Raw genomic sequence first — 288,358 nt, 5'->3', positions numbered from 1 at the left:
CTGCTTTGGTATACCAACCTGATAGGTCACTATGTAGGTTGCATTCCTTGCAAGCCTAGATCCTTCATTGTCACATCTGTCATTATGTTTACTGACGAGGCTCCATCAATCAATGCATTTGTAATAAAGCATCCTTCAATCCATACGCCAAGCTCTAGGGTTCCAAGATCCAGGAATGTATTAGCCATATCTACTTTCTTCACAGGTTTTGAGGCTTTGTTGAACTTGGTCAACATGGAGGGAACAATTCTCAAGCCTCTTCTTCTAGTTAGTATGCTTTCGAATTTCTTTTGATAGCTAGGAGACAACATCAACTGTTGGAATGTTAAGTTTGGTTTAAAAGTGTCTAGGTTCTTTGACCAAATCATACTCTTTAATAGGATCCACAGACTTTTCCAATCGGCTGGGGAACAGGTCCACACCCACTTTTATCTTTTCTTTTTCTTCTAGGAATGGCAACATCTGTGATTCTTCTCCATGAGGAGATACTTTGGCATCCTCTATTTCCTAGACCTCTAGTCCTACCTTTGCTACTATCTCTATGGCTCTCTATGGCTATGTAGTACTCTGTATATTATTTTGGAGTGTATTGTTCTGCTTTTCCTGAGGAAGGTTGAACTTCATAATCTTGGTAGAGGGAACGTTCTCTTTTGAAACTACATGTTCTCCTTTCTTTGTCCGCGTTATTGCGGCTACTTCCAATTCCACCAAATTGAAAGCAGATTATTGAGTCTTTTGTTGGGTATCAGAAGTAGATTTCACAAGAGGTGGACTTGGACAATCTTTTGCAGTGTGGCTTTCTTCTTTGTATCGACTGCATAAGGGCTTGTAATCCACATACCTTCTAGGGTTTGGACAGTTTGATGAGATATGACCCTTTTTTCCACATCTATAACACTCCACTTCTAATCTCTGACCACCACTAGAATGTTGTCCTTTGTAACTCTGAGAGGGAAACCTCCTTGGACAAAAATTAAGACTAAACTCCCTAGGCTTTGGTCCAATATTCTACATTGCCATTTTGGATTCCAGCAAGTTGAATCTTGCATCTTCATCTTTCTTTCTTTTTTCATGCATCTCTTTTAGAGAGTAGATATCCTCTGTATGATTCTTCCTCAAACAATATGAACAAAAGGCTCCAGGAATGGTTGATTTTTGGGTATATTTAGTGGCTAAATGTCCCACTTGATGGCACTTTTAGCACTATGTATTAGAATGTATCACATCTCTCCCACCTCTCGCACGAGTGGATATATTGGTGATATTCATCTTCAACATCTGTTAGCTATTTTGTAATCACATCCATAAGCTCTTTCTTGATACTTGCGACTGAGTTGGATAGGTAATCCTTCAAATTTTCACCTCCTGGAGTACTTGTAGTAGGGTTTTGGAAAGCTTCTATGATTGCTGCATACATTGGTTGGTTTGATCCAAAGGATCCTCTATTCTGGTTTTGATTTAGAGCTATTGTTGAAACTTGGGGTTATTGATTCTAGTGGGTAGGATTCCAATGCTGTTGAGTCGCCATTGGAGGAACTGTTTGAGACAACTGTTGTTGTGGTTGAACCATCATTTGAGGCATTGTCGTTTGTAGCCACTGTAGATTAGGTGCATTGTATTGCAGCATTGTTTGCATCTAAGGGTAGGGATAGGAAACTGTCCATGGGACTGCATTTGGTGGGTATACCATTCTTGGCATGGGAGGATGTAAGACTCCTCTTCCGGAGGTCATTGACAACCTTGATTCAACTTTGTCATACAGTCTTGCACCTTCCACTACAGCTTCTTGCAGATTAACTAGTCTTCTCAATTCTACGAACTTGTGAACTTCTGGTTATAGGCATCTAAGGAACACTCCCTTCTAGATGCCTTCATCCAAATGATGGTTGGTCCATCTCTTCAAGATGGATTCCATTTGTGAGACATAAGCATCTACTCTTTCTTAAGAGGATTGACCTAGGTTCATGAATTCCTCTCACATCCGCTCTTAATAGCCTTCACACTTGAATTTAGTAAGGAATGATAACTTCGTGTCGTCCCATGTGCCAAAAATTCATGCTGCTTGTCTCTCATACCACTAAAACGCCACGTCTTTGAAAGTGGTGGGAAATATTGCTAACCAATGCTTGGGGGTTCTGACATTGTTAGCCATGCATGCTACCATAAACTCTGCTACATGAAGATCAAGATATTTATTGTACTCTCCCTTAAAAATGGGCAATGAGACTACATTTGCTGGTCTGTCATCAATATTTCTAGGATGGATTTGACTAGGAAGGGGACCTTGAGTTGCCATGGGAACTTTTGTAAAGAGTGCTTTTAGGGCGTCAAAGGAGACTTCTGTTTGCAAGCTTGTTCTTAGCCTTGATTTTTGCTTTCTCTCTTCTCACGTACCTCTGAACGACTTGTTCTAGTGCTTGCCTCTTGATTGCGTCATTCATCAGGGGCTTGGGTCCTACCAGCTGGTTAATACTCAACAGAATAGAATCAGAGGGAGATTTAGTCTTTGTGGAACTCTCTGGCCAACATTTCTTCTACTTTCTTCTTCTCTACGTTCTCTGAATTCAGCTTTCAAACCACTATAGAGGGGGAGATAGTCCGTTCTAAAGGTATCAACACTCATTCTTCTAAGGATTGTTTTTATGCCATCATCATAGTAATGCCAGCTTCTAATGGTTTCAATAGTGTATGTTGTGAAGAACACTCTATCTACCAACTTTCGGTGGGTTGCTAATAGGACAAACAGAAGATTATTAGTACACCATGTGTCCCACGTGTCCTGTTGTTGAGCATCCATGAACAAATGCAATCTCTTTTCTTTCTTGTTTTTATAAACCTCCACTGATCATGACTTCTAAAGCTTTTTTACGATCTCCCACTTGATGATATATGAAAACTTCTCAATGAATGCATCTTCCATGGATGATCATTCTCTCTATTTCTGCATTTCAGTTGTTCCCAAAAAATTTACTGCCAAGATGTACGTCTATGTTGCTTCAATAGAAAGAGAAAATAGTCCACCACATAGAGTATGCATCATGGTGGTAATATGTTTTCGCCATTGTGGGATAAACTTCTTGTGGAAAGTGGCTTTGACAATGACAATCTCCATTTCTTCAGTGGTAAAAGAAACTTTGCAAGCATCCATTGAATTCTTCTATTCTTGGTAATATACCATTTCCTTCATTTTTAGTCTCTTTCGATACTTGTTGATTGCAGTTTTCCTTGGCTGCGCACTAAAGACATGGAGCCCCAAGAGAGACCAAGAAAAAATGGTTTCTACTGCAAGAAAATCTATCTTGTAATATCAAAAAGCTTTTGTTTCATTCTTTAAAGAACCACAACAAGGAAAAGAACACCACGAGCAAAAAATCTTCATGCAATATTATAGAAAAAATCTCCCACTGTTTCATCTTTAACAAAATTGATCATTCTCTTCATATTCTTTATAGAATTCATCAACTAACAAAGAGAACACAAATTAAATACCACTTTGAATTGAAAAATATCACATAGTATTCATATTCATTATCATGATAGTGTTCTCTCACAATCTCTCATAGAAGGATACATTGTTTTGCATAGAATTAGCTATCTTTGACTCTCTCTCTCTCAATCAATAGTACATCATCTCCTCACTACAATGCTGAATAATCACTTATCATAATTCTTCTTTGGTTATGGATGCCCCTTCCAAAAAGTGTATCTAATATGAAAGGTCACCATTGCCACTACAGTGACTTCTCACAGCTCATCAGTGTCACTTTACTCCAATATTCTCGAGTCTTCAGCATCTACTTCCGCTTTCTTGAGCTCTTTTGAACTTATATCTATCCCTTTTCAAGGCTAGAAAACTTTCCTAAAGTCACACATACATTCCACAGAACACTTACAAAAGCATACAAAACAGAATATGACAGAAACAGAGGTGTTACAGAAGCTCAATAGAGGGTTACAAAAGGTCAACAGAAAATATCAAAATCACATAACTCATACTAAAACCATTACAAACTATGAAAAATCATTCAATGAGCTTTCAAAAGACCTCAACTTCCATCAATCATTAATCTGTGCTTTATATAGAAGAAAATCAAAACAAAACAAAAGCTAAACATAAGGTATCAAAACCTCAACAGAACCTATCAAAACATCACAGAGTATCATATCTTTAGTAAAAATCATCATGAGCTTCCAAAACATAGTCAATCTCATCCAAAATATTCTCAAACACTTTTAAAATAATCAAGCATCACTCAAAATCCATAAAAAATCAACCATTCAGGCTCAAAAATAACAAAGATCAACCAAAAAACTAAGTTAATTCAGCATTCACAATACCTTACATATATTTGTGGCGTGCTTCAAAATAGCACATTTACAAAGGACAAATGTATCTTAGCTTAATAGAAATTTTACAGATGAGAAACTAGACAACATTATAGGAAGGCTTGAAAATCTAGAGAGTATGTCCATAAGGGCAATATCATGAGGTGTACTGTATGCTCCCAGTCCTTGGCTTTGTCTTGCAACATCATACGAAAAACTCTTGCTTTGGGCTTTAATTATAGGAGATACAAACTTAAACTAGGCATTTGGGTTCCCTTGGATTTTGATACAGATTGCATGCTTTTTAAACTTAAGGTGTAAGTTATAGCACATGAAGAAGAAAATGAGGTAAATGTTACTTTCAATTGAAGTCTAAAGGATGTAAGGGATACCTTGGAGCTACTAGATAATACATTCCCTTGATATAAATTCAAAGTCAATGGTAAAACAATTGGAAAAAGAGTTGAACGCTCTTTCTCTTATATGAGTTGTTTGGCTCCCACAATTGTAAGTTTTAAGCCATAAATATGAAAACTTTATAGTATCTCATCTTGTTGATTTACATGATTAAAAATACATCATTTAATACAAATATATAAGCCATTGTGAATTAAGTTGCCTTTTGAATCTAGAAAAATAAAATTATTATATTTACATATGATAAAAAGTTTTTCATTATATCATGAATTACAAAATTGAAGTGAAAATATACGAGGATGTAAAAATAATAAAGCATCCTCTAAGTTTCTGTTTGCATCTATGTTTCTTATGTCTCTTGCACCTTGTCATTCTTTGGCATTGTAACTTTTCGTCACTTTCTACAAAGGTTTGTAGTCTCCTCACATGGGCTTTTTTCTTTGGTTGTTGGAAGAATTTGACTTTGACATGTACTCTTTTCTCTTTTTAGGCTTAAGAGAAGATGGATCAAACTTCATATGAGAAAGCGCTAGCATTCATTTCTTTTAGAGTTCGCCTTACTAGCCTTTGCATATAACTTGTCATTTCAGTTGTCCTTGCCCTTACCCTTAGTTGAATATTTATGTGGAAAGGAGTCGAGAGATCGACTAGTATGATTTCCCTATCCAAAATAAACTCAATACACTGCTCCCTTATCAACCACATATATGAGTTAGGGTAATCCTGACACTATAAGAATAAATGTAATGAGTTGGTAAACTAAAAAAGGGTTCCTTAAAAAATAAAAAATATGAAAAGAGACTTACATTCAACCCATCTATCTTGAGTATCATTGAATCTATTGTCCTATAGACATTTGAAATTAGCCTCCATCCATAAGTATGTGCATCACTTTGTAATGGTACTTCTTGTTGGAGAAAGTTGTATGGTTTTCTAGAATCAACAATATCCTCATATTTGGTGTTCAAGAAGATAATCGTGAGCATGCTAGCATTGCAAATTGATACTTGTAACTGAAATAGATAATAAAATAAAATAATTAATTAACCAAAAAGTAAGCATCATTTCGTTCAACACATTTTTTGCTTGGTCGAGATAACAACATAACAAGGAAACTTGATTTTTGGCCACCGTAACCTGAAAGTGATATTGATTAACTTGATAAGTTTGCCAATTATTTTAATCTTTGCATGTAAAGTATAAATATGAACATTTCTAAGAGAATTGAAAGAATGGGAGCCCATATGTCTTCTTTGTTTTTAAATTCACTCAAATCTATAGAGTCTCTAGTTGGGACTCTTCTTGTGGGGTGCAAGCTGCTCCAATATTTAGAGCCAACACTTTGCATGCAATAAACATAATGATATTTTGCATTTATCCCATTGCATATTTCAAGCATACACTTGATACTTTCTAAGTCCACACTCATATGCCATTCTATATTAAAATAACCAACCCCATCAATCACCAAGGTTTCTTCTTTACTTTGAGACTTAATAATGTTTGGAATACATATATGAGTAAACAACCATTTCAGTGTTTGATGATTCTCAATTGGTTACCTGAGCTACACCAACCCACCAAATCTCTATCTCCCAAACTTGAACTTATGACCTAATGCTTGACCCCCACCATTGTTGTAGTCCAATACCCTGTTCATGATGCAAATACTGACTCTTTCAATTTTTTGTCCTTTTTGAACCTATGCTTCATCTAGCTTCAAGGCAAATTTCAAAACATCGTGACCTAGAGGCCTTGCTTCAAAGATCCATCAGTCCTCCAAGCCCACAAGGAGCTTTTGAACAGTTCCTACATAGAAAAGCTCTTGGAATGTAGGAAATTCTCTAAATTTTCCTAGGCATGTATATATAGTTTCCCTATGTATAACTAGGGAATTACTTACCCTACATCCCATGCTAGGGAATCCTAGGCATGTATGTATGAATTTCTTATATATAACTAGGGAATGTTATTCCTCACATCTTAAACTAGGGATTTGTAGGTTATATAGCTAGGGAATTATATTCCCCATGGCTTAAACTATGGATTTGTAGGTCATATAACTAGGGAATCATGTTTCCCATATAACATGGTAGGGAATTTTAGACCACACAACTAGGGATCTTTGTTCCTCACATTTCAAACTCAGGAATTACAAATAGATGTATCAAGAACATATACTTTATGGAAAATTCCAAAAGTTCGTGGAAAATGGTCACCAAATAAATTAGGCTTAAATTAAGTAGTCATTCAATACTACAACATTGCTTCTTATTAAATTTTACAAAATTTAACCAAATTCTTCTTCTTAATTATCTAAATATTTATTGGTGATTCACCTAGCCCTATAAAGGTGACTATATTGAACAATAATTTAATGTTGAGCACCATATGACCTAGCTCAAAACTCATGGAAATTAGGAACCGATTGTAGCATGCCATTTGTGCATATTCTTCCACACGTTTTGGCATTCCATGTTGGTAAGGCTAAGCTTTTTCATTTTTCTCACATATGTAAGCTTGCTAAAATTACTTTGATTAACCCAAATTAGGCTAGAGTTAAAAAATAGATTGTGCATGTCACCTATAATCAAGCCTAATTGAGGTTGATTTCAAGGACACATTGCCCAAGTCACCTACTATAATCAAGTCTACTTGAGGTTAAAATACTAAGGTATTGAAATAAAATATGTGTTGGAGACTAAAGCCATGAGCCAAATGGATTGGGTTCTCAAGGTATATGTGTTTTACCCCACTTTATTTGATGTCAAAGAGTACAAAAGAAAAATTAGTTACAAAGATATCTAGTTAATTTCTTACAATCCCACAAGTTTTTGAAAATTTGACTTCCTTTTAAGAAGTGATAGAACAATCTAGGGTTTTTCTTAATAACAAAAATATCCTCTTGGAAGCCCAAATAATTCAATCAAATAAACAATCCAGATGGATCAATCCTTATGAAGGCACCTAGCCAATCTCGAGTATTTCAATGTATATCTATTATTCATGGGTGCAAATATCCTCTAAGGAGAAGGTTCCGCAATGAGTCAAACACAAATTTATTGGAAATGGCTTTGATTATGCTCAATTAGGGTTTAGTGAGAATTGCTCCACTATTTTCCTTGGTTAGGAACTCATTAGCAAGCTTTTCTCTTGACAAAAGAGATTGTGGGCTTACAATATAAAACAAGATCATATACTTAGTTGGTAACAAGACAATGTAAAGCTACATAAACAATATAAATGAGGATCCTCATGAGAGAAACCACAATATACTTTATAGAGTAGCATACATATTTCTAACCATCCCTCTTGATAATCAATAAACACTATAGTAAGAAATGATTACAATGGGACAAAGAAACCAATAAGATGCTAGAACCATGAGTGCTCAATTCTAGCATATAGATGAGATGTGCCTTGAAGACAACACAAAGAAGATTTGTCAAGTATGAAGCATGGAATAAGAAAACAACTCCCTACATGCTCAAGTCTTGCATATAGATAAGACATGCCTTTAAAAAAACACAAATAAGACTCATCAAGTATGAAGCATGGGATAAGAAAACAACTCCCTACATGTGGTAGCTCCAAGAAGACCATTTAGTAGTTCTCAACTATATGACACATTTGGAAGGACATATAACGTCAAAGAAGATTCAAGCTCCAAGCTACTGATCATAGCAAGGATTAGACTCATGAATCATCCCTAAGAACATGCAACTGATTTCATGAATTTAACTGAAACAAATATGCACTTGAGAAGCACCAATTATAAAACTTTCCTCAAGGATGTTACATATTTCATGAAAATGTACTAATTTTTTGCCTCAATTATCATTTTGTTGGCTCAAATCTCACATTCTCTGTGATTGTGTAAACGTGTGTGTATGTGATGAACATCTACTTTGGTAAGTTTCTCCTTTACACATTCTTACCCCAATGGTTACAAGAGCAATATATCAAGCAAAGTCCTCATGGATTATCAAGCACATTCCCAATTTCTCAAACAAAAATGGCAGATATTTCTTGATTCATATTTGATCAATTTGTTTGACATCATTGGCATGCTCATTGTAAAGAGATATGATATGGAGTCTTTCCACAATAGTGACATGTAGGCTACACATTAAAGCAACAAATTTCTTGTCCATATTATCATATCTCCTTCTTCAAATCCTCCTCCTCAGGATGCTTCCCTCTCGAATATACAATTCCCATTTGGTTGTGGCTTGCATGCAATGATATCTTGGTATGATATAATGCAATAGCCCTTTCTTTCAACCCTTTTGCAGCTAAAGCAAGTAGCTTGCAACAACCTTCCATTGTCCTTTTAATATGTTGTCACCACATATGTTTCCTACAATGATAAAAGCTTGAGAAATCTCATGAGTATCTTCTATTTTCAGTATCACACTTGATGATAACATAGCATAATATTTCACACACACACACGCGCGCGCGCGCACGCGCGCACGTGCACACACACACACACACACACACACACACACACACACACACACACACACACACACACACACACACACACACACACACACACACACACACACACACACACACACACACACACACACACACACACACACACACACACACACACACACACACACACACACACACACACACACACACACATCATACTTTGATCTCCTTCCATGTATATACTTGCTTCATGACATAAAAGAGGGAAACTTGGAGGATGATGATGATCTAAGAGATGTAAAAAGCCCCTGATGTTGCTTTTTAAAAATCCTATATCACCTTACTTGCTTCATGGCATAGAAGAGCCAAAGTTGGAGGATGATATTGATCTATGAGATCTAGAAAGCCCCTCAAAAGCATAACATACCTTTGCAGAAAAGGCATATCTTTCTTAGCCCCTCAAAAAATAAGTGTTAAAAAGAACATTATTTCAATGGCTAGGTTTATGAACCTTCATCTTGGTGCCAAAGGGTGTTTGTCTTATAGGGCTACAAACTGTCATCGTTAGATTTGTAGGAGGAAGTACATGCTTGGATTTCATGTTATTCTTTAGTGCTATACCTCCTATTTTATAGGATATATTATATGCAATATAGGCTAATGATTCCACGATTAGATTGTCTATAAGGTATCCTTGAATATTTATGACACGAGCTTGAATAAGGTATGCTTGAATAAAACTTTTACCCTTGCAAGGCGTCTTTTATGTGCATGTAAGACTTCAATTTACCTCTCATCTCTTCTCACCTCCATAGCTAGCTACTTATCTTGCTTGCTGTGATGAGAAGCCTTGATATGGTCCCTAGCCTGGTCCCCAGCCTCATGTCTTCTCCCTTCCCTCCAAATGTCCCTCGCCACTTCCTCACCATCTTTGCCCTTGTCGTCCTTGAGCTCCTTGCCATCTTGCGCCCCCTCTCGATCCTCGCATCATGGTCATGGCATCACTTCCTTTGCCCCAGAATGAATCTCTCCCACTATGGCTCCTAGGCCATCATCATCGGCTGCTGTACCAATGGCATTGACCGTGGCTTCTACTTCTAGCTCGCCTATTGCTGCCTCAACCTTGTCCTCATCGACTGCTCGCAAGAGAAGCAGGTGCAGTTTGTGGTGTTGGATTTTCTCGATCTTGACCTCGGCACGGGGCTTTGATGGCCTTGATGTGGGGATCTTGATCAATAATGTAGGGAAATGTTATCCATACGTATGCTTCTTCCATGAGGTCGATGCAAAGCTTACTGCGGACCTCATACTACATGTGAATGTAGAAGTGATTGTAAAGATGGCATGCTCAATTGCAAGCATGGTGCCATTGTAAACATTGGGCATGGAGTTGCATCAATACTGGCGTCACATATCCCCTCTATGCACTATACACTGGCACCAAAGGGGGTAACTGGCTTCTGTCTGTGAGTGCATGAAGAGCAAGACTCCTACATATAAAATTCTTGTGCATGTGTTGGTAATGAGTAGGCAGCTATGGAAAAGGGGCTGCCCATAAGCTGCATTGTCTCTAGTTATCATCTAATGTCTGATTATGTAAGTTCATTTAGAAGTTCTCTAGAAACTTGTATGTGGAGTACAAGCACAATGGAGTTGACGTGCAGGTTTAGGTACTCTCCTCTTACTTAAACTAAAATATGGACTATATATTGTAGGGGTACCATGTATGCCACTATGAGTAGCTACTTTGTTCAGTTGTCTTTAAGATCATATTGCTTGAATTATGGGATACCCGCTAATATTTTTAACTACTCCTTGACATGGAGCGACATCATGCTTGGATTCTTCCACCACTTAACTTGGGGCAATGAAAGTTCTTTTGACGCAGTCTGTAGAAATTTTTTCTGCTCTTAAAGTACTAGTATTTAATGAAAGGTGAGAAGGATCGAAGCTTGCTTGGAAGTGAGCTATGGTGGAGAGCAAGAGCAAGAAAAGAGAGAGACACAAATGGGAACTCCAATAGTCACAATGTGTGATTGGGCCTTTCTTTATTCAAACTGTTACTAAAAGAAGAAAGAATAAAGTGACGGTGACGGGCGCCCACCACTTGCAGTGTGCAGTGGCGGGTATTATCAGTGTAGTAATACACAGGCGGCTAGGCATAGGTGCCTTTACCCCCAAAAACCTCCCACTTAAAGGTGAATCTGCCCCAACGAGGAGTGAAAAGAAAAAGAAAAGATAGTACAATGTACACATGCACAACAGGATGAGGAAAAACATCATCCCATCCAATGCCCATCAATATCTTAACGAAGGCAAATCGCTCACTAGTGAGGCTTTTCGTGAGCAGATCTGCATGATTTTTGTCAGTGGAGATCTTGACAAGGTCAACAGACTTGTCCTCCACAACCCCACGTATGAAGTGATACCTCACCTCAATGTGTTTCATCTTCATATGGAAGACCAGATTCTTGGCTAATTGAATATCACTCATAGAATCCAAATGCAGTGTAGGTATAGTATCAATCCCAAGGTCATGAACCAAACGGCCCAACCACATGTCCTCCTTACAAGCCTCAGTAGATGCAACATACTAGCCATACACTTCTAAACCCTGGACATCCAAGAAATAACACCTCCAACATCGGCAAAGAAATAGCCGAAAGTGGACTTCCTACTATTTGCATGTCTTGCATAATTGGAGTCTATGTAGCCCACAACTCTTATATCGTGGCTGCCATAGCAAATAGACATATTTGATGTGCCCTCAGGTATCTCATGATACTCTTTACGGCATTCCAATGCTTTTTTCCAGGTGTAGCCATATAGCGTACCACAACACCAAATGCAAAGGCAATATGTGGACGAGTGGCTATCATGGCATACATCAAACTGCCCACGGCTGATGCATAAGGGATCTTGACCATCTCGGCCCTCTACTCATCTGTCTGTGGATAATCGGCTTGTGAAACCTTCACATAAGAAGGTAATGGACAGCCAATAGGCTTTATATCCTGCATGCGGAAACGCTCAAGGACTTTATGAATGTACTCCCTCTGTGAGAGGTAGAGTAGTCCCTGATGTCTATCGCACTTAATGTGCATACCAAGAATGTGAGAGGCCTGTCCCAAATCCTTCATCTCAAAACTCTTCTTCAGCTGAGATTTAAGAGCATCCAGCTCATCATGAGTTTTCCCTGCTATCATCATATCATCCACATAAAGTACCAAAATAAGCAATGAGCCATCACATGCTTTCTTCGTGTAAAGACACGGATCCATAATACTTCTGATGTATCCTTGTGACTGCATAAAGGCATCGAACTTATGATACCACTCCCTAGGTGCTTGCTTCAAGCCATAAAGACTTTTCTTCAACTTGCACACTAGGTGCTCCCTACTAGGTTCTGCAAAGCCCTTAGGTTGCTCCATGTATATCTCATCATGCAAATCCCCATGCAAGAATGCAGTCTTGGCATCCATCTGGTAAAAGTCCAAGTCAAGCTACGCGACTAAGGCCGAAACCAAGCATAGGGTGGTCATCTTGACCACATGAGAAAAGACTTCATCAGAGTCAACTCCATGCTCTTGTTTAAAACCCTTAGCTACAAGTCTTGCCTTATAAGTCGACTTGGGGTTTCTAGGAGTACTTTTCAGCTTGTACACCCATTTGTATGGCAAAGCCTTCTTGCCCTAAGGCACTGCAACCAAATCCCAAGTCATATTCTTGTGCATGGAGTCTATCTCAGACTGCATAACCCTCTCCCAAGCGTGATTGTCACCCCTACGCATAGCCTCATCATAGGTGAGAGGCTCTCCTGTATTTGTAACCAAGATATAATGCATCAAGGACTCAAATCTATCAGGTGGACATCTATCTCTAGCAGACCGTCTCGCGACAGGCTCTACGACTAGTCCAATACCCTGGCCATGTGTACCAAATGCTATTGCAGACTGTCCAACTGGCTGTGCAGAAGCACATGGCTCCTCTTGGAATATAACCTTGTGTATCTCTGCTACCTTCTCACGTTGCCTATGCATCTTGTCTTCATGGAAGACTACATCATGGCTACGGATGACTTTGTGCGGTTACGAATCCTAGAGGCGATAACCCATCTCACATGCATCCCGATAGCCAAGGAAAATGCATTTGACACTCTTAAGATCCAACTTAGTATGCTTGTCTTTGGGTACGGTGCAGAATGTCTCACATCCAAAGACGTGTAGACGTGCATAAGATGGAGGTTTTCTAGTCCATATCTCCTCTGTAACCTAGAAATCCAGACCACTAGACGGTGATCTATTTATGACATGCACAGTTGTACTAACTACCTCAGCCCAAAAGCTTTGTGGTAAGCCTGCATGGCTAAGCATACTACATACATACTCTTGGATGGTTCTATTCATCTGCTTAGCCAAACCATTCTGAGGTGGGGTATAGGGGGCGGTCAATTGATGCTTAATACCCCTCTCGTCACATAGTTGCTCAAAAGCACGTGACACATATTCTTCCCCATTTTCAGTCCTAAGGCATTTCAATCTATGCCCAGTCTGGCTTTCAACAAATGGAAGCCATCTTTGAAATACAGCCAAGACATCGGACTTAAGTTTAATGGGGTAAGCCCAGACTTTACGCAAAAAATCCTCAATGACAGTCACAAAATACATTCCACCACCCATAGACTGATAGGGCATGGGCCCATAGACATCCAAATGTACCAATGCCAAGGGCTCCCTCATGTGTGTCTTATTAGACTTCTTATGTGTATTCCTAGGCTATTTGTAATAAAAACAATGCTCACATGAATCAAAACATGCATAGCCAAGGGGCGGTAAGTGCTACAAACCAGAAAGCATTTTCATTCCCTTCAAGGATATACAACCCAAACGGGCATGCCAAAGAGATACATGTGGGATGGAACCCACTGATAAAACATGGTCAACAAAGGACCCATCAACTACAAGAGGATAGAGGCTACCAGCTTTGTCATGTCTAGCAAGCAGAAGTCTGCATGGGTGATCTTCCAGGCAAAATCTCCAAATGAAACATGAAACCCAACATCATCAAGCAGCCCTGCAGACATAAGACTGTGTGTAAGCGTAGGTACATGACGTATATCCTGTAATAGAAAAGTACTGCCAGTAGAGAACTACAGTCGTACATCCCTAATGCCAACAATATCAAGTGACCTATCATTACCCAAGTGAACTGAACCATAGACAGTGCAGTAGGAGTGGAACCACTCACGGCATGTTGTAACATGAAATGAAGCACCATAATCCAAAAGCCAGCATTGCGCATACATAGAGTGAACATCGATCAATGACATAGTATCACAAGAACTAGCTACAAGTATGTACTTCTCATCGGAGTCATCAGTCTACATGACATTTATCTCTTCGATTTTTACATTGGATTTCACAAGCATAATGTTGCGATCAAATAACTTTTCTTATACTTTGTCTTTTCCCTTCTCTTTGTGCTTCTCATTGCGCAACTCATGACACTATGGGCGTATATGACCCTTTTTGCTGTAATGATGACATGTCACATTAGCATTTTCCTACGAGACTTGCTACGTGACTTACCATGTGACTTAGACCTAGACTTCTGCGAGTCTCTGCCACGACCATTCCCATAGTCATTCTTGCCATTACTATCTGTGCCTCTAACAATCAAAGCATGCGACACATGAGAGGCATCCAAGTTCTTACGGTTGATCTCTTCTTGCAGAAGAGCACTCTCTACATCAGGCAAGTTCAAAATAGTAGCAGGAGCACATAAGGCAATGTGGAATAAATCCCATGACTCACTTAGAGTCCCAAGAAAAAACAATGGAGTAACCTCATTATTAAAGGTAATACTTTGCGAAGTCAAGTTCTTGAGAATAGCATGGAACTGGCTCAAATGAGCAGACATTGCCATATTCTCCTTCATACGCAGGTCCATAAGCTGCTTCAGCCAATACATCTGACTTGCTAGACTTTTCTTGTCATAGAGGTTCTTAATTTTATCCCAAAGCTGCCAAGTACTCTACTCTTTCTCAACCACATTGTAATGCACATGTTCAGTGAGAGACAAGATGAGGGTGGACTTGCATAACTCATCAAGCTCATCCCATTCGTCATCAATCATAGTTTCAGGCTGCTCGCCATGCATCCTTAGTGGCTTTATCTGCGATTTCTGCACCAATACCTGCCAAACTTGGCTCTTCTAATAGTTTGTACCATCAAGCTTAGTGATGTTGAAGATAGCATTGTCAGTGGAAGAAGAACCTATAATGCAGTCCAAAATAGTGCAGACAGTTCAAAATTTCTTGCTATTTTCTGTTGTAAATAGCAAAAAATACCACCAAAACCAAGGCAAAATGACCACAAACTGATAGCTAATGATACTGTCCACCAAGTACCATCAAAAGTACATCAAATCAAGATGATTCAGCATGAAAATTTCACATCAGTCCATACATAGTTACTTACTGTAATAAATTACAACTAGGTACAATGAGAGCAAACTGTAGGCAAAATCAATGCACCAAGTCAACCACTGACTATCAAAGCATAACCAGCATCAAGCGGGCATAAATCAGTATATATGATAGTTATACGGACATCGAGCAAACACCCAAGCATGTCAAATGAATCTGTCAGTAAGCCGGCATATCCCCTATGTAATAGAGCAAAGTATATACAAAACTAGTAAGACTTGACACAAAGAGGTGTATGCTCAGGGAGTGTGAAGCCCAAATTAACCCAAGTACATGTATGCGGACCATGACATATCAACCATACAACATCCAAGTGAAGAAGATCCCAGTCTCAGAAGACTCAAAGCTCAATAGCATAAACCATATGCTCAATGTCTATCAAACATCCAACGATGCTCCCACTAGCACAAAAGACGTATGGGTCAAGCCAAGAAGCTCAAGAAGGGCATATGAGAGCATCAATGACGAAAGATCCAAGACCAGATATTAATAAGACATCATGAGTATATAGGCTCTGTAGCCTCCAATTAGAGTATTCATAGACATCAACTGTATCCCAAATACAACTCTGGCAAGCCAAGAAATATCCCAAGTAAGTTCCCGAAAGCCAGATGTAAGCCAAGACAGGGCACTAATAGCAATCGGCTCCAAACAATGTAAGTAGCATGTAGTAGTGGCATAGGCCAAGCATGTCAAGATTGGTCAGACATAGGTAACATACATGCCATATGTACATCCAAGACGAAGTATCAAATGCATTCCAAAGTCGAGCTCAAGCTCAAATGAAGATACAGTACCAAAGACAAGCTCGATATCATACGCCGAAGGTCAATACTTCATTGCATATCCCAAAGACAGCCCTCGAAACCAATAGGCATAACCAAACTGGAGGTAAAGTAACATGTCAACCAAGGTAGAATAAGTACCAACCAACAATGAAGTGTCCGCATCCAAATCAAGGCTCAATAGCTCTCAAATAGCATATCCGCGCATAAACCATGATGACCAAGCATCAATACATCAGTGTAGTAATACACGGGTGGCTAGGCAGAGGTGCCTTTACCCCCAACATTTGAAAGCCACATGAGAGCAATATAAGAAGCCCAAATATTTACAATTGGTTTCCTGCTTGACTAGAAATAGGCCATGGGGAAGGTAGAAATGTGTGTTTCTTAATTAGGCTAGACACAAGTGCATACAAAATTGTAAGAGCTTGTTCCAAGTTGAAATTTTAGAATTTGTGGGAAATTTAAGGGGCTTGTTCAACACACTTTTTGGTATGGAATAAGTATAGCAAGAAAGAACTCTACATCTCTTGGATAGACCCAATTGATAAAATTGAATGGAATGCTAACGTACCGGTCAAAGATAAAGCTCTCTCTCTTGGTTTTGAATGCACATGCAAGCTCTTTTGCTTTTAATTGTTCTGTTTACAATGTAAGAAAGCTTTTTTCCATGAGGGTGTGTTTCATCAATCCTTTTTGGAATAAGTGTTGAGGTGTGACAAAGACCTCATCTATCATTGACAGTTGAGGTGGTAGTGGAGCACCTGTAGGGGCAGCTTGTGTAAGCCTTGCAAGAAAAGACCTTTCAAGCAAGTATACCTAGATCATAAGAGGTCAATGATTGGGATAGAATAAGGAGTACTAGTAATAATATATGCATTTTGTACTCCCCTTGCTTATATATCATTTTATGTTGCATTTTTTGGGAATTTGTATTGTCAAGAATTTCAAGATTACACTCTGTTTTTGTTAGAAAATTGGTATGTTTACTGTCATTGAATGCTTTTGAGGCATTTTAGGCAATGAATTGATATACATTCTTGTTGTACATACTTGGGGATATTCCTAACATACTACTGAGTGGATTTTGGAGTTTTCATTGCTTGGCATTAGTTGTCATTCACTGTCATACAGTTATTTGGCTGTGAATCATGGCTAGCAGCAGTGATAATCATCTTATGCATATCAAGAAGCTAGAAGAAGCACATACCTTTGCAGTTTGGCAAAAGTAGTGCTATAATATCTTGTTGCAGAAGAAGCCAGCAAAGCCGATTAAAGTAAAGGAAACAAAACTAGTTGATGTAGAGCAGGATGACTGGGATGAGTTGAATGAGCTTGCATGCTCGACCATTGAGTTATCGATTTCTGATGCTTTTTTATGTTTAACATTGAAGGCTTGGATTCTGCTTATGACATTTGGCGGCTAGAAGAGTTGTATGCCCAGAAGAGTGTTGCAAGCAAAGTCTATTGGGTGATGAAACTCATGGATTTGCATATGAAAGAGGGTACTGCAATGTCTACTCACCTTAGTGACTCCATTTTTAGCTAGCTTGCCACTTTGAAGTTCAATATTGATGATGAGTTCAAAGCTACATTCTTGTTTTGCACTCTGCCAAAGAGCTAGGATACCTTCAGGATTGCTATGAGCAATTCTAATGCTATGCTTTTGTATGCTGATGCAGAGAGTGCTCTACTCATGGAAGAAATGAATCAATAGAACAATGCATCCAGTGAGTCTTCCAATACTTTGCATACTAGAGGCAGATCACAACAGAATGGAAAATCTGATAGCAAGGGACACAGTAAATCACATGGTAAGGATGTTGAATGCCATCACTATGGCAAGAAGGGGCACTTCAAACGTGATTGCTATAAATGAAAAAAAGAGAAAGGGAAGGGCAAGAAGACCAATGACAACAAAGAAGAGAAGAAAGAGAGTCAGCCTACTAAGAAAAGCAATGTAAAGATAGAAGAGGTGAATGTATTTAGCCATGAGAGTGACAGTGGGAATGATGTACTCTTTGTCTCTTCATATTTTAGCGCACATGCTTTGATAGTCGATACGGATGATGACATGCACACTTGGATTTTGGATTTAGGTGTCTCTTTTCATGTCACCCCTCACTGTGAGTGGTTTACAGACTATACTAGAGGTCGACATGGTGTTGTCCATCTTGGGGACAATTATGCATGTGACATTGCAGGCATTGGCAGTGCGCAACTGCAGTTTTAGCATGGATCTATCTTCACTCTTTAAAATGTAAGGAATGTACTGCAGCTCAAGAAGACCTTGATTAGTACTAGTTAGCCAGATGATGATGGCTTTGTATCCATGTCATGTATCTAGTGTGCATGACCATGTTGTTGCTGTGACAGAGTAGCCAAGTGTTTCCTTGTGGCATGGCCGGTTGGGACACATGAGTCAAATAGGAATGAAAGTACCTTCTCGTTTAGGTTACTTGCATTATCTTCTATGATCATTGTGTTTATGGTAAGCGTGCATATATATCTCATAAAAAGTCTCTCTCACTGAGATCTTTGCCTCTAGAATTAGTACATTCTGATGTATGTTAGATGCCAGGGTTATCTCTAGGAGGAAATAAATACTTTGTCACATTTGTCGATGATGATACACGAAAGGTATGGGTTTATCCTATTCGTAGAAAGGATGAAGTGTTTGACATGTTTAAAAAATTCTTGGCATTGATTGAGAACCAGACTGATAAGACACTGTGGGAGCTTTCACTCAACCCCCAAGACCCATGGACCGCTTCTTGTTTCAAGCGTTTCAAGCGAGCTCTAATGGCTATCTCTCACCTAGCCGACGCGCCGTCGATCCTACGAGTGTAGTGAGCTTACCTTGATGCTCGATCGAGTACCCTCCTCTCTCTTGCACTCTAGTAGCTCCACGATTCTTGATGCTAGCTCAAGCATCCTCAAGCCTCCTCCATCTCCAAGCTCTATCCTCCATAGCCATGAGCGCAAGGGAAGAGAAGAGAAGAGAAGAGAAGAAGAGAAGAGGAGATGGTGAAGAGCTTCACCCTCTTGATCCCTCACTCCCACACACACTCACTCCCTCACACTCTCACACTCCCTCTCTCAAGAGCACACACAAGCAAGGAGAGAAGAAGAGAGGAAGAAGAAGACTCTTTTTGCCACACACCAAAGAATGAGCTTCTCATTCACTTTTCAACTTTATATACAAAGCCCTAAATCCTTTTTGGGCGGTCATCCCCTTTTCCCTCTTTTACATGGCCGGCCGTAGCCTAGGCCCTTTTTCCCATTTTCCGGCTAGGGAGAACCCTAGGTGCGGTGACTGTGGTGCTCTTTTTTTTTTTTTTGAAATGATACATAAGCCTAATTGTCTTCATCAAAATGAGGAGGAGAAGGGGGTCGGATAGATTTGCTCAAAAACTGGCGACTTTGCATGTAATCCTTCAGATTCATGCGGACATGAAGAGAAGTGGTGGAGAGGAAGGGGTGATTGCACCTAGTGAATTGACTGTCGTTCATATCTTCTAGGAGGGCTAGGCAAAAAGAAGGAAGGAGACTAGCCCTCATCATGAGACGAGCCATGGTGCAGTTATCTATAGCGTTAGGATCAAAGAATAGGGGAGGTAGGCCGCGCTCTTATGGAGTTGGGTCCTGCTTAAGAAGTAGCCTAAGTAACCTAAGATAATTACAAGTTGTAACAAAAGCGGGGTCAGGACATGAGGAGAAATCCACAAGAAAGCGCATCATAGATACATCTAGGCTTTCGGTGGTAAAAAGAAGGGCATGCTCAAAGGATACTACAGTGGAGTTATAAATAATGGGAAAATCATACCGCCCGTGGAGGGTGGCATCAAAATCTACCCCTACTCTTCGAGGGTACGCCATGTAGATAGGGTTGTTCCGCTCGAATGGCAGGGTGTTACAAAATGCCATCCAGGCGAGCATGCTGATGTCGCATACTCGCCTCCTCCACAGGGGTTTGCTTTTGTAGTCATGTACAAAGTGTGGGACTTCAAAAACTTTATCTTGCCAGTAGTCGACCGCTTCTGTGCCCCAAGAGGTCAGGGTCTTTTCCCGCTCTTCCAGCCATTTTTTCCCCAACTGGCCACCGACCATGATTACCTCGTCCATCACCTTGAGCGGCAGGACCCTCCTCAGACTGTTGGGTAGGAGGAAACTAAAGGGGAATGGATCCTTTCCTAGTTCCTATATCTCCCACAATGCTAGTTCTGCATGGAATCCAGCGGAAAGATGATCAATGCACGGTGGGAGAGGTGCGGACAGTAGCATGGCTGGCTTGGCTCTCAGTTTTTTTCTGGCTTCCTCCACTAGCTTTTTGCGTCTTTCCCTAGAGGCGGCTTTTCTTTCCGCAGATGGGTCCTCTTGTGGTGGCGGCTCTGTCTGCGGCGAGGGGGGTTGTGGGACTACATCCTCCCTGAATCGATTCATATTAATCTCCAATTCTGCTTCTTCCCCCTACCGTTCTGCGTGCGCTGCTTCTTTCTCGAACCCGAGGGCGTCGATCTCCTGGGGGGTTAGGCCGGCCAGCATTAAGTGTTTCCGTTGCTTTTCCAAGCTCAGCCTAACCTCCGCAGGTAATGGTGGCATCTGCAATCCAGTGTGTAGGGCTCTTCGTGCCATGCCGAGCTTTCTTTGCATGACCTCCAATGGCTCTCCTTGCACTGCATGGGTGGCGTGCAAGATGGTGTCAAGGAAGGCCTTTTGTTGAGTACTAAAGGCCACTTGGGCTACCTCTGCCTTACTCTCTGCGATGATTTTCTCCTTTTCTGCTAGAGCAAGGCGTCGCGCTAGTGTCTTCACCCTCTTTTCGTTGTGCGCAGCCCACTCCTCTGCTCTTTTGTTCATCACTTCCAAGCCTTCTCCCAGTCTTAGGGTTAGCATCATAAGTTTCTGCTCATAATCTTCCAATTCCCTGACCAGCCTCTCTTGTTCTTCTCTTTCAGAGGTCAACTGGTCTGTCAGGCGCTCTAGTTCCTCCTGTTGTTCCTCCATGCCTCGTTTTCTTTCTTCGTCCCTGGCATTCAGGTCCGCCACAAGTGCATCAATCTGAGTAGATTTCGTAGCAAGCTCCTGGTATTGCACTTTTAGGAGCTTGTGTTCTGTTTGCATTTTTACTAAATCCTGTGTCTCGTTTTCGAGCAGCTGCCTCCAATGTTCCTCCCTCTCATCCCTAGCCTTCAGTTCTTGTCTGAGATCTGCAATCTCCCACTGCTGCAAGGCTATCATTCTTGTTTTATCCAGCTGGAAGGCGGCCACTGATTCCTTCTCGGCTGCCAACTCAACCACGGCTATCTTGTGTTCCTCCTTAGCTTTCTCCAATTGGGAGAGCAGCTTGGCGACGTATTCGTCGTAATTAGCCGATGGCGTCATCATTGTGTGGATGGGCGAGGTTGAGGCTTCGACTCTTTGCTTTTTGGGCTCTTACCTGGACTCCGCATCCGTGGCTGGCCTCTTCTGTCCTGTGGCCATAGTCTCTGTGCTCTGTCCCTGGCCCATCTCCTTGATGAAATATTGCATCCACGCCACGAAGTTTGACACGTCTGCACTGGTCGGGATGCTGGGGGTGAGTTCGGCGGAAGGCACCAGGAGGGTAGGGATCAGATGGAGCGGGGCCTTGCCCTTGCCCTCAGGGACTGGAGGTGGCACATACTTTGGCACCTGCGTGCTCAACCCTGGCCCCTCTTCTCTACGTGGGCTCAGGCTCCTCAGTTCATCTGCTTGGCTTTGTTGTTCGATGGACCGGTGGGTGGCTTCCGCCAGGTCCTCTTCCTCCTTTCTTCTAGCTCTTCCTCTTCCTCCTCCGCTTTTCTCTTCCTTTCCTCCTCCTCTTTTTTTTGCTCTTCCTTCTTTTTTCCTTTTTGTTCTTTTTCCCTCCTTTTCTTCTCTTCTGCTTATTGTTTCGACGCCTCCTTTGCTTTCTGTAACTCCTCCTTTTCCTTCTCCTCCTCCTGTCTCTTTGTCCTCTCTCTCTCCTTTGCTTCTTTCAGGGATTCTTTCTTCGCCCTTTCCAAGTCTTCTCTCTCCTTCCTGCCTTCGTCATCCTTCTTCTTCTGTGTCACCTTCTTCTTGGTTTTCCTGATTGTCTTTTTGCTAGTCTGTCCCTCCCCTTCTTCTGTTTCAGTTCTCTTGGTGGACCTGTCTGTGTCTTGGTGAGGAGGCGACCTCTCTGGCATTTCTCCTTCTCCCTCCTCCACCTCCTGTGCTTCCCTTACTGCCTCCTGGATGAGTGCAGTCAAGACTCCTCCATACCCAATGAAGGAGGCTTTCTTCCTTTCCGTAACTTTAGAAGCCGGAGATTCTCCTCCTATTGGTGCAGTTCCTAGGGCTAGCGCTTTGGCCGCTTGATCAATCATTTTCCGCACGTACCCATTCCAATCTACTTCGTCTAGGGTACGGGTTGCTACATTCTCCAGCACTGGCACACTAATTCGATGCATTAAGGAATTGTAACGCTGGCTGGAGAAGAGCACATGCACCAACTTGGCTTGCAACCTGGCTTCTGTGTCAGGGATGTCCTAGATGCTTATGCCGTCATTCGTGAGCACCTCTTCCTTCTTCATTTTCAGCATGGCATAAACATCCCTTTTTTGTTTCCTTTCTGTCCTTGGTACCAATCCCAAAGCCTTCTCCACCAAGGCTAGATCCAACCGGACTTGTGCCTGCTTTGCACCCTCTCATCGGCCCACTGTTACAATGCCACCTTCTCAATCTGGGTTGTATGTTCTGCTTCCTCCTTGGCCACCATGACTGCTCCCTTTCCTTGTTTGTAAACGGGAGTCGATGGGCGCGGTCTTGCTGCGATATTTTATGCTCCTGCCATAATTCGTAACTTTCGTTAGCATTTTCCACATATCACTTTGTTGGTTACGTGAGAATAAAAACTCTTGAATGAATTTCTTAGGAAGCCATTTTTTCATACTATATGCTTATGCCTTTCACTACCTTTACTTTACTGTATCCCCTTTTGATTCATTTCCCATTTGATTCCTTTCACCTTCACCACATACCCGGAAGCTATTTTTTCATACTATATTCTTATGCTTTTCACTACCTTTACTTTACTATATCCCCTTTTGATTCATTTCAAATCTGATTCCTTTCACCTTCACCACATACCCCCTCCCCTTCCGTCTTAGAAAAGAATTCTTCCTAGGATTGGGGATCAAAAGGTTAGGGGCTTTGGGCCTGTTGGGGTAGGAGTTACTTGTGAAGGAGCCAAGTGTAGAAATTTGGATTGTATTCCAGTTAAGCGGTGCGGTCCAGATCAAAGGGTCAAATTCCTATGTGTGTGACGTATGTGAGGACATCTGTGAGGAAGTCACCAGAGGCGACCCGACTTGCGATGTGGAGCTCTTCCTCTGTTAAGAGACGGTCAAGATAGGGATGCCCCTTGATATGCTTGTCCATGGGTCGGCTCCGAAGAGTGGTTAACACTCTATACGAGGTAGGCGCGACGTAGGTGGGATCATACTCTGCCGTTTTGATGGCTCGGCGTTGCTTGGCGTTAGTCATTATGCGACATCCGTCAACCTCCCATTGCAACCTAAGAGCGTACCATTGCCTCAAGAAGGGTGATCTAGTATCAACAAGGTGGGATAACCTTGCGATCTCTTAGTCAGTGATAGCAGAAGTGGTCCGTGGATCGTATGACGTGATGAGACGTTGCTTAATGGCTTGCTCTTTGGAGACCTCACTACCGAGCAACTCAGCAGCAGAGCGAGAAGCCTGTGCAAAGGCGAATTCAAAAGTCTCCCAAGAGCAAGGCATATTGCGCACTTCCGTTGCCAAGGGTTCCTCTAATAGACCCAAGTCCAAGCGGTCATAGCTAAGGGCTAGCGACACGAAGGTGGCATCGAGTCATTTAATACAGTCCACCACATCCTCTCCGGTGTCCTCTGCAAGGTCAGCGGCTAGCGCTAGAAATGACTTCTGTTCATAGGAGAACGTAAGGCCGACGGGCGGTTGAGGTTTGCTAGAACTAGCGGCTTTGACAGTACATAGTTGCGGTTGGGAGTTTCCTCGAACCTGCAACCGGGCTGTTTGAAAGATAGGCAGGTTAGGGTCAGTCACAGCAACTAGGCTGCTGCAGTCAGCTTTGCTGCGGAGAGTAGGATTGACTTGGTCGGATGATGCCACGTGTGACGGTAGCTGTTGCTTGGGCCAATAGGTTTGTGCGACTCTCTTGGGCCGAAGCGTAGATGAGTCGGATGGTTGGGGGTCTGGAGAGCACTGCAGCCTATGGTCTTGAGGTGTTGGGGGACGTGGGCTAATCAAGCTTGAGGGTGGCATAGGACTAGTGCCTTTGGCCGTAGGGGCCTTAAGGATCCATAGTGAGGCATTTTCCTCATAGTAGCCTTGCGCATGCAAGAGGGCTTTAGGGACCCATCTTTGCTTAATCACGCGGCTCTTCATGTGATTGCATCTTGGCCTCCTAGGTTTAGAGTTCTGGGTCTTATGCGGATAGGTGCGTCTAGTCCTAGGCGGTTCTCGAGGCTGTTTAGGCACCCATTGACAGCGAGGCTATTGGGCCCTTGCTTTGGTTGCTGTGGTTTGCGGTTTATGGAAGTCGGGGAGCGGCAGATGCGCCCTACCCCCTCCTTAATCTTGCCTACGGATGTTTCTATTGGTGGCCCTGCGAACGATGATGGTGTCACGCAGCCCTTGCTGAAAGCTGTGACAATGCGCACGTTGTCGATTGCTAGGTGGATGCGCTGCAACTCATAATCAACATTGCAGTGAGTTTGCTTTTTGAAGATTTGCCCGAGCAGTGACTCCATGCCTGCGTCTGTAGCATTGGGCAACACGTAAAACAGCATTGGAACAGTCTCAAACTCGATAGAAACGACGACTCTGCACTTGCCGAGAAGTGCGTAAGATTGAGCCCCATATGGGCTTAATTTAACAGTTGTGGGTTGAAGTAGTGGTTTGCCAAGTTGGATCCAATGCTTGTGCATTAAGACATTGAAGTCTGCTCCCTCATCAATCAAGGCGTTGAAAGCACATGTTTGCTTGACAGTGACCATGACACGGAGGTAAGCGGGTTCTACAGCTTCCTCATCATCATCGTTGATTTCAGTGATTGTGGCTGCTCGTATTTTGACCAGCGGTTCTAGCATTGGTGGCTCATGCAAAGGATGAGTGGGAGGGAAGTACTTCTTGACATGACTGCCATTGAAGAAGCCTATTCCTTCACCGTCTAGGGTCTCGAGCTCGACATTGCTGATTCGGCTGATTGTCCGAACCTTGAAGGGTCCGAGACCTCTGAATTTCATCTTTTGCTTATGTCCTTTAACTGAGTAGAGGAGCACTAAGTCATCCTGCTCAAACTCGTGCTGCTTGACATGCTTGTCAAACCAGCTCTTACGTCGGGCTTTCTCGCAGATAAGCGCATGGGTGGCTAGAAGACGAGTCTCTAATAGGCGTTCTAGCTCGACCACGTGTTGTGTCCATGCTTCCTTCCCTTCCCATCATTCTTGGAGTGCTATTCTCAGGCTGGGGATGAAGAATTCTAATGGTAGAATTGCTTTAGTCCCATAGGTCAGCCTAAATGGAGTTTGGCCGACAACCATTTTATAAGCTGTGCAGTAGGCCCACAAGGCTGCCATCAACTTGTTGTCCTAGTCGCTTCATGAGGCTGAGACTACTTTAGTCAGGAGGTTGATAAGAATTTTGTTAGTTGATTCTGCCTGGCCATTAGCCTGAGGGTAGTATGGTGAGGATTTGCGATGGATGATGAGAAAGGTGGATAGGAGATGTGCTATCACTTCATTGATGAAGTGTGTGCCTTGGTCGCTAACTAGTTCGATGGGGCAATCGAAGCGCGAGATCACTTGCTCCCATAAGAACTTGGCGGTCGTCCTAGCATCGTTTTTTCGTGTGGCTCTTGCCTCTGCCCATTTCGTGAGGTAATCTGTGGCCACTACGATGTACTTGGCTTGTGAGTACTGCACCACAGGACTGATGGGTCCTATGAAGTCGATTCTTCATTTTTCAAAGGGTTAGCGAGCAACGATTGGGGTCAACTCCATTTGATCTTTACAAATCGGGCCTTTTGTCCGTTGGCACTCGTCACAATGCTTGACGAATCGCGTGGCGTCACGAAAAAGAATGGGCCACCATAGTTGAGACTGCAGCACCTTCCGTGCAGTCGTGTCTCCGCTAAAGTGTCCTCTCGCGATGCCACTGTGCGCCTCCGAGAGCACATCGTGCATCTCATGCTCACACACGCACCTACGCAGCAATCCGTTTTGCCCCAGCCTATAGAGTTGGCCTGCAATCAGTTAGTAGGGCTGGATCTTCAGGATCAAGCACTTAAGTCTCGCTGGATAGGTGGAATAAGTGGGCGTCCAGTAACTCGTTAATGATGCCTTGTCCAGCGGCTTTTCTTGTGGGTATGCGAGATATGTGATCAGCCATGTAATGCTGTTTTCCCTTTCGTACCACCACGGAGAAATCGAACTCTAGGAGCAGGAGGAGCCATCGAGCTATGCGCCCTGTAGCATAAGGTTTGTTCACTAAGTAGAGCAAGGCTTGATGGTCCACAAAGAAGATGAAAGGTGTGGCCAATAGATAATACCGGAATTTCTTCACGGCGAACATCATGGCTAATCCCTCCCTTTCTGTTGTCGAATAATTCATCTCCGTCTCAGTGAGTTGTCTGCTAGCAAAGCTCAATGGGTAATCTAAGTTATGCTCACCAGGTTGGCACAACACTGCCCCCACGGCAAACTTAGAAGCATCGATGTGCACGTGGAAGGTAATGATCCAATCTGGGGCTCGTAGAATTTGTGCTGTTGTTAGAGCATTTTTCAATTCTTCGTATGCCTGTTGGCATGCCTCGGTCCACTCGAAGACAATCATCAGCTTGTACAATGGTCTGGCGATTAGCGCGTAATTCAGTACAAATCGCCGATAGTATCCTATATGGCCTAAAAAGCATTGAACTCCCTTGTAATTAATTGGGGGTGGAAGGTCAACAATAACCCTGACCTTCGAGAAGTCAGTGGGAATGTCATTCTTTGACACCACCTGTCCTAAGATGCATCCGTGCTTCACCCAAAACTGACACTTCAAGGGGTTCAAGGAGACACGATATAAGCAGCACCATTCAAAGACAGCACGAAGTTTGTCTAAGTGTTCGATCCAGGTCGAATGGACACACAGATCGTCGACAAAGACCTCTAACTTCTTACGAAGCATGTCCTTAAAGATGGTGCACATGAGACGTTGGAAGGTGGCGAGGGCATTGGTCAACCCGAAGGGCATAACTATGTATACAAAGACGCCCCACTCCGTGGCAAAGGCGGTCTTGTCTACAGGATGCACTTGCACCTGGTTGTACCCTGAGAAGCCATCCAGAAAACTATAGGTTTCCTTGCCTGCCACCCTCTCAAGCATGTGCTCGGTGTACGGCAAGGGATAGTTGTCTCTCTTCATAGCAGCGTCAACCTTCTTGTAATTGACGCACACTCAAATTTTGCCGTTCTTCTCCATCACAATGGCTATGGGTAAGACCCAGTCTGTGTGCTCAATTTCGTAAATGAATCCAGCTCTCATCAGCTTGTCAATTTCCTCTTTGACAACATGAGCATGTTTTGGATTCATAGGGTACGGTCGTTGCTTGACCGGCGTTGCGTCCGTCGTCATGGGTATGTTGTGAGTCACAACACCCGGATCTACCCCCCGTAGCTCTTCTAAGGACCAGGCAAACACGTCTATGTACTCCCGCAAGAGAGCGACAAGACTCATTTCTTCTTTACCAGTCAAGTCATCGGCAATGAACACTGGTCAGGGTGTTTCCCCTTCCTGGGCTAAGTCTACCTCATTCGATTGGTTCGCTCGCCTACCCTTGACGTTTGGCACCTAATAGAACTACTAACCTATCCCCTTTTTTGAATTTCGTGAAGCGTTTAGGGAGGTCCTGCGGCTTCCGCTGTTCTTCTGATCTTGTATCCCTGGGGTGCTTTGCCTTATCCTGCCTTAATCGTTTGCGCCTTAGGTGGATAGGTAAGTCCCCCTTGGTGCATCTGGTCATGGGCGGCCTAGGGATCTCTGGGTCACTATCTGAAGTAACCTCCGATTCAGAGTCAAACCCTCCATCTTCGCTAGAAGAGGTGGTCTCCCCTGGTGGCCACAGTTCAGATGGCAATTCGGTCCTAAGTATTGATGTTGTTCCTGGCCGGGCTAGGCCTGCTTGCTCAAGGTCTATGGCTCCTATGTATTCCAACCAAGCACTATCACATTCCATGCGCATGACTCCTCGCTCCATTCTAAGGGCCTGCCTTTTCTGCGGCTTGGCGTTTGCTCGTATTTGCTCAATTTCTCGTCCTTCAGTGTCGTATTCTATGGTATCCACTTCACCCTCGCTCTCATCACTGAAGGATTGGCAGTCTTTGTATTCATCACTGGAATCTCTGTCATTCGACTGCTCGTCGTCTCCCAGGGCTTGGTATGCCTCGTGTCATTGGTTAGGAACCAGGGCCCAGTTATACCTGAGGTTTAACTCGTGCACCCTGGTCGATTGCCACTTGGAATCCTCTAAGAGATCCTGGAGTGGTTTGAAGTTTGCAGCTGGGTTTCCATCTAGTTGGTCCGTTAGGTATTCCAGTACCCCCTGGAGTTCCCTTTTGTTGGATGGCACTTGGAAGGTGACAGTCTTAGGCTTTCCATGGAGGCTTGCTGCCATCATGCAGACTGGTGTAGAGAGTGCTTTGTTGGTCTTGCCGATCGTTTTGATGGCCTGCTCATACGTCTCATGGTCTGAGAATGGCAGGTCGATTGTAGCGAGGACGTGCATCCAATCCCGCTCATCCTCTGGGCATGGGATATACTTGGTCAAGGACCCATAGGGATTCTTGACCTGAGTGTTCCCCTTGAGCATAGCAGAGATGGCATCTAGGTCGACTGGTGAGGTCTTCCAAGTGACCATCTCTATTCTTACAGCATCCGTTCTATTGCCAAGGAAGATCAAGCCGTTACCCCAATCTTCGATGACTCTAGCATTGCCCATCCAGGGTCGGCCTAATAGGACATCGTAGTCCACTCCCTTCATGACTATAAAGTTGACAGAGAACTGGACACCTGCGATCTTTACTGGCTGATTCTTCAGTACCTCGAATGGCTTCACTCTCATACCATTTGCTAGCGTGACATTAAACCTAGCAGCTTCGACAGGCGGGTTTTCCCAAGTCTAAAGCACTGCGTGGCTAAGCACACTAACCCCAGCTCCCATGTCTACGATTCCCTTCCTTGTCGTGTCACCCAGGGCTAGGACCGGCAGGACCGCGTGCATCTCAGAGCCTTCCCAAAAGGCGTTGAAGTGCAAGGATTTAGGCATGGAGTGCAGCGTCAAACTGGGCAATTGCGTTTCTGCATCCTGATCTCGAGGGTCTGCCGCAACCTGCTCTTGTGACCCTTTGACCCATTGCTTAAGGTCTTGCCATAAGGTAGGGTGCTACTTAAGTAGATCTCCCAGGCTAAGTGTTACAGGGGTAGTCACTAGCGTGGTCAGGAGATCGTTAGATACTCGTCCTTCCCTCAGCCTAGATTGTCCGGGCCAATGGCCGCGACTGATCTGCGGCTTTGTCGCGTCTAGGCTTGGTCTTAGCGGCACTGCTTGCAGCACAGTTGCTTTTGCCGGCTTAGGTTGAGGCGGTGATATTGGCGTGCTTATGCTGGAGAGATCATTGATCTCGTCCTCTATGATGGGTTCAGCGTCTTTGAGATGCTGTTGAGCCTCCCTTACCCATTCCTTCACCTTTTCTATGGCCTCTAATTGTCGCTTTGGATGCGGGTATTCCCCTACCTTTGCGCTTCCCTTTTTCGCTATCTTAGGGGTTGAAGTCTCTGCCTCCACGTCTGAGACCTTCTTCCCCGTAGGTAGAGTCGTAGCACTCTCGGTCCTTAGTGCGACCTTAACTTCTAATCTCTTCTTTTTCCGCCTACGGCTTTTCTTTCCTATTGAGGTTGCGTCAAGATTGCTAGGTCCTGGTAGAGAGATGTTGGCCTGCTTCGTTTGGGCTCAGGTCATAACCCGTAAGGGAATAGGTGTTGCCTCCCCATCGGGGTTTTCGACACCAAACAGCCCCAATGGGACGGATGGCAAGTTGGCTGAGCTAGAGGACTACTTCCGCTTCGGGTAGTCTATGAAAAGATGGGTGATTCCGCACTCTGCGCACCTTTCGTCAGCCTTGTCCCTGTTTTGCTGCTCTCTTTCAGGGCAGCGTGATGAGACATGACCGGGGTGTCCGCAAGTCCAACAAGTGACTGGATCCTGCGGCTGCTCTCCTAGGCCTCTACCTCGTCCCTGTCCTAACGCCATCACCGGCACATGTCGATAATCCATGAGAACCGCGTTGCACTCGTCATCGTGCGAGATGTAAGGGTACATGTAGGTCTCTTCGTCATTCAGCTCCTCCATGTAGTGTACTGGAGCGTCGCTCGATGGGTGGGTCACGTAAGGACCAGGCGGTCTAGGAATGCCTGTAGGATTTATGTCCATTCTAGAGGTGGCTGGTCTCATATCATTAGGTGTGGGAAGAGCCAATAGGGCTCCCCTTCCGAAGAATGGCTACGGCCTGTTAGCTAGATAAGGTTGGCCATAAGGTTGCGAGTATGGAAGTCTTCTTAGTAATCTACAATGTGCGACATCATGGCCGAACCTACCGCAGTTAGCACAAGGTCTTGACCTAGGGTCTTGACACTCGGCCAGCAAGTGGTTTTCGCCATAGTACATGCATTGGACATGCAGGTGCGTTGGTCATCTCTGTGAGAGTGCGCTGCGGAAGAGGAAATACGAACACGGAGGGAGAGAGAGAGAGAAAGTAGAAAATAAGAAAGAGAAATCTGCACTGACTGAAATGAATGCTGAATACACTGAAATGGACTGATCAGTCCCTGCACGCAGTCCACAGTGTCAGTGAGGGCACCACATCAGGCTGACGATGATGGCAGCACCACCACGGGGGAGGAGTGTCGGAATCTGCAAGAAGACAAGTGACCAAGTGGGGAGGGGGCTGCCTATAAATAGGCAACGGACAAACCCTAACCCTAACCCTAAAATGGGCGCAAACCCTAAAATGGGCGCAAACCCTAAAAATGCCCTAAAATGGGCGCCCCACAACAGTGACCAAAAAGTGGTCGGCGGGCAGCCAGTGGCTGCCCACTAAAAGAGGCCAAAAATAAATACACAACCTAAGATAGCCAGTCGAGAGTGACTAGCCTCCCCCATCATAACACATGACAGACATGTCAGAGCTCCTAATGTCCTCGTCTGACTCAAACTGAGGCTCACAGGCAGGAGATGACAAGGCATGACAAACATGACTCCTAACACCCCCTCTCAGATCCTAGATGTGGCTGAAGGCCAAGGGAGAAACGGATCCTAGGGCGGCAAGAGGAATGCCAATGTCGATGAAGTCCGTCGATGTAGACTGCCACTGAAGGAGCTCCTCACGATCCTGGGAATCCCCCTCTAAAACACTAGGGGCCAGGGAATCCACAGCCGCATCACCGAGATCGTCCCCCTCTGAAAGGGATGGGGGGTACGAGGGAACCACCAGAGGAGAAGGTGGGGGATGGGAAGGAACCTGTGGAATAGTAGGTGCACAAGCGGGAACGGGTGTAGCAATAGACTGCCGCGGAGGACCCTGCATCAAAGAAGGGGAATGGAGCCTATAAAGCCCGCTCTCCTGCCAACCTGTAGATAAGACAGCTCCTGTAGAAGAATCCTCAATAACAACGGCATGCTCGGTGAAGATCACTCGTGTGCCAAGCCTCGTAAGGCCATAAACTGAGAGGAGGGGAAGACCCAAATCCAGAACATATAGGGCCTGTGAAAAGGAGCTCAAAGGTCGGTCGGTAAACAAAGGCAATGTGCCAACACCACTAATAGGCACCGATAAAAGGTCACCAACAGTGACTGAACCCTCTGATGGACGAAGATCCTGTAACAAATCACCTCGGGGAGTCATATGACTCGAAGCACCACTGTCCACTAACCAAGGCTGCGCAGAAGACACTGCAGCCCCACGGAAAAAGAATCCTCCTCCAAAGCATGGATATGAAGGAACACTAACTCATGGGTAACAGCTGGTGTAGAGGTAGAAGAAGGCTCCGATGTAGATCCACCCTTCGCTCCCAGACGAAGGTGAGGGTACTTCTTCCAGCATTTCTCCTCAGGGTGTGTCCCTTTTCCACAGTGTGGGCACTTTGGTCTCTCTGAATCTGAGTCAGAGCCTGAAGAACTGTCCTTCTTCATAGCCTTTAACTTCTTCTTCTTCTTCTGTCCTCTAGAACCTGCAACAAAGGCTCTAGTGGAGTCGGATCCACTAGCACTGACCTCTCTGAGTCACTCGTCATGCTCCAAGACAAGTGGGGATAGCTCCTCCCATAGAAGCTTCTCACGGGTCCTCAATGTAAGAAGGCTGGTGTAGAAGACATCAAACCGAGGCGATGGCAGCTGAGTCAAAAGAATCATAGCCATGTCTTCAGAAGATATCGTCCGACCGAGGGATGCAAGCTCATCCCTCATATCCTGTAATCTGTTGATGTGGTCCTTCATGGAAGGACTATCATCAATAGCGAGCATCCACAACTTCTTTTCGAGAGATATTCGGTGGGCAAACGTCTTCTGTTGATAGAGAGACGCGAGCTTTCTCCACATGTCCACTGCAGTCTTCAACATGTGAACATGAACAAGGACAGAATCCTGCAAACTCAGAAAGAGGAAAGATCGGGCTCTAGAATTGAGCCGATCCCATAAGGCTGCACGATCCATAGATGTCCCATCTGCGGGATCCACCTGAGGCCGGGGAATAGGAACAGAAATAAGCTCCCAAAGATCGAAGGAGTCCAAGATACACTCCACCTTGCATGACCATAGAGAAAAGTTGGAGCCATCCAACCGGTCCTCTTTGGGCAGTTGAGGAAGTATGGGTACCTGCACAGGGGGTACCAAAGGCTACATCTTCGGCCCACTAGAAGAGGCTCGTCGAGATACATGAATAGAAGGGGGACAGAAAAGAGGAATAGACTCTGGACGACGGTCCTCGTGATAGAAATCACGCCTCCATTCAGATGAGTGTCGAGACAAAAGCTCATCATCCGAGTCATCAAAGCCCGTAAACTGATGAGAAGACATCTTCGATATCTGCAAACACCAAAGCACAACAAGGGAAGGTTGCCGGTGCCGAAACACAAACACCAGAAGCTCTTGAGCTGGCCGCCTTGCACAGAACACAAGGATGATGTCAAACGCAAATGCTAACAATGCAATCACCATGGAAAAACAGCCTCCTGCCTCAAAACGCAGCCTGGGAATAGGTCGCCAGCAGGAAAAGAGCCACCTGAAGATGGAACAACAGCCAGAACAGCAAGGCGTAGGCTAGAGGAGTGTCGCCCAGTTGGAGGAGGGTCGCCCAGGCTGAAAACGCAAGCAGGAAGAGATTGGTGATGACGTGGCAGCCACTAGAGAAGGCGCCAGCAACAAACGCAAATATGTGACACCAAAACAGGCCGCCTTGATCAAGGAGATGGTGCAGAAGGTGACGCCTCAGCTGTTGGAGATGTCTTGACCAGCAAACACAAAGTTGTGGGTGTTCTCCCGCGTAAAACTCAGCTCCATATACTCTCCTTTGGCTCTGATACCATGTGAGAGTGCGCTGCGGAAGAGGAAATACGAACACTGAAAATAAGGAAGAGAAATCTGCACTGACTGAAATGAATGATGAATACACTGAAATGGATTGATCAGTCCCTGCACGCAGCCCACAGCGTCAGTGAGGGCACCAGATCAGGCTGATGATGATGGCAGCACCACCATGGGGGAGGAGTGTCGGAATCTGCAAGAGACAAGTGACCAAGTGGGGAGGGGGGCTGCCTATAAATAGGCAACAGACAAACCCTAACCCTAACCCTAAAATGGGCGCAAACCCTAAAAATGCCTTAAAATGGGCGCCCCACAACAGTGACCAAAAAGTGGCCGGGCAGCCAGTGGCTGCCCACTAAAAGAGGCTAAAAAGAAATACACAACCTAAGATAGCCAATCGAAAGTGACTAGCCTCCCCCATCATAACACATGACAGACATGTCAGAGCTCCTAATGTCCTCGTCTGACTCAGACTGAGGCTCACAGGCAGGAGATGACAAGGCATGACAAACATGACTGCTAACAGTCTCAACATGTCTTGTAGCTTGGCTAATTCTATCTTGACCTTAGCCAAGCCTTGGTCTGTCTCGGTGGCCTTCCCCTTGTCTTGGAATGATGGGATTGACCGCTTACTAGATGCTGATGTTCTTTTCGAGCTTCGCGGGTTGGTCTCTTCTAGATTTGAGCTCCTAGAGCTTCGCTCTTTTAGCTGGTCATCAACTCTGATGGCTTCCTCAAACACTCTAGCCACCACGTTCCGCTGCAAGCTTGAATTGCCTGCCAATGCCTTACATAACTCGTCTCTAATTCCGCTGATGAATACAGTCGAAACTGCTTTGTCGATCGGTTGGTCGCCTAGAGGGATTCTCTTAAAGAGACTCCTCACATGGGTCACGTAGCCGCGGATGTCCTCCTTCTCTTTCTGCTTGACGTTCATCAAGCGTACCAGCAGGTTATCGGAGTATCCGAGCTCGGCGAACCTCTTGACGAAGAGATCCTTGAGATTATCGAAGTTGGCTCGCTCTACGGCATCCAGGCTTGTGTACCACGTCCTACCCTTGTCGCCTAAGCAAAGCCCGAATGCTTGCGAATGTTGAGGCTTAAAAGATAGAAAACTCTTCCATGCAAGTGGGTTTATAAGATGGTCACTTCTGGTTCCTCACCAAAGTACAAAGCAAGATTAGTTGCAAAGGGATACAAGCAAGAACATGGAATTGACTTTGATGAGATCTTCTCTCATGTAGTCAAGATAACTACCTTGAGAACCATTTTGGGCTTTGTTGCAGCTAAGGATATGGAGCTCATACAGATGGATATAAAGACTGCATTTTTATATGTTGATTTGCATGAGGACATATATATGCAACAGCTTGAGATTTTTGTTTTGCTGAAGGCAAAGAGACGATGGTCTGTAAACTGAAACGTAGTTTGTATGGGCTGAAACAAGCACCGAGGGAATGGTATCATAAGTTTGATACTTTCATGCACTCTCAAGGCTTTCACAAAAGTCAAGTTGATCACTACTTGTACACCAAGAAGGCAGCAGGTGGCAGCTTGATAATCTTGGTTCTGTATGTTGATGGCATGTTGATTGCTGGCAGGGATACTCATGCCTTGGATTCATTGAAGCAAAGTCTTCATGGCAGCTTTGACATAAAGGATCTTGGTGATGCCAATCACATACTTGGGATGCGAATACTCAGAGATAGATCGAAGGGGTTACTCTGTCTATCTCAGCAGGAGTATGTATCTAAGATTTTGTAGTATTTCAATATGGAGGGGGGAAAGTAATCAAAGTTTCATTGTCTCTATATGTGAAACTCAGTGCAGAGGAGAGCCCTACATCTGATGATGAAAAGACTAAAATGATCAAGGTTCTGTATGCTTCAGTCTTTGGTAGTTTGATGTATGCTATGGCTGCTACATATCCAGACATTGCCTTTGTAGTAGGAGTGGTTAGCACGGACATGGCAAACCCTAGCAAGAAGCATTGGGAAGTAGTGAAAGATATTATGAGATACCTCAAGGACACAAAGGCTTTGTGCATCTACTTTGGTAAGCAAAAGACAACTGTCGTTGGCTTTACACATGCAGACTATAGTGGACATGTGGACTACAAGAAGTCCACTATAGGGTATGTGTTTTAACTTCACAGCGGGATATATCTCTTGGATATCCAAGCTACAGAAGTGTGTTGCATTGTCTACTATGGAGACAAAGTATGTGGCTGCTATTGAGGCATGCTAAGAGGCCTTATGTATGTCATGTTTGGTTGTTGAGTTTGAGATTACTGTGATTCATGTTCTCCACTGTGATGTGGTCAGAGTGCTATCATGTCAGCACGGAACCCTATATTTTATGCAAAGACAAAATACATACAGGTGAAGTATCATTTTATCAAAGAGGTACTTGATAGTAAGAGCATTGAGCTAGTCAAGGGGAACACTCATGATAACCCTGCAGACCTCCTCACGAAGGGTCTTCCAACATAGAGGTTTGCCCATTATCGGCAGATAATGGGTATTAGATAGGTATAGTCACTTCAGCTTTATACATACTTAGACTTAGCTGATTCTTTTTATCTACCTTTAGGCACATTGCCTTTAGGAGGGAGGTTGTTGGGATAAAGAGCAATGCCCGTGTCTGCTTGTAAGGGCCAGATTGTACATAGTACATATATCTATCTAAAGTCATTATTGAGGTGGTACACTCTTTAATACCACAAATTGTGTGTCTCTATCTCTTTTCTCTCTCTCAACTTGCATCTCTACACAGAAGCTCAATTGCAACTAACTCAACATCGATTGCTTGCAATTCCTCAATATTAGAGGGGTAGACATCTACAAGACAAACAAACGTTAAAATAAAAAATCTTAAACCAAGTTTAAGAAAAGAAAAACTTTAAGAATCAAATTCTTACCATTTGGTTTATGCATTGAAAGATTTAAAGTTCCACGTTCTAAATATAGCTCTCTGTGCATAAGCATATATTACACCAGTATCTTTTCTACGCTATTCTTATTTACTCCAAACTTGAAATCTCAGATTTTACCTTTTCAAGCAAATATGAACGAGCTCTCATATCCTTATCTTTTTTCATGTTTTATATATTGCATATGGTGATCCAATCGCCTTTGCTAATGATAGTAGGTATCTAGCTTCCATCTAAACTTTGATATGGATATGATTTAGGAGCTTTGACACCTTATTGAAAGTTGAATTTTTGTATCCATGGTAGAGAAGAGAGAGAGAGAGAGAGAGAGAGAGAGAGAGAGAGAGAGAGAGAGAGAGAGAACTAAGTTAAGGCAGATAGACAAAAACACGGGAGGGATATAAGAAAGGAGAGAAGAAATTGAGTGTCAAGCTTTTTACTAATTTGAATTTAGATTAAACCGATCATTATAATTAATTCAGACATATCATTAAATAAAGTGATCGAGACTGTATGTCATTAATGTAAAGAATATCATAAACACGAATATAAGAGACTAAAAATAGATATTGATAATTCAAATTCGTAATATTATTATATATGTATATTTTTATAAAATGATCTTTTACCTTTTTAAAAATAGAAATTCTGTTGCGAAGGCTTTGCTCCTATTGGTCTAGAGCACTCTCTCCCTATCTCAATGCATTTTTGATACCTCAAAACTCCCCTAATGTACTTAAACAAGATAAATGAACCTTTAAAAAAGTTAAATGATATATCATAATTTTATTCACTTTCATCTAGAAATAAAAAATAACAAGTGTAACTAGTATAGTAATAATTGATTTAACATGCAAAAATAAGTTTAACATGTAAAACATAAGCACTTTATTAATAGAAACATAAAATCTAAGTTTAATGACACATACAGGATATATGATATACAATACTTCCGCATTAACTTTAAACACTAATAAAATATATTATTGAAAATATTAACATACCAAGAGTAGTGTATTGCAAGCCTTAGCAGTGAGTCGTGGGCCGAGTGAGGGGCAGACGTTGACAGCTGGTGGCAGTAGCTAGCCACACGGCCAGGAGAGCTAGTGAGTCCATGAAGCCAGCACGGGGCTCACGTGCACGCAGCACTGTGCTAGTGGGTCAGTGACTCATAGAACGTAGCTAGCAACATGCAGAGTTTGGACTATAGAGACTTGACAAGTTGCAGACTCCTGAGGTTGTGACAGTCACGGGCCTCAGCGCAAGTGCAGGAGGGCTGGCGTTGCAGGTACACAGGGCGGGCATTGTAGGCACACAAGGTTGGCTGCCAGTCGCGGATTTTTAGGCCGGGGCAGGCAGCAGGTGAGAGACGAGCCCTTGCTGGCCGCATAGGAGGCTGGCCGATGCAGCAGTCGACGACTGTTCAGGGCTTGGGACCTTGGCGCAGGCGGCAAGTGAGAGACGATGACAATGGGACTGGTCTCATTGGCGGTTGGAGGGCGTTCATCGCCGGGGTCCGCACCTCAACTCAACGTTATAAAATAGTAAGCGCAATGATAGGTTGTAACTTGTGCTTCAACAGCATTGCAGTAGAGGCCCAGGACTCATGAGGTTCGAGAAGCCCATGATCCGCCAGGCAAGATCTTGTCTAGAGTTGTGCGCTGCCTGCATCGTACGGTGAGGATAAAGGCCATGCCATTTAGAGAGTGGTAGAACCCTAGGCTCTCGCGCAACGGCTATCTGTCTAGTGGTACAACCCAAGCTACAACTTATGGGTAACTTGGTATTATGTGAAATTGAGTGAATGTACAAAAATCCTTAGAACTGGACCAAGTCCTCATTCATAAGCTTTGAAAATAGACTTTATGAAATTGTGCTTTTGCACACATGCTCGTGTGAAATTGAGTGCATACGCGAAAACTGTCAAAATCATAGATCAAGTCCCCATTCATGAGCTTTGAAAATGGACTTTTTGAACATTGCAACCTTGTATCTTTCAACCATTGTAGCTAGTTTGTTCCTTCTCTCCTACATTCATTTAGACTCATTCTCTTCACGTTTACTTTCCCTTTCCATTCTGTTATGCACTCTCACATGGTATCAGAGCCTCAAGTGGGAGTTAGAGTCTTCGAAGAGGAGCCTTCTGCCTATCATATCAACCATTCCAACTAGTAGTCTTCAAAGAGGAGCACTCTATCTATCATTCCAACCATGGGAGTTGGAGTCTTCGATGAGGAGCATTCTGTCTACCATTTCAACCAACACGCATCAACTTTAGGCTGAGTTTTCCTACATTTACTACTCACATGAGTAAGACAACCAGATTTCTACCTTCATATGCTATGTCAAGTGCAAGACAATCACTTTATAGGGTTGCATTTTGTGCAAGCCTAACTTTAGTATGCTATATTCTACAAAGATGGATCCTTTTTAGCCTTCACTTTGTGTAGGTCATACCATCAATTGCTATATTTTCACATGGGATAGTTGTAGTAACAGCTAGGAGATGTTCTTTACTAGCTTAATGGAAATTTGCAAGTGTTGAACTCTCAATTCTACATTTCCTACATGTCTTACTCCATTATGGGCACATGTGTGATAGTTTGTAGCCTATCTCAAGATGTGTTTTTAGCCTATAGCCCTAATAGAATTTGCATTTGCAGTCCACCTAATCTTCTCAGTATCACATCACTTCTTGCACCTTAGATACTCCCTATGTACCCTACAGACATCGCCTTTTGTGTTGTATAGGAGATTGGCAACCCCTGAACCGGCATAGTATACCCAATGCAACATACATTTTGTTGATTTCTTGTAGGTATCCTTGAAGAACATTCATGGGCGTCATGTATGCTTGAGGGGTTTGTGTGGATAGGGCCCTTTTGGACCATCCACCATCATATCATTATCTCCCTTCACATTCTTCCAAGGTTGCAAGTCCCTAATTGGTAGGTTTGGCATTTCTATAGGTGATGCCTATTCTACCTTTTCTACATGTATCTAAGAAGTTGGATGGGATAAACTATCCTCTATGGCCCCTACAAAGGTGAGTGCATCCTTGATACCCATGACCTTTGGGATCTCATTGCAATCATGATACCCCAACCTACCGTGGATCTATTAGAAGTAGTCATATCATAGGTTCACAAGTGCATACAGCCTAATTTACGGCACTCTTTTTATTCTTTATTTGATAATTCACCAGCATGTTTTGTGGTAGGACAGCTCCTTTATTTTTTTTAATAAAAGGAGGGGGTGTGGCCATAGCCTATGGCCAGCCTATTGTCCATCCATTCATGTACTTGCAGGTTCTTGGTGTGGAGAGAGGGAGCCTGTGGAGTGTGTGAACTGGTGCTCAACCATTGTACTCTTGTCATAGTGGATTCCTATTCGTGGTTCAATCTTGTGCATTATCTCTTTTATCAATCTTGTGCCTTTTATTATATGGTTATGTATTTTGCTCTTTTAACAAGATTCCCATGTTGGAGTAACCTTAAACTTGGCATCTTTATGAGATTGGTTGAATGCAAAAGTCTGCTCTTGTCTTTTTGAGTTGAGTAGACTTTGTGCTCATGCATGTAAGATGTATTTGCACCATCACAAAAGGTTTGGAAGAGATTGGTGACTCTCTACTAGATCTAGGCATTTGGACATCATTTATCTCTTTAGTTGAAACTATGACAGCTCTTATGTGATCACAAATTGTTCAATGATGAGGGATTACATCAATCAGATGCAAGAGATTCAGGGTGAGTTTGCATACCTCTTGGTAAGGACAACATTTCTTCAAAGGACCTAGCTATGACCCTTCTCTCACATGTTCCATTATTAACCTATGATATTCTACACTAGTCTTCTCACCTCTTGTATATGGATGACTATCACTTGGGAGGAGATAGTCTCATTGGTGCTTGAGTACGATGTATGTCATAGGGGGATAGATTTTGATAGAGCTAGTGCACATAATCGTGCTTTTGTGTATAAGTGTCCTCATTATCGGAGAACCTCGTATCTCAAGGAGAAATGATGAAAGAAATATCCTCACCTTTATTTGGGAGTGCATGGTGGATCTAGATTGAAGGCTCTATCTACCTCTTCTTTGACACCATTTATTACCACCAACTCAATTTTTCTTCACATTCGTCAAGTGGAGAAATCTTCTTCGAGTATCACGTCTTCTAATGACCTTGGCTCATTGACAAATGGTGCATCAAGTCATATGACTCATCAAGAAGAATCTTCATTCATCACGGGATATAGTCACTATTAGTAACATTTCTTCAGTGTCTATTAGTGGTATTGGCACCTTGCCTCTATTGTATGAATGTTCATCAAGCCATTTCAAAGGCTCTACATATTCTAGACTTTAGCTTCCATCTTCTCTCATTTTATGTGTGGGAGCTTTCACTCAACCACCAAGACCCACGGACCGCTTATTGTTTCAAGCGTTCCAAGCCGAGCACTAATGGCTACCTCTCACATAACCGACACGCCATCCATATCTACGGGTGTAGTGGGCTTACCTCCGTGCCGTTCGAGTTACCTCCTCTCCCGCACACTCCGGTAGCTCCACAATCCAAGTGCAAGCTTCAAGCAAGCTCGATCCTCCTGCTCCAAGCTCCAAGCTCCATTGCCGCGAGCAAGACAAGAGAAGCGAAGAGAAGAGAAGAAGAGAGGAGAAGATGGAGAGCTTCTCCTCTTCGGTCCCTCACCCTCACACACTCACTTCCTCACACTCTCACACTCCCTCTCTCAAGCACAAGCTCAAGCAAGCAAGAAGAAGAAGAAGAAGAAGAAGAAGAAGAAGAAGAAGAAGAAGAGGAGAGCTACTTTTGGCCACACACAAGAATGAGCTTCTCATTCACTTTTCAACTTTATATACAAAACCCTAAATCCTTTTTGGGCGGTCATCCCCTTTTCCCCTTTTTTACATGGCCGGCCATAGCCTAGGCCCTTTTTCCCATTGTCCTTCTATCTTCCTAGCTTCCTTTCCACCGCCCGTCTACATTTACAAATTGCACCGGTGAGAGCCCGACGCTCCTTGAATTAAACCATGATGCGCTTGCGCTCTTTTACAAAAGTTTTGACTTGCGCTTTTCCTTGTGTGCCTTTCTCCCTTATTTAGGACTCTTCTCCTTGTGCGTCTTTGTCTTCTACTTTAGCTTTTTCGGATTTTCCACCGTTCATTTGAGAGTTAACATTACCCCCCTCCTAGACGAGTGCCAGTCCCATGGCACTCATCGTCGTAGGTAGCAGGCTATAGCATGCACCAAAGACGTGGGTGACAAGGACGCCTATGGTTTCCATGGAGGAGTGTTGGTGGTGGTGTGGAAGGAGGTCCTGGGGGCCTATTGGTGGCCAAGATGGCTGGTGGAAGGTTGTTGGAGTTGGTGGTAGGGCTATTCTGTGTGGGGATTGCATTGATGGCCAGCACAAGTGTTGGTTTGTTGGGAATTGTGCACATGACGATTCTTTGCGGGCTTGTCGGATGGTAAGGGATAAGCATTCAGAGTTGAGTGTTGATGAAGAGCAAACAACACCTTATACCTGCAATTGGAAAACCTCACATGTGGTCTCTCCTTAAGGGGTAGTGCTAGTCTTCTTATTGTGCACAAGACATATTTTGATTAGTTTGGGAGATAGGTCGAACTCTAAGCAAGCCTGGAGTATTGTCCTACACTTGAGGACCCAAACTGTGGATATACTTCGGTGCAGATATTATGTGAGTGCTCGTGCATACTTAGATATTACGTAGTTAGAAGACCGCGGGCTAGTTTCTCATAACAATGCGTGGATGAAGCAAAGTTGTCCATGTGGAGAAGAAGTACACGTGAAGGTATATGAGACATCCTTTGCATTGTGACTGCACGACGTAGCATAATTGAATACAGGGACACCGCACTTTCAGTAGCTGGAAAGTATTGGACTTGCTTGATGAGTACGGTGTACTTTTCATGGCCAATCGTGCGGTGCTTATCACCACTGATTGCAATGGTACTAAGGCACAGTGCAAGAGAGAATTGTGCAAGTGGGTCAGGGTGATAGGTCTAACCATAGGCGAGACAAGCTCCTGTCCTGCCCTTGATGTGCCCTGAACAATTGTGGGTGATGGTAAAGGGCTAGGGGACTAGGGACGGAGCCAGTTGACCAAGGTCACTGGACGTACCTAATTTGAGGACCCCTAGGTGCTGTGCTGTGATCGTGGGTGCTTCTTATCTTTTCATTCGTTTCTTTTTTTTAAAAAAAATTCTTTCTTTTTCTTGTGCTTTTTTCTTTCTTTCTTTCTTTCTCGTCTCTTTTTTTTTTCGAGACTTGCCTGAGTACAACCATTACAATATGTTGAGACTATCAACCTTTCAATGGGTTGGAAAATGTCAAGCTTCGAAGGCTCAAGAAATGGATATTACAGTGATGATTGTGCCCTAGCCTCGTTGTTAGAGAGGCAGTTGTTGAGATGGAGAGATATACTTGAGATATTGCAAACCTCCTTGCGACACACGCGATGTTGGTACAATTGAGGTAACGACTGCTGTGAGCCAACTATAGAGCTTGACCCAAAAAGAGAGCGTAACCCATGAATATGCTTTGGGCCCTGCGATGTGGGCGGTCGGCAAGGGTGATTTTTGCTTTTGGCAGCATGGCTTTGCCGCGGCTCTTTGTGGAGTCGATGGTCTTGCGGTGATCAGGGCATTGAACACTTTCGCACAAAGACCTGTATCCTCCTGCATCCACTTGTTACTTCATGAGAGTACATGCATGGTATATGCCGCAACTATAATAAACCAGTGCAACGCAAGGAGACATCACTTATCTGAATTCTATGGTGTTGACTTAGATATTTATCACCTGCGCTTGATTAGCTTTTTCTTTTGCTAAATACGTGAAATGCATTAAATGCAGATATGAAAAGTTCATACAATTGGGGAACATGTCAATACTTAACCATTTAAAGACAAAGAGTCCTGGCCAGATAGCTTTTAATAAGCCTTTATACAACATGGGGCTACTCTATTTGTATGAGGCGGGCCGAGTCTAGGTGATCGGGTGACTGGGGCTCTGCTCTGGTGCGGGGCTCCCGTGGGGTTGGGCATGGACCATGTCGACCGGGACATGAATGGTGTAGTCCCGGGCCGCCACCATTTCCAAAATTCCTTTAAATAGTTCATTGAATTCTTCCCTATCCCGAGCTGCCCTTTCTGCCCTTGAGCATCTGGTGCCCGAGCGTATGTTGGGGGTTTGTGTCGCTGGCGTTGCCACATTGTGTGCGCCTCCTTGAGCGTCCGCTCCCCTAGCCCGCGGCTTCTTCGACCTTCGTCCAGGGTGGTGTCGCTTGGGGCCACATTTCTTGGCGTACCTTTTAAGAGTGGGCACGTAGCACACTGGCGAAGAGGCGTATGCTGCATGTCCCCATCGGTTGCAAAGAGCGTCCTTGCAAGCTAGCTGCCCTTGGTTCTCCATGTTTTCCTCACGGGGGGCATGTAAGATGCGAATCAAAGATTAGGATTTGTTACATGATAAGACCATTCGTATGTAAGGGATTATAGTGCAGGTTATCAAGCGCATAGGACGAGAAGGGGAGGGGTGGGGCATGCAGTGCTTGTTGTAGAGGGATGGCCCCCGTGATGTATATTTAGCCTCCTGTCATTAGCAGATTTTGGTTCACGCCGAGTTACAACGGCTGTGGCGGTCATGGATTTAGGCAGGGCTCCTCCTCGGAAGGATAGACCAAAAAGGGAAAAAGGTGCATAGAAAGGGACGGTACCCCATCTACACCATCAGAGTCGTTGGTCAAGGCTTCCTATGGCGGTAGTGAGGGTTACATGCCCTTCACTTGGAGGTGGGAATGGTCACACGACTTTTAAAAGTGTGATGAGAGGAGGACTGAGGAGCTTAGCCTGTCAAACCCAACTCTTCTCCCTGCGCTTGACTATCATTGCTTGTGTGTGTTGATGGTATCTATACAAGGTGACACAAAAATCATTGTTTATATATACATCTATACATATACGAATCCATGTCACCTCACGAGGATAGAAACCAATTGTAGAACTCAAGATTGTACTGGAGCGTGGCACACCCATCTAGTATTCGTGGCAGCTTACTCAATACCGATAGATATTTTGCCACATCGAGTAGCATGGAACCTTGTCTGAGTCTATTGGCAATATGTAACTCCTCCTCAGTGAGAACCTTATCAAACAGAGCGTTTTCTTGGCTAGTTCCAGCTAAGTCCGTACCCTGAATGGCAATCAGCACTCGAAGGGAAGTTGGTGCCACATAGGTTGGGTCCCTTTGGGATCACCATTTGGCCAATCGCTTCTCAGAGACTATCATGATCTGAGCCCCTAGTTCGGCCATTACAACGCAACTTTCGAACCAACGCTGCTCAAATTGACTCTGGCCTACTGACAGTCGCTTTAGTTGCTCTATGTCTACAAGATTCAGTCACAGCAGAGCACTTCATTGAACGTGACGGTTAAGCACAGTTCGTCAGCCTCCTCGTCAGAGATGAGTCGCATGCGTTGATGCAGGATCCTGTCATAGTGCTTGTTAAGATGTTCTTGCTCTTCCCAGGGTAGAGGAAAGGGCAAGTAATCTCCAAGCTGCTCCTTGGGGATTGTGCCCATGTCCGCAATGACGTAGACACGTGCGACCACTTTGAGCTTAGCATCCAACTTAGTTAAGCATTCTGCGATACTTCTATGTTCAACGAGGGCTTGCTCGGTTGCTATCTCATGCAAGGTTTTAGGAGTTTCTTTAGGCTTTAGCATAGCTGGGGGCTCAGGCCTAGATGAGCAAGATTGGTCAACGCTCGGATTGCTTATGCTCTTAGGGATTGTGCGTTTTTCCTGAGGTTTTGCTGCTATTTTGTCATGGTTCTTCTCGGATGTGACTGGTATAGATTTGTCACCTTGTTGTGACAAGGTTGTATCCACTCTTGATTGGTCGATGTGAGTTCTATTGTCAGTGGATTGAGTGTTGAAAGCAACTGTTGATGGCAACGGCTGCTTTGATTTTTCAGAGCACACGAATGTGTCTGAGGTTTCACCGCTATTAGGAGAGGCATCAGTGGGCTCATTGGTGGATGGACTCGATGCTTTATTCATCAGCTCTCCAGTGCCCTTCGTCTCAATGTTCTTGGGGTCCACAACCACCTGTAACCGCTGTTGCTTTCGTTGTTTTCTCCTCTTTTTCTTGGTCAGCGCAGGTGCATCTAACGTCTCTGGACCCTGGGCTATATTGGCCGTTGATATGCTTGGTCGGGCCTCAGTATTTCCCTTCTCTAGTGTGTCCTCATGGGACCCAGTCGTGGCCTGTTGAATAGCCTTACCAAGTTGTGAGAGCACAACTGCCTCCCTTTTCAGAGGGTCTAGCTCTTCAGCCAACTCCCTTGTGTTTAACTCCTCCAGCCTAGGCTTTAGGCACTTTGAAAGTGCTGGAGTTATTGAGAAAGTTGGTTGTGACACCTCCTCCACAGGTAAACTTCTAAGGACATGTTCCACAAGGGGCATTGTCACGACCAAGGGCTGTGACTGCTGTGATCCCTGATTGGAAGTAGTAGCAGCTAGTTTAGTGGGCTGGCTACCCTTGGTGGATTGCGGTGTGAAGTCCCTAGGGTGGTCGGAAGTGGCCGTGTCTTTTGTTGCCCTTTGAGCACTCATCTGTGTAGATCGTGAGTTGATCTAGTCACATTAGGTTGCTCATGCATATCCTTGGTTCGAGAGCTACACCTCTTGGACATCTGGAAGCTTAGACGGAGATAGAGATTGGAATTGGGCAGTTTCCCTTGACAACCGCTGTTGTGCTTCCTGCGTCCGTTTGGAAAAAGAGGATGTATGAGATCTAGGACTCTTAGGTGGACTTGGCACTGGCGGAATGATTTGCTCGAGGCTATTAGATGATTGTGCCATTTGCTTTGTTGAGCGATCAGCCTTGCCTTGAGCAATGTTGTGCCTATGATGCTTGTTCTCCCCTTGGGAAATCAAAGGCTCTTTGGGCACTAATGATTTTTGTGCGTGCTCAATGGCTACATATGACATCTGTCTACTTAGCATGCTAGGCTGAGGCTCTTTCTTTCGAACAATCATGTTTGGTTTGTTGCCTCGAGACCTAGAGTTTCTCTTAGATTTCCTCATGTGCTTCATTGCTTTTGATGCGATCTGGCCTTCAGTCAACCAGGGAGGTTTAGCAAGGGGTTTTGGCACCCAAATCCATGGGTTACCTATGTAATATCCTTGAGCAAATAGCAATGCTTTGGACACCCATCGTGGCATTGTGCTGACCTTCCATCGATGCCTTCGTCTATAAGGCTTGGGCTTCTTTTGGGGTCTTCTACGATATTTGTAAGTCCAAGGCCCATCCTTGGCATTGTCACTTGACCTTCTTGTTTCAGGCATGGCCTCACTCACTGGTTCTCGTTGTTCGACCTGTGCTTGTATCAACTCTTCCAACAAGTCCTTGCCCTCGTTTGTAGGCTTAAACTATTATGTCATCACCTTTCTTACCTTTCCCTCGAGGTTTGATGAGGTCACCCTTGCTTAAGGTGGTGACTATCCTCACACCCGGTAGTGTCAGGTGTATCCTTTGTGCTACATAGTCAGCCTCACACTTGGTCGCCCTTTTGAAGGGTCTTCCTAGGAGGGTTTCTTTCCTGCAGCTTGCACTATTTGGAGGAACATGAAATAGGATAGGCAAGCTTTCTGTTTCAATTGTCGCAAGGATTTTGCACTTCCCTATGAGTGCTTGTGTGTATCCCCCATAAGGGCTAAGCGTTGCACTAGTCGGTGTGAGCTCTGGTTGGCCTAGTAGGGTCCATGATTCATAGGTCAAGATGTTAAAATCTGCTTCTTCATCAATCAAAGCATCAATAGTATGCTCTCTTTTCGAGGTGAGTTTGACCCTAAGATAAGCAGGTGGTACTATGTCTTCATCTTTCAAATCCTAGCTTGTAAATTTAAGCCTTTTGACAGATGCCCTTGAGTCCCCACTTGCATGACTAGACGTGGATTCTCCACCAATGTCTTGGGTTGTCTGTGCAGTGTTGCTCAAGGTACATCTCTCGTCAAGAGTGTCATGTCTAATCATCTTGGCATTTGTAGCTTACTGATATTGCATTTCGCTTTGACTAGGCATGGTCTGAACACAATGTCTTTGTGTTCTCGTGGTGTGGCCTTTTTGCCCTTGATGGCTAGATTGGCCCATTGATATTCTAGGGTCTCTGTTTCTCTCTGTTCGGGCATAGGCTTTTGGTTGCTCTTTTGCAAGTGAGAATCCATGCTCGTGTAGAGCCATTACTACACTAGGGTCCAATTTGAAGGACCTGTCACGGTGCGTGTTTTCTCTCTGACCTACTTGGGGGAGGTGCGGAGGGGGCAGAGCCGTTACGGTAAAATCCATGCATAATTTGGAGGACCGTTTATAGCCAAATTTTGAACTATGTGCTCTAAATTTTAGCCCAGTGATGGATCTATGATGTGCCTTTAGCTCTACGTAGCCTTTGGGGTCAATCTCGGGGTTTAGCTGTGTCAAAATTTGTGTTCTAGGTACCTGTCCGATTTTAACAGTTTTCTGTCCGATTCTCAGATATCCGATTTTCAAGAGTCCGATTATCAGAATCGGACATTAGATTTTGGGTTGGTTCGATTGGCCCAGTGGTCCAATTTTGGTCACGTTCGATTCTGAGAATCGGATCGGATAGGGTGGTCCGATTCTAAACTGGTCTGATTCTGGACTGGTCCGAGGTCCGATTCTGACTGGTTCGATTCTGGAACTCGGACAGCCTGGTCCGATTTTGGGTGGTCCGAGTGGTTCGATTCTCAAAATTGGATGGGTTGGTCCGATTAGACGAATTGTCCGAGCGTCAGAGTCCGAGCGTCCGATTATGGATTGGTCCGATTCTAGGACTCGGATGGCCTGGTCCGATTCTGGGACTCGGACGGCCTGGTCCGATTCTGGGACTCGGACGGCCTGGTCCGATTCCGGGTGGTTCGATTATGGACTGGTCCAATTCTGCCTGGTCCGATTCTGGGACTCGGACGGCCTGGTCCGAATCTGGGACTCGGACGGCTTGGTCTGACTACGCGGCCGACGGCCCGTGAGTTGCACGCGATGCCTCTAGACTAACGTCTGCTACACCAAATCGGCTAGCGCCTTCCATATAGGTACAAAACACTACCAGGAAGTGCCACACATGCCTGGAATCACTATGGTGCTCGAATCAAATGGCACTCCAAGGATCTGTGCCCCTATTTCCCTGTTTTAACCTGTTATACAACAACAGAAATTCCTACTGTTTGCTTCTTTTTCTTTGTTTTTTCCTAGCCTAAATGCATCCAAATCACAAAGTAAATACCTACACTACTCCATCTCACAACATAAATCTCAAAAAACCAAAAAAATTACTTGCCAAGGAGATCGAATACCATCTTCAACCCCCTTGCTTCCTACCTATCTACCTCAAGCACTGGTTCAGGGAAAACCCTACTCCAATGCTCGATTTGAAGCGCGCAAGCGCTCAAGGCTTGAATCCGTTCGTGTCCCGGTAACGGAACCAAAATGTGGGAGCTTTCACTTAACCGCCAAGACCCACGGATCGCTTATTGTTTCAAGCGTTTCAAGCCGAGCACTAATGGCTACCTCTCACATAATCGACGCGCCATCCATATCTACGGGTATAGTGAGCTTACCTCCGTGCCGTTCGAGTTACCTCCTCTCCTGCACACTCCGGTAGCTCCACGATCCAAGTGCATGCTTCAAGCAAGCTCGATCCTCCCGCTCCAAGCTCCAAGCTCCATTGCCGCGAGCAAGAGAAGAGAAGAGAAGAGAAGAGAAGAGAAGAGAAGAGAAGAGAAGAAGAGAAGAGAAGATGGAGAGCTTCTCCTCCTCGGTCCCTCACCCTCACACACTCACTCCCTCACACTCTCACACTCCCTCTCTCAAGCACAAGCTCAAGCAAGCAAGAAGAAGAAGAATAAGAGGAGAGCTACTTTTGGCCACACACAAGAATGAGCTTATCATTCACTTTTCAACTTTATATACAAAACCCTAAATCCTTTTTGGGCGGTCATCCCCTTTTCCCCTTTTTTACATGGCCGGCCATAGCCTAGGTCCTTTTTCCCATTGTCCTTCTATCTTCCTAGCTTCCTTTCCACTGTTCGTCTACATTTACAGACATCCAAACAATAAAAAAAGTCATTAAAGAATGTTAGAAAAAAATCTCCCATTACTACACAACACCCAATTACACTATCATTCACATCAAAATGAGTCTCCTCCTAACTCTCAATACTACAAGAACCAAACACAATAAGACATGAAGTCACTTTAGGACATCCTCTCAAATCACACAACTTGTCATGAATACATGACTCCAACTCTTCTACTCCACAAACAAAATGGTTAACCCTTTCCATAACATCCCCACAAACATTCTCTCTAGAATCCTCATAGGAAGCTTCAGTTCTAAGCAACAAATTAGGGCCATAGACCTCATCCACATTCTTAACTGTCCAGTCCACTTCAACTTCTTCTTCACAATTGACTTTTATCTCCTTTCCCCTAGTTTTAGATCTCTCTTCCCTCAATATTTTAATTCTTTTGAAAGACTTTTTCCTATCTTTCTTGAGGATTCTTTTGCAAGAATCACTGTTATGATCAGTTGCAAGGAGGGGGACTATACAGGCTCCATTCCCCTTCCCATTTGTAGGGCCCTTCGAAGGAGTTTTACATTGTTGCACCTTTTCTCGATTGTGCACCACACCTAGCCACAATTTCCATCCCATTCTCCACCGTTTTCTCTAGTGGTTCCCTTGTACCTCCCATCCCTTTTAGAGGGGGGGATGATATTAGTGATGCAGCTATGGTGCATGTTGGTTTATACTACAAGCATGCTACACTAATATATTATATCTTATATATCATACTTAGCTGTCATGCACTAGTTTATTTTTAATTGTGATGACTTTGTATTAGCTTACAAGCATGTGATATAGGACCAAAGCATCCTAAGCTAAGGTACATTAACCTAATCTAATACATTTATTATTGTTACTTATTTAGTCCTTTGTGAGTTTTAGTATTTAAAAAAAAAAGTTCTTAAGATAACTTTTTAAAATGGCTATAACACATTACAAGACACACACTTATTTTTATATTTTATCACTAATTTTAAATGGCTAAATAAGTTAGCATTACTTTAGAATCTCTATTTTCATTATTATAAATGCATACATGCTATAAGATGTGGTAATTTAAATTTAATTTTTAGAAGATTATTCAATACTTTAGTTTTTTTTAAGTTTTATAATTCTCGAATTCTTTCAAGTACAATCTTTGTAGGGGCAAGCATATCAAATGCACAAAGATGTCCCATCTTCAATTTACTTTTATTAAAATAGAATTTTATTTTTAGAAAATTTAATTCATTTTTCTAAAGTTATTACCAAAGACGTATATTGGTGTTAGATGAAAGAATATTGCACCAATACAAGTTAACTCAAATTTATCATTTATTTAAATTAAACTAATGAGACGTGCAATTAAGCAAAGCTTGGGTGGGGTGGTTTTTGGGAAGGAGCTTGTTGTATTTGTTTTGTAATGTAACAATGAAATTATATGTTCGTTGCTAGGTATATTTGTGGTGGATAGAAAATATAGAACCAATGTTATGATGATTTTAAGTGAGCTTTGTATATGTTGAGAAACTTTTAAGGTGTTTGTGATGCCAAATGTATAGACCATGATATAAATCATTTTCCAATTTTTGATGTTATTCTTGGATTATCTATATGCATCACGTATTTGAAAGTTCTATGATAACTATTGAGTGTATTAACTATATTAAGTATTGATAAGGTTTTATATTTTCAAAACTAATACTTTTTTAAACTTATTTTTTCAATAGTCTATATTTACATAAATGAGGATAGTTTTAGTCATTACATGAATACTGCAAAGTTGTGATGTTCACAATTATTTTATCCATTGCATGCCATAATTTCGACATAAAATGAGTCTACATTCTTTCCTTGTTTGTTGGATATCTAGACATTTTAGAAATAGAGAAATATACTAAATTTCTTATGGGTTTAAGATTTCTTGGGAATAATGTCCAAACATTTCAAAAAATATATAAACTTTACATAAAGTAATCATTGAAGAAAAGCCACAAGTACCTTAGTTAGGCATGAACAAGTAATCATAAGTAGTTGCTTACCTTATGATATATGGTTTGTTTGTCCTTTTTGTTGCCATTGATGAATATTACCTTGCAAAACATAATAACAATAAATGGAAGACTTGTGGTTAAGGAATTTAAGTATTTTAGTATTTTCACAAATACTATTGTATTGTAAATTTGTGAGAATATAGCAATACACTAAAACACACAACCATGTTATTTAAATACCATGGCAATGTGTTAGCATGTCTCTTAGTTTTTTTATAATTAAAGGTGAAGATGCCATTCCTCCATATGCATTTAAATGAATATATGTGTTGCTTTGTGCTACTCTATTTTGCAAAAAAATTTTGAAAACAAGTTCTTGTTTTGAGTTTTCAAAAGATAAAATGACCTTATGTAAAGTTTGAACATCAATAAATTCAGAACGTTCTTCAATATCAAATATTGCCAAGCCTATAAAATGACATTAGACCAACCTACTTGAGTGAATACCATGCTATACATAAGGCAGATGTTAGGCAAACGTGTCGGGCTAAAAATGTTGCATGCCAAAGCTACATGCTTGTTGTTAAGTGTTTTATTAATGATGTAATGACGAGACTATTATAGCTATGGTTGAAAAATACAAGTAGAACATGTACTTCCCAGCATTCCAAGATTTTAGAGCTAGGGTATTATACAAGAATTCACCTTGCACACGTGCAATCTTTATAGAAGTCTCTTAATCCTTACAAAGAGGTATAACTATAAGAAGTTATCATTAAGTGAAAGTCTTAACTATTATAAAAGTGGCTAAGGGAGCAAAAGCCATGTTGGGATTTTTGTATGTGCTGACATAATAGCTCAACAAGTGAATAAACATCAAGACTGGAACCCTCCTCATTGACCCCACCAAGGACTCTGACCAATTTGTTGAATGGGTGAGGACCTACACTTGCACAAACACACCATGTGAACATAAGTGTTGCACCAAGTGATGCATCCAGTGAGACTTGCACCCACCACCATAGAATTCTCAACCCAAGTGCTAATTGTTAGCTTTGGGAACTTCTACTGGAAAAGGCCCAAAAGGGTAAATTGGAAGGGACTCCATAAGAAGTGAACCAAGGACAAGGAAGTCAAGACTTCCACTGATGATGGGCAAAAAATGACCTCCCCAAAAGGTAAAAAGGCAAAATAGAGAGATTCAACAAAAGATGAAGCATATGGATGTGTACATGGGTGCATGAGTTCAAACCTTGTACATAACCTTGAGGGATCTTACATCTTTTGAATTTCAAGCCTTCTCAAAAAAAGAAAAAAAAGATCACAACAAGTTAGGCTTAGAAGAAAAGAGAGCTCAAAAAAGGGGAGGAAGATATAAACCTAGAAATCTAGAAGCCAATAGAGCAACTGTAACCTAGGAGAGATCAAGAGCTAGCCACTAGGGATCCAAGCCATCATGCCCCAACAAAGGTTTGAATCTAGTAAAAGTGTTGAGAAGGGTAGGAATGTCACAAGCAGTGACTCCTCCAAGCCTGCAAAGAGCAAGGGGAAAGAACCCATCCAAACCTTACCACTCTACCTTACACAACCAATAGAGCCTACCTTAAGCACAATCCTCACATCAACTCAAGCAACCACAACTTAAGATAGCAATGGAGATGAGTTGGATCCACCACCTCACCATTAAAGAGAACAATCACTACTGATATCAAATCTTAAAAAGAACTATCAAATATCCAAGCATAAAAGGATCCACCACCTCACTATTGCTCCTCGTGCAAAGATCAATTGAAGACTTTGAGGGCCTACTTAAAGAGTTTAAGGAGCAAAGACAACAAAGAGACAAGGAGAGAAGAGATGTAGTGGTAGCCTTAGAAAAGAGAAGGAAGCCTTTGAGGCTTAACAAAATGTGACCAAGGAAATATATAATCCCCGAAAACAATTGGCCACCATAAAGGAAAAGGGTTCCAACGACAAGAAGTATAAAGAGGCTTAGGAGCTTTAAAGAGAGCAAAAGCTCCACCTATAGTTTAACAAACAATAGACCTAGGGATCCTCAAGTTGGAATTGTCAACAGATCGCACACTCACCCTCACCATTAAGTACCCTCAATAGACACACCACCTTTTCCTTGTAGGTACCTCGTGTCCCCTATGAAGGATCTTCAAGATCCACCCATACTTCATCATCAATCCAAGCTCTTATCCTCTTCTACCATTCTAGTCAAGTTCTAGACATTCCATTGAGTGCCATGGGACCAACACTCAATAGTGAGGGAAGTAATGTGTATCCATGGTCCACTACCACACCAAGAGCAAAACTAAAAAAGTGATGGGTGTATAAAGCCCGAAAAACAAAAGGCAAAGGTGAAAGAGATTGGGACATCAAGAAGAATGTGGACAAGAATTCCAAAGTAAAAAGTATTCTAAATGGTAAAAAGCTATAACTTAAAGATGTCTTGCACTCTAGGATATGTGAGGAATTAAAAGTGATGTTGATTGCTGGACTCACTCCCTTGAAACTCATAATTTAAAATTGTGAACATATAAAATTGCCATGATGGAGTAAGTTGGTGAGAATTAAATTAGACACACTAGATGTATATATAGCCCTACAACTGCATATAAAAGAGTGACAAACCAAGGGTACACGAGCTAAATGGTCCTTCCCATGTGCAAATTAACCCTACCCAAGGAAAATTTGTCATACACTTCATTCTTGTGGTTACAAATTGAAATGACCTTATGTCTTCTTGTTTTTGCTTCTAAAGTGCAAAGTTATATTGCTCATTTGAGAGGTCTTCCTCATTGGCAACTTGACATGTTTGAACTAGTAGATATTCTTTCTTGATACACTGCAATTTCTTCAGTTCCCTCATCAATCAATCATATGAATCATTTGTTATTGTAGTTATGTTGTACTTCTGAATTTTTTGTTTTGATAATCAATACATTTACCGTGCACACACACACAATGACAAATGTAAGACGATTGTTGAACTCAAGCAATGAGATTTTTGAAGTTGTTCTTTCAATATTCATGAAAACTTAATGCTCAATACAAGTCTAATGTGTTCTTTATCACGTTAACATTAAAACTCTGCCCCAAAATTCAAGCTACTATTATTAAATGTTCAAAGCACATACTTAACCTTCAAATGTGAAGTTTGAGATTCATTCTGATGCTTTCTTGCCTCTTAAATGGTCTTGCCTAGGACAATAATTTCGCACTTACAACTCACATATGAACGTTTTAAAACAGGTACCCTTTTTTTTTCAATTTATGACCTTGAATGCATGAAGTAAAGTTGTTTTAACATAAGTATATGATATTACAAGTCTCCATGTTTTTCTAGCAACTACACATATTTCTTGTACATATGAAGGAATGGTCGATGAAATTGCTAGAGGCAAACAAACATCGAATAATGATGAAAAATTAGTAATACTTTTGATGTAGTGAGAGGTTAAAAGAATCCAACTTGGAATACTTGTACGTGCTTTTTGGAAAAGAACATAATATTGGGTACCCCTGTAGTCCATGGAAGGGCAAGATACGCCTCAAATCGAAGACATGTGAGAAGAGGCAAATATAGCACATATCTCCTTATGCCTGCTCTAAAAACTGCTGGGGCGTGCTCTCTTCTTGAAATCTGAAGGGGGTCACGATTTCTTGTTTGTTGGATACAAGGAATGAAATAGCGTAGACCGCCAATTCAAGGAGCCAAGCTTTTTACAACCCGGTAAATCGAAGAAAGTTTTTGAAATGATCGTCCTCACGTTCTCATCCTGCAAGCCGCTGGATTGCATCCGCGCTTTCATTTCCCTTACAAGCTGGTTGACTTGATCCCGCTCTCCGGCCAGAACGAGAGTGCGCACAAGTCTGTATTTCAAGCGCAACAAAGCATCGTGACTGGAATGCCCAAACCTCACTTAACAAACTATATAACACAAAAGCAGCACTTGGTCTTTCCTTCAACACAAACCTGACAAAGTCTAGCTCTGACTCCCGACGCACTTCGATCAATTAGTCTCATATATAGAATTTGAGGGGTCACTAAGTATTGGCGTGCTCCCTAAATCCACCATCCAGGCAGGAGAAATTTATTTAGTCAATATTGGCAAAGGCTCAATCGATAGTGGGTGAAGCATATTGTAGGCTCCAATCCACCAACCGGTATGATGATGCAGAGTAGGAATTGGTCACAATGGCATCACAAGCCCTTTGACCTTGCATCATGTGAGCCGATAATGCATGCCCAAGCCATACCGAGAAGAAGCAACCACAGAGAAAAAGCACATAACCTTGATCATCAACCACATCATGTGGTAATAATGCCCTTTGTCATAATGAAATATGCTCTCCTGCACTCTTGCATAGCCAACGAAGTAGTTGCCACAGAGATTGCTTCAATGAATGCTTTCCATGCAAGGAATTTGCTTGCTGTGTTGGTTGAGGAGTCCATTTGAGATTTACGAGATTCTTTCCAAGTTATGGAAAACGAACATTCAGACATGGTTGAAAACTTCTTCCTAGAGAGTGACTGTTAATGGGCCAAGAGAGTCGATGAGAGTTGTGCGTACATCACAAGCCTGATAGACCAATTTCGTTCTTTAGTGGATGAACTCCAATTGTAATGCAGATTTTCTTGCACATCCAATGGGTCGATTGGGAGGCCAGTCCTACCTACTCCATTAGGGTTTGGAGAGACGTCTACAAAGATGCAGACTTGAAGGTCCTTCAGTAGGTAGTGGGATGCCGGAGGGGAGTAGGTGCCAGATGGCTAGAGATTGATACAACAATCCCCAAAAAAACTGGCTCGCCCCACCCATTGCGTGCCTATGCATCTGCACCATGGTTGGGCAGCCCAATGTCCACTAGAGGGCATCCCAATGCAGGTTTCACAAACAGTAAGGGTGCTCCTCTACATACCTACATCCTGCAAGAGGGAAACAGAGCTCGGCTTTCCCTGACCTCCCTTGGGAACATCAGAATCATAGGACTAAGGGAAGCTGTGGTAGCTTGACCCATACATTGCTTGGTCAAAGAGTGGAGAATTTGGATTTGGAAGGGCAAGGCACTGGATGAGGTGGATTAGGATTCAGGAGAGTGGAGCAGTCCTGCCTCATTAGTTTCACAAAAGGCACTAAGTTTCTGCACCTACACAGCATGGATTTGCATGCACATATTTATGGATGATATGGAATAGGCTCCATCATGTGGTAGGCATTGCCAAAGCATATTATCATGGACTCTTCTAAACATGCTTTTTGGCAACATCTATGGGATAGCTAGTGGCCATGAGAGTTTCATACTTCCTATGGCTAGTGGCACATAGGGGTCTAGCAGGCGGCAGCTCGTTGATGTAGATGCACAAAGATGGGGGGGTCTGCCAGTGTTGCCCACAACAGTGCTACAGACTCAAATAGACTATCTAAGGCTGTGTGAGGCTACATACTTGATTTGGAGAGGAGCCCATAAGATACTCCACCAAGTAGAGCCCAGCCTTGGGTGTGCCACTTGGGGTGCTTTTTGTTGGTAGCCAGTCAATCAAGGATGTCAGGTACTCTCCGGGGTGGAGACGCATAACAGGATCTTCATCATCCAGGTTGGGTTGTCTGCAGTTGTGGGCCTTCAGCATCTACCGAGTTGCCAGGTACTCAGGTGTAATGCGTCGCAAATTGAGGTGTGGAAGATTATTGGCAATCTCACACGGTGCATACCTAGAAGGCCTGTTGCCAATATGTCTTTAGCTGTGAGAGCTTCTCGCTGTATGCCACTTCAGAGCATTTCTGGTCCTACATTTTTCACTCCCTCGGGGGCCCTCAGGAGCAGCTTCAGGAAGACTCTTGACATCGACAAGAGCTTCAACAGTAGTTCCTCCACACATGGGGTTGCCAAAGCCTTTTATTCACCTTACAAGAGAGTGAAAATTCCACTATCAATTCATCCCATCAAGCGATTTCCAACATATTGGCAAATTGTTGTCTGTAAAATTGTCCAACCTCAAACACGGTTCGTATCCATTGGCTAGCTTCAGCCATGACACATCTAATATTCTCATATGCTTCTTGGATAGCTTTGTCCGAGTGAGAACGTATCTCAAACTTTGGTTATCAGCTTGAACAACAAAATCAGCATGTAGCAGTTATTGCTTCCATATGAAAAGAGCATGAATAGCAAGTAACGCTTCCACATCAAAAGAGCACGAATAACAACCAATGGCTCTTTCTTGTTACTCTTAGACAACTTTATCCAGCTTAGAAAACTTTACTTTTTCTTTTCTTTCTTTTTTTTGCAAATAACATGTGGCTGATTATATTACTAAAAAAAACTGATTACAACGGAGTGCTCATGCTCAACAAACTAACTGGAGCTGATGCAAAGTCACAAATACATCATGTATACAAGCCTCTCAAGGCGGTCTGGGGAGGTTGGGCGCAAGAAGCCATTGAGGGGGGATGTATCGCCATCTCGAGCTACCTACCTGCATCACGAAAAACAGGTCCTGGCTGCCCCAAGTACACATGAAATGACAACGGAGCTCCTGACGAGCCCTGGACTCGCCCTGCACCTAATCCCACCGGCCGCGGAGGGCGTGGATGATGGAGGTCCAGAGCTCCGCTAAGGTTGCCTGTACTGAAAGCCACCTGACACCGCGCCTTCCAGATATGCCATCTAGTAAGACTCCCTATGATCTCCCATACCTCAAAGCGGTCTGCTGTGGGCTCCAGTACTTGGCGGATGGGTAGAAACTCCAAATTGACCACTATGCACGACCCTGCCTCAATGATGAATATCATGTTCTGCATCCCATCCTCATACAGAAGGTAACGGTCTTGGTTGATTGCCTGCCAACAGAAAGCTCCCCATGAGATGCAAGCAAGGCTGGGTGCTATACGGCGAAGGATGTGGCATGCTCCTCTCCACACGAGCTGTGCCTCACATGAACAAAGGCAGTGCTTTGGGGTTTCCAGAGGCTGCTCTGTGCAGTGCTTACAACCTCCCTCCTGCATTTGGGCAAGCCAACTTCCCACCGCCAAACCTCCATGTGCCACTAGCCATAAGAAATATGATACCATCCTTAGCCTCCAGCAATCCCATAGGCGGCACCAAAATGTCCATCAGAACAGCTTCGTGATGCTGCGCTGCGTCCAATGTCTGCTACGTGACAGTGCCCAATTCATATTCTCCTACATCAGTACTTATCTGCCAATCTTGGCAGTGTACTCCAGGAGCCTCGGTGGCTTCTTGGTGACTGCAGTGGTCGGCCATAGCCACTCTCCTGGATCTCACTCCATTAAGTGGTCTGCCCTCCCAGATCCAAAGGCACCACTCCATGAGCTCCTTCTAGAAAACATAGGGGTCTAGTCGCCATGTCTTCCCCTGAAGGTCCACCATCCAAATCCTGCTCCACGAAAGGGCAAGGGCAGCTATCCCCTCATCTTGTTGCCCTCTGTCAAGGGCTAGATGCCCCCCCAAGTGAACGGTGAAGAAAGTCCCCTGTGGGGCGCCGCCTACTCTACCTGCTACCTGTAGGGGGATACCCACTGGTAAAAACCTAGCGGCCCATACCTCCCCAGGCTCTATTGGCACTCGTATTGCGGGGCAAGCCACTCCAAAGATATTGCTATGTCTATCTCTCTTCTCCTCAACTCCACTCCTCTCTGGCAGCCTGATACTCGCTGCAACACCTCCTGTACACCTCCCGCCATGTCTTGATGGTATACGCCGGGCCAGTCTCCAAACCAGCCCACTGGACGTGGCGGCGCTCGCTAATCTGTGCCCCTTCCTGATCTTTGACATGGGGATTCTAGATCACCGGTAGACCGTCTATCTCCTCTTGGCAGCTTGGGGGGCTCTAAATTAGGGCCTTACGGAGGCTCTACCACACGCAGAGTAAGCTTCGTAGGAAAATGATCTGGGGGGCGGGGGGGGGGGGGAGGGGGGGGTGGTGTGATCTGGGCCGACCTAAAGATCCATCTCAGGGACGGCCTCCACTCACTGCCAAGTCTCGGTCTACAATCCTAAAGACCCTCTTGCAATAAAACCTTCCACGTTTGCCATCCTGGTGTGGGATTGCGGACAACTAGCTTGCCCAAGAGGGCCATACTCTGATACTCTCGATCTATGATCCTGTCATGAAGGAAAAATACTTTGATATTTTTGTACTTTGGAATCATGCTAATTCCATACCTAGTAATTTCCAGCCTTGTAAATTCAGCCCTTGCCTGTATAAATGTGCCCTTAACTTTGGAAATGAGGGGGTTAGGATAAAGAAAGCAAGAGGCTAGGAGAAGACATCTTTTGGCTCATTCACTAAGTTTTGTTGTTTACTTTCTTGATGTTAGCTTCCTTCTTGCTAGATGAACCATCAGCCATGGCTGTCATGTATTTTTGGAACTCTTATAATTAATACATGGAAGATGTCTTGGTGTAATAGTTCTCTTGTTATTTTATGTATGTTCCTGTTTTTAGTTAGATTTCTTTTCTTGGTAGAATGCTTCATTACATTGGTATCAAAGCCCTAGTTAGATCCTTTTGTCAACAGTCATTTTCTTGTACTTGATCCAGTTACATAGACTAGGGAGGGGAAACTGCAGTTAGATTTGAGTGGCAGGACTTAGCTTCTTCATAACCGGGGTTACATTTGAAGATCTGCTACAAACAGAGCTCAATGATGGAGGTTCTTGGCAATACCCTGTGGAAAATGGCGGGCTCCAACCAATTTGGCAGGTCGTGACCAAGTTTTGGACCAAAAATTGGAGTAAGTGGAACAAATTGAGGGCTACAGGACTTAGTGAAGGGTAAGTTGGAATTACTTTTCAAGAAATAAGGTTTTTCTCTCTCTCCTTTCAAGCTGTCCTCATGAATCCATGGCCAAGATTGATTTAATCTTCTCTCCTTGACTCCTATCATGCAAATGGACACCATAGCTTGCTTCTTGACCTCATAAGCTTCTTATAGAGTAGTCTTATGACTACCTTTTCTAAATTTTGGCCTATTGTATACGAGTATGTTTGTGCGCGTTTTGTGCCTTTTGACACACTCCCCCATCACAGTGAAAAATCCGAGGTATGATGCCCTTTGAAGCATGGCAATGGTCACTACTATCGATGCATATGCAAGTTTTTTTTCTGCTCCTATTAGCTTTGTCATCTCAATTGTATCACGTAAACTGTCAATCCTTGTGTAAATGTCTGGCATTATCGGATATGCAAGAGAATCCTCCATGTTTGCCTCGATAAGCCGCTTAAAATATCTATGCGCCAAATCCACTTCACCGTAGACTTTGCAAGCAATAAGCAGTGTCTTTGAAACCTCATTGGACACAAAACACTCTATTGCATCAGCAAATCTCTCTGCCTCATGCAGATGTTCCGAATGTGCAAGAAGAGTAACTACGCAGCTACCGTGCTCAATAGTAAGCTCAAGTTTATGTTCAATCACCTCCAAATAACCCTAGCCTTGTAGAACCAAGCTACTATAGTTGCAGAAAACGAGCCAATGAAGCTTTCCTTGCATGGGATAAAGCTCTGGAAACCATAGGTTAACCAGTAGGAAGTGGAGTTGAGGCTACACAAGGATTGGTAGATTTTCCAAATTCAGGCCGTTGTTTAACAGTCAGAGAGATCTAGACAGCTTGCTTTGCAGTATTTGGGATGATTAGGATTCCTCCACCAGACATTGCTTGTGCAGCCGGCCTACTTTGTGTAGCTGCAGCATCAAATGATGGCAAAGGGCAACCACTACTCGCCATCAGCATGATTGTTTGTGCCTTCTCTGCAAGAATGTCATTGGAAACATTCACACTGCCATTATAGAATATGGTGAGCTATGCACTGCTATGCTTTCTTTGAGGGTCAGATGCAGCCAATGTCATTTGAAGGAAGGGAATTATTGTATTCTCTTTCAAAAATTTGAAGTCTCTTTGAAGCCTACTTCATGCAATGAAGAGTAATCAGCACCCTTAGCTCAAGTGGCATCTCTATTGAAGCCTTCTTCATCAAATTTTGGGTCCAATGATTCATGGAAGCACTCCTCATGAAGAATTTTGATCAAGAAGCTGGATATTAGCATTGGAAAGCTAAAATGGGGATTTCATGGATTAATAGAAGCTGAATTCAAGCTCTAATTACTGAAGCCAAGTTCTATTTGTGGGAGATTCCTTTATCAACAACAACTCTCTTCTCCTACAAGCTTAAGAACTACTAGTCCTGGATGGAATAGTATCTATGTGGTTGTTGATAGATTGACTAAATCAACCCACTTTATTCCAACCAAAATACAATATTCAGAAGGCAAGTGACTGAAAAATTTATGGAAGGTGTGTTCAAGATGCATAGTATGCCAATGAGAATAGTATTGGATAGAGATACAAAATTCATGAGCAACTTTTAGAAAAGTCTATTCTCTTGTATGGGTATTTTTCTCACTCCTAGTATAGCCTATCACCCCCAAACTGATGGGCGAACGGAGAGAGCCAATCACTTCGTGGAAGTGTACCTTAGGCATTATTGTCATGACACACAAGCTTTATGGGATCGTTGGATCCACCTTGCTGAATTTTGCTATAACAACACGTATCACATGAGCATAGGTATGCCCCCATTTGAAGCACTTTATGGGTACAAAGTTCAAATTCCATCAGTTTTGTTTCATGAAGATATTAACCCCCAAACAAAGGAAGAGTTGGAAAGGATGGAGATGCTCATGAGACAATGCAAGGACAGCATAAGGAAAGCACAAGAAGTAATGAAAGCTTATGCCAATGATAAGAGAAGACATTGGGATTTCAAAGTTGGAGATTGGGTGTTTCTTAAAGTACCCAAGACACAGTATGCTTCATTGAAGGGTGGGAACACTAAGCTTGCTCACAGATTTAATGGACCATATTTGATAGTGGACAAAGTTGGAGAGCTTGCTTATAAGCTCCAACCACCTTCCTCCACTAGAATACATGATGTATTTCATGTTTCACAGCTTAAGAAGTATGTTGGACCTGATGTGCAGGTGTTGGAAGAGTTGCCACCAATGGATGAAGCAGGACTTGTCATATATGAACCTGAAAGCATTATTGGAAAGAGAGAAAAAGTGCTCAGAAATCGTACTCTTACTGAGTACCTCAATAAGTGGAAGAGTCTACCTATAGAAGAATCTTCTTGGCAACCATCCACTTATGTGAATGATTTTCCTTGGTTATTACAGGATGATACATGACAGACTGTGCATGGACTGTGCAGGGACAGCTTGCTGTCAGATATTATTGTCAACAATAAAACTGTCCTGACTTTATCAAAAATTGATTTTGATGTTATGGGGTGATACTAGGGATTGTATACTTTATTTCTATACCTTATATGTGTCATTTGGACCACTCTATCAAAAGTTATGACAGTTTTTGTAAATCAGCCCTGTTTGGACAGCAGCCAGTTTACTCACAATTTGGTATACATAAAGGTCTCTCTTTCATGGAAAGCGATCTCCTATCATATCGGAGCTACATAGGCATGATTACTATCATCCTTGGCATGGATTTGGTCCATTTATCCTTGGTTTTGAGGACAAAACCATCTTAGGATGGGATGGTTTGTCATGAAGGAAAAATACTTTGATATTTTTGTACTTTGGAATCATGCTAATTCCATACATAGTAATTTCCAACCTTGTAAATTCAGCCCTTGCCTATGTAAATGTGCCCTTAACTTTGGAAATGAGGGGGTTAGGATAAAGAAGGCAAGAGAATAGGAGAAGACATCTTTTGGCTCATTCACTAAGTTTTGTTGTTTACTTTCTTGATGTTAGCTTCCTTCTTGCTAGATGAAGCATCAACCATGGTTGTCATGTATTTTTGGAACTCTCATCATTAATACATGGAAGATGTCTTGGTGCAATAGTTCTCTTGTTATTTTATGCATGTTCCAGTTTTCAGTTAGATTTCTTTTCTTAGTAGAATGCTTCATTACATGATCCCAAGCCCTCTCTCTGACCGATGCCGTATAATGATCGCCCACGCCACCTTGGCCCTGGAATCCCTAGAGTCATCTAATCCTGACCAAAGGAAGTTCTGCACTAGGTGATGAAGCTGCACTATGCAACATGAGGAGAAGTACCAACACGAGGCAATATACCAGTCCGTCGCTAGAAGAACCTGGTTGACCACCAGGGCTCGGCCGGCTAGTGAGAGCTGAGCAGTGCTCCAGTAGGTCAGCTTCCTACAAAGAGAATCAATGACAGGAAGAAACTGCTCGACAGGGGTGATGTCAAGTCCCACTTGGAACCCTAGGTACCGGACGGGTTGCCCTCTGCTCACCCATCTAAATCCCAGGTGGACACCCCACTCTGTGCTAGAGTCCCGGTCTGTGAGAAACCCACCGACTTTTACCAGTTGATCTTCGCTCCTGCTGCCAGACAGAACACCTCAAGAGTCAGCCTCACTCTCTCCTCTCAGTGGAAGTCAGAGGCCTCAAGAGCTAGCCTCATCCTCTATGTAGAGTGTTGTGTCATCTGCATACTCTCAGTCTAACAACTCAGTCTCCTCTCTCACTGGAAATTGGAGGCCGCATAATCCGCTCACAAGTGACCTAAGTAAATGAGACATTGCCTCTACAAAGAGTAGGAATAGGTATGGGGCCAGGTGGCAGCCCTGCCGTACCGATCTCTCCAGCTGAAACTCCTCCCCACACCTCCCACTTATGAGAACCCTGCTGGTGGCTGATCAGTTAAGTGTGGAGACCCCGCGAATCCAAGCCTTGGGGGAACCCAACCTCACCATGGTGTCCTCTAGGAAGTCCCAGTCGACCCTATCATAAGCTTTCTCAAAATCCAAGAGTAGTACGGCCAGTCTCTGCCCACTGTGCTGAGCCCACTCTGTTGCCTCAAAGTAGGTGAATAGATTGTCCAAGATGCTCCTATCCTGGACAAAGCCTGTCTGTGTGTCATGGATGATGTCTGGCAGCATGGGGCATAGTCATCTACCAATCATCTTTGCCAGTGCCTTATAGGCCACTGACAATAATGTGATCGGTCTCCCCCCTTTGGGGGGAAAGGCTTGCCGAAAGACTCCCTGGCATCTATCCTGAAGTGAAGATCTCCTAGAAGGCCATTAATAGGGGGTCCTTCACCACTTCCCAGTAGGTAGCGAAGAAGGCCTTAGAGAGGCCATCCTCTCCCGAGTATTTCTACCTATCCTGTGTATGGAAAGCCTCCTCTAGCTCCTTCTCTGTGAAGGGGGCTAGGAGAAAGCATCCCATCTCCTCTGAGACTAGGAAGATGTGATCCTAGACTTATTGTCTACATAACTGCTCTCTAGCTGAGGCTGTCTCTTGCTGGAACAAGCGACTGTAGTAGTCCGTGGCGATCTCCATCGCCTTGTCTGGGGTAGAGCGAGTCCTTCCATATTGATCTCGAAGGCTGCGTATCTGCTCTCCTGAGGAGCAAGGCCGGTGCACTTGGAAAAACTCCCTACACATCGTATCTCCCTTCCGCGCCCAGAAAGCTGCTGAGGTACGGAAAGAGAACTCCGAGAGCTTGTGCTCTAGGCCAACAACGGTTGCTCGCGCGCGTACCTTCTGTGTGTTGAGGATGGGATCCCCTGGTGCCTCCTGTAATAATCTCTATGTGGCTGCAAGGTCCCATCAGAGTGCTCTCTCCTCCCAGCTCTATTGCCTAGCCTATATGGCTGCCTCTTGGCAGATTCTGCTCAATTCGGCAAGGTCCTCTGCAAGCTCCTCTCCAACCCGGTCCCTCCTACCCCACTTCTTGGTCCAAACCTGCTCAATCTCTCTCATCATCTCCTCCCTCCTATAGATCGAGTCACGGATCCGACAGGCTCGTGTATCTAGGGCAGATGCTCGGGGATCTAGTATTAGGAGAACCGGGCAATGGTACAACGTGGTGCTAGCCAACTGCCTAATCTAGCCTTCACAAGAGCCACCCCACTCTCCCACATAAAACCTGTCCAACCGCTCTAGCAGGACTCCACCTAGCTGCCTATATCCCCAAGAGAAGTCTAGCGACCTCTCCCTCCTGTGGAAGGCAGGGTCTCTTCAAGCATCGCGTGCTCCTACTACCAGTAGAAAGACATCCTATACCTCTTCCTCCTCCCCAGCCATGCTGTGCTAGTTTTTGCCTTTGCCGTGCTGGTCCTCCAAAGCTTCCAGGTTGTTAAAGTCTCCGCCAACAATCCAGGAGTCCACCTCTGGGAGTCCATCCGCGATCTCCACCCAAAACCTGCTGCGTACCCTAACCTCAATAGGGGCATAGACATTGAGGACTCCAAGCCATGAGTCCCCAATATCCAATCTAATCCATAGAACCCTCCCTACCACTATCGTCCTGTCGTCTTGTACACACGCGGTGAGACTCACGCCAATAGAGGTGCATACGCCTCCCTGCCACTATCATCCTGTCGTCTCGTACACACGCGGTGAGACTCACACCAATAGAGGTGCATACGCCTCCACTCTTGCTGTGGGCATAGAACCCTCCCTGCCACTATTGTCCTGTGGTCTCGTACACACGCGGTGAGACTCACGCCAATAGAGGTGCATACGCCTCCACTCTTGTTGTGGGCACCTATGACGTGCTTCTAGTAGGTGTGCGAGCTGCCCGAGAGTACCTTCTCAACCCGTTGGGCTTGGGTGGGAGTGAGCTTGTGCTCTTGTAGAAGTAAGATGTCGATCTGTTCGGCAAGGGTAAGCTGCAGCTCCTGCCGAACAATCAACTTCCTGGAACCACGTGCCCCACTGTAGTGAAGACTATTGACATTCCAGGATGCAAGGTGTATGCTCATGGGGGAACCTGCGCCTGACCGAACAAGCATCTATTCGGTGTGGAGGCTATTGATAAGGAGGAAAAACTATGGGGCATGCAAGTACCCTTTACCGCAAGTCTGGACGGCGAGCTCCAGTCCCCCATGGTGGCCCTCGGCCGAACCATGAATGCTCGAGGTGGTACTATCAATGCGTCTATCAGCCATGTTGAGAGTCGTGACTCTGTACATTGGTAGAAATGGGCCATCTGTGCTAGGGGCCACTCAATCACATCCCTCGGAGCTCTCCACTGTGGAGGGGCTCGAAAGATCATGCTCAAGTGTGGTACCTCAGCTCCAGCCCACCAGTTAATGTTCATCATGCAACCGGGCGACTGCTACGTAGACAGTGCTAGTCCTCCCATCCACTGGGAGATGTGATCAGCCACCTTACTCTTCAACTCCTCCTCAATCAGTGTCATCGTCCAATCCCCTGAGTGGGAGAACTGAAAGAAAAAGGCGTAGTTTGGTCCATCCGATGGTGCTAGTAGATAGACCTTGCTCCTCCTTGACTTATGAACCACGACAATCCCCACCTCTAGAGGTAGTGGAAACTCTCCGCGCTCCACAACTCTTAGATAGGACCATGGGCCACTGCGGAAGAACTCCTGTAGCAATAACTGTGCATGTCTCGGGAAAGTGTGATGGGAGGCAGGGGCAGATGAGTTGGTGGCTATGTGCGCGGGGGAATTCTACTGGTGCGAGGAGGATGTGGGTGTGTGTGGCTCATCACCACTTGTGGGAGGAGGCGGGATGGGTCTGGGGGGGATCTCCCGAAATGGGTGCGGATCAAGAGGGGTGCTCGGCAAGGGGGGGGGGGGAAGAGGATCGAGGGATGGTGGGAAGTACGTCGCGGGTGGGGGGGGTTGTGGCTCAGGAGTGCGCTCCTAGGGGGCGTCGCTTACCCTCCTACTCCCTGCTATCGAGGCAACGTCTGAGAAGCTAGCTACGGTTTCCCCTTTCATCGCCCTCTCTATCGTCTCTTGATCCGTGCGAAGCTGTCAGCATCCACCTGTAGGCCTGTCGGCGGAGCCACCTTGGCTTCAAAATGCGTATAATCTACTGCCTAATGTCCAAAGTCGTAACAGCGCAGGCATTGCCTTGGTTGCCCAGTCACAAAATGACCTACTGCCTAAAGGAGTGACCTCCTGCCTCAATCTCTAGGAACTTTGGGATACACTTTGTGTCTTTCACGGCCACTTGTACCTTCAGGACTCCTGCAGCTGTCACTACATCCGCGAAGGAGATAGGGAGAACTATGCCGAAGAGTCGTCCAAAGTCCTCCACTAACTGGGGGGTACTCTACCGCCAGTCCGGGAGAAAGTAAAGTAATTGGGTGTTTGAGAAATCGGTTGTGGAGCGCAAATGACTCCACAGTCCAGCCGCTATACCGGGGAACCATGTAGATGAACCCCTTTGTGGAGGCATGGAGCGAGCTCTCCACTAACTCACGAGCTACATCCGCAGAGGTGAGTCGAAACATGAAGATCCCTTGGTCCATGAGGACTAACTCCATAATTTGCGATGTGTCAATGCGCAGCATGGAGTGGAGCCAATCCCGTAGCTGGGCCCTCGATGGGGAGTGTCCAACGACCTTACCGAAGATCGCTGTTTTTTTCAACTCCAGCTCTGTGGCACGGACGGCTAAGAGCTGTTCCTCAAAGAGGATGATGCACAAGGTGTTTGACTGGGGGGCACTAGCAGAATGCGCCGGTGTCTGACTAGAGGATTCCGATGCGAGTCCCTACTGGGAACCTACCTATCACGCTGCTGTGCCACCCGGGGGGAGGAGTTGCTGTGCAGGGGGGAGGGAGCAACTAGAGGTTGGGGGTGGGGGGTGGGGGGGGGGGGGGGGGGGGGAGTCGATGGTGAGGTGAAGGGGGGAGGGGAAATTTGTTCTCGTTTTCAAAGAGGTGGTGTTATCTCAAGGCGGAAGAAGCAAGAGAACGTGCACCGTGGGGGCAGGCGGGGGGGCTGTGTGGCGCAGTTGATTGTCGGGACAGGGCAGCGTTGTGTCGCGATGGTGGGGAGCTTAAAAATAAGGCTGTCCCTTAGAAAACTTTACTACAAATTTTTTGTCAATATTGTCCTTACCAGAAACTAAGCATGCAAAAATATGGTTTTTTGTTACACTCGAAATAGCCAAAGCTGATACAAGAGGGACTGATTCTGCCTTAAATTTTTAGCAATGTTCTTAAGTAATCTTCTTATAATAGGTGTCCACCAATCCATGAACCCTCTGGCACAAAGGCACACCCAACAAAAGATCACATCTTGAATTGAACTCCTCTGGATTCATGTAACTCAAAACATGGATCCTCAGCTTTCCAATGAGAGGTGCAGCAAGTTTAGCATGACAAGGACAAGCCAAGCCTGCCTCATCTACGAACCCATCTCCTCTGGACAGATGGTCAATCTTCCTACCAATTGTGGAGGTATAAAGTTCGCTCGTGCACCTCATTCAAAGAAGATCAAAGCTGTCTCATCTTCCACTTTGCCCCAAGCTGTGCACAAACAGGTAGCATTTGAGTTGGGCTTCTCGCTGACCATATATGGCACCACACCAATAGAATGTGTTCATTTTCTTGCTTTCTTGGTCCTGTTGCTCATCTTTACCATAAGCTGCGTTTTCCTTGTTCAGACACTCGCATGCTATGTAATCCTCCTCTTCGCATTTAAACCACTTATTGGCAGCCCTTAAAGCATGCCTTTGCTGCTGCATTTCAGAATTACTTTTGTTCCCACCATGCTGCTTGTTTTCCACAAATTTGGAACTCCTACCATCATTAGTAGATTTGGAAGATTTCTTTTCAAACTCCAACTTGTGTCTTATGACCAACAACCCTTCCAGCACCAACTCATCAGCCACAGGAGCATTGTCTATCAACTAAAAGATGTTATGCAGTTTCATCTTCCTACAAAGTCACGAGTTTTCTTAGGCAGCCCACAACAATATTTCTCTATATCTTCTTCCATGCTAACCTCCTTGTAAGAACTTACAGGTAGCAAGGCCTCCCAAAAGTTTTTGTTGGACTCCCCAGTCCTTGATTGCTACATGTTGCAAAACTCCTTAAAGAATACCCAATCTTTTGATACTTTTACTTGAAGTCCACCACACTTGAGCATTCCCTGTGAGGAAAGTAGATGCCTTACATGTCTTGAACCACTCAATATAGTTCCCACCTACATGCATGACAAACTATTGGACAAAAGTCAATGCTTCCATTTTGTTCTACATGTTACTAAAGCTCTTGAACTTTACTTATTACTGTCCTTTGCAATCATCTGCTTTGTCCTTTGGATTAAAGTTGTCATGCACAAGTAGCTGCAAGAATCTATGAAGAAACAACTGATTGGCTTCCACAGGTGCAAGAATGCTGCTTCCTTGTCCCAGATCCGCTTGGAATTACACTATAACTCCCTCAATAGCCCCTCAAGGAGTTTGATGAAATGAGCAATATGACCATCCTGCTAACATCTAGTCCCTCAAAGAGTCCAGACAACAGCGAAATAGTGTCCCTTGGAGGGGTTTCTCTCATAAACTTGTCAATTGAGGGAATCTCTACTGATATATTGTATGTTTCTGTCTCAAAATTGTAGACACACCAAGCTGTTGTGCTGCTGCTGATCACCCATGTCTGACATCTGTCTGCAAGAAATTCACAGTAGGGGATGAGGAGCTCAACAAGTAGACTTCGAGACAAAAAACCTCACTCTAAGGGGTGATCCATTCTGCAATAAGCCATCAACTAGCAGCAACACCTCCAATACAAAACTGGTTGTGTGCTGCTCCCTGCCCTCTTCTCTTCACTTCCTCTGTGTTGAACATTAAAAGGCCCTCTTCACAACACGGCTCTTTCATAATTAACTGCTATTTGACAATACTCCTTTCTGTTGGTGCTCTTGTACTTACTAATCACTAGAGTATTCTAAATTAATCATTTGCATCAAAGAAAGGCAGAAAGAAGGATTTTCTTACATAAGGTATGTGAACATATTAAGCTGAAGATTGACACTCTTCATACTTTGCAAAATATGTTGAACATGCTGTGTGTCCCTCTTCTTGGCGCAATATTCCAGAAGCACCTCAAACGCCATTCTTGTGGGCTGAATTCCAAGCTTCTCATGCATGGTTGTCACTAGATTCAATTTATCCGTTACAGTCAATGGCACTGCTCGCACACTCAAGACATCAAAATCATCTGCAAGAACCTTCAGCAGTTCGGGAAAAATATATAATCATTATCACCATGATGGATGACTAAGTACAACCAAATTTACTTCGCAAGTAACCTGTTTTGTAACTGCAAGTTTAGTACGAGCATATTCACCTTAAAGCAGAGAGTTTGTACATCACCAAAACTTTCCCTTTGAGCTTGTTGTAAGAACTCCACTGCTTCTCTAGTAGATGGTTGCATCAAGTACCCAAATCACTTGTCTATTTCATGCTTCAAGAAACTCAATACTAAAAAGAAGTAAACAAACAGGATTAAAAGCTTGACATACTCTAGTTTATTATGATGCACCAGCGAGTGAATAATATTGCAACAGGCAGTGCAAATCTGTTCTTCCTGATAAATCTGGCTTCTGTGTTTGATTGATTTTCTAAATGACTCAAACAGTGCAATCATTTCATCGAGATTTCCTGTTTTACCAATAGCATTCTGCAGCCCAATTGTACAGGTCATTTGTTAGCAAGAATACTTAATTGTCATATCGAGAAACATATATTTATGAAAGCATCCTTAAGCTTTAAAGTAGGAATAAACAATGGGCTGCATCTTAATGCTTTACTTTTCCAATCTCAAGTAGAACACTAGGAATACATTGTGACATTTGGGGTAATCTATGCCTAATGTATGGCAACCAGAAGAAATTTCAATGCATTATGTCACACTGAGCGCATTATGTCATCCCTTACTCAAGGTCACACTGAATGCATTATGTCTCTTCCAGGCAACCTTCTGAGACAGTTTTGACAGTGACTCTGGGAAAGCGGTTCAACCTCACGAAGTAACCGACTCTTTTTTGGGGGCCAGAAATGACTAAAAAAAACACCAGAACTTGATTATTTAATTTAAAAAAGGTGTTGTATGCCTATAGACAGCATTGTATGGCAGCTGCCTACCATTGGTGCTTTAATTGTGTCTTGACTTAAATGGCTAGAAGTCAAAGTCTGAATTTTCTTTGGCAAATCAACATTATGTATTGATCATTGAAAGCCTTACTCGTACTGACTATTTAATAGAATCTAAAGTTATTGAAATAATGAAATGCTAATTTTTTATTCAGCTTATTATCTTAGTTACCCTAGATACATTTTTATTGATTTTTAGAATTGAAATTGGGGCAACATGTGATCAGCCCCAAGACTTGAATCATACTCCAATCATACTTTCATACAACTATGATCCTCATAGCCACATGCAGGGCCTCTATCTGTGACCGATGCTATAGGCCCCCAGGTAGCCACCATGGTCTTTGTTGTGCCATGAAATACGATCTTGAGCGCTCTCCTCCAAACCTCATGGACACTAGGGCGATCACATAGGCAATGTCTCTATGTCTCCACTGGCTTGCTGCATCTTGCACATGCTAGTGGGTCCTTGCCATATCCAAGACACGTGCCAATTGCTAGGCTCTTGTGAGCTACAAGCCATAGGAAGAGAGATATCTTCCTAGGCCTGAAGCTGTCATGTACTTCTCCAAACGTCGCCTAGGAACTCCTTTGTGATTCCCACTTTGTGCCAATGGGGGGAGGCTATTGATTGTGCTCTGATCTTGCTCATCTATATTCTGCTCCCCAACCTAGTAGTGTAGCCAAAGAAGGGCACATCGCAAGGTTTTATCCAGGAACCGATCCTTCCACACCGACTTTCCTGGATCCCACGATAATGTGTAGAGGTCTTCTTTGATAAGCCCAATATCTCCATCCATCAACGAGACAAGTGGTTGGGTTTGGGTCAATGTGCCACTTCCTGTCGAAGCAAGCCACAACTTTAATTCTCTGTCTAGAGCATCCAATGAAAGCTATCCAATTAAGGTCCTCTTGTTAGAGTCAGCTCTTAGAGAAGATTGTCCCCTCTTAGAGAAGAGACCGATCCAAGTATGAGAGGTGCTTGTATTTGTCTACCAATTTGGTGGAACTCCATCAGTCACAACCTCAAACATAACTCTGGCTCCCCTAAGCCCCTGTAGTCTCTGTCCCTAAGCCTCCTGCGATAGCTCCTAGAATGTAAACTTATCTCCCATTGATACAATAACCTATAAAGAGAATCTCTCCCATGATAAGTATGTCCTCTGTCTAAGAGTGTGGCTAGAGTCTAATCTCAAAAGGTGATTGAAGAGAGAGGTTGCCTTCTCTTTTCTTCAACTGTAGTGGGGGATAGTTGGTGAAGCCTTGGTAGTACAAAATCGTCAAGCTATGATAATAGCAGTTACAAATCTAACCTCAAAGCTCCTCCCTAAGTTCCTGTCCCTAATCTCCTCAAAAATCTAGTGGATACTAGACTGCCATGGTCCTCCATGTGAAGGTATCATAGCTTGTAGCCTCCATATCCAAAGTTCATTCTAGGGCTCCTCACTTGGAAGCAAACCCCTAACAATGAGCTTACCCATTAAGGCTTTACTCTTGCTATTTGGGTCTATGATCCCCAATCCTCCCCTAGATCTAGGCTATATGGTGACATCCCAAAGCAACGTTCACCCTAGCCAGACTCTCCTCTCCTTCGGACCAAATGAAGTTCCAGATAAGGCGCTTCATGTGGCCGATGCAAAATCTAGAGAATGCCCAATGGTAATGATGCACCGCATAGTCACAAAAGGACCTCATTGGCGACCACTACTCTCCTTGCTAGTGAGAGTCTCACTAAGCTCCAATAATGAAGCTTTGGTCTTATGCTCAAGAAGAGACGTGCAAGTTGTTGTTTTAAGGTAATGTCAATCCCCACATGGCATCCAAGGTATCTCATTGCGGTCCCATGCCAAGGAACCCACATGAAATCCTCATGTGGTCGCCACTATAGCTACCTTTATCCATCAGCACCTTGGCCGTCTCTTCTCTACACTCTGTAATATAACCAATGATGCTCTTGCAGATCTCTCTTCTCTAAAAGGCCCTCTCTCCTCCTTGTAACCTCCTACTTCAAAAAGAAACTAATCTCCTATAAGCTCTCATCCAAGTCGCTAGGCGCTTGCCCAACTGAGAAGCGTCTAGATCTCCATGTCTGTGTAAGTGACTCTAAGGTTGTCCTCATAAAACAAGTGCTCTTGGATCCTAACACTAGAGTGGGGTCCTCCAACTCTCTCAAAGAGAAGTAGCTAAATCAATGACTGGTGGAGAGGATCTTGCCAGGTATGATGCCCATAAGGCCACCCCTATCGCAAGCACAATAATCCACATAAAACTGGTCAATCCTAGAGAAAGGCTTGGCTCCCACTACTTTGTATCTCCTGGAGAACTAGAGTGAGTTTATTGATGTATGAAACTCTGTTTTGAACCATGGCTCTTGGCTTTTGCTCTAAAATAGTCACCCCCTACTATCCAATGATCATCTATGGTAAAGACTGAACAAAACTCTCTCCTATCTTGCTGTCCATTGAGGGCCTAAATGACCAATAGACCAATAAGTGATTGCTCCACTCTCAATCATTGAGACCATATCGCTCTTTGTGGAATCACAATACCCTAGTCTTGTATCGATTGAGTCCATTGCTCCCCAATGCATATACATACTCTAGCCTATATCTCTATACCTCCTCGAGGCATTGCCCAATAAGTATGGCTTTGGCTTGGCACTAGCTTCCCCCAACATCACAATATCCTCTCTGTCATGAGATGACACTCCCCTAACATGATAAAATCAACTACTACTATTACTCTGTGCAAATCCTTCCTCATGAGGCTCTTCCTAGCCTCTTCGAGACTTGGATGGCTCCTTCAACCACTTGTGGAGGCAGCATTCAATTCAAGGTAGAAGGGTAGAAGATTTCAAATTCAAATGGCCTACACCCATTCTCCCACTGCTCCTAATGGTTCAATTCCAGTGCCCAATTGATACACAATTGTTCCTCAATTTGCAACATTTGGACATCAGGAACTTCTTGTGGTCTGGCATTAAACTTCCTCCTTGTGAATTTAGCCAACTCTCTCCATTTCATTTTGGCCTTGATCATTCTTTCTGTGGTGCCTAGATCTTCCTCTTCTTGGCCTTTTGCTTCTGTTGATGGAGGTGGGGGCGAGCTTCTATTCACTAAGCTGTGCCTTGGTGTCATTAGTTGCTTAAAATCAGGCCCTTCTTCCCTTGATGGTTCTGCTTGGGACGTTGTGGTTGGTTGCTCTCCGTGCCTTGCTTGAAGTATCATCCTCCGAAGCCTCATATATTCCATGAGAATATCCTCATGAAGTGCGTCTCAACCTCTTAGACCAGCGTAGCTCTACAGTTCACAGCTGTCTCTATTGTCTCCTAGCATACACCCTCTTATGTGTTCTCTCTAGCTCTGTTGTCCAAGTGTAGTGGAGGGAAGTCCTCAGAGTATTGAGTCCAAGCCCTCTACCTCATGCTCACTCTCTTGTGTCTCCTCACTCTCTCCACCTTGCTTGGTGTCAAGTACCTGTGATGGGATCAACTTTGGGATCTTCGCTTAGTGAGGTCGTGCATCTATACCCTCTTTGTGGGATATGTCTCATCTATCTGTTGTACTGCCATAATCTTTGGAGCCGTTATAGACTGCAACATTGCCATAGGGAACTGCTCTAGAATCTCTAATTCCTGGATAACCAAGGGAGTGGCTATGGCAGTCGTAGGAGGTTGAGGTGGCACCCTATGGGCTTGTGGTCCTAGATCCCTGACCACTCTCCACCATCCCTCCACTTGTCTGAGCTCTAGGTCTCTCTACTCTTGCCCTTGTCCACTTGATTAATTATAACCATGAAAATTAAAAGATAGAGCAAGAGAGAGAAAAAGAAGAGAGTCGACATCTCGTTGAGAGGGGAATCGGCCCGTCCTTTATAGAAATTTATCAAGACAAACTATTGCCACCAAGTGCCTAAACCATATACAAAAGGGTTGATTTGTTGAATTCAAAAAATTACAGTTTAAAACCCTAATTTCTATATACTCCCGGCAACAAGCTAATTTTCTTCATTAGTGCTTGGACTAGATCAAGCTAAGTAAAAAGTGCTTCTTGGACGAGTGACAGATAGGAGAGTCTAATGCATGTGGCTAAAATTTCTTTTTTTTTCTTTTTTTTTTTCCAAGAAAATGTGGCTAATTATATTACTCAAAAAGTTGATTACAACAAAGTGCTCAAGCTCAACAAAATAAACTGGAGCTGATGCAAAGTCACCACTACATCACGTATATAAGCCTCTCAAGGCGGTCTAGGGGGGATGGGGGCAAGGAGCCATGGGGGAGGGGTATATCGCCAAACGGGACTGCCTGCCTGCAGCATGAAGAATAGGCCTTGGCCGCCCCAAGTACGCATGAAGTGACCACGGAGTTCCTGACGCGCCTTGGACTCACCCTTCACCTGCTCCCATCAGCCGCGGAGGGAGTGAATGATAGAGGTCCATAGCTCTACCAAGGTCGCAAGTGTTGAAAGTCTCTCTCCGCCGAAGGCCACCTAGCATCGCGCCTTCCAAATATACCATCCAGTAAGACTCCCTATGATCTCCCATATCTCTGAGCGGTCTGCTGTGGGCTCTAGTACTTGGCGGATGGGTAAAGCCTCCAGACCAACCACTGCACATGACCCTGCCTCGATCATGAAAATCGTGTCCTGCATCCCGGCCTCATACAAAAGGTGGCGTCCCTGGCTAACTGCCTGCCAACAGAAAGCTTCCCATGAAATACATCCAAGGCTGGGGGCTATACGTCAAAGGATACGACATGCTCCTCTCCATACAAGTTGCGCCTCCTCACAAGACCAAAGGCAATGCTTTGGGGTTTCTAGAGGCTGTTGTGTGCAACGCTTACAACCTCCTTCCTTCTGCATCTGGGCAAGCCAGCTACCCACCACCAAACCTCCATGTGCCACCAGCCATAAAAAATACGACACCCTCCTTAGCCTCCAACTATCCCATAGGCAGCGCCAGAAGGTCCGTCGGAAGGGCTCCATGATGCTGTGCTCTGCCCAGTGTCTACTACCTGACGACGCCCAATCCATATTCTCCTGCATTAATACATGTCTGCCAATCCTGGCAGTGTATTCTAGGAGCATAGGTGGCTTTTTTGCAACAGCAGTGTGACATTAATGTGACATTAAAGTGACATTTAATGTGACATTAAGGTCACAGACATTAATGTGACATTTAATGTGACATTAAGGTAAATCAAGAGGAACATACACGAGGATGACCGTCCGGGCTCTTAGGCGCCCGAACGGGGTTTAGGGGAGCCTAGAACCAAAGAGAGTCCAAGAATAGCAGAACTCACCAAGGTTTGACGGCTGGCAATCGGATCACGATGGGTCTGGCCAGCAATAAACTAGGCAAGGCTAGGAGGTGAAAGGATCGCTCGTGCTCATTCATCCCGACTGCTTTTCCTCTGGTTTTTATGGTCTTCCTCAGAGTCATCTGTCATTGGTATCGGGAGCTATCTTCTATATCTAATGTCGTAGGCTAGATCGCGCGCCGAATTCTGGCTCGAGCCCGTCTTAAAGCGCATCAACGGACCTGACGCCTTGTTCCCCTTTCCGCATGCTGGCCCTCCAGTTGCGTGAAACTGACGTTATTTTCTGGTTCCTTTGTGACCAGTCGATTGCACGCTATCTTTGTCTGTCTGGAATTTCTCTCGCCAGCCCCGACTGCACTTGCATAACAAGTACAAGCTGAGCAGAGAACAAGTTCAGGAAAGGTGCATTGATGGCGTGTATGATCATTAAGAAGGGGGCTGAATACTAGTCGTTTCTGTAAAGAAGCTCCATTTCCTGCGTGACCGGTTTGGTTCGGAAGATAGAATTTGTTCCTTACTCTTCGGATTTATTTACAAACCAGCAACAACTGCCTGCCATTAAAACCAGGGAAGTACTTTACTTTGTCTACAAATTTCTTATCTTTGCTTTCCAATTCCAGTGTATTAATGGCAAAAAAAGGGAAAGAGGGAGTAATGGAAGGTTCTAGTTCTGGGGACCACCCTATGGTAGATCCCCATGAATCGGAAATGCAAGAGGAACAGTGGGAAGAAGTTTTTGCTACACGAGAACAATTTGATGATCTTACTGCTCGTGTACAGGCTCAGGGGGTTCAAATGGAATTTTTAACTTAAACACTCACTGAAATAAAATCTCAATTAACTTTATTATTAGAAAGAGATAAAAATAAGATAGAAATCTCGGATGTCCCATCTTCATCGAAAGATTTAGATGTGACTATGCGAGATCCTAAGGAACCCCACCATAAGTTGAGGGATAATCCAGTTCTAAAGGATATGAAACCCCCTCAGTTTCACGGGGAGGAAAAAGATAGAAATAAAGATACAATCTTTAATTTCCTCCAAAAATGGAAAGATTTACATAAACTTAAAAATACCCCACCACATCTCCAAGCACTGGAGGCTAGTTTAACTTTGGGGCCCAAAGCATATAAGTGGTAGCGAGCTTTAAAGGAGGCAAATAAAATACCTGAAACTTGGGCTCAATTTGAATCCGTCTTTTTGAAAGAATTCCTTCCTGAAAATGAAATGGAAAGAAATTGGGAAGATTGGGACTATGTCAGACAAAAGGGAAGACCCCTACTGACATATTTGGAGGAATATCGTGAGATAATCCTCAAATTGGAAGGAATAGATAAATTTCAAAAGACAAGAGGATTCATTAGGAGACTAGATAAAGCCTGTACAAAGGAAGTAAAAAGGAGTTCACCTAAGACGCTGGAAGAGGCAATTAAATTTGCATTGATCAATGAAGATAGTATGTGTCCAGGTACACTCACTAGTCTCACTGATACGGAGCCCAAGTCTAAGGAATTGGAAACCTCAAAATTTGTGGGCAAATTTAAAAGGAAAATGCCATTTTTTAAGGGTAAAAAACAACCTTTTGAAAAGAAACAATATGTGAGGCCAAAGTTAAGTACTGATGACTTTGATAAGGCCAAAAAAGAAAAGCTGTGTTTCAACTGCCTATCCCCTAACCATGCTGCTTGGAATTGCCCTCAAAAGAAAAAGGGGGAAGACAAAGGAAAGGATAAGAACAAGAGCAAGGGAAAAGAAAAACAAATCCATGTAGTGCAGACCTTAGAATTAAAGGGGCATGAAAAGTACAAATCTTTAGAGGTCTTGCACATGGATGTACAACACAAGTGTTGTATGTCAACTTCTATGTGGCAGCCTACTTTTGGGCCACATGATTTAGTTAGAGTACATGGATTGATAGCTAGAAAGAGGGTTAGAGTCATGATTGATGACTCTGCTACACATAATTTTATAAATTATGCACTTGTCAAAAAATTGAAACTTCCCCAACAAAAGAGTGGACATCAATATGTTGTTCGTATGATGCAAGGCCAAGACAATAAAATATGGGATACAATGGTATCCAATTTGGAAATTGAGATTCAAGGATATAAAAATAAACTTGATATTTCTCTAGGGAGGGAGTGGCTATGGGGATTGGAACCATCCTTAAAACGTAGTTACCATCATAATACACTGGAATTTGAAAGGGATGGTAAAACTTTTGTCATTCAAGGTGAACATGAAGTATCTGATAATCCTTTGCTGTGTTCTACTGAAGTTCAGAAGCTGATAAAGAAGGAAGTTTGTGAGGTATACATGTTATGGTCTCTTCCTATACAAAACACTTTTACTTTTTCTAATATAAAGCAACCGTTTTCTTATGTTTGTGAGTTGAATGTAAATAATGAATTAAGTAGTTTCTTAGATGATTTTAAAGATGTGTTTCCTTCTGATTTACCAAGTGGCCTTCCACCAGATAGGGGTGATATAAATCACCCAATTGACATAAATAAGGATACACACCCTATTTCTAAACCACCGTATAGGTTAAGTGAAACACAGCACCAAGAAGTTGAAAAACAAATTAAGGATTACCTTGATAAAGGGTTCATACAACCCAGTAATTCACCTTGGGCTTCACCAATTTTATTAGTAAAGAAAAAATATGGTTCTATGCGACTTTGTGTTGACTATAGAGCACTTAATAAAATAACGGTGAAGAATAAATTTCCTATGCCCAGAATGAAAGATCTTTTTGATCAATTGCAAGGGGCAAAATTCTTCACAAAGATAGATTTAAGATCAGGTTATCACCAAGTAAGAATTAAGGCACAAGATGTTCCTAAGACAGCATTTCATACTAGATACGGGCATTATGATTTTTTAGTGATGCCTTTTGGCCTTACTAATGCACTAGCTACCTTTATGAAGCTGATGAATAGTGTTTTACGGCCCTATCTAGGACATTTTGTAGTAGTCTTTTTGGATGATATCTTGATCTTTAGTAAATCAAGAGAAGAACATTTGGAACACTTACAATTAGTATTCCAACTGTTAAGAACACATTCCCTTTATGCGAAGAAAACTAAATATGAATTCTTTGCACAAGAGGTCAAATATTTGGGGCATATTATCTCGAAAGAGGGAATCAACGTGGATCCACAAAAAGTAAGGGCAATTATTGAATGGCCATCTCCAAGGAACCTGGAAGAGCTGCAGATCTTCCTAGGTTTATCTGGATTTTATCGTAGATTCATTCGAGATTATGCCAAAATAGTTGTTCCAATGACAAACCAACTTAAAGGGGAAGGAAAGAGCTTCAATTGGGGAACAGACCAAAATGAAAGTTTTCAAAAACTTAAGGTAGCTATTACTACAGCTCCAGCATTATTAATAGTGGATCCCAATAAACCATTTGTGGTGGTTGAAGCTGATGCCAGTGATAAGGCGATAGGCGCAGTCTTATTACAAGAAGGTCGACCAGTTGCTTTTGAAAGCAAGAAATTAGACCGTGCAAAACAGAATTATTCTGTTTATGAGAGGGAGTTGTATGCAATAGTACATGCAATGAAGAAATGGAGGCACTATCTATACGGTGCCAAACTTTTGATTTTATCGGATCATGAAAGCATTAAGTGGCTTAATGATCAACCGGATTTACACGGGCGTAAAGCCAGATGGGCCGAACTCCTCCAAGAGTTCGACTATGAGATAAGATATAGAAAAGGAAAGTATAATATAGTAGCTGATGTACTCAGCAGAATGCCCACCATTAATGAATTGAGTTTTACTCAGTTCACTTCCAACTTGCTTGGAGTATCTGCTCTCCCGTGGTGCAGGGCTGGTTTACCTGGAAGAACTCCTTACACATCGTGTCTCCCTTCCGTGTCCAAAAAGCTGCTGAATTGCGGAAAGAGAACTCCAAGCGCCTGTCCTCTAGGCCAGCAATGGCTGCACGCGCACGCACCTCCTGTGCGTGGAGAATGGAGTCCCTTGGTGCCTCCTGCAACAATCTCTGCGTAGCTGCCAAGTCCCGCCGGAGTGCTTTCTCCTTCTCCTAGCACTGCTGCCTGGCCTGTAGGGCTGGTTCTTGGCAAATTCTACTTGACTTGGCTAGGACCTCTGCGACCTCCTCTGCTATCCTGTCCCTCCTCTCCCACTCTCTGGTCCAGATCTGCTCTATCTGTCTCGACACCTCCTCCCTCCTATAGATCGAGTCAGGGATCCGACAGGATCGTGTATCTAGGGCGGATGCTGGGGGATCAAGTGCCAAGAGAACCAGGCAGTGATCAGATCGTGTGGTACCTGTCAACTGCTCAATCTAGCCTCCGCGAGAACCTCCCCACTCTCCCACATAAAACCTGTCCAACCGCTCCAGCAAGGCTCCGCCTAGTCGCCTGTATCCCCAAGAGAAGTCCAACGACCTCTCCCTCTTGTGGAAGGCAGGGTCTTTCGAGGCATCCCGTGCTCCGATTGCAAGCAAAAAGACCTTCCATGCCTCCTGCTCCTCCCCGGCCATGCCCTGGTAGTTTCTTCCCCTGCCCTGCTGGTCCTCCAAAGCCTCCAGATTGTTGAAATCTCCTCCAACAATCCAAGAGTCCACCTCAGGGAGTCCATTTACAATTTCCCCCCAAAACGTGCTGCGTGCCCTAACCCCCGTAGGGGCATAGACATTGAGGACTCCAACACACGAGTCCCCCATATCCAGTCTGATCCATAGAGCCCTTCCTGCCACTATCATCCCGTGGTCTCGTACATAGGTGGTGAGACTCGGACCAATAGATGTGCATACGCCTCCGCTCCTATCGTGGGCACCTATGGCTTGCTCCCAATACGTATGCGAGCTGCCTAGCAGTACCTTCCCAACCCGCTGAGTCTGGGCAACGGTGAGCTTGTGCTCCTACAATAGCAAGATGTCTGTCCGTCCGACGAGGGCAGGCTGCAGCTCTTGTCGGACAATCAACTTCCTCGAGCCACGCGCCCCACTGTAGTGGAGAGTATTCACATTCCAAGATGCAAGGTGTAGGCTCATGGGGAAACTTGTGATTTACCGAACAGGCATCTATTCCGTGTGGAAGCTGCAGATGAGGAGGAGAGACTGCGGAGAGTGCAGGTACGTTTTGCCGCTTGCCTGGATGGTGAGCTCCAGTCCCCTATGGTGGCCCTCGGCCGAACCATAGGGTGATAGATGCTCCAGGAGGTATTATCAATGCATCTATTAGCCATGTTGAAAACCGCAACTCTGTACATTGGTAGAAGCAGGCCACCAGTGCCAGGGGCCAAACAATCACATCCCTTGGCGCTTCCCACTGTGGGGGGGCTCGAAAGATAATGCTCAAATGCGGGACGTCCGCGCCAGTCCACCAGTTAATGTCCATCATGCAGCCTGGCCACTATTGTGCAAACAGTGCTAGTTCTTCATCTCCCATCCACTGGGAGATGTGATCTGCCACCTGACTCTTCAATTCCTCCTCAATCTGTGTAGTCGTCCACTCCTCTAAGAAGGATGACTGGAGAAGAAAGCATAGTTTGGTCCATCCGGTGGTGCTAGTAGGTAAACCATGCCCCTTCTTGACTTACGAACCACGAAGATCCCCACCTCTAGAGGTAGTGGGAAATCTCCGCGCTTCGCAACTCGCAGGTAAGATCATGGGCCACTGCAAAAAAACTCTTGTGGCAGTAGTAGCTGTGCCTGTCTCGGGAAGGTAAGGCGGGTGACAGGGGCAGATGAGCTGGTGGCTGTGTGGAGGGAGGGGGACTGCTGGTGTGTAGAGGAGGTAGGTGTATGTGGCTCATCTCCTCGTGTGGGAGGAGGGGGAGTGGGTCTAGGGGGGCTCACCTGACCTGGGTGCGGATCAGGGGGAGTGCTCGGTAGGGGGGGGGGATGGGGGTGGATTGGATCGCGCTATGGTGGAGTGGCTAGAGATGCATGGTGGGTGTGGGGAGGGGGTGGTAACCCTGGCAAGGGGGGACTGTGGGCCATGGTTAGTGGTGGTGGGGGGGGGGGGGGGGATGAGGGGCCGGTGGGGGGTCCGGCAAGGCAGTCTGTGGCTCATGTGGGTAAAATGGGGTGGATTGGTCCTGCCAGGTGGGGCGGGCAGGGGGGGCTGTGGAGTGCTCTGCCGAGAGGGGGGCGCTCGTCCGTCATCACCCTGCTGACGAGGCTGGGCTTGAGGGGCTGGCTGCGCCCCCCCTTGCCGTCTCCCTCTTTGTCACCTCTGGACCCTTGTGAAAACGTCAGCATCCACCTACGGACCTTTAGGCGAAGCCGCCTTGGCTCCAAACCGTGTGCAAACTGCTGCATGATGCCCAAAGTCGTGGCAGTGCTTGGTTGCCCAGTAACAATGACCTGCTGCCTAAAGGAATGCCTGCCTGCCTCAATCTCTAGGAACTGTGGGATATTCTTGACCTCCTTCACTGCCACCCGTACCTTTGGGACCCCTGCCGATGTCACTGAATCCGCGAAGGACGCGGGAAGGACAATGCCGAAGAGCCTCCCAAAGTCTTCCACTAATTGATGGTACTCAATCGCCAGGCCGAGGAAGAGGAGGGTGACCGAGTGCCGAAGAAACTTGTTGTGGAGTGCAAACACCACCGTGAAGCCACTGTACCAAGGAACCATGTATATGACCCCCTTCGTGGATGCATAAGGTGAACTAGCGAGTAGCTCACAAGCTATGTCTATCGAGCTGATGCGGACCATAAAGATCCCTTGGCCCAACTGGACTGCCTCCATGATCTGCGCCGGCGTGGAGTGGAGCCAGTTCCGAAGCTGAGCCCTAGCTGGGGAGTGTTCTACTACTTGACTATAGATTGCTGTTTCCATTAGTTCCAGCTCCTTAGCTCGGACTGCTAAGAGCTGCTCCTCAAAGAGGATTACGCGCACAGTGTTCGACTGGGGGGCACTCGGTGAGTACGCCGGCGTCTGACCAAAGGTTTCCATTGCCTGTCCCTATTGGGAGAACCTACCTATCGCGCTGTTGTGTCGCTGAATGGAGAGTTGCTGCAGGGGGGGGGGAAGCAACTGGAGGGGAAGGGACAAAAAAAAAGGAAGGGGGGGGGGGGGGGGGGGGGGGGGGGGGGGGGGTGTGTGCGGTGGAGACGGTCAACCCAGGGGATAGCCAGGCAAGAGGGGGAATAGACAATGGTTACACACCTTGGGGGCGAGGGTGCGCGAGCCGAGCAGAGATGGCCCGAGTAGAGACGGTCACAATCAGTCGGCAGCAACCACGACCAATCGGATGGTGCGATCGTCGGACAGTGGCCGAGTCAAAGCGGAAGGCGCGATCGGACGGGCGACCAATCGGACGCACGTATTGGACGGGGAATGGCGCGATCCTCGGACAGTGGGCGAGTCGAAGCGGAAGGCGTGATCGGACTGGCGACCAGTCAGACACGCGTGTTGGGCGGGGGGAGAGTAGCGCGACGTGTAGACGGAACTATGTGGCTAAAATTTCAGCATGACAACTTATTCAAAATGAAGAGAGAGACCTCCAATATATAGAGGTGGGCCTTAAGTGCTGAAAAGTGAAAAGTAGAGGCTACAAATGATAAGTGTAGAGACACTTGTATCTTCAAAATGACACATATCTTTTTCTAGATACCATATGTCACTTTTCTAGAGGAACAAGCTTCTTTACCTTCTGCTCTAAAAATCTCTCAAATGGTTAAGAATCTGTGATAGCCACTTAAGATAAAATTGTCACTTGTGAAATTTTGGAGCCTTTGATACGAATCCAATTTTCAAAAATACTAACCTCCTAAATTTTGGGACTCCAAAATTTCGATTCTAGAGATCTTTATTATACAGGTTCAGCGCTTTATGGTTTGCTTCCTTGATCCATAGCACCCCAAAATGGTGTTTCAACAGCCCCAAAATAGAACGAACGTTTTAGACTAAAAACACGATGGGGAAAGGCTATTTCAGCATCTTGCGAGCGCACGGCAAAATGGTTATCCAGAGTAAAACACACTTTGTTCTTCATATTTTCACCTTCATTTCTCGGTTCTATGCGATCGTCTCCTACTCTCCAACACTCATGACTTTACCTCCTGCCACTCCAACTACCAACCTCCTCTCTCCTCCTCTTCCTTGTTGAGATGTTGAGCTCTACATGACTTAGCATCCACTACATGCCCTAGGGATGTTAGGAAATTATTCACCGGTGTGTTAGGTGACCGAAAAATTATGTGGAAAGGCCAAGCTTGTGATTTCCAATACACAAACTTATCCATAATGCGTGAGGAGATCCAATCTATTAGCGCTTTGGACGAGACATTGCCTTTCAGCACCACCTCACCTTGCTAGCCCAAGGCCTAGATATCACTCTCAGTGCAACTTATAAGGAGCGACTTATATGCATTAATGTGTAGTCTTGAGGCAAGGGTGAATAAGTCCCATATGGCCATCATTGTTCGTATGTTATCCGGATCAGCCTTAAGAAACATCAAGGTGTCATTTGCCAAGGGCTAACCCACCAACAATGTCTCTGAAGGAAGAGAGAGTTCCACCACCTCACCATTGGCTGCTAGACAAGATAACATCCTCAAAAGGGGTGAGTGGCCATGGCAAAGAACAAAGGACTCAGCGCGCAAACGTACCTAACCAATCGACAAAGGGGGAAGGGTGTCATAGCACCACCATTGATTAGAACTCTTTACGAGGTATCCCTGCTAATAGTATTGATAATACGTGCAAACATTCTCAGACCAAAACCCATGCCTTGCATCAACTAACCCAAGAAAGACCATTCCAAATGATAAAAGACTTTTTCTAGGTCCAACTGAACAAACACCATTTCTTGCTTCGTGTATCAAGCACAATCTATTCCAATCTAGACATTCAAGATGTGTAGAATATTGCACCCTTTGATAAATCCATACTTGGCAGGATGAATAATATCCGAAAGATATTTATGTAGTCTGTTAGCTAGGACTTTGGTAAAGATCTTATACACAAAGTCCAACAAGGAGATTGGTCGCCAATGCTTAAAGCTTGACAGGCACGACACTTTAGGAATCAATTTAATCAAACCCTATTTCCAAGAGGGTGGAATCCCATTTTCAGTACAGAAAGCTCTTCTCCAATTTCAGTGAAATCCCATGCAACTACTTAGATTGAACATCAATGCCTAGGGATGCTTTCTCCAATTTCAGTGAAATCCCATGCAACTACTTAGACTGAACATCAATGCCTAGGGGGTAGCCCAAATGCCACATGACATTCCCACATGGGATCACCATCCCTTGCCACCATTGTAAAGTTTGTAGATCTAGTACAGTATAACTAATAAGTAAGGATTTGGTGGCAATGATGGGAAGACCAGAGGCTAGGCAAAAAAGTTTCTAGACATCGAATGCCTTGTGGAGGTTCTCTCATTCCGCTTTGAGAATCATGAACCCCCTCTCTCTCTCTCTCTCTCTCTCTCTCTCTCTCTCTCTCTATCTATATATATATATATATATATATATATATATATATCTTCATTAACATCTTCCAACTCATAACTGTAAGTTCTTGAATATTGATAAATTAACTTTTTAAAGAAGTCAGTCTTGAAATCTTATTAACTAGGATATGATGTAATCCTTGTCTTCCCTTGATGATGTAGCATTCCCATTCCCATTTTGCCTCCTTTGAAAATTTTCATTCCCATTTCCATTCCAAGGCTTCCCTCAACTATGGTAGTACAGAATACCTGCTTATCAAACTGACCAGAGGCATGGCCTGTCTGCAGGTCACAACAGCCTATAGGGAGTCAACTGCCTGGAGGGTTAGTCTACACTGTCACTATCCAGGAAAATCGGGTTATGCAGGACTAATTTCAGAGTCACACTGGGCTGACCAGCTGCAACTCTCTCTCTCTCTCTCTCTCTCTCTCTCTCTCTCTCTCTCTCTCTCTCTTCGTGAGGAAGTTTGAATTAATGTACCGAAGCATTTACAAAGGGCCTTTGCCAACCAAGCACACTCAAAGATAGGTAGAAAATAACACATGAAGCCAAAAGGCTACAAAAGACACAAGGCTACAAGAATAGAAGAAGGAGATCACGAAATGGGCACAACCGGGGTGGTGCGGATGATATCCATTGGAGGAGCACCCATCTCTCCAAGGATCACACCCCAACCCAAACCATAGAAGTAATTTGCCATAATAGCAATCCTCGAACACGGCCCACATAATCACAAATAGCCGAGGCCAAATCAACATTAAAAGCATTGCCTGTCCGCTAAATATGCCACTGACCAGCCCAACTCAGAAAATCCATTTCTTCCCCCCTCCCCCTGCAGTGCCCCACAACCCCTCTCTCTGTTTGACTCTCTTTGTGCCTCTCTTGTGAAAAAGCTTAAATTAAATGAAAGTATTTACATCAGGCCTTTTGGAGAGCCTAAGAAAATCCCAACAATCCTCAATAAAGCCAAAAGACCACCAAAACACACCACACAAATACCATGTGGGCAGCACAATAGGAGTGGAGAGCACAATATGCAGCCAAGGAGCAGCCAGATCAAGGACAAAGAAGGCATCTTGCCCATGATCCAAGAACATATGGGCATCTGCTCTACTAAAGACACCGATGTGCACACATCAAAAACAAAGCTCCAAATCTAACTCACAACAAGGTAGGAGATAAAGAGATGGATTAAGATCTCATTGCATGTAGTGCAAAAGATACAATGGCCATGGGAGATCTTGTGAGGAGACAACATTTCCCCCATGGGAAGACCACAATAAGAAGCCTCCATATGAAAATTTTCCCTTGATAAAGAATCTTGGACTTAGTTCAAGAAATCTATCCCTAAACTTCCCTTTGATATCCCAAACACACCAACCTATATTGGCTTTCTCAATTACCCATCTCTTATCCTCTACCATCTTATGGAAGACCTAGATAGCCGATCTTTTCTGGAAATCATCTAGTTTCACAAACATCCAATCTTGCCGAGGGAAAGAAGGTTAAAAAGCAAGCAATGGGGCATACCAATCAAGCTACTCCTTCAAGGTTGATGAAATATGCCCATAGCCTCTAGAAATCTGAATGTATTGGCATACTCGACGGAAAGAATAAAGACTAGGCTGCCCAAAAATGATAGCATCACATATTGTTTGCAATCCCAATCTAGCCATCCGATGAATATTATCCCGTTGTCAATCTTTGTTAGGCCAATCCAATAGCTTGGAAGTGACCAACACTTCTGCGTGTAATGAATTAGCATCCTTTTGAAGATTAAGATGGCATCAAATTGTAAAGCAGAGAATCTCCTGCCAAGAATAAGGGGAAAAGATTTCACCTCAATGAAAATTTTTTCAATATTAGTCCAAGGATATCTCTACACACATAGAGCCTACAAAAGCTGAATTCTCAAAGCTATCATATGGAGATTGACATCCAACAAAGCAATTCCCCCTAATCATTCTGGAGTAGTAACATGTTGCCACCATATTTTCACTTTACCCAAATGATTCCCTTTTCTTTTCTACAACATAAAGTGGATGGATTGCACCAATTCCAAGAAAGATTTCTTGGTCCAAGGAAGCAAGGGTAAAAGATAACAGATCATTCTACTCATGATAAATTGACCCACTTTCAACTACACGTGAACAGGCTAACCCGAAGATTTCGAATACATAAACCTATCATGAACTCAAGAGGGCATCCAATCAAGCAAGTCTTGAGTAGCCACATCTATGCCAATAAGATACCCCAAATGCTGAGTAATTTCACCTTTGGAATCAACAACTCCTTGCCAACTCAAATTGCAAATCTATCTCTATAGAAGAGATATAGAGTTTTTAGTATCCCAATTCACATTGGTCTAGACAACCTCAAGAAACATAAACGAATCATCTGCTAAAGATTGACCCAAAAGTTGAGCACCACTAGGAAGAGTCAAACCAATGATCTCCGCATGATCAACCAACCTCGCCAACAAAGAGAGCATCGGGTGAGTAACCAATGCAAACAATAAAGGACTAACATGGCATTCTTAACGAGGAGAACGACACAAGACAATCTCATCTGCCCCTTGTGAAGATATGCTAGGGTTTGCACTAAGAAAACACAAAATGTAGGAATACAACTAAAACATAATAACTCAGACAATAACACTGTAAATGCCAACCCTAAATGCAAAACACAAACTCAAAACTCAAAACTCAAAACGCAAACACAAACAAAGAAAGAAGAGAACTCTGAAGTGAATGAATGAATTCAGTATGTGAATCTCAAAGTGTATAGAATGCTCAAGAGTAGGGCATGAGTGATGACATCCATTGGAGACAAGTTCGAAGTGTTGTAACCACCAGTCAAAGTTAAGAGACTGTTGAATAATAAAGGGAAACAGGCTGGTCACCAAAACACAGTACTTTGGGGGCTGCAAACTAGTAAACACAGCAATGTACCACTAAACAGAAGTTGTGCACTGAAGCTATAGACCGCAGGGTGACATCTCTAAGAGAGGTGTCAAGGGTTGTACAGGCCTACAATGCTAAAAATGCAGACTCGGACAGCAATGCAACAATTTGGAGCACTCACCAGTAGCAACTAGGAGCTATCACCAACAACAAGAACAGGCTGATCATGATGTGGCAGCAGCCACAAAGACTAGACAACCACTAAGTGAAGGCTGATGGCTGAAATCTGCACATAGAAGTGAGAAACCTGCACATAGCCTATCTATTTATAGATGGATAAGCATCCTCCTAAATTAGGGTTTTGCACATGGGACATAGTACATGTTTAGGGGCTGTTTTAAAGAGCTAATGAGAGTGGAATAAATTCTTAGCTCAATAGGCCCCCCACCCCCACCCCGCCCCGCGGCCAATTAAACACAACATATGCCACAGCATCCTAGTTGATGGTATCAACAAGAAAAGTCATGCAACGACTAAAGCCATGCTAGATGTCAATTGCCATAGGAAAGACCAACTAACATGATCAAAAGCCTTCTCTATATCTAGCCAGGTCATAACAACATGCTAGTCAAAGGCTTTGGCATGATCTCTCTTTTTTTTTCTTCGTGAAGATAATTGAATTAAGTAGTAAGTATTTACATTAAACCATCAGGTTAGCATTCTCTCTGTATCTCTTGCTTTCTGTTACATTAGACCATTAGGTCATCCGAGAAACTCTCTCTCTCTCTCTCTCTCTCTCTCTCTCTCTCTCTCTCTCTCTGTGTGTGTTTACATTCTGTTACATCAGACCATTAGATCCTCAAAGAAAGTGACGAATGACTATTAGGACTATGACATAAAGGGAAAATCACATTGCTGATGTAGAGCGAACAATGGCCAGCCAGTGGGCAGCAATGTCAGGAAGAACCAAGTCAGCTCATATCATAGAAGAAATCTGCCATGGCATGATCTCTCTTTTTTTTTTCGTAATGGATGTTATATTTATAAAGTACTAAACAACAAAAGGGTTACAAGAGTCATGGCAAAGACGCAGAGAAAATTGCCATATGCCAGGGAAGTAAGTCCTCCCGAGGGAGTAAGTCAGAGTGCCGAATGAGATCTATCTACCAATGCAAGAGACCTTTAAGCCTCGCAATATGTCCCTGAACATTAGATGCTGAATCAAAAAGAAAAGCATTCTGAATGCTCCAATTGTGCCGGCAGCCCCAGAATCGAAGAAAGTGAAACAAGATCTTCATATGCGACTGCGCCGGTGTGGGGTATTTGGGCCGTACAAAAACCCAATCAAAAAGTCTTAGCAAGAAACCAAGCACTGCTCGCCAAACCGCTAACAAGAGTGACCAGATTTTCTTAGCGAGAGGGCGAGAAATAAATCGATAACAGGCCGATTCCACACTAGAGGTGCAAAAGAAACAATTGCCGTTGGAAATTCCACACTTGGAAAGGCCTCAAGCAAGAGGAAGACCACCAATCATCACCCTCCAAAGAAAGACCTTGCATTTGAAAGCTGTCTTGTTCAACCAGCCCTCCATCACAGTTGCCTTCCACCATGACTGAGATTTACGCAATCCCCATACAGTATTCACTTTAGTAACCAGCCATTGATGATCTTTAATCACAAGATGATACACCTGGTTAGCTGAGGCCTTTTCCAAATTCAGCGGACCTACAAGGGTGCCAGTCCTGCCAGGGACGATCCGAAGCAAGGGCAAGAAAGGGTTGTCTGCTCTAGAGCACTAGCAAAAGCTATTCTCATAAATCACGGTATCCACGAGGGATCCTGAAAAGCCTCCTGGCTGTACAAAACGATATCAACACATTGCGACTGGCAAGGGTGGCATCTGCAAGCCAACAATTCCGGTTGAAAAGAGTTAGTATCTAAGCGGTCCTCCGTTGGATGCCAACGAGCCTTCTGGAGAACCAATTTCCAAGAACATACAAAATGAGCAAGCAGGGATGAAGGACTAGAAAACCGAGAGTCTACATTAAGAACATGCCACCAAGAGCTCCGAATTTGGATATTACCATGCACAAGCCCGTGATCCTCAAGAAAATAAAGGGCTATAAAGACCCACGGGTGATGATCCAAGCACATGGCACGAAAAAGAAACCAACGAAGGGCCAGCATATGAGTTTCGGCAATCCAAAATAGCCCCACCACATGGCATGATCTCTCTTTTTTGTTTTTCGTAAAAGGTAATTGTATTGATTATGGAAAAAAGGTACAAGTTTACATGATTACAAGATACACGAGGGCTCTAAGCCAATGTGTGTAAAATTCCAGTACTAAGCCACAAAAAAGTTACACAAGTCATGGCAAAGACCTAGAGGAAATTGCCATATGCCAGGGAAGCAAGTCCTCCCGAGGGAGCAAGTCCAAGTGCCGAATGAGATCTATCTCCCAAAGCAAGAGACCTTTAAGCCGGGCAATGTGTCTCGGTACATTAGAGGCCGAATCAAAAAGAAAGGCATTCCGAGTGGTCTAATTGTGCCAGCATCCCCAGTATCTGAAAAAGTGGAATAAGATCTTCATATGCAACTGTGGCGGTGTGGAGTATTTTGGCCGCACGGAAACCCAATCAAAAGAGGTTAGAGAGGACCCCACCACTGCATGCCAAACCTGTGATAAGAGCGACCAGATATTCTTGGCGAGCGGGCAAGAAATAAATTGATGTCGGGCCGATTCCACAGTAGTGGTACAGAAGAAACAATTGCCATTCGAGATTCGACGCTTGGAAAGGGCCGAGGCAAGAGGAAAACCACCAATCATCACCCACCAAAGAAAGACCTTACATTTGAAAGGTGTTTTATTCAACCAGCCCTCCATCACAGTTGCCTTCCACCATGAATGAGATTTCCGCAATCCCCATACAGTATTAGCTTTAACACCCAACCATTGATGATCTTTAATCAGAAGATCATATACCTGATAAGCAGAGGCCTTTTCCTGACTCAACCGGCCTGCAAGATCCCAGTCCTGCCAAGGACGATCTACAGCAAGGGCAGGAAAGGGTTGCCTACCCTGAAGCACTAACAAAATTTGTTCCCATAAATCATGGTATCCATGCGGGATTCTAAAAAGTCTCCTGGCAGTACGAAACAATGCGAAGACATTATGACTGGCAAGGATGGCATCCGCAACTAAAGTCACACCCAAACGGGCCATGCGGTTAAATTTTGGTCTGAGCTCATGTTTGTCTTCCCATGAAAGTAATCTTGAGACTGCCAACAATTCCAGTTGAAAGGAGTTAGTATGCAAGCGGTCCTCTGCTAGATGCCAACGCGCCTTTTGGAGCACCACTTTCCAGGAGCCAACCAAATGCAGTAACAACGAGGAGGAGGGACTGGAAAACCGAGAGTCTGCATTAAGGACATGCCACCAGGAGCCCCGAAGTTATGTATCACCATGCTGAAGCCCATGGGTGATGATCCACGCACATAGCGCGAAAAAGAGACCAACGAAGAGCCAGCATATGAGTTTCAGCATCAAAAATAGCTCCACCACCTAGGCGTTTGGGGGTACATGTATGTGTCCATGAAATCCATGAAATACCTGCGTGCAATGAATCCTTCTTCCATAACATGAAATGAATGGGGCAAGTGAGAGCCTTCAAAGTAGTAGGAGTCCACAGCAGCAATGGCAAGAAATATGTGAGCATTGGCAGCATAATTGTCTGAGCCACTTTAAGGCGGACATGGAAGGGCCACGCTTGCGACTTCCAATACATAAACTTAGCTGCCTGTTTCTGTGAAATCCACTCCAGTAGTTGCATTGGCCGAACCTCAACACCCAACGCGTACCCAAGATGCCTGACAATGGAGCCACGGGAAACAACCTGGCCTTGCCAGTCCAATGACTGTAAATCCGACTCCGTGCAACTAAGAATGACTGATTTGAAGGCATTGATGCAAAGACCCAAAGCATGACCAAAGAGCGTCCAAACATCTAATGCCTTGCGAATGTTGTCCTTGTCTGCACGCAAAATCATAAAGCTATCATCAGCCAAAGATTGGCTAATGAAGTGCTGTCCCAAAAGAAGAAACAATCCGGCCAGCTGAGCAGAAGCTGCCATTGACAATAACATTGAAAGAACTGGGTGGGTTGCCAGGGCAAAGAAGAGAGGACTCAAAGGGCAACCCTGTCTCACCGAGCGTGCAAGGACAAATGGCTCTGTAACCCCACCATTGAGCATAACACGCGAAGAAGCCGCAGCACTAATGGTGTAGATCAATCGGGACATCCGAGTACCAAAACCCATAGCAGACATAAGTTCTGCAATGAAAGACCAGTCTAAATAGTCAAAAGCCTTCTCCAAATCCAATTGAATCAATACCACTTCCTAACTAGAGTGCCTGGCATAGTCAATGGCCATTTGCACATTTAAGATATTATACAGAATGTTGCTGCCCTTAATAAAACCATATTGAAGAGGATGCACAATAGCTGGAAGGTGCTTGTGGAGCCGATTCGCCAGTACTTTGAAAAAGATTTTATACATCGAGCCTGTCAAAGAAATTGGTCTCCACTGTTGCAACATTGATGGCGAAGGAACCTTTGGAAGCAATTTGATAAGGCCTTTTGTCCATGAGGAAGGCATGACCCTTGTTTCCCAAACCTGCTGAAACATAGCTGCCAATGGCTTCACCAGTTGGGTAGCCGAGCTCTCAAAGAATTCATTGGTGAGACCATCCGAACCAGGGCTCTTATCCTTCGGCAGGTGTAACAAAACATCCATAACCTCCTCCTCACAAATATCTGCCTCCAAAGTAGCTTGCATATCAAGTGGAACCTGATGGCGGACCAGATCATAGAAGACTGAACGTGCATGCATGACCTGGTCAGAAGGCGACGGAGAAGAACCAAGAAGATCCAGAAAATAGTTCCTGCACATATTGACAATGGTGTGCGGATCACTGCATGTGACCTTTCGAATCCTGGAGTCTGGTCATATTTTTGCGAGCAAGAGAAGCATGCAAGGCGCGAAAGAACTTATGAGTCTGACAAGCACTATCTTACAAATTGTCAGTCAAATTGTGCAATTTGGCCTGCTGATAGGATTTCAACTGAAATTCTTTAATAAGATCAGCTAAACGCTGAGCCAGGGACAGCAGAAATTCATCATCTGGGGTGTCCACCAGTAGTGAATGAACCAAAGTCAGTAAGTCCTCCACTGCATGTCGACGCCGCCAACAAAGAGAGGCATGATGGATCCCATACTGGCGAGCAACCCGTTGCACATTAGAGAGCAGTCGTTCAAAAGAAACTGTGCCCTCAGAGGCAAAGTCCAATAAAAATCTCTCAATCAATTGCTGCATACAGCCCTGAAAGATTGAATGCTTCAAATAAGACGAGTTGAAACGTAAAGGAAGTCTATCCAGCAACTGCAGAAAAGGTGCAATGGGTTGTGCCAGTATCTCAAGCTGGAGAGGGAAATGGTCCGACAAGGCATATTGCTGCAAGACTTGCATTTCCAACATCTCAGGAAGAAAATCATCATCCTGCATTATGTACATTTGGTCCAACCACGACCATGTAGATGCATATTGTGCGAAATGGAAAGTAAACCCTGGAGATGAAAGCTATAACCAAGACCATAGATCTTGCTTAAGTGCCGCAAGGGACTATGAAGAGTCAACACACATATTGAAATCCCCCATCAAGAAACCCCTTCTGCCAAGTGACATGGAGCTCTGCAAAGTCTTCCAAAGATCCCGGCGAGATAAAGGGTCATTCGGAGCATAGAAGCCCAGCAACCATAAGATCTCCCCTTCAAATAAAATTTCAATTACCACAAAGCAGCCCTGTACATCATTTTTAATAAGAACGGGCTGATATTTCTCATGGACAATCATAAGCACACCAGAATAATGCACAGCATGTATCCCTACATAAAACAAGCGAAACTCATGGCAATCCACAACTTTTCTTGCTTCACCGTGACTCTTGTGCTCCACTGCACACAAGACATCCCACTAATTCTCATGCAAGACAGTCCACATGGCATGTTGCTTATGGCGAGAACAAATGCCTCACACATTCCACGTGGCTATCTTCATATATCTATAAAAAGAAAATCAAGAACGAGGCACCGCTTGCCTCGCTTTAACCTTGTCTACTAGAATGTCAAGAACACCGTCATCCAGAAAATCAGCTAACACTGCAAAAGAATTCTGCCGGCCAGCTTTAGAGGTAGATGGGATATCCACTGTCTTGGGGATGAAACGGGGATAACGACCGTCCCAAGGTGTAATCACATTGCCTCTAGAATCAAATGGCAACTTAGCAGGTGGGCCCTTGGGACCGTTTGTATATACTTTCCTCGTAGACTGATTACGGGGAGGAAAAGGAACCATAGCACGCGCAGCATGCTGTGAAGAGAACATTTCTTTCCTGCGCATATACGTGCGCATGGAATCCTGTGACACAGTAGGCCTAGACTCCCGCAGGCCAGCATCCTACTTTTTACCTTTTTTTGGACGTGCTTCTATGCACTCATTGCTACCGGCATCCAAACCCAAAACCTGTTGTTTACCTTTATCCAAAACACTGGATGACTAGGGTTCCTCCTGTGACGGAGCATCAAGCACCATGTCATCCATGGGCGGAACAACATGCACATTATCTGAAGACGGTTGCCTCTCTAGACATTCGGCCATAAGGTGCCCCAATTTACCACACGAAAAGCAGTGTCCTGCAAAGTTGCCCCATTTTAAGCGAAAATGCAAAGGATGCATGCAAGAGCAATCAAGGCGTAGCCACACAGGCCTCTTCCTGGCAGTGTCCCATAACATACACAAACGGTTTCTATTCATTGCCCTTAGGCTTGGGAGGATCAGCACCGTTCCCACAACGGCCATGGCATCCTTTAACAATGGCCAATAGACAGCCGGGAAATTTTCCACCTCAACCCACACCGGGCATTCACGTTAAAGCAGGCGCTGAAAGTCTGCCATAGGGCGCCATGGCACAACATGGACCAAACGGCGATCGAAGAACAATGGTAGTTTGGACAGGAGCTCAGCCCGATGCTTCTCAGATTTCAGCAACACCTCATAGAAGCCTCGAGGCCCAACAAAAATCTCCTCAACACACTCCCCTTATAGTAAATGGTGCAGCCACTGGCGAATATGGGAAAGCACTGGGATCCTGCCAGTGAAGAAGACTATAACTGCACGGTCATAAAACACAGAAAAAGAGCGCAGGATAGTTTTTGGATCCACCGTTGCCTCCAGAACCTCTTCAGTTCCCGCATCAGAAAAAGCTTAATGATTATGCTGGACATAGTCACCAAGCAACGTATTGGCAAACTCCAGCAAATGCTCCCAGTCAATCTCCTGCGAATCCACAGAATCAAAGGCCACCTGAGCATAAGAACGATCCTGATGACCGATTGTCTCTTCGGGAGTATGCTTGGAGCGTTTGCCCGCAGGCTGAAAGTCAGGAGCAGGAGGCATCTCCTCTGTGCAAGGAACCATATCCTATGGTTCCTCTGTATCAGAATCCGGACCAAGGGCGGCTACCGTTTGGTCAATAAAAGCCATATCTAGGCCAGCCATGCTTCTCTCTGAGCTAAGGCGGGATTACAACAAAGGTGAAGGAGCATGTGTGGAACTGGGTCTCTCTCTCTCTCTCTCTCTCTCTCTCTCTCTCTCTCTCTCCCGTAAAAGGTAATTGTATTAATTACGAAAAAAATACAAGTTTACTTGATTATAAGATACATGATGGCACTAAGCCATCATGTGAAACGGTTCTAGTTCTAAGAGTTACAAGGTCATGGCAAAGATGTAGCGGAAATTGCCATATGCCAGGGACGCAAGTCCTCCCGGGAAGGTAAGTCAGAATGCTGAAGAAGATCTATTTCCCAATACAAGAGACCCTTAAGCCTAGCAATATGCCGCTGAACATTACAGGCGGAATCAAAAAGAAAAGCATTCCGAATGGTCCAGTTATGCCAACAGCCCCAATATCGAAGAAAGTGAAACACGAGCTTCATATGTGGCTGTGCCGGTGTTGGGTATTTGGGCTCCACAAAGACCCAATCAAAGGGCCTTAGTGAGAAACCAACCACCGCTCTCCAAACGGCTGACAAGAACGACCATATCTTCTTAGCGATAGGGCAATAAATAAATTTGTGACGGGCAGATTCGACACTGGTGGTGCAAAAGAAACAGTTGCCATTGGATATTCGTCGCTTGGAAAGAGCCGAAGCAAGCGGAAGACCCCCAATCATCACCCTCCAAAGAAAGACCTTATATTTGAAGGGTGTCTTGTTCAGCCACCCTTCCATCACAATTGCCCTCCACCATGACCGGGATTTACGCAATCCCCATAGAGCATTAGCTTTAGTGACCAGCCAATGATGATCTTTAATCAGAAGATGATAGACCTGGTTAGCGGAAGCTTTGCCTAAACTCAGCCGGCCTTCAAAGTCCCAATCCTGCCAAGGACGATCCGAAGCAAGGGCAGGAAAGGGTTGTCTACTCTGGAGCACCCATAAATGCCTGTATCCACGAGGGATCCTAAAGATCCTCCTGGCTGTACGAAATGATATTAACACATTGCGACTGGCAAGGGTGGCATCCGCGACTGAAGTTAAGCCCAAACGTGCCATATGGTTGAATTGTGGTCGAAGCTCTTGTTTACCTTCCCATGAAAGTAACCGCGAGACTGCCAGCAATTCCAGTTGAAAAGAATTAGCATCTAAGCGATCCTCCGCCGGATGGCACTGAGCCTTCCGGAGGACCAGTTTCCAGGAACATACCAAATGGGCAAGCAGTGATGAAGAGGAACAAGAGAATCGGGAATCGGCATTAAGAACATGCCACCACGAACTCTGGATTTGGGTATTGCCATGCCGAAGCCCATGCTTCTCAAGGAAATAATGGGCTATAACGACCCATGGATGATGATCTGAGTACATGGCGCGGAAAAGAGACCAACGGAGGGCCAGCATGTGAGTTTGGGCATCCGAAATAGCTCCTCCACCCATGCGTTTGGGGGTGCACGCATGCGACCAAAAAATCCAGGAAATGCCTACATGCAAGGAATCTTTCTTCCATAACATAAAACGAATAAACTGAGTCAGAGCATTCAAAGTAGTAGTAGTCCAGGGCAGCAAGGGCAAGAAATATGTGAGCATCGGCAACATAATTGTCTGGGCTACTTTGAGGCGAACATGGAATGGCCAAGCCTGAGACTTCCAATACAGGAACTTAGCCGCCAGTTTCTGAGAAGTCCACTGTAGAAGCTGCTTTGGGGGAACATCAACGCCCAAGGGGTAGCCAAGATGCCTGACAATGGAGCCACGAGGAACAATGATACCCTGTCAGTTCAATGACTGCAAATCCGACTCCGTGCAGCTGAGAATGGCTGATTTCAACGCATTGATGCGAAGGCCGGAAGCCTGACCAAAGAGAGCCCAAACATCCAATGCTTTGAGAAGGTTATCCTTATCCGCCCGCAGAATCATAAAACTATCATCAGCCAAGGATTGACTAATGAAATGTTGTCCAGAAGGAAGCGACAATCCAGCCAATTGAGTGGAAGCTGCCATATGAGATAACATCGAAAGAACTGGATGAGTCGCAAGGGCAAAGAAAAGAGGGCTCAATGGGCACCCCTGTCTGACAGAGCGGGCAAGGGCAAATGGCTCGGTAACGCCTCCATTCAACATGACTCGCGAAGACGCCGCTGCACTGATGATGTAGATCAGTCGAGACATCCGATCACCAAAGCCCATAGCAAACATAAGCTCCGCAACAAAAGACCAGTCCAAATAGTCGAAAGCCTTTTCCAGGTCCAATTGAATCAGTACGACCTCCTGATTAGAATGCCTTGCATAATCAATCGCCAGTTGCGCATTTAATACATTGTGCAGAATGTTTCGCCCCTTAATGAAACCATATTGAAGAGGATGCACAATGGCAAGGAGATGCTTGTGGAGCCGATTCGCCATTACATTGGAAAAGATTTTGTACATAGAACCCATTAAAGAAATTGGGCGCCAATGTTTCAACATAGACGACGAAGGAACCTTTGGAAGCAATTTAATAAGTCATTCTTTCCATGAGGAAGGCATAATCCCCGTTTCCCACACCTGCTGAAACAAAGCCGTCAATGGTTTCGCCAATTGGGTAGCAAAAACCTCAAAGAACTCATTGGTGAGACCATCCTAGCCAGGACTTTTATCCTTGGGTAAGTGTAACAAAACATCCATAACCTCTGCCTCACAAATATCTGACTCCATAGTGGCTTGCATGTCCTGCGGAACCTGATTACGGACCAGGTCATAAAAAACTGAACGGGCCTGAGTAGTTTGGGCTGACGGTGGAGAAGTGGAACCAAGAAGGTCGATGAAATAATTCCTACACATATGCACAATAGTCTGCAGATCAAGGACCAGGTGGCCTTCTGCATCTAGGAGTCTAGTCATATTCTCTCTAGCAAGAGAGGCATGGAGGGCTCAAAAGAACTTATGAGTCTGACACGCATTATCTTGCAAAGTCTCCGTCAGATGCTGCAATTTGGCCTGCTGATACGATTTCAACTGAAACTCTTGAATAAGATGAGCCACACGCATTGCCAGTGCTAGTAGAAATGCATCATCTGGAGTGTCCACCAGCAGAGAATGGACCAAAGCCAGCAAGTCCTCCGCTGCTTGCCGACGCTGTCGACAAAGAGAGGCATGATGGATTCCATACTGCCGAGCAACCCGCTGCACATTAGAGAGCAATCGTTCAAACGAAGCAGTGCCCAGAGAGGAGAAGTCTAGTAAGAATCTATCAATCAATTGCTGCATGTAACCCTGAAAGATTGCATGCTTCAAATAAGACGAGTTAAAACGCAAAGGGAGTCTCTCCAGAAATCGCTTAAAAGGTGCAATGGGTTGTGCGAGCATCTCAAGCTGCAGAGGAAAATGGTCTGACAATGCATATTGCTGCAACACTTTCATTTCAAGCATCTCGGGGAGGAAATCATCATTCTGCATGATATATATGCGGTCCAGCCGCGACCATGTTGTTGCATACTGGGCAGAATGGAAAGTAAACCCTGTAGAAGACGGGTGCAGCCAGGACAAGAGATCTTGCTTAAGAACAGCAAGAGCCAACTCATGCCACCTACGGCTTTCTGGCGCGTCCATTACCGAATGCTCCGATGTGGACTGCGAAGAATCAACACACATATTGAAATCCCCCATGAAGAGGCCCCGTCTGCCAAGTGACAAAGAAGTCTGCAAAGTATGCCAAAGCTCCCGGCACGATAAAGGATCATTCGGAGCATAGAGACCAAGTAACCATAAGATTTCTCCATCGAATAAAATTTCAATCACCACAAAGCGGCCATGCACATCATTTTTAATAAGAAGAGGTTGATATTTTTCGTGTACAATCATGAGCACACCAAAATAACGCATGGCCGGTGTCCCTGCATAGAACAGACGAAAGCCATGGCAATCCACAACTTTTCCAGCTTCACCGTGACTCTTGTGTTCAACAACACACAAGACATCCCACTGATTCTCATGCAATACAATCCACATGGCATGTTGCTTATGGCGGGAACAGATTCCTCGCACATTCCACGTGGCTATTTTCATGTGTTTTTTGTAAAAGAAAATCAGGTACGAGGCACAACTTGCCTCGATTTGACCTTTTCTGCGAGAATGTCCAAGACTCCCTCATCCAAGAAATCAGCCAACACGGCAAAAGAGTTCTGCGGACCAGATTTGGAGGTAGACGGCATATCTGCTGGCTTGGGAATGGAGCGGGGATAACGACGATCCCACGGGGTAATGACGTTGCCTCTGGTATCAAAAGCCAGCTTAGCTGGTGGACCCTTTGGACGATCCGAATACACTCTCCGAGTGGGTTGAGGACGAGGGGCCGAGGAAGCCATCGCAGGAGGAGGGTGCTCCGATGGCAACATTTCTTTCCTGCACATATAAGTACGCATGGAATCTTGTGACGCAGAAGGCACAAAATTCTCCATGCCAGCAATCACCCTGGTACCTTTTTTTGCGCGTACTTCAACCCAGCCTGTGCCACGGGAATCTAAACCCGAAACCTGTTGTTTACCTTTATCCAGAGCTTTAGGTAGGTGAATAGCATCCTGCGACGGGACATCACATACCATATCTTCCATGGGTAGCGCAACATGCCCAGCATCTGAAGTGTGTTGCTGTTCTGGGCATTCGGCCATGAAATGCCCTAATTTTCCACAGGAAAAGCAGTGTCCTGCAAAATTGCCCCATTTCAAACGAAAGTGTAAAGGATGCATGCTAGAGCAATTGAGACGTAACCACGCAGGCCTTTTCCTGGTAGTATCCCATAACATACACAAGCGGTTACGATTCACTGCCCTTAAACTTGGAGGAACCAGAACAGTGCCCACAGGATCCATGGCGTCCTTCAACAGTGGCCAATAAACAACCGGGCAATTTTCCACTTCAACCCATACAGGGCACTCCCGTTGCAGCAGGCGCTGAAAATCTACCATTGGGCACCATGGTACAACATGGACCAAACGGCGATCAAAAAACAGAGGCAGTTTAGACAGAAGAGCAACACGGTGCGTCTCAGATTTTAACAGCACCTCAAAAAAACCTCGGGGCCCCACAAAAATCTCTTCAACACATTCCCCTTGTAGCAGACTGTGCAACCACTGGCGAATACGGGAAAGCTGGGGGATTCTACCAGTGAAGAAGAGTATCACCACGCGATCATAGAATACTGAAAAGGAGCGCAAGACAGATTTGGGGTCAACAGTGGCTTCCAAAACATCTTCCGGTGCAGAGTCAGAAAAGACTTCCTGATTACGTTGAACATAATCGCCAAGTAGAGTGTTGGCAAACTCTAGCAAATGCTCCCAGTCAACATCCTGAGAGTCTGCAGAGTCCGAAGCAACCTGAGCATAGGAACGATCCTGATGATCCATTGACTCCTCCAAAGTATGCTTGGTGCGTTTGCCTGTAGGCTGAAAGTCAGGAGCAGTGGGCATCTCTTCATTGCACGGAACCATATCGTCGGGTTCCTCGGTATTAGACTCCGGACCAAGCGTTGCCACCGTTTGGTCTATAAAATCCAGGTCCAAGCTAGCCATGGTGTATCACTGTGTATACCGGTCAGAGGCCGAACGAAGATCTCACAGGAGGCAGGAATGCGCAGGACGCTCTCCCTCTTTCTCAGGCCAAACGGACCCGACACTGGACTGACGAAGAAGCTTGGGAAGCGCGTGCACAGAAACAGACGGCCGCTGTGTAGAGAAGGCACGTTCGCAGGCAGAGAAGGGCTCGTTCCCTTTGCTGGCTCACGTTGTCGCACGCTCTGTGTGGCAACCTGGGTGTCGATGGCTGCTGGCCCTTGGTGGCAAAACGGGCAGATCAAGGCGGGCAGCAGGCAAGGGGTGACGGAATGTCTAGGCAGAGGGCGAGCTCTCTCTCTCTCTCTCTCTCTCTCTCTCTCTCTCTCTCTCTCTCTCTCTCTCTCTCTCTCTCTCTCTCTCTCTCTCTCTCTCTCTCTCTCTCTGTGTGTGCGGTGCGCACTGTAGGGTGACCAGCTGTTCGTAGACAGACAAGGGCAGGAGTCGAGCCGCAGGGTCGAACAGACCCCATGCTGGTCCCAGGGGAGAACGCAAGCAGCGCGTGAGGCAAAGGAGCACGTCTGCAGGTCAGGAGAGGCGCGTCAAATCCTCTCGCTCTCTCCTGACGGGCACGGACGACAGCGACGGCGACGGCGACTAATGCGCACGGGCACAGGCGGACGGGCACGGCGACTGACGAGCACAGGCGGACGAGCACGGACGACGGCGACTGACGGGCACACACGAGCACGCAGACAGGCGATGGCGTGTCAGGCGACAGACGAGACGACGGGTCCTCTCTCTCTCTCTCTCTCTCTCTCTCTCTCTCTCTCTCTCTCTCTCTCTCTCTCTCTCTCTCTCTCTCTCTCTCTCTTTCTACACACACACACGCGCGTGCGCATCTACTTAGGGGTCACATTCACTGCATCCATAGAGATATTCACCATGGCATATATAGTCGAAGATTGCTTTACACAAGGATATACAGCATTGGCCATATGGAAGAGATAGTGCCATCAGGTGCACTTCCATGAGCCCCACACATGGAGGTGGCTATTTGACACATGGGTCACACTAACCACGACATATGGTGCATCTATTTGGAACCCTAGCCAAACAACATATCTATGGATACATATTAAGATATCACAAATCAATGGATTATCCAAACCATCAATATGACATGAGATCATTAGAGCAGAGTTTATTGCACTCCCCCCCATGATGTTGGAGACCCTTTTTCAAACCATCAACTTCATACACAAAGTATGAAACATGCACCCAAATAAACTATCTAGGAAAGCCTTCAAGGCCTCTAAAGAGCTAGCCCAAGCAAGATGTGAGACCTCATGGTATACACAGTTGAGTACTGAGTCACACGATATGGCATCAACATGGATCGAACCCCCCCCCCCCCTCCCCTCTCCCCATATGATCCTGACTTCCCCTTCATGCACCTCTTCCACATTGAGAGGAACCTAATCATGTGACGGGATCTTTCCCAGTTGCACATACAATATACATGGATCTCACCCTAATTACCCCTTCCCCTAAAGATGTCATACTACAAGGACCACTTTATGAGAACTATAGCAAATGATTTCATTGAGAGACCTGGATCCCTAGACATATGCATGGCACAAAAGATGCAAATAGCCATTAGCTAGCTCTCAGCAACTCAAGATTGAGACAGAGAGCAGCCCATATCCCCCAAGCTAAGCACATCTGCAGACGCAAGGCCTATAGTACAATCCAAGCTAGGTATCCCACACTATTTAGAGGAGACACCTACTTCACCTTAGTCATGGAGTTCCTAGACCAACACTGCTTTGGGCCTTACCCGACTGAGATGCACAGACTCCATACATCATTACTATAGATAGACACTCTTCTTCTTTTTTTTCTTTTTTCTTACCGGGGTTCCTTCAAGACAATGACCAGATAAAAACATATGCAAGTGTTTACAATAAGAAAAGAAACAATATACAAATATGACTAAAACACAATAACTCTAACAATAACGCAAAACGCAAAACACAGACAGAGAAGAAAAAGAACTCTGAAGTGAAGTGAAGAAATAAAACGCACAACAATGGGAGTAGTCGGAGAGTGGCATCCACCACATACGAATCCCGACTGTTGTAACCACCACTCAAAGCTGAATATGGAAGGGAAGCATGCTGGAAACCAAAATGTAGCAATCTAGAGAGCTCGAACTGGTAAACACAGCAGTGTACCACCTGGAAGGTGATGTCAGCTGATCATCAGCAGCAAGGAAAGATTGGGTGACAACCAATAGAGGGGGATCACATGCTGGGCAACCTGTGCAGCAGCCAAAGGCCGGCTGGAAACCTACACCCAGGTGCTAGACAGGCACGGTGACCTGCTACAGTAATAAATGCAGCAAACAGAGGGCAGCAGCAAGGTAGATGCCAGCTGAGGAAGGTACGGCAGCGATCACAAGGGCTGCATAATATCTCATCAAGGATGTATGAAATACTCTACCCAACCACCAATCCCAACAGGGTGGAGCTAGTTATCAATGTATCATCAACCACACAGCTAGAATGTATTGCTCCATATATTGACCCCACTATCTTCTTGTTCTATCCCCACATGGGCATTGTTTTGTACATCACTTTAACTTCTTTGCTCAATATATGACTGATTATCTTTTAGTACATCACACTTTGATGTCTAGTGATGATCCGCATTGTACATGGTTTTGTCTCACAGGTTGTCTTTGGCCTCAGCATACGTTAATATATATTTCTCTCTCTCTCTCTTGGCTTTGGCTACTGCAGTGTGGATTTTAAGCCTTCCAGAGAGAAGATACTCAAAAGTCTAAGAGTGGCAATAAGAAGGCTTTTCATGGAGTCTTTTTGGGGTTGAGGTGCATGGCTGAAAGTAAGAGCACCAGATTGAGCTTACAAGGACAACCCCGCCAAACTCTTGGATGAGATAGGTGGCTAACTTGTTTGGGATCTGTTTGTCCTAAGTTAGAGTTCTAGGCAAGTTCAAAGTATCCTTGTGCATTTATGCCAAAATATGTGCAAACACTTGGAATACAAAGCAAGGACCATACAAAGGGTGGTCAACTTGACTACTGGTGAGAATATCTCATCAAAGCCAATCCCCTTCTCCTACTTGAATCCTTTGGCTATCAATCTTGCCTTGTACTAAAGTCTTCCACTTTTGGGCCTTTCTAAAATCCATCTCTGACTGCATAGCCCTCTTTCACTTATGACTGTCATCTTTAGTCATAGCATCAACATAATAAGAAGGCTCACCAAAATCGATATACCAAGTACTCTTACCATTTGCATTCTCCTCAAGAGAGGAGCTATGCTATGAAAGAAGCATGTTATGAGATGCATCAGGTGGAAGAAAGGTCTCTTCAAAACAGATCCCCTAGATCTGGCTGAACTGCCCCAGGTTCTTGGGATGGTCCTTTGTATCAACATAGGGTTATGATTTGGAACTCTTGACGCAAACAGCTCCCCACTGTTGTTGATATCTTGCTTGTTCTATTGTCCTCTTAATTGCATCTCATCTCCAGCTCAAACACCTCTCCCCAACCCCCAAAAAAAACAGAAAACGAAGGGCATAACAAAATGTGCAAGAAAAGCATGAGATAAGCCTTAACCCTTCCTCTTCTCCCAGCCCCTTGCTTTTCAGCTGTCTCAATCCCTCACCTGCCCCTAAGATCCCCTGCCAAGCATCCATCCTCCCTTCTCACCTCTGCTGCCTCTCCCGTTTACTCCAGTGGAGAAATGTTACAATATGGGAGATACTGTGTACATGCTAATGGAACAGAGTAAATAGAAGGCCACAAGGATCACAGGAAATTTAACATATTGCTAGAAACAACCTTTAAAATTTTCAGGAACAGAAAAGAGAATATAAAAAATATCTGTATGTTTTGATAAGAAAATTTAAGCATATACTTTGAAATGTATTACCATCATTATGAACATCTAAGGGAATATAAAAAATATCCGTATGTTTTGATAAGAAAATCCAAGCATATACTTTGAAATGTATTACCCTCATTGCAAACATCTGAGATTTCAGGTTTTTATGCCTAATATCTTACCATGAATGAAGTAAAGGCATATGCTGCTGGCCAAGTATGCATCTCACGAAAGTTCTGAAAAACCTCCTTAGCTTTCTTAATTTTACCACTTATTGACAACCCTGCTAAGTATGCAGATTTGGCCTCCCATGCATCAACAAGCCCTGCATATATTTTATTTGACAGCATCTGCCAACACCAATTAAGTATAAATACATTTGCCATCACCCAATCAGGTCTGAATACTGCTGCGCTTACTGCCTTAAGACATGAGACCATTATCAAAAGAAAACCTTTGAATCAGAAAGAAACATTCAGAAACACTTGACATACTTCAAATTTGGATCCCAAAACATCATTAGGAAAGCCATTAACTGAAAAGCTTGAGGTGCTTTCTGAAGGGTGACAGACCAGGAGAGCAGCATAGCCCACATGACCATCGATTCAACACCCTCAATTCACAAAGTGCTTCACAAGATCCATCAACCTTCACAAATCAACAATAATGAAAGCATCTGGCCCTAGTGGAATCTCATTAGTCAGGCCCCCCCCCCTTGGGAGCATTTATACATTGATTAATGATAATACACAGTATTAATCAGCCATCTTTCCTCTGAGTAACCCCTTCCTCAACCAACTTAAGTGTGGGCTAAAATTGAAGGCCCATCAATTGATCGTCTACTCAATGAATGATAATTTCTCCATTACTAGATGGAAGAGTGTCAAGGTTGGGCATGGCTTTCCAATAACTTCTAATAGCATTCAAATAGATATATCATGTAGCAATTTCTTCAGAAAAACATACATAAGCTTCAAATCATTGAGGAAATTCTTAAGGAAACAAGAGAATGTATTAGATCTCCAGAACTGGGGATACAAGCAGCAGAAATAGCTCGATTTGAGGCTCTTCTAGTCACAAATCCGGTGATTTCTTCCCTGCTCTGTGTCCTACTCGATCACAACTTTCATCACCAAAATAGAGTAGAAGCCAAGGCAGTCCAAGGGACTTGCATGCTAAAGCCTCATGTGACAGCACTTACATAGAGCACTAGTGGCAGGATCATTTTGCAATTTCCCATGAGATAGGAGTATCACTTCTCCATGAAGAGTATGTTATCTTGCTCTGGGAAGGTATTTCCAGGACAGTTTCACGTACTAGGCTGGAGTATCAAGAGATTCGAGATAGAACCTGTATATCTGTAGAAAGTAGAAGACTTGTGCAGTACAAGATTGTGGCATTTTGGTCCCAAAGAGGGCAGCTTGGGTTCCATGACAAAGAGCACAGGCAGCAGGTGAACTGATATCCTTAGAGCAGGAGAGCAAGCATTTCTGGAGGCTTTCATCTTCCAGTTATGGGACAGGATCCCATGTTCACAGCCTGCTTTGGTAGATCTACAAATTTTCTCTAATTTTCTAGGAGAGGTAGGGTGTCAAAATTGAAGATCTTTCCCAAGATTGACAATGTTTACGTATATGGCCATGCTTGTGATGATAGGGGTTTAGTTTACATTATTCCTGGCACTAATCTTAAGTTGAGACAATCAAAGGGATCTCTTTCATACTCAAAAGTCAAGATTCCCAATCAAAACTACACTAATGATGTGATCTCAAAATGCTCTTTGCACAAATTTTAGCAGCTAAGCTATTTTTGGATGCTTGGGCAACTAGACCTAGGGACAAGTGTCACTAGGAAATCAACACTTCTTTCAAAGAGGTGGCCTTAAGGAGGGCAGAGGGCATTTTGGAAAGAGAGGGCATACTGGAGCATGGGAGTCAGCATCCAAGGAATAGATGGGTGGCCAAGAGGATGCATGTTATCGAAGCAAAGATAGATGGCGTGAAGGAAGCAGATGGAAGTACAAATAGCAAATGAGAGCTGTGTTGGACAAGCAGAGGAGACATAGAAAAGCATAGGACAAACTAGACTTTCAGTTTTTGAAGGGCAAAATGTTGAGAATGGGATTTATAGAGTAGATGGTTCCAAGGAATTACAGCTTCATACTCTTCAGCACATAGCCAAGTTCTAGTCACTGGAGCAATGTGTCATGCATAGTCATGTCCTCCTTGTGAGCTTCAGTCTGAATTAGACATATCATGCCTTTTGACGAAGGAAGCAAATCCTTCTAGAGCGTGCATTTCTTTTCCAATCAGTTTTAAGTGTGTTCATACTCGCTGAGGTTTATTTCCAGCCCTGCATTTCTTTTTTAGTGGCCAGTAGGGTGGGCAACCTATATTTATAATGGGCGACCTGTTGTTTATATTTGCCACAATTATTTTATTGTCTTATGCTGGTCTGCCAACATATTTTGGGCCTCTTGAAGCAGGTTGGCCAGATTTGTCTGTTTATGGCTATTCAGAGCCCTCTCCCACACTTGGTGCCAGTCATTCACATCATATCATCACCAAAGTGAGGACTCGGAGGTTCTACGAAGAGAAGACCACACTCAACTTGTCGATTGGAACAGATCTATCACGAAGAACCCAGAATTTTCTACCTTGTTCAAACTTCACGTCTTCTACAAAGTGTGTGGGCCAACTACAACTACAACCCAGATTTACCCTCCATTCGGGCATCACGACACCAAAGCAAAAAATGCCCTTATGTGATTGCAAGTTCATTTGAAAAGTTATAGACTACAACTTTGTCAGATGCAGATACCAATAAGTCTTCTACCAATAGGTGGTCATATCAGTCAGACCGTCACAAAGAGCAATACAAAGATCAACATTCATAGCCTTATTCTCACTCTGATAGTTTGAGAAGTTCGGAGTCCCTCTTCTTTACATGTCTCTCATAGTTCCCGTACTACAAGTCCTTGCAATGATGGCTCCCTCGATTCAAGTTTCCATGCTTCCTTCTCTCCCCAAAGAAAATCAACTTGATGGTGAGAACTATTCCCTTTGGTCATGCAAAGTGAAGTGTATGACATATCCTTGACACCTTCAACTTGTGAGAGTTTGTTACTATTTTGATCCCCTGTCTACCAAAGGATCCCCACATTGGTTCTACAATGGACCAAGCAGCCCCTAAAGCATGATCTTTTCTCTTTACAAGTCTACAAGATTCTATACTTGTGCATATGTGCAGACTTTGGACTGCAGTGCAAGTGTAGACAAAGCTCTCATTAAAAGACCTTTGCCTATCGTATCACCATAGAGAAGAAATTCTAGATTATTTTTGTTCATGATTTCCTTTCTATGCATGATCGCATCACCAAGATGAAGGACATGCAGGATGATCTTGCATCCCTTGGCAAGACGATTTCATCAGAGGGCATGGCAATGATTTTCATTACTCAATTGCCATCTCCCGAGTATGATGTCTTCTACACCAACTTGTTGACCTCCACGATTCAAGAGACTCTTTGATACAAAGAGCTAGCTCTGCTTGTTTTGAAACATGAAGAGCAACTCAAGGATATCAATACTAGTGGATCGAGCCTTACGAAAGACAGAGATTGAAAGAAGCCTCAATACCCCCTATGAAAAGGACACCCATCTTGAGGAGAACTCTTGAAAAAATACCCTCGCCTTTATCTGGGAGTGGAGGATCGAACTAAAATATCTTGAGCCCTCCTCTACTTCTACACCAGTTGTTACACATGAGTCCATGTTTCTTCCCATTCATGAGATGGAGAAGCCTTCTTCATCAACTTCACAGAGGCCTTGGCTTCTAGACTACGGCACTTCTAGTCATGACTCCTCAAGCAGATTGTTGTAGGATCCTCGTCTACATCAAAAGGTATAGTCACTATTGAATACATTTATTCGGTGCTATTGGTGGTGTTGGCACTTTACCATTATTACTTAACCATCCATCAAGCTCCATTTCCAAAGTCCTGCATGTTCTAGACTCGGGCTTTCCACTCCTCTCATTTCATGGCCTTACTGGACTTGGTGTCTCAGTTATCTTCCACCCAAGCAAGCCATCTTTATTGAGGATTCTCTTACAAGAGTCACTTTAGCGACAAGTTGGTACGACACAGCTTTACAAGCTCCATTCCCCTTTCATTGTACAAGGTCCTCTGAGGCAATCTTGTATAGCCACACTCGTTCCCAATCATGCACCATCTACCCCACAGGTTCCTCTAGTGTTTTCCTCATACCCCCATCCCTTTCAAAAGGGGACAATATCTATGATGTGGCTATGGATTTCCTAGCCCCTTTTGTTTCAGAGAGGGATTCCCACGATCGTGGACAGCTTCTTCATCAAGGAACTTCTTTAGCTTTGGCACTTCTTCTACCACACTTGGATCCATTCAATCTTCTTTGGCCTTCAACCACATCTAGGATCTAAGAGGGGGTTTTATCAATCACGTCTATCATGCACAATCATCTCCTACCTAGGAGCCTCAACCTGAGTCAGATGGGGACATTAGGAGCTTCAACACTCACTCTGTCATGTGTCTTGAGAGAAAACGTAGCTCTTTCTAGAGCATGGCTTTTCTTTCTCAGTCGGTTTTAGATGTGTACATACTGATTGAGGCTTATTTCCAGCCCTACATTTCTTTTTCAGTAGCCAATGGCATGGACAGCCTGTTGTTTATTTTCACCAGCATTACTTTACTGTTTTTATGCTGTTCAGTCAGCATATTTTGGACTTTGTGGAGTAGGTTGGCCAGATTTGGTTGTTTATGGCCATAAAGTGCCCTCTTCCACACTTGGCTGGTCATTCAAATGTTTATCCTTTGCAGGTTTCACCACACTCCAATGTATAGGGATTCTTCTCCATCTTCCAATATTGTCTTCCGTCATGACCCTAATCCGGTGCCCTCATTAACACCTTGAGCTGCATGCAAGGGCTGATCAGTCCTCTTTTGTATTCAGCTTTCATTAAGTTAAATGCGGATTTTCTCCATCCATTCCCCTCTTCCGTTGCAGTCTTCATGTTCCCTTCTCTCTCTGTTTCCGTGTATCCTATTCCATTGCAGGGTCTCACAGATTCAACATTCAAACATTATTGAGACAAGTTTATCCTCTTGGCCCTATTCCTTTTGTTGTCAAGGCCATGAGCTCTTATTTGACACGCGATTCCAGAGTTCAGTAAGCTTCTAGATACACAATTTGTAGATATGCCACATAGTGTGCTTGGATGGGGATAAGAGCAACTTCAGCTTTCATAGCAACAATGAAGATGGTTAGTAGAGCTCCAGCCACCCTCGTTAATTGGCACAAGCAGTGTGGCTTTTCATTACATGAGACTTGACAGCACATGGATTGGAGACCTGACAAGGACTTCAATTTGTTTCTTGTGGAGCCTTACTGAAGCACTAACTTGGATGTTGTCTAGGGATTGATATCACTTTAAAGAAGTAGCCTGTGCCCTTACTTTTCAGCATTTCAAAGAATGTTTTCTAATGGAGCATGACAAGACCCTCTAAAGCAAAGGAGGATGGTGATTACTAATCATGTCCTCCTAGCAAGAATCCATTGGCCAAGTGAAGTGCCTCATCAAAAACATTATTTGGTCAAGAAGAGATGTGAGCCCAGTAATGGCAGAGGTAACTTGGGATGTCATCATATAGCCATTGGCCAAGTGAAGTGCCTCATCAAGAACATTATTAGGTCAAGAAGAGATGTGAGCCCAGCAATGGCAGTGGTAACTTTGGATGTCGTCGTATAGCCATATGCAAATGTGGGCTAGAGATCATAGACTAGGATTGTGGAGTAAAGCCTTATTGATGAAGCTGCTTTGTTAGAGGTCTCCTTCCAAGTGAGGGGTCCTAAAATAAAGGAGCATTACACAGACTTTGAGAGTAAAGGCAGCCTAGCATACAGCCTAGCATACACTGTTATCTTTCAATGAATCAAGGCTAGAGGCTTCGGAGAAAGTTGAGGCCAAACTCGCACAGCCCGTTATTCAAGCTAGGAGATTTCTATGATTCAGCTTTTACCAATTACATTTGACCACAATTGAAGAGAAAATGAGGCAGCTAGTGGCCTTTACATGATGACTTACTTGAGCGGTTATGGCATTATCATTAAGCACATGTCAGGTATGACACTCTTTATGAGTTGTAACACCGCTAGGCGATTGAGGGCCCTCCCCGCCTCGAATTTTCTAGAGATGTCTACAAAGCCTCTCAGCTAGGGAAATAGAACTACACTCTATTCCCTTAGGAGACCCACACATAGAGGTGGGGGACCCTTGCAATTGATTTGTGTTCATCTGTACACGCCAACATCCACTGCCGCCTTGAATGGCGCAAAGTACTTGTTTTTTATAGTGGATGATTTCTCAAGATACATGTGGATGTATTTTCTAAAGCACAAATACAATACCATCACCTACTTCTCACTATGGGTGCATTTGATACATACTCAAATGGGTCATCATGTACAATGTATGAGAAGTGCCAGTGGTGGTGAGTTTCCATCCCACAAGTTCATCGAGCTTCTAAAGGAGCACGACATTTCTCACTAGTTCACCTCTACCAACTCCCCTTCTCAAAATGGAGTCATAGAGTGAACCAGACTATGATGAACATGGCATGATCTATCCTATTCAAAGCAAAGCTACCTGAGTGCCTTTGGGTTGAGGCTATTAACACTATGGTATACATCCGAAACTAGTCCTTGACTTGGCAGTTTCTCAAAAGACCCCATAGAGGCATTTTTTGACTCCAAGATTATAGTCTCCCACTTTAGAGAATTCTAATATTAAGAAGCTCAAGTGTATGAAGAGGAAGACCCACAAGGCTACATCACTTGTCACCTTCACAGTAAAGGTGAAGGTCCTTGCGATGTATTGTGAGAATACCACACTTGAGTTGAAGAAGGCTTCTTCAACTTGGTTTCCTTACATGTGGTTTTTGTTCGAGCACATTTATGAGATGCGGCCCATCCTCTGCCAGATAGTGGGATCCAGTCTATAGAATGAGTGGGATGACCATGAGCCATGCAACGCTTGTGCCTCAATGAGCAGTTTTGGCAAAAAGTCCGTGTCATTATCATTGTCGTAACTCCCTTTCAGAGGGTGTTACATTCGGTACATTCTGCCTACAAGTTGTCAAACAATCATGGACGATAGAGAGCTTCATTTGGACCAACTTGTATAATGTATATTTGACTCGTGTGATCCCTGTCAATGACCAATCAGTGCTAGAGGAGCTAGGATGATATGAATATCAAAGAGCGCATGTGGCTTTCGCTTCTTCCACTTGTTCAAGAAGAGAATCACTTCTGAAGCCTCTCTTTTAATGGCAAAACTTTGGATACACATCGGAGACCCATGAGAGTCCTTGCTCAAGATTACTCATCGAGTGCATGTGAGAGAAGCTAATGTACATATTCTCTCATTCGCACAAAGATTCACAATCTACAAACTGGAGTACCTATTCTCTCATTTTCACAAAGATTCACAATCCACCTAGCACACAATAATTAGAGCAACTAGTCTATTGCAACACCAACTTACACATGATGAGGGCTATGATGAGCATGGGTAGTCCAAAGCAAGTAACCACTTAACCATAAAACTTAAAATTTGTTGTATTAAACTTTAAAGTTTATACTTTACGATTTAGACTTTCGCATTTACAATATTATGTGCATTGTGTAGGTGAATGTTAATACATTCAAGTTGACGTGCGACACTCTTTTGAGTGTATATCGCAAGTACATGAGGAGGAGGAGATGATCTTTGTAGAGCTCTATAGATAGCTTACAGCAACAAATACACGTGATACTCGCACTCACCGTACTCGTGGACGAAGAGTTCGAGTAGATGGTGGTACAGGCATGGTCATTTGGTGCTCTCAAACATCTAGGCAGGGTGATTCGAGTAAATTACAAACATATGGGAGCCAAGCTCTAGTAGCTTCCATCTTGTGCCTCATGATAACATCCCCCCTACCTACATAGCTGGCGCTTAGGGACCCATAATTTGATGATGATGGTAACCTCATCAATGACGATGAATATGAAGTATCTCATCATACAATGATGAGGAGTCATCTTCAAACTCTCTTGATGAGCACTCAAAATGGTTCTGATAATTATGTTGGTGGTGATAGTGATGCCTCATTATAGATTTATATGACTCTTTGTTTTTTATATCTACTATCATTGTATCCACTATGATTCATCATCCATCTATGTACTAGACACTCATTGTATCGCATGTTGTGCATAGCACATGCAAGCCCAAGGCCCATCCTCATGTATTCATCTTATTTGGTAATGACATGGCTATTTTCACTTTAAACATGCATTTATCATCAGGATAAAAATTATGAGAAAGAAACTGAAGCAGGTTATGAAAGTACAAATGAAAAATTTCCTCTGATAACGATTCATCTTGTTGATGTCCCTACAGAGACCTCAAAGGCCGAAGATCTCAGGGTGCTGGATGGAATGACCATGGTTCCATCTGGATTGATCAATGGACCACAAAGTATGCAAAATCTGTATAAGCAATGGATTAAAGCCATAAAAATTAAGTTCACCAGTGGCTTATGTCGCCCTGACCATTCAGTCCAGAGAAAAGACGATCATGATGCCCCCTGCCAACAGATGCCAGAGCTATCAAAGCCTCGGCTTCTAAAAGGTCCGTGCTATGTGACATTCTTGGACACATCCTCTGACATTTATGCAATTTCGAACATGAAATTTTGAAGGTTTGTGCATAATTTGATAAATTTCTGCATTTTTGCCCGTGTGGTGGTTGGTTCATCTACAAACAGCAAAGATTTTATTTCTGGTTGAGAAAGAACAGTAGTGTGTTTGCTGGTTCAACTTGTGCTTTTCTACTCCAGGGGTATTTACTCTTGTGTCCGTGATAAAATGGCTGTAACTTCTTCCAGTTCTGACATCAAGAGTTAGATGGAAATCAAACGGTTAGGGCATATTATTCCTAAAGGATTGTGAGGATGCTTTGCAGGAAGATAAACCCGCACTAATGTCTGATGCAAAATGGGCTAAAGTAAACAAAAACGATATGGCTTACATTAAGACAGATGTCACTGATGACATCTTGACAAGCATCAAGGGTTTAGATACAAGTTATGCAATATGAAAGAAGCTGAAAACTACCTATGTGATCACCACACCTCTTAATCAGATGCATTTAATACGCAACTTGGTGAATATACAACTAGATGAGTCAAAGCATACATCTAAGCACTTGACTGCATTTACTCTTCTGTTCCTAATAAAATGGCTGCAACTTCTTCCAGTTCCGACATCAAGAGTTTCATGCAAATCAAACGGTTTCATGGTCATGGCTTTGACCATTGGAAAGACTGTATGCAGGGCATACTCTTCCTAAAGGATTATGAGAATACTTTGAAGGAAGATAAACCCTCACTAATGTCTGATGCAGAATGGGCCAAAGTAAACAAAAAGGCTATGACTTTCATTAAGATAAGTGTCACTGATAACATCTTGACAAACATCAAGGGTTTAGAAACAGGATATGCAATATGCGAGAAGCTGAAAAACTACCTATGAGATCACCACACCTCTTAATCAGGTCCATTTAATGAGCAAGTTCGTGAATATGCGATTGGATGAGTCAAAGCCTGCAGAGCACTTGAGTGTATTTACAAGCATTTTAAATCAGCTCAAGGATACAAATTTGGGCATTGATGATAAGTTGAGGGCGATCTTTTTTATCATGACACTACGTGACTCTTGGGAGACCTTGGTGGTTTCTCTCAGCAATAACCCCTCTCTCTCATATGATGGGGTGAGGGGTTCAATCTTGAATGAAGAAATTAGACGTATGTCTAGTGGAGAAGACAAGAACTCAGCTTATAATGGAAGAAGCAAGGCTGAAAAGAAAAATGCAAATGCACAGCAAAGAAATAGGAGCAAGAGCAAAGGAAAGGAAAAGAGTAACATTACTTGCTATCACTGTGGTCGGAAGGGCCACAAGAAACCTGATTCCAAGTATTACAAGAAGGAACAAGAGAGAAAGAAGAGTGCAGCACATAAAAAGGAGGAGGAGAATAAGACAGATGCATCTGAGGCCTCTAGCATGGTTATAGAGGAGCTTTTGGATACAGAGATTGATGTATTATGTGCACTTGATTATGATGTACTTGTATGTCACATGCAAGATATGCAGATTACCAAGGCTGATGTGATTGATACACTTTCGTCAGTTGATGATGCTGTCACTTAGACTTGGATTGTAGACTCTCGTGCCTCTTTCCATGTAACTCCTTGCTTGGAGTGTTTTGGTATCTTCAATCAAGGTAGTTATGGAAAGGTGTATCTTGAAAATAACCATGCTTGCAACATTGATGGGATTGGCACTGTACACTTATCTTTAGACAATGGGCAAGAGATTGTGTTGAAACATTTCAAATATATGCCTAGCATTAAAAAGAGTTTACTATCTCTTGGTCAGCTTGACTTGTATGGTTACACTACACAATTTGGTGGTGGTGTGTGGAAAGTGAAAAAGGGTTCCATGCTGATTTAAAAAGTAACCAAGAAAGGCACTTTGTATTGTTTACATTGTAAAGCCTTGAATAGCAAGTTTCTTGCAATTGCTGAAATTTACAGCCACTTGGAGTTATGGCAAAAGAGATTCGGCCATATGAGCCAAAAAGAACTTGATGTTCTTACCTCTCTCAAGAGGGTTGATGGAAAAGGCTCTAAACTTGACTTTTGTAACGAGTGTTAGTTTGGAAAGCAAATAAAATTTTCCTTTTACTCTGGTGTCTCTCGTAAGTCCAATGTCTTGGATTGAGTGGATTCTGATGTATGTAGTATGCCCTTGAAATCGTTAGGTGGAGCTGCATATTTTGTCTCCTTTATTGATGATTATTCCAAAAAGATTTGGGTATACCTGTTGAAAAAGAAAAGTGAAGTGTTTGCTAATTTTAGAACTTTTTATGCATTTGTGACCACTCAAACAGGTAGAAAGTTGAAATGCTTGAGAACAGATAATGGGGGTGAGTTCACATCTACTGAATTCAAATCCTTGTGACTTGCATGGAATTAAGAGGGAGCTTACAGCTCCTTACAACCCCTTCTTCAAATGGCGTGGCTAAAAGATATAATAGGACTTTATATGAGAGAGTGCGGTGCATACTGTCCACTGCTAATCTCCCTCATGAATTTTGGAAAGAGGCACTTGAAACCACGGTTCACATTTACAAATAATGGCATCCCTCAAGAGGTTTGGTCTACTAAATCGGCGTCATACAACCATTTACACACATTTGGCTGTGATGCTTTTGTGCATGTTAAAGATGAGCTGAGGAACAAACTTGGCCCAAAATCCACCAAACGCATTTTCATGGGCTATGGTGATGAGGGTGAATTTGGCTACAGAGTGTGGTTACCTAAGTCCAAAAAATTTATTCGCAGCCGTAATGTTGTGTTTAATGAGGAAAATTTGCTGAAAGGTACTTTAGCCTCTAATGAAGATATGAAAAAGGTGAAGTTTCAGAGTTTGCAGCCACCTATGACTTCATAAAATGAGCCTCATGGTGCTGTACCACATGCTGAAACTGATGATCAGCCGGTTATTTTTCAGCCAGATGATGATGGACAGCAAATAGGAGCACAAGGAGGTCACGTACAGCAAGATAGACTTGCTGAATATGAAAATGAAGGTGTTGTACACAGCATGAACAGCATGCTGAAAATGGCTTACAGCAGCCACTAAATGTTGAAAATAATATACCTCCAGATGTAGACCCAATTCGTGAAAATGTTGATCATTGGGTACGCAAGTCTACACACCCTTATTGTAAAGTCCCTTTGTCTCCCTGTAAATAGTCTTACGGGTGTGAACACACCCTTATTGTACCTTGTACCCTCACATATAAATACATTCTTTTATTCTTTGTGTACCGTCACAAACTAATACACCTACCTCTGTGTTCACTCCCTCTAACTCTCAGCTCAGCTCTGCAGCTCACGCCTTGATCTCGCACTCCATTGCACACTCTCCTCCTTCAAACTAGTATCAGAACACAGAGTGCACGCTTATCAAGGGGTCAAAAGGCAGCTGGAGTACAGCTGTTGAGTGTGTGACCGTCGGCAAACAGGAGACGAGTAGCAATCCGGCAGAACCAAGTGGCAGTTCCAACGCTCCCAAAGTGGATCAGCGGGCAGCAGGAGTGAATCTCGTATCCAGAGCAACGTTGCAAACTAGCAACCACGACTTGCAGTGCACCCAGGCACCGGTCGCTACACGTGACCACCAAGTGCTAGCGAAATCAGCTATCACGAGAGGTCGAGGGGGGGTTCCTACATCATGCGAGTCAGACGGCAATCAACGACGGTTCCACGTCACGCAAGTTTGAATGGCGCAACCTGTGTGACTGACGGGCTGATAGACGAGCGCAACATGACTGGCGAGCCAAAGAACAAGATGTGACTCGCAGGTAAACACATCTCATCATGTCTTTTTTGTTAAAAGGCCACAAAATTTTTTTCTTTTCAAAATGCTCTTAAAATTTTTCCTTAGGTTCGCATGTATAAGCACAAAGTTTAAATTTGTGCATATTTATGCCCAGAAATTTGGGGCTTTTCAAATTGAGTGCTACTCATGTATATTTGAGGCATCTACGTCAGAAATTGCAGACATTGTGCGCGTTTGAATTGGGGATTTCACCAAATTTACTGAAATTTTGCTCATTTCAGTGAAATTTCTTGACATTGGACCCATAAAATTTGGCGCTTTTGTTATATTGGTGAAATTCCGTTCAGTTGAGTCAGATTGGCTAACATTGGTGCACAATTGGACCCGAGAAATTTGCGGCTTTTGCAAAATTTTGTGAAATTTTGCTAATTTTGCCCATTATATACTTTCGAGAACATGTATTAATGCAATCGGGGCAAATCCGTTAGTGAAATTTTGGGGCTTTTGCTGAAATCTCCGGTATCTCTCGCTTCCGCAATTTTGGATAAATTGCAGAGATTTCTTCGTGTTTTGGGTATCAAAAGATGATACGAGCACAAACGTATGCAGTACACATGTTGGACAACTCCCATTGAGTTGATGTATTGCTGATTATTCATGTTGCAGCAGTTTAAATGATTATTTGCAAATCTGGTATTGGTGCATATGTATTTTTGGTGATATTGCTGAAGTGGGAGTTACCTGGCAGTGACGTATGCATTTAATGTATGCTGAAATTGCAGTCATACTGCTGAAAGTCATTCGTTCTACTGCTGTAAATGTACTTGGACCGAATCTTGCTATTATTTGCTGAAAAATTCAGCTCATTTTTTCTGTCATAAATTGCAGCATTGAATTTCTGGTTTATTGCTGAAAAATGGCTGCAAATGCTTCTAGCAGCAGTGACACTAAATCCCTCTTTGAAATCAAGAAGTTTGAGGGCATTGGCTTTGACTTGTGGAAGGATAGGATGCAAGGCATTTTGTTTCTCAAGGACTGTGAAGATGCTCTCTTAGAGACTAAGCCTGCAACTATGACAGATGTGGATTGGGTTAGACTTGATAAGAAGGCCATTGCATACATTAAGATGGCAGTGTCTGATGATGTACTTACAGACATCAAGCGTCTTGATACAGGTTATCGAGCCCTCAACAAAATCACTGTGAAGAATCGGTTTCCTATTCCCAGAATTGACGACATTTTGGATCGTCTAGGAGGCTCAAAGGTTTTCAGCCGCATTGATCTAAAGAGTGGTTATCATCAAATTAGGGTAATACCACAAGATGTACACAAAACTGCTTTCCGCACTTCATACGGTCTTTATGAATTCTTGGTGGTTCCTTTCGGATTAACCAATGCACCAGCCACTTTTAATCGAATGATGGAGCGCATCTTTAGAGAGCATCGACAATATGTCGGTACTTTCTTTGATGATATTCTTGTCTTTAGCAAGAATGAAGAGGAGCATCATCAACACTTGGAAATTGTTCTACAATTACTACAACAAAATCAACTCTTGGTAAATGGTAAAAAGAGTGAATTTTTCATGCATAAAATAAATTACCTTGGGCATGTCATCTCTTCTGAAGGGATTCAGATGGATCCTGAAAAGATCAGGATAATCCAAGAATGGCCTCATCTTCGTGATGTACATGAGGTGCGATCGTTTCTTGGCTTATGTTCTTATTACAGCCGCTTCATCAAGCATTTTGCACATATGGCTTCTCCACTTCATGACCTTACAAAGAAGAAGATCTCTTTCCAATGGAAGGAAAAAGAGAATGCAGCCTTCACAAGGCTGAAAACAGCTCTTACTTCTGGACCTGTTCTTATCATTCCAGATCTGATAAAACCATTTGTGGTGGAAGCAGATGCTTGCGGTGATTGTATTGGTGCAGTGCTAAATCAAGAAGGCCATGCCGTAGCCTTTGAAAGCCGCCGTCTAAATGATGTGGAGAAAAGGTATGACATTTATGAAAAGGAGCTCTTAGCAGTGGTTCATGCTTTAAAGATATGGAAACATTATCTTTTAGGCAATGAATTCCTTATTAAAACCGATCATCAAAGCTTGAAGTATTTCAAGACTCAAAAGCATTTGCAGGAGAAACATGCAAGATGGGAAAATTTCTTGTCTATGTTTCATTTTCAAATTATGTACACTCCAGGGAAACAAAATGTAGTTGCTGATGCACTTTCTAGAGTGCCTCGCATTGCAACTATTACAGTGGCTCATCATGAAGATTTTCAAACGATGAAGAATACTTATGATGAAGATACTGATTTTGCAGCAATTTGGTCAAATTTACAGCAAGGAGGTTCTCATCCAGATTATTCCATCAAGGACGGTTACCTTCTCATGAACAATCGCCTTTGTGTCACTCTTCCTGTTCGACAAAAGGTGCTTAAAGAAAGTCATGAACCCCCTTATGTAGGGCACAGAGGGAGGGCAGCCACTCTAAGTGCAATTGAGCGCTACTTTTATTGGCCAACATTACGAAAAGATACACATAACTTCATTGAGGCTTGTCTGGTATGCCAAAAATCCAAATATGATAGGCAGAAGATTCCAGGATTGTTGCAACCTCTTCCAGTGCCCAAAGATCCATGGGAATCTATCACAATGGATTTCATCTCAGGTATTCCAAAAACACCTCAAGGTCATGATATGATTTGGGTCATAATTGATAGATTCAGCAAACAATCACATTTTATTCCATGTCATAAAACATTGAAATCCGCACAAGCTGCAAGACTTTTCATTCAACATATCTTCAGATTACATGGTATGCCTTCTGAGATCATTTCAGATAGAGACTCCAAATTCACAAGTAACTTTTGGCGTGCTTTATTTGAGAATTTGGGAACCACTTTAAAGTTCTCCTCAGCTTTTCATCCTCAAACTGACAGCCAAACAGAGGTGATGAATCTCACTCTTTTGGATATGTTGAAAGCTTATGTTAGTGAACATAAGTCACAATGGGAGAAATATCTTCCATTATTGGAGTTTGCTTACAACAATACAGTGCACTCATCCACAGGGAAAGCTCCAAATGAAATAGTACAGGGTAAAGTGATTCCTCCTTCAATTATTCGCACTAAAGATAAGATTTTTGCTCTGCTGATGAGTTTGCTTCAGATTTAAAAACAACAATGGATCAAGTTCGAGCCACTATCAAAGTTGCGCAAGAGCGACAAAAGAAGCAAGCAGATAAACGAAGAAGACCTTTGGCTTTTGAAAAAGGTCAATATGTCTTGCTAAAGTTTGATAAAAACAAGCTCAAACAAGGTTCTAGTCAAAATTCATCTTTTCCAAAGCTCTCCAGTAGATACTTTGGACCCTTCAAAGTGATTGAGAAAATAAATGAAGTTTCTTATCGACTTGAGCTTCCTACTCATTGGAAAATACACAATGCTTTTCATGTAAGTTTGCTAAAACCTTACATAGGACCAGAACCAAAGGAACCCATTACTGAAGATCCCCCAGAAGTTGAAGAAACAGAGCAACTCTTGGAACCTGAAAAGATTTTGTTTCTCAAGGATCGAACCACGAGAAGTGGCCTTGTGACACGAAAATTCTTACGAAAATTCAAGAATCTACCCACAACAGATGCACAGTGGGTAGATGAAAAATTCATGAAGGATTACCCAAATATTCTACAGCAATATCAAGAAGATTTTCAGCTGAGGACAGCTGAATAAAAGCCAGAGGGCTGTCACAACTCTATAGAAACAGAATTTGTATCCTTTTTCATTAATTTGTCTATATAATGATTTATTAAATTTATTTCCTTTGCACTAATTAGATATAAAGAAAAGTGCATTGGAGCTGGCCACTGATGAGTGGTCACAGGTTATGGTGGACCCACGCGGTGGGTTAGAGAAAAGATAGTTCACACTTCCACCTATATGACCCGATTGGGCGTCTGTGACTAGAACTCACGCATATCAGGGTTAGACTCGCACACAGAAAGGATTGATGCCTTGAAGTGTGGGCTAGATCCACCAGAACAAACAGTTACAATCAACAAGATGGCATGATCATGAAATGCTTGTATAATGTGCATGTGTGGGCTGAAAGCTTGAAATGCACATTTCTTTGCATAGGAAAGTCACATGAAGATTCGGATACCATTTTTGCGATGTACACGGAAAAAGCTTTCATATGACACCCATATTGGGGGGGTCCCTAAATTTTAGGAGATCCCTAAATTTTAGGAGGTCCCTAAAATTTAGGAGCCTCGAATTAGCCTAAAAATGCTAGTCCTAAAAAATAGGGATGTCATTCTAAAAATAGTAAGTTCTGTACTCTGACTGTGCTTACTAAATTTGGTTGTTTCTATTCTTGACAATATTCAACCCAAAAAGGAAGGCCATAGAGAAGAGACAAGTGTCAAGACACTTGTCACACAAGTTTCCAAGTGTCCCACCACTTGTCACATCTCATGACATGTGGCTGGACACTTGTCTTGTGCTACTCCACTTTCCCCTTTTGTACTAGCTCTCCCCTCTCCTATAAATAAGAGCTCGTTTTTCTTCATTCATCATCATTTTTCTTTGCTGTAAACTCATGTACAGCACCCACAGATAGCCAGAAACTGGCCCCATCCATCCCCATCATCATCCCCCACTTCTCCATTATCAAATTCCTCCATATTCCCTCTTCTATCACTATTGTTTTACAGGACAGCAAGCCTGTAAATTCATTACAACACCTCCTCCTCGAGCTCTTTCTTCCATTTTAGCTACAAGAAGCAAGCCCTATCCATGTACTGCTGATCAACGATGGAGAAAGGCTGAATTTCCCTTTTTCTTCTCTCATACTGTAAAGAAATCAGTTCTTATCATTGCATAATAGATAATGCATGTGTGTTTGTACATCTTTGCATGATCTTGTGAGAGTGAGAATTACTTCTTCTCATTCTCAGGTTGATTGTAACTGAGCTCTTCCCTAAGGGACTTGGGTTGAGCAGAAATGCATTCCTTCGGGGGGGGTTGCCCATCTTCAACCCTCAATCTTGTCTCCATTACTTTTACATTTTCATGGCTGTAATTTTGTGAGTAATTTTCATTTTCAGCTTTAAGTATTCATTCTCTTTTATATTAAATCTCGAAAACAAGCGAATATCATAATTGTTAAGCATACTACGTTGTTCGGGGCGTTTACATGAAAGCAGTGGCTCAGCTTACCATGTAAGAGACAAGTCTAAAAAGAGGGGTAATGCAACCAGTAACGGGAAGAGCAGAAGCAAAAACAAGGGCAAACAGTAGGATGTCACGTGCTATCAGTGTGGGCGTAAAGGGCATAAAAATCCCGATTGCCAGTACCTCAAGAAAAAGCAAGAAAGAAAGAAACAGCAGGGTAAGAAAAAGAAGGATAATAAGAAAGATAATGACAACTCTTCCTCAAACGAAGTTGCAAAGGCAAATGTTGCATCGAGTGTGGTGATTAAAGGGCTTTCTAACACTGAAGAGATACTTTTTATAGCCTCATGTAATGATGCAGATATTACGGCACTAGCAAGTGATATGCACATCACAAAAAAGGAGGTAATTGATGCCTTACTTTCAACTCATGATGGACTGTCACAATCATGGATAGTGGACAATGGTGCTTCTTTTTATGTTACCCCCTCTTTGCAGTCATTTTCTGAATACACTACAGGTTGCCTAGGCAAGGTTTACTTGGGTAATAACTATGCATGTGAGATAGAGGGTGTTAGCACCATTCACTTGGCCCTTGAAAATGGCCAAGAGCTGATTTTGTAGGATGTCAGATTTGTACCTGGAAAAAAGAAAAGTCTACTATCAATTGGACACCTTGATGCTAAAGGGTATTTTACTACCTTTGGTAGTGGATCTTGGAAGGTCCATAAGGACTCTAGATTGATTGTTAAAGGCAGCAAAAGGGGGACTTTATATTACTTGCATTGTAAATTTAGCATTACCTGGCAAGTTCTTGGCTGTGGCTGAAGTCCATTCACAAATGGAGCCTTGGCACAAAAGACTTGGTCATATGAGCCAAAAAGGCCTTCAAGTGAAATCTCCTTACATGGAAAACAAGTGAAGTCTCCTTATTACTCTGGTGTCGTTAAAAAGTCTAATGCTCTTGACTTAGTACACTTTGATGTATGCACTATGCCATTGATAATTTCAGTAGAAAATCATGGATGTATGTACTTAAGAGCAAAAAGGAAGTGTTGGATGCTTTTAAAAAGTTTCATGCTTTTGTTACCACACAGAAAGGGCTTAAGTTGAAAGCCATAAAAACAAATAATGGAGGTGAGTATATCTCAAATGAATTTAACAAGTTTTGTGAGATGCATGGCATTAAGAGGGAGTTGACAACCCCTTATAATCCTGCATCAAATGGCATGGCTGAAAGATTTAACCACACACTTTGTGAGAGAGTCAGATGCATGCTGTCCACAACTAATCTGCCGCAGCAGTTTTCGGGAGAGGCTCTAAAAACTGCAGTTTATGTATACAATCACTCTCCCAATCGTGCATTGGAAAATGGCATTCCTGAAGAGGTTTGGTCTGGCAAACCTACTTCATATGACCATTTACGTGTCTTTGGTTGTGATGCCTTTGTGCATGTACCTATAGAGCAGAGGACCAAACTACACATGAAATCCATCAAGGGCATCTTCATGGGATATGGAGATAAGGGAGAGATGGGTTACAGAGTTTGGCTTCCTCACGACAGAAAGATTGTACGCAGCCAAGTTGTACTATTTAATAAGGCAAAGTTGCTGAAAAATGCTACACATGGTGATCTTGAGAAAAAGAACGTCAAATTTGAGTATGAACAGCCAACCATTCAGCAGCCATTAGTTGAAAGTTCCGTCCCTTTCGATGCTGAACATGAGTAGCAACCTATTGTGCTACAGCCAGAAGATCATGGATTGTATCTCTTGATAGCCAGAGTGCTCTGTATCTGGCTAAGAATACCATGTATCATTCACGCACAAAGCATATAGATGTGCGATATCATTTCATCAGACAAATTCTGGAAGATGGTCAACTCACATTGACCAAGATCAAAACACAAGACAACCTTGCAGATGTTCTCACTAAAAGTCTAAGCAAAGCCCAGCACGAGCATTGTATAGGACTAGTGGGAGTTGATTAGTTAGAGGTTCACATCGGACCTTTAAGTGGGAGGTTGTTGGAATAAAGGCCCGGTTTAACCCCCGTGTATAATACACACACATTGTACACATGAATGCATCCTTACGTACCCTAAGTATAAATACATTTTATTCTTAGTGTACCAATACATTGTTGGTACACTCTTATCAAATCATACTTGACTCTGCTCTCTAACTCTCTCTCTTCAGCCGTCACGCTCACTCCTTGAACTTCTGTCACTCTGTAGCTGAGCTTTATAACAATTCGCAGCCATAATGTTGTGTGAAGATATGAAAAATGTCAAATTTCAGAGTTTGCAACCACCTATTACTTCAGAAAATGAGCCTCATGGTGCTGTACCACAGGTTGAAACTGATGATCAACCTATTATTTTTTAGCTAGATGATGATGGACAACAAATGGGAGCACAAGGAGGTCATGGACAGCAAGATAGACTTGCTCATTATGAAAATGCAGGTGTTGGTAATGAAAATGAAGGTGCTGTACAGCATGCTGAAAATGGCTTACAGCAACCAATAAATACTGAAAATAATATTCATCCAGATGTAGACCCAATTTCTAAAAATGTTAATCATTGGGTACGCAAGTCTACATACGTAAGAAGACAACCACATAGGCTTGACCCCTCCTTGCATTATGTGATGCTTACAGATGAGGATGAGCCTCTTACATACAAAGAGCCTAAGTCATGCAAATTCAACAGTAAGTGGGAGCTAGCTATGCACGAAGAGACTAAATCTCTATATGCAAATGTTACTTGGAATCTTGTGTCATTGCCCAAGGGAAGGAAGCCACTTTCAAACAAATGGATATACAAAGTAAAGACAATTGATGGGAAACCCAAGTACAAGGCAAGATTGGTTGCCAAAGGGTATGCACAGAAGGAAGGGATCGACTTCCAAGAGGTCTTGTGTCACCAGGTGGAGATACTTTTTACAGTTGCTTTCCTTATTTACTTATAAAAATATTTTATTTTTCTTTTCTTTAGTAGTTGTTGCTTTTTACCGCCAGAGTTCTCTTGGATTAAGGCGGGATCTTTTTATGGCCAGAAGAGGCAGCCATTCGAACAAATTGGACTAATGGTTTGTATGAGCCTTAGGACCAGTTCCATATTGAATGGACACTGAAGAATAGAATGCTAGTGGTTTGGGACTGTGTGCTTAGATACTAGAGATACTGCAGAACAATGAGCCTAGCCAAGACAGAAGATGCACATGTGAGAATGTCACGAAATAAAAGTCACCATAACTAGTCACACTACACTTTTTGATATATAGTTGCAATGATAAAAGCTGCTCAAAACAACTTGAGGAATGCGTGGATCACCATCCTTAAAATTTCGGGAGTTACTATTTTTCGACCCCAGAATCTGTTCATGTCATTATCTTCATTTTTGCACAAGGATTTATTCTTTGGCCTTGCCGAGGTCAAATTTTGCACCGATCCTGGAGAAATTTAGACCAAAAGATTTAAACAGGAAAATTGTTACACGTATGCCATGTGGCATAAATTCCACAGAGAGAGAGAGAGAGAGATTGAAGTTTTGAGGAACTGAGGATAGATTGCTACAAGTACATCAGCTATGGAGAGTACTTCGTCTCTGATTCATGTACCAAGATAGAAGTTGCTCCCTCTGGTCAACTCTCTCTCTATTCTCAGAGGAAATACTCTACATGATGGGTTGACTCCATCGAAGGTACAATTATGTGTTTTCTTTGCACTTCTACTGAGGGTAAAGCCTAACTGTCCAGGTTTAAGAGCAACTGTTGGCTTCTCCAATCCAGGAACTAAAGAAAGTGATGACTATGCCACACAGGAACAAGGTTTTTCAGCTCTAATTTAGTGCTATTTGTGGGACTTTTTTACTGCTAGAATGATTCAAGCGTAAAAGGGATGTTGTTATGGATATGCTAAACAAAGAATAGTAAAAACAGAGTTTTGCAGACTGTAATTTTGCACATAATTCATCGAGTTATGGTCACAGAAAATGCTTTCCAAAAAGAAATGTTGTTCTGGATATGCTGGATAGTTAAAAAAACAGTAAATACAGAGTTCTATAGATTGTAATTCTGCACATGAATTATTGAGTTAAGGAGAAAACGCTTTCCTGCAAGAAATATTGTAAGTCATACTGTATTGTTCTTATGCAGCTGGGATTTACTCTGAAAACATGAAAACCAATTGTTCACAGGTTACATATTTTGGAACATTTCATTTTTGTAACTTTCCATCTTTTAATTGATAAGGAAATACCGAGAGGAGCGCTGGTCTTCCAAGCCAATCTGGTGTTGAGCGAGAGAGAGAGGTCTCTGTTTGTGTGTGTGTGTAAAAAGACAAGGTGCTAATTGAAGGAACTACCGCTTTATGTGAATCATAGACAAGTTTCATCTTCTCACATGTTGTGAAGATCATGGTTGTCTCCGTGCGTAGTACAGACTGATCCGTACGGTATGATCCGTAGGATACGGTACAGTAAGTATCCGTACGATTTAGTATGAAAAAATGTGCACTTTTTGGCCACTATACTTTAAGTCTACAACTTTCTTTTTTTCTTTTTCCTTTCTTTTTTTTTTCTTCTCTCTCTCTCTTTCTCTCTCTCTCTCTCTCTCTCTCTCTCTCTCTCTCTCTCTCTCATTGCACTAGTACCACGTACGAAAGGCTTGATACTATACCATACTTTAGGTACCGTACCTTACATATTAGTACCATAAGGTACCAACTTAATGGATGCATCTTTCCCATTCGAACTACACTTTGGGACGAGCTAAATGCTCCTTATATTAATATAATTCTCCCATGAGATTAGGTTATTTGAGATTCAAACAATTTCTCTCAACCTTCTCTCTCTCAAGCCCACACTTCTCTTATTTGTATGATCATACATGTATAATGTATTCACTCCCATCTATGTAGTTATAAGTTGTAGGTAGGAGTAACGTATATTGCGTATTCCGCATTAGATTTTGGCATGTTACCCTCAAGTACTCATCTTATATGCTCTAATAGCATTGCTATTTAGACTTGAAATATCTATTCTATTATCTTTCATCCAAAATAATCAAGTTATTTTTTTTGTCGTACTAATATCGCACCGTACCTTATAAAATCTGAAGGACCATTTAGTACCATATTTTATCGTACTGTACCGTATCGTACCTTTCGTACCTGACAACTATGGTGAAGATCACCACTCTACGTGTGCTTTTTCTCTCATTGTTGTATTGGACTTAGAGCTGTATCAAATGGATGTAAAAACAGCTTTCTTACATGGTGACATTGATGAGGAAATCTACATGAAACAGCCCCAAGCCTTTGTAGTTCCTAGAAAAGAGCAGATGGTGTGTAAACTAAAACGCAGCCTGTATGGGCTGAAGCAAGCACCACAGCAATGGTACAAAAAGTTTCACACTTTTATGCTATCTCATCAATTTACACGCAGCCATGCAGATCATTTCTTGTAAATGAAAAAGGATATAGATGGCAGCCCCATCATACTTGCTTTGTACGTTGATGATATGTTGCTAGCTGGGAAAAGAAAGACTACCTTGGATGCTTTCAAAAATCAGCTGAAAAGAAGATAGCCCTCGATTTAGGATCAAAGGCTGACAAACCTACATCCTGTAAATTGACTCAAAATACCAATGAAAGCATTCAAATGTTCTGAGGCAGGCTTAGACTCATCAAGCTTCAAGTTGACCAACTTTCCCATGAGAATTACATGATTGACAAGAATTGTATTCTCATAAGTAGACTTGAGTTTCTCCCAAACTACATAGGGAGTATCAAGCCCCTTTATATCAACCAAGTTATCATTTGTGACAGCCATCTTAATGTAAGTAATGGCCCTTTTATTCATTTTAGCCCAATCCTCATCTAACAAAGCAACAAGCTTATGTTCCGCTAAAGCATCATCACAATCCTTTAGAAAGAATATACTCTGCATATGATCTTTCGAAAGATCAAAACCATTGCCATCGAATTTATGAATCTCAAAGAGATTCTTTGTGTCAGATGTAGATGCACTGTCAACCATCCTCAGCAATACACAACTACAATAAAGGATTGAGTACTTTCAGTCAACAGCAAGGTTGTTGATTGTAACAACAAGTATATACTCTTGTACTTCCAAGATGTCCAAGAAGCATATGTTTAGCTGCAATTTCAGTCTCAAGTACTGATTACAGCATATACATGAATCATAATTGATACATTTGCATTAAAGACAGCTCCCACTTCAATAATACATCACCAAAATACCCAAATTCAATGACCCAAATGTTGTATTTACCACTATTTCACTATATAGTGAGTATTCAGCAATACATATACCAATGAAGCTGCCCTTTTTGTTAAGAAGACTGCTAGGGTTTGCACTGATGACACACAGAGTGTACGACCACAACAGAAATACAAAGACACAAACGCAGACATAGAGGGCAAAACTCAAACCCTAAACGCAAAACTCAAAACTCAAACACAAACAGAAGAAGCAAGAGAGAGAACACAACTCTGAAGTGAATGAATGTTGTAAAAGAATGTAAGAGTATACAGTGTGCTCAAGGGCAGAGGAATGTCAGAGTGTGATGTCCCGAAGACAAATCTCAAGTCTGTGACCAATCGGAGTGTAGGAGTGCTGAATAGTGAATGGCAGCAGGCTGGTCACCCAAACGCAGCACTCTGGAGGCTGAAAACTGGTAAACGCAGCAGTGTACCACCGATCGGGGGCTGCAAACTGTGCACAGTCTGCTGTAAACAGCAGGCTGAAACAGTGTCTGAGAGTGTCAAGGCCTGCAATGCTGAAAATGCAGGCTGGCTGACCCTGGAGATGATGGAAAGCAAGCTGTACAACAGTCTAGGACAGTTTGGAGCAGTCGCCAACAGCTGAGAGCTGTCGCCTACAGCAATGGACAGGCTAAAGATGATGTGGCTGCAGTTGATGATGGCTGGACAGCAGATCGAGGCGGGCTGCAGGCTGGAAACTAGGCGCCAACAGCAACAGAGGGTATGTGGGCTGGTGTAACCTGCAAACAAGGATGATTGCTGAATGGGGACAGCCTGTCTATTTATAGATGTGGAAGGATGCCCCAAAAATTAGGGTTTCCACTAAACTTTCTCGAACCGCTCCCAGTTTTAGGGTTTCCACTGAACTCTCTCGAACCGCTCCCCATTTTAGGATTTTACTCTAAAAGACCATTTTTAGTGTGTTTTGGGGCTGTTTAAGAGGCTAATCAACAAGTAATGCATATTTTAGCTCAACACTTTTTAAACATTTGAAGCATCCAAAGCTCAAAAGACTCCCACTCAGCAGTGAATCTACTGCAAATTTCACTGTCCAGTCTCAAATCGACTCAAAATATATCACCCATGTGAAAAGCCCCAAAATTTTTGCAATGAATCTACTCCAATTGCATCAATACATCTTCCCGAGCATCAAGTACGGGCAAATATTGCAGAAATTTCACGAATTCTACAAAAACCCGAAATTTCGAGGTCCAAGAGTGCACAAATTTCCAAGAAATTGGCTCAACCAAGCAAAAAATTTCACTTGCATCTGAAAATCCCCAAAAAATTTGAGACCCGTGCACTCAATGTCTGCAATTTATGGATCAAAAATCACTGAAACATGTATCTAGCACCAAATCTTGGAAAAACCCCAAATTTCAGGAAGCAGATTTGCACAGATTTGTAATTTGTGCTTGTACGCGTGAACACTCCGTAGAGAAGGGAAAGAAAACTAAAAAATTTCAGGTTATAAAGAGAAAAAAAAAAGAGCGTTGATTGTCCTGGCTCCGCCAGCCCGTCATGCATTTTCCATCTAGCTTCGTGCAGATCCCGTCACGCACTGGTCCTCTCGTGCCATCCGTCTTGCTCTCCACAGCCCACCTGTCTATTATGCCTGCAACAGGCATTATCAAGGTTGTCGCTATCGCACTTTAGTCAACAATATTGTCGCCTCTGCTACCTCGCATGACGACTATTTCTGATCACAGCTAGTGCCTGTACACCCACTGTGACTGTTGACTATAGCTCACTATTATTGTCTATCACTATCAATGTTGCGGCCGCTTACGTAAACCATGCTCTAATACCAGTTTGTTGAGAAGTAGGGGAAGCATAGAGAGGGCAGGTGCACGTTTATCAAGGTGCTCAATAGTGCTGAACTCAGTGAGAGTGAGTCAACAGATAGATGTGTACCAGTGTGGTACACACAAAGAATAAAAGAATGTACTTATACTTAGGGTACGGTACACTTACACCCGCTAGGGTGAGTTCACGTGTGTGAAGTAATATGTACACGAGAGAGCGTAAAGGGCCTTTACACCCAACACTATAGACCTGAAGTTTGCGTCTTCATCAAATAATTTTATAGACATTTTGACCATGGTGACCAATAAACTGATTCTTGAGCACTTGCTACTCAAGATTAGTATGGATACATCCTCCCCTTTTGCTTCGAACTAACAAGAAGAGGGTGATTTCCTATGGCTTTGTCTTCCACATTCAAAGCAGCGGCCTTCTTTGCTTGAGAGTGACAGGATTTTGAATCATTTTTGCTTTAGAGACATTTATTATTTCTACATTATATCATTATCCACATCCTCGAGATGATTAAGATTGTAAAATGGCATTTGGACAAGTAAACAATACCTCTACAATGACACTATCCAAGTAGCACCACTGCATAGCATTTTGCATGACATGATGATTTGCATTACCTTTTGCATAACCCCATGTATTGGCATTCTATTCTTGGAAACATCCATCCTTGTGCATTTATTTCTTTTTGGTCGTTTGGAGTGGTTGACTCTAGATCCACCATATTCAAAGCAACTCCCATAGTAGTCTCTTAAGGCAATTTCACTTGCTTCCTTTCTTTCTTGCTTAGCTTAGCCTATCCACATACTCCCCATAGCTTCTCTCCACACATTTTCCTCATCATGGATACCCACTGCTGATTGGCATAACTTGTTTGTTTTATGAAGGTCTTGGGCCTAACTATGCCTTTATTCTCCCCTAAGAAGCATAAATTACTTAGTGGGATAAAAAACTAATTGCAACCCTCACTTCAAGCTAAATCAATTCAAAAACAATTAATAGCCCTCAACACAAAAAGAAAAAGAAAAGTGAAACCCAGTGTGGTTCATCCACCTTTGCAAGTCCTAGTAGGCCATTGGGCAACACTCAACAACCTTTGTTCAATGCCTTGGCTTGTCTAGGGTCCATCGTTGCTCTCGTATCACATACAAAAGGATTCATACTATACCATACTTTAGGTACAATGCAATATGTATTAGTACCATAACATACCAACTTAATGCATACTTCTTTTCCTATCTGAACCAAAATTTAAGATGAGCTAAATGCTCCTTATACTAACATGATTCTCCCATTGGATTAGGTTATTTGAGATTCAAAGAATTTGTATACCTTATTTTGTCAAAAAGAATTGGATTTTAAGTTGCTCTTAGGACAGAGTAACATACATTTATCGTACCATACCTTGAAAATCTCAAGATATCATTTAGTTGTGTATTCTATGGTATCGTATTGTACCATACTTTTCATACTTGACAACCATGCTAGGGTGATCCCTTCGGCTCCCTCGCTAAGATAACCATCGTATTTGTAGACTTACTAGGTCACCGGGCAACCAACATGCACTTTGTGTCAAGAATCGCGTGGTGGGGGGACTTGCTCAAGATGCTGGGCCAAACACACACAGAATGCACAAGGAGAAGCTCACTTAAGAGACAAGAAGAGAGATGAAGGCCAAAACGTTTTCTTGCTGGTTTCTTCTTCTTCTTCCACACACTTTACAATGTACACAAAGTATAGATAAGATACAACATAAAAGAAAGTAGCCTACTAAGTCAAACAATGCATAACCGACTACACTAGTCGATTGGTGCTATAACTATGCCAGCTGTAAATAGGTGTAACAACCTGAATATAATAAGTAATGAGTCAGTGGCCATGTGAGAGTCATAATGACCACCGACGTGCTAAGTGTAGACGTGTGGACCCATCTAACTAGGCGGTCCATTATTAATGTCTGCATCTGTTGAGCTTCTCATCTCAACACTTCCCCTCAAGCTCAACTACATCTCTGCAACTCCAAGTAAGCTTCGAAACTTTTGAAGCTTCTCTGTACCCAATGCCTTCGTGAAGATGTCAGCTATCTGATCCTGTATACTGACATACACCAAGTTAATCTCAACTGCTAGTATCTTCTCTCTCACAAAGTGCTAGTGTACCTCAATATGTTTTGTCCTGGCATGGAACACAGGGTTCCTAGCCAACTGTATACTGCTCATGTTGTCACAATAAATGACAACTGGACCTTCCACCTGCATATCTAAATCAACCAATAACTTTTGTAGCTATACTATCTCACATGCTGCAACAGCAACACCTCTATACTTAGCCTCTGTACTCGACAAAGCAACTGTAAATTGCTTTTTGCTGCTCCAAGCAACTGCTGCACTACCAAGAGAGAACATGTATCCGCTAGTAGATCTTCTATCAGACATACTACCAGCCCAATCTACATCTGTGTATCCAAACACCTGTACATCTGTACCTGCCTCATAGAAAAGTCCATAATGTAATGTGAACTCCACATATTTCAATATACGTTTGACTGCATCCAAATGTAACTTTCTAGGTACTTGCATAAACTGACTCACAAGACCAACAGCGTAGCTCAAGTCTGGCCTTGTAATGGTCATATAGATCAAACTCCCCACTATCCTCCTGAACATAGTAGGGTCTTCTATCTCATCCCCAACATCAGCACTCAACTTTACATTTTGCTCTAACGGGACTGAAAGTGGTTTGCATGTTGTCATACCATACTTGGACAACATATCCAAGCCATACTGTCTTTGGGACAGCCATATACCATCATCACATCTGATCACCTCAATGCCAAGGAAGTACCTTAGCTCACCTAAATCCTTCATCTCAAACTTCTTCTTCAAAAAGTCATTGACTTCAACAATCCCACTATCACTATCACCTGTAATATACTCAACAATATATGCAATCTGCAACTAGTTTGCAGATAAACCTTGTGTTTATTTACTGGTAAACACCTTTGAACTTACAGATCTGAAATTTGTAACATGTGCACCTGTATACGGCAGACACAACTAAAATTGCAGGATATCTCGAACTGCTGTCCGCAACCTTGCGACTCTAAAACGGGACCTGAAATGACCTCGGATGGCCAAAATAGCAGTGGGTAAGCCCTTAAGGGCTTGTTAGAAAAATACACAGCGCTCTTCGCGCACACCAAATCTCACTGCAATCTGAGATTTTTGCTCTACCCTGCTTCTGGTACCTCCACAGGCACTGTCCAAGAGAAAGAGTAGAAGAATGGGAGAGCTTATTACCCGTGGCTTGCTTACTCGAACCTTGCTTCTTCTCCTTCACTTCAGCCTTCGAAATCAACCTCTCTTAGTGGCGTTGCTCCGATACCATGTCAAGAATCGCGTGGTGGGGAGATTTGCTCAAGATGCTGCGCCGAACACACAGAATGCACAAGGAGAAGCTCACTCAAGAGATAAGAAGAGAGATGGAGACCAAAACGTTTTCTTACTGGTTTCTTCTTCTTCTTCCACACACTTTACAATGTACACAAAGTATAGATAAGATACAACATAAAGGAAAGTGGCCTACTAAGTCAAACAATACATAACCGACTACACTAGTCGACTGGCGCTATAACTATGCCAAGCTATAAATAGGTGTAATAACCTGAATATAATAAGTAATGAGTCAGTGGCCATGTGAGAGTCATAATGACCACCGACGTGCTAAGTGTAGACGTATGGACCCATCTAACTAGGCGGTCCATCATTAATGTCCGCATGTGTTGAGCTTGTCATCTCAACACTTTGCTCAATACCTCAGCTACTTTGGGGTGGGATGCCTTAGGAAAAAGACCAAAGAAATGGGCTTAGGCTAGTATATCCCTTTTGGTTCTACTTTTGGGTCTAAGAGGGAGTGTTGAGCTAAAAATATATTAGCTTCTTTAAGACAGCCCTAAAACATGTTTAATTAATGAATTAAATCTTTTTATTAAAAAGAAATGCATACCAAGAAAGAGTGTGTTCTATAAGCAAAAACACTATTGGGAGGACCTTAACTTTCTATAAATAGGTATGATGGCCTCCATCCACCCCCAATCTCATTTTTGCAATTTGCAAGTGCCATATATCTATTGTCCACACCCTGCCCACAGAGGATATCTGAGCCAAACCTATCATTGTTGTCGGCAGTCTTCTATTGGAGATTTGGCCTATTTCCAAGTGATGCTTACTGTCTGGCAACTGCAGAGGCTACATTTACTGCTGCAAATCATCCAGAAGCCAGAGCTTTGCCCTCTGGTCATGTCACTTACAGCTCGTGACCTCTCCTACTAATGTGTTTTGATCTTCCAACTGCCGCCCTGCCTCATCTACACTTACTGGTGCTGTATTTTGCTGCCTGGAGTGAGTGCCAACTTCCACACATCATCATCCTACTGCTGTGTATGCAGTTTTTGCACACTCTACTACTTCTCTGGCACAGGTCCAACTTCACATACCTGTGTTTAATGCTGTCAAACACATGCGTTCAGGAAGCTCACGCCCGTCACGTCGCAACGTCTAATTGCGCCCGCCAGATCTTTCGCTCTGACGTAGCTACTCCCCCCCCGGTCTTAACGGCTCGCAATAGCCCGCGCCCCGCCAATCCCCCTTTCCCCTCCACCCCAACAGTTCGCCGCCCGTTCCCCCCCCCCCCCCCCCAACCAACGGCTTCAGCCGCCTTCTTCGCACATTGGAAAACGCCCCCCCCTCAAAACTGCCAAAAACAGCAGCCCTCCCCCCCTCGCCATTGTTCCCCCACCCTCCAAGTTGCTCCCTCCCCTGCAACAACTATCCCCCTTAGGGGGCACCGCGACGTGATTGGTAGTTTCCTCAGAAGGGTCATGCAATGGAAACCTCTGGCCAGACGCCAGCGCACTCAGCGAGTGCCCCACAATCAAACACCTTGCGCATCGTCCTCTCTGAGGAGCAGCTCTTAGCCGTCCGAGCTAAGGAGCTAGAGCTGAAGGAAACAGCGATTTATGGTCAAGTAGTAGGACATTCCCCAACCATGGCCCAGCTTCGGGATTGGCTTCTCTCCACGCTGCGCATCTGCACAGCGCAGATCGTGGAGGCGGTACTAATGGACCAAGGGATTTTCATGGTCAGGCTCAGCTTGGCAGACACAGCTCGCGAGTTGCTTGCCAGTTCACTATATGCGTCCACGAAGAGGGTCATATACATGGTCCCTTAGTACAATGGCTTTACTGTGGAGGCATTTGCACTCCACAACAGGTTTCTTCGGCACCCGGTCACCCTTCTTTTCCCCGGCGTGGTGATAGAGTATCGCCAATTGGTGGAAGACTTTGGACGGCTCTTCGGCACTATCCTTCCCACGTCCTTCGCGGATGCAGTATAGGTGGCAATGAAAGAGGTCAAGAAAATCCCACAGTTCCTAGAGATTGAGGCAAGCAGGCACTCCTTTAGGCAGTAGGTCATTGTGACGAGGGCAACTAGGGCAGTGCATGCGCTACCAGGACTTTGGGCATTAGGTAACAGGTTGCACGCGTTTCGGAGCCAAGGAGGCTCCGCCGACGTGCCCGCAGGTAGACGCTGATGGCTTCACACGGGTCTAGAGACGACACGGGGGCGCAGCTAGCGTCTCAAACCCGGCATCGATAGCAGGGAGCAGGTGAGTGAGCAACGCCCCCTCGGCAAAGCACTGCACAGCCCCCCTTGCCTGCCCCACCCAATAGGACCCCAACCCCCCACATCCACCACCCGCGCCACAGACTACCTCTCCCGAGTCCCCACAGTGCCCACACCCACCTCCCCCTACATCCCATGCTCCCCTCCCCCACTAACCCTGGCCCACAACACCCCATTTCCAGGGTCACCATTCACCCCCACACCCGCCATGTACCTCTATCTATCCCACCATCCCTCAATTATCCTCCCTCCCACCACACTCCGTACTGAGCAACCCCCCTGATCCGCACCTGGTTCAGGTGATCCCCCCCAGACCCAACCCCCCCTTCTCCCACAGGTAGGGACGAGCCACACACGTCTACATCCTCCTCGCACCAGCAGTCCTCACTGATACGCTGAGAATGATACGCTGAGCAGAAATGAAAACGTGGAAATAAGTAAAACCCAACTCACTAAGAGTTGATTTCAAGATGAATAGTGGCAGGAGTCCCGTTTCTCCTCCCACCCTTGCCTAGATAGTTGCTGGCAACTCTCTTCGTGATCCGACTGCCAGCCGTCAACCTTTAGTGAGTCCTACTATTCTTGGACTCTAGTTCATTTTAGGCTCCCCTAAACCCCGTTCGGGCGCCCAAGGCCCCCGAACGGTCATCCCTCGCGCCTGTTTCCCGTAATTTACCTTATTAATATAACATTTCCTTCCCCTTAAGAATCGGTTTCGTCCTCGAAAACGATACTTGAAAGGTCTAACTGTAAACTGGGAAACCTTTTCCTTAGGGTACTTACTCGCTCCCATGTTGAGCTTTCTTCTGAACAATCTTTCCACTTGACCAAACATTCTTGATAAATAGTATTCCTTGTTCGTCTGTTACGAACATTTAATATTCTTTCTCGTTCATGTGGATTAGATTGGTCATCTAATAGCTCCTCAATGTTATCATTTAAGATTAAATTATCCAAATCACCCAGCTTCTTCCTTAGCTTACTTACATGAAAAATTGGATGTATTTTACTATCGACAAGTAGTTAAAGCTTGTAAGCCTGTTTTCCCACCTTTTTAAGTATTGTGAAAGGACCACAATATCTGGGTGAAAGCTTTGGACATCGTCCCGTTTTCATGGTTTTAGTTTGTTCAGGCACTTTAAGATAGACCAATTCTCCTTCTTCAAAGGAGATGTCTCTTCGGTGAGGATCTGCATAAGCTCTAGCTTGATTTTGAGCTTTCTTAATATTTTCTTGAGCAAATTTTAACATACTATTCATATCCTCCAAAAAGTCCTTGGCTGCCTGAACCTTTTCCTTATGCAGTCCTACTGCATGAGGGGCTCTAAGATGAAACCCATACATTAACATAAATGGACTATATCCAGTGGAAGAGTGCTTGGCACTATTATATGCAAACTCTGCTATCGGTAGATACTCTTCCCAATTAGTTTGCATTTTACTTACATATGCCCTGAGCATATCTTCAAGAATTTGGTTAACCCTTTCAGTTTGCCCATCTGTTTGCGGGTGGTCCACCATACTCATGCTAAGTTTAGTATACAACTTCCTAAATACCACACGCCAAAATTGACTGTCAAATTTTCTATCCCGATCAAAAACTATATTTGCCGGAAGGCCATATAATCGGTATATGTTCTCTACGAAGAATCTAGCCAATTCTAGTGTTTTAACATCAGTTGAAGTTGGAATAAACCTAGCCATTTTGGTTAACCTATCCACAATCACCCACATAGAGTCGTGCCCCCTCTGTGTTCTGGGTAATGCAACAATAAAGTCCATGGAGATACTCTCCCATTTTCCTAAAGGAATCTCTAATGGATGGAGAAGTCCTCCCATTTTCAATCTTTGAGCTTTATTAACCTGGCATTTATTACATTTAACCACATAGTCAACAACGTCCTTATTCATTCCAAGCCAATACAACTGCCTTTTAATAAGACTATAAGTCTTATTAACTCCTGGATGTCCCACGCTAGGGGTATTATGACACTCAAAGAGTATCTGGCGCCTTATTTATTCATCTTTCAGAACACATATCCTACCCTTGTAGAGTAAATAACCATTATCAATGGTAAAATTCTTCCACTTGAATCCGATTTGAGCAACCCCTGATGCTCCATTTCCTTGTTGGACATCCTCGGATATTCCTTCCTTAGTGGAGGCCCTTCCATTTGGATCCCCATTTTCTATTGCTTCCCATATGTTGGAATATGTTGGATCAACCTGGCATTTCTCTTTTAAGGATTCAAGCAAATCGGAAGTGAACTGAGTAAAACTCAATTCATTTATGATGGGCATTCTGTTGAGTGCATCAGCCACTATATTATACTTTCCTTTTCTATACCTTATCTCATAGTGGAACTCTTGGAGGAGTTTGGCCCATCTGGCTTTACGCCCTTGTAGATCCGGTTGGTCATTAAGCCACTTAATACTTTCATGATCCGACAAGATCAAAAGTTTGGCACCGTACAGATAGTGCCTCCATTTCTTCATTGCATGTACTATTGCATACAGCTCCCTCTCATAAACACAATAATTCTATTTTGCACGGTCTAATTTGTTGCTTTCAAAAGCAACTGCCCGACCTTCTTGTAATAAGACCGCGCCTATCGCCTTATCACTGGCATCAGCTTCAACCACAGATGGTTTATTGGGATCCACAATTAATAGTACTGGAGTTGTAGCAATAGCTACCTTAAGCTTTGAAAACTTTCATTTTGGTCTATTCCCCAATTAAAGCTCTTTTCTTTTCCTTTAAGTTGGTCTGTCATTAGAATAGCTATTTTGGCATAATCTCGAATGAATCTATGATAAAATCCAGATAAACCTAGGAAGATCTGCAACTCTTCCAGGTTCCTTGGAGATGGCCATTCGATAATTGCCCTTACTTTTTCTGAATCCATCTTGATTCCCTCTTTCGAGATAATATGCCCCAAATATTTGACCTCTTGTGTGAAGAATTCACATTTAGTTTTCTTTGCATAAAGGGAATGTGTTCTCAACAATTGGAATACCAATCATAAGTATTCCAAATATTCTTCTCTTGATTTACTAAAATAGCCACTCCCTCCCTAAAGCAATATCGGATCTTTCCATATTCATAATTTGAAAATCAAGTTTATCTTTATATCCTTGGATCTCAATTCCCAAATTGGATACAATTGTATCCCATATTTTATTATCCTAGCCTTGCATCATACAAACAACATATTGATGCTCACTTTTTTATTGGGGAAGTTTCAATTTTTTGACAAGTGCATAATTTATGAAATTGTGGGTAGCGGAGTCATCAATCATGACTCTAACCCTCTTTCCAACTATCAATCCATGCACTCTAACTAAATCATGTGGCCCAAAAGTAGGCTGCCACATAGAAGTTCACATACAACACCTGTGTTGTACATCCTTGTGTAAAACCTCTAAGGATTTATACTTTTCATGCCCCTTTAATTCTAGAGTCTACACTACATGGATTTGTTTTTCTTTTCCCTTGCCCTTGTCCTTATCCTTTCCTTTATCTTCCCCCTTTTTCCTTTGAGGGCAATTCCAAGCAGCATGGTCAAGGGATAGGCCATTGAAACATAGCTTTTTTTTTTGGCCTTATCAAAGTCATCTGGACTTAACTTTGGCCTTACAAATTGTTTCTTTTCAAAAGGTTGTTTCTTGCCCTTAAAAAATGGCATTTTCCTTTTAAATTTACCTACAAATTTTGAGGTTTTCAATTCTTTAGTCTTGGGCTCCGTATCAGTGAGACTAGTGAGTGTACCTCGACGCATACTATCTTCATTGATTAATGCAAATTTAATTGCCTCTTCAAGCGTCTTAGGTGAACTCCTTTTCACTTCCTTTTTACAGGCCTTATCTAGTCCCCTAATGAATCCTCTTGTCTTTTGAAACTCATCTATTCCTTCCAATTTGAGGATTATGTCACGATATTCCTCTAAATATATTAGCAGGGGTCTTCCCTTTTGTCTGACATAATCCCAATCTTCCCAATTTCTTTCCATTTTATTTTCAAGAATGAATTCTTTCGAAAAGACCGATTCAAATTGAGCCCAAGTTTCAAGTATTTTATTTGCCTCCTTTAAAGTTCGCCACCATTTATACGCCTTTGGCCCCAAAGTTAAACTAGCCTCCAGCGCTTGGAGATGTGGTGGAGTATTTTTAAGTTTGTGCAAATCTTCCCATTTTTGAAGAAAATTAAAGATAGTATCTTTATTTCTATCTTTTCCCTGCCCGTGAAACTGAGGGGTTTTTATATCTTTTAAAACTGGATTATCCCTCAACTTGTGGTGGGGTTCCTTAGGATCTCGCATAGTCACATCCAAATCTTTCGATGAAGATGGGATATCCGAGGTTTCTATCCTATTTTTATCCCTTTCTAGTAATAAAGTTAATTGAGATTTTATTTCGGTGAGTGTTTGAGTTAAAATTTCCATTTGAACCCCCTATGTCTACACACGAGCAGTTAGATCATCAAACTCTTCTCGTGTGGCAAAAAATTCTTCCCATTGTTCTTCTTGTATCTCCATTTCATGGGAATCTACCATAGCGTGGTCCTCCAAACTAGAACCCTCAATTACTCCCTCTCTCCCTTTACCTTCCATTAATACACTGGAACTCAAAAGCAAATATAAGAAATTTGCGTACAAAGTGAAGTACTTCCCTGGTTATAGTGATAGGGAAACTGTTGCTGGCTTTTAATAATAACCCCGAAGGGTGAGGAATAATTTGTCTTTCCCGAACTGAGCCGGTCACGCTGGAAATAAGGCTTATTGGCAAAAACACCTAGTAAGAAGGGAACTAAATACACCCCTTCCCAATGGTCACGTGAACCATCTGTACGCCTTCTACATGTGAGACTGGTCCGACTAGCTTCATCGGGTTTGATTGCCGTTCAATTACAGCGCTTTGAAATAAGTCGTGTATGACTTACTGCGGCAGTAAAACGTATGACGTGTGGGGCACCGTCTTCACGCTATATGACTCCCTGCGGCCAATATCACGGATGACGTGTGACGTATGACAACTGTCTTCACGGCAAACCCGTGTAACGTATGGGGTATCGTCTAGTCGCCTGACCCGTAACGTATGGGTTACCGTCTAGTTGCCTGACCCGTATGACGCCGAAGAAAGCCTCGTGAAAAACTGACGAAAGCAGGACCCGACAGCTGAAACAGGACCCAACGGCTCCAACGACTGAAGTAGAACGCGATGGCGGCTCTGATACCAATGATACGCTGAGAATGATACGCTGAGCAGAAATGAAAACGTGAAAACAGGTAAAACCCAACTCACTAAGAGTTGATTTCAATATGAATAGTGGCACGAGTCCCGTTTCTCCTCCCAGCCTTTCCTAGATAGTTGATGGCAACTCTCTTCATGATCCGACTGCCAGCCGTCAACCTTTAGTAAATCCTACTATTCTTGGACTCTAGTTCATTCTAGGCTCCCCTAAACCCCGTTCAGGCGCCCAAGGCCCCCGGACGGTCATCCCTCATGCCTGTGTCCCGTAATTTACCTTATTAATATAACACTCATACTCCTATACAGCCACCAGCTCATCCACCCCTGCAGCCTATCACACTTTCCCGAGACAGGCACACCTGTTGCCACAGGAGTTCTTCCGCAGTGACCCATGATCCTACTTCAGAGTAGCAGAGTGCGGAGAGTTCCCACTACCTCTTGAGGTGCGGATCTTCGTGGTTCATAAGTCAAGGAGGGGCAAGGTCCATCTACTAGCACCACCGGATGGACCAAACTACGCCTTTTTTCTTTAGTCCTCTCACTCAGGGACTGGACGACGACACAGATAGAGGAAAAGTTGAAGAGTCAGGTGGCGGACCATACCTCCCAGTAGATGGGAGAATAAGGACTAGCACTGTTTGCACAGCAGTGGCCTAGCTGCATGATGGATATTAACCAGTGGCCTGGTGTCGAGGTCCCACACCTAAGCAGTATCTTTCAAGCCTCTCAACAGTGGAGAGCTCCGAGGGATGTGATCGAGTGGCCCCTAGCACAAGCGGCCCGTTTCAACCAGTGCACAGAGTCTCGACTCTCAGCATGGTTGATAGATGCATTGATAGTACCACCTGGAACATCTATCATCCCTATGGTCCGAGCCGAGGGCCACCATGGGGGATTGGAGTTCGCCGTCCAAACCGGCGGCAAAGCGTACCTACATGCCTCATAGCTTCTCCTCTTCATCAGTAGCCTCCACACCGAACAGATGCATGTTCGGTCAGTCACAGGTTTCCCCATGAGCTTACACCTTGCATCCTAGAATGTGAATAGCCTCCACTACAGTGGGGCATGTGGTTCTAGAAAAATAATTGTTCGGCAAGAGCTGCAGTCTGCCCTTGCTGGACGGATCGACATCCTACTTCTACAGCAGCACAAGCTCATCCCCACCTAGGCCCAGCGAGTAGGGAAGGTACTCCCAGGCAGCTCGCACACTTACTGGGAGCACGCCATAGGTGCCCACGGCAAGAGTGGAGGCGTATACACCTCTATTGGTCCGAGTCTTACCGCTTGTGTACGAGACCACGGGACGATAGTGGTAGGGAGGGTGCTATGGATCAGATTGGATATTGGGTACTCGTGCCTTGGAGTCCAAAATTTCTATGCCCCTACGGAGCTTAGGATACACATCAAGTTTTGGGTGGAGATCGCGGAAGGACTCCCAAAGGTGGACTCCTCGATTGTTGGAGGAGACTTCAACAAGCTGGAGACTTTGGAAGACCAGCAGGGCAAAGGGAGAAACTACGAGGGCATGGCGGGGCAAGAGTAGGAGGCATGGGAGGTCTTTCTACTGGCAACAATAGGAGCACGCGATGCCTAGAGAGACCCTGCCTTCCACAGGAGGGAGAGGTCGCTAGACTTCTATTGGGAATACAGGCGGCTAGGTAGAGTCCTGCTGGAGCGGTTGGACAAGTTTTATGTAGGAGAGTGGGGAGGCCAGATTGGGCAGTTGGCGGGTACCACTTTGTCCGATCATTGCTTGGTTCTCTTGACACTAAAGCCCCCAGCATCTGCCCTAGATACACAAACTTGTCAGATCCCTGACTCGATCTATAGGAGGGAGGAGGTAATGAGAGAGATAGAGCATATTTGGACCAGAGAGGGGCACGAAGGACTAGATCGCAGAGGAGGTTGCAAAGGTGCTAGCTGAGTCGAGCAGAATCTGCCAAGAGATAGCCATACAGACCAGGCAGCAAAGCAGGGAGGAGGAGAGAGCACTCCAACGGGACCTTGCAACCACGCAAAGATTATTACAGGAGGCACCAGGGGATCTCTCCATGCACAGGAGGTGCGCGCGCAAGGAGCCATTGCTCGCCTAGAGGACAGGCGCTCAGAGTTCTCTTCTCGCACCTCAGCAGCTTTCTGGGCACGGAAGGGGGACACGATGTGCAGGGAGTTTTTCGAGGTGCACCTGCCTCGCACCTCAGGAGAGTAGATACGCAGCCTCCGAGATCAATATGGAAGGTACCGTTCTAGCCCAGACGAGGTGATGGAGATTGCCACTGACTACTACAGTTGCCTCTTTCAGCAGGAGACAGCCTCAGCTAGAGGACAGCAATGTAGACAACAGGTCTGGGATAACATCGTGTCCCTCGTCACAAAGAAGATGGGACACTCCCTCCTAGCCCCCTTCACAGAGAAGAAACTAGAGAAGGCTTTCCCTACACAAGACGAGCATAAATGCCCGAGAGACGATGGCCTCTCTAAGGCTTTCTTCACTACCTTGTGGGAAGTGGTGAAGGATGCCCTATTGATGGCCTTTTAGGAGATTTTCACTTCAAGACCGATGCTAGGGAGTCTTTCGACAGGCCTTATCAGTCTTCTCCCCAAAGGGTGAGACCGGTTGGAGCTTTTCCAATGGAGACTTGTCAGTGCCCTATAAGACACTGGCAAAGATGATTGGTAGGCGACTATGCCTCGTGCTTCCAGACATCATCCATGACACACAGACAGGCTTTGTCCAAGATAGGAGCATCATCGACAATGTATTCACCTTCTTTGAGAGGCGACAAAGTGGGCCCAACACAGTGAGCAAAGACTAGTCGTACTATTCTCGGATTTTGAGAAAGCCTATGACAGGGTGGACTGGGATTTCCTAGAGGGCACCATGGTGAGGTTGGGTTTCCCTCAGGCTTGGATTTTGCGGGGTCTCGGCACTTTACAGATCAACCATCAGCGGGGTTCTCGTAGGAGGTAGGCGAGGGGAGGAGTTTGGGCTGGAGAGATCGGTCTGACAAGGCTGCCCCCTGGCCCCGTACCTATTCCTTCTCTTTGCAAAGGCGATGTCTCACTTCCTCAAGTCACATGTGAGCGGATTACGTGATCTCCGACTTCCAATACGAGAGGAGACCAAGTTGTTAGATTCAGAGTATGCAAAAGATACAGCGCTCTACATAGAGGACGACGAGTTGATACTGGAGAGAGTGAGGCTGGCTCTTGAGGTGTTCTATTCTGCAGTGGGAGCAAAAATCAACTGGCAAAAGTCGGTTGGTTTCCTCACAGACCCGGACTCTAGCACGGAGTGGGGCGTCCACCTGGGATTTAGATGGGTGAGCATAGGACAGACCGTCCGGTACCTAGGGTTCCAGGTGGGACTCGACATCACTCCCGCCCAGCAGTTTCTTCCAATCCTCGATTCTATTCGAAGGAAGCTAACCTACTAGAGCACGGCTCGCCTCTCACTAGCCGAGGGAGCCGTATTGGTTAACCAGGTCCTCCTAGCGACGGCCTTGTACATCGCCTCGTGTTGGTGCTTCTCCTCCTCCTGCATAATGCAGCTTCACCGCCTAGTGCAGAATTTCCTTTGGTTCGGGTCAGAGGGCTCCAGGGATTCCAAGGCCAAGGTGGCGTGGGCGACCATCATACGACATTGGTCAGAGGGAGGGCTTGGAATCATAGACCCAAATATCAGAGTATGGCCCTCCTGGAAAAGCTAGTTGTCCACCGCCTCACACAGGGAAGGTAGACCCGGAAGGTCCTATTGCAGGAGGGTCTTCAGGACTGTAGATCGAGGCTTGGCGGTGAGTGGAAGCCGTCCCTGAGATGGATCTTCACGTCTGCCCAGATCACCCTTCCTACGCAACTTGCTCCGTGTGTGGCAAGGCCTCCGTAAGGCCCTAATCCAAAGTCCCCCAGGCTGCCAGGAGGAGATAGACTGTCAACCGGTTATTTGGAACCCCGAGATCAGGGACCGGGGAAGGGCACAAATTGGCGAGTGCCTCCACATCCAGTGGACTGGTTGGGAGGCTGGCCCGGCACGTACCATCAGGACATGGCGGGAGGTATACAGGATGGCGGACGAGGAGGTGTTGCAGCAAGTATCAGGCTGCCAACGAGGAGTGGAGATGAGGAGAAGGAAGATAGACGCAGTAATACCTCAGGAGTGGCTTGCTCCCCCGATACGAGAGCCGATAGAGCCCGGGAGGTATGGGCCACCAGGTTTTCACCAACAGGCATCGCCCTACAGGTGGCAAGAAGAGTGGGTGGCACTCCACTTGGGACCTTTTTCACAGCGCAGGAGAGGGGGTGTCTAGCTCTTGACAGAGGGCAACAGGATGAGGGGATAGCTATCCTTTCATGAAAGAGGATCCGAATGATTGGCCTTCAGGGGAAGACATGGCGGATGGACCCTTTGGTCTTTTAGTAGGAGCTCAAGGAGTGGCGTCTCTGGATCTGGGAAGGAAGGCCACTTGATGAGCTGGAGTGGAATCTGGGAGAGTGGCTTTGGCCGGCCATTGTGGTCGCCAAGAAGCCACCGAGGTTCCTGGAGTACACCGCCAAGATTGGCAGACACGTACTGATACAGGAGAATATGGATTGGGCGTTGTCACGTAGCAGACATTGGGCAGAGCACAGCATCACGGAGCCGTTCCGACGGACCTTCTGGCAACACAGCCTATGGGACAGCTGGAGGCCGAGGAGGGCATCGTATTTTTTATGGCTGGTGACACATGGAGGCTTCGCAGTGGAAAGTTGGCTTGCCTAGATGCAGAAGGAGGGAGTTTGTAAGCGCTGTATATAGCAGCCTATGGAAACCCCAAAGCATTCCCTTTGGTCATGTGAGGCGGCACAGCTCGTGTGGAGAGGAGTATGCTGCAACCTTCGCCGCATGCCAACCATCCTTGGATGTATCTCTTGGGGAGCTTTCTACTGGCATGCGGTCAGCCAGGGCCGTCACCTTCTGTATGAGGCCGAGATGCAAGATACGATATTCATTATCGAGGCAAGGTCGTGCGCAGTGGTGGGCTTAGAGGCTCTACCCATCCGCTAGATACTGGAGCCCACAGCAAACCGCTCTAAGGTATGGGAAATCATAGGGAGTCTTACTGGTTGGCATATTTGGAAGACATGGTGTCAGGTGGCTTTCGGCAGAGAGAGACTTTCAATACAGGCGAACTTAGGAGAGCTTTGGACCTCCATCATTCACTCCCTTCGAGGCCGATGGGATCAGGGGCAAGGCAAGTCCAGAGCTCATCGGGAGCTCCAATGTCATTTCATGCGCACTTGGGGCGGCTAGGACTTGTTCTTCGTGATGCACGCAAGCAGCCCCAGATGGCGATACACCCCCCCTCCATGGCTTCATGCCCCCATCCCCCCCAGACCACCTTGAGAGACTTGTATATATGATGTATCTATGACTTTCATCAGCTCCAGCTTGTCTGTTGAGCATGAGTACTCCGTTGTAATCAGTTTTTTTTTTTAGTAATATAATCAGCCACATTTTACAGGAGAATGCTACCAAATACATACGAAGCTTGTCTACTGCATTTCCATATCCATTAAAGTACCACACACTCTCCAAATCATCCTCTCTACCCCAGTCCTTGAGACAGGAATTTGAGGTTCAGTATTGTTCATTGCATAGTGTGTTTGCTACATTGAGCCTTGTATTAAGTCTAGTATTGATTCATTATCATTCACAATCGTCATTCTCTCTGAGTCACCCTAATCCTAACTGTGTTTCTTTATCAATCTATGTGTTTGTCGTACGACTGTGTTGTGTTTTCTGTGTTGGAGCATTTCATTACACTATCCAACGCTCGTATAGAGAGGGCATTTCTTCACTCTTCTTGGATAAGTTTTTGAGGATATCAGATGAGAGCTTTACACCTAAACAAGTTCCCAATAGCCTGCATCAATGGGAAGAGTAGTAGGAAATACAAAGCCACTACCTATGGGGCTTCCCTAGAGCCCACAACATGTAACAAAGAACCCTTAAGGTGATCGTACATAGTAGAGCTGAGATTGATAATATCTTCCTTAGAGCAGCCTCCACCACAAATAGCTTGTTCCAATGGGAAGAGCAATAGGAAATACAAAGCAACTGCCAATGAGAAGATCCCTCAATAATATCGTGCATACTAGAGCTAAGATTGATAGTGCCTTTCAAAGAGCAACTTTGGCCACAAATAGCTTGTATCAATGTGAATACAAAGCGACTTCCTATAAGACTGCCTTAGACCCATGAAATGTGATAAAGAGCCATCAACGTGGTCGTGCATAGTAGAGCTAAGACACTATGTCTTGAGAAGAGAAGCCTCACCCGTAAATTTGTATATGAGTATTTTCAAAAAAGTCACTCCTTTCTCATTTTTGGACATCAGTCCAACATGACACTCACTTTTTGCATAAAAATTGAATTAAGGGACAATGTTAGATATGGAAGTTTCTTACTCCACATGGAATGGAGATGTCAATAGGATGATTCCGAACACATGATAAGAGGGAGAGATGATATTCTTCTTATAGGGATTCCTAAACCATCTTCTATTTAGATCACAATGGTTTAACATGATATACTTCCATTGCAAAAGGAGAAGGTTCAACTAGCCAAAGATGTCTTAGAAAATACAACTGAAACACTACAATTGCACGAAAGATAGAGATTTTATTTGAGGATACCTAAGCAATCTAAAACCCTGAAAATGGCACAATGTCCAAAGCTCTCTCCTATGTATCATGGTCCATTCACAATACTCACACATATTCACTTAAAAGCTATACCAGCAAAAGCCTAACCCACCACCCTAGCATCAAAAGCATCTAATACTCATGATCCACATCAACTAGGATGTTCAAACACCACCCTAGCAGCAAAAATCACAGATGGCGTACAAGCCCTAGGTTTCTGCCACCAAAAAGGTTGGGTAGGCCTAATAATCTCATCTCCAAGAGTGAGATAGTGGTGCTATTTGATAAACAATCACCTCCAATTGGGCTTAAAATGAATTTAGAGTTTCGTAGTAGAAGGACAAGAAATGGTGTACCAAGAGTGTTTGGAAGCATGCAAGCACTATTAAGAAAAGGTTTCCCAATGTGCACTTAGACCTTTCCAATTTTGTTTTCACGAGGACGTGAATAGTTCTTAAAGGGAAGGATATTTCCTGTAAAATGCTATCTATAATGTGACACCCTTCTTTTATAAAATTATCAAGTTTTGGTGCTTTTTTAAGTCATTTCAACCCCCCCAAAGTGGTCAAGTCTGAAATAAGATATCATACTCGGGATTTCATACATTTTTCATATGTCTGCATTAGCAATCATATAAGTATGATTAAAACTATGATTTCAACTTTCAAGAGTCAATCATCTCACTCTCTCTCAGACCTCTCCATCCAACATCGGCATCACGACTCGTGAGAAGCACAAGGCCTTCAATTTGAATGCCATCCATGTGGAGAGGGACACAAAGAAGTCCAACTCCCAACATTGAACATGCAAGTATGCTCCATACAAGGAAATCCCTCAAAGCATCACAGACGAGATTCTCGCCAAGATAAGAGGGGGATCCACAAGAGGAGGAGGAAGTGGTGCATTGGCACTAACTCCTATGCCTACTAATGAGGAACCATCGAATGTGGGTGTATCTTCAACCCATGCTGATAAGGCCTTCACCATTGGTGGTGGATACTCCACATCCGCATCCACCTCCCAACAAAAAACTAAGAGGAGACTCATCCAGCATCGGAGAGACAATTCACACTCACGATGATTGAGTACAATCTTGCATTCAATGTCCTAAGCAAGAGCAATGGAAGAAGATGGTAAAATCCCTTGCCAATGCGGGTCCATGTAAAGGATGGGGAATCGGTGTCACATACAATGACATGAGGACGAAAAAGATTAATGAAGAGAAGGAGAGGATTGGTAGAGCCCTTAATCCTACTTGGGCTACATGGACAAAATATGGTTGCTCCATTCTTGCTCACGGATGGAGTGATCGTAAGAAAATGGATATCATCAACATACTCGTCTCATTTCCACTCCGCACTTACTGTTGTAGACCGTAGAGACCAACAAGGGAGGAAGGAAAACGATGGAGAAGGCTTCTTCAACCCAAGCTTGCTATGCTCGGGATACATCACAAGCATCTTCACCTTCACCATGAAGACGGTGACAACTGATGTAGCCTTATGCCCCACTCTTTTCACCCATTTGAGCTTCCTGATGTCCTCCATGAGTAAGTCCAAACAATGACTTACACATGGAGCCCACATTATTGAAGGAAACTCGGCCTCAAGCAAACGGCCCATGCGTCAACAATTGGATGCATTGTCGCTAACAACTTACACTACATTTGACAAGCCCACCTACCACCACATCATACATGGCACAATTTCAATTTTATGATAAGGAAAGCTTCAGGGGACATAAATTCAACATTATAATAATGAAAAGAACAACTTTGAAATTTAAAAAGACAATGTATACCTCAATGATAGCTTGTCGAATGTCACAGTAGATGAATGTGCCGGTCATTTCACTTCCCCTCTTGACGATGTCTACAGGCCACAAAAAATACGTGTCGAGTGGACATAAAACGAGTATGTTGATGATGCCTTGTTTCCTACAATCTCTCCATCCATCGGTAAGAATGGAGCAATCATATTCTATCCATGCGGCTCAAATAGGATCAAGGGATTTATCAATCCTCTCCTCTTTATTAATCTTCTTCATTCTCATGTCATTATATGTAACACTGCTCCATCCTTCACATGCACCCACATTAGCGATGTATCTCACCATCTTTCTCCATTGCTCATGATTTAGAACATTGAATGCAAGATTGCACTACATCACCATGTGTGCAATCTCAATGTCTACTTGTCATTGCCTTTCTCTAAGAAAGGCAACCAATGCAAGCATATGACTAGGAGCTTCAGAGAGAGAGGATTGCTTCTTCGGTGCCGCATGAGCTTCAAATCTTTGCCTTTTGCCAATGCCAGAGCCAGAAGTGGATGTGGAGCTGACAACACCAATGGTGGAGGCCTCACCTGCATCAGTTGAAGATATGCACGCCTACATTTGAGGCTTCTTCACGTATAAACATAGGTGTGGGTGTCGTTGCCGATACACCACTCACTCCTCCTCTAGTGGATCCCCCTCTCATCTTGGCAAGAATCTCCTCCCCAATGTGTTGAGGGATCGCCTTGCGTGCAGCAACTTGCCCCCCCATCTTGCAAAGATGTTGAAGAAGCCAAGTCGCACAACTTGTGTACCACCCATCCCTTTTTGCCAAATACTGCCCCAGGCCCCTTTAAAAATGCGGCCACCTCTCGGCCTCTCTATGTTCTCCCATATTTGTGTTTTATGTTCCTCGATCTTTGAACTGCCCTGCAACAATGGAAGACAACACGATTGATTACTCACCTAAACTGCTCAGATGCCAATAATCCAAAGAATTGTCAGCCAGGCCAAGTGCAAGCACCACTACCATCACATGCCAAAAACCAAAATGGTGATGGATAGTCAGTGTCCTAAAGCGATGTGACCACGTAACAAGCTATGAACCTGTGGAAGAGACCTAATGAAGCAAACAAGGATTAAATGATTAAATGACCAACTGTGATGTGGCAATCTGCACTACCATAGCAGTTGGACAAACTGCAAATTCCAGTCTACAGACAGAGCAGAATCAATTGTGTCATTTTGAAATGCATACCAATATCATTTTCATGAATTACCCTCAATTCTGATGGTTGTCTGAATCCGAAGGAAACAAATGCTGGGATAAGTGAACCTGACTATTACTTTGCTGGATGCAAATCCCTAGCAACAAAAGACTATTCTGTGCCTGAGAATTCCACTCTCTCAGCAAGGCTACATCCTTCGTCCTGTTTTCACCTAAGAATAACTTTATTCCATCCACTTGTAATATTTTAGCCGCTTTGATATTAATTTTTGTTTCATTTCAGAAAAAGGAAACAAGGCAGAAACTACACCTCTTCGGCTTGTTCCGTCTTTCCTGCAACAGCATATACCCTAATCATGGCAGCCAACACCTTTCCCAGGTCCTCTGGAGAGAAATCTTCCTCCTCAAACAACTTGAAAACCTGCAAGACCATACACTCCATATTTTAGCCACCAGTGTTGACAGAGTTACCTACAATGTAGCACTCTCTTCCTAGTTCTAGATGGGATAAAGAAGCATATGCTTTTGTTTTCTCTGCACAAATTTGGCTCATGCACTCCCTCAATGTCTAGACACTATGCCAGTAAATTTTAATCAGTAGAATCATAATGTCCAAAGGGAATGTGGATATTTTTATGAAGGTATCATAGTACACCTGATCTGGAACTGTGACATCAAACCTGTACAACTATATTTCAAGGTTTAGGATAAAACACACCAAGTGAAATGCTTTTTCCACTGAAAATAAATCCATCTAGCATTTTTGAAAAAAGGAACCACTAAGTAACAAAGCTGCTGATATGGTTGATAAATCCAGTCATCAACAAAGTTCCTCATGGGGGTATAAAAGGCCAAAAGGGCAATCCAACTCATCAACACACAAAACTACAAGAGGAGATCCCACACCGGTCCCTCTAGAAGAAAATATGTTTGTACAAAAGGATGTTGCGGGGAACTCTAGCACCTTCATCCACATTAAGTGAGATATGGTCTGGCATTACAGGCTGCCAAACTGGTTGTTTACCCAATCATTGTACTCATGGTGTATTTACAAGCCCCTCATATGGCTCATTTTGTACTTTATATTCTATCTCGGAGGCTTTTCCTAGTGTCACCACAAAGCATGCTTCACCCAATCTGATGCATGAAACATATTTCTTGGGTGAAACATTTCACCTTAGAACACATGGTCACTTTCACCTTTGAAGAAAGCCAATTTTCTATAAGAACTCATACTTGGCTTATAAAATCTCCATAATTCTCCTCCATCCCCAAAAAACGGAAGTTGGTCTCCAAACTAACAAAAGGATCCTACACCTGAAATGCCCACATAGATCTTGTTGAGGTGAAAATGCAGTACATGCTGATTAGCCACTTAAAACATTCCCAAATCAAGCTTATTTAATAAATTACTGAAACTTTCATTTAAATAAATGTTTTCACAGTGTCTACATCCCATAAGCCAAACCCTAATTTGGAATGACCCGCACATCTAGAATAGATAGGCTGCCCACCACTCAGCCTTAATCTTGTTTTTGCAGCTTGCACGTGCCTTCTCACTACTGCCCAGAACCCATTTCTGGAGGATAGCTGGCTGTGTTGTGCTACTGTCCACCTTTTCCACCCTGTCCTCGCTACTCTGCACTAAGACCAGTTGCATTTACAGCTGCAGGAGACCTTCCCTGCCAGTCACAGTTATCCAACCTTTCTGAGCTTTGTTTGCTGCTGCCTAATACCTTCAGAGGCTGTTTCCTGCGTTTCGGCATCCATCAGAGTACAACACACTCTTCACTCAGACTCTATACCCCACTCCTCCAGATACTCTCTGCCCTAATCCTCGAGACACGGGAGTTCAGGGGTCAATTTTCACCTTGCATAGTGTGTTCACTGTATTGAACATTCAAATTATTCGTTCACTATTCAATTTCATTATCTTCAATAGGGTAGGGGAGCAGAGGACACTGAGAAAGGAATCCCAAAGTGCCCACCATGCATACAAGAAGTGTCCACAGTTGCTCCAAAGGTGGGCATAGGTGGACTAGGTATGGGTATGGTAATCGCATGAGGAGCCCAAGGTGGAGGGATAGGGACACAGGGAGCAAAAGATGGAATTTCCTGCATAGGAGTGACCCAAGGAATGTGTAACAAGATTCCATAAGCAGAGAATGGATATCCTTGTTTCTGAAAGGTCGTGTGGGGGGTTTGTGAGTGTCCGAGGGTGGTGAGTGGGATGCTCACTACAGCCGTCCCAAAGTCAAAGGATGTGGTAAAGGAGGGGTGGGTGGAAGGTAGAGTGTTAAAGGGTGCTGTTCCCCCTTTAACGATGCGCCAAGAGGTGAAGTGATTGAGGGTAGGTAGATGGTGGGAAGGAGAAAGAGAAAGTGTTAGGAGTAGAGATGAAAGATCCAACCCTTACTATGCTTTGAGCGAAAGTGAAATGTAATCCAAGATTTTGAAATGCAATCATTTTTGGGCATTTATTACATTCAACTTGATTTAGGGCCTCCTGCAGCAATCGGCCAGATTTGGAGGGTGTTGGCTATTTATAGCCACCTCATTGATCATTCTCTCACTTCTTTTGCAGGTTATCTTCAGCACACTCCTCTCAGACACTCTCCGTCATTGGTGTTGCCGTCATCATCTCAGCCTGATCTGGTCTCACTCACACTCCGGGCTGCGTGCAGGGACTGATTCGTCCTCATCATTTTATTTAGCATTCCTCTTTATTCAGTGCAGTATTTCTTCCTTCATCTTCTGTTTCCCTCTCTCTCTCTCTCTCTCTCTTCATCTTCTGTTTCCCTCTCTCTCTCTCTCTCTCTCTCTCTCTCTCTCTCTCTCTCTCTCTGTGCTCGTGTTTCTTCTTCCATCCCGCACTCTCACAGTGTAAACCTAACTGTACATTGATTTGCAAGTACTCATCAAACTCTTCATCTATAAGATGACCAAAACGAGAAGAAGAAGATGGTAAAGGTGAAGGTGTATCTATCTCCTCCTCAAGACCATCATGCCCCTCCAATGATAAAGAAGCTTGATAAGGCATCATAGAATCCTTAGAAGAAGGTGCCTGAGACATTTTGAGTTAGAATCGAGTTGCGTGTGAGTCTCGCACAAAGACTAGCCTCCACAATCACCAGAGGATACTCTTTAGAAGAGCTCTGGCTATGATACCATGTGAAGATATGCTAGGGTTTGTACTAAGAAAACATAGTATGTATGACCAAGACTAAAACACAAAGACTCGGAGAGAGACATGCAAAACTCAAACGCAAAACGCAAAACGCAAAACCTCAAAATTCAAACACACAAACAAACACAAAGAGCAAAAACTGTGAAGTGAATGAAGGTTGTAAATGAATGTAAGAGTGTACAGAATGCCCAAGGACAAAGCAATGCAGTGTCGAAGAGTGACGTCCACCGCAGACAGATACCAAGTGCTCTAATCACCAATCGGAGATGAGAGAGTACTGACTAATGAAGGGCATTAGGCTGGTCACCAAAACACAGTACTCGGAGGTTGAAATCTAGTAAACACAAGAGTGTGCCACCAAAAAAGGCTGAAAAATGATCACCCGGGCAAAGATCTGTTAAGCGACAACAGGAGAGGTATTTGCTGTTGTAGATGGCTTGCTAGACAGCAAAAACCGAGGTATTATAGCAGTTGCTGGTGGAAGAGATCGCAGCAACTTGTTATCTATCGCTTGGCACCAAATGTTGAAACACAGGCTGATCAAGTGCTATGATGAGGCAAGGTTGGCCACATGCTAGCCAAGCTTTATGGATCGATACTAGAGCATGAGCTAAGCAAATGGACAGAGAAGCACCAACATCGGGCATGTGGACAAGCAAGGTTTAGAAGGTGATACTCCATTCCTGATCATATCCTCACACTCCAAGCTATCATCGAGGAAAGCCAGGCACAAGGGAGGTAGCTATACTACTGCCTTGTGGATTTTCATAAGGCCTTTAGCACAATACCACATGCCAGCTCATGCAAAGTACAAGAGCTAGAGGTCCCAATGGAGATAATGGAGATGAGATGAGGGAAACTAGCACTGTATGAGCTTGTTACAAGACAAAAGCAACAAGAGGACTATCAAAGGAGATCACTAGCACCATTGGAGTGAAACAAGGATATCCGCTCTTACCTACCCTATTTGGCCTTTATATTGATGAGGTATACATTGATTGACTTGGGGGGAAGGGAGCTAGCCTAGGGGGTATTGATACCCATATTATTGTATGCAAATGACATGGTCCTCATCTCCAACACACCAAAGGGATTGTAGCGCCACTTAGATACACTATAAGCATTCTCTCAGGACAAAGATCTCATAGTGAACCTTGGGAAAACCAAAGTTATGGTGTTTAATACTTCCCCCTCTGTGTTGTATCTACTTGGTGTGAGAATGTACAGAGTTGTCCAATGGCGCATCGTACCCCATGAGACAGGTTTGCATCTATATATCTCGAGCAGATAACAAGGCCATCATGAGATATGTGCAGAAGATGCTTTCAGGTAGAAAGCCATCTTTGTCCCCGGATCCTTATTAGGTGTCATCCATGGCTTGGTTGCGTGTGTCGTGAACAATGTCCATCCCGATGATGCGGTTTAGCTCCTCTCGGCTGACCTCTAAGTGAGGACAATCCAAGCTTTACTATAGTGGTGGGAGGTGATCTATGTGTAATCCATGTAGTCAGAACCGTGCCTCTGTCTGAGCATACGAGTACTTAGTATCCCCTTGTAATGTTAGCTTTCTAGACGATTCTAGTGGAAGCTGCCTATCTTGGCAAGGTCTAGAGCTTATGAAGTAAAGTCATTACTTCGAAGAGGGCCTCTGCCACTATGAGTGGTGGTCCCATTTTTGCTCTAAGAATCTCATGTGGTTTAGAGGGCTTACTTTGGATCATCCATGAAATCATAAGAACTAGGAGCCTATCCATTTGCTCCCACCTCTCAATAATCTCCTCTCCCTTGGGTAATGACTAATCTTCTCTCACTCTCCTCATGTGGTAGGGGATCAATCCCCATATTGGGGCCCCATACAAAAGTGCTCATATGGCCAAAGTGTCAAAGAGCCAAAGCTTCATTTGAGGCTCGTGAAAGTGTATGTGTACGCACTAGCTTTCCATCCATCCTACAGTGGCATAGCCTTGTGTCAGTCTATCCTTTGCTACCCTCCTCAAAGTGAGTCTCAGCCCTAGAAATGTAATCCCCAAGTAAGAAGAATGATATGTACAATGATAAATTGCAACAAGGAAACTATGGATCGTCTTCATGATGATAGAATGAAGACAAAAATGAGTGTCTATTTGTTATGCAACATACGATGAATGTTAATACAAAAAAGGAGACACATGATCATGTATGGTATGTCGATTTCGGTGCATCTAATCATATGGCCAATCATGTTGAATGGTTTGGAGAGATGCAGGTCTTATAAAATCTAGCCCTCCCCTCAAAGAACAAGATTTGCCAACTCTGTCAGATAGAACCACAAACACAGGTGCACTACTTTGGCAGATGTCCAATGAATTATGAGATCAAAGGGCCCTTCCATTGCCTATTTAGAGAGGGATTTGGCCACTATCTAGGGTGATAGATTCCCCGGATCAAAGATGTCTCAACCACGGTTATCTCTGTACGTAGTACGGACTGATCCGTACAGTACAATACATATCCGTACGCTTTAGTACAAAAAAATGGGCACTTTTTGGCTACTCTACTTTAAGTCTACAACTTTCTTTTTTTCTTTCTCCTTTCTTCTTTTTTCTTCTTTCTTTCTTATTTCTCCCCCAAGCCTCTCTCTCAACCTTCTCTCTCTCTCTTTTTTTTTTCGTAAAAGGTAATTATATTAATTACGAAAAAAGGTACAAGATTACATGATTACATGATTACAAGAGACACGAGGGCCCTAGGCCAACGTGTGGGAAATCCCCGTACTAATGCACTAAAAAGGTTACACCACTCATGGCAACGACCCAAAGGCAATTGCCATATGCCAGGGATGCAAATCCTCCTGAGGGAGCAAGTCGGAGTGCCGAATGAGATCTAGCTGCCAATGCAAGAGCCCTTTAAGCCTGGCAATATGTCTCGGTACATTAGAGGCCGAATCAAAGAGAAAAGCATTCCGCATGGTCCAAATGTGCCAGCATCCCCAGTATCTGAAAAAGTGAAATAAGATCTTCATATGTAGCTGTGGCGGTGTGGAGTACTTTGGGCGCACAAAAACCCAATCGAAAGGAGTTAGTGAGGACCCCACCATTGCGCGCCAGATTTGCGACAAGAGTGACCAGATATTCTTGGCGAGCGGGCAAGAAAGAAAACGATGTCGGGCCGATTCCGCAGTAGTGGTACAAAAGAAACAATTGCCATTCGAGATTCGACGCTTGGAAAGGGCCGAGGCAAGAGGAAGACCACCAATCATTACCCACCAAAGAAAGACCTTGCATTTGAAAGGTGCCTTATTCAGCCAGCCCTCCATCAGCGTTGCCTGCCACCATGACAGCGATTTCCGCAGTCCCCAAACAGTATTAGCTTTCACACCCAGCCATTGGTGATCTTGAATGAGAAGATGATACACTGATTAGTAGAGGCCTTTTCCAGACTCAACCGGCCTGCAAGGTCCCAGTCCTACCAAGGACGCAGGGCAAGAAAGGGTTGCCTACCCTGAAGCTCCAGCAAAAGCTTTTCCCATAAACCACAGTATCCGCGCGGGATTCTGAAAAGTCTCCTAGCAGTCCAAAACGATGCGAGGACATTGCGAGTGGCAAGGGTAGCATCCGCAATCGAAGTCACACCTGCGGTTAAATCTCGGTCTGAGCTAATGTTTGTCTTCCCATGAAAGTAATCTCGATACTGCCAACAATTCCAGCTGAAAGGAGTTAGTCTGCAAGCGGTCCCCTACTGGATGCCAACGGGCCTTTTGGAGCACCACTTTCCACGAGCCGACCAAGTGCAGTAACAAAGAGGAAGAGGGACTGGAAAATCGAGAGACAGCATTAAGGACATGCCACCAGGAGGCCCGAAGCCGTGTGTTACCATGGTGTAGGCCGCTGTCCTCAAGAAAATAACGGGCTATGATGGTCCACGGGTGATGATCCACACACATGGCACGAAAAGGAGACCAACGAAGAGCCAGCATATGAGTTTTTGCATCCAAAAGAGCGCCACCACCCATGCGTTTAGGGGTACATGTATGTGACCATGAAATCCACGAAATGCCTGCCTGCAGTGAATCCTTCTTCCATAGCATGAAACGAATGGAATGAGTGAGAGCCTTCAAAGTAGTAGGCGTCCACGGCAGCAATGGCAGGAAATACGTTAGCATTGGTAGCATAATTGTCTGAGCCACTTTGAGGCGGACATGGAATGGCCGCGCTTGCGACTTCCAATACATAAACTTCGCCGCCAGTTTTTGTGAAATCCACTCCAGTAGGTCCTTTGGCCGTACATCCACCCCCAACGGGTATCCAAGATGCCTGACAATGGAGCCACGGGAAACCACCTGGCCCTGCCAGCCTAATGACTGTAAATCAGGCTCCGTGCAACTGAGAATGGCTGACTTAAAGGCATTGATGCGAAGACCAGAGGCCTGACCAAAGAGCGTCCAAACATCTAATGCCTTTCGAATGTTGTCCCTGTCTGCCCGCAAAATCATAAAGGTGTCATCAGCCAAAGATTGGCTAATGAAGTGCTGCCCCAAAGGAAGAGACAATCCTGCCAGCTAAGCAGAAGCCGCCATTGAGGATAACATTGAAGGACCGGGTGAGTCGCCAGGGCAAAGAAGAGAGGACTCAAAGGGCAACCCTGTCTAACCAAGCGTGCAAGGACAAATGGCTCTGTAACCCCACCATTGAGCATAACTCTTGAAGAAGCCGAAGCACTAATGGTGTAGATCAATCGGGACATCCGGGTACCAAAGCCCATAGCAGACATGAGATCTGCAATGAAAGACCAGTCCACATAGTCAAACGCCTTTTCCAAGTCCAATTGAATCAATACCACTTCCAGACTGGAGTGCCGCGCATAGTCAATAGCCATTTGCACATTTAAGATATTATGCAGAATGTTGCAGCCCTTAATGAAACCATATTGGAGAGGATGCACAATAGCTGGAAGGTGCTTGTGAAGCCGATTCGCCAGCAGCTTGGAGACCTCTCTCTCTCTCTCTCTCTCTCTCTCTCTCTCTCTCTCTCTCTCTCTCTCTCTCTCTCTCTCTCTCTCTCTCTCTCTCTCTCTCTCTCTCTCTCTGTGTGTCTCTCTCTCTCTCTCGTTGCACTTATTCCACGTACGAAAGATTTGATACTATACCATAGTTTAGGTACCGTACCTTACGTATTAGTACCATAAGGTACCAACTTAATGGATGCATCTTTCCCATTTGAACTGCACTTTGGGACAAGCTAAATGCTTCTTATATTAATATGATTCTCCCATGAGATTAGGTTATTTGAGATTCAAACAATTTCTCTCAACCTTCTCTCTCGAGCCCACACTTCTCTTATTTGTATGATCATGCATGTATGATGCATCCACTCCCATCTATAAAGTTACAAGTTGTAGGTAGCAATAGCACATGTTGCGCATTCGGCATTAGGTTTTGGGCCTTGGCATGTTATCCTTAAGTACTCATCTTATATACTCTAATAGCATTGCTATTTAGACTTGAAATATCTATTCTATTATCTTTTGTCCAAAATAATCAAGTTATTTTTTTTGTCGTACTAATATCATACCGTATCTTATAAAATCTTAAGGTATATTTTAGTACCGTATTTTATCGTACCGTACCGTATCGTACCTTTCGTACCTAACAACTATGGTCTCAACCTCTCCTTACTGAAGCTACACCATCACAGAGAGCACCTCTTACGGACCGAATAGCAAAGGCAGAGAGTTGCACACTAGCATATACTCATAGAGTTCTACAAAGTATCGACTACTCCACTACAAAGCCCTCATCATACTAACTGACTGCCCCTCCACAGGGGACCACCCTAGACAAAGCCATAGAGAGATGTTGAGCTTGTCATCCACACCCCGTAGGAGGCATCATCTATAGATACAGAGAATACTACATCGTCATTGAGGGACCATACTTGGGCACTTCAGCTTTTGAATGTTAGATAGACCCATGAGAGATATCTTCGAATACATGTGCCTTCTAAGCAGTTTCACATTGTATTTGGCCACACATCATTTTGTACTCATCAACTATGTATTATTTGATATTTATTGTCCATTTAGTTAGTCATAGCATTAGATGACATCTATTTTGGGACTTGGAAAATTCCCTAACTTTTCAAATGTAATATTTTGGTCTCATAGGCTGATTTGGCCTTTTGTAGAGGCTAATATAACACGCACGCGTACACACATACTTGTAAAGAAATACTCTGACAAAGAAGCACAAACAACAATCGTACAACAAAGCACAGACTGATAAAAGAACACAATTAGGGTTAGGGTAACTCACAGACAATGAACACAGAAAATAACTAAAGTGATATAACTACTAAATATATAATGCTCATGCAACAAACACACTAAGCAATGAATGAATACTGAACCTCAAACTCCTGTATCTCAAGGATCAAGACAAGGATTATGAGCTGGAGAGAGTGTCGTACTCTGAACGGATCTTGAAACTCACAACAAGGCAGCCTCCGGATATCGAACACCACCAAACGCAGCAGTGAGAAGCTGGATCTGATGCAGATAGCAATATCCTATTCAATATCCATGCCCCAAATGGGAGAATGATCAAGGATGGTCAGACCCAAGACCTTCACAAAATGAGCATACTATCCCTACCATGATTGGGTATCGATAAAGAAGGAAAATGGCTGTGGATATAGCAAGCAAGCTAAGGAAAAACTGCCTTGGAGACTGCCATGGGTAATGCCACGAATATGGTGGATCCAGAGTCGACCACTCCAAAAGACCGAAAAGGGTAAATGCACACAAATGCATATTTACATGAACGGAATGCTAATGCATGGGGTAATGCAAAGGGAGATGCAAGATGCCATGCCCCCGCAAGATGCAATGCAACAGTGCCACTTGGACAGTGCCCTCACAGGGGAATTGTTCACTTGCCCAAGTGCCCTTTTACAATCATATCATCCTGATAGTACGGATGAAGTTACAAATGTCCATAATATAATAAATGAATGAATGTCTAAAAATTGTAAGCATCATCATTGCCACTATCAAGAGTAAAACCCGCCCCCTCTCGAATTGGAAGGCAAAGCAAGACGGAAGCACCCTCTCCCCGTCAAGCTGAATAAGTAGGGGAGGGTATACCCAAACTGATCCTCGGTAACAGATACTAAAGAACCGGTCAGTTGACCACTTTGGTCAAAATATCTGCAAAATTGTCGAACGTAGGCACAAACTTTAGGCAGATAATGTCTAGCTCAACCTGCTCTCTGAAAAAATAGAAGTGGACTCCCACATGCCGCGTCCGTGGTATAATGATCGGATGGCCCACAAAGCGATTGCACTCTGGCTGTCGCAGTAGACAACGATAGGAGAGTCGCATGGGAAATGAAGTGCCGTTAGTAAACTCCTCAGGTAGATGGCCTCGGTGGTGCCATCGAAGAGAGCCCGGTACTCAATCTCGGAGGTGGAAGCCGTCACTGCCTCCTATTTACAGCTTGACCAAGATATGGAAGTTGTGCCCAAGGTAAAGAGATAGCCGTGAAGAGATCGCTGAGTGTCGGGATCTCCTATCCAAACAGAATCAATGTACCCCTGTAAACATAAACCAGAACCATATGTCACGCCATAAGAATAAGTACACTGTAAATAACGCAAGACATGAAGGCATGCAATCCAATGTGATATCCTAGGTGCTGTGAAATACTGACTGAGTATACTAACTAAGTAAGCTAAATCTAGCCTAGTGTGAATTAACCAAAGAAGTTTTCCTACAACAGAGCGATAGGTATGTGCATCGAAGGGTTGTCCTAGGGTATTCTTCGAGAAGTGGACAGTAGGATCAAGAGGCGTGGCCACTGGCCGTGTTTGATCCGAAGTATACTGTTCCATTAGCTGAAGTGCGTACTTCTACTATGACACAAAAATGCATCTCCCAAAACGACACCCGAATTCTAAAGAAGGGTTGCAGTCGCAGACACCAATTAAGGATGTACACCTAAGTGTAACAGCCTCGATCCAAAGGTACTCAGGAAGCTCTACTACGAACAGCATAGAGCGTGACATTTCCATGACTGTCCGGTTCCTACGCTCTACGACTCCATTCTGAGAGGGGGAGTTAGTAGAGGTGAGTTGGCGTAAGATGCCATACTTCAATAGAAACTCAGAAAACTTGTGGGAGATAAACTCACCACCATTATCACTTCTCATGCAACCAATACCACGTTCAATCTGGTTATGAACTAGTAGCACCCAAGCAGAAAAATATGTGAAAGCATCGGACTTATGCTTAAGAAAATATGCCTACATGTATCTAGAATGATCATCCCCTATCAAAAAGAAGTACAACGCGCCATTCAAGGCACAGTGGATGTCGGCCCGCAAAGATCAACATGAATCAATCTAAGAGGCTCCTCAGCACAATGTGTGGACAGCTGAGGGAATGGGGTACGGTGCTGCTTTCTGAGCCGACAAGCTTTACAAACATCGTGAGCTAGTTTTAGGCGGGGAAGTCCCTCAACCACCTGATGGCGAGATAACTCATAAAGAGAGTCATAACCAATATGTCCTAAGAGAAAGTGCCAAAGACGCTCATTGTTCATAGGCTCCCAAGATGTATTGTTCGTAGGCTCCTGAGATGTGGCTAATATCTAGAAGCTATGGAACACAGAGCCCTTGGTTGTCGGCTCGGTCAGAAAGTGTGTCATGTGGTAAGGCCATTAGGTTGTGCCTCACCGTGAGCAATAACTAAACCAGTCTGAGAGTCAAGGATCTCGACTGTGGTCGTTGTAAAGAAAATTGCTCGCTCCAACTGGCAAAGTTGCTGAACAGATAACAAGTTCACCCCAAGCTAGGGGACATGGTATACATTGGCTAGCGAAGCCAAATCCAAATCCTTGTCAATGGAAAATTTTGATGCTACCTTGAGCCTGAATCTTGACCAAGGAGTAGTTTTCTACGTGGACTCGCCAGGCAACAGGGGCTCGGGTACGGAAAATGTCCTTTATAGGAGTCATATGATGTGTAGCTCCACTATCCACAATCCAAACAGGAGCTAAAGTGCTCGGTTGTGACGAGTGGGCCTCTACCGTAACCTTGTCGAGAGGCAACTCACAGATATGGACGAGACTCGCATCTGTTGTCTCTATGGAGATGATGTGGGCCTCTACGGATCAGTCAAACAAGCCCTCTAGAGTTGAGAACCTTGTCGACTGAGATGGCTAAGCAGTGGCAGTATAAGTCTGACCTTTAAACTACCCCTTGCCATCACCGTGCCTCCCTTGCTAGGGATTGCCCAACTGAGGGGCGAGGGTTTGAGACTTAGAGTTGGGTGTTGTGCCTCTGGTCTTTGATCAATACTCGTCATCAAAAATGACCAGTCTTTTGACAATGTTGACAATACCTATTTTTTTAAGGTATATTCTACCACCCTTGTTTGAGTTGTGACTGGGAGTTTCCTTGTGATTCCTCGGATTGATTTTATTTTTGATTTTGAGCGGAGATTTGATTTTGTTTACCCTTTCCTTGTTGCCCCTTCTAAGAATGAGTAACAAGAGCCCCTCTGAGGAAGAGTTCATATGAAATTGATCGGACAACCGTGCGTAATGCAACACTTGATACTCAAATTCATAGAAAGTAAGCATGGTAGGCTTTGAAACTATACCTTCCACAAAATTGAAGTATTTCCCGGAAAGTTTGTTTAGAAACAATGTGACTTGATCATCAAAGAACTCGGGAGTCCTCGTAAGGAAAAATTCGGCAAGAAGTCACCGATACTCAAGCAACTTGACTTTCAAGTCATCCCGGTCAATGATTTTAAAGAGTTGGAGCCCATGGTTAAGATTCATACAATGGGTCCTATCCCGAGCCACAAAACAATCAATCAACTGTGCCCATCATTCTAACACTAAGTGAAAATACTAAAGCTGAGAATGAAACTCAAGCAATAATCCCTGCATCAACTCAACAATAGTGCAGGCATTCCTAGCCTTCCATGAGCGGACAATCTCGTATGGAACAAGTACGGAATCGGACTGGGGTTCCAACCCCTACACAGGATCCCATAGATTCTAGGAGTCAAGAACATGTCTCATCAAGTTCGACCAAGTGGTAAAGTTTGACCTGTTAAGTCTTATCATTGAAAGCATGCTTGGCAAAAGATGGAACCATGAGGAGTTGAGAAAGTGGGATAAGATGGAGATGGAGAGTAAGATGGTAGTGGTGGATGTGTCTGATAGGAAGAATGAGGGGGAAAAAATGGGTAGGCACAAATAGGCTGGGAGTATCCAATGAGTGTCGATTGATACGAAGGCACTGGAATATAAATGTTTTCATAAGGTATCAATGGAGATGGAGACAATGGAACACGGAAGCCCTGTCCAAAGCTTCGCTGGGGGCACAGCAGAATAACCAGGAGGTCTACTAGGTAATGCTATAGAGGCAAGCTGTGGTACCAACTGATCCTCACTCGAGAGAGACTAGCGGGTATACCCAAGCTACAATGATCCCGAAAGTGTGTGAGAAGTAGGTGAAACACCACCCGATAGAGGAAAAGATGAGGTCTTAAAGGCAGTGCCTATGTTTCCACAACCCCTCGATGCAGTGTGATGTGCAACATGAGGTGTTTGAAAGGGAATGTAAATCACGTAAAAGAAAGTGAACAAGCAACATAAAAATGTGGTGGAATGGGTGGTTTTTGAATTTGTGGTGTGAAAGATGCAGATGCATTTTGTTCATTTTTACCATTTAATGATTGAAAATGAAATGATGACAATGATGGTGCACCATGCAATGTAGAAATAGGAACACCAAATTCATTCTGATTTTGAGAAGTAAACCGAAAAGAAAGAAGAGTAGAAAAAAAGGTACCTGGCTTTTTCTTATAATCCCCACGACGTGTGTTAATATACAAGAATTGATCCTCAAAAGAACCTTTTCTGTAGTCAACACGTTGTACTCTATCTTTCTCACGATTTCTAGCAGTATATTGCAAAGCAAAAGAGATAAAAGACGAAGGAACAAAAGACGAATCTAAAGTATCTTGCACCAAAGTGGACGGAAGAGGATGAAACAATGGAATATGCTTCGCATCTCTCTCCAATAGAGGGACCCATGAGGTCTCCACAGCCTTGCAATATCATTAGATTTATGCGCAACATTTGAAGACAGAAATTCATGCAAACCTTCATTGAGTAGCTTCTCCTAAAGGACAATCCTTCGATCGAGCTCCTCAATCTTCTTTCGTCTAAAGTCCAGGATCTCATGATATTCTTCAATGGAAAGCTTATATAGCCTTTCTTTCGTGTTGTCAAAAGTGTCTTCCACCATGTCGGAACTTTGTGGAGCAAGTTGTTCTGCCCACTCTCGCTCGGTTCTCGACATAAGGTTGTTCTGGAGACTAAATTGATGTTGATGTACTCAAAGTCATTTGAACCTACTGTTATTCTTGCTTCTTGGGTACAGCTTTCAGATCAAAGGCTTGGGTTTCTCAAAGAGTAAAAGACTCTGATACCATGTAAAAAAATACTCTCACACAGAAGCACAGATAACAATCGTACAACAAAGCACAGACTGATAAAAGAACACAGTTAGGGTTAGGATAACGCACAGACAATGAACACAGAAAATAACTAAGATGATATAACTGTTGAATATACAATGCTCATGCAGCAAACACACTATGCAATGAATAAATACTGAACCTCGAACTCCTGTATCTCAAAGATCAAGGCATGGATAATGAGTTGGAGAGTGTGTTGTACTCTGAAAAGATCCTGAATCGCAGCAAGGCAGACCAGCAAACGCAGCAGTGAGAAGCTGGATATGATGCAGACAATAGTGAGGATAGAGAAACACTAAAAAAATAGGCACAACACCCTGCAAGAGAGAGAAAGACTAAAAGCGCAAGCGAGGATAGAGAAATCTAAAAACGCAGGCATGACACCTTGCAAGAGAGAGAAAGACTAAAAGCGCAAGCAGGACAGCCTGCAAGAGAGTGAAAACTGCAAAACGCAAGCTGGACAGCCTGGCGACAGCTAGAGGAAAGAGAAAACTCAAAAACACATGCTGTAGATGACGTGGAAGGCAGTACAGCAACAGGTCTGTACAGGAACAACAGTCATCTAGTTGGAATCAGCTCCAAACTGCGAGAAGAGGGTTGGAAATTAGACGCCAACTAATGTAGACAGCAATGGACAGTTTCAGTTGAGATGTCCTCTGTAAACAGGGTGTGGGCAGTAAGTTGAAACACTTGAAATATACAAAAACGAGATTGTAGACTGAATGGAGGGCAGCATACGTATTTATAGAAAATTTCGGCCCTCCCAAGTGGGTTTGTGCTTATGGGACACAGAAACTCTCTAGGATCATGTTTCTTTTAAATAAACAAGGTTTCTTTATTAATTAAGCAAGTTTTGGGGCTCTTTAAGTAAAGCTAATGCATTTTTAGCTCAACAATACTCTCTCTCTCTCTCTCTCTCTCTCTCTCTCTCTCTCTCTCGCCGAGAAGAAAAAGAAGTTTGAATTAATGAATTGAAATATTTACAACACTCCATCTAACCAACTTAGACTCTTTCTCAACAATGGATTAGCATACTAAATAGACAACTGAGTGATAAGATTAAAAATCTTGAATTGAAGACTAAAGCTCAAGATGAGGAGACTAAATCACTTAAGCAGCAACTCAACGATATATAGCTCAATTCCAAATTGGAAGAAAAAGAAATCCAACCCAACATGGTCGAGAAACTAAGCTACATTAACGAAGAAGTCGAACCGCTCCAAAAGAAGGAAGAGGAGCAAAGGAGACCATATCTTGGGCAGAGATGCTCAAGCAAACTCAACAAGCAAAGGAAGTGAAGCAATGCATTCAAATTGCAAAGAAAGGGAAACAACAAGCAAGCACATCCACAACAATAATAACTAATAACATACTACAAGAGAAAGAGAAACGAAAAGTGAAGAGCACATATTCAAGTGACAGGGCTGAAAATGCGTAAGAGAGTGGAAGAAGACACCAAGGAGTTATATATACTAATGAATATCAAAAAAGACATACATATTTCCACCTGGAGAGTGGGCAAGAAAAGCATATAAGAGGAGACTTCAAAGGAGCGTACTCTCATCCTCCACTTTCTCACTATGGAAGCTAGGAGAGACCTCCTAGCTCAACATCACATGTTGAAAGGTATTGGTGTGTTTCTAGGTGATGATCTCACAGCAACCCAACTAGCCCACATGAGAGAGTGCATGCCAAGAATCAAAGCAGCTAGAAAGGCGGTCAAGCTAGCCTTCTACATAGAAGGAAGACTAGTGGTCATGGAGGGATGCACCAAATGGCAGTGCAAGACTTATAGGACCAGCCTTGCAATAGCAACTTGGAATTGTGACGGAGCTCAACAACTCGAAGTGGGAGTATTTTAGGACACATTTAGAGGGAGAGACATAGTATTGTACTCAAAGATACATCAAGAACCGCGTGCTACAACCCATGACAAGTCATAGATGGAAGTAAACATATATGAAGCAAACATGCACAAACCAAAGTAGCAAGGAGTCAGTGAAACATCCTCCTAGGATCCAAACCTGCACACACGAGACAAGCCATATTCACAATGAAAGGGACTCGACATCAAACTCACCTCCCTGCCATAGGGCCAAATAGGCTCACCTTCAAGCCTAGGAGCTAGCAACACTCTGAGTCATGACCACATCACAAGGATTGGTGTCCCATACCACCATCCCACACCATCCCGATGTATAGGTGCATCGGCCACCAATAGGCCAAGAGCCCAGGAGTGGTGATCACATAATGAATGTGCACAATAGGGCCTTGAGTCCTATAAACAAGACTCAGCTGTCTTAAGTGCCCTTAGTGCATTCGAACTAAGTCGCTTCATGACCATTGTGACCAATGCTAGCTAATCCATGAACGGCCAACCATCTAACGCAAGTACCCATCTGGACTCCAAGGACGTGACACCCCGTAAGAGGTCATGGTATCCATAAGAGAAAGGAGCATAGAGAAGGAAGAAAGTTTTAGAGAGATAGAGAGATACAATAATTTGGAGATCAAGGAGTATGAGAGAGGAGAACAAATTATAACATAGGCAGTCTTCTAAACTCAGAAACAATCTGCATTTAATGCAAAACTGGAACCCTTTTGTCTTGGGGAAGTAGGGAGACAACTTAAGGGGCTTGGTTGCTTTAATAAAAGCACTTAGAGTAATATTAATCAATAAAAAATTGGTGATCAATAAATAAAAGATCAGAGAGGGAACAAGGACATGTCACTCACCATGCCGGTCTCTCGAAGAATACGACAGTCACTACAAAGAATCAACTAGTCCTCCGAATGCCACATAGTTAGTGAGGCACCACATGCATCCCTATCGATAACGCCTAGCATGCCACACAATCCATTCGATTGATGGACGTTCACAAACAATTCGTCTGTCAAGTGAACAATCCATTTGCTTAAATGCCCTTCACGCCAAGAAGCATGTCTCCCTCCCCCCACAAAAAAGTATAAACTAGACCGATTGCCTCTTTCTCGCTCTCTCTAACCATCACACCATCTCCATCTTTATTGTCACTTTAGAAAAGAGATGGTCCTCTCTCTCTCTCTCTCTCTCTCTCTCTCTCTCTCTCTCTCTCTCTCTCTGTGTGCTGAAAATCCTCCCTAAGGGACAAGAACGAAGCGAGGCAGAAAAACAATATAATGCTCTCACGCGTAAAAAGTGACAACGATATGTAGTGGCCAAAGAAAGTGAAGATGCTGAGAGCTTGAGAAATGTCCAAGGCAAGCATGGAGAAAATTGCAAACCAAACGGTCAAATGTTATGGGGAATTTTACAGATGCTAACATGCTATCGTATGTTACAGAACTTTACATGCATAAAGGGGTATAGCCCATCAAATGTGATGTACATACGCAGCCATTTAGTACTCTGTTCACTTTAGAAACATTGGAGGCAGCCCTCAACAAGATGGCTAATGGAAAAGCATGTGATACTTTGCAGTTGAATGCGGAGATGTTGAAATGGACAACAAAGAAGACGAGACTATTTATGTTGCATATGATACATCATGCTTTTGCATATGGTTTTCCCCAAGAATGGCAAGAGAATTGGATACAACCGTTGTATAATGAAGGAGATCGCAATTTGCTCACAAACTACCGCACGATTATGGTCAGTTCAGCAATGGCAAAGCTATTCAACACTATCCTGGAAATCCAATTGAGTAAATGGGGAGAAAGAAATAACAAACAACCTTATGGACAAGCGGGTTTTCGCCCTAGTCATAACACCACAGACCATTTGGTTACTTTACATGTGCTTATGGATGAGAGTCGGCTTGAGGGAGCAACCTTGTATTGTTGTTTTGTGGATTTTAAGAAGGCTTTTGACATTGTACCAAGGGTTGGCTTGTGGATTTTAAGAAGGCTTTTGACACTGTACCAAGGGTTGGCTTATGGCAACGAATGCAAGAATTAGAGGTCCCAAATGATCTATGCATGGGAATTTACAGGATATATCAGCGAGTGGTGTGCCAACTCAGAGGTCGCAATGAGCTGTCACAAGTATTTGAGAGTACTATGGGAGTTAAACAAGGTTGCCCACTCTCCCCTACATTATTTGGTTTATGCATTGATAAGCTAGAGGAAATACTTCTCACGGCTATAAATGAAGAGGAAGCCAAAAGCCCACATATTGGTATATTTGCCATCTTGCTCCTACTTTATGCATATGATGTGGTCTTCTTTACGTATACTGGGGAATGTATGCAACAGTTCATGGGGATTCTTGAACGGTTTTGTCAAGATAGTGGTTTGACGATGAATGTATCAAAAACAAAGCTAATGGATGTGCGCACCAAGCAATCAAAGACCCTACCAAAAGTACATTATGTGGGAAATTCTATAGAGGTAGTATCTACTTTCAAATACTTGGGGATTGAGATACCTACAGACCACAGATGGCATACATGTGTGGAGCGGCAATTAGCGGCAAGGAAAAGCAAGTATTATCACTTTGAAAACGACTACAGCCGTACAAATACTAAATGCAGAAAAATACGTTGTATGATTTTTTATGCATATGTTCTACAGACGGTATTATATGGAGTGAAAGTGGAGAAGAGGGAGGAAAGCATCTCCTCATCTACATGGAACAACTTTGAGAAGCTACAAAAAGCTTTTATTTGTAGACATTTGGGCATCAAAAGCACCACACCATATGTACTTATGCTTTTGGAAACTGGCCGTCAGTCAATTGAGGTACATGCTATGATCTGAGAACTAAGATATGCTACCTGAGTACGTCAAATGGATGACAGTAGGCTCCCCAAACGGGCATGGGATGCTAACACACGCCTACAGAAAACCTAGAAAAGTAAAGTGCTTTCAACAGGATGGGTGTTGGATATGCGAAAATGGTTTAAAGGATAGGGAGTGGATAGATATCTAGATATGGCATCCGAAGATATATGCATGGACACATTTCAATTAGACCTCTTACAAGTGTATCAAGCAAAACATCAAAGCAAGGGAGCAAATAGCAAACTTACTTATTACAGTATGCATATCTATCCTTCATGTTGGAAATCCTACATTCAGGTAGAGGCACACACGCAACCATACATAGCCAACCTGCTCTCAGCGGTATTTAAATAGAGTATTGCACGACTTTGAACTCGATCACACACTTTATTGATCGAGACAAGTGCATGGAGTGGATAGGCAAGAGAGACGAGGTTAGGCAAGCAGTGTGGACTACAAAGTAGAATCAGAGGAGCACATGATCATGGCATGCCCAACATATGTACACAAACGAGCTGACTTTGATATCCCGTTACAAGGGCCACTTCACCAGTTTCTGACCACCACTCCTATATCGAAGTTAAGGGTTCTCACCACCCGCATGCTACGCTTTTAGGAGAACCACGCTGCATAGATCATTCTTTCATTGTAGCTACCCTTTCCTACCATGGGGGAGGAGAATCATTGTATATCTAGAAAGGTCTCATGGGTCATAATTTGGCCTTCCGTGGACGATAATAAACTACTCTCATCTACTCTCTCTCTCTCTCTCTCTCTCTCTCTCTCTCTCTCTCTCTCTCTCTCTCTCTCTCTCTCTCTCTCTCTCTCTCTCTCACATTACAAAACAATGTTTCTCTCCATGACTACTCCCAATCTTTCTTTCCCTATGCCTATTGAAGTTCACGTTGACAGTAAAATTAAATGGTGATATTAAGTTGCCCTAACCTTGAGGGGCCCTTAGTGCATTCGTACTAAGTCACTTCATGACCACTATGACCAATGCTACTAGCACGCATCCAAATATCCAAGGACAAACAATCAAGAGAAGTAACAATGTATTCGGAGAGGAACTTCAATCTTCAATAGATGATCAAGGTGGTTCGCAGAGATGAGCAAGTCAGTGTTGGAAAATAACAACCAACTATGGAGGAGAGAAAAGAGAAACAATGAAAGTGTGCTGAAGCAAAAGAGTAGAGTGTAATTGCAAAACTGAAAGAATAAGAACGAAAGGTACAAGATACATCTAAGATAGACCTAGCTCTAACTCAATAGAGTTAATTAACTCTAACTCTAACTCTAACTCGAGGAGTGGTGACACAATTTATAACGTTAGTTATGTTCAAACTAAAAACTGAAAAATGATGAAAGACTAAAACATTGGGCATTGCCCATAGAATTGGAAAATTCTAACACCCCCCTCCAATGCCAATGTGGTAAAGTATCTAAATGATCAATCACCAAAGGGTAGCAAGTTTAAGGACTTGCAAAAAGCCTTAAACTTCTCACAAGGTAATACCTTGGTAAAAATGTATGCAACATTTTCCTGTGTAGAAACATACATCAAGCTGAACTCTCCTACATAGCATCTCTCTCTAACATAATGGTAATGCATCTCAATATGTTTTGTGCGAGCATAAAACACAGGATTTCCTACCACTGCAATAGCACTCTAACTATCAAAAAGAATGGATGTAGGACCCTCCAATGGTAAATGTGGATCAACTAGCAATCTACGCAATCATACACATTCCACTGTTGCCCTAAAGTATGGCTTGTACACAACCTCACAAGATGAGGTAGCCACTGTAGGTTGTTTTTTGCTTACCCATAAAATGTATGAACCGCCCAAAAAGAAATAGCGTCCACTAGTAGACTGCCTAGTGTCTACATCACTAGCCCAATCTGAATCACTGTAAGCCTGTAATTGCAAGTCTCCCCCCCCCCCCCCCCGGGCCCCGCCGGGAAATAACAATGCATGTGACTAAGTACCTTGCAAGTATCCGAAGATCCGCTTGAAAACTTAACAATGTATGTATAGTCTATGGGCTATGCATATACTTGCTCACCTAAGATACTGCATACTGAATATCAAGGCGTGTGTTGCAAAGATAAATAAGATGGCCAACAGCCTGGCTATAAATTGCAACATTAGACATCTCTTCACCATCATGCATAGACATCTTTAAGTCCGACTTCACTGGAGTGCACATAGGTTTGCAATCCTGCATATTAAACCTATGTAATAGCTTATCCACATGCTGTGAATGTCTGTGACATGATGATACAATGCTGATTTTGGGTAAACTAAATCCCCAAATAATAGTGTAGACAGAGCAAATGCATGTTTTAATTCATCCTTGAAATCTGCAATTTTTTCTTTTCAAGGTCCAATGAGTAGCATGTCATCTACATAAAGAATGATAATCAGTAAGTCCCCCCCTTCATTCTTAATGTATAGAGTGGGAGCAGATGGACTGTTTTTGAACCCTTTGCTAGCCAAATATGCATTAATTTTAGAGTACCATGCACAAGGAGCCTATTTGAGACCACAAAGAGCTTTGTTTAGCTTGCATACCACGTGCTCTTAACCACAAACCCTAGAGATTGTGACACATAAACATCCTCATGCAAATCCCCATTCAAGAATCTTGTCTTAATGTCCAATTGATATACCTTCCAACCATAATTTGCGGCCATAGCAATCACACATCTCACTATACTCATACAGGATGTAAGAGCAAAATTTTCTCCATAATCTATGCTCTTCTTCTATGCATAGCCTTTTTCTACCAACCGTGCTTTGTACCTATCAATGGTACCATCAACAACCAAACACCCAAAAGTAGTCAACCTTGAGTTTCTTACCTTGCCAAGCTTCAAACGGGGTGATCCTCTTTAGTGCCTTAGTGGATGCAAGATTCAACACATGATTTGCACACTGAAGGCCTTCTTACCAAAATTTATGAGGCAACCCCTTGCTTTTGAGCATACAAGAAGTCATCTCCATAAGAGTATGATTCTTCCTTTCAGTAACACCATTCTACTGAGGAGTCATTCTAACAGTCGATGCATGCATAATGCCATGATCAAGCAAATATGTCTCAAAAGCACAAGACATGTACTCCCCGATCAAGCAAATATGTCTCAAAAGCACAAAACATGTACTCCTCTCTCTCTATCCGTGCGAAGTGTGTGCACTTTCAAGCCACTTTCAGCCTCGAGCTTTACAACAAGATGTTTAAAATGCATAAGCACATCAAATTTTGCTTTTAGCCCATACACCCATTTATACCGAGAGTAGTCATCAATAAATGTAATGAAGTAAAGATGACCTCCAAGTGCACGTGTTTCATGGAACCACAACCATCAGAGTGAATAAGCTGCAATTTCCGAACGCCGCTCCTTTTTACTAACAAGGCAATCAAAGAAAGTGCCTATGCATCTTTTGATTCCCATCTCCTCTGATCCTCAATAGGAGGGGGAGGAGAGGCAGTAGCACTAGCAACATGTCCTCTAGTGTTACACTAAGGTGTTTGATATGCAAAACATCATGGTTGCTACAAATCACCTCTAACATAGTCCCACATGTCCTTCGTTACAAGAAGGTTACCGACCATAAAACTCCACAACGGATAGTTTGATCCATCAAGTTTTTTCTCCCAAGTAAGGACACCTAGGATGTTGCTCCGATCATTAATTCCCTGGCATGCCATGGTGTGAATAATCGACTAAAAGCTGCAATCAAATATTTCTTTGCTGAAATATATGCAAAAAGTACCAAACTATCACACAAATGTCAAAGTGTGCCCAATTTGAACCAAATCAGCACTCAGTCAAGAAATAACAACAATGCACTGTTGTACCACACCTACCTCGTAATGCTTGCCCTCAAAAGTACAAATAACAGGAACTTAATGCCAATTCTTACCAAAATTAACTAAATTTTTCCAAAATTTTCTGTTGAATCTGACTATAACAGCATTTAAATGCTGCTGTACCGCTTGTTTGCTGCCTTGGAATGCGTGTTAGGCAAAAGCCACAAATTTCTTTCTAAAATTTCCAAGAATGAATAAATTTGTAATTTACAGCTTGAAATTCTGCAGTAATGTCACCTCCGGGTGCCTGCCAACAACAAACAGCAACAACTGCAATTTGCCTCGTGATGCATGCTGGAGCCTCTAGGACAAAAAGCCTCAAATTTCTTGCACAAATGTCGATGAAATTGTGCAATGTCAGCATTTCCAATGAAGATTCACATGTGGGACTGCAAATCCGACAAAAGCCTCGAAATTTTTGGTGGGAATGTCAAAGAAATTGTGAAATTTCTTCGAATTGGTTGTCAATTTGAACTTTGGAAACAAAAATTGGCAAAACCCCCAAATTTTCGGCAGCACAAGTTGAGATTCGGAAAGAGATGGCCAAAATGGATAGGAAATTGCAGACATTTCAAAAAAACGCTTAATCTAAAAATGAGGGTTTCTGCACTTTTAAGGTTCAGAAAATCACACGCACGGCTGAGAATATCACGGGCAGAGGTGAGAAAATAAGGGGTCGAGCTGAAAACGGTAGCGGCTCCTCCAGAACAATAGCTCCTCAGGCTACGTGAGGACTGCAAACGGGATTGTGCATAGGACTACAGATAGGGCTGCACGCAGGCTGAAAACAATAACATCTTCCTCCGGCAAAGAGCTAGTTGACAGAAATAGAACCTTAGGCAGGGCGGCACCGTCTAACCGTAGCTGAATTCAATCCGCACATAGAACTTGCTGTGATATCAAATGTTGGAAAATGACAACCAACTATGGAGAAGAGAAAAGAGAGACAATGAGAGTACATTGAAGCAAAAGAGTAGAGTGTACTTGCTGAACTCAAAGAATGAGAATAGAAGGTACAAGATAGGTCTAAGATAGACCTAGCTCAAACTCAACTAGAGTTAACTAACTCTAACTCTAACTCTAACTCTAAAAGTGGTGACACAACTTATAACTTGAGTTGTGTTCACACTAAGAACTAAAAAATGACTAAAGACTAAAACATTGGGCACTACCCATAGAATTAGCAAATTCTAACACTCAGATATCTATGGGTGAGAGTGCGGGGTGAGAAGCGCACTCTGTATATCATTGTATACTATGTCTCTCCGTGATAGCAAGGACACCCCACCCAAGGGGCAATCACCATATGTAGCTTTGGATGAGAATATTTGGGAGTTTCTGAGGTAGGGAGATGTCCTCCTACTAGGAGACTTTAATGTCAAGAACGCCTCTCATCAAGTGTCTTGCTTTGATACATTTGAAAAGATATTATAAGAGCAAGATATGGCACACTTACAAATAGAGAGGACTTCCTAGGACATGGGAGAAGTCACAGAGAATGGGGAGATATCTTGTGGACATAGGAACGGCACATGGACTAGTCATCCTTAATGGCCTAGCTAGATACCCCTTATCAGGCTCCTTCACATGTTACTCCAATCGGCATCGCGTCAGCATGGTAGAATATGTACTTGCTCCACCGATGCTTATACCCTATATTCAAGATCTCTCAATCTCACCGTGTCTCCTTAGACTAGCAATAGATCATGCTTACCTATCTTTCACTATGGATCTCCAATTTATGAATGTGCAGACCCAACATACAACCCATCAATACCCGAGGTACTTGATCTCCAAAGAGAGAAGATATCTATGAGGCAGAGCTCATCAAACTATTACAGGATACAAGCGTTGGCATTCCACTACAAGAGCTCAACCAACAATTTATTGAAGCTCTACATAGAGCAACAAGAGCAGCCTTTTCAAATTGCAAGCCTACACAAAGAGCCTTCACTGGGGTGATACCCTGAAATAGATAGTATGACGATGTGTGTCACAAGACCAATGTTTGCTTACAGAGAGAGGTAGCATTGAGATCCACTACCCACAAGCAAGTATAGCTAATCATCAAACCTCTCATCTGGAGGAAGAAGAGAGCATTCCTAGCCCGGTTGAAGAGAGACTTACACCATTCGGTCCTAAGTAGGATTCTAGAGAGGCTTGGCAACTTTTTAGATAGCATTGCCCAGCCACACCCATTACATCCCCCGGTACATCGAAATAGTATACAACTAGTCTCTACACAGTAACAGGTCAATCTCCTCTCCCTAATCCACCAAAACCTTGCCCAAAGACCACCACCTTCTTTACAAAGAGCAAGGTTCATGAAGCTGTTGACAAACTTAGCTAAGGTAAGGCACAAGATGATAATCGATTAGTAGCAAAGCATCTGATTCATACTAGAGATTTGGTGGGAGAGTTCCTAGCTTACATATTTCACAAAGCCATGTGCAAATGCTTCCTAGAGAGTTGGAGCACAAACACCATTGTGCCTATCCTCAAGTTAGGAGATCCCACTACACCTACTAGCTATCAGGCTATTATGGTTGGATATACATTGACTAAATTATATGCCTTCATTCTTGAGCATGAGTTGACTAGATGGGAGGAGATATGCTGCTCAAAACACAAGGCTTTAGGAAGGGCGTCTCTATATTGCATCACATCCTCACACTCCGAGCGATCGTTGAGGAGGGTAGGGCGCATGGTCAACAAATCTACTCCTACTTTGTGGATTTCTGCAAAGCCTTTGACATAGTGCCTATAGACACTCCGAGCGATCGTTGAGGAGGGTAGGGCGCATGGTCAACAAATCTACTCCTACTTTGTGGATTTCTGCAAAGCCTTTGACATAGTGCCTATAGACAAATTGATACATACAGTACATGCTATGGGAGTGCCGAAGGAGCTGAGTTGGGGGTTTTGGACACTATATGAGAGAGTTGTTAGCAGAGTATGGACACTCCAGGGCCTTTCAGCTCCTATGCACTCCACCATTGGGGTGAAACAGGAATTCCTCCTCTCTCTAATACTATTTGGCCTACGCATTGATGAGATCATTGATTACATATCCCAAGGAGGAGATAAAGGAGCTCCACTAGCTAGCAGTTGGATACCTCTCCTCTTATATGCAAATGATATTGTACTAATAGCTCATTCCCCACAAGGACTATAGGGCCACCTAGATACACTACACTCTTATGCATTAGATTGTGGGCCCAAGGTGATGGTGTTTAACACTACACCACAATGGGCCAGGGGATTCATATACATATTTGGGGGCGCTATTTACAAGTCCCACTTTCTCTATGAGAGAGGTAGTAGATACTAAACTAACACAAAGATATGGAACACTAGGTGGCTTGGAGAGAATGTACTCACAGGTGCGATTTCAAGGAACCCACACTAAGTTATAGATCTTCAATACACTGGTCACATCCACATTACTCTACAAAGTACAAGTATGGGGCCCCAATCTTGATCACCACAGCCGATGAGGTGTCACATCTCATGGATGGAGGTCAATGGAGAGGCCACTTATATCCATGACTTCTGAGATGATCAAATTTAAGACCTTGGTGCCACATGAGATCATCAAAGCTAAGCTAGTGGCCACACCGATTGTACTAGAGACCCTCACCCAATCAATCACGTACATACACAGTCTATGGTATCTCCCCAAACATAGATATGCACAATTGGCTCTTGAGTGTCCTCTTAACAACTTGCCAACGAGCGTGACACTTCGTGGTGGTATGCACAAATGTCAACTTAGTTACATGGCTTTAGCATGGACAAGCTACCCTTGCACCAGATATGGCTCTTTGATACACTAGTTACATGGAAAAGTCAATATGCCCACGATAATGGAGGCATGTAAGGAGGAAAAGTACATAATGTATACATTGGTAAGGTGATTATTATAGAACACTGATCACAATGATGGTATGTGGCCGATGAGACACTTAGGATGTCAGTATGGAGCTGCAATGGAGCATACGTTCAGATGCTAGGTACTTTGAGAGAGTTTTAAAAATTTGGGCATAGCCATATATGCAGAAATGCACCAATGCAAAGGGAGCCGACTACTAGATATTCTAGGGTACAACTAGAAAAGTGCATTCCATCCACAAGCCACAAAGCCTAGTGACACTAGGGGGTCTCAAGGTGTGGCCATACTTTTTCAAGATGTCAAGCAAGTGATGCATAAAGATGAAGATGCATGCTACATGTGGATCAGGATACACATGAGGAAACCACAAGACATCTTCATTGCTATATGCTATTTTCCCCTTGCAAACTCCAACTACACCCGCAAGATGGGTCACACTTTGATATATTATATTAGAATATCATGAAATATGCTAGTTTGGGAGATGTACTCTTTGATTGGAGATTTGAATGCAAAAACTAGGGCCACACAAACAAAATTTTAGACACATGAGAATGCCATGTTCAAAGAGATTGATGTAGATGAGGTAAATCTACAAAAAATAGCCCACGATAAAGAAGTAAGAACCTACAAGACACACTAGCTCTATAGATTAGCCATTTTCAATGGTCTATCATGCTAGCCAAGATCAAATGCCTTGATATCAAAAACTTTGAGATCTGGAGAAAACCGATCAGGATAGCACTGGATCGTGCCATCTTGACCTTTACAATCTCTTGCGAACACATTAGAGAGACAGCACAATATCTTTCCATGCACCCCATATAACACTTTGCAGAGCAGATTCACAAATACATTGGAGTATTAGTATCAGTACTATTATATGCCAATGATATTGTTCCAATTTCATACTCATGGGAGGGCTTGCGGTATCACTTGGATACACTACACATTTTTTCTAGAGACAGATCTCACAATGGATCTTGGAAAAACCAAAGTCGTGGTATTCAACACTTCAACAAGATAGGCGAACCAATCTATGTATCAGTGCATTTGGGGAAGATGCAATGGAGCATGTGAGAGAATATGTCTACTTAGGGGTCGCTTTCTCTAGCCCAAAATTGCCCACATACAATTTCAAGATCCTAGTACCAAACTATGGTTGTTCGACACTCTAGTCACACAAACTCTTCTGTATAGAGCTGAGATTTGGGGTTGCAGCCTATACCACAAACAATTAAACTTGCTTACCGACAAGATTGGCCTAGAGAGAGACCATTATGATGGCTAGAACCATAAGATATCAAGCTCAACACGTGCGGATATTGATGATGAACTGCCTTGTTAGATAGGTCTGCACGTCTACACTTAGCACATCAGTGGTCATTATGATCCTCACATAGCCACTAACTTATTATATTTAGTTTGGTTAGTTACACCCACCTACAGCTCGCATAGTTATAATGCATGTCAATTAGTATAGTTAGTTATGCACTGTTTGACTTAGTAGGCCACTTTCCTTTATGGTATATCTTATCTATACTTTGCCCACATTGCATTGTGTGTGGTAGGAGGAAAAAAAACCAACAAGAAAACATTTTGGTCCCCCATCTCTTTTCTTGTATTCTTAAGTGAGCTTTCTCTTATGTGTATTGTGTGTGTTTGGTGCAATAGCTCAAGCAAGTCCCCCCACCACACGATTCGTGACATGGTATCAAAGCGGCACCACTTAGAGAAGTTGGTTTTGAATACCAAAGTGCAGGAGAAGAAGCAAGGATTCAAGCAAGCAAGCAATCGGTAAGAACCTCTCCTATTCTTTCTCTCTTTTCCTTGGATAGTGCCTGTGGAGACGTTGGAAGCAAGGCGGAGCAAAAAGCTCTAATTACTGTGAGATTTAGTACACAAACAAAATAGTGCATATTTTGCAAATGGGCCCTTTAGGACTTTCTTGCTGTGTTTTTGGCCATCTAAGATCATTTCGATCCTCGTTTTAGCTCTGCAAGGTTGGGACTACAGTTTCAGAATATACTATAATTTCAGCTGTATTGGCCATTTTCCAGTATACATGTTACAAATTTCAAATCTATAAGTTCTGAGGTGTTTGTCAAGTAGTAAACATAAGATTTATCTGCAAACAAGTTGCAAATTATATGTATTATTGAGCAGTCAGTAAAAAAGGCTGCCCCGTTTATTGCTATGCACATTTCATGGAGGGTTACAAAAGCTTTGCTTACTGTTTGCTACTCAATTGTGCAACAACATAGTAGCAAGGAAACAAGAACGAGAGGTCTTGAGGGAATGGGAACAGGGCCCTAGGAAAATTGGAAACGTGAGGGGGAACAACTTGTATCGTATACATAATACACATATACCTAAATTTATTCATTCATATATATCTTGCAAAAGCTCTTTAAAAGAAAAATGTACAATTTGCAAAACATGATAGTCTAGTCCATAGATGATTCATGAGTTGCATCCAAATGGAATATAAGATCCATAATAAATGATAATCTAAGATCAAACTAGATGAAGGAGTCAAGAAGTATCAAGATAATTGAAAGTGACACAAGCACAGAGAGACACACACACACAGAGAGAGAGAGAGAGAGAGAGAGAGAGAGAGAGAGAGAGAGAGTTGTATACCTCTTTAATTGCAACAATTGATCCATGCATATGATTATGGAGGGTGGTAAAAGCAATGATCCATAAACATGCAACACAGGTGAGATTTTTCTCTCTTTTCCAACAATTAACAATGAAGTCCCATGTTTCCCGTCAGTGGAACAATAACTTTAGAAGAGTTCCCCTTTGAGTTTCTCTTTACGTTCCCCTAGCCCTTTCCCTTGTTGGGCATTTCCCCTTCAGATTCCCCCATTCCCTAGCCTTTTCTAGAAGGTGAAAAACATTCCCCCATTCCCAAGGGGGTGAAATGGCATTTTGCTTCTATACCCATAATGGTTGAGAATAGTGGAAATCCAATCATTGAGAAGCTAGGACAAAAACTACCCATTATGAAAGTTTCATATGACCAACTTCCTTATTCAAAAATCCCTCTACGAGTTCACTTCAGGTGAAGAAAAGGAACTAGAGTATAGTAGCCAGGAGTTTTCAAAACAACAACGTAAGAAACAAGTTTCAAACAAATTTCCTACAATGTTAATTCTTAGGAAACATATGAAAATGTTTCTCATCTACATGGTAAAAAATATGGATTATAGAATCCGTATACATGAAATACTCAAAGAAATAATCCTACCTATCCATTATCTATATGAACAATATTCAAATTGTGCACTATAAGTATACAAAAAAACCTTCAAGAAAATTAATGTCATTGACCATTTCTAAATCACATTTTAGTTTATAACTATTGATATCATTATCAATGGCTGTCAACATGATATTTTAAAGAAAACATTGAATACCATTTTAAAACAAGGATCAAAGTAGCAAATATAAATAAAATCATAGAAGTAACAAAGTGTCAAACAAGTCCAAAGTCTCATGAACCTTGTTAAATATTCAATATATAAATGGATTATGGAAACTACTAAAAGAAAGTCAATCCCAAGTCCTAGACAATGTATCATGAATCATGACTCATGCTGAATGTCCTCCTCACTATCCTCAATCTTCTCATCCTCCTCCTCCTTATTGCTAGAGTTTAAGCTCTCAAGTAGATCCTTATCAGTAGCTATAGCAACACTTGTGCCAACTACATTACAAGTATGTGTTGTTGTATCTTCCAGCTGAAAGAGACATCATAAGCTCCTCATATTACAATCTTGGGCAATGGACACCCTATTGGCTCCAAAGTTGACGCTCCTTTCGGTATTTCTTTAACTTAATTGAAGAAAAAGTTGATGTACAATGTGATTTTCCCAATCTCTTTTGGTATTCCAACTCCCCTTCCTATCCAAAGTGACCAACAAGTCTTCAATCTGATTTGCCCCTTGATTCGAGCAATCAATTGGCCTTCACCCGCTTTGATAGAGATGAAAAATGTCCCAAATTCATAGATGCGTTGATCCCTCCACTTGAATTTGACGGAGAACAACTTCAACCCTGTTGAATCCAAGTCTTGGAGCTTCCAATTTCTAGCACGCTTCCCGAAGTTGCTGCTAAGTCCTAATTTATGCTAATGCAAATTGGGGTTTACAATAAACAAATCTGAAATTTCACTGCCTCTAGTAATCTCAATGTTATGATCTTCGGAGCAAGACTGTAGAAAGGCTGGGAGATGAGAGAGAATACTAAGAAGAGAGCAAATTTAAACTTTCTTTGTAAAGAACTAAAGAAAATCAATCATTTACTACTACAGCCCTATCTCAATAGCCTGTAGATGCCATCTCCTGCTGCTGATTGGCTTCTCCAACCCTTAGCTGCCTTAAAAGGTCCTCCAATGGTTGCAGATCTAAACAGCAGCATCTTCTCCCTCTCTCTTAAGCTGAATGCACTAAAAATGCCTCTCTCCAACCTCTAAATACGTTTTTCAGTCTTGTATGGGCATTTTTGACAATCAGCCGCCTTCCCAAATGGTTTTTCCAGCATTGTGCATAATTAAATAATAATGTTCAATCTTTAAATAATGGGAATTAATCTAACAATTGTTTCGATACCTAGAAAAATAATCTGACTAGGACAAAATTAAATTGGCTATAGGCAACTTCCATTCCCGAGTGTCTCTATGTCATCTTTGACTATCAAATTGGCATTAGTACGTACCATTAAACGCCACTTCTCTAATACCACCAATTGACACTTATGGCCAAATGAATGACCTAGGCCAACTGGCACCAGATACCACCAAGTACCTATGCGGCATAACTTACAACTTTTGCCTTTAACATTCCGTAATTTCCTCGGGTCTCGAGCTCGTAAATTTACTCTTAACCCTAGTTACACCTCACACATGCAACATTTACTTAGCCATGTGATTGAAAATTAATCCACATGTTAAGTGAGGCTTCAAAAATACATGTCTTCATGACAACCCTCCCCCTTAAAATCCTTGCAATCATTCTTGGTTATACTTCGAGATGCATAAAAAGCAAAATAGTAAACTAGAATTTCCACAAGGTATCATAGTGAACACAACATTATGCACTGCTGCTCAACCATTCCATATGCCCAACACATGTTGAAAATTACGAACCAATCGTAACATAATATAAGGCTCACAAAGAATCTCAAAAACATTGTCAAATTATCATGTGATATATCTATTTCGCGTGAACTCGACTCATCTGGCAAAATCAAACTATATCATGGCATAACCAAGCATAAACCATGGCTGAAACTATCAATGGCATTTACTAATATGTTATTGTCCATGGAACCAAATGTAAACTATTGAAAACTGAGCATAATCTGATCATAAACTGATCACTTGTTGCTGATCTGAGAACTGATCACAAACTACCACAAATGTGACCCCAAACGGATCACAAACTCATTGCAAAAACTCACCAGTAATCAATGTAAAAACTGATTACAAAACTGGCCATTAATGGTTCTCAAGCTGATCAAAAACTAAGCTGAAACTTATCACAATTTGTCTCAAAATTGAGGCAAAATTCATGTCAATTTGATCATAAGCTGATGCAAAGGTATAGTTCCAGTGCCCGGGTGAAACTCATACTCATCTACATATATCTCACAGTGACTAGTACACTAAGTAGTGACTGCATGGCAAACATACTATCAGCATAGTACCTTGGACGCATGCTGAATGCATCCGAGATCCACTACATACTAGAGTTGTCCATACTTCCAGAAGTGGAAGTGCTACCTCCCCCTTGAGCATCAAGCAATACTCTGAACCCCTGCTCTACTGAACCTGATAGAGCCTGAACTAAAGTCCGGTTCTGACTAAAAGGCATCTAGGTCAAGTTACAACAACTAAGGATGGTCTACTAAGTCATCCTCTTTCATCCATTCGTAAATAATTCTGAAATTTCACTGAGTATCTCCTAGAAACTTTACCTTTGGCATTTCCTTCCTTATGTGCCAAAATCTACCAAGGTACTAAAATCTCATTCAGCTCCTTAATCTCAAGCTCAATTCCAGCAGACGTATTCTCTGGCACATCATCATGAAAGGGCCTTAACAAATTGCCATAAAAAGCATTGTGTATCTGTCAATGTGGAGGTGATTTCAGCTGATATGCCACATCTTAATCTTTTCCAACACCTCAAAGGGCCAATAGTATCTCATACTCAACTTTGGATACAATCTCCCTCTTCCTTTCATCTTTTTCGGCCTTGCCTTTTCAAAACACAGCAATATATAATTGCCCTTTGCAAACTACAAAGCACGTCTGTGGTGATCAACTTTCCTCTTTTGCTTTTCTTGCGATCTCTAAAGTACATACTTTATCTTTGCATAGACTGCATCCAAGTTTTCTACATAATGATCAACCTCAAAAAACTTATCCTTAGTTTGCAAAATAGATGATATCTTCTTACCACCCTCAACCACCTCAAATGGAGCTTTGCCCGTAGAACTATGCACTGTGTTGTTATAAGCAAACTTAACCAAGGGTAAATACTGCTCCCACTGTGTCTTGTAGGCTAAAACATAGCACTTTAAAAGATCTAACATTGTGGGATTTGCTTTCTCAAACTGACCATCTATTTGCGGATGGAAGAAGGATGACAATTTTAGCGTGGTACCCATATTCTCAAACAACCCCTTTCAAAATAATTAGTCATCCGAGGGTATCAATCACCAATAATCGACTTTGGCATATCAAAATACTTAAAGATATGCTGCAAAAACAATCGTGTCATATAATTAGCCTTTATTTTCTTCCTCACTGGAATAAATGGGCTTGTTTTCTAAACCTACAAATAATAGTCCATATTCTATCATTCCCTGTAGGTTTCCTAAGAATCTCAAAAATAAAGTCCATTGCAATGATCTGCCAAGGCCTATCTGGAATAGACAAGGATTGCAACAAACGTGGCATCTTTTGACTATCATACCTTACCTTCTAACATACAATACATGTACTAACAAGCTGTTCTACATCAGATCTCAAAGTTTGCCAATAAAAATAAAGGACCCCTCTTGAGGACCCGAGAGTATATTGCAACGCGGCACAAAGGCAAGGAAATATACAAGAGCACGAAAACACACAAGGCACAAGGTTCACGAGCAAGCGGTTGGCGCTATCGACATTCATTCCAACTCAACAAGACACCGTGGGTGAGAGAAGGGCTAGAGCGGCTCACATCCCTCATAAAATAGCATCAATAACTCTATCCTGCATATGGAACAACATGACTTTCAGTGATAACTCTGAGCCTTAACAGCTTTGTAACACACAGTCGTTCATGCATCATCAAAAATCCATCTCTTAGCACAAAGTGTTCATGCCTTTGGTCATTGCAAAGCTTATCATAAACATTAGCAAAGTCCGAATCAGCAACATATTGCTCTTTCATGGCATCCAACTCAGTGTGATAAACCATGTTGACGGCTGAAATTTATGGCTTACATGATAATGCATTAGCCACAATATTCTCTTTACCATCAATATGTACAATTTGAAAGTAAAACATAGAGAGAAAATTTGCCCATCTCATATGCTTCTCTAACAACTTTGTCCATGTCAAAAAGTACCTCAAAGTTTGATAGTCTATCTGCACTGTGAAGTCAACTCCAATTAAATAATGTTTCCACATAGACAGTGCATGAATTACAGTCAAGAGCTATTTCTTATAGACCTCCAAATTCTTTTCTACACCATCGAGAATTCAGCTCTCATAAGCTACAACACGGTCATCCTGTATAAGAACAGCCCCAATGTTGCTACCACAAGCATTACGAATGACTTCCTTAGATCGGGCAACACAAGCATAGGATCCGAAGTCATCTTTTCCTTCAATTTTACAAATACTCAAAAATTTTACTGCAGTCTATCTAAATGGCACATCCTTTTTCTGCAAAGTATACAATGGAGATACAATTTTAGCAAGCTCGCATACATACTTCCTATAGTAAGAACATAAACCCAAGACGCTGCAAATCTCATGCACATTTCTCAAAGGTAGCAATGATTGTATTGCCTCAATCTTTCCAAGGTCTATGTGAATGCCATCAACAGATACAATATGTCCCAAAAAAGTGGATTTCATACAAAAAAAATTCACTTTTCTTATCATTGATAACCAGCCTATGCTCATGCAATTCATTGAACACAATGTCGAAGTGTTTTCTATGCTTTGCCTCATTCTTTGAATAAACAATCATGTCATCAAAGAGACTGTCCATCATCCGATTAAAAGTGGTAGGAGCATTCATAAGTCCAAAAAGGCATAACAAGAAACTCATACATCCCAAAAGATGCCTTGAAAGCTATCTTAAGCACATCTTTTGGTCTAATGCATAGCTAATGATATCCACTTTTCAAATCTATACGAGTGAATATGTCTACCCTTTGAAATCTATCCATAATATCATCAATCCAAGAAATCGAAAAGCGATTCTTTATCGTAATCTTGTTCAAAGCACAATAATCGATGCATATACGCCAAGAACTATCATTTTTCTACACCAAAAGTACTAGAGAACAAAAAGGAGATGAGCTGAATTGAATCAACCCTTTATCTAATAACACATTCACTTGACTCATAACCTCTTGCTCTTGTTGGGCTACACTGACTCGATATGATAGCTTCTTAGGTGAGCTACTTCCACAGATAAGGTCTATGTCATGATCTTCTGTCCTAAAAAGAATGTAATAGCAATGCTACTTGTAAGCCTATCTAAGGAATATGCATATTTGAAATATTTATTTCTTACCTATAAATCACTTAACCTTGAAGACTGTCTATCTTTGATTCTTTTAAAAAAGAATGAACTTAAAAGCAAAGTTGATCTATCTACAAGCAAGGACACCGTATTCTTTAAAAAGAAGGATCTCAAGGAATTCTACCACTATAGAGAGAAGCAATCAACATACATTTTCAAAAATGACATGCAATCCTTCTCTAACTTAGACATGTTCCCAACATTCTCACTATCATCTTTATCCTTAGTAAAAACCAAGTACGCTGAAAGACAATTTTTCATTACTTTATAAATGACAGCTACAAATATAGCACAGACAGATTCACCCTTCAACTTTACATCAAGTGTGAGCACTTTTCCCTTATACTGAATACTGATCTTTTTTGCACGAGAATCAATCACTGCATGCCTACGATGACACCATGGCATCACAAGCAACACATCACAACCCTCTAGCGGAGCAATGAAGAACTCTTTGTTGTCTACATATCCCTCTATATGCAACCGAAGCTTTTCAATGAGTAATGTGACAAGCTTTGCATGGCCTTACATGCCATTCCAACTTTCCCTATGGGTCCCATCTTATCCTTTCTAATGCCTAAATGGGTTGCCATGTCAACAAAGATAAAGTTGGCTCATGTACCATTACCAAAGAAAATCAATGCATACAGATCCCTAATTTTGCCCCATGCTCTGCGCAACTAAATAGAATAATCATTGGACTAATCATTAATAACATCGAGTACCAATCCCACTAGCGTTTTGGGCTTCTTTCCTTCAGAATCACCTTGATTTTTCTATTTTCTAGCTTGCTGTCTATTGGAACAGTCCCTTGCAATGTGACCCTCCTGTCCATAAATTAAACATTTATTTGCAGTCATCAATTCCCTATGTTGTGCCAATGTTTTCGAGCCCTTTCTTTGTTGTTTTGGCCTCTTTTAAGACTGATTTTCAGATTTTTCCCTTTTTTCAAACTTAAACAACTTTTTATTCCGTTTCAACTTTCTCCCCACCCTCTAGGAAGCCCGAATCCTTCCCCCACTGCAAAGCATCTACTGAAGCAATAATCTCTATGAGCTGAGACATGCTAGATACAGTGAATTTAATGCAAAAATCCTTGATTCCTATGGGCAGTCCACAAACATATTTTTCCACTTACTCATGAAGGGATACGAGGCAATAAGAAGTAATAGAGATAGCAATGCATCCCAAAACTTCTCATTATATTGCTCCAAATTCTTACATTCCTTAGCATCTAGCTTATTCCAAGCTGTCATGATGTCCACCTCAAAGGTACTTATCAACCAATTCAATGCAAACATTTTCTTTAATTGTATCCACATTCACGGTGCTCTATCTTATATCAAAAGAGTGGACCACCACTCTAATGCATTCCCTTTCAAGAAAGTGGCTACCTTTCGAATCTTCAAGGACTCTGTGAAGTTCCCCCCTAAATAGACTGCATCAAACTACTGAATGAAAGTCTAAGCTTTCAGTCTCTCTTGTGTACCATTCAAGGACTCAAACTTCGTTGCTTTTTCACCCTCATCATAGTCTTTTGCTGCCTCTTTGGGTGTCAAGTTATCATACCCTGGGTACTGCAAAATGGGTGCATTTGCTGAATTTACATCAAAACCAACGCCAAGCGAGCATTGGCATAACCAACATTCATTCCGTAAGCCCCATAAGCATTCGGGCGTGCAGATGCAATACCAAACATGCTCAAATACATTGGGCCTTGCACACCATGCCTTGGTTGCTGCATACCATAGGGATTTGTGCCATACATTCCCATTTGCAACAATAGCATGAAAAATCGTGCTTCCATCAAAGTATTCCAACTATCCCATCATAGCATGCATGCCCGGCAGTCCAAAATCCATTGGATTGGCACTTCCATGATAGCCTTACATTTGCATTCCTTGCCTCGTAAGTATCAACTCTTTTGTTTCATTACCATCTTTGGGAGCTTCAAATGAAGGCTTTGGCATTACCTTCGGTGCACCTTGCTGTCCCAAAGATATAGAGCATGTCTTCTTCTTCTTACCTTTACTGTCCTTCTTCAAAGCATTTAAAAATCGGGTAAATGGATCCCTTGTCAATTCAGCAAAGAGATTTGCTGATATCATTATCCGATTCTTGAACTGGTGATCAAATTCCTCTTCAATTTGCTAGTCATAAGCATCATGATGCCTTGAAGACCCTGCATCTTGTCTAACACCAACATTTTCAGCTTGCTATCCATGCTTTGAGCCTTGTCTAAGATCAAGCATTGCATTTTCTTCATTCCCTTTTGTGAATGTTCATACAGAGAGGCATCATCACTACATGATTGCATCTCATTATATGCAAACATATTGCTGTAATTTCTCAGCTAAGAGCAAAATCCAGCACTAGCACAAAGCTTTGGCTTGCATCACTACTTGATTGCATCTCATTATATGCAAACATATTGCTGTAATTTCTCAGCTGAGAGCAAAAATGAGCACTAGCACAAAGCTTTTGCTTGCAATGATGTGCCTTGTGCCCACCAACCTAAGGGATTAGTGGTATCCCGGCAATGGAACCATGAAACCAACCTTTCTTCCATGGATGGGTGGTCATTCCCTGATTACAACCTAGTTGAAGCATCAACATTTATTACAAATCTAAGCAACGCAAATTAACTTACAATCTTGGGCAATGGATACCCTGTTGGCCCCAAAATTGGCGCCCCTTTCAGTATTTCTTTAGCTTAATTGAAGAAGAAGTTGATGTACAATGGAATTTCTCTAATCCCTTTCAATACTCCAACTCCCCTTGCTGTCCAAAATGACTAGCAAGTCTTCAATCTAATTTGTCCCTTGATTCAGGCAATCAATTGGCCTTCACCTGCTTTGATAGAGATGGAAAATGCCCCGAATTCATAGATTTGTTAGTCTCTCCACCTGGATTTGGCTGAAAGCAGCTCGAGTCCTGTTGAATCCAAGTCTTGGAGCTTCCAATTTTCGGCGCGCTTCTCGAAGCTACTGTGCTGAACCCTAAATTCTATTGTTACAAGTTAGACATTACAACAAAGAAATCTGAAATTTCTCAACCTCTGGTGATCTCAATGCTATGATCTTTGAAGCAAGGCTGTAGAAAGGCTGGGAGATGAGAGAGAATGCTTAAGAGATATAAAATTCAAACTTTCTTCACAAAGAATTGAAGAAAATCAGTCATTTACTCTTGTTACCTTGTCTCAACAACCTATAGATGTTGTCTCCTGTTGTTGACTCGTCTTCTCCTGCCCCTAGCTACTTCAAAAGGTCCTCCAATGGCTGCAAATCAAAACAACAGCATCTCTTCCCTCTCTCTTGCAAGCTGAATACACTAAAAATGCAACCTCTAAAGAAGTTTTTCAATCTTGCATGGGCATTTTTTACGAGTGGCAACCTTCCCAAATGATTTTTCCAACATTATCCATAATAAAATATTAATTTTCAGTCATTAAATATAGAAAATTAATCTAATAATTATGTTGATGCCTAGAAAAATAATTTGACTAGCTAATAATTAAATTGGCTAGGCAACTTCAATTTTCGAGTATCTCTGCGCCAACTTTGACAATCAAATTGGCATTAGGTATCATTAAACGCCACTTCTCTAGTGCTACCAACTAAAACTTATCACCAAATGAATAACCTAGACTAACAACTGGCACCAGATACCACTAAGTACCTATGTGGCAAAACTTGTAGCAACTTTTGTCTTTGATATCCTGTGATTTCCTTATGTCTCGGGCTCATAGATTTGCTCTAACCCTAGTTACACCTCACATGTGCAACATTTACTTAACCATGTGATTAAAAATGAATCCACATGTTAATTGGGATTTTAAAAATACATGTCCTTATAATATTCAACTTCACATTTTACTCCAATGGTACTGAAATAGGCTTATACGCTATCATACTATATTTAGACAACATATCCAAGCCATAATGCCTTTGGCATAGCCATATACCATCATCACATCTGATTATCTCAATACCAAGAAAGTATCTTAGCTCACCCAAATTCTTCATCTCAAATTTCTTTTTTAAAAGATTCTTAACTTTAGCGATCTTACTATCACTGTCACCTGTAATAATCAAGTCATCCACATAGATGACTATGATAACTAAACCTGCATCTCCCTTGCTCATATAAAATGAGTGATCAACATCAAAAATATAAAAGCCAATGTTGATAAGATACTCTCCAATCTTATCAAACCATACTCTACGTGCTTGCTTCAGTCCATAGAGTATCTTCTTTAACTTACATACATATGTTGGATACTCTAAATCCTCATAATCTACGCGCTACTCCATATACACCTCTTCTTACAATTCACCATGCAAGAAGGCATTCTTTACATTCATTTGCTACAAACTCCAACTTTTGGTTGCTGCCAAAGCAATCACACATCTAACAATTAACATCCTAGTAATTGGACTAAATATCTATTTATAATCTATACGATATGTTTGAGCATAGTCTTTATAACTAGCCTAGCCTTATACTTGCTAATAAAACCATCTACATTATGCTTGATTTTATAGACCTACTTATAACCAATAGCTTTCTTACCCTTAGGCAATAATACTAGATCCCAAGTCTTATTGGCATCTAATGTAACCATCTCCTCATTCATTGTTACATCCCAATGAGCATGACCAACAGTATTCTCTAAATAAGTGGTCTCAGCATCCTCAATCACCTTTATCATATAAGAATAATGCTAGGTTGCATAATCTCCAAAACCAAATCTTTTAACAAGATATCTAACCCTACTAGACCTGCATACCACTAAAGCAATCAATGGAGCCTTCACATTACCATGTATTATCTATTCTCCTGGTAAAATCCCAAATGACTAGCAAATACATCATTAATATCTGATACTTTTTCCTTCCCTTTACCTTTAGCTGCAATACTAGTAGATATACCAAAAGATATAGGACTGCTCCTTAGTCTCCCAAACCAAGAGCTAACTGTAGATGTGGTACCAAATGATGTTTTTAGTCCACAAAGGCTTCGTGATTCTTGCTTTTCTTTCTGTCATAACTATCATAATCATCATCATCATCCAATGACTCGTCACTAGATGCATACCAACTACTCATCTCATCAAAAATAACATCCTTGCTCACTCTAAACTCACCTGTGATAGGGTTATAAAATTGATACCATTTTTTCTCTACAGAGTAGAGAATAAAAATGTGTTTTTCAACCTTTGGATTAAGCTTCTTTTGTAGCTCATCTAACACATGAATATATGGAATACAATCAAATACTTTCAAATACGACACATCGAGCTTCTTGTCTATAAAGCATTCTTTGAGGCTCATTCCATAAACTAAAGCTGTGGGAGTTTTGTTCATAATGTAGACCACAGTATAAACAGCTTTTCACCAAAATGTTTTGACAAATTTTTTTCAGCCGTCAACGCTTGTACAACTTCTACAATATACCTTTTTTTTCTTTCTACAACCCCGTTTTGCTATAGATATATATGCAAATAAATTGTCTCTTTATACTATGAGATCTCAAAAAGTCACCAAACTCATTAAAGAGGTATTCTCTCCCTTCATCTAACCTCAAGCACTTAACTTTTCAGCATGTTTTTATTTCAACAGTAGCCTTAAAATTTTTAAAGCATTCAAACACATCACTCTTTTTCTTCATAAAATACACCCACAGCTTTCTTGAACAATCATCAATAAAGATGACAAAGTGTTTACTCCTACCAAGAGATATGTTTTGTGTAGATCCCTAAACATTTGTATACACAACATTAAGTATATTCTTGTTTACATCTCTATTATATGGAAAAGATTATCCTATCTACTTCGCAAAGTGACATGCTTTACAAACTTTAATAAAATTCTACAACTCTAAAAGCACACAACCCTATAACCAACCCTTTGAATTGCATTAATTTCAACCTTTGTACATTTACATATCCAATATATTTGTACTAAATTTCAACGTCTGCAACCACTTCTTTGCCTTTAGCATACATAGCAACATTCCTAGCAAAAATTCCAACATCTAAAGTGAACATGCGACCAACTTTACTTCTTTTTGCAACCAACCTATACTTATTATTAAAGTCTTTTACAAAATAACATTTTGTATTCAATCGAACTGACAGCCCTTGCTTTACCATTTGATCAACAAACACTAAATTCTTTATAATGGATAACACGTGTGAAACATCTGACAAATTCTTTGTCTAACCATCATGAAAAGACAAGGAAACCTTTCCAATGTGTGAAATTGAATTACATGAATTATCACCGGTCTGCACACGACTTAGATTTTGTAAATCTTACATTTCTCCAAAACATTCAACATGGCTGGTCATATGATTAGATACACATGAATCAACATACCATATATCATCATATATCCCCTTTCTAATAATAGTATTCATCATATGCTACATAAAAAACAAACACTCATTTTTGTCTCCATTCTATCGTGAATATAATGCAAAATTTTCTTATTGCAATTTACAGCTACAGATATCATCCTTCTTATCATAACATTGAGTTGCAATATAACCTATTTTGCCACAATAATGACAAACAATACTAAAATTGCCAGAACCTCTGTTTTACTATCCACCTCTTCTCTTAAAGCTTTCCCTGCCTCTAAATGTTCAACAGCCTCTTGAAACTTGTATTTCATCAAAGTGCTTGTTTAACTTGTTTTATTGGTTATTACTAGTACATCCTATACCACGACCTCTTGAAGAGGATCTGTCACGTCTTCTTCTTAAACTTGACTAAAATGCTTCAATATATTCACTACTACTTTCAGATGATTCACCCTGCATATTGATCTCTTTAGTAAACATGAGTAAGACCAACTCATCAAAAACTGAAAACAGCTTCTGTACATACATAAAAGTAACAAACAATTTCTAGGCATTCTCGTTATTAAGGCTACCCAAAGTAAATGAAACCAAATCATCATTATCAAGAATTACATCAATAAGTACTAAGGCATCTATAATACTTTTCACCTTCAAAACATACTCATTTATAAACATCTTTCCTTTCTTCAAGGTATTCAACTCTTGCTTGAGTTCAATCTTTTAAGTGTTTGCGTTTACTAAAAACATATCCTTGAAAATTATCTTAGTTGCATGTGAAGTTTCTTGTTATCAATGGTTGCAAATAGCCAATACTACATTTTTGTCTTTATCATTCTATTCTTTCCACGTCTTTATTCTTATGCAGATATAAAATTACTTAGTTTTAGTTCCTTTTCTTCACCTGAAAGAAACTCAAAAAGACATTTTCTAATGAGAAAGTTTGTCACACAAAACTTCCATGATGGATAGTTGTTCTTGTTCACCTTCTCAATGATGGGATTTCCAATGTTCTCTAACATTATTACAAATTTGATACAAAGCAACAAACAAGCCTTCTGTAACTTTTTACAATAGATACATAGCAATATACTAAACAGTCTCTTTCACTGGCTACTCAACAATACTTGTAATCTCCAATCAACCAGATTGTAAATAAAGCTTGTATTTAGAGCAAACACCTTGGAACTTACAAGTTTGAAATATCTAATCTATATATCCACTTTCGATCGACACAACCGAAATCGCAGTATACCTTGAAATTGCTATCTGTAACCTTGTAGATCTAAAATAGGGCCCGAAATGGCCTCAGATGGCTAAAAAGCAACGGTAAGGCTTACCTACAGAATTTACAGTGCTCTGCTCATATACAAAATCTCACAACAAATTGAGATTTTCACTCCATCTTTCTTTCGGTGCCTCCACAAACACTATCCAAGAGAAAGAATGAAAGAGTGAAAGAGCTTCTTACATGTTGCTTTCTTGCTCGAATCCTTGCTTCTTCTCATTCACTTCAATCCTCAAAACCAACCTCTCTCAATGGCATCACTCCAATACCATGTCATGAATTGCATGGTAGGGGGAGTTGCTTGAGTTGTTGAGTCAAACACACACCATACACACAAGAGAAAGCTCACTCAAAAACACAAGAAGAAAAATAGAGTCAAAACGTTTTGATACACACAATACAATATGCACAAAGTACAAATAAGATACAACATAAAGGAAAGTAGTCTACTAAGTCAAACAATGTATAACTGACTATACTAATCGATTAGCATTGTAAATATGCCAGCTGTAAATAGACGCAACAAACCAAATATAAAAAATAAGTGGCCATGTAAGGATCATAATAACCACCAACATACTAAGTGTAGATGTACGGATCCATCTAACTAAGTGATCCATCATCAATGTCCACACATGTTGAGCTTACCATCTCAACAGGAGATGTGGTAAATCCTCTTCAAGAGGTCATGATATGGATCGTGCTCGTGGTAATTAAGAAATTAGGTTAAATCAACAATTTAGTGATATGCAAATTTCAAGAGACGACGATAATTTTAGAGATAGGAAAAACTCTAGAGAAAGATATAAATGGCAGAACAGATATTCTAGCAATTCTGATATTATCTGTCATTACTATAGAATAACGTATCATATTCCTTGTACAATGATCTGACAAACTGTTTATCAAATATTTTACATGTGTCATCCATCACAAAAAATTTAATATTTGTTGATCAAATGATAGAGCAAGGGTTATAAGTTAAATTTAATGCAAAGGATTGTCTTATTCAAGACTTTAATAATAAGTACAAGTTGATAACAAAAGAAAGTAGAGTTGACCGCATGTTTATCTTGGATATTGGAATACCTGCTATATATGTTGTTATGTATACTAAAGACAAAGGTATAGTTGCAGTTACCAAAATATGGTACAAACGTATCAAACATACAAATCTGCAAAGGCTGAAATTAATACAATCGAAAGGGTTGGTTATGGGTTTGTCTATATTTAGAGTTGTAGAATTACATAAAGCTTGTGAAGCATGTCAATTTGAAAACCAAACAAGGCAACTATTTAGGCATGATAGAGATGTGAACAAGAATATACTTAATATTGTACATACAGATATTTAGGCGCCTATTTAAAATAAATCTCTTGGTAGCAATAAGTAATTTGTTTTAGCCATTGATGATTGCTCTAGAAAACTCCATATATATTTTATAATAGGAAATAGTAAAGTTTTTTAGCACTTCAAAACTTTCAAGGCTATTGTTGAAACAAAAATAAGCTTAAAAGTTAAATACTTCAAATCAGATGGAGAGAAAAGAATACCACTCTAATAAGTTCAATGATTTTTTAAGGTCTCATGGAATAAAGTGACACTTTATATGCAGATATCCATCACAACAAAATTGAATTACAGAAAGGAAAAACATACATATTGTAGAAGTTACACGAGCATTAATTACTAAAAACAATATGCCCAAGCATTTTTTGTTTAAGCATGTTCATACTATTGTCTACATTATGAACACGTCTTTCACAACTGCAGATCATGGTATGACTCCTAAAAAATGTTTTACAGGCAAAAAACCTAATGTATCACACTTGAAAATATTTGGTTGTATTGCATATATTGATGTGCCAGATGAGTTAAGCAAGAAATAGGATCAAAAGGCCAAAAAATATATTTTCATTGGATAGTCTATTGAGTAGAAAGAGTATTGTTATTATAATCCTATTAGTGGCAAGTCTCAAGTGAACAAGGATGTTATTTTAATAAGATGAGCAATTGGTATGCATTAAGTAGAGATGCATCGGAGGATGTTAAATATTATGATAGTCATATGTAGACAGAAAAGAAAGAATCACAGACTCTTAGTAGACCAAAGGCATCATCTGGTAGTAGATCTACAGTCAATCCTTGGTCTCAGAGACTAAGGAGCAGTCCACATCTTCGAGTGCATCTACTAGTGTGACAGGTAATGACAAAGGGAAGAAAAAAGTGTCAAATGGTAATAATGCATCTACTAGTCATGTGGTTCTTCTATAGATGCAAACGCAGAACATGCTGAAGCTGAAAACTACTCCAGATAGTGAGCAGCAGCAAGGCAGTCTATAGGGATGAAAACGCAGCAATCTACCAAGTTGTAATGATCCGGAAGCAGCTTGGAACACTTGAACATGGCCTGCAGCAGTCAAATACAGGGCTGTAGTGATGGCAACAACAGCAGCTGGAACCAAATGCAGATGCGGGCAGCCTTTTGGAAGATCATCATAGCAGCCCTAGATGATGAGGAATGAGTAGGCAGCAGCAAGCGAAGGAGTTGACAGCCATGTGATGATGAGCTGGGGATTGACTCAAATGCAAGTGATAGTCAACCTAGCACACTATTTATAGGTGAGGAACTAACAAACAATAGGGGAGTTTCTTTATGGGACACAAGCCTTAGAGTCTAAAACACACTAAGTGCATTTGAGTTTTGGGGCTGTTTAATGAGCTAATGAAGATTTATTGTGTAATGCACCTTTTCTAGCTTAAGACTTTTGAATTGAGATTTGCACATATTACACATTTTCTCCAGGGCACATCAATGTGGGACCATCTTTGGACCTCTAAAGTTACCTTTGCAAGCCAATTGAGGAGAGCATGTATTCATATATATTACACTTGTTAGAGTGTAAATGGATAGATCTATGATGCATTTGGTCTCAAGTTGGTGAGAGCAATTGAGACAATATATCAGAGATAAGCTTAAGCTCATTCAAGAGCAAGGGATATGAAAATCAACAGCATTGAGAGAGTATTGGTCTCTGATAGCACGTCACTTGTGATTCGTGAAGGCTTGGAATACAAGGGGGTGCCAACCTTTGGAGATTATTGTGTGTTTTTGGCCATACAAGAGCATTATAGCTCTCGTGTTTAGTGAGTCTTTTAGCTTATTTGTTGAATCTATTTCATATGTGCAAGCCAGTTTACGTTCACTATCCTTTAGATTAGTTCAGAAGGCTAGCTTCTTCCTCAAGTCAAGCTCTATATCTCAACCTTCAAGCTCTCTAGGCCAACCTCCCTATCCTCAAGCTTTCTATCCTCTTCTCTACCTTCTCTACCCTCATCCTTGATTCCTCTTTACATCTACCCTCTCTAGCCTCTCTCCTCTATCGTGTCTTACTCTAACCTCAAGCTCGTCATCCTCTCTAACCTCAACTTTCAACCTCTCTACATATTACATATTGGCACCATCTTTCCATGAATCTATTACCCACCTCCTCATCCATCTGTCAGTTGGAGAGTGGAATATTCACCAATCCCGACATTTCCAACAACATCTACCAAGATTGTTGTCTGAAGTATTTGATCTTGTAGTGGAAGGGTATTGTAAGTGTGAGTGAGAAGGTGGTGTCTCCAAATTGTGTTCTCTCCAATAGGAAGCAAGACACCTCTCCATCCATCTCTAAATCCTCTATCATGCAAGCTTCCTCCAATTTGTCAAGGAAAAAGCCAGACCAATAGGAAGCAAGACACCTCTCCATCCATCTCTATTTCCTCTATCATGCGAGCTTCCTCCAATTTGTCAAGGAAAAAGCCAGACCAATCACATTCAATCAAACATGACAACCATGTGGCCCAAGACAACTACGATTATTGCCATGCTCTCTCATTGCAAGTAGAGATTCAAGGGCTTGTAAGTTAGAGCCCCCCAAATACAACAACTTGTATGCGCCTAACTAGTTTAGCCAAGCTCCTAAACCAAAATACCATCAAAATCAAAACACTTAGCTGGTAAAACCAGCAATGGGTACCATCCTTAAGTTCATAACCATAATACTCAACATCTTAAAATCATGGTCAATCTTTCAAAGGCAAGACAAAAGTAGTCCACAGGATTAAAATGTAATCTCTAAGGGGAGTGGTGGCTTGGGTCATAGATAAAAGGAGCAAGTTGTGGATACACCGTCTTCCACTAATAAAGTCCTCTTACAGCTTGATAAACTGCTAAACTCGTTATTCTGCTAGCCCTGGCCTCTTGTACTGACCATTCTTCCATGAGAACATCACAGCCCGCACAAACTTGGGATTTTGTATTGTGTTGCCTTATTGAAGAACAAACAACTTTGTCTCCTAACCCAGCAAAGTTTTGTTCGTGACAATCAATATAGAGTATAAACAACAGACTATATGAGTCTAAACAACTGACACTTTTGGCTTGGCTGCAATTGTTATGAGAAGCACACGCGTGAATCAGGGTTGCAAAGTTCTCGGCATTCGGCCTGATCTCATTTCTTTTCATAGAGGTGAGTATACGAACTGCATCTTTAAAGCGTCCCTGCATGAAGAACATTACATCCTTGTCAGCCAACTATGAACAAAACATTAATACTTAAAAATTACATGTTTTTTAATTACATTTATTTTTCCAAGAAACAGTTTTGGTTTCTAAGAACATCCTGTTTTACTCAACATCGGTGTGATGTGCTTTTACCACTTCATTCAGGCTGCCATTTAGCAGCAAAGTAGAACATAAGATTTTTTCTTAAGACAAGAAGGGTGATGATGCACATGTTTCAAAATGCACAACATGCATGGTTATGCCTTGGATGCACCTATGGCAAAACTAGCTTGAATAGCTGAGGTCAGAAGAAGGTTTCACATCTCTACAATGCTTCAAACTTTACAAACTATTGTTGGATGCTAGCACTTTCTTGGCCGTGAAGTTCAACATATAAAGATGAGAATTTTGAACAGATGTCAAACAAACCTACTAGGTGTTTCCATAATTTTTACAGAATGTCACAAATCTCAAGAGATGAATTTTAAAGACTTTGGTAGAGACGTGAAAAACTGGGGCATAGAACATATTGACAAAATGGGGCATAAGTATCCTGGAAACTTAAGAATCTACATCTCATCTGGAATGCGCCAATGAACAAGTTGTATAAACTCTAATTTCCCACTTTAGAGCACTCAGAGAAGAATAGGGACATAAGGAAAAGTTACACAACATAAGACATTAATGGCTGCAAATAAATGCTTTGTTTATGAACAAGAGAGTCACATGGCGAAGGACTGTCCCAATAGGTGACAAGCTGTAAAAGCTGAAAACAAGGGAGATCCCAAGGGAAGAAAACCCAAAACACCCAATGTAATCAGTGATCAACCCAATGATGATGCTACTGAACTTTACACATGATGGGGGAAAATCAAAGATCAACACGCATTGATCATTTTTGATAATGGAGAACAATATAATTTTATCTCCACAAACGTGGCAGCCCCTCTAGGCACCAGAGAGAATGAGACAAGACCCATGGGAGAACTTAGTTTGGCACGTGAGGGCCATATAAAGCCACTCACACCTTGCGAAGCTTGTATATACAAAGTCATGTGGACCAAGACTGAAACACAAAGGAAACACAGCATATACAACCAAGACTGAAAGACAAAGACTCATATAGAGACAAGTAAAACTCAAACCCTAAATGCACAATGCAAAACGCAAAACGCAAAACTCAAAACTCAAACATAGAGATAAGAAACTCTAAAGTGAATGAATGCTGTAAATTAATATAAGAGTACACAAAATGCCCAAGGGCAGAGCAATGCATTGTCGAAGAGTGACATCCACCCGAGACAGATCCTAAGTGCTATAACCACCAATTGGAGATGAGAGAGTGCTGAATAATGAAGGGCAGGAGGCTGGTTACCAAAACATAGCAGTCATAGGATGAAATATGATAAACGCAGCAATGTACCACCAGAGAAGACTGAAATCTAATCACCTGAGACAAAGAACTATTGAGCAAAAAAAGAGGTGTTTCCTGATGTAGACGACCTGCTAGACAACAAACACGTAGATACTGCAGCAGTCATCCAATGGGAGAGATGGCATCAGCTTGTCGCCTAGCACCACATGTTGAAATCGCAGGCTGATCAGGTGCTATGATGACAAAAAAATGGAGACCTCCAAACAATAGGGAAATGGCTGAAAACAGGCATCCTAGGGCTGGATAGTAATGGGCTGCAATTGGTGATGGCTAGACAACAAATGGTAGGTGGCTGATGGCTAAAATCTGCATGGTAGAGTTAGAAACCTGCACAAACAGCTTGTCGCCTGAAACTAAATGCTGAAAATGCAAGCTAATCAAGTGCTATGATGACGCAGCAGATGGAGACCTCCAAACAACAAAGCAATGGCTGAAAATAGGCTGCCTAAGGCCAGATAGTGATGGGCTGCAATAGGTGATGGCAAGACAGCAAATAGTAAAGGCTGATGGCTGAAATCTGCACGGTACAATGAGAAACCTGCACAGAAGGATAAAGCTGATGGTGGGCAACCCATCTATTTATAGATACTGAAGGGTGCCCCAAAAATTTAGGGTTTTGGGGGACCACTAAAACTCTCTCAAATCACACACCAAATTTGCGTTTTTCATTAGTTAAGCGTGTTTTGGGGGCTATTTAAAAATGCTAATCAGCTGTAAAGCATATTTTAGCTAAACACCCCCTCTCAAGCCCAAAACTGAGCCTAAAAGGGAAGGCCCTGCGATGGTTATCCCAAGGCGTCCCATCCCAAAGCAGCCATAGCATCAGACAAAGGGTGTACATCAACTACCCAATGGCCTACCAAGACTATAAAGGTTATTTTACCAAGAAAGTCCAAGTAGTGTGAATGGAATCACATTGAACTTTTTTCTTTTTTGGAAAAGTTAATTATAGGGGTGGCAACCAATTAAGTAACAGCAACCCAAAAGATGAGAGTAGGAATGGTACACCCAATACATCACAAAATAGTATAAGCTTGCCCAACGACTCGAGGATATCGATGACGAGAAAAAGGTGATAAAGGATTATGGGAAGGAGGGTGGTGTAATCTACCAATGGAAAAAGCTTAGAATTCATCTAGTGGTACTTTGCACAATGGGATGCATAGTATGCTACATGCTGAAGAATGTTCATGCAATAGGTACCACTTGGACAATGCCCCTCATAGGAAAATTGTTCACTTGCCCAACCCCTAGTAAAAAGATTATGAAATCATGCAATGCACAAGGGAAGGTATAATAGGGGGGGAAAGGCCAATATTGAAAACGAGTGCCGAAACCTATAGAATATCAAGAAGGATAGGAATCCCCTCTCAACCTAGATATCGATGCCGAAGAAGGAAGAGAAGCGTGAGGATGTCAGTCTTTGTGTGGTGTTGAGAACCATGTGAATGAAAATAACAAAGCATCCCTACTAGAAGAGCAAGGATAAGAGACACCACCATTATAGCATCAAGAGAGATGTTGCATGATCCGCTGTGGAGGAGAAGCCTCCATACTAGTAGAAGAGCAAAACTCCAAGTAGATGAAACCATGAAAGGAATGGTGCGCATCTCCTATCTCCAACTTAGGAAGGACTCCTGCAATCCTGTATGTTAGCTCTACACTGAAATACAAAACCCTACAAAAGATATCAAAATCTGCAAGCACAAAGGTGAGTAGTGAGATGCTCCAAAAACCAAAACTGAAAATAAAAGAACACAGCTAAGTAAAAGGAAACTGCAATGAGCATGTATGTATGCAACGGAAGTTTAAAAAGGGGAGGGCTAAGTTCATGGCCACCATTGCATACCATGATGTGAGAAAGGGATCCTACAAGGTGCAATGGATCCCTATGAATGGATGCATAAAAAAAGTGCAATAGGTGAGTCACTAGTAGACCAATCAACCAAGCCTTCAGGAGTAGTGAGGCTACTACGACTGTTTGTGTGCCATATATCCAGTGGTGTCGGGGCAAATGGTGCAACAATGGAAGGCATAGCTTCACTAGACTAGCCAGTCGGAGTGGAGATAATCACAGCAATCTGTTGTGGCTTTCTAGGAGTAAGACCTTGGGCCTTGATATAGCACACCACATCCAAATGGCCTGTCAGTGTGTGTAAAACCTATTTTTCTTAGGAATTTTCTGCCAAAGGAATCGTGTTTCTTTGGTTCTGTTGAAGGAAGTGATGTCACCCTTGTTTTGGCTTACCTTCGCATCTTGTGAGTTCTTGCCATTGGTAGCTTTCCCTCCCAAAGAAAAGGTAACCAACCCTCGCGCCTCTAAATGGATGTGTGTGGAGGACTTCTTGTGAACTTGATCATACAGCCTCACGTAACGTAAGAACTGACACTCAAACTCATAGAAGGTCAGCAATCTAGATAGTGAGATAATGTGATGGGTAAAATGTAAGTATTTGTCTAGCAACTTGCTCAAGAAGAACGTGATCTAATCATCATCTAACTTCAAGGAGTCAGTAGTAGCAAACTCCGCAAGTAACTGCCGATTCAGTCAACTTGACTTTCAAATCATCCCCTTCCTTAATAAAGAACTCTTAAAGCTCAAAAATCGAGATTAATATATCGAGTGTGATCTCATATCACATAGCGGTCAATGAGATGACTCCAATACTCAAGTGCGAGAGAAAAATGTTGTAACTCAAAGTAGAATTCAAGAAGTAACCCCTACATTAACTTAACATTGGTTGTGGCATTGCAAACTCTTCATTGATGGATGTCAAGGTAAGCTAATCGAGGGTCCAGCGGCATAGGCTCTATACCAACAATTATGTCCCAAAGCCCCTAAGATTCAAGTACTTATTGCATGAAGTTTGACCAAGTGGTGAAATTCCACACGTTAAGACGTGTCTTATCAATGAAGGCATTCTTGGCCGTTGCAACAGGAGTGGTAGTACTAGGAGATGGAGGTGTGTAATGGAGGTAGGGGGGATAGGGTAGGGGAGTGGAGTCCACTTGAGAAGGAATCCCAAAGTTCTTACCATGCGTACGAGAAGTGGGCATAAGGGATCCAAATGTGTGCAAGGTTAGACTAGGTATGGGCATGGTAATTGTCTGTGAAGCCTAAGGTGGAGGAATAGGGACACAAGAAGCAAAGAATGGAAATCCCTGTGTAGGAGTGACCCAATTGATAGATTGTGGGATGGAGAAAGAGAAAGTGCTAGGAGCGGAGATGGAAAATCCAACTCCTAGTGTGCTTTGAGAGAAAGTGGAATGTAATCCCAAATTTTGGAATGAAGAAGTAAGTAGATTAGAATATCAAGAAGATAGTGGTGGGAGGGAAGGGAGTTGATTAGTGTGGTTTACTCACTCAAAATGAAACAAATGATCAAGGGTGTGGGGCTATCACCGCAGCATGAGAAGCCCTTGAGGTTGATGCCTGAACAATCTCCAAATAAAGGAAAGCAGCTGATGAGGGAGCGGCCACCGCTCTGAAATCCTTTGAAGCCTTCTTCTTCTTGGTGTCCTTATCCTCGTCGGGGGACTCCTCCTTCCAATGACTTGTCTTGCCACAAACGTTACATGTAGAGTCCTTCTCTTTGTCCTTCTTTGGTTTGTCGTCCTTCTTCTTCTTGTCCTTCCCCTTCTTCTAAGAGGACTAAGATGTCAATGCCTCCAACTTGGAAGCATTCTGCCCTTTAAATTGTTCTTCTTAGTTCAAGACCATAGGAACCAGATCCTTCCACCAAAGAGTCAAATCCCGCCTTGAAGCAATCGAGGCGGAGTAAAAAGCATCAAACCTAGGTGGAGTAAAAAGCACCAAGCCTAGGCGGTAATTGTGACAAAAGAGTTATCGGTATGTCTTTAGATATGATTACCTTTCTTGCATTTGAAGTTGTTGTAGCTTGTTCACATGCTCTGGCATAGAAGATGACTTGTTAGGGTTCAGCGTCCTCATCTACATCTCCAAAGATACCCATTTCATAACAGTATTTGATTGTACAACCGATCAATCTCCAGCCATATATCCCTAACCATCGTCAAGTGCTCAATATGGATAAACACAACTATAGTACATGAAAGAAAAAGAAATGAGCAGATGTGGGCATTTAGTTTGTCCCAATGTGCTTGAGACTTTGCCAAATCTACACGATCATTTGCAAAAAGTTTGGACTCATCTCTCGATGCAAGACGATCAATGGCCTCTATAACAAGTTCCGCCAAATCATAAGACTCCGCTTATCCCGCACCTTCTCTACCCATCGGAGGCGATGCAATGGTAAAATTTGCAATTGACTCAAAACGCAACCTCCCTCCTTCCCGAAAACAGCAAAAATCCATAGCAAAATCAGCAACTTTACTCCTTTCCCGCATGCCCATGCCTGCCTCAACCTTGTTTTGATGCATAGTCCTACTCACCCTCGAATGCTGAAAACGCAGCGTTGTGTCATGCTAAAAACTCTTCTTCAAGTCTGCCACAATCAATGAGTCGTTGCGCTGCTCTGATACCATGTCAAAGTGCACCGATGCAGAACCATATGACCGAGACTGAGAGATCAAGGGAATATGGAGAGAAGAGAGCAGAAGAACGCAGATTTGCCATATGAAGAATGCTGAATTTTTTGTTTTTGTTTTTTGAGCCGGATGCCTAGTCAAGCTCATGTTCCTTCAAAGACTCGGCTTACCACCCAAATGACGGAGCATGGGTAGGCACCTAGCACCGCAATTCAATGGTCCAAGTAGTACTGGACTCTCATCAACTAAAACCACCAATCCCAACGGATTCCCTTAAAGAGATGCCATACCCCAAGGTTAGGCGTCGGCTCAAAGGTGATGTCCCGTCACGCCCAAGCAAACACTACCTCTCAACAATATTTGCTTGCTTGGGCAAGAATACAGAATAAGGAATACAGATATGTACACAGGTGCAGTTCATATGTCTCCATATCTCCACCTCAATGATGTCACCCTACTATACACCTCGAAGTCTGTAGCAAGCAGCACGATCTCTACCCCAAACTGAGCTTGGAATCTGTGATCAGAATATATCTGAAAGTGGGGCGAGCCAAAATAGCAGTCAGCCTGCCAAATCTAGCCGATTGTAGCAAATATGGCCGACTATTAACGTGGCATCTTGCAAGAAATGCAATGACTGTACAAGCTATTCAAACTGTTGCATGGACATATGCCTGTCCAAGGGATGACCAAATGACCATAGCTCTAACAATTTAGACCTTGGAGCTGGGATTGACTTCCAAGTTCATCATTGGGCTAGTATTTGAGGCTCCTAGTCTGAGCTCACATGAGGGGACACTTTGGCAGTCTGGCCAAAGGCGGGGAATCCATGGTCACATATAAAGGCATTTTGAGAAGATGGTCTTGTATGCTACTACGAGACATTGTTGACACACATTGAGAGTTGCTTTGATTCTTCTCTATTTTCAAGAGCTGGAACAATCAACATCGACATCAACATTGACATCAAGTTCTCTCTGAGACACCTTGGTGGTGGCTTACGCACCCACTCCTTGGAAATCCATGGTTCTACTCCAATGGTTCTTGTTATATGTACTACCTTATCATTGCATATTGTATTGTATCAGATCACCCATGATTTGAGAAAGGGTGTTAGCAAATATGTCAATTCCTGGCTAAGTCTGTGCATGTGATTCACTGGGCTAGGGCACCAAGATATTATCTCGCTTATTTAAGTGTTTTACTTGGCTAATTTAACATCTTATGTTGGCCGACCTTCTGCCATTTATGGAATTCTTTTGACCTATTTATTCACGCTCCTTCTCCACGGTCATTATCACTCATCTATCATCCACAGGCCCTTGCTAGAGAGAGGAGCTAGTACGAATGTTCAATGCCTTCACAACCAGTGACTCACGTTGGTTATATATTGTCTCATGTCTTGATATATGAATTCCATTTCTTAAGCATTCTTCTCAGTTCTCTTCTTTTGCAATGTTCTTCCTTTCTCTCTATCTTATGTTCAGCAATCTATTTCAACATATGTATATGCTTCCATTGCTGCATCCACTTGTCACACCATGCTGAAACCAACCTTCCTTCTCGGATAGGGTGGCTTAACCTAATTAAGCACTTAATTACAGCAATTAGCAAATGAACATAAACTGAAAGCTCACTTTACCTTCATAAACTTGGACAGTGGACATCCTGTTGGCCCCAAAACTGGCGCCCCTTTCGGTATTTCTTTAATTTCAATTGCTAATGGATAAATTACAAGCCGAGATTTCACGATCTCCTTGGCTGATTCAAAATCCCTTTGCTGTTCCAATAATCAGCAAAGCATTCGGGCAAATTGCCCCTTAATTTTCACCCCACGACTTGCTCTAATGGAACCCCAACAGGTCAAATGCTGCCCCAAATTCACAATAGATGGGCTAGCATCTGAAATCCTCACAATTCCACGAATTTCCGGAGCTGATTTCAGTGTACAATGCCTTTGACTGATGGCACGGGTCCCAAGGTGGCTGCAAAACCCTAATTACTGCTGTAATTTAGGGTTTACAGCAGTAAACTCTCTGCTGTCCACCAAATTTGGCTGTACTCTGCTACCAATGGCTGAGAATTACTAAGAATGCTTGAGCATAGACTGGAAGAGATGAGAGAATGCTATAGAGAGAGAGAAAATCAGCTGAAATGTATATTTTGATTCGTAGCTCTGATGACAAATCCGATGGCACCAAGAGCTTCAAAAGGGGGGTAAAACAGTAGCTCACCTGGTGAGCCCTCCTCTCCTACCGCCGCTTCTCTTGAGGCAGAAGAGAAAACCTGCGGCCCCCTGTCCTATCGCGGCGCGCGATCAGTCGTCGTCGCCTCTTAGAGCCAAATCTAATCACCTCCTCTCCCTCCACCAAGCTCAGAATGGCTGCAATTCAGCTTCCACCACCCTCCAACAGCTTTCTCTTTATTTTTCATGGAAAGTTTTGCCAAGTGGCAACCTTCCTAATGCATTTTCAGCCATTAAATTAATTTTTCAAATTTAATTAATTTTGAAAACTAATTTCAGCCCTTTTGACCCTGCCTAAAATTAAATATGCCCATCTGTAATGAAATTGGCTAGGCCATTTGCAACTTCGAGTGGTTCCCAACCTCTATTGACCCTTAGACTAGCATTAGTTAATTAATTAATGCTAGTCCCTAGTGTCACCACTGACACTTAATGGCCAAACAATTGTCCTAGGGTCCAACCTGGCACCAACTGACCACCAAAACCCAGTTGGCATAACTTAACACAACTTTTGCCTTTAACACCCACTGCATCCTCGAGGTCCTTGGCCCGTTCCCACGAAATAACTGCCATGTGCATCACATGTGCTAAACAACCTTGCACATTTGATTAATAACTTAATCAAATGTTACTAGCAAGATTAAAGCGTCTCAAAATTTCACGTCCCCATGACACATGCCCAATCACTGAAGACCCAAAACTTGAAGTAGCAACTCAAGGCAACATATTTGCAGCTGAACCTAGCCCATTCTCAAATTATTGTGGCCCACATGCAAGAGATTGTGACCTAATCTGTGTCCAAATTGTTGTACTATCAAGGAGTAAATTATGCCCATGCAGTATTGGTCATTTACAGCAACCCATTGTATGAAATTTGAAAAGGGATCAACCTATATCTCTTTGTACTTCAAATTAGAGCAATAAGTGAAAGAAATACTATAAGATGTGCAAGATGTTGGGGCCAATCGAGTGTCAGCTACCCAAGATTAAGTAGTAAAGTGTATATTTTTGGATTTGTGTTTAATGTAATTTGAGTTGAATCGAGTTTATACTACCGTTGCCAAGAAGGAAGGCCAATTTCGTGGTTCCATTGTTGGGCTTATTTGCAAGTTAATGAAGTGAACATTGACGAATTGTGATCAATTGAGTGCATTTACAACAAAGCACGTCATCATATAATGATTTGGATTCAAGTCAATGATGCTTCACATCAGAAGGGACACAAAGTAATAAAGGAAAATTAGGCATAATCTTCATCGTGACCATCTTAATCTATAAACCCCTAGTTGCAAGGAAAGCCCAAGTACCCTCAGGATTTGAGGGCAACTACAGAGCTACTCCTAGTAGAATACACATTGAGTAGAGTGTACACAGCTGAACTAAACTCTCAATCCTGGGCATAGATGGAATTTGCAACTCCACTAAAGGGAAGCACAACATCCAGTCTCAATACCACTCCAAGTCCTTATAGCTGCAATCACACTAAGTGGTTGCAACTCCCCTAGCTAAGGAGAACAAGGAAGAACCCCAAGAAGCTTGAAGAATGGAAACGACCAAGATAGGCACAAGCAAGTTACAAAGTGACCACCGATCCTATAGATCTAGCCACATCAATACAACAAAGACGGACAAGTTTGACCCACATGATTGGTTTGTGTGTTTTAAACCATTGAAATTGAAGTCAAATGTTTAAATGTATTGTGCATTCATGGATTAATGTTGTTTGTACATTTTGCTGAAATAAGTAAAAAGTCTGCCTGAGCATCTTCATTGAGATAGCAACTACATAGCATTCGATCACATTGCTTGTGGAAAATTGAAATTCTGGTTATACACCTCGCACTATCAACTCTACAAAGGGTTAGGGAGACTGTTCTGCCACTAAGAGAAGTACAAAACACATAGTGAGATAATTTGAAAGAAACCACAAAATGAAATCGGGAGTGTATGCAAGAGGCCAAGGGAAAAACAAAACATTGAAACTAGAAGACTAACCCAATGAATAACCTGTAGGAAGAAAAGGGAAACACAAAGAAATGCAAGCCAACTCTTGGAAACATTTAGAAGAAACGAGTGAGAGAGATCCTAGCTATTGAGGTGTTGCGTTAGTCTCGATAAGGGAAAATTAGCCAGTGACTGTCTTGATCTTAAGTAATCACATGCTAATCGAATAGCGCAATCTAGTGAGAAAAGCCATCTTCATCAAGGGCACCTACCAGTCTACCTGATCCTATTCACATCATCAAAACCTTAGTTGCACAAAAAGAAAAAGCAACCATGTCAGCCTCGAGTGCAAATGCAAACAACCTTGGATCCACGACCGTAAGGAGTTTCCAACAAAAATCCAACAATTGCTAGTGCAATATGATTAGAAAACAAGAATAGTACACGAAGGTGAGTTAGTGAAACACATCTCATCTAAAGCCAAGCAGCACTCATCCGAGCATCAACCAAGGCATAACCATTGGAGACAAAATGGTCGAGGAGTATGAGTAGGGGAACCAAGTGCTAGCTTGCTGACCACTTTAACCTCAACATCGTTCTCCCTATTGCTAGGACAACCGCTAAAGCAAAGCCCTGCACTCTGGAAAGCATTAAAGAAGTGGATAGAGGGACCAATGCAACCAAACGTAGCAATCCCACAACATCACAACGTTGACACACATATACCCAGCTTAATCCTAAACCCTATGTCTAGAACTATACAAGTAAATGCTTTCTAGGAGGGAACAGAGATGCACACAATTCTTCCTATCATTGCATAAAGGTACTCCACCCGAAAGGGGATTGTCGATACGAGGGCAGGAGTTAACATTCTCAACCATATTTGATGTGCTAAAGGATTAGCCTACTAAAATTGCAGGAATTAGGTCCTCCATGAACTTCATTATCATAAAGGAAGTGGACTATGATATCCTACTTAATCAACCTTCAATGAGAAGCGCATGAGCAATCTAGGATTGGGGTAACGGCTTAATATTCTTTGGAAATTGCACAGAGGCAAGTAGGATTGAGATGGGTACATGAAAGACCTCACCAATGGATTTGGATGCCATCTCCACCTTGCTCAACTCTAAAACATTACCAAACTATGAAATACATCCTTGTCTGACAATGAGCGAGATTGGACGCATATTCTTGCTACCATTGACTTGCCCTTCTCAGACAATAAGGATGACTATACAAGAGCAATCAATAGAATGAACAATGCAGAAGGACAAAAAGAAGTGACAAACACACAGAATGAAAACTTGCCATCAATTTCCATTTGTATGATGGCAAGAAGTATATGCATGTGCCTACAAATAGAATGGAGCTTATCAGAATTCTGGAATTTTTGAAATGTCAACTCTGAAATAACCTGAGTACAAACCTAAAACCACTCAAGGAGCTCTTGAAAGCTCAGCTATGGAAATGGACAAAGGTGCACAATCTAAATTTACTCTACAACTAGGTGCTTCTCAAGATACCAATTCAAACGAAGAAGCAATGACCAATGATAAGTTTTCAGATGCAGAAGAGACGAAAAGTGCCTATAGAGACTGTGAATCAAAGGGAGACACCTCAACCATAGAGCTTGAAACAATCAATTATGACACCAATAAGCGAGCAATATTGACTCCAAACCCAAGGAAACACAAGCATTGCTTGTCAATGAAGCAGTCAGAATGGACTGTGATAGGATGTGGTTGGAGTATCTAAAAGTGTGGTAGATTATGAGTATAACAAATCACAAGAGCATGTCTATTACTGTATTTCACTCTAGAAATGCCTAGGTTACTACCTGCTATGTTTTCCTGTCCTGTGGCCAACGAGTTGTCCTATAGTCAAGACAATGATTTGTCTTAGGGGTAGCAACCAAAGACTCTCTCTGTCTTCTATTGTCTTTGCCTACAAGTCTACGCAACAATCATGCCAATACCTGCACCTATAAAAAGCTTCTGACGTACCTAGAGTTTCACATATCTCCTGGAGTACTTGCTGCACCTGTGTGTCTATTCGCTAGTATGCAGGGTTTACGCCTCTTGTCTCCTTCTACGCATGTGGATCAGCCCACCAGTTTACAAGCTCTCTCTCTCTCTCTTTTTTTTTTTCGTAAATCTCTCTCTCTCTCTCTCTCTCTCTCTCTCTCTCTCTCTCTCTCTCATATCAAGCTAGCACTTTGCCTCCATGAGCTACTCAGGAGCTTGTTCCTAAAGCCCCCACCCAGCTATCACACTTTACATCCCCCTACTAGATGGTATTAGATCAGCATGGCATCACAGTTCAATTATGTACACAACCCCAAAACGCAAAAAGTGGAAAACAATCTCCGCATATGTGTGGTGCGGATGATATCCATGCATGGAGCAGCCACCTTTCCAAGGATCAGGCCTAAATTAAATGGAAATATTTACATCAGGCCCTCTCGCCAGCCTAAGAGAATCCCAGCAATCACAAATGAAGCCAAAAGGCCACCAGAACACACCACAAGTAAAGCCAAAAGGCCACCAAAATGCAGCACACAAATATCATGTAGGCGACACTATGTGAGTGAAGCAAACAATATGTAGCCAAGGAGCAACCACATCAAGGAGGACCAGGTCCATCAAAACCACGGAAGAGATCTGTCATAACAATAATCCTCGAACACGAGCCACATAACCATGGATACCAAAGGCCAAATCAAAAATGAAGGCATTATGAGGGCATCAGATGTGCTATTAGAGCCGTCTATCTCAAATAATGGAAGAGGTAGGAAAGAGGTGGCATCTTGCCCATGACCCACGAACGGATGGACGTGTGTTTTGATAAGTCACTAAGGTCCACACATAGGAAACAAAGCTCTGAATCTATCTCGCAACAGGGCAAGAGATGAACAAACCATTTGGGCTTTGATCAATGTAGTGCAAAAGATATAATCGTTACAAGAGATCTTGTGAGCATCTAGCATATCCCCAATGGGAAGAACCCCAATAAGCAACAGCCATATGAAAAGTTTCCTCTAATAAAGAATCTTTGACTTCCACTGTTGGAGAAATCTATCCTACCACTTCCCTCTGCTATCCCAAACATTCCACACTTAATTGGCTTTCTCACTGACCCACCTCTTATCCTCTACCATCTTATGGTAGATCTAATTAGCTGACCTTTTCTAGAAATCATCTAGTTTCACAAACATCCAATCCTGCCAAGGGAAGAAGGCTGAAAAGTAGCAAGGGAGTGTACCACTAAAGCTGCTCCTACAAGGTCAACCAAATCTACCTACAACCTCTAGGCACCCGAAAGTATTGGCAAATGCAATGGAAAGAATAGAGACACACCTGTTTCCCTAGGAATGACAGCATCACATATTGTCCACAACACCAATCTACCCATTCGATTAAATTTATCTCATTGTAAGTCTTTATCAAGCCAATCTAACAGCCGAGAAGTGGCCACGACTTTCCCTACAACAAATTAGCCTACTTTCCAAGATCAAGAGAATGTCAAATTGTAAAGTAGAGAATATCCTACCTAAAGCCAATCTAATGAGTAAGGAGAAAGGACTACGGAATTTTAAGAGGCTGCCTGGAATTCAGCACATGCCACCAAGGAAGTGAATAATCGTGCGACCATGTGAGATACCAATCTCCTCAATAAAAGATTTAGCAATATCAATCCAAGAATGACTTTGGACACATAAGGCCTACAAAAGTGCTATTCTCAAAGCTATCATATGGAGATTGACACATGCTGCCCACAACATAAAGTGGATGGGCTACACCGATTCCAAGAGAAACTTCTTGGTCCACGGAAGTAAGGGAAAAATATGAGACACTACTAATCATGATGGATTGAGCTACTTTCTGCCGCACATAAAGAGGCCAGCCCTGAAATTTCCAATACATAAACCTATCATGAATCTGGGAGGACATCCATTCAAGCGTGGCTTGAGGAGCCACATCCACACCAATGCAGTATCCCAAGTGCCAAGTAATTTTGTCTTTAGAAAGAACACCTCCCTGCGAAATCCAAAAGTTGCACATCAATCTCCATACAGAAATCAGTGTAGATTTCTCAACATCAATATGAAGCCCCAAAGGTAAACGAAACAAACTCCAAATAGTCCTTGCCCAATTCGCATTGGTCCAATCAATCTTAAGAAATATAAAGGAATCATTTGCCAAATATTGACCCAAAAGTTGAGTAACACTAGGACGAGTTAACAAACCAACAATCTCCCCATCATCAGCCAGTCTATCCATCAAAGAGAGCGTCAAGAAGTGACAAATGCAAACAATAAAGGACTAAGAGGGCATCCTTGATAAAGAGAACGAGACAAGGCAATTTCACCTATAAGTCCCCCCCCCCCCCCCCCAAATTTAGCACAATATGTGCCATCGCATCCCAGCTTATGGTATCAATGAGAGAACCCATGCGAGGACGAGAACCCATGGCTGAAAATGCCGCAACTCTAAACAGCGGTGATCTCTCTAAGAACTGCAGCATGCCAAACCAAACCACAGTATGCCAATCTCCAACTGTTAAAATGTGGCCAAAACTGCCAAAAAACAACAGCAACAATGCGACAAAATGAGCTCTATCTCTAAGAGAAGCCATCAGCTTTTATTTTTCCACAAAGATATAGTATTTAGTTGTAAGTTAATTTTCAAAAAACAATATTTATTTGAAAACTAAAAGTTATCTTTCTGTGAAAATTTACTCAGCAGTGTCACATCAGCATGCCATGTCAACATGCCAGACCATGGTTGCAATCAAATGAAATGCTTTAGCCTGCTTTTTCCAACTAAGAAATCTTTATCCCCAAATTTCCTTCTCGGTAGAGCATTCCTAGTTTCACTGATGTCTACCACACTATCACTTATACAATAAAGGTCAATTGGATATACTCAATCGTCCAAGCACCGGCTGACAACTGATTGATCTTTGGAGTTCCTAAAACAGAGAAAACGGATGCTGGCCCCAAGGGCTGATGCTGGAGGAGAGAACAAGGGAATGGTAAGAAGTCAGCAGCAGAAAAGAACAGCACGATCAATCAAAGGAACACACATTCAAACACCCACCATCTGAAAAACCTAGAATATTCAGTCTGAGCCAAATGCAAGTTTTTACAGCATACTCGTCACTCCCTAGAAGTGCTATTTTTTTATGAAATAGGGCATCTATGTCTCAAAAACAGCTAATGAACAAATGCTCAAGCACCCGCCTGTGAATGCCATCATGATACTTGCCCTGATTTTGGTATCTTGTAGCCAAATTGCTGCCATGACTCTTAGAGATAACCCATTCAGCTAATATGCTTTCACAGTCAACATTACAGATATCTCAGGGATAGTCAGATGACAATACCTTGGTTGCATAGAAACGAATAATGGGATTATACATTTCAGGTGTCCTTGTAACTCCCTGAGAAGAGATGTGCTCAATCAAGTTGTACGCTTTCTCAAGCTGTAAAATCAAATGCAAGTTAAGGGTAAACATATAACCACCCAGAAAAAAGAAAGACTAGTAGTAAACACTTCTTCTAAGCAAATAGCAAAAGACAAGAGAAACAAAGATTAGATAGCAGAAAGCACTGTTTTACTAGAAAGCAAGTTACAAAAACTAAACAACTTATCTCAGCTGAAAGTAGTTCTTTCATACATTTTCTGACATCGAATAAGCTTGAACAAGGGAGGCATAGGCCCTTTCTGTAGCAAGCATCCCACTCCTTTCTAATGCTGACAGAATGTACTCTGCCTGTATGTACAAACACAACAGAATCAAAGAAAGCACAAAAGATTTTATTTTTGCAACGAAATTCCATATTTTAAATCAGAGCATTAAATAAGACATTCAAAACATTCAGCTGTTGCAGAGAGCTACAACTATTGAAATTAGCAATCATGTCAGTATTAGCCATCTTCAACTAGCAAAAAGTTTGAAACAAAACAGCTGGCCAGAAAGACTGATAAATGTTGAGTTATTGTTGCTACTTTCATTCTTCCCCATACGTGCCATAGTGAGCTGGCCCACCTTTCTGTGCTAATGTCTCATGTTCATGTAATTGTGCTTTCACCTTTACAGCTGACCATTGCAGTACATGGGACAGATATAGTGTAGTACATGGGACAGATATAGTGTAGGACACAAGATCGTGCACTTAGTTAGTAACAAGAGAATGTAAAGGATAAACAAGTTACAAGAGTAATGAGGACAAAAGGAAAGCAACTCGATAATGATGAAGATCACAAAAGAATTTTCAATTACCCCAAAGTGAGCCACCAAGAACCCTCACAACAAGCTAGAGCCAAGCACCAACGAAGAGCAAGTGAACAATGAGTGTTGAACACAATGTGTGGTGGGGTGCCAAACAGGGTTGCCTTTATATAGGCTACAAGTGGGACAAAGCTTGAAAGCAAGAGATCTAAGAGGACGAGAACGGAGTGAAGTGACTACAAGCACCTCATGAGAGAAACCCCCAAGAGTAGCATACATATTTCTAACACCCCCTCTTCATACTCAATAAATGCTACAAGTAACAAGATTTTACAATGATGCAAAGAAGTCAACAAAATGCTAGAACCATGGATGCCCCAGTCCTACTCATAAACTAAGTGTGCCTTGGACATAGCACAAAGAAAACTCCTCAAATATGACGCATAGGATGAAGAAAAAACTCCCAACACCAATGTTTAGGATAGTCCAAGCGAGAGCTGCTCAAAGCTCCAAGAAGACCAACCAATAGTCTTCAACCATATGCAATGTTGGAAGGCCACACAATGTAACAGAAGTAAAAATCTGGTCCCAAGCCACTGATCATGGCAAGGACTAGACTAGAATCACCTCCCAAGCACCAGCACTAGATTTGCTACAAGGAAGTGCAACAAAAAGAACCCAAGAGTCACCAGTCACAAAGCACTTCTCAAGGTGAACTCAAAAAGGCACCACTTGCCCCCTCTCAAACACTTCCCATAGTCCTCTCTATGACTGTGTGAGCAAAGGAACCTATCCCCCTCAGGCTAGAAAGCAAGCTTCAAGGTGAGGAAGGCCACACTTGCCACCTCACCATGGATTAAAGGCTCCATCTTAGCAACTACGGCTCAATCTTGTATGGCTTGGATTTTCTTATGAGGACAATCTCTGAAACCAACCTCCCTTCTGTGGATGGGTGGTAATTCCCTGATTGCAACCTAGTTACAATAGCAATATTTATTACCAAACTGAGAAATGCACATTAACTTACAATCTTGGGCAATGGACACCCTGTTGGCTCCAAAGCTGCCGCCCCTTTTAGTATTTCTTTAACTTAATTAAAGAAAAAGTTAATGTATAATGGGATTTTCCCAATCTCTTTCAATATTTCAACTCCCCTTGCTATCCAAAATGACCAACAAGTCTTCAATCTGATATGCCCCTTGATTCAAACAACCAATTGGCCTTCACCCGCCTTGATGGAGATGGAAAATGCCCCAAATTCATTGATTTGCTGGTCCCTGCACTTGGATTTGACTCAAAACAACTTCATCCCTATTAAAACCAAGTCTTGCAACTTCCAATTTCTGGCACACTTCCCGAAGCTGCTACTAAACCCTAATTTCTACTACAAATTAGGGTTTATAGCAAAGAAATATGAAATGTCTCTGCCTCTCGTGATCTCAATGTTGCGATCTTCAAAGCAAGGCTGTAGAAAGGCTGGGAGACGAGAGAGAATGTTGAGGAGAGAGAAAATTCAGACTTTCTTTGTGAAAAACTGAGTCAATCATTTACTACTACTGCCCTATCTCAATAGCCTGTAGATGTTGTCTCTTGCTATTGATTCGTCTTCTCCTGCCTCTAGTTGCCTCAAAAGTTCCTCCAATGGTTGTAGATCAGAAGAGCAACATCTCCTCCCTCTCTCTTGCAGCCCGAATGTACTAGAAATGCCTCTCTCTAGCTTCTAAAGACGTTTTTCAGTCTTGCATGGGAATTTTTGACAACCTTCTGCCTTCCCAAATGGTTTTTTCAACATTATCCATAATTAAATATTAATCTTCAGTCTTTAAATACAGAAAATTAATCTAATAATTATTTGGTGTCTAGAAAAATAATCTGACTAGCCAATCATTACATTGGCTATAGACAACTTCCATTCCCTCGTGTCTCTACGCCATCTTTGACTATCGAATTTGTATTAGGTACCATTAAACACCACTTCTCTAGTGCCACCAACTGACACTTATGACCAAGTAAATGACCTAGGCCAACAACTGACACCAAATACCACTAAGTACCTATGCAACAAAACTTAAAACTTATAGCAATTTTTGCCTTTGACATCATGTGATTTTCTTGAATCCCGGGCTTATAAATTTACTCTAGCCCCAATTACATCTCACATGTGCAACATTTACTTAACCATGTGATTAAAAATTAATCCACATGTTAAGTGAGGTTTCAAAAATACATGTCCTCATAACAATCTCAAGTAAGATGCCCCTTTTTTACCACAAACCTGACCATGGTTTTTCTTCTTCTTGCCTTCATGCATGTGGTCAATATCACCTACAACTTTCCTTACACTTGCATTGACAACTCTTTACTTAGTAATAAAGCACCAACTTCTTGATCCTTGCTCCAATGAACTACCTTTAACAATGCACTAAAAAGTGAAAGCATCATCAAAACCAAAGCAATAAGCTAACTCATCCTTATAACTGCTCTAGTAGTTGATAACTAGTCCTAAAGACCCTTCACCTTCATCACATAAGGCTTGGGCCAATTGCCCACGTGTATAAGAGAGGTTGCAAGTTGAGTTTGAAGAGTAATGGCAAGAGAAGAAGAGCTTCGTGATTGAACAACAAGGGTCACATCTAAAGAAAGGCTCGTGACTAAAGCAGCAAAAGCCTTGTTGTCCCTCCTCTCCTGATCTTCAAGTGACTCCAAAAATTCTTGTTATTGACTCTTTGTCATTGTTTGTGGCATTCTAGCTAAGGTTCTACAGCTGAAACAATGCTCCATAATTTGTTATGCACAAGCCATGATTTCATTTTTAGCTTTCAATGAGAATAGTTAGTGCAATGAAGCATATTGTTTAGAATTTTGTCACAAAGAGACCATGATGAAGATGCAACACCAACCACTCAAAAGAAAAAAAGATCACTAGACCACATAAAATAACACCCCAAATCTCACACAAAAAAGAATACCCAAAACTCCATACAATGCACAAATAATAACCAACTTTTTAATGTGTTTTGTGCCTTTCACGAAAGGTTCAAAAAACTCTTAGTTCAAAAAGTAATAGAACCTTAGGACTTTAAGGGTTTCTATAACCTTAGTGTTGCGTTTGTGGTGGATTTTCCATATCAACAACTTTCAAGGTCAACACCACCGGTGGCATATGTGCAAGGATAGCCATGAGCACAATGCCAAGGTGGACCACTGCATGTCAATTATAATTGACACATAACGCTACCACATATCATCCTCATGTGACTCACAAGGGCTAGCAAAGGCAAACACACATTCAAATGTAGCAATTTTCACCTGAAATGTAATCTTATTGGAGTGTCCAATATCCACACAAAGCTAAGCCAAAGATTCCCCTGTCCATGTGAAGTGCACTACCATAGCAAAACACAAGGGCTTAGGGTGCACACATACACATGTTTCTATGCAATGTTATTAGGACCATGTTTCACACGCTAATGTATCTAGTGGCTATCAACGTAAGGCGCAAGGTTTCAATCCGAAGAATGGAGATTCAAAGAATCAAAAATGCAAATGTTGATAGTCGAATGATGAAAAAGGTAATTCACCAAAATCAGTTGGACCATGAGATGTAAAAACAGAAGGAAAAGATAGAGAAGGAACACTCACCAATGAATCTTGCAACTTTGCTAATCTTTTCTTGAGTTCAAATGGAGAAATCTATCTTCTTCAAGGCTTATGAACCAATACTTAGTTTGAAGAGTAAGTTTATCATAAGGATCGCCAATATCTTGCGGAAAAGAGGAAGTAAATTCAAAAGGTTGAGAAGTATTGTTTTGCATACCTAGCATGGGAGTGAATGAAGATGGAGATATGTATGGAAGAGATGAAAAAGGTAGAGAGGGTGATGAAGGTGGTAGAGAGATAAAAGGTTTGTACTCCATGCCAATTTTCATGTCAAGATAGCCAATCTTTTGTGCAGCTTCTATCCTTCCTGCAAAATCATTAGGCCAATGTACCAAATCTAAACAGGAAAACTCAAATTTACTTTCAATCTATTGTTGAGCTCGATGCATCGAGATAAGATCATACTTAGCTCGTTTAATCTCATAAGGTCGAGAGACTCCATGATAGTCCGATGACTCTCTAGCTATGTCAGATCTTTGCAAAGCAAACTGTGTAAGAAAGAGAGTGTGTCTTTGCAATATCAAAAGATCATGCACTTAGTAACAAGATAATGTAATGCATAAATAAGAGTAATTAGGAAAAATGAAAGCATCTCAATAATGATAGAGATTACACAAGAATTACTCCAAAGCAAGCCACCAAGAACACTATAAATTAGACGCAACTTGTCCACTCAGCCCATCTCATATTTTCAGGTCCTCCATCAACTGGCACCACTTCTCCGTTGTTATCTGCACCCTTCCGTGGTGGCAGATACTTCAGCTTGTGGTGGTGACCAGCTTCTACAGCACCTAGAGACCAGTTTTCAGCCTTCTATCATTGTGTTTGCTGCTAGTGGCAGCATTCCAACCCGATTCCACTACCAAACAGCCATTACCATCAGCCTTCAAGTGCCAAACATCTACTTTTGGTACATTCAGTCTGAAACCAGCCTTTGGAAGCCCATAGAGCAAAAGGCCACATTTTAGCAAACACTTAATTCAAATTTCAGCTTAACAATAAATTCAGCAAGAAACATCCACATACAATTGAAGCTAGAGTGCTCCAGCACCACACATGACACCTATTGGCCCCAAAGCTTAGTTAGCGCCCTTTTTAATATTTCTTTAGATTACGAATGTATACTCGAAATTGACTACTACAAATGGCTATATTCTAGCAATTTCTTGTGACACAACTAATGCATAGGTGCACAATGGTACACTACGCTTGAGATCTCAAAGGAGAAAAAAGGATTCATCCTATAGTGTTGTAATAACCTGTTTTTCTGATATTTAGTTGAAAAACAACAACATGCCTTGCTGTTTATGGAGTTACGAAGCTGCCCAATGGATACCCCATGCCAAGAGAAGAAGATTACTGCTGTCCATACTACATCCATGCTATCAACTCATATTCCATAGCTAAAGTATGAACTCTCTATAGAAAAGAAGAGAAGAATGATTGTCTCTAAACTTGGGCTACTCCAAAATGTGAGACAAGACATCTCAAATAGCCAAGATAAGCTTTTCAAATGAGTAAACAATTGCTCATTAACCAAATCTCGTTTTTTTATTAAGGACAGTTAATGACTTAGTCGTTAATCATAAGTAATCTCCTCACTCTACCAAGCTTAAGCTCAAGACTTGCTTTATAACTCGAGTACCCTAAGTGAGCTACTTACTAGGCAAAACTTTCGATGTAACTTAATTCTAAGTGCAAACTTTCAATTTAATGAAAGTTTCACATTGATCCTTGTTACTTTTGCTTTGCTATTGTACCTCATAGCATGTACACTTTTCCATTGCATGCCCAATGTCAAATCCTTCAATGCAATGGATACTATTCCAAGAGCTAGGAGTACCAAACTTTAAAGTTCTTTTTAGTTAAAAATCTTCGTGAAGTTTACTTAAATCATTAAGTTCATTTCTCATTCTAGTAACATACCCCCCTCTTGAAACATCACAAGCAACCCCAATTGTACACAATTAATACACAATTAAAATCCAATAGGGCATACAAAATAACCAATACATATTTTCCAACAACCAAACATACTAATGTTACTACATATATTGTCCATGTACAATTTTTCATACATATTTTGAAGTAACTAAGCACATTGTTGTTACAACATATACGACCAATGTACAATTATCCATACATATTTTCAAGTAACCAACCACACTGTTGTTACTCCATATTTTAGAAATGTACATTTTTCCAAGATGGTAATTACTACACTAGTATATAACCAATCACAACTATACAAATCCACAACTATCAAAATGGTACTCATTGCACTAGTAAATAACCAAGCATAGATGTAGAAACATAAGTAACTAGTATACTGATCATAAAAGGACCTATATGGATTCTAAAAGGTCTCCAAACAACCTCTAAATACGTAAGCATATATATACCAAGAAAGTGTAAGCACCATCCATTCTTGAGCATCATGCAATGCTCTGAATCTTTGCTTTGTTCAGCATGTCTAAGCCCGGGGACTGCAATTGACTCCAAAACTGAAAAGCATCAAGGTAAAGTTGTAACAAATGAGATGATTCTACCAAATCATCCTCCTCCATCCATTTTCTATCAAGTGATGTGTAGTTTTGAAACTTCACCAAATAACAACAGGAGACCTTATCCTTAACCTGTCTTTCCTTATGTGCCAACATCTGCTTAGAGACCAAGATTTCATCAAGTTCCTTGACCTCTAGCCACATCTCATCATTGACATCCTCAAGCACATCACCACAAAAAGACCTAAGAAAACTCCCATGAAAGGTAATGTGAGTCTTCTAATGATCATGTAGCTTCAACCTATAAGCCGCCCGTTGATTCTTTGTAGCACTTGGAACGGCCCATAATATCGCATGCTAAGTTTAGAAAGAACACGTTTTTTGCCCTTAATTTTCTTTAATCTAGCCTTTTCAAAGCGCAACAAGACCAAATCACCCTCTACAAATGCCAAAGCTCTATGATGATGGTCAACTACTTTCTTCTACTTCTCTTGAGTCTTTTGGAGAGCAATCTTTGCTTTAGTATAAGCTTCATTCATACTCAACCTACTTATTGACCTCAAAAATCTTATCCTCTGTATGTAAAATGGGTGTGACTTTCTCACTCAGGGCGGAATTCAAAGCTCGATGGAAGCAAAAGAGCGGATCTGACAATTTTAAGTAGACGTGAAAGGTGGGAATTCAAATTACTTCAAAAGACAGACCTTGTAGTGGTTGTAGATTTTTCATAATTTTTTCTAGTATCGGATTGAAGCTGACAAGTTCTAGGTAGTTCAGGACCTAAGGGTTTGCAACCCCAAAAAGGAGCGCTATCCTAGACTAACTGTGCCTATTTATAGGCCACACTCTCATTCATTCCTTACGGCGGCTGATTCATTCAGTCTGTCACCTCTTCTCTCCAGCCTCTCCACTACCCTCACACCCCTTCAGGAGGACATTGCGGTTCGTGGTTCCTGGCTGTCTTTATCATCTTCCTTGTGCTACGGCACCCTTGTTCCCTTGTATCACATTCACTCCATGATTCAGATCTTCATCATTCCATTCATTCGAGTTTCTTCTCTCTTCTCTTCTCTTCTCTTCTCCATGTTTGCCGAGTTCACTCCGTGTTCCTCCCCGCAAACTCTATTGTCTCACTGGTACATCATCTTTTAACAAACCTATCCACCATGTTGTTATACCCATATTCCACAAGAGGCAAAAATCATTTCTATTTAGTTTTATCCTCAGATACATAGCAATTCAAAAGATCTAAGACAATGGCATTTGCCTCTTCAAATGCATCCCTATCACTCACAATAGACTGTGCCATACCATGATTTAAAGATGTTCTGCATGAACAATCTTGCTACGTAATCTCCAATTATCTTTTTTCTCACAAGAAAGAAATGAGCATGTTTGCTAAACCTACAAACATTGGTCCATATCTCATCATTCTCTGTATATCCTAGAAAAATCAAAGATAAAATATATGGCTATACTATCCCATGGTCTATCAAGAATAGGCAAAGTCTGTAACAAATCTAGTACCTTTCATCAGTCACACTTGACCTTTTGACACACAATACATATGCGTACAAAGTGATCCACATCATGTCTTAAAGCTAGCCAATAAAGAATATTTAAACTTCTTTTATTGTAGAATCAATGTCACAATGACGTACATACAAAGATACATGACTTTAACCCATAATCTTGCTCTACATCGTAACTTAAAGCTAGCCAATAAAAGAATGTCTCAACTTCTTTTATTGTAGCATCAATGTCACAATGCCCTACATACGAAGATGCATGACTTTCAACCATAACCTTGGTCCCTAATTGCATTGTAATACATAATGGACCATAGTACTCATAGTGCTAACCATCTAATACTAGATCATAGACTCTAGCAAAGTCCTCATCCTCTGCATACTGTGTTTTCATCTCATCTAACTCATGATGATATACTATAGACACCACTGAAACATGTGGTTTCATAGATAATGCATCAGCCACAACATTCTTTTTATCCTCCACATGCACTATCTGAAAGTAAAGCCTAGATAAAAAGTTGGCCCATCACATATGCTTCTCAAATAACTTAGTTTGAGTAAGAAAATATCATAGAGTTTGATTCTCTATCTATACAACAAAATCATCAACCCCTAGCAGGTAGTGTTTCCAAGCGAAAAGAGCATGAATTACAACAAGTAACTCTTTTTCATAAACCTGCAAATTCTTCTCAATACCATGTAAAGTTCTACTTTCATATGCCACGACATGGCCTTCTAGAATGAAAACTACACCAATGTGTCAAAAAATAACCAAGAGACCAAAGAGACAATAAGGTTTGTACGGAGAAACACGATGTGTACGGAAAACACTGAGAGAGAAGAGAAACTCAAAAGCACAAGAAGAACACAATGATGATGCACTGAATTATGCTATGAGAAGAAAAGCTAATACGGAAGAGCCGAAACTCAAAAGATAACTGCACTATCCTATCTAAATCACGCAATGCACATGTAAGGAATCTACACAGTGAAGGGAGCATGTAACGTGCCTATCGGCTGTCCAAGCACGTTTTAGCGGTCCATCGAGAAACGAATCTAAGCGTCAGCACCCGGTACTCATGTGGAATGTTCCGGGGTTTGTCGCCTAGGGTTTTCCGAGTCCGTCTCGCAACGAAACGTTCGCGGCCGAACCCACTAAGATCAACCTAAAATCTAGTTCCTAGGGACCAAGGTCTCCTGACAGCTTTCTAGCGTCGTGTTTTAGACACTCTACTTTACACAAAGATACCCAATCCGAAGTAAATCCATACTATACTTGGTTCAAAGAGAATGGGAAACGAGAGGGATCCGCCACTCAACCTCTCTGCCCGTAGAGCTTAGTCCCATTCCAATCCCCTAAAACAGCATGAATCGGATTCTAACCTAACAATACCTAAAGGTCGAACGTCGGTAAAACCTTGTGAGAAGCTTCCCAGTTCTCTGGGACCACCTTGCCATAGGATAAACCCGTCGGGGATTCCGCCCACCTGCTTCCCTCGATAGGTGTTCTTTAGTTATCTAATTAGGTCCTATCACATTTATGTGTATCATTTAAAATCAGCTTCCCTAATCAAACCTTTAGGAAACAAGGTTCGTTCGCGTAATTTACAGCATAGATACGAAAACAGAGCAAGCAGTCCTTTTGACAAACAAGTTTCTTAACTTATCTTCAAGTTAATCTTTGTCTCCTACCCATACAGGAGAAATCATGTATCCCTTCTGTCCAATAGAAGTATCCGGTCCAAATCACATGGCACCATAATTTCCATCCAGTATCTAGAATAGGATCTTCCAATGCCCTAGTCATTGGGCTCACGGTAGTCTACAACTCCATTCCGGTCTAGGCAAGGGGTGTCCAGAGCTCCACTGACCCCAAGTGACCAAGGAGTGATGACACAACTTCCGTGGTTGACCTTTTCACCACTCGACCTTCGGCCCGTGAATCGAGCAGTGCCCTCTTGGGATAATCGGCGATGCGATCTTGGAAATGATCCACCTGTGCAAAATATCCTTCCTTAATTTCCAATTAAGAATCAAGCATAATTAAGGCAATCAACCCTAACATCATCTTCCAAAAAAACATTAATCTATTCCCATAGCAACTTGTCATTACAAACCCCTGCCATACATTTACCATCAAACACAAGCACTTGAAATAATCATCCAAACCACAATCCAACAATTAGTTGATTGTAAAAGCATTTAGCGTGTTGTTCAATTATCCAACAGAAAAATGGTATTCTTTTCCAAGCATTGCAAGAATAGACGCGATAACATTTCCATTGTACATTTGCTATCCCCCTTGGGACCAAAGAGTAAAATTTACTTAACATTCCCTTTTTTCGGGTAAGGCATATGCTCAGGGTTCAAATACTGTACACGACGTAAGTCCTATCATTTCAATACGAATTAATCAATCTAGCAATAGCATTTATGCCCCTTTTCTAAGTGACATTTATCTTTTAGTCTTTCTCTACTATGCAGCATTTTATCTCAGCTTTACCTTCCTTTCTCCTAAGGCAAGGATTCGCGTGTCATTGATGTAAAGTTCACATAATCTCTCCCATGTATATACCGTCTATGTGCATTTGCGAACCTTAAACAATATTGTCCTAGGTAAAGATTAATCGAAGACTCATCGATACTTAATACTTTAGAGTTGCATATGTTGCTTATGCTATGCATGGATTCATCACATAGCAACTAGGTGCAATTAACTTCCCTTGATACAAGCACTTCACAAACTTCATCTTTGAATATTTGAGATGCGATTTATTCTTTTCAATGGCCTATTCTAGCATGAAAAAGTATGGAGCCTAACCTATCTCATGCGAGAATCAAAGCAAGCATCTATCAATTTGAAAATACATTACTTACAACTGGTACCGCAGTTGGATTGACAGTGATGCCTTCACCCGAAGCTTCGTTACTGGTTGTAGGATTGCCATCCGCACGCGGCATTCTTCGCTTGGGGAGCCATCATCTACAAGTAGATTTGAGAGATAAGGAAAGAATGGATTTTGAGATGGAAGAGCATAAGAGAAGATGGTAAAGATCGGGATAGGGGGAATTGAGCTAACTCTCTCCCTTGCAGCCTCTAACTTCTCTCTCTCTCTCTCTCTCTCTCTCTCTCTCTCTCTCTCTCTCTCTCTCTCTCTCTCTCTCTCTCTCTCTCTCTCTCTCTCAGCCTCTCGGGGTCTCCTTGTGCTTTCTTGTGCCTCCCTATACCTCATATTTATAGTAAATTAGAAAAGAGGGACTATGGCTGAGAAAAAGAGCTCTTAGTGGAGAAGATCTTGAAAAAATCAGTGATCTGATGCTCAAATCATAAATCTAATAGTTCCATTGGCTCCAGAAGGGAGGTAAAACCCCAAGGCACTTGCTTAGAAATCTTTCAGATCACTCCTTTTTCTCCCTATTTGAAGTGTTGTCTATTGCCTGTAAACTGTGATCGCAGCACGCGCGATTTCGCCAATCTCTCTCTCTCTCTCTCTCTCTCTCTCTCTCTCTCTCTCTCTCTCTCTCTCTCTCTCTCTCTCTTTCTCTCTCTCTCTCTCTCTCTCTCTCTCTCTCTTTTAATGACATCCAGTTCTAGAAATTTCCATATCTTTTTAGGATAATATCTCAAATATGCTAGTTTTTTTTCTCAAAAATCTAATATTTTTGGACCATCCATACTATACACATTAATATTAGTGATTAATATAGCTCATAACTCTCATTCACGTTGTAACTTCCGTAAAGGGTGGCTACGGTCCTTGTAAATCCGAGAAAAATATCGGATTACGACTCTCGGTTTTTTTACATATATTTTTAATTAAATAAAAATCATTAGTTATTAACGTTAGTTAGTCTTTACTTTAGTTAGTAATCTTACTAACTTATTAATTGACTAACTAAATTTTAATTACGTGGAATATTACAGAGCGAAATGCAGTCCTTCGAGCAATGAGCTATCAAAGTAATCATTGAAAGGTAAATGGCAATTGTCGAGGGAGCAAACCGCTATCCTTTGATGCCATTGAAGATGAGAAAGATGACAACCACCTATCAAGGGAGCAAAGTGCAATCCTCAGATGCCGAGGAGATGGCCCAAGCAACAAACGCAAATCCCAAAGTGTGTCAAAGCTGTCAAATGCAAGGAAAGTAGCCTAGAAGATGATGCCAAATACAAGATGATAACACAAGATTATGGAGAATCTCCCAGGCTGCAAAATGCAAACACTTGGGTGGTGATGAGCTAACGCCAGGGGTGAGAAGGCTGACGCCAAGTGAAAAATGTTGTCGCTCTCACAAGGACATGAAATTCTAAGGTACTTTAATATTACCGATAACATATGATTAAGTTATTAATCAAATGTGCAATGTTGTTTAGCACATGTAATGCACATGGCAGTTATTTCATGGTAACAAGCCAAGGACTCCGAGGATGCAGTAGGTATCAAAGGCAAAAGTTGTCATAAGTTATGCCACTTGGGCTTTGGAGGTTAGTTGGTGTCAATTTTGACCCTAAGGTAGTTATTTAGCCAATAAGTATCAATTGTGACACTAGGAAGGTTGGTTTCATGGTTCTATTGCTGGGATACTACTCAATCCCTTGATTTGGTGGACCCAAGGCACTTGATTGCAAGCCAAAGCTTTGTGCTAGTGCTAATTTTTGCTCTCAACTAAGAAATTATGGCAATATGTCTTCACACAATGAGATAGAATCAAGCAGTGATAACACCTCTCAATATGAACATCCACGTGGAACTGAAAAAAATACAGTACTTAATCTTGGACAAGGCTCAGACCATGGACAACAAGCTGAAAATGTTGTTGTTGGGCAAGATGTAGGGCCTTCAAGGCATAATAACACTCATGACTAGCAAAGTGAAAATGAATTTTATAACCAATTTAAGAGTTGAAAAAGGATAGTAGCAAATCTCTTTACTAAATCGGCAAAGGATCCTTAGTTCACCTAATTTTTTAATGCTCCGAAAAAGGACAACAAGGGCAAGAAGAAAAAGTCATCTTCTACATCTTCAGGATAGCAAGGTATATCAAAGGAAATGCCAAAGCCTTCATTTGGAGCTCCCAAATATATTATGCAAGAAAAATAGTTAGGACCTATGAGCAAGGAATGCAAATGCAAGGCCATCATGGAAGTGCCAATCCAATGGATTTTGGACAATTGGGCATGCATGCTATGACGGGGCAACCAAGACACATTGGGGTTAGCACGTTTTTCATGCTATGGTTGGACAGGGACTGCATACGGAAATATATGGCACAAATCCCTGTGCTATGCAACAGCCAATGAATGTGCAAGGCCCAATGTATTCAGGTATGGCTCAAAATATGCCAAACCCTATGTATGGCAACATTAGCTTAATGCTTCTGGTACAAAGTAGCATGTTTGGTAATGTTATACAAGTCAACTTCATCTCTATTGGCATTCCAGCCCGTCTAGGCATCAAAAAGGATGAGATGGGACCCATGGGGAAAGTTAAAATGACACGTGAAGGCCATGTAGAGCCTATCATACCACTCATTGGAAAGCTTCAATTGTATATATAGGGATAGGGATATGTACACAGCAAAGAGTTTTTCATTGCTCCCCTTAAAGGTTATGATGTATTGCTTGAAATGCCATGGTGTCACTGTACAGATGCAGTGATTGATTCTCGTGCAAAAGAGATCACTATTCAATATTAGCGAAAGACATTCATACTTGATGTAAATTTGAAAGGTAAACATGTCCCTATTGTATCTACAAGTGTCATTTCTAAAGTAATGAAAAATCGTCTTACATCATACTTGGTTTTTACTAATAATAAAGATGATAGTGAGAATGTTGGGAACATGTCTAAGCTAGAGAAAGACTGCACACCATTTCTAAATATGTATGCTACTTGCTTCTCTCAATCACTTCCATAGCAACTACCGCCTGGAAGGCCAGAAGATCATGGCATAGATCTTATCCTAGAAGTAACCCACCTAATAAGCCACCCTACATAGTCAATGCAGCCCAGCAAAAGGAGATTATGAGTCAAGTGAATAAGCTGTTAGAAAAATGATTGATTCAACCTAGCTCATCTCCTTTTTGTTCTCCAATGCTCTTGGTACAAAAAAAGGATGGATCCTCATATATGTACATTGATTATCGTACTTTGAACAAGATCACAATAAAGAATCGTTTTCTCATTTCTTAGATAGATGATGTTATGGATAGATTGCAAGGGGCACCCACATTCAGCCGTATAGATTTGAAAAGTCGGTATCATCAGATATGCATTAGACTGGAGGATGTGCCTAAGATAGCCTTCAAAACATCTTTTGGGCTATATGAGTTTCTTGTCATGCCTTTTCGGCTTACAAATGCTCCTATCACTTTTAATCGGATGATGAATCATAACTTCAAGCTACATACAGGATTTATGGATACTTTCTTTCATGACATGATTGTCTATTCAAAAAATGAGACAAAGCATATAAGACACTTAGACATTATATTTAATGAGCTGCATAAGCAAAATTAGTTATCAATGACAAGGAAAAGCAAATTCTTTTTGCATGAAATCCACCTTTTGGGACATATTGTATCGACTAATGGTATTCACATGGACCCTGCAAGGTTGAAGCAATATGATCATGGCCACCTTTGAGAAATGTGCATGAGATCCGTAGCTTCTTGGGTTTATGTTTTTACTAGAAGAAGTATGTACGCAGGTTTGTTGAAATTGCATGCCTTGAACAAGAAGGATGTGCCATTTAGATGGACAGCAGTGGAAATTTCAGCATTTGAAAAGTTGAAGGGTAAGATGGCTTCAAATCCTGTGCTTGTGTTGCCCGATCTAAGCAAGTCATTCACAGTTCAGTGTGATTCTTGTAGTAATAGCATTCGAGTTCTTCTTATGGAGGATGGCCATGTTATGGCTTATGAGAGACGAATTCTCCACACTGTGGAGAAGAATTTGCAGGTCTATGAGAAAGAGCTCTTGGCTGTAATTCATGCACTATTTGCGTAGAAACGTTATTTGTTGGGGGCTGATTTTACAATGCAAACAAATCATCAAACTTTGAGGTACTTTCTAAAGCAGACAAAGTTGTCAGAGAAGTATATGAGATGGGTGAATTTTCTCTCTATGTTTCATTTTCAGATTGTACATATTGATAGTAAAAAGAATGCTGTGGTTAATGCACTATTACATAAGCCACAAATTTCAGTCGTCAACAAGGTTTATCACACTAAGTTGGATACCATGAAAGAGCAATATGTTGTTGATTCAGACTTTGTTAATGTTTATAATCAGTAGTGCAATGGCCAAAGGCATGAGAGCTTTGTGTAAAGAGAGGGATTTTTTATGATGCATGGACGACTGTATCACAAAGCTGTTGAGGCCTAGACTTATGAATGAAAGTCATACTTCTCCATATTCAAGACATAGAGGTATTCATACCACAGTCAAGGCAGTGGAGCATTTCTTTATTAGCTAGCTTTGAGGAATGATGTAGAGCACTTTGTCAGGGCACCCATCGTATATTAAAAGGTAAAGTATGATAGGCAAAAGATGTTGGGCTTGTTGCAACCTTTGCCTATTCCAAGTAGGCCTTGGTAGAGCATTGCAATGGACCTTATTTTTTAGCTTCCTAGGACACCTACAAAAAATGATGGGATATGGACTATCATTTGTAAGTTTAGCAAACAAGCCCATTTCATTCTAGTGACGAAGAAAATAAAGATTGATCACATGGCACGATTGTTTTTGCAACAGATCTTTAAGTATCATATTATACTAGAGTCGATCATCCGTGATTGAGACCCTCGAATGACCAGTTTATTTTGGAAGAGGTTGTTCGAGAATATGTATACTACGCTGAAATTCTCATCATCCTTCTATCCGTAGACAAATGGTCACTTTGAGGAAACAAATTCAACAGTGTTAGATCTTTAGAGGTGCTATGTCTCAGACCACAAGACACAATAGGAGCAATATTTGCCCTTAGTCGAGTTTGCTTACAACAATGCAGTGCATAGTTCCACTAGCAAAGCTCCATTTGAGGTGGTTGAGGGTGGCAAGAAGATACCACCTATCTTGCATACCAAGTATAAGATCTTTAAGTCTGATCGTTATGTGGAAAACTTCGATGCAGCCTATGCAAAGATAAAGTATACACTTCAAAGATCACTAGAAAAGCAAAAAAAGATAGTTGATCGCCATAGATATACTTTGCAGTTTGTAGAAGGCGATTACGTATTGTTGCATTTTGAAAAGGCAAGGCTGAAAAAGATATTAGGAAGAGAGAGATTGTATCCAAAGTTAAGTATGAGATACTATCGGCACTTCCAAGTGTTGGAAAAGATCAAGTGGCATATCGGCTAAAATTACCTCCACATTGGCAAATACACAATGTCTTTCATGTCAATTTGTTGAGGCCTTTTTGTGGTGGTGTGCCAAAGGATATGCTTGCTAAAATTCAACTTGAGGTTGAGGGTCTGGATAAGATTTTGGTACCTAAGCAAATCATGGGACATAAAGAAAGAAAGGTTAGAGGTAAAGTTTCCATGAGATATTCGATGAAGTTTCAGAATTACTCACCAAAGGATGCAAAATGGACGGAAGAGGATGACTTGGAAGACCATCCTCACTTGTAGCTTTCACTTAGAGTCAACTTCAATTCGAGCTCAATCAAGTTCGGCAAAGCAAGCATCCAGAGTATTACCTTATGCTCAAGGAGAAGACAACACTTCCACTCCTCCAGTTGTGGATAGCTCTCATATGTAGTGGATCTCGGATGTATTCAGCATGTATCCAAGGTATTGTGCTGACAGTATGTCTATCATGGGGAAACTACTCAGTGTACTAGTCACTGTGAGATGTATGCAGATGAGTATGGTTACTACCGCGGATCTAAGACTATACTTTTGCATCAGTTTGGGATCAGTTCATGAGCAGTTAGGCATGATCTTTTGCCTCAATTTTGAAATCAAATTCTGATCAATTTCAATTCATTTTTTGATCGGTTTAAGAACCGTTTATGGTCACTTTGGGATTAGTTTTACATCAGTTTTTACATCGATTACTAATCAGTTTTTGCAATCAATTTGAGCTCACATTTATAGTAGTTTGTGATCAGTTCTCAAATCAACAAGTGATCAGTTTATGATCAGATTACGCTCAATTTTCAATGGTTTACAGCTGGTTCCATGGACAGCAGCATGTTAGTAAATGCCATTGACAATTTCGACCATGGTTTATACTGAGAATATGCTTTACTATGCTTCTGATGTCAAAACAGTTGAGAAACATGAGTTATGGATACATCCAATGGGTTTCTAGCAACAGTTCTAGACTATTTCTCAGTATTATTTGATGTATATGCAAGCTGGAAATTTTCAATAAGCTTTGGGGCATATAGGATGGTTAGACAACAATGGCCAATGTTACGATTGTGATGCCTTACGAAAATTCCAATCCAGTATGCTTTTCTTTTGGCACAATGAAGTGCAATTGAGGACGATTGCAAGGATTTCGAGGGGGGAGGTCTATCACAAGGATGTGGAATTTTAAGATGCTTTAATCTTGCCAATAACATTTGATTAAGTTATTAATCAAATATGTAAGGTTGTTTAGCACATGTGATACACATTGCAGTTATTTCATGGTAACAAGCCAAGGACTTCGAGGATGCAGTGGGTGTCAAAGACAAATGTTGTGATACATTATGCCAGCTCGACTTTGGCAGTCAGTCAGTGTCAATTTTGACCCTAGGACAATTATTTGGCCAATAAGTGTCAATGGTGACACTAGGGACTAGCATTAATTAATTAATTAATGCCAGTCTAAGAGTCAACCGAGGTTGGAGACCATTCCAAGTTGCAAATGGACTAGCCAATTTAATTATGGAAGGGCACATTTAATTTTCGACAGGGTCAGAAGGGCTGAAATTCATTTTCAGGAGTATTTAATTTCAAAATTTAATTAAATTGCTGGATAATGCTGAAAAATGGGTTTAGAAGTCTACCACTTAGCAAAAATGCCATCCAAACTAAGAAAAAAATTTTGGGAGCTGGATCTCAATCATTTAGTTTACAATTTGAGAGAGACACAAAGACAGAGACAGAGAGAGAGTTGCTTATCCATTTAGTGATAAGAGAACAACAATTTGCTGCAAAAGACAATCATCTTGATGCCTCAACAAGCAGGGGACAACAAGGAGACACCTTCCAAGGACTGGCAACAGCATCTTGGAGGTGCATGGTAGTAGTAGGTGACTGCATTAAATGCAAGCTGGAACAAGCAACAAGCAGATTTTATGGTTTTCTCATGAAGAAAATCAGATTCTCTCTCATCTTGGCTTTCTCTCACCTTCTTCAATAATTTCTCAAAAGATCTCAGCATTTCTTAGCCATTTGCAGCATATCTCAACTATATTTAGTGGACAGCAAGAGGATTTCTACTATAAACCCTAAATTTTTGCAAAGACTAGGATTTGGCAGCCACCTTAGGACTCGTGCCAATAGGAGAAGGCATCGTACACTGAATTCAGCACCTGAAATTTATGTAATTGTCACAAAATTCAAATGCCAGTCCTTTCATTGTAAATTGGAGCAACATTTGGCCAGTTTGTGGTTCCAATTGGCCAACACCTGGGTAAAAAGTCAAGGGGCAAATGGCTCGAATTGCTTATTGATTGTTATTACAACAAGAGGCTTTTGAAATAGCAAAGGAGATTGTGGAATCTTAGTTTGTACTCATTGTGAGATTTGAGATGGAAACTCTCAATTGAGAGTACACGATAGATAGTAGAGAGAGTGAAAGTGAAAAGACAACTTGACACACAATGCAATTTCCAAGTGTGTAAGTGAAAGTTCAAAGTACAACCCCTAGACCTTAGAGTTGTTAAGGTGCGTTCACACCCAATAGGTATAAAGTTCGGTAAGTGACCAAATTGTGTGATATAAACACGCAAAATAGAAAATAATGTAATTGGAGGGGGGAAACCTCTAAAAAGGAGAGTAAAAAGTACCCCAGTGTCCTATTGCAGATCACTGACAATCCTATGTGAGCTTAGGCATGAGCCAAACCAAACAAACCCCCCCAGAGTGAAAAGTGATCATCATACAAGGATCATCCACCAAAGGAGATCAAATTTAAAGCATTGTAAAATGCTTCAAATTTGTCACAATAAAGAGCTTTGGTGAAGATGTCTACCACATGATTGGTGGTAGGACAATAGACAAGGTTGATATCTCCTGCATGTAGCCTCTCTTTGACAAAGTGATAGTGGATCTCTATGTGTTTCGTGCGTACATGAAACACTGGGTTCTGTGCCATTGCAATGGCACTCTGACTGTCAATAAACAAAGGAGTAGACTCCATGACAAATACATCAAGATCATCCAACAAACATCTCAGTCGTACACATTAAACTGTGGCTGTGAAAGCTGCCTTGTATTCAACTTCACAAGACAATGTGGTAGCAGTGGATTGTTTCTTGCTAAGCCAAGATATGCAAGATGAGCCAAGAAAGAAACAGTTTCCACTTGTAGAGTGTCGTAAATCAATATCACCAACTCAATTTGAATCATGGTAAGCATGTAATTGCAATGGTCCCCCCTTGGCATAAAGCAATCTAAGAGTCTTCGTACCCTACAAGTAATGAAAAACACGCTTCGCAACTTGCCGATGTGACATGCGTGGGTTGTGCATATATTTATTCAAGGCTAAAACTACAAACTAAATATCCAATCTTGTGTTGCATAAATAAATGAGACATCCAACTGTTGGAGCATATGTATGAATGTCAAACATATCACTGTCATCATGCAAAGACAGCTTGAGTCTAGCCTCCATCGATGTGCTAACTGGCTTGCAATCCTGAAAGCCAAATCTCTCAAGGAGTTTACTAATATTGCAAAGACAATCCAATGCCCCTAGCATCATGGATAAACTAAATGTCCAAATAGTAATGCAAAGGCCCCAAATCTGACATTTCAAAAGTTTTCAGCAATTTTTTCTTGAATGCTGAAATCTTATCAATATGTATCCTTATGAGCAAAAGATCATCTACATAAAGACAAATGACCAGCAAGGATCCCCACTCTTTGCATACGTAAACAGTAGACTCTAATGGGCTGTTAATGAACCCTTGACTGAGTAAAAAGGTATAAATTTTTGCATACCAAGCTCGTGGAGCTTACTTCAAAGTTCAAACCATACAAAGCCTTTTTCAGCTTCCATACCAAGTGTCCGAATACTTAAACTGTGAAACCAATGGACTGATGTGCATACACTTCTTCCTGAATTTTCCCATGTAAAAATGGAGTTTTACTATCAAGCTAGTGTACAATCCAACCATAATGGACAGCCAAAGCAACCATACACCGAATGGTAGTCATACGAGATGTAGGAGCAAATGTCTCCTCATAATCAATGCCCTTCTTTTGTGTATAGCCTTTTGCCACAACCATGGCTTTGTACTTATCAATGGATCCATCTACTTTTCTTTTCAACTTATTGACCCATTTAGTACCAATGGCTTTCTTTCAAATAGACAATGTCACTAGATCCCATGTTTGATTCTTCATAATAGAATCAAATTCAGCTTGCATTGCTGCCATCCAATGCACACACTGTTGCGCATCCTCAAAACAATCAAGCTCCTCATTAGCAAGTGTGTGTGCTGCCATAACAAACTTCATTGTATGAGCATGATCATGCAAACATGCTTGTCTTCTAGTACAACCAACTATAGGAGCATCCAAACGACTATCTTTCATAGTCTGGAAGTACCATCTAGGCATTTGCTAGCTTCATGATTATGTACCTGCTCCTAATTCAACATCTTCTGAATATTCAAATCAACCATAGGCTGAATTTCTGCATTGCTTAATGGAGCAACTAGTTGAACATTTTGTTCATTTACTGAAACTCCAGTTGTATCACCAAAAGAAATGGAAAGCAGCCCTTCAAACACATCATTTGCAACCTGATATGTGTCAAAACCAGCAAGGGATAATTCTGATTTTTCATAGCCTTGTTGTCCAACTTCTTTCTTAGTACTTTGGCAATATGAGCATATGCAAGACACCCAAAAGTATGAAAGTGGCCAACTAAAGGTTTCCAGATATTCCAAGCCTCAAAAGGTATGATATTTTTTAATGCCTTGGTAGGATACCTGTTCAAAACGTAACAAGCGCACATAACTGCTTCCATCCAAAAGCCATGTGGCAAATTCTTAGCTTTCATCGGATGCATCCCAAACTCTTGTTTCTCAACAGTGCTAACTACACAACCATAGTAAAGCATAAACCGAGCGCAAACCATGGCTGAATTGTCAATGCCATTCAATACACATGCTTACACATGCTGTTGTCCATAGAACCACCTGAATACCACTGAAACTAATGATCATACACTGAAAACCAGCACTCGGTAATCAATCTCTCATGATCATAACCTGATGCAAATGTACAGTTTCAGAGCTGCAGTGAAAACCATACCCATCTGCATACATACCACAGTGACTAGTACACTGAATAGTGACCTCATGGCAGACATACTGTCAGCACAGTACCTTGGATGCATGCTGAATACATCCGAGATCCACTATACACAAGAGCAGTCCATTCTTGGAGTGGAAGTACTACCTCCCCCTTGAGTATCAGGTGGTACTCTAGACCCTTGCCCTACTGAACCTGAAAGAGCCCGATCCAAAGTCGGCTCTAACTGAAAGGCATCAAGGTAAAGCTGCAACAACTAAGGATGGTCTGTCAAGTCATCCTCTTTCATCCATTTAGCATCCATTGGTGAACAGTTGTGAAACTTCACCCAATAGCTTATGGAAGCTTTACCTTTGACCTTTTCTCTTTATGTGCCAAAATCTGCTCGGATACCAATATCTCATTCAGCTCCTCTACATTGGACTGAATTTCAACAGATACATCCTTAGGCACATCAGCATAAAAAGGCCTCAACAAGCTCACATGAAAGGCATAGTGTATCCGCTAGTGTAGAGGCAATTTCTATGATAGCCATCATTAAACGGAGCATTTGCATGACCAGCACTTATTCCTTGAGCCCCAAAAGCACAATGGGGTACCGATGCTTGCCTATATGCGTGATTTTGCACACCAGGCATCATACCGATGCCGCCATACATCGGATTATGCATTCCATGGGCCATATCTGAGTACATTGGGTTATGCAAGCCATGCATTGGTTGCTGAAAATTATGGGGAGGTGTGCCATATTCCCACATTCAATCTCTCACCCACCATAGCATGAAAAATTGGGCTACCACCAAAGTAAGCTGGCTGCCCTAAATTCTCATGCAAACCTTGCTGTCCAAAAACCATAGGATTAGCATTTACATCATGAACTTGCATTTGCATTTTTTGCCCAACTCGCACCAACTGCTTTTCACCATGAGCATCTTTAGGAGCATCTTGAGAAGGCTTTGGCTTGTTCTTCGGTGCATCTTGCTGTCCCGAAGTTCTAGAAGAGGATTTTCTCTTCTTGCCCTTGTTGTCCTTCGTAGGAGTGTTCAAAAACCGAGTAAACTGAGGATCTTTTGCCAATTCAGCAAAGATATTGGCTGCTGCCCTCATTCGATTCTTGAATGCATCATCGAATTCCATTTCCCCTTGTTGATCATCATCCTCTATCTGCATGGAGGGTCCAACTCCTTGGCCTTCAACCACATTTTCAGCATGTTGTCCATGATTTGTGCCTTGTCCAACATCAGGCATTGCATTTCCTTCTTCCCCATGTGAAGGTGCATCATGAGAGGCATCATTACTGCTTGATTGCATCCCACTGTATGAAGACATCTTGCTGTAATTTCTCAGCTGAGCACAAAGATTAGCACTAGCACAAAGCTTTGGCTTGCAATCAGGTGTCTCGGGCCCACCAAATCAAGAGATTTGATGTATCCCAGCAATGGAACCATGAAACCAGCCTTCCTTCTTGGAATGGGTGGTGATAACCTGATTTAAGAGTTAATTACAGTAATAAATAAATGCATATAAAATGAAACATGCACTTTACCATAACATTCTTGGACAATAGACACCCTGTTGGCCCCAAAATTGGTGCCCCTTGCAATATTTCTTTAGCTTTCATTCAATTGGAAGGAGTACAACTCGAGATTCTTCAATCTCCTCCTGCTAACCAATTGCTCTTGCTGTCATAAATGACCAACAAGCCTCTGGGGTCATTTGCCCCTTGATTCACCCAGGACTTCTTCTCCAATTTGACCCTTGGCTGGCCAAATGCTGCCCCAAATCAATTCGGGATGGGCTGGCCCCTAAAATCCCTTGATAATCTTCAATTATCAGCCGGCTGATTTCAGTCCCTTGAGCCTTCAATCTCTGGCACGGATCCCAAGGTGGCTGCTAAACCCTAATTTCTGCTGTAAATTAGGGTTTACTTCAGAAATTATAGATCAGCCCACCAAAAATGATTGAGATCTTCTCCGAATGGCTAAGAATTGCTGAGGATGGCTGAGCATAGGCTAAAGGAGATGAGAGACTGCTGTAGAGAGAGAAAATTCTGAGATTTGTCGCGAAGAACTGATCAAATATCAGCTGTTGCCCTGCTGTACTAGCCCCAAACGGATGCACCAACAACAATAGGAGCATCAAAGACTATGATCTTCAGGAGAAAGTGCATCAGCAGCAATTGTCAACTTCCCAAGGTCAAGAATATGCAATCTCCATCACCAAAATGGTCTCCAATGGCTGGGAATTGGCCCCAAAAGCTGGCAGCAACAGTCCAACAGCTCCAAAATGAAAAAACGAGGTTTCCCTCTCCCTTCAGCCCTATTTAGCCTTTCCCCCACTTGCATGGGAAAGTTTTGTCAAGTGGCAGCTTTCTTAATCCATTTTCAGCAATTTCCAGTCATTTAATTAATTTTCAGAATTAATTAATTCTGAAATTTATTTCAACCCTTAATCCATGCCCAGAAAATTGGCCTTGCCCATCCAAAAATTAATTGGCTGGGCCATTTGCAACCCAAAGTAGTCCCATGCATTAATTGACCCTTGGACAAGCATTAATCCATTAATTAATGCCTAGTCCCTAATGTCACCACTAACACTTAATGGCCAATTAATGGTCCTAGGGGCAAACTGACACCAAAATTCACCTAGAATCTAACAAGTGTAACTTGTTACAACTTTTGCCTTTGACACACATCTTTTTCACAAGGTCCTTCGGCCTTCAACTGTGAAAAAGTACCTTGCACCTCACATGTGCAACACATGTGCATCTTTTAATTGCACATTTAATTAATCCTTTAATCAAATGTCAATTAGGCATAAGCAAAGTATCAAATTTTCACGTCCTCGTGAGAGACACAATAGCGCGCTGGCAATGTTGGCACTGCTGGCCACTGTTGGTGGCACAAGTGAACCTAGCGGCGACGCTGCAACCAATGGACAAAGCTGGTGCAAGTGGCGAGAGCTGCAACTACCGATGGTGAGGCTACGACTAGTCTAGGAGTTACAAACGAGCAAACCTACAAGGTGGCAAGTCTACACCTTGACAAGCTGAAGACAGAAGCTGACGAGCCTTGAGTGGAAAGCTAGGCCGTGCCGAGCCTGAGCTCTAATACCAAATATGAGATCTAAGATGGAAGCTCTCAGATGAGAGTACATAGTAGATAGTAGAGAGAGTGAGAGTGAAGACACAACTCGACACACCATACAATTCCCAAGTGTGTAAGTGCAACCCTTAGACCTTATGGTTGTTAAGGTGCATTCACACCCGAAAGGTATAAAGTACGATAAGTGACCAAACTATGTAACATAAACACGCAAAATAGAAAATAATGTAACTAGGGGGAAAAACCTCTTATAAGGTGAGTAAAAAGCGCCCCAATGTCCTATTGTGGATCACTGACACTCATTCCATTAGCAATCAAAGTTAAAGAAATACCAAAAGGGGCACCAATTTTGGGGCCAACAAGGTGTCCAATGTCCAAGATTATTAAGGTAAATCGTGCATTTCACTTTATGTTTATTTTCAGATTGCTGCAATTAAGAGCTTAATCAAGGAATTACCACCCTCTCTCCAAGAAGGAAGGTTGGTTTCAATCACTAGGTGGAGAGAGCTGACACCAAGCAAAGAATTCCCAAACACAAGCTATCCAATGGTCGCCAAGTGGGAGATGATGTTGTTGGCTATGTAGAACTTGTTAGCAGTCATGTTTGTCATGCCTTGTCATCTCCTGCCTTTCAGCCTCAATCTGAGTCAGACAAGGACTTTAGGAGCTCTAACTTGTCTATCACTTGTTTTGACGGAGGAGGTAGCTCATTCTAGAACACTCAATTTATTGCATTTCAATGCATTTTCTCCTCTAGTCGGGATTTTATGTGCATCTCCCGAGACAATTTTTGCATTCTTCAACCTGCCTCACCAACCGAACATTGTTTACCCTTTCCGGGATTTTTTTGAGCATTTCTTGCATTTTTACCAGCATTAAATGCTGGTCGGACATATTTTTGGCCTACAATTTCAGGTTTGGTCAGTTTTTGGGTTTTTTGGCTATTTATAGTCATTTCCCACTTGGCAATCAATTAAAGTATCATCTTCCCTCCTTCCTTGGCAGGTGCACACTCCGACTCCGTCATCTCCCTCCATCTTTGGTGTTGCCGTCATCATCAGCCTGATCTGGTGCCCTCACTAACGTTGTGGACTGCGTGCAAGGACTGATCAGTCCGCCTTTAGTATTCAGCATTTGTTCCTTGTTCAACGGCATCTACATCAAGGCGATTGTCCCTTTTCCTTGGCGTTTGCTCCTCTGCTCAAGTCCTCACCTTTTGTGGACCAGTCGTCAACATCACAATCATTTCCCTCTGCAAATGCAAGGTTGCTACATCAGGCAACTATGATTCCACTATCCAATGGAGCATCTACATCAATTGTAGCTGACGTCCTCCTGTTTCATCACTTTTGTCACATCAAACGCAGATTTTTATGGGTGTTTTGCAAATATATACGAAGATGTCTTATCACCAATTCTTTGTTGACTCAGAGGATAAGGTCTCTATTCCTTCCTTTGAGAGACGGAGAGACTTTCATGCTAGTTCACGTGACGACCAGAGGTCACCTAGTCCATTTGTATGAGATCCCTCTCTTCCCCGTTCTCTCCATGTTTCACAAAAGGCTCATTCTGCTGGCCTTCATATGCCTTTCATGGCACCCTCTATACAGGTGCCCGTACTCCCTTCTTTGCCCAAAGAAGACCAGCTTGATAGTTCCAACTACTCGCTTTGGTCGTGTAAGGTGGAGTGTATCCTTGATACCTTCGATCTTTGGGAATTTGTGACCCACCCTATTCCCCATCTAGTGGAGGATCCCACCATTGGATCATCGATGGATCGTGTGACCTTATGGGATCGGCTAAACTCGAGAGCTCAATCTTTCCTCTTTATGAGCTTACACAATTCTATCATAGTGAATGTGTGCGGGTTGCGGAAAGCAACGGAAGTGTGGACAAAGCTTGCTTCTTTGTACCATTAGAAGACATTTGCCCATCGGATTACTCTCGAGAAGAAATTACGAATGCTCGCTCTTGATGATTCTTCTTCCATGAAGGATCATATCAACAGGTTGGAGGACATGAGGGATGAGCTTGCGTCCCTTGGCAGGATGATCTCTTTCGAGGATATGGCCATAATTCTTTTGACTCAACTACCATCTCCTCGGTTTGATATCTTCTATGCCAACCTTCTTACATCGAGGACCCGTGACCCTGCTTGTTTTGGAGCATGACGAGCGCGCCAAAGAGGTAGCCAATGGATCCAACTCCACTAAAGCTTTTGTTGTAGGTTCGGGAGGTGGGACACAAAAGAAAGGGAAGTCACTGGCTAAAAGACAGGAGAGTTCTTCAGGTTCTGACTCCGACCCAGAGAAGCCTAAATGCCCATACTATGGGAAGGGGACACATCCAAAGGAGAAATGTTGAAAGAAATACCCTCACCTTCGTCTGGGACAAAAGGATGGAGCTAAAACATCCGAGCCTTCTACCTCTACTCCGACGGTTACCCATGAGTCAATGTTCCTTCATATTGTTGACTTGGAGGAGCCTTCTTTAGTGGTTGCCTCATCTTCTGAGAGGCCTTGGCTGGTTGATAGTGGAGCTTCTAGTCATATGACTCCACGAGGTGATTTGTTGCAGGATCTATGCCCTTCTGAGGGTTCGGTCACTGTTGGTGACATTGTTTCGGTGCCTATTTGTGGTGTTGGCACTTTGCCTTTATTTTCTAACCGCGCATCGAGCTCCCTTTCACAAGCTCTATATGTTCCGGACTTGGGCTTTCCACTCCTCTTAGTTTATGGCCTCACAAGGCTTGGTACCCGGGTTGTCTTCACCGAGCAAGCCATTTGTATTGAGGATTCTTCTACAAGGGCTGCTATTGCAACAGGTTGGCAAGAGAGCGGGCTTTATAGGCTCCATTCCCCTTCTCTTATGCAGGGTCCTCCGAGGCAGTTGTCTATTGCTATACCCATTCCCGCTTGTGCACCCTCTTTTCCACAGGTTCCTTCCCATCCCCCACCCTCTCCTACCATGGTTCCCTCGTATCCCCCATCCCTTTCAAAGGGGGACAATCCCAGTGATGCAGCTGTGGATTTCCTAGCCCCTACTATTTTAGAGGGGGCTTCCCAAGATCGCGAGCAGTTTCTTCATTGACAAACTTCATCGAAATTGGCATTCCCCTTGCCACCCCAGGATTCGTTTCTCCCTTGGCCTTCTGCAACATCCAGGATCTGAGAGGGGGTGTTAGCAGTCATGTTTGTCATGCCTTGTCATCTCCTACCTATGAGCCTCAGTTTGAGTCGAATGAGGACTTTAAGAGCTCTGACTTGTCTATCACTTGTTTTGATGGGGGAGGTAGCTCATTCTAGAGCACTCAATTTATTGCATTTCAGTGCATTTTCTCCTCTAGTCGGTATTTTATGTGCATTTCCCAGGACAGTTTTTGCATTCTTCAGCCTTGTTTTGACGAAGAAGGTAGCCCATTCTAGAGCGCTCAGTTTATTGCATTTCATTGCATTTTCTCCTCTAGTCAGGATTTTATGTGCATTTCCCATGGCAGTTTCTGCATTCTTCAACCTACCTCACCTGCTCAACATTGTTCACCTTTCCGGGATTTTTCTTAGCATTTCTTGCATTTTTACCAGCATTAAATGCTGGTCGGACATATTTTTGGCCTCAAATTTTAGGTCGGCCAGTTTTTGGATTTTTTGGATCCTTCCCTCCTTCCTTGCCAAGTGCACACTCTGACTCTATCATCTTCCTCCGTCTTTGGTGTTGCCATTATCATCAGTCTGATATGGTGCCCTCACTAGCATTGTGGGCCACGTGCAGGGACTGATTAGTCCTCCTTTTGTATTCAGCATTTGTTCCTTGTTTAGTGCAAGTTTCTTTTCTTCTTCTCTTGCAGATTGTCTCTCTCTTCCTCTGTGTTCGAGTTCCTTCTTCTGTTGCGCACTCGCACAAAACTAAGGCCAAGATGTAGGGAAGCTCCAAAACACAAAACCTGCTAATGGAATAGGGTACCTAAAGCAAAGGATGAAGATGGAGTAGGCAACCACGAACTGCAATGTCCACTGGAAGGGATATGAGGGTAGTGGAAGAGCTGGAGAGAGAAGGGAAGGGTGTCTGATGACGAAGGAAGAGAGGTGGAGAATGACTAAAGTGGGTGAAGAATGAATGATGTGATGGCCTATTTATAGGCATAACTTGTCTACGGTAGCGCACCACTAAGTGGGAACCCACTGAAAAAATGACCAGAAATGTGGACACCAACCCTTTGTGGGGCTATCAATACGACACCCTAAATGAAGTCTGGAAACTGAAGAAGAAGTCTCTCAACATGTTGTTTCCACATGCATCAAGTTGAATAATGAAAGCTTTTGAGAGATCTAGCAAGATCAACCCGAATTAAGCTTTTCTGTCAGCTTATTGAATGCTGCAATTTCCTTATCAGCCCATGTGGATGGAACTCCCTTCTTCTGCAATGCATTTAGGGGTGAAACAATTTCAGCGAAGTAGCATACGAACCTTCTATAATACCAATATAGTCCCAAAAAGCTGTGTACATCATGCAAGCTTCTCAAATGAAGCTAGTTGCATTCTACTTTTGTAGGATTCATTCTAACACCATCTTTTGAGACAATATGTCCTAAGAAGTGAATTTTTGACGTGAAGAATTTACTCTTTTTCGCATTAATAACCAGCTTGTGTTTTCTGAGTTCAAACAAAGTAATCAAATGCATCCAATGCCTTGCCTCATTCTTTGAGTAGACTATCATGTCACCAAAGACTATGGCAATAAGGGATCTTTAGGGTCAAAAAATCTAATCCATCATGTGATTAGATATCACTGTCAAGTTGGTTGAGTATCAACAATTGCTAATTGAATTAGACACCACTAGCCTATCCAAGTCAGCTAGTAATCAAGTCACTTTGTTCATGAATAAATTGCCACAAAAATACTTTAATTTCTTCCAACAAGTTATCTCAAAGCCCCAATTACCCCATGTTCTATAAATCTAAGTATGAGCTACTGCATTATGCTCAGATGTTCAACCAATTTCATAAGAAATTCAAAGGGAGCCTTGACTTCCCAAAAGGTGAAGCAAGGTGGTGGAAAGAATAATACCAAGACTGAGTCGAGTAGTGAGGAGCGAAACTCCCCTTCAAGATTGAAACCGGTTTGGCAAAATGTCCCCAAAAAGAATAGACACTGTCGAAATTGCCAAAAGGATAGCCATTCTAATAACAAGTATTGATCAAAGACCAAGGGCAATCCACCCAAGACTGAACACCCTTCCCCACCTAGGACCTCAAGCACATCAAGTAAGGGTACTTTTGCCCCACCTCCATAGCTAAGAGGGCGTCATTCTCCATCCTAGCAAGGTAGATCCACTCTACTTACATAGCAGTGAGATCATCTACCCCCATTACACCCAAGGGGTTATCTAATTGGTCCACCAAGCTACTACTATTAACTTTGGTCCTCATACACTCCTCGTTCCCTTGATAGACTTAATGTGTCCTCTTCTCTTTCTAAGTTGCTCCTACATTGATTGGCAACTGCATAGCCTAAAGCAGTTTAGCTCATCTCTGATCCAACGAATCATAGAGCCTTCCTCTACTTTAGATATTAGCGACACTTGTTAGCCTACCCTATTTTGTATGTCAGTCTATCATCTCCTAGTTGTGTAAGACCATGGACAAACAAGAGGTTAAAACCCAAATCAGGTACATAATGAACTTTGGCGGAAGAAGACCACCTGTCTAAGAACAAAGGTAAAGTCCCCACACCTCAAACAGGGACAATAGAATTGTCGCCAATGGCAGAAGTACCCCCATTTGAAGCCAAAGGAGAAAGATTCGAAGGTGGCCCCAGCCACGACAGAGTCTGCATTTGTTCATGTCTTTGTCGAGGAGGATACAACCCTAGCTTCTACCACATGACCTTTAGGAAGGATTGGCTTCAGGATGTACGTTCCAAAGGGGTGCCAAAGCACTATCACCATTGGTGACAATTGTATTGTCCCTATTCAAGGCATGGGGACTTTACCTTTGTTCTCAAATAGGTGGTCTTCTTCCCCCAAAGCTCTTTATATACCTGATTTGTGTTTTAACCTCTTGTCTGCCCATGGTCTTACACAGCTAGGAGATAACAGACTGACATACAAAATAGGGCAAGCTAACAACACTAACCACAAGCCTAGCACACCTCCCACATACATATATGTTGATTCTTGCATGGCATGTTCTAGCCTAGCTTCACTCTTCAGCTGCACATTCCTACTCTTACTTTCCTATATCTTAAGCATGCCTACCTTTTCAGAGTGGAAACATTCCAAACACAACACAACACACTCAGAAGCCCTTTTCATTGAAGTTGAGATATGCAAGTTTTATGGTCTTACGTGGTATTTTTTGCTCCTAACTTATCTTTTCAAGTTCGCACTAATCCCTACACAATCTATCGATTGATTGGAGCAAAGATTTGGATCATTTGGCACTCATTATCTTGGTTGCCTCTAGAGGCCAAGTTCTTGCATTTCTTAAGGCGACCTTGGAGGCCATTCATTTCACAAGTTTTTTAGCTTGACATGCATCTCATTGTTCTTCTTTGGGTGCTTCTTTCTGTGAGAGTGCGCAACGGAAGAAGAAACGCGAACACAGAGGGAGAGAGAGAGAGAAAGTAGAAAATGAAGGAAGAAAATCTGCACTGACTGAAATGAATGCTGAATACAAAACTGTGGACTGATCAGTCCCTACACGTAGCCCGAAGCATCAGTGAGGGCACCAGATCAGGCTGATGATGACGGCAGCACCAAAGACGGAGGAAGATGATGGAGTCGGAGTGTGCACCTGCTAAAGAAGGAGGGAAGATGATAATACAACTGACTACCAAGTAGGAAATGGCTATAAATAGCCAAAAAACCCAAAAACTGGCCGACCTGAAATTTGAGGCCTCCGACCAGCATTTAATGCTGGTAAAAATGCCAGGAATGCTCAGAAAAATCCCGGAAAGGGTGGACAATGTCCGGCAGGTGAGGCAGGCTGAAGAATGCAGAAACAACCCCGGGAAATGCACATAAAATCCCGATTGGAGGAGAAAATGCACTGAAATGCAATAAACTGAGTGCTCTAAAATGAGCTACCTCCTCCGTCAAAACAAGTGATAGACAAGTCAGAGCTCCTAAAGTCCTCGTCTGACTCAGACTGAGGCTCACATGCAGGAGATGACAAGGCATGACAAACATGACTGCTGACACCCCCTCTCAGATCCTGGATGTGGCGGAAGGCCAAGGGAGAAACGGATCCTGGGGTGGCAAGAGGAATGCCAAGGTTGATGAAGTCCGTCGATGAAGATTGCCGATGAAGAAACTCCTCGCGATCCTGGGAAGCCCCCTCTAAAACAGTAGGGGCCAGGAAATCCACAGCCGCATCACCAAGATCGTCCCCCTCTGAAAGGGATGGGAGGTACAAGGGAACCACCGAAGGAGAGGGTGGGGGATGGAAAGGAACCTGTGGAAAAGAGGGTGCACAAGTGGGAACGGGTGTAGCAATAGACAACTGCCTCGGAGGTCCCTTCATAAGAGAAGGGGAATGGACCCTATAAAGCCCGCTCTCCTGCCAACCTGTCGCAATAACAGCCCCTGTAGAAGAATCCTCAATACAAACGGCCTGCTCAGTGAAGACAACCCGGGTACCAAGCCTAGTAAGGCCATAGACTAAGAGGAGTAGAAAGCCCAAGTCAGGAACATAAAGAGCCTGGGAAAGGGAGCTCGACGCGCGGTCGAGAAATAAAGGCAAAGTGCCAACACCACAAATAGGCACCGAAACAATGTCACCAACAGTGACCGAACCCTCAGAAGGGCATAGATCCTGCAACAAATCACCTCGTGGAGTCATATGACTAGAAGCTCCACTATCAACCAGCCAAGGCCTCTCAGAAGATGAGGCAACCACTGAAGAAGGCTCCTCCAAGTCAACAATATGAAGGAACGCTGACTCATGGTTAACCGCTGGAGTAGAGGTAGAAGGCTCAGATGTTTTAGCTCCATCCTTCGCTCCTGGACGAAGGTGAGGGTACTTCTTCTAACATTTCTCCTCTGGATGTGTCCCCTTCCCACAGTATGGGCATTTAGGCTTCTCCGAGTCGGAGTCAGAACTTGAAGAACTCTCCTGTCTTTTAGCCTGTGACTTCCCTTTCTTTTGTGTCCCCCTCTCAAACCTGCAACAAAAGCTTTGATGGAGGTGGATCCACTGGCTACCTCTTTTACGCACTCCTCATGCTCCAAAACAAGAGAGGCAAGCTCCTCCCATAGAAGCTTCTCACGGGTCCTCGATGTTGTAAGGAGGCTGGTGTAGAAGACATCAAAACGGGGAGATGGCAACTAAGTCAAAAGAATCATGGCCATATCCTCGGAAGAGATCATCCTGTCAAGGGACGCAAGCTCATCCCTCATGTCCTCCAACCTATTGATATGATCCTTCATGGAAGAAGAATCATCAACAACGAGCATCCGTAATTTCTTCTCGAGAGTAATCCCATGGGCAAAAGTCTTCTGATGGTACAAAGAAGCAAGCTTTGTCCACACTTCCGCTGCTTTCCGCAACCTGCGCACATGCACTAGAACAGAATCCTGTAAGCTCATAAAGAGGAAAGATCGAGCTCGTGACTTGAGCCGATCCCATAAGGCCGCACGATCCATCGATGATCCAACGGTGGCATCCTCCACTGGACGGGAAATAGGATGGGTAACAAACTCCCAAAGATCGAAGGTATCAAGGATACACTCCACCTTACACGACCAAAGCGAGTAGTTGGAACCATCAAGCCGGTCTTCTTTGGGCAAAGAAGGGAGTACAGGCACCTGTATAGAGGGTGCCATGGAAGGCATATGAAGGCCAGCAAACAAGCCTTCTGTGAAACATGGAGAGAACGGGGAATAGAGGGATCTCGGTCAAATGGGCTAGGTGACCTCCGGTCGTCGCGTGAACTAGCACGAAAGTCTCTTCGTCTCTTAGAGGAAGGAATAGAGAGATCCTCTGAATCAGCAAAGAACTGGTAATAAGACATCTTCGTATATATCTGCAATCACCAAACAATCTGCAACCAATAGATAGTCAAGATGAAGCCGCCTATGTCAGAAAAGACCCAAAAGATGTTGTCGCCTACAAGAGGAGAGAGAAAACGCTGCCGCCTGGAGAAAAAAACAGTTGCCTATCCTCGAGATGATGACGCCTTCTCCTCTACTGATGTTGACCACCTCCTGTTGGCTGCGTTTGATGCAAACACAGGCTGCAAACACCTAGAAAACTGTCGCCTACTCCTGATGCGGCAAAACAACAAAACGCAGGTATGGAAGGCTGCATTTCAGCCTGGACAGCACCGCCAAGGGCTGGAAAGGAGGGAAGAAAGGCTGCACTTGATGGTGTCCTCCTCTGCAATGGAAGCTCTCCTCTGTGCTCTCAGTTAGGCGATGATACCATGTGAGAGTGCGCGACGGAAGAAGAAACACGAACACAGAGGGAGAGAGAGAGAAAGCAGAAAATGAATGAAGAAAATCTGCACTGACTGAAATGAATGCTGAATACAAAACTGTGGACTGATCAGTCCCTACACGCAGCCCAAAGCGTCAGTGAGGGCACCAGATCAGGCTGATGATGACGGCAGCACCGAAGACGGAGGAAGATGACGGAGTCGGAGTGTGCACCTACTAAAGAAGGAGGGAAGATGATAATACAACAGACTGCCAAGTGGGAAATGGCTATAAATAGCCAAAAAACCCAAAAACTGGCCGACCTGAAATTTGAGGCCATAAATATGTCCGACCAGCATTTAATGCTGATCCGACCAGCATTTAATGCTGGTAAAAATGCCAGGAATGCTCAGAAAAATCCCGGAAAGGGTGGACAATGTCCGGCAGGTGAGGCAGGCTGAAGAATGCAGAAACTGCCCCGGGAAATGCACATAAAATCCCGACTGGAGGAGAAAATGCACTGAAATGCAATAAACTGAGTGCTCTAAAATGAGCCACCTCCTCCGTCAAAACAAGTGATAGACAAGTCAGAGCTCCTAAAGTCCTCGTCTGACTCAGACTGAGGCTCACAGGCAGGAGATGACAAGGCATGACAAACACGACTGCTAACGAGATTTAATATAAAAGAGAATGAACACTTAAAGCTGAAAATGAAAATTACTCACAAAATTACAGCCATGAAAATGTAAAAGTAATGGAGACAAGATTGAGGGTTGAAGATGGGCAACTCCCCCCCCCCCCGAAGAAATGTATTTCTACTCAACCCAAGTCCCTTAGGAAAGAGCTCAGTTACAATCAACCTGAGAGTGAGGAGAAGTAATTCTCACTCTCACAAGATCATGCAAAGATGTACAAACACACATGCATTATCTATTATGCAATGATAAGAACTGATTTCTTTACAATATGAGAAAAGAAAGAGGGAAAATCGGCCTTTCTTCATCGTTGATCAGCAGTACATGGATAGGGCTTGCTTCTTGTTGCTAAAATGGAAGAAAGAGCTCGAGAAGGAGGTACTGTAATGAATTTACAGGCTTGCTGTCCTGTAAAACAGCAGTGATAAAAGAGGAAATATGGAGGAATTTGATAATGAAGAAGTAGAGGATGATGATGGGGATGGATGGGGCCAGTTTCTGGCTATCTGTGGGTGCTGTACATGAGTTTACAGCAAAGAAAAATGATGCTGAATGAAAAAAAACAAGCTCTTATTTATAGGAGAGGGAAGAGCTAGTACAAAAGCGGAAAGTGGAGTAGCACAAGACAAGTGTCCAGCCACATGTCATAAGATGTGACAAGTGGTGGGACACTTGGAAACTTGTGTGACAAGTATCTTGACGCTTGTCTCTTCTCTATGGCCTTCCTTTTTGGGCTGAATACTGTTAAGAATAGAAACAACCAAATTAACTAAGCACAGTCAGAGTACAGAATTTACTATTTTTAGAATGACATCCCTATTTTTTAGGACTAGCATTTTTAGGCTAATTCAAGGCTCCTAAAATTTAGGGACCTCCTAAAATTTAGGGACCCCCCAATATGGGTGTCATATGAAAGCTTTTTCCGTGTACATCGCAAAAACGGTATCAGAATCTTCATGTGACTTTCCTATGCAAAGAAATGTGCATTTCAAGCTTTCAGCCCACACATGCACATTGTACAAGCATTCCATGATCATGCCATCTTGTTGATTGTAACTGTCTGTTCTGGCGGATCTAGCCCACACTTCAAGGCATCAATCCTTTCTGTGTGCGAGTCTAACCCTGATATGCGTGAGTTCTGGTCACAGGCGCCCAATCGGGCCATATAGGTGAAAGTGTGAACTATCTTTTCTCTAACCCACTGCGTGGGTCCACCATAACCTGTGACCACTCATCAATGGCCAGCTCCAATGCACTTTTCTTTATATCTAATTAGTGCAAAGGAAACAAATTTAATAAATCATTATATAGACAAATTAATGAAAAAGGATACAAATTCTGTTTCTATAGAGTTGTAACAACTATATTCATGACAACTCACATGGCAATCTCTCAGGGTAGTCTTTATGGCAACACTTGTCATGAGGACATAAAATTTTATTGCTTTGCTTAGCATTTGATTAAAAGTTAATCAAATGTGCTAATGTGACTTGCACATGTAAGATGCAAGTCAATTATTTCACATTGTGGAACCTAAGACCCCAAGATATCAATTTGTGCCAAAGGCAAAAGTTATAATAAGTTATGCTTGACAAGTACTAGGTGGTACTACTCGTCAAATTTTGGCCTAGACCAATTTATTAGCTACTAAAGTCACTAGTAATGATATTAGAGACTAGGCATTAATTAATTAATTAATGCCAGTCCAAGGGCTAATAATTGCTCAAGTATACTTGAAAGACGAATTTTTAAAATTAATATTTTAAATTTTAATTTAATAAGCTTGATAATGCTGAAAAATGATTAGAAGGCTGCCACTTGGCAAAACTTGCCCATGCAAGTGGAAAAAACGTTTTTTAAGGGCTGGTGGAAGTCTATTCTAGTCATTGTGAGAGAGAAGGAGGTTATTAGAGAGCAAGGAGAGGCTGCTAGTATGATTTGCAACCACCAAGGGACTGCCCTACAGTATCTGACAGCAGTTTGGAGCCCTCCAGGAGCATATGGCAGCAGCCCAAGGTCCTTCGGGTGCAGTTGACAGCATACAAGTGACAGCAATAATCTTTCTGGTGGTCCTAACCTGTAGGTGACAACTTCCATGGCTATTTGAGCAAGGCAACAGCAGTTTTTCAATGTTTCTCACGATGAAACTCTAAAATTTCTCCCTCTACAGCATTCTCTCTCATCCCCCAGTCATCTCTCAAGTTATGTCAATATTTTCCAATAATTTCAGCCATCAAAGAAAGAGATTTTAATCAACCTCTACTGCAAACCCTAATTTACGGTAGAAATTAGGGTTTTGACAATCATCTTGGGGATGTGTGCTCAAAATTGAAGGCCTAGGGCTTGAATTCCACTAGCTGCAATTGAGGAATTTCAAAGAGATTCAAGAGGCCACCCAACCACTATCAGATTCGGGGCTAAATTTGTCTTTCAAGGGGTAGGGTGAAGGCCAATCCCCAGGCAAACCAAGGGGCAAATTGGTTTGGAGACTTGCTAGTCAGTTTTGACAACAATAAGCACTTGGATTAGCGAAGGGATCAAAGGATCTCGGTTATATTTCTTCCATTTGCAATATAAGACAAAAAGATACCGCAAGGGGCACCAATTTTGGGGCCAACATAGTGTCCCATGTCCAAGATTAAAGTGGTTTTAGCACAACACACACTCTTCAAATTTTCTTCTTTAATGACACCCACGAGTAGACAGGATTGCTTTCTATTTTGTGATGTGTTAAATTTGACCACCTTTTATCTCACCCAAGGGCACAAATACTTAACAGAATTGCAGCAATCCCACACAAAAAAGAGGTCCAAAGTGCTTCCATCGCCTTTGCTAGTCCTAGTAAGCCATTGAGCAACCAACGAGTATCCTTTCTCCGATGCCTTGGCCTCTCTCCGGTGACCCTTTGGGATCCCTTGGTAAGTTAACCATCGCCTCTATAGTTTTGGTAGGCCCTTGTGCAACCAGTGTGCACTCTTCATGCAATGCCCTGGCTACTTTGGGGTGGGACGTCCAAGGATGATTATGTTGAGAGTCATCTCCTGCCACGTGGCAACAATCGGACTATCTGATTCCAGTCGCTACATTAAATGCAGCCAACCTGATTATTTTAGGTATTTTTCAAGCATTCTTTTCAACCTTTAAAAGGCTGAGTTTCCAACAGTCTTGGATACTTGTATCTAACAAATTTCAACTTGCTGGTGATGGAGACTGCACTCGGGGCTAACGCAGATCAAGGTCCTCAAGGTGGAGACATACGCAGATATTTTCTCTGCACCCATGTATAATTCTGCATCATTATACATCACTACAAATTTTCTACGTTTCATTGTCTCTTTCTCTCTCTCTCCTCTCTCTCTGTTCACTCTTTGTCACGCTCATTCACTTCCGCATTGCTTCACTCTGACATGGTATCAGAGCAATGAAGGACTGACCTAGGGTGGACCTATCTGAAGAGGAGCTTTTGGCACAACACAAGGCTGTGTTTTCAGTGTTCAAGTGCGAGCAAGTGAGCTGCACATCAGAACAAGGCTGAGGCGAGCGTGGGCGTGCAAGAAAAGAGAAAATTTGCTAAAGCTGCTGCTTTTTTGCTACTAGAGAAGGAAGAAGGCTGTGTTTTTGGCCTTCAAGTGCAAATTTTACCTTTTCATCGCCTCTGTGGTGGTTGAAGAAGGTTCGGGATGCAGAGAGAAGAGCCCTAGTAGGCTGCGTTTTCACAGTCAAAGGGGGTTTCTTTTGCATTTGTGCTGGCATTGCAGGTGAAGATGTCTACACAAACATGGCCCATTCATCTTTGAGCTTCCCACTAGTATTGATTGGGAATATTGTCCACCATGCTAGCGTCATACACCAAATGCTGACTCCAAATGGTGTAGATCTCCATTTCCTTCTATATGTACTAGCCATAAAGTGGCCAACCAAAGGTATACTAGTTATTTCTCAGTTTTCTTTTGGTTATTGGATAGCATTCTCTTGTTTAATAAAAGAAAATGTTTGTGAAATAAAGAAGATAAAACTTGATCTTTGTCATTGCAATGTTCTATGTTCTACCAAAACACATTTACATACGCAAGAGAAGTGATGCAAAGATTGATCAGATATTATACAATATTGTCAGCAATCACTTGGTTACCTTTTACATAAGCCAACTATGATCTAACACAACCAATTTAAGGGGTACAAAGGGAAACATAGTGAGAGATGGAGAGATACCTTGACAATTTGGAATGTCTTCGAATAAAATATAATTAGTGGCTCATAAGTTGCGGATGTTAGCTCCATTCCAGCTTCCTTGATTGTCTTGATGAGGCTAATGCAAAAATTAATCTGCCAGATAATGACATGTGCAACCAGATCAGAATATGTCCTTTTGGGGTTTTTTTCTTTTGAAGAAGAACAGTTTGGTCATTCAAGACAGGATTGCTAATTTTCTCATTTGATTCTTTAGAGAAAATCATCTTCTGTTTGATATTTTTCCCGAAAAGCTTTCCTTTGAAAATTTTATGTTTCAAACATGACAGAGAGAATCCCACCATAAACCTGATATTGCTCTAAGTATAGATTCTACAAATACATGGTAGTCTTCTTTCAATCCAGCATGCAAGAGATTCTTACAGATCCACATGCCTTTAAAGTTCAAACTTGTTAGGCAGCTTTGTGCAGTTATTTGGTGGAACTCTAGCCATAAATGGTAAAAATTGAACGATGAGAAAAATCAACAGAAAAGCTTCATTATGTCCAACAAAAGTCATAAGGCTCCCAAAATCTGAACAAGAAGATGAACCATTACGAAATCCAATCTTGAGTGAACATGCATGTAGTACCCCTCCAGAAGAATGCACGTTCAGCCTGATATTCGTTCATGAGGGGAGACTGAATCCAAGTGTCTCAGAGCCAAACACCAGCTCTTGCTTTTTTTCTCAAAGAAGAGAGAAATCTATTAATGAGCACCTCAGAAAAAATCTTCCTGAAGTAGAGTGACAAAAATAAGCTCTGTATAGGACCTCAATGATACAGAGATGGATCAAGTTAAGAAGCCTACTACAGCAGCTGTGTACGCAGGCAATCAGGCGGCCTGTAACACCAAACCATGTGGGACTTTTAAGGGAAGAAGGTGTCAGAATCCCAAGTATCACTAGCTCTTGCTTTCAAGTTCAAAAAGGGAATACACAATGGATTGCAATAGATTTAAGATAAATCTACATCTGTAAGGGTTTCTTAAGCAATGAAGGAACTGTCATGTCCCACCAGACACAACACCAAACAGTACGGATGGACATGTCTTGTGCTTTATGAAAGCAACCAAATAATCAGCACAGGAAAAGCTATAACAACCACTTTTAACTCAGAAATTAGGGAAAGAACCTTGATGTGGAGGCAAACGATGCCGTGTGCTTGCAAAGATCAACAAACTGCAACAATCAACTCAAGCGTGCACAAGTACCTGTCCATGGTTGGCATAATGAGCAATCAGGGAATTAAATGGGGCAGATGTCTTCAGTTTAAGCAAGATAATAATCCTCTTGAATCCTTCCAGGCCCTCCCAATCTTGCTCAGTATCCTGACACATAAATCAAAGGAGAGTGACGATATTTCAGGATCCCTTGTCCAAGTTCAAGGTAAAAGTGTTGGTTAGAATAGCCTTACTTTGGATCCTCGAATAAGGCCTTTTATATAGGAAGCAATAAAAAGTTCCACCGCCTTCCCTTCTGACAGTCCTGAACCATACACTAAACCAAGATGAGAAATCGGCACATAACCTTTATCCTACAAAGTGACAAGAACAGTAATTGAAGAAATGCAACTGGGGAACAAGAATCAGAATGGCATTACTACCCATGACAGAAATTATGGGACTTTTTCTCCAGGAATAAACTTGAACTTCCTAAGCTACTTCAACCAAGCTACGAAAATTTGAATGTCATACTCTAATACCCAACAATTTACATGTCATAATCCAGCACCCAATAATTAAGCCTGAGCATCCAATATGCAAGAAACAAGATGCTGGATTTGAGCACATCACATAGCTACAATAACAAGACACTGTTTAAAACTTTTGATACCTAAGGTATTGGAGGTCAATTGTCATGTGGTCATGAATTTTTAACTTATTTCATCAGGACAACTAAGAAGTTGTTGTGGACAAGTGCCAATGGGTGCCTGTGTCAGATTAGGTCCAGAGACACGCATTGCTTTGGGAATGACTTTCAGTGTCAAAGGGGTGAAAGAATTAAATCAATTGATGTCTTGGACAAAGGTTTGTGAAAGTTTCAACACTTTCACCTTCATAAAGGTCGGGAATTTAAAACTGAGACTGGGCAGTGGCCAAAACTTCAACAAGGCCAAGTATTTTTCATTTCATTGAATTATTAATGGCTGGAAATTACGTTTAGAGCCTGAGTTTAGCATGGGCAGGTCTATCAAGTGTCAGGGCTGACCCGCCATGTGGCAGCCAGCCTCTCCAAGAAGCCATGGAGGTCAGGGAAAGGGTACTGGAGATAGTGCAGTAACTGACGACCTGTTCTAGCAGCCTTCAAAGTAGGCAAAACACAACTTTCTCTCTCCTACTGCTGTCAATTCTCTCTCGCAGCCTGTATACAGCCTTAGATGCTGGCATTAGCCTGATTTGGGGTTGTGGATGCTGGTTTTTAGGGGACCTGTAACATGAAACATAAGGTTTTCCAGCCAAAAATGCAAGCATGATCTGCACCTCAGAATGTGGAATCAAAACAAATGTTGGCAGAGCCAAAACACAGGATTTGGCAAGCATTTGCTAATGCACCATATGACTGCACTAGTCCACAAGCAAAGAGCATGCACTGTATCGACAATGATGATACAAGTCACACTTACCTCTACTCCAACCTCCCTAGGGCAGGATCAAGACTTCAGCAGTCTAATGCCATATTGGAAATATCGTGGATCAAGAGAAGTTGTCAATATTTTCAAAAGAACAAAATAAACTTTTAAGACCCAAAACATTACCACATCATACCTATGAAGACCCTCATCATGTCCAAAAAGAAGATGAGAATGAAAGTGAGGGCTAATGCCAATGACTATCCACAAGCACATCAAAAAAGAAGCAGATGCTGCTTTGATATCAGATGGATATCATCCTAAAATGCTCCTTATCAAGAGCTGCAGCACAAGGTCTCTGAGATATGGGAAGGGACCAGTCTCTTGACCATTTCACCCCAAAAGCTAGTTACATTCAGTATGATCTTCGAAAAATATACAAACCACAAATTTTCTAAGTAAGCCATTTACCCATTGAATTAAGTTTGCCTGTACACTTTCTGCTGGACCTTGTATTAATGGTGCTTTGATGTGATTGAAAAATGCCCATTAGAGTTGAGAGAGCCGATGATTTTGCTTCATCCTCTTCTTCCATAAGGACCTTAAGGCTCAACAGTGAAGATCGTCCTGCTCCAAAATAAGTTATAAATTATGCTACTGTTCATTATAGTCTTAACATAGACACACATAAGTTTGCCCAACTTAACCAATACTGCGCAAACTCTCTGAAAAAGCAAACAATTAATAATCAACAACCATCTAAGTCCATTTTGCTACAGAACTGCAAGGTTAAATTTGCAGCATAAGCAGCAATGCATCCACTTATCTATTTATCATAGTAGACTTCAATCTAGGTTTGCATTTGTCCAGGGCTGCAATTTTGGAAACAGGAAAACCGTAATCATTCCTTATTTTCCAAACAATCAATATCCATTACACACAACCCCCACCAAAACAGGAGGAAAAACTATTAATTAGAGAGCCATGATGACTTCTTGCATGCAGGGATGAGGGGGGGGGCAAGATAATCAAGGTTTAGATAATTAGGTTGAATATTATCTGATTGCTTGGTGGTTATTTTTGCGTTGATTATTGAAAATACTTACGCAGAGCTGTCCCAGAAAAATCCAAACTTTCATCTGATTGAAGCCCCAATTGTTGAAAATCACCATCTGTCCCAGAAAAGTACGAACTTCCATCTGATCGAAGGCCCAAGGAAGATGTTTGCAGAAAATCACCATCAAAACAACCCTCGGATCTACATTTCTCTTGAGATTTCAGATAGGTTGAGCATTGTCTTGCAGATGTCCAAATCCAAGTGCAGGCAAAGCAAATTCCTAACAATGATGCAATAAACAGTAAGTGGTGGAAGGACCAAAATCACAGCACGTGACAAGTAACAGAATTGCATATGTTGAACTCCAAAAAATAAGGAAAAATGCCCCGATTAGTAACTTGCTCATGCAAATGTGTACACAAGGCTTAAGTTATATCCATCATACAAATATGTTCTATACAAAGAGCTTACAAAATTTCATTGATTTTGAGCAACAGCTGGCATACTTGTGCTAGGACATGTACCCAAAAAAAAACCACAAGTAATATGAGGGCAGGAAGCTTCAAGCTGAAGCCTTCCCACATGACTCCATGTGACAGAGATTGGATCTCATGTATGAATAGTCTTATGAGACATTGTGCTTAGAAGCGGATAAATATACCTCTAAATGTAGCTAGAACATGGTTATGGGAAATGGGGAAACAGAAAAACAAATGTAAAAGGAGAATGGAAACTACAAAAATTCAGAGTCTCAAGGAGTTTCCGATAATTATAGAGATGCAAAAGGCCAAAACAAGAACAAGAATGGAGAGCAAAACTGTTGTTGCATGGGTCTCCTACTGCCTTGGTGATCAGCATTTGGCACTTTCCCACACTCTGATGTCTCCGATTGGTGGTGATAGCACTCAAGATCCATCTCCGGGAAACGTCACACTCCGACATTCTTCAGCTCTGCCCTTTGAGAATTATATACACTCTTACATTCATTTACAGCATTCATTCACTTCAGAGTTCTCTTCTCTCTCTCTTTCTCTGTTCCTGTTTGTTTCTATGTTTGAGTTTTGAGTTTTGCACTTAGAGTTTATGTTTTACACATCATTGTCTGAGCCTTTGTATTTCAATCGTTATCATACTTCCTATGTTTCCTCAGTACAAACCCTAGCATATCTTCACATTACAAACCAAGTACAATGACTAGAACACTGAATAGTAACCTTGTGGTACACATTATCAAAAAGTAGTACCTTGGATATCAAAAAGTAGTACCTTGGATGCATGCTGAATACATCTGAGATCCACTATATAAATGACTTGTTCACCACTAGAGTAGTGGAAGTGCTACCTCCCCCTTGAGCATCAATCAATGCCCTAGACTTCTCGCTTTGTTGAACTTGAAGGAGCCCAATCCAAAGTCTGGTCTAGCTGAAACGCATTGAGGTAAAACTACAATAACTGAGGATAGTTTGCCAAATCACTCTCTTCCATCCATCTCACATCCATAGGTAAATAATTCAAGAACACCACCATATTGCATCTAGAAACTTTATCTCTTATTTTCCTCTCTTTATGTGCCAAAATCTACTCGAGTATCAAAATCTCATCCAACTCCTCAACCTCTAGCTGAATTTCACCAAACGCATCCTGGCACCTCTCCATAAAAAGATCATAACAAGCCCAAGAGTATTGCCAGCTGGTTGGAGAGTCTTCCTTTGATACTAGGGACCAAGCTTGATGTCAAAGAGAGGTGATAGGTAGTCCAAGCTTTCAAACAGAAAGATGATATATCACATGAAAAGCATTATGTATTTGCCAATGTGGAGGAAATTTTGGCCCATGTGCCATATCACTAATCTTTCCCCATACTTGGAAGGGCCCATGATAGTGCATATTTAGCTTTAAAATGCAATAGTACCCAATCGCGTTCTACAAACTACAATGCACATATATGGCAATCAATTGCCTTCTTCGGTTTCTCTTGTGACCTTTGAAGTGCTTGTTTTTTCTCATATCAATCAACCTCAAATATCTTATTCTTTGTATGAAAAATTAGTGGGGCTTTCTTACCATCCTCCACAATCTCAAAAAGAGCCTTACTAGTGAAACTATGCACCACGTTGTCATGAGCAAACTCAACCAAAGGACAAATACTATTCCCACTATGCCTTACGTTCCAAAACAAAGCACCTCAAAAGATCCAAGATTGTAAATTACTCCTCAAACTAACCATCTATCTACCAATGGAAGGAAAAAGAAAATTTCAAAGTAGTACCCATGTTTTCAAACAGTCCCCCTTCCAAAATATACTAGTCATCAAGGGTTTCGATCACTCATGACCAACTCACGCATGCCATAGTATTTAAAGATATGTTGCATAAATATATGTGCCATATGATTGGCCTTAATATTTTTCACACTTCCGTACAAGATTGAAATGGGCCTACTATCCTATCCAAGACAACTCTTCACTCTATCTCAATCTACCTTGAAGAGTCTTCACCTCAATCAAGCCACAAACACTTTGCCTCACCTCACTCTCATGCTTCTTCCAATACATAGCTAGACTCACTATTGCACCTCACAACTTGGCATGGACTCCAAGGAGAAGAAAATATGTTTGTTGTTTTGCTCCAGAATAGGCACCATAATGATGCACTCATTGATGGATCATGAGCATCATAATCAACTTTTATCCTCTTTTTGAACACATGCAACCAACATAAATGATCAGTTCAACACTTTTCAATTATTAATTCAATCACCTTAATGAAGTGTCATGTCAACAACTTTTGAAATGTTTCATGCTTAAGTAAAACTCCACTTCCAAACCAAGCACATCAAACTCAATTTGCTCCTACAATCATGTACATCATGACCTGCCTTTGCCTTTGTCTTCCATGTCACTGTCCTACCACATCATCCACCTCGGCCTATTCCATCGCCTGCCCAATATAAGCACATGTATGTGGGTGGTGCCTAAGTGTTGTGCAAACATCTTGACTTGATTAGTCAACTTAAGAAGGTTAATAAGACCTTCAATAATGATGACTATGTTTTGTAGTATGCAAAAGCTTCCTACCTCTTTCATGCATTAAAGATTGCCATCAATGTCCAAGTGAAATTGCATACATTGTCTACTTTTCACATCATGCTACAAACGGAGATCATTGCTCCTACCCCTTTGGCCATGTTTCTTTCAGGGTTTGTGGTTGAGATGCTCGTAAAGACAATGAGTGCAATCAACTTGTGGATGGTGGGGCCAAGTTTGCTTCTTCCAAGCCTCCTAGGGGATACTAGGACAAGAAGCTCATACTTGACAAGCTCATGGACAAGGCTATACCCATGTGGGTCCATCAGATACACTTCTGAAGCATGCTGCCTTCACATCATCAAGGGCAATCCTAAGACCACACCCACCTTCATCTACAATTTGTCATTCTCAACCTTCAAGCGGCCCAATGTTTGATAGGATGATTGAGCACGCAGATTCATCCTTCCCATGATATGATCGTGCTCAACACATTGACTAGGCCATGTTTGATAGGATGATGATTGAGCAACCAGATTCATCCTTCCCATGGTATGATCGTGCTCAACACATTGGCCTAGTCAGAGAGGGTTCACTAGAATGTCACGATGCTCAAGCCCAAGTACTTTCAAAGATGTTCTCTATCCTACACGAGTTGCCATGAATCGTCTTCCCATGCATCAGCTTACCGAACATGGGAAGGTCCTCTACTTTGATCAGGATACAGTGGAGAATGTCATATTTTTAGCTACATTCTTGTCATAATTATATGGTCAGCTAAATTTAAGACCCGCTAAGCAACTTCTTTCTCGAAAAAAGGCGTGGTTAATTATATTACTTGAAGAATTTTACAAAGAAGTACAAGTGCTAAACAATGTAGCTGGAGCTGTCTGTAGCAAGCAACATAAAAGCAATCTGAGTTAGAATGTGCTAATTCGCGTGTACCGTTCCATGGGGTCATCTCTAGAAGCAAAAGGCGAGTACATACTAGCAAGAGCACATGGCTTGGGTGGCAAATGCTTAGATGTGCATGTCTCATAGGTGACCCAAGCAAATTCAGAACTACCCCGATGTTGGTAAGTTTGAAGAGATCGTATACACTTTGGAACTCAGAGTTTACAAACAGAGACAGACACGGGAGCTTATATTTAAGCAAAAGCGTGTACAGACACTACCTGTGACGCGGCCTCGCTTTTGGCTGCAACGGCATAACAAAGAGGACATTCTCTGGTTGAAGACAGGCGTGATGTAGAGTAGGCACCGTGTAATTTTGCCATGCTTATTTACGTATGCGAATAAGAGAATTTTAAATCAATTTTTATGTACTTATCATTTACAACTAAAAAGTTTGAAGGTTTACGGTTTTAAACTTTCCAGTTCAGATTTTGGAGGCTTGGCCCGGTATAATGTGGACAGAGTGGAGTACCGTCAGACATAATTCATTATTGTCACTCTTAACTGTCATTAATAGTATTAACATTACATTAACATTCAATCAAGTGTCCCATACTCCTTGTAGTTGGCCCTATGTTGCATGGAAACAACGATCGGGGACCTTGTTCAAAGTATTCTGTGGAGGTCTAGCACTAATGACATTGATACAACAAAACTACTCAAAAGAGGGGAGCAGTTTATTGCAAGCAAAGTCATCATCCCATCTCATAAATGAAAGAGAAGTGAGATTAAAACCGAGGCTATTGTTCCTATTCAAGCTAGCAATAAGGAAGACAATTGTCATCAATGGGCAACAAGCGGATATGCAGGAGGATTTCAAGCTCTAACCCGCAAGTGTTCGTTCTCCAAGCTTTTGGCTACAACGCTTCGGAAGAACATCGAAAAGAGATCAAAGGGCCTATCGAAGAAGGTCATGCTTGACTTGGAAAAGGTTTGCAATAACGTTCTTCACTTAAACACTAGAGTTGTTTTGGTCTTTTTCACAAGAAAGCCTCCTAAGCCTATGGAGGTTGCTTCTTGATTCAATGTCATTAAGGATGAAGGCCCAAGTGGAGCTTATTTATTATGGAGGTAAGAGCTTCTATGAGGTTGTATTTAACAATAAAGATGTGACACAAAAGGTCCTTAACATGGGTATCTAGTTATTGGGATTGGACCTTGTTTACATTATGGCTTCGCATCCCCTAAAAGGAAAGATCCCTCCCTTCAAAGCAACACATTCAATTCACTAAATCAACCCCTGAACTGGGACCCTTGATGGACATTTTGAAGATAAAACATTTTTCTATGGGTGTGCCTTGCCCACGAAAATGACTCCCATGAAAAAATGGAAACAAGCACCTCTTTTTTTAATCCATAATGTTATCAAACCTTCCCCTATAATGAATGTGTCTTTTTGTCATTCATTTATGACAATGCTATTGAATATGCATTACAATCGCATAAGCGGACCCATGGTTTATAATATTAAACAAAACAAATTTGTGAAATTTAATAATGAGACACACATTTGATTTTGGACAAGTGGCATTAGCTCCTCCAAAAAATTATTTAACTCCTAATCTCCCACAATGCCCTCATCATTTTTTATGCAAATCCATTATTAGTTGTCTATCCACAATCATTGAATTCTCCTTGTTTCACTATGGTGATTCACATCCAACACAAATTTTACTAGACTTCTAACCTTCTCTATAGCAGCCATTGAAGTACCAGGTTGCACATTGTAACCCACATGTAACATCAAACGCTCCATGCAAAGATCATTGGGTAGTATGCAATATGCTTTGTAGCCACAAGTTTCAATGTAGTACATCACATTCTTACCATACCGATATGTAATGCTAGTTGTCTCCTTGCTTACCAGATAACCCTTGCCTATAGTCCCATTCAAATGCCTATGAAAATACATATCATTATACTTCTTATTTGTAGTGTAATATAAGCAATTGACTCTACAACATTGAAGAAAGTCTAAGCAATGACTTACACAAGAAATGCGTTCAAGAAAGATACTAGTCATATGTGGTTTGGACTAAAGGTGACCATCGTAATATTGTTGCATCCCATCCATGCTAGACCTAGTGCCAAATGTTGGTAGCGAAACAAAAAGTAGGCCTCCATTGTACTCGTGTGGGAGCTCATTAACTAAATAAGGGCCTTGACTTGTGTTTAGCAAGCCCTTCAGCTTCTTGCCTCCGAGTGTTTGAGAACCCAAGGAAGTATTTCATTTCGTTGAGGAACATTTTTTGTTGCATTGCATGTTGTAGTTGACATCTCTAGGTCAATGGCTATAATTTTATTGACAGGCCTCTCAAATCTAAAAGGGAGATGGAGCTTACATTGCCTAAAGCTAAAGGAGCCAAACTTTCTTTACCTAGCAACATCTCCTTATGCAAAATTTTTATCACATCAACATGAGCGTTCCTCAATGAAGAAAGAATGTGATACTTCAAAGAAAGGGAGGCATCAAGAAGAAAACATTCACCCATATCCAAGTCAGTGAATCTTGGTTTTCTCATGATGTGTGGAGTCAAGCACATCATATAAGCCCAAAAGCTTAAAATCAAGAGGGAGAAGAGATTGTAAGAAGGAGCTGTGAGTAGAGATTTTCCATCCCTAAGAATCACAACTCATTTAAGACATTGAGACCCAACAAATTAGTGGATTGTAGCCTCAGTCATGAATGAAGAATCAAAGAAAAATAGAGAGGTGATGCTTTGCATGTCCCACACTACACAAGAGGGAGTCTATTTTAAAACAACAAAATTATTGAAAAAAAAATGCTTAAAGTTTTTTTGTTTGGAAAATGAGAAATAACATACTAGAATATTCAATGATAGGATGGTGGCAATTCTAGAGAAACAACATACTAGAAAATTCAATGAAAGGATGGTGGCAATTCTAGAGAATGTCATCTTAATAAAAAATCCTGGTAGCTGCCAATGGGCTTTAACTATCCATATCCACAAAGTCGCATCATTCGTTGAATGTTGTAACAACTATCAATATTGTTCTTGTTTATTCAATTAAAATATCACAATAAAATCTAGGAAACAAAGCCACATACAACATTTGGAGAAGGTGTTATGGTTTAGGGTTTATGGAAGAAAAACTATTTTCCCACACATTTTTAGTGGGCAAGGGATAAAATAGTGGTGGTCTCTTTGTGTTCCTCATTTGGCTCTTTCTCTTTTCCAAGTTACTCATTTGTTTCCATTCACTTCTTTTTGCAAGAGATGAGCCCTCTCTCAAGCTCCTCTTTTTTTTTTTTGTTTATTACTAATCTCACACCATAGCTAAACTCTTGACCAAGCATTTGTTGGATAATTCAGCCACATGAGCTGACTACTGTGGCATTAATTATCTACATCCTAGTTGGACTAGAAATAGTACCCAATACCAAGAGCCAAGCGAAAATCCTTATAATCACAAAATAAGTGGAGATTATTTGCATACTCCATTGGAAGAGGCTTGCCATTTTAATTTTATTGGAAAAAGTGAAAATTTTGTGAAGATAATTGGATTGTTGACTATAAGGCTTTTAGAAGTTTTTAATTACTATAGATCTTTCTTGTTTGTCTTTCTTTCTTACTATTACTCTTGCTCTTTTTATGTATCTGCATACTCTATTGAAAGAGGCTCATTGTATCTATTAGATTGAAAGAAGCAAGAAGTTATGAAGGTAATTGTATTGTTGACTATAAGGGCTTTAGATGCGTTTCATTGCTACACACCTTTATTTTCTTTCTTTCTTACTATTGTTGTTGTACTTTTTGTGCATTTATATGTTATATTGAAAAAAACTTGGCATGTCGATTGGATTGGAGGAAGTGAAAAACTTGCTAAGGTAATTGGAATTCTAAGATACTTTCTATTTGTCTTTGCACTTGCATTAGTTTAAGAAGTCACTCATAACTAGTGTTAATATATGGAATATACTTTGTTGAAAATTATGAACAATTGTCAACATGTAATACATAAGGCGTAGAGAAGTTCCACTACCAAGCAAAAATATTCTACTTTAGAACCACAAGATGTGCTAATGGGCAAAGAAAAGTAAAATCGCTTTGTGAAATGTTCAACACTATAGAAAAACAACATTGATGTATAAAACCAATTGAGACTACACAACAAACTAAAGAAACCATACATGAGAGAAATTTAACTCAATATAAAGCTTCTTATTACTATAATGACTTTATAGAATACATGTGATCATAATAACATTATTATGTAGAGAGGTTGCTTAAGTAACCTTTTGTGTTGACAAACAAGGTTGTATAATACATATGATCTGTATTCTTTAGAGATCAATCAAAAAGTTCTCTTCTTATTACTTTTTACTTCCCCATCTTTCTTGATTAGGAAAAAAACTCTCTACTTTGAAAGTTTCAATTGTCTTTACTATTGAAGTCAAAATTATCTCAAAATTTATTATGAATGTATGTGAGATTGGCGATTTTATGCTTTCAGCGTTATTGAAGAATATACTTATAAAGTCTAGGGTATGGAGATCTCACAATATTTACAAAAACATATATACATAGGGTAGATTATCAAAATCTAGACATGGAACTAACCCGGATCCTATGGCATGCTAGGAGACAATCTAATATATTAGATTGTCTCCTAATGTGCCATAGGGTGACATCAATTAGTTGAAGAAAAGGATAATTGTTTGAGCTAATATTGCAATATATAAAATATATGATAACACTAATTACTTAGAGAAAAAAATAGTATCATGAACCAAAATTTGAGATACATGGCATACACTAGTAGAAAGAAGATAATTCTTGATGCTCTTTTTCTGACTTGGTTCCTCTCTATCGATAGCTTCTTATGCAATACAATTATCCTTTATGCTAGGGTTATATAAGGCTTTTGTATTAACTCTTATCATTCACAAGTGACCAATGAGCCTTGTGAATTTTGGTTGGGTGAGGATTCTTCTCCTACACTAACTTTTTCTCCAACATAGATGTCCTCCCCAATGTTAAGAATTGAAGGCTTCAAGGATTGCTCTTGTCTCCTCCTCCTCTCCAATATTTAAACTTTCTTAATAAGCTAAAATGCCCTCTCCAATGTTTATATCTTTAGACTTTGCAATATCAAGAACCTTGATGTTCTCTTGGTTGGTCTCCATTTGTAGTGAAAAAAGAATGACAGAGAGAACACTGAGAAACATGGTAATAAGAATACAAAATCTATAGTTTGTCATCATTTTCACGCATTATTAAACCAAAACATCAAAACCAACACATTTGCTCCTCGCTTGCTTAGATATAAGATCTAGCAGAAGAGTCATGAACATACTCTAAATGGAGCTTTTCGAAAATGGGATTGTACTATAAAGAGTATGTAAAGATTGTATTGAGTCATAGATGTACTCTAAAGGGAGTCTTTAGAAAATGGGATTGTAGTCTAAAGATTCTTTTAATATTGTACTTTTGATTATCTAGGAGAAAAATCATGGACATACTCTAAAGGGAGTCATAAGAAGATCTAGAAGAAGAATCATGGATATGCAAGATCTTGGAGAGTAGACCTGCATAGGCATCAAATCTTCTAATTTCTCAAGATTTACATATTCTCTCTCCTCCTATGCTTTGATCAAAGGATCATGTCACAAGCACAAGAAGATCATGGCTATAACAACCCTGAAAGGAGGGTGACATAGGTGAGAAATCATGGAGGATGCACAAGAAGATCATAGCCATAACAACCCAAAATGGAGGGTGACAACATGACTGAAACAACCTAGATTCTATGGTGCGTGGGTGGCCCTTTGAATGATCTTGAATCTCATCCTTGCGTCATGTAGGTTTTGGGTCGGGGAGAATATGAGAGACTGTTTACTGCAAAGTAAAGGAATTGGAAAAAGAGGCATCAAGAGGAAAAGTGCAAGGTGGAAAAAAGGAAAAGGCGCCCTACAAGATAGTGGGCCTAAAAGAAATCTAAAAGCACGGGAACAACCACCAGGAGTACAAGACGCAACCATGGAAGTCGCAAGAAGCCAAAAGCAAGAAGGCATACCTTTAAATATAAAGGCACAACCAAAACCTCTGTAAAAGAGCGCGAGGCTCTCACCCATGCAAATTGTAAAGGTAGATCGGTGGTAGAAAGGAAGCTAGGAAGATAGAAGAACAATGGAAAAAAGGGTTGGCCAGCCATGTAAAAAGGGGATGACCGCCCAAGGGAAAGAGGACTTTATATATAAAGTTCAAAAAGTGAATGAGAGCTCATTCTTTGGTGTGTGGCAAAGTGGACTCTTCTTCTTCTCTTGCTTGCTTGCTTGTGAGTGCTTCATGGAGGGAGTGAGAGTGAGTGAGGGAGAGAGTGTGAGGGTGAGAGATCTTGGAGGTGAAACTCTCCACCATCTCTTCTTGTCTTCTCTTCTCTCGTCTCACCTGTGGCTATGGAGGATGGAGTTTGAAGGAAGAGGCTTGAGGATGCTTGAGCGTGCATCACGAATTGTGGAGCTATCAGAGTGCTTGAGAGAGAAAGCAACTCAATCGGGCATTATGGTAAGCTCACTACACTTGTAGAGAGGGATAGCGCGTCGATTATGTGAGAGGTAGCCATTAGTGCTCGCTTGAAATAATTGACCAATAAGCGGTTCATGGGACTTGGTAGTTGAGCTTGAGCTCTTGCCTTTACATTTTGGTTCCATTGCCAAGATCAACAGATTCAAGCTTGAGCGCTTGTATGTTTCAAATCGAGCATCAAAGTAAAGGTTTCATCCTTGAACTAGAGCTTGAGATAGATAGGAGGTTTTGGGTTTTTTAATCCGTGCTACAAGTAAGTATTTTTTGTTTTTGGTGATTGGCTGAGTAAAAGAAATCAATTCAGTGCTTTGTTTTTTATTTTTGTCGCATTTAGAGTAGGACAGGAGGGAGAAATCGAAGCGGGAAGCTTAAGGTTCACTATTGTAAAATAGTCCTAAACATGGCAATAACAGGGAAAAATGGGAAAAAGAGAGTACTCAGATGCCTCAAAGTCGCAAGTGGAGTGATAAGGAAGGTTAAGGTGTTGGCTAGCAAAGGATTAAGGTCTTGAGTGACCAGGGAAGACCTCATTTGCAGTCCTGGCTTTGAGAGAGAGAGAGAGAGAGAGAGAGAGAGAGAGAGAGAGAGAGAGAGAGAGAGAGAGAGAGAGAGAGAGAGAGAGAGAGAGAGAGAGAGAGAGAGAGAGAGAGAGAGAGAGAGAGACTACGTCGAATCAATCGGAGTGTGTCGGAGCTTTCGGTGAGATTCAGGTATAGGATGCCCTTGGCCTGTACCTCTCCTTGATTCTTAGAAGTCCTTGTAGGTGGTAGCAGCATTTAAGTGAAGATTTTTGGGCAAAACACGATCAACGCATTTTCGACTGGTGGAATTGGATGTTTCCCATAATGTTCGATTCCCAGAATCGGACCCAATGACCAATGTGATTCCCAAAATCGAAGTTGGACAAGCCCGTTTTGTCCGATCAGATGTGCCCGTCCAATTTTGAAAATCGGACTAGCTCCAAATTGGACCGCTCCCCAATCGAACACACTATCCCATCCGATTGGCCATTCGATTGCCGCAATCAGACCACAGAATGGAACCTAGTATCTTGTCTGATCGGACATACATTCAATCGGACCAAGCACCCCCATTCGATTTTGAGAATCGAACATGTCCTAATCGGACCAACTTGAGTTGTCTGATCGGACACACCTTGTCTGATTGTGACAATCGGACCCAACCGTGTCCGATTCCTAGAATCGGACACTAGTTAATTGGACACAGCCTGAGAAATAAAAATCTATAAATTTGACAAACCCCAGCTAACTAGAACCGTGACCCGCGTCGAAAGAGCCCACCAAATGCCTCACAGGTAGTTTTAGACCTGAAAATCGTGGCCGAACAGTTTGGCGTAGTGGCTGGTGTTGTGGGCTGATTGTAAGACCCCAACTTGACCCTGAATGAGTTGAATGAGATAGCGCAACGAAAAACCTGAGAAGCCGGCGAGAACAGCTAGAAATCGAACACATGACCCTATCAAGCCAACCCGTAAACAAGGGCACCAGATCTGCACACACTTTGTTTTCTCACTCACTCTGCCTTCCAGCACTTGAAACACACTTGAGGAGAGTAAAAAGCCTGGTTATGCATAGTGCACTGAAAAGAATACACCGCCACTCACATGCACGGAGTGAGGGTAAGTTGAGGACTGGTTGCAATTAACAAGGAACTCACTCATACATAAAACTTTGAAGGAACCCACCAGTAGGAGAAGACCCCAGGACATAAAAGGGTGATCGAATTCCCAAAAGTAGGACCAAGCAAAGAATACAGCCAAAAAGCCAGACACAACAAGGACAGGCACTATCGTGGAAGTGGATCTACCCAGCCTTATCAACTTGATCGACAACTTAGCAGAACAGAAAACCTGGGACATGGAAGAGGGCAGCTCAGGTCATGGAAGCAATGAAGAGCTGGACCTATGCGATTTTCCTGAGGTCCTCAAAGAGTTAGTGCACAAATACGATGTTCAAACCTGGCTAGAACACCGCAGTAGATCTATAGAGGGCGTCATAACAACAGATATTGAGGAAGAGAGGAAGCTGGCTCACAGGGCTCTGCAAGGCCTAGCTACATACAACCAGGACTAGCAAACTAGGAGCTTGCGCCAGAGTTTGGAAATGCGAGAGATCCAGAGAGTACTAACCCTAACAGGCAAAAATCAATCAGAGAGCGGGAGAGTGCTAGAGGGAGACCTCACATTGAGCGAGCTTTTGACGAAGCGACTGCTAGATAACATGACAATAGAGCAAAGCATTGCTGCATTAGCAATATCATTGCTAGCAAGGTTAGGGGTTAACCAAGGCTCTAAGAGCAAATAAAAAATCCTTGTGGTGGCGAAGTAGCTAGATAAATATTAAGCAAACGACGATCCATGCAACTTTGTGGAACAGTTTGAGCATGTCTGTGAGGCCAACGGCCTTACCAATCCTACTCAATGCTCCTAAGCTTTCGGACTGTGCTTAGGTGACAAGGGTCGGACTTGATACACAAGTTTGGATGCTGCAGAGGTGCCAATTTCAATGGCTTGAAAAATCTCTTCATCAAAAGATTTTTCGAACCTGGGTATTCCGACAACCTGCTAGTGTGACTCATGAACGTCAAGCAGAGAGAGAAAGAGGATATTCGAGATTACATTGAGGAGCCTCTTCAAGAGAATCCTAATGGACAAGAGACCAACCGAAAGAGTGGTATCCACGGTATTCATCAGTGGAATACAAAGTGAAGAGCTCTAGAAAGCCTTGGCCGGCGACTCGAGCTTGCAGCAAGATGCATTGGCAAGGGTCTTTGAGGAAGCTATTAGAGTGGATGACCAGCTCAAGGAAAGAAGCTCCAGAAGCTTGAATTGAGAAGAGTCCAGTACCAAGATTTTTGAGAGGGCCTCAACGCTGAGTGAGAGAGCAGGCCCAAGCATGCAAGACAAAGGAAAGGATAACTAAGCTAGTAGAGATTAGGATGGACATAACCAAACTACAAGAGATGATGAGACAACCAATCCGCCCACATGTCCAATGTGTGCATTATGGTAAGAAGAACCACTTGCCAATCGAGTGCCAAGACCCTTGATCATGACCTTGCGCTAATTTTGGTAGGTTTGGTGATCACGCCATGCATTGTAGACTACCTTGGAGATTCCCGTACCCGCAGCCTTATGGTCAACCCTACCTTGAGAATAGGCCATCGAACTTCTTTGGAAGGGGAGCCCCATTGGCTCTCCTGGCACCTAATGATGCTAAGCTGCTCATCCCTAGGATGGAAATAAATCCTACAGGTATCCCTAGACCACCTAGACTCTACGTGATCCACCCACTGAGTGATACTCCAGTCCACTATGTGGACGAGCCTAGTAGCGAGACGAGCCTTATGTAAACCCATATGTGTCGTACGATAAGGAAGGCGACACAATCCTTATGGACTACCAACCAATACAGGTGATGGAATTAGGTAGGGGGAAAGGCAGAGGCCTAGAAGCACAAACCCAAGAGCCAATCATATGTTAGACTTGTGGTCACCCAGGACACATCTCTTTGCGTTGCCCCAAGATGGAGCAAGCAAATAGAGATAAGGCTGATTTGAGATGCACTGAGTGTGGAATCACTCATCTCTTTGTTGATTGCCCCAGATGGAGGCCATCCTCTAGTTCAAGAAATGAGCCATCAGTTCCATTGGGGTTGTTTGATGTCAAGACACTCGATGTGGGGAGGCCACGCCTATCCTATTGCATGTCATGACCTACGCATAGACGAAGTAGGCTGGCATATCATTGCTAGGGCCTAGCAACCTTGACGCAACCTCAGTTGGAAAGAAAATCCGGAGACGAAGGAAGAAAAGACCAGACGCTAAGGTCACCCTCAAGACCGACAGTGCCACAACACTACCAGTTGAAAGGAAAGTCATTGATGTAGAGGAAGAAACGTCAGCCCCACGGACGGCTAAAAAGAGAAGTGCTAAGGTCGAGGAATACCCCAACCTGAAGCGCCAACTCGAAGCCATCAAGAAGGTGAAAGAGTGGGTGAAGGAGGCCCAGGAGCATGAAAGGGATGTTGAGCCCATAATAGAAGATGAGATCGATGATCTCTCAAGCATAAGCACGCCATTCTCTCGCCCACAACTAAGATTAGGGGAGGTGATGGCACCATAAGCTGGGCCACCTAGACAATGCTAAATGCTTCGGGCCAGCAAATCGGTCAAGGCCATTGGCCAAGAACCGTAGACTTAGGAGAGAGGCATGTCAAGATTGTGGGAGAGAAGGAAGGAGTCTCACTTGTAGCTTTCTTGCTTGCACAATGGGGGAATACACACAGAGGTGGAGGCTGAAAACAGTTTTCCTCTTCTTAGTTGTGTAAGCCAAAAGAACTCTCATACAAAGAAATAGAAGAACCCTATATATGGATCTCAAACCAAACTCAACTAACTAAGGTGGCATACTAACTGAGCCACAAACTAGAGTAGATAAGGATAGCTATCATGTAGCTATTATTCATGGGCGGTGTACCAACCGCGTCTGCAACTGACAAGTCGGTGACATAAATACACAACGGTCACCCTGGCGTATCACGAGTGGAGCTCGATATCTCAACACTCCCCCTCGAGCTCAATCCCAATTCCTGCACACCAAGCAGGTCTCTGAACTTGCGCAGCTTCTCTGCGCCCAATGCCTTCGTAAATATGTCAGCTACCTGATCCTTTGTGCTGACATAAACTAGATCAATAAGACCTAGTAAAACCCTCTCCCGCACATAGTGATAATGCACCTCAATGTGCTTTGTTCTAGCATGATAGACTGGGTTATTTGCCAAGTGTATACTACTCATGTTGTCACAATAAATGACAACTGGCCCATCTGTAGACTGATGCATATCATAAAGTAGCTTATGCAACCAAGCTACCTCACATGTAGCTATTGCTGCACCCCTGTACTCAGCCTCTGTGCTCGACAAGGCAACTGTAGGCTGTTTCTTGCTGCTCCAAGTGACTGCAGCACTCCCAAAAGAGAACACATATCCACTGGTAGATCGTCTATCAGAAATACTACCAGCCCAATTAGCATCAGTGTATCCATGCAGCTGTATCTGAACCCCAGTCTCATAAAATAGTCCATACTGCAATGTGGACTTCACATACCTGAGTATGCATCTAGCTGCATCCAAATGCGGTTTCCTTGGAGCCTGCATAAACTGACTTACCAATCCAACAGCATAGCTCAAATCTGGCCTGGTAATAGTCATATAAATCAAACTTCCTACTATGCGTCTGTACATAGTAGGGTCTTCCAGAAGCTCACCTGCATCTGTGCTCAGCTTCACATTCTGCTCCAAAGGAACTGAAATAGGCTTACAGCCTGTCATCCCATATTTGGACAGCATGTCCAATCCATACTGCCTCTGCAAGAGCTGTATCCCACTTGGTGATCTAATCACCTCAATGCCCAAGAAATAACGCAGCTCTCCCAAATCCTTCATCTCAAACTTCTGCTTCAATAGCATTTTCACATGAAGGATATCTTCATCACTGTCACCTGTCATAATCAAATCATCAACATAAATGACAAGTAGCATAATACCTTTCTCTGTTTTTCTCACATAAAGTGAGAAATCTGCCTTGGAAATCTGAAAGCCAATAGTGACAAGATACTGTCCTATCTTGTCAGACCATGCTCTAGGTGCTTGCTTCAAGCCATACAAGGCTTTCTTCAACCTGCAAACAAACTCAGGATGAACAGTATGCACATAACCTGGTGGCTGCTCCATATAGACCTCTTCTTGCAAATCACCATGCAAGAAGGCATTCTTTACATCCATCTGATGTAAAGACCATCCCTTTGATGCAGCCATAGCAATGACTGCTCTAACGGTTGCCATCCTTGCAACCGGACTGAATGTTTCTTCATAGTCAATGCCATATGTTTGTGCATACCCCTTGACTACTAATCTTGCCTTGTATCTGTTCACAGAACCATCTGCATTGTGCTTCACCTTATAAACCCACTTACAGCCAATTGCATTCTTACCTTTAGGCAAAGGTACCAATTCCCATGTAGCATTTGCTTCCAAGGCATCCATTTCTTCATCCATGGCTTTCTCCCATTTTTCTTTTCCCATGGCTTGCTCAAAAGAAGTGGGTTCTGGTTCCTGTATTACCTTGACCATATATGCATAGTGAATGGCTGTAAATCCATCATATTTCAGCCTATCCACAGGATACCTAACTCTCGTAGACCTGCGCAAAGTAGGTTCACTCCCAGGTGCTCTCAAAACATCCCTGGTCTTCCTTACTCCAGGTGTAACAATAGAAGGAATACCCAACTCATCATCAATGCTCTGTTCTGAGCCACTGGATTCACTATCCACATGACCTGCATTCACATCAAACATGGGCTGATCAACCTTCTCTTTTTCTTTTCGTGATACCTGCATACCACTGTCTGCATTGCTTTGAGAAGATTCTCCTGATCTCAATCTGCCCTGTCCATGGTGAAGAGTGTGAACCACTGCTAGAGGACGCTCCAGGTCCACTAATATTTTGTGACTGCTGCTGTGAATTTTGTACAACATTACCATTTTGTGCATCTACATCATCAATCACATTTACTGGTTTATACCAGCTACTCATCTCATCAAACACAACATCTCTGCTCACTGTAAACTTACGAGTAGAAGGGTTACAGCATCTATACCCTTTTTGCTGCAGAGAGTAACCAATAAAGATGCACTTCTCAGCTTTTGGATCCAACTTGGATCTCAACTCATCTAGCACATGTACATAGGCAATGCAACCAAAAATCTTCAAATGAGAAATATCTGGTTTCCTACCAGTATACCTCTCCTCTGGAGTCATTCCATGTATTGCTGCAGTGGGAGTCCTGTTTATTATGTAGACTGCTGTAGCAACTGCTTCAGCACAATAAAAATCTGGCAGGTCTTTTTCATTGAGCATGGCACGAGACACCTCTCCAATATGTCTATTTTTTCTTTCTGCAATTCCATTTTGCTATGGGGTATGACTGCATGAATATTGCTGCTTTATGCCATGCTCCTGCAAGAACCTTGCAAACTCATTTGAGAGGTACTTTCCCCCTCCATCTGACCTTAGGCATTTTATTTGCAGGCCTGTTTCTTTTTCAACCATAGCTTTAAGAGTTTTGAAATGCCCAAAAACTTCACTTTTCTTTTTCATAAAATACACCCAAACTTTTCTGCTATAGTCATCAATAAAAGTAACAAAATAATGACAGCCTCCAAGAGATGCAGCTTTAGTAGTCCACACATCAGAGTGGATTAATTCCAATGGCTTCTTACTCTCTTGAACATGTCTAGGAAATGGTTTCCTTGCCTGTTTTCCAAACTGACAGGCTTCACATACCTTATGCATTTCTGCAACCTTGAATTTTGGCAATCCTGCAACAATATTTTGGGCCTGCATTGATTTAAGTCGCTGTACATTAACATGACCAATGCGTTTATGCCAGATATCAATATCTGCAACTACACCGGTCCCATGTGCAAACATTGCTGCACTCAATTCAGACATGTCTGCATCCAACGTAAACATTCTGCCCTTCTTCTTTCCTTTTGCTATCAAGCGACCTTTATTTTTCATATCCTCAACAAAGCATCCTTGAGGATTAAATCTGACCTGCAAGCCCTGTTCAACCATTTGACCAACAGAAACCAGATTCTTGGTGATATTCGGGACATGAAATACATCGGACAGGTATTTCTTTTTCCCATCCTGCATAGACAAAGGAATTTTTCCAATTTGCACAATCGGATGTGCAGTATCATCACCAGTCTCTACAAATCCTGGTTTTTCCATTTTCCTTGCATCCTCCATCCATTCTACATGACCTGTCATGTGGTTTGATGCACCTGAGTCAACATACCATACATCGTTGCTTTCTTCTGCACTTGTCACAGAATTGTTCATGTGCTGCACCATAAACAAATGCTCATTTCTGTCATCACCCTGTCTACTAGAAGATGCATAATTCCCTTGTTGCAGTTTTCCATTCATGATGTCATTCTGCTTTTTATAGCAGTCTTTAGCCATATGACCCATTTTACCACAGTAGTAGCATTCAACATTACTGTTTGCATTTTGGCCTCTTTGCCATCCACCACGACCTCTTTGGCTCCCCCTGCCTCTAGAGTTACCATATCCTCCTCCATAGGACTGGTTTTCTTGAGTTTGCTACATATTCTGATTTCTATCACGGCCTCCAAATCGGCCTCCTCTACCTCTACCTCTACCTCTACCTCTTCCAGCATTTGAGTAGAAGACAGTTTCTTTTGAAGTTCCTCCTGAAAAAGATGCACCACCATTTCTCTGCTCCTCAGAAATTAGAAGAGCAATCAACTCCTCAAAATCAGGAAATCTTTCACGGATGGAAATGGATGTTCGAAACTGTGCATAATCCTTTCCTAGACCATTCAAGGTCACGGAAACTAAATCATCATCTTCCACTGGCGACCCAATGGAAGCAAGTGCATCTGCAATCTTCTTCACCTTCATGTGGTAGTCATTGATGCTCATATTTTCTCTTTGCACATTATGCAACTCTTGCTTGAGCTGCATTTTCCTGGCTTGCGTATTTGTGCTATACATTTTTGACAAAGTGTCCCATGCCTCCTTTGGCGTACTTGCATCTTGAATATGCACAATCATAGAGTCTGAAATGCTGATAGACAGCCAATACATAACTTTCCTGGCTCTCTCATGCCATGCTTTAAATGCCTGCATTTGCTGTTGATTGGGAACATCAGGAAGAACTGGTTCTTCTTCATTTCCTGCAACAAATTCCCAATATCCTTTTCCCATAAGGAAATTCGTCATTCTAAACTTCCATGCTTGGAAGTTGTTCTTGTCAAGCTTTTCAGTGACAATCTGTGAAATAGAATCAGACGCCATTACAGAATACTGCAAAAAATTCTGTCACTGCAAAAAACACAGCTTCACCCTCACAAGGGCAAATCTGCAAAACTGGCAAAAGTGGTATTTGACCACACAGTCACTTCTTAGTGACGATCCTGCATCAACAGGCAATAGGGATGATTCTGTAACTCCCAATGTCTCTGCGCACAGGCATACGATGCAATTTCTGCAGTAACTTTTCACCGACTTGTAGAACAGTGGTCGCACAGCATAAAATAGAGTCTTTTCCTGAGTGTGTGCAGAAAACTTCCGCCTCCAAAACAGGCCCCGAAATGGCCTCAAATCAAAAAAACAGGGTTGCCAAGAGCTAAAGCTCTATCCCGTAGCATATACTGCCCTCTTGCTTCACCGCGAAGGGCATCTCAACCTGAGACAATGCACTCTTGCAATTTCCGGCTGTGCTACCTGCAGAGATCTGCTCCCAAAACAGAAAATGAAAGCAACACTGCTCCTCTTACCAGAACACGGCGAGCTTGGCTTGCTTTCTTGAGCTCCTTACCACGAACAAGGCTCTGATACCATGTCAAGATTGTGGGAGAGAAGGAAGGAGTCTCACTTGTAGCTTTCTTGCTTGCACAATGGGGGAATACACACAGAGGTGGAGGCTGAAAACAGTTTTCCTCTTCTTAGTTGTGTAAGCCAAAAGAACTCTCATACAAAGAAATAGAAGAACCCTATATATGGGTCTCAAACCAAACTCAACTAACTAAGGTGGCATACTAACTGAGCCACAAACTAGAGTAGATAAGGATAGCTATCATGTAGCTATTATTCATGGGCGGTGTACCAACCGCGTCTGCAACTGACAAGTCGGTGACATAAATACACAACGGTCACCCTGGCGTATCACGAGTGGAGCTCGATATCTCAACAAGGCAAGGGACTAGCAACCTCCTCAATACACTGGTGATCACCCCTGTAACTCTATGCTTAAGCGACTTGAACTCCATGCCTACATCCTTGCACATTAATGCCTTTTGGGAAGGCATGGAATTCCACATAGTCTTGCCAGTCTTAGCACTGGGGGACATCACTAGAAAGGGGATCATGGACACGGGGGCAGGAGTGAGTGTGCTAAGCCATGCGGTACTCCAAACTTGGGGTAACGCACCGATCGAGACTACTAGGTTCAACGTCACACTAGCTAACGGAATGAAGGTGAAACCATTCGGAGTGTTGAAAATTGGGCCAGTGCAAATCGTGGGAATCCAATTCTCTATCAACTTCATAGTCATGAAGGGAGTGGATTACGACATCCTAGTAGATCGACCCTAGATGTGCAACGCGAGAGTTATAAAGGACTGGGGCAATAGTCTTATCTTCCTGGGCAATTGAACGGAGGTCGTAAGAGTGGAGATGGACACATGGAAGACTACGCATGTCAACTTGGATGCCATCTCCACCATGCTGAAGGGCGACGAACAAACTAGGGGATCCAATGGTGCCCTTACCAAGTACATCCCATGCCCTAAGGACGAGCGAGACTGGATGCATGTTCTTGCTGCCATTGACCTACCGTTCTTAGACACTGAGGAGTACAAATAAGCCATCAAGGCAACTGGCAAATCCAAGGACACACCCTTAGTGCCAGTCTGCATGATGACTAAAAGCCTACATGGAAGAACCAACCCTATTGTGTTCCAAGGCCTGAGCAATAGACGAGAGCTCCTGGAGGTCCTGGAGTACTTGAACAGCAAGTTGGTTGGCAATCCAACAACGAATCTTAAGCCACTCTAAGATCTCTTAGATGAGCCTGAATGGCGATGGTCCAAAGTGTATGATTTAAACTTGAGATACAATTGGGCCTTAATCCTCGACCAGCAATAAGATATATGTTAGAACTTGGAGAATGATGAGAAACTGGATGAAGATAGCTCTCTGATGACGAATATGAGGACTATTGTTCCTTCAGTGATGAGAGCGAAAGGAAAATTGATACCCTAGAATACGACACTTGGGAATGTATGATGATTGAACAGATACGAGTAGATCCCAGACCACGCAAGCAGAGTGCCCTCAGGGTAGCGAAAGGAGTCCGACACAAGGACTGCGATCGAACTTGGTTGGAGCACACATGTGCAATCGACTACGAGGAGGCAAGCCTAGCCCCGCCAAGTGACGCACTCGTGCTACGAATAGACTTACCTTCTGAGCTATGACCACCAGGAGAGAGCTCCTCTTCTAGCAAAGACAAAGAGTTTGATTATGAATCGGAAGTTAGCTTAGATAGTGATCCTGAAATACCTCAACCCCCCAATACTAGACGCACCAAGGGGGACCTACCTATCCACCTAAGGCACCGATAGTTAAGGGAGAAACGGTGGAAGCTACCTAAAGAAATGTAGACAAAAGAACATTGAAAACCGCAAGACCTGTCAAAACAATTCACGAAGTTCAAAAAGGGAGATAGGGTGGTGATCTTGCTGGGAGCCAAACGATAGGGGCAAGCAAGCGAACCAATCGAGGGACTTGCCAAGGTCAAGGAGGTCAATTTAGCTAGGGAAGGGGAGACCCCATGACCCGTCTTTATAGCCGATGACTTGACTAAGAAAGAGGAAACATGTATCATTGCTTTCTTGCAAGAATATATAGACATCTTTGCTTGGTCTCTAGAAGAGCTCAAAGGAGTAGAACCAAGTGTGGTGACTCACAACATACCCATGACACCTGACGCAACATCGGTCAAGCAACGACCATATCCCATGAATCCAAAGTACTCCCATGCTGTTAAGAAAGAAATCGACAAGCTAATGAGAGCGAGATTCATCTAGAAAATTGAACACACGAATTGGGTTTCCCCCATAGTCATCATACTAAAGAAGAATGGAAAGATTAGAGTGTGTGTCAATTATAAGAAGGTAAATGCCGCTACAAAGAGAGATAACTACCGCCAACACTTTTCTGGGTGGCTTCTATGGATACAATCAGGTGCAAGTACATATCCTAATGATAGGCATAAAATTGCATTCGCCATGGAATGGGGCATCTTTGCCTATATAGTCATGCCTTTTGGGTTGATTAACACGCCAGCCACATTCTAACGATTGATGTGTACAATATTCAAAGACATACTGAGGAAGGAGTTAGAGATCTTCGTAGATGACTTGTGTGTTCATTCTACTTGGCGAGGACACTTAGACAAGTGGTCTTTGAATGATGTCGACTATACTGTCTCTCCTTGAGCCCCTTGAAGTGCCAGTTTTGGGTGAAGCATGGATGTATCCTAGGACACATGGTGTCAAAGAATGGCATTGCCACTGACTTCTTGAAGATCAAGGTCATTATCTATCTTCCACCCCCAACTAATTTTAAGGGTGTTCAGTGCTTCTTAAGACACACAAGGTATTATCGATGGTTCGTACTGAACCATGCTTTGATTGCTAGATCTCTATACAAGTTGTTGATTATGTTTGAATGGACTGAGGAATAGCAACACGTGTATAAGGAACTGAAAAAGGCTTTGACCACAACACCAATTCTATGAGCCCTAGATTGGACACTCACCTTTCATGTGCACATCGACGCTTCGAAATTTGTCGTAGGAGCTGTGTTGTGTCAACCTATTGAACACAACCTGGATTACCCAGTGAGCTTTGCTAGCAGACAACTCACTAAGAGTGAAACAAATTACTCAACAATGGAGAGAGAGGGCTTGGCCATGGTGTTTGCCATAAAGAAATTTCGACATTATCTTTTGGCTACACCTTTTACTTTCTTTGTCGACCACCATCAAGCCTTGTTGTATCTTGTTAACAAACCATGCGCTACAGGACGCATTGCTAGATGGCTTCTTTTGCTTTTTGAGTTTGACTTCTCTGTGGTGGTGCATAAACGAAAGCATCATTACATGACCGCCCATCTATCTTGTATCCCCACGAGAGAAGCGGCTGGACAAGACATTGCGGATGAATTGCCAGATGTGCATCTATTCTGCTTATCTAGGGACAAGGATTTGTTTAGAGCTGACATGATGCTGTATTGGGCAGAAGACACTGTTCAAGTGCTTGAGCACAGACTGCCAGGACATTAGATGCGACAGGCACCAGGGACTCCTCTACTTGTCATAGAGGGAGTACATTCATAAAGTCCTTGAGCGCTTCCGCATGTAGGACGTAAAGCCTATTGGCTGTCCATTGCCTTCTTATGTGAAGGTATCATAGGCTGATTGTCTGCAAACAGATGAGCAAAGGGCCGAGATGGCCAAGATTCCCTATGCATCCGCAGTGGGCAGATGCCATGATAGCCACTCGTCTAGATATTGCCTTTGCAGTTGGTGTTGTGGCACGCTACATGGCTACACCTGGCAAGAAGCATTGGGCTGCCGTGGCAATAGAAAAGGCTCGACTTAGGTGACTCATCCTGAAGATGCAACCTTATCAGCTGATAGCAGGCCAACTTTATAGGCCGGGGTTATTGCGTAGATGCATGTGTGAGCATGAGATGCATGACATACGAACATAGGCACATGTAGGAATTGCAGGAGTACATTTTAGCAGGGACGCGATAGCCCACAAGATACTGCAGTCCCAGTTGTGGTGGCCTACTCTCTTTCGAGATGCAACACGGTTTGTGAAGCATTGTGATGAGTGCCAATGGACTAAAGTTCCGATTCGTAAGGATCACATGAAGTTAACCCCAATTATTGCATGACAACCCTTCAAGAAATGGGAGATTGACTTCATTGGACCCATTAGTCTTACGACACAGTATTCACAAGCCAAATACATCATTGTGGCCAATCGATTATCTAACAAAATGAACAGAAGCACGAGCTATGAGAAAGAATGATGCTAGGACCACTGCTAAGTTCCTATGGGAGCAAGTGAGCTCACGATTCGACTACCCCATTGAACTAGTTAGCGACCAAGGCACACACTTCATCAAGAAATTGATAGCTCACCTCGTATCCTCCGTTCTAATCATCCATCAAAAATCCTCGCTTGACTATCCTCAAGCAAATGGTCAAGCTGAATCCATGAATAAAATCTTAATAAATGTCATGACCAGAGTCATCTCTACTTCACGCAAGCAGTGATTGGGATAACAAGCCGATGGCGGCCTTGTGGGCCTATCACATAGCTTACAAGACGGCTGTAGGACATACCCCATTTAGATTGACATATGGTACATAGGCGATCCTCCCCTTGGAATTCTTCATACCAAGCCTCAGGATAGCCCTTCAAGAGAGATGGGGTGGGAAGGAGGCATGGACGGAATGCTTGATGGAACTCGAACCCTTATCCAAAATCCAACTTTTAGCCACCCACGTGCTAATATGCAAAAAGGCAAGAGACAAACGCTGGTTTGACGAGCATATCAAGCAACATATCTTTGAACAGGGTGACTTAGTACTGCTGTACTCAGTCAAAGGACATAAGCAAAAGCTAAAGTTTCGGGGGCTAGGACATTTTAAGATTTGAACCATCAGCCAAACTAGCAACATAGAGCTTGAAACCCTAGAAGGTGAGGGCATAGGTTTCTTCAATGGCAGCCACATAAAGAAGTACTTTCCCCCCTCACACCCCTTGCATGAGCCTCCAATTCTGGCACCCCCTATCCACGTACGAGTAGCCACTATCACTGAGGTGGATGGTGAGGATGAGGAAGAAGTACCACCAGCTTACCTAAGGATGATGATCACTGCTAAGCACACATGCACCCTCAATGCATTGATCGATGATGGAGCTGATTTTAATGTCTTAACCCATGACCGCTGGACCCAAATTGACAAACCGCAATTGCAACCCACTAATGTTAAGCTCACCCCTTATGGGGACCAACCCTGCACACTTTTGGGAAAGTGCAAGGTTGCAATTTCTATCGAGTCTGAAAACATGCCGATAATCTTCTGTGTGTTTCCAAACACCAAAGATGCAGGCACAAAGTCACTGTTAGGACGAATCTTTAAGAAGGAAGGCTGTTGCAATATCAACTATGAGTCACAACACATCCACCTAGCCATGGATAATGTCCGCATAGTTACAGCTTTTAGCAAGGGTGGTGGGACTTCTTCCAAGTTTGTGAAGCCACCGATAGAGAAACCCACCGTCAAGAGTAAGGAGGGGGATCATGACTTGTCACAACCTGCCAAGCCTCAATGCCAGCAACCCACTAAACCCAACGGTGAAGCCCATGAACCCCAATTCAAATGAGTACCCAAGCAGTAGGGACCGCCACCTAAGAACAGAAACCCATGGCCTCACAAGGCTAATGACCCACACTTGAAACCTAGAAAGCCAAGACAGAACCATAAACATTGACGTATGGTCAGCCGTGATGGGTCCCCAAGACCTTATTGCAAGCGCAAGGCTACTATGTGGGTAACACCTGGATTTGGCTACCTAAAGCCCAAACAATCAAAGACCCTACTCAAATGCCACCCTCAAGCTTGACCACATGAAATGTCCTGTTAGAGACACTCAAACCATAAGAGAATCAGGCTGCTAAGTCCATGGAACCTCCAAAGCCTAGCTCAATAGGGCATAAACCAATCTATCACCCAAAACTACAACCTGCTACTAACAACTGACCACATCTAGTCCCGGTGATGCCCCTTAGATATTTGAAGCACTTAGTGGCGTGTCAACCACAGCTATAACCAAGCCCATTGAACATAAGGCCAAGCTACAGCCTCATGAGCAAACCAAGCAACAAACACTAGTTACTAACCTCTCTAGCGCTGTCAAACCTCAACCACTTGCTGGGCTTAGACCCTCTTATGAGCGACAATCAATTCTAACCTTGGTGGGGCTGCAGCCTTAGCTAAAAATGCAGGGGACGACTTGGTTGCTTTTCTCTCCAACGCTTGGATGCTACTTTCATGGCATTGGCTGCAAGCTACGATCGACTAGACTTAGGCCTCTTGGAGGAACCTATAGCAATAGAAGTACGAACACTCCCTTACTCTTGGGAGGAGTTGAAATTTGTATTCGTTAAGGCTTCAAAGTAGCTACAAAGTTAATTGCAACTAAGATATCCAAGGAACAAACAAATCAAACAACATTTCATTATGTCGTATAGCAAGAACACAATCATGGACACAAACCAGGAAATCAAGAAGTTGAAACACATGTTGACAACAACTCCTCCTTTTTGCGAAAATAGTATGCTCTACATGTGCAATGGGAGCTAGAGGGATGCCAAATAATGACCCACGTTGAACAATGATGCATAATCAAGGCATTGGAATACGATCCAACCTATGTAGCTCCAACTTCTTATAGGGTGTTGACTACCATTCGTAATTAACACCTGGAAGAACACATTAAGGGACATCCATATTTAGATCTCATCCTTACTGAGGAGGAGTTGCATGTTGCTAGCCAAGTGGACTCCGATGACTTCTTGCTTGATATTCTCACTTACATTATGCATGTAGGCATATGCCCTTTAGACATGGATAACTATGCTACCTTAGAATACAACCCTAACTTTTATGCTTGGCTCATGAGAGAGTAAAACACTAAGATTATGTGCTGCAGGCCCTTCATCCACTAAACATTCAATCCTAGGAAGGATTCTTCTCAATTCCAAAAGGGGGGCGGGGGATAAGGTAAATCAAACCAAACACACAAGGAAAACAATAGCGGAACGGCACACATTAGTAGGATGCAACAACTTATGAGTGCAGAAAAGGTCAATAAAATTTGAAATCAATAGGCTAATTGGAGCAAAAGTCGGTTCTTGCACTCGAGCAATTTAGTTCAGCAAGTATGTAATCATCTCCTTTTGTGTGTGATTATTTTGAATAACACTAATAGCGAATATGGTTTCATGATAGGCACCCATCATGGCATGCCAAGAAAAGGGTGGCAAATTGCCATTTTCAGAAGAAGAACATGCAAATTATGGCCTTTCAGTGGAGACACATGCCTTCAACCAGTTCAAGTTTCGACCTAGGAGACGTGGCCATTGAAGAAGGGCTGTGAGGCAGATCATTGAGCAATGCAATCTGTAGAAATACGTGGAAGTAGTAGGCCAAGGGGTGGACTACCTTTACTGTGCAGAATTATTTAGGATCTTCCATAGGAACCGCGTCACAATAATTGTGCATGAGGGAGAGGAAGTTCATCAAGTGCAAATTGAACTGACCTTGAAGTTGGTGGAAAAGGCCTTGGCCTTGGTTAAAAAAGTAGAGAGGAAGACAAAGAGAGATGTGTATGCATTGCTAGGAATGGACAAGGTAAGGGTCCACATTAATGACATCATTAGCTTGGCAGATATCCCTGATCCCGAAATCCAACTCTAGGCCAAGATGGTGCATGCATTGTTTTCTAGTCAAAGATACAACACCATCACAAGTTGCATCAACGTCCCCCTGCTAGAGAGCATCGCAACAAGGTCACTGGATGAGGTGAATGTCAACGGTTTTGTGAAGAAGACCATTGAAACCTCGACAAAAGCTTTGGCAATGGGAGAAGGCTTCGTCTTCAAAGGCCGCAACCATTGGATTCGGTGGGGTCCTCACTGTGATCATCAGGGAAGCCTTAGGACAAGGGCATGAAGAAGCAGGAGGAGTAGATGAAACGCCAAGTTGGTCACCACCTCACCAGGAACAGGAGGCACATTCCATCGAAAAGACACTGAGTGAGGAAGAGGAAAGCAGGGGCCAAGAAGAACAAACTAGTTGGGAAAACACTAAGAAGACTAAGAAGAAATTTGCACAAGAATAGCAGGAAGAGGAGAGGAGGAAACAAGAAAAGGCAAACTTATGGAAGG

At 42.6% G+C, this 288,358-nt stretch overlaps 1 protein-coding gene and 1 pseudogene across 1 annotated transcript; one reads left to right on the top strand and one right to left on the bottom strand.

Moving 5' to 3' along the window:
• The first annotated feature begins 10,041 nt into the window (after positions 1-10,041).
• On the top strand, positions 10,042-10,856 carry LOC148035614 (very-long-chain 3-oxoacyl-CoA reductase 1-like; annotated as a pseudogene).
• A 44,631-nt stretch (positions 10,857-55,487) lies between these two features.
• On the bottom strand, positions 55,488-264,482 carry LOC148035613 (uncharacterized). The gene is made up of 15 exons (XM_087677580.1): positions 264,377-264,482; positions 260,226-260,456; positions 259,591-259,746; positions 257,965-258,035; positions 257,762-257,878; positions 256,531-256,644; positions 217,367-217,462; positions 217,073-217,171; positions 201,420-201,548; positions 153,592-153,702; positions 107,072-107,239; positions 71,537-71,694; positions 71,362-71,431; positions 71,010-71,242; positions 55,488-56,100 (listed from the first exon to the last, which is right to left on the bottom strand). Exons 1-15 carry the CDS (start codon positions 264,423-264,425, stop codon positions 55,881-55,883), a joined length of 2,022 nt encoding a protein of 673 aa, XP_087533706.1. The 5' UTR covers positions 264,426-264,482; the 3' UTR covers positions 55,488-55,880.
• Between the last annotated feature and the right edge of the window lie 23,876 nt (positions 264,483-288,358).

This window comes from Lygodium microphyllum, chromosome 5, assembly GCF_053477565.2.
Source record: "Lygodium microphyllum isolate KBCC chromosome 5, Lygodium_microphyllum_v1.1.10, whole genome shotgun sequence".
In the NCBI taxonomy this organism is placed as follows: Eukaryota; Viridiplantae; Streptophyta; class Polypodiopsida; order Schizaeales; family Lygodiaceae; genus Lygodium; species Lygodium microphyllum.
This window is presented reverse-complemented; position numbering and strand designations above follow the sequence as displayed.

Coding starts and splice junctions, on each gene's coding strand:
- LOC148035613 (XM_087677580.1), bottom strand. CDS start 264,425: ATGTCCTCTTTGTTATGCCGTTGCAGCCAAAAGCGAGGCCGCGTCACA. Junction 257,879..257,964: donor GCCTTATTCGAGGATCCAAA/GTAAGGCTATTC, acceptor TTTATGTGTCAG/GATACTGAGCAAGATTGGGA. Junction 56,101..71,009: donor AATATGTTCACATACCTTAT/GTAAGAAAATCC, acceptor CTTGAAATACAG/ACTTGTGCGCACTCTCGTTC.